The sequence below is a fragment of the Hydra vulgaris genome, chromosome 05, assembly GCF_038396675.1.
Source record: "Hydra vulgaris chromosome 05, alternate assembly HydraT2T_AEP".
Classification (NCBI taxonomy): Eukaryota; Metazoa; Cnidaria; class Hydrozoa; order Anthoathecata; family Hydridae; genus Hydra; species Hydra vulgaris.
The window spans coordinates 2,589,099-2,877,456 of NC_088924.1; the positions used below are offsets into that span (position 1 = coordinate 2,589,099).

The 288,358-nt window shown below is 27.8% G+C and overlaps 6 protein-coding genes and 1 long non-coding RNA gene across 9 annotated transcripts in view; 2 read left to right on the forward strand and 5 right to left on the reverse strand.

Moving 5' to 3' along the window:
- Positions 1–35,235: 35,235 nt before the first annotated feature.
- On the reverse strand, positions 35,236–36,606 carry LOC136080113 (uncharacterized). Its single transcript, XM_065796722.1, has one exon. The coding sequence runs from the start codon at positions 36,604–36,606 to the stop codon at positions 35,236–35,238; it is 1,371 nt and encodes a 456-aa protein (XP_065652794.1).
- A 27,000-nt stretch (positions 36,607–63,606) lies between these two features.
- Positions 63,607–123,190, reverse strand: LOC136071794 (rho family-interacting cell polarization regulator 2-like). 2 transcript variants are annotated; one of them, XM_065797093.1, is made up of 20 exons: positions 123,077–123,190; positions 120,905–120,956; positions 120,712–120,755; positions 120,419–120,499; positions 118,526–118,567; positions 118,353–118,442; positions 98,165–98,226; positions 87,622–87,702; positions 84,410–84,951; positions 79,051–79,112; positions 75,603–75,957; positions 71,150–71,217; positions 70,603–70,708; positions 70,411–70,507; positions 70,227–70,323; positions 69,892–69,988; positions 66,626–66,672; positions 64,489–64,572; positions 64,335–64,425; positions 63,607–64,214 (listed from the first exon to the last, which is right to left on the reverse strand). In XM_065797093.1, exons 1-20 carry the CDS (start codon positions 123,077–123,079, stop codon positions 64,198–64,200), a joined length of 2,118 nt encoding a protein of 705 aa, XP_065653165.1. In that variant the 5' UTR covers positions 123,080–123,190; the 3' UTR covers positions 63,607–64,197. The 2 variants fall into 2 exon arrangements, with proteins under 2 accessions (XP_065653165.1, XP_065653164.1); XM_065797092.1 differs by lacking the exon at positions 123,077–123,190 and adding an exon at positions 121,917–121,946.
- Positions 123,191–123,830: 640 nt separating this feature from the next.
- On the forward strand, positions 123,831–124,803 carry LOC136080114 (histone-lysine N-methyltransferase SETMAR-like). Its single transcript, XM_065796723.1, has 2 exons — positions 123,831–123,976; positions 124,341–124,803. The coding sequence occupies exons 1-2, from the start codon at positions 123,831–123,833 to the stop codon at positions 124,801–124,803; spliced, it is 609 nt and encodes a 202-aa protein (XP_065652795.1).
- Positions 124,804–126,019: 1,216 nt separating this feature from the next.
- Positions 126,020–159,409, reverse strand: LOC136080449 (ethanolamine-phosphate phospho-lyase-like). Its single transcript, XM_065797094.1, has 11 exons — positions 159,217–159,409; positions 152,768–152,886; positions 148,103–148,262; positions 136,605–136,679; positions 135,584–135,794; positions 135,088–135,170; positions 134,747–134,844; positions 134,525–134,649; positions 129,604–129,758; positions 126,609–126,698; positions 126,020–126,276 (listed from the first exon to the last, which is right to left on the reverse strand). The coding sequence occupies exons 1-11, from the start codon at positions 159,327–159,329 to the stop codon at positions 126,120–126,122; spliced, it is 1,386 nt and encodes a 461-aa protein (XP_065653166.1). The 5' UTR covers positions 159,330–159,409; the 3' UTR covers positions 126,020–126,119.
- Positions 159,410–192,427: 33,018 nt separating this feature from the next.
- On the reverse strand, positions 192,428–194,617 carry LOC136080450 (uncharacterized). The gene is made up of 2 exons (XR_010638466.1): positions 193,679–194,617; positions 192,428–193,476 (listed from the first exon to the last, which is right to left on the reverse strand). It is a non-coding gene; the product is annotated as an uncharacterized LOC136080450 (long non-coding RNA).
- Positions 194,618–198,583: 3,966 nt separating this feature from the next.
- Positions 198,584–210,587, forward strand: LOC136080451 (uncharacterized). Its single transcript, XM_065797095.1, has 4 exons — positions 198,584–198,907; positions 199,460–199,527; positions 199,618–199,872; positions 207,475–210,587. Exons 2-4 carry the CDS (start codon positions 199,482–199,484, stop codon positions 210,348–210,350), a joined length of 3,177 nt encoding a protein of 1,058 aa, XP_065653167.1. The 5' UTR covers positions 198,584–198,907; positions 199,460–199,481; the 3' UTR covers positions 210,351–210,587.
- An 11,761-nt stretch (positions 210,588–222,348) lies between these two features.
- Positions 222,349–288,358, reverse strand: part of LOC136080452 (TPR repeat-containing protein DDB_G0287407-like) — a 67,539-nt gene continuing 1,529 nt past the window's right edge. Inside the window, exons 2-27 of one of the 2 annotated variants that reach the window (XM_065797097.1) lie at positions 287,827–287,928; positions 287,616–287,742; positions 286,706–286,964; positions 282,839–282,907; positions 274,022–274,128; positions 270,656–270,789; positions 269,252–269,385; positions 268,945–269,049; positions 268,764–268,856; positions 266,469–266,525; positions 266,208–266,362; positions 260,104–260,209; positions 259,920–260,024; positions 259,096–259,269; positions 253,558–253,745; positions 252,982–253,334; positions 252,646–252,799; positions 250,605–250,710; positions 249,596–249,724; positions 249,386–249,501; positions 236,520–236,652; positions 234,059–234,175; positions 233,822–233,950; positions 229,803–229,886; positions 228,070–228,228; positions 222,349–222,964 (exon numbers count right to left, since the gene is read on the reverse strand). In XM_065797097.1, the coding sequence (XP_065653169.1) occupies positions 222,854–222,964; positions 228,070–228,228; positions 229,803–229,886; positions 233,822–233,950; positions 234,059–234,175; positions 236,520–236,652; positions 249,386–249,501; positions 249,596–249,724; positions 250,605–250,710; positions 252,646–252,799; positions 252,982–253,334; positions 253,558–253,745; positions 259,096–259,269; positions 259,920–260,024; positions 260,104–260,209; positions 266,208–266,362; positions 266,469–266,525; positions 268,764–268,856; positions 268,945–269,049; positions 269,252–269,385; positions 270,656–270,789; positions 274,022–274,128; positions 282,839–282,907; positions 286,706–286,964; positions 287,616–287,742; positions 287,827–287,928 (3,506 nt within the window). In that variant the 3' untranslated portion in view covers positions 222,349–222,853. Of the gene's footprint in view, positions 222,965–228,069; positions 228,229–229,802; positions 229,887–233,821; positions 233,951–234,058; positions 234,176–236,519; positions 236,653–249,385; positions 249,502–249,595; positions 249,725–250,604; positions 250,711–252,645; positions 252,800–252,981; positions 253,335–253,557; positions 253,746–259,095; positions 259,270–259,919; positions 260,025–260,103; positions 260,210–266,207; positions 266,363–266,468; positions 266,526–268,763; positions 268,857–268,944; positions 269,050–269,251; positions 269,386–270,655; positions 270,790–274,021; positions 274,129–282,838; positions 282,908–286,705; positions 286,965–287,615; positions 287,929–288,358 lie in introns of both variants that reach the window. The other variant, XM_065797096.1, reaches the window with a different exon arrangement.

Genomic DNA, 288,358 nt, shown 5'->3' on the forward strand with positions numbered 1-288,358 from the left:
ACCAAGACTTCGAAATTAGAATAATAGCTAATTTATTTTACCATTTAAAAACATTACTCTGTATAAACATATTTAAACATCAGCATATACTTAGTTCCGAACAAACGGGGGGTTATAATAAATGGGTACGAAAGGTTAGAAATATTTCTGGAAATGCATAAACGAATTTCCGGAAATTTTTTTGTAATCAAACAACGGGAGGGGGCGTCAGAAATATCGAGAAAAATCGAGTAAAAACTTTTTGGGAGTTGCAGCAACCAATAATTTATTTTTAATTACTAATCCATCCATTTTGATGAAAATTTTTGTAAAGATCCAGAGCGTGCAGGACAGTAAAATGACAGAGACCAAGACTAAGACTCCAGGATTTTAAGACCAAGACTTCAACCTGCAAGACCAATACCAAGGCTTTAAGCTTCAAGACCAAGATCAAGATAAGAACAGTTAAATATATGTCTTTAGACGTCTCGAGACCAAGACCTCTCAGAGTCTCGAAGTCTCGAAGCTACATCTCTGGTCGAGATGTAGGTCTTGAGATTAATACTAATTTATATTAAATTATGAAAAAAGAAAATTTTATAAAATGTGAGTGGATAAAATTTCGAAACTAAAATTATTTAACAAGTTAAAAATTAACAATCAAAATATAATAGTTTTCAAGTTAAAAATTAAAAGGTAAAAATAATATAGTTCAACACATATATTACAAGTAGTAAATCGTATAATACGGTATATATATATTTAGTTACTCATTTTTCAATTTAATAGGATTTAAATAAGAAACAAGTAAGAAACAAATTTAAACAAAAATACAAATTAAAACAAAAATAAGTAAGTATTGATTACTTTTTTCAGTTTAATTATCATAGGTAATAATCTTAAAATAAATTTTTAATAGCGAAGTTTTTTTCTAATAGTAAACGTTTAGATTATTTTTTGAATTGTTCAAGGGCAAAGTTTGGAAGAGTTTTATTTTTAGTAATATTTTTAAAAAAAACCTTTCCATACAAATGGTCCACGAAAATGAATTTGAAATGAACTAAGTTTTAAATAAGATCTTGGAACAACAAAATTATCATTTGAAAATTGTGTGCGGAGAAGTAAGAATGAAATATATTAGGTGATAAACTATGTTTTGTCTTAAAAATTAGAAACATAACTTGGTATATATTAATTTTATAAATATTGATTGCATTAAGCTCCCTTAAAAGAGAATCACCATTAACAGTTCTAATAACGCCAAATATAATCCTACATGCATGTTTTTGTTTCCTATAGATTTTTTTAAGCTTTCCATAATTGGTTCTTCTCCATGCAACATTGCTATTGGAAAGATATGAATGAATAAATGAATAAATGAAAAATATACAATTTTTAAAAACTCAATATTAAGAAACGGTTTAACTTTATAGAACATTGAAATATTTTTTAAGATTTTATTTTCAACAAATTTATTATGAAATCTCCATGATATATTTTCATCTATAATTACTCCTAGAAAGTTGATAGTTGACTCTCTTTTAATAACTATTTTGTTAATAAAGAGATTGGGTTATTTTAAAGGAAGGCTATCACCCCTACTAGGTTTGTGGAACAACATAAATTTGGTTTTCTCAACATTTAATGAAAGTTTATTACTTGTAATTCACTCATTTATTTTCAATAATTCTTCGTTAAATAATCTGAACAGATCTTTTATATCATTGTTTGAGAAAAAAAGATTCGAATCATCAGCAAACAAGATAACATTTAAAATTTTGGATGCTAGATGTAGATCATTTATATATAGTAGAAATGATAGCGGTCCTAAAATTGATCCCTGGGGAACACCACAAATTATAAATGTATTTCTGTTTCATTTGCTGTATATATTATGCATTGTTTTCTGTTTGACAGGTAACTTTTAAACCATAGTAAGTTATTGTTTAGTACTCCATACAGTTCTAGCTTTTTTATAAGAATGTCGTGGTTTACGGTGTCAAATGCTTTTGACAAATTAATAAAAACTCCTAGAGTATAGCAATCATTATTGAACCCATTGGATTTATAATTTATGAGATCTATTACCGCATGATCCGTTAAATGATTCTTTTTGAACCCAAATTGTTTATTATACATTATATTATTCTCAGTTAGATAACTGTTGAGTCTATTATACATTATTCGTTCTAACAATTTTGAGATACATGGCAAGACAGAAATAGGTCTATAGTTAGACATATTTGTGCCATCGCCAGTTTTAAAAATAGGTATGATCTTAGCAATTTTTAATTTCTCCGGTACAATACCGGATGTTAATGAAAGGCTAGAAATGTAAAACAGTGAAAGGTAAAAATGTAAAACAGGTTTAATAATATCAAACACTTCTTTAACAACATTCACTCTAATTTTATCTATGCTTGCGCATTTATTATTTTTTAGACAGTTAAAGGCATTTTGCAACTCACTTATTTTTAAATCAACTTTTTTCATAGATGTATTGGTTGATTTCATAATAGATTCAAGGTTTGAGGTGTTTTTTGGAATTTTATCAGCTGACTTTGGGCCAATATCAAGAAAAAATTTGTTGATCTTTTTATTTATGACTTCTTTATTATAAATTATTTCCCCGTCAACTAAAAGTTTTTGTGGCAAACTAAAAGTTTTTGTGGTTAGTTTTGGAGTTAAAAATAAGTAAAATTCCCCGACTTTTATTTAAAACATTTTTTCTAACAAAAATTACTAATAGCAAAAAAAAGTTTCAAAAGCATCTTTTAATTAAATATCAGATGGGCGTGGCGGGGCTTCAATGTCAATAACTTTGGTCGTTTTCAAAATTAGATTCTAAAATCTGAGCAATGATTTCAACATTGGTAGCATTTGAACCAGTGGTTACTACGTCGCAATCTAAACAAATATAAGATTCCGCTGAGAGGCCTTCTTAGATGACACTAGGATTGAACTCTCGTAAACTGTCGAGTTTTTCTGTCAAAGAATTAAAAGGATGATCATCACAAACTTCATGCTTGTTTTGCTGATATCAGCTTTTTTAAAGCAATTGATGACAGTCTCCTTTGACACAGCTTTCCAAAAAGAAACAAGATCTTTCATTGCTTGAAGAATAAAAGGTTTTGGCAAGAGTTCAATATTATCGACAGCCTTGGTATACAGCCGCACAATTTTGTGACAATGGTGAGCTTTAAGACTTGAGTATCATACTTTGATATATGGGCTAAAATACTGATGTGGTGTTGGTGGGAAGAAACATTGGGTTGGTGTTGCTTAGCTCTTCTTTGAGTGGGTGGGCAGAATAGTTAACCACCAGGAGTGCTACTTTCCTGTCATGAACACGAAAAGATGAGTCAAGCTTCTTTACCCATTCTATAAAAAGTTCTCTGGTCATCCAACTTTTAAGGTGATTCTTATATGTGCAAAGAAGTTGTTTTATGTGCTTAAAACATCTAGCGGTTTTAGATTTTCTAATAAAAAATATAGGTAATTTTTTCTTCCGTTGCACCCTGACTAGCTGCGGCCATGCCTGCTAGTCTGACATTACTATTTTTTCCGCGAAACATTTTTCTTACGATAAATGGTACGTTTTGTTTGCTAGGCACTGGTAAATTACTCCAAACTCATCGACATTGAAAATGTTTTCAAGTTTGTAATTCGAATGTAATGCTGGAAGTGTACTTTCATTACTTGAAGCAGTCATATTATTTGTCACGGAGGCACTTTTGCCTGAGATTATTTTAAAGCTGATGCCGTTCCTAAAAATAGTAACAGAAAAATTGAATTTTAATCAAACGTTTCAGAAATTCAATGCTGGTACATGTATATCAGTTTATATTTAAATTGAACAAGATTTCTGACTGACCTTTCTTTCCAATTATGAAACCAAGAATCAGATGCCTTAAAATCCAAATCTACTAATGCTTATACTAATTTTAGTGCATTTTCTTTTAGTATGGTGCCATCGATTGGTACTAGTTGACTTTTTTTGAAACAAATCACGTAAATATGGCCTTATCTAGATTTTCGAAATTATCACTACGAAGTTTCTTACGTGGAAAAGATCAATGTGACAGGGAGAGTGCAGTTGTAAAGATAATTTTAAGGAGTTACGTTGACTCTGGTAATAATCTTTTGACTGCTGAAGATATACACAAGGCTATGCATTATAGTTTTCGCGCTAAAGATGCAAAAGTAGCAGTTGCTCAAATTAGCAATGATAAAACTGTAGTTACTGGACCAAAGATTAAGAACATTAGCAACTATCACTCATTTGAGTTTGGTGAGAAAAGTATGAAGATGTGGCGTTATTTCAATATCGGTGAGGGAATTGAACAAGAGTATGGAAATCTTAAAATTGAACCCTCGTTTAAGTTGTTGTTGCCATATAGCAAAACAGATAATTCAATTAAGCGTAACAAGTCACTTAAGGAAAAACAGAAAAGAAGTGACAGGCAATTATATTCATTAAGATTTTATCACTGAAATGAATTGTACTTTATCATTTGAAAGCGATGCTGAGTTAGAAGAACACATGCTATCCGGTCTTCATACAGTTCCGAAATCATTAACATCATTGGATAAAGTTCGCAACTCGTTTGTTCATAAGATGAAAATTACTTCACAACTAAATATGCCAATTTCTTCATCCTCTAACAGTGCTTCCGTAAAAGACAAACCACATTGCATGAACATTTTTCTACTGCAAGGTTGGGCATTACCAGTTCGAAATTCTTTTAGATTTTCAAATCAGCAGAAAGAACTGTTGTATAAATACTTTATTCGTGGAGAAGAATCAGATAATAAAATGAGCCCTGAGCAGGTTCACATGCAGCTGAGGAGAGAACTTCCGCCTGATCAATATGTAACTAGCCAACAGATAAGATCTTTATTTTCAAGGTAGGCATTGTTGCTATCAAAACTTTTGCAAATTAGATTATGTTTCTGACTGTTAAATAGTTCTTTTACAAATATGAAATTAAAATTTAGGTGAAAGTTATAATTTTGTGTGTTTGTTTACATATGTTTAAAAATATGTACAATTGATATTGTTATAGATTTAGTAACCTGAAAAGAAAAGGTAAGCTGGTAGAACCGACAACAGAAAATAATGAAAATAGTCAGGTTAACGATAACAAAGAAGTTTATGGCGAAAATGATGACTTTAATCTGGCAGGAGACAATGAAGATGATAATAAATATGACGAAGACATCGCCAATCTTGCAAAAGAAATTTGTCTTGTATGGAAAGTGAATGATTGGGTTGCTGTTGCATATGAAAAACAATGGAATATTGGATATACTGTGGAGGTAATATTATTCAAAGTATATATTAGTTTCAAGTTTTTATTTTGTTTTACAAAACAGTGCTCTAAAATAAAAGGAATATAAATAAAATGTAAAAATAATTTCAGAATGACATTATATAAGACTTTACAAGTTTTATTGAATGTAAGCAAAATTAAACAAATCATAAACTCTTTATTATATTATTTTAAATGTTGCGCTAATACTTTTAGGTATCTATAACTGGGATCAGAGTTAATTGTATAATTAACGGGCAAGAGAAGAATACTTTTCGCTGGCCAGTTACTACCGAGGAGATAAATAACCAAACTGATAAAATTATCTGTTTAGTAAATGCTCCTTTTCTAATCAGTGGTTGTGGCGATTATTCATTATCCGAAGAAGACTATAATACAGTCATATCATTTTTCTTAGAGAAACTTACTGCAGCAGAGTAGAAATTATGTGTGATGTGGTGGATAATGTGTGTAAATTACTCTATTAATAAATGAAAAACTAATTTTTAAATGGAAAAACATTTAAATGTTTGATTTATGTTTTATTTAATTAGCAATATAGTTATCTTGATGTTAGATTTTTGTTCAGTTTTTAATTCATGTTATATCATGCGTGTGACAAAATCACACGAATTTTATTATTATGTTAGGACCTTTTTGTATTGACAGTTGGATATGTTTACATTTTTACAAAACTAAGCGCCTCTGCCGTAATGGTTCATTTTGTAAGTATACTAAAACATTTTTTTCCAATTTCAAGCCTTAATATATTAATAGGCCTTAGGTATCACATAACTTTCTTTGCATTTTTAGACTCAATACCTTTGATAATTTCAAATCCTAAAAGAAAAATTGTGTGCAACACTTCGCCGCTAGAATTAACTCCGATTAAAAGTTGACAAAACTGATTGATTTTGTACTTTTGAACTATGATAATTAGCCAACCGCACAGTGTCACGCAACTTTTTTATATTTTTTGGAGAGAGCTTTTGGGTTACGTCTGATATTAACTACAAAAGCTATGTGCAACTTTTTGCCTTGCCAAAAAAATGGGTTCAAAGGTGGCAAAAACTAAATTTCTAAAAATTTTTAAAAAAATCTCAAAAATTTAAGCCCAGATTCCGAGTGAACGAAACATTTTTGAAAATTTTTTTTTTCCCCAACAGGTTTTCTCTATATTCTGATCAATATATAAAAAATTCAAGCAATTTGGAGGAGGTCACTTCCATTGACTGCCTGATTCTTACAAAAAATGACTCTTAACCACAACAAAAATTACGGTTAAAGTAAAGTAATCGTTTCTTGCATACCTCGTATCAGATTTTTTTGAGTGCTAATATTTTTATTGTATTTACGGTAGAACATATATTTTAAATGTAAGAATATAAAATACCTGTTTGTAAATACGGCCAAAATAGGTGTGACAGGAAGAGTGTCAAAAAATATATAAAAAATGCCTTATATCGCAAAAAAAAACAAATAGTGTAATAAATGAACTTAATGAATAGTGTCGAAAACAAAAAAAGGAATAGTGTTGCTAATTAATTAAATGAATAGTGTCGAAAATAAAAAAAAGGGTTGGTAGGCAATCCCATGGCTGAGATTCAAGTCAAATTTTTCGTTTGCCGTATTTTTGTTTAAACGCAAAATTTTATTAAATAAAAATGGCCGCCCCTTTATGCAACGCTCGTTCTTATTCCTACAACAACAACAAGTAATAAGTTATTGATTTACTTTAATCTTATATTACAAGTAATGCTGAAAAATTTTGCTTCTCCAAATTTTATTATTTCTTTATTTGCCTAAAAAATTGCTTTTAATGAAATAATGTTAAATAATGACATTTTATGAGCAAATTAAATTATGTTTTGAACCAATAGGTTTAGATGTTTTTTATTCAAATATAGGCTAAAAATCAATAGCGAGAACAAACATGAAAGGCAATAAGATGTCACTATGCTTGAACTTGAGAACTTAGACCATAAGATGTCACTATGCTTGAACTTAAGAACTGAGTTTCTTGCTAGAGGAGACTGAGAGTGAACTATTTACACTTTTAGAGGGGCACAGTAATGTCTATTTACTATATATTCTACTAAATCTTTGAAACTAATCTTTTTAGAGAACTGTCTGGTGAATATAACTGAGTGTACTTTATAGATATAACTTAAGTTATAAAGAATGCTTTTATTGTATCGAAATTACAAAAAAATCCAGATCTTAGTAAAAATGTAGTATATAACAGTGGTTGTAAACTTAATTAAAAATGAAATCAGAATTTAAATAAATCTGTATTTTTTTTTTTTCTCTTCATTTTTTGCCGTATAAGAATATAAATACAATCAATATTTCCAATATACAGATGGCCGGGGCAAAAAGAAGACACAATTTGTCTTATCGCCAAGCCCCGAGATTGATTCTGTAAAAAATAAATAATATCGTATAGAGTATATAAATGTTACCAATATATATAAAATAAGATAAGCTTTAAACTAAATTGAAAAAACTTATCTGTGTCACCTGAAAAAGTCAAGCACTTCATCACTAACTAGGAGCATTTGCTTCTAGTGATATCCATCACTAGAAGATATATATGGGATATTGAGTACAAGGTTGCGCAGTTAACCGAACCGAATCGTTCCTACGGGGAAAACCGAACCCAAAAAATTGACTTAAACCGAACTGAATCTAATTATTTAAAATATTAAACCGAACGGAACCGAAACCGAAAAAACCGAAAAACCTATATAAATATTTTACAAACTAAAAAATGCATTCGAAACTAAATGATATATTTTTTAAATAATTTATTTTATTTTTTCAGCTATTAAAATAACTGCAAAATAGTCCGTTAATAGTTGCCGTGAAAGCATCTCAAATAGATAGAAGTTATTTAATTTTAATAACTTAAATTATAATAATAATTTAAATTTTTATCCTTTACTATCGTACTTCAAGGAGCATTCAAAAAACTTGGAATTAAATCCAGAAGATCGATTGTTCCATGTACAACTCGATTTAATTCTGAGTACATGTGCATAAGGTCAGCCCTCCAAGTTAAAGATGCTATTAAAACACTTGCAACAGCAAACGAAGAGTTTGAAAGGTTATGCCCCTGAGACAATTAATGGTAATCTATTGCAGATAATCAAGAACAGTTCTTTGACGATAACTTAATTGGGTTTAGAAATTAAGCATTATTTAGGAGCCAGCAAAAGTAAATATTTTTTTGAGTGATTTTAAGTGGAACTGTGAAGTTTAAAAATAAAAGCCTAACTTATTACATCTAATGGCTAATAATCTAGAGTGTCAGACTAGCCCAGGGTACCGGGATACAATCGCACCCTGGGCTCCTACCTATCCTAAAGAAGTAGACCCTCACGGTGAACAGACACAATTTCTCATAATGACGTATGTTAAGAATATTATGGTCAAGCTTTCGTGCATGCTATCATAAATATCACAATAATATTTAACATAAATATAAATTCTTATCATAAAAAGAAATGTATTATTGGTGCGTTAATATTTTTGTTTTCCAACTCAAAAACTATAATGTATAAAGGAAAGGTAATAAATGAACTTTATCTTTAGACGAATGAAAGAGGGATTTTTTAGCTAAAGCCCTAATTTTTTAGGTAACAACAAAGATATAGATCTTCAAACTGCAACAGCTGCAAGTAATATTGTATTACAAGTTATCACAAAAAAAATTAACAGCTATATATAACAATATATATCTAACAATATAAAAACCAAAAAATGCCAATCCCTAACTGGCCAATCCATAACTGCAACCCCCTATATATATATATAATATATATATATATATATATATATATATATATATATATATATATATATATATATATATATATATATATATATACAGCTATGGACAAAATAATAGTAGTGTGATTAAAATTAACGAATTAATATTATTCTTTAAACAGTTACTGAAAATGAAATTGTAATACTGGATTATTAATTAAATAGGTGTGAGATGATTAACTAATTATAAGAAAATTTTAAATTTTTGCTTTTATTTATAATGATTATATAAGTATAAAAAACAGGTTGGACATAATAATAGTAGTAATTATTTATTTAATGTTATATTACAAATAATTTATTTTATTAACAAAAAAATGATATAAATTTAATTAAAAAATAGTAAAAAATTAATATTTAATCGCATGCCCCCGGTTTTTTATCACAGCTTTGTATCTATTCGGCATTGAGTTAATCAAATTTTGACAACGTTCTAAAGGAATGTTGTTCCAAGCATTCTGGACAACTTGCCATAACTCCTGCTGATTTTTTGGTTTTTAACTATAAACTGTCTCTTTTACATCCGTCCAAAGGTTTTTGATCGGATTGAGATCCGGTGACTGTGCTGGCCAATCCATGACTGCAAACCTATTCTCGATGAACCAACTTTTTACCCTGTAACTGGTATGCTTTGGATCGTTGTCCTGCATATAAACCCATCTTAGGGGCATATCTTCTTCTGCATAAAGCAACATGGTATTTTGTAATATTTGAAGGTATATGTCTTGATCCATAAAACCATTAATCTTATAGATTGGCCCTACGCCATAATAAGAAAAACAGCCTCAAATATTTATTTTTGCTCCGCCATGTTTTACAGTTTTTATGGTGTATTGCAGTTTGTATACAGAGTTAGGTGGCCTCCTTACATACATCCTGCGTCCACCTGACCCAAATAAAACAATTTTGCTTTCATCAGACCACAAAATATTACGCCATTTTGAAACAGGCCAATCTGTATACGTTTTTGCAAAACGTAATCTTGCTACCACATGCCTTTTTTTCAAAAGGGGAACTTTTCTTAGGCTCCCGGCGACTATCTTACTTTGTACTAACCACCTACGTACTGTTCTCGAAGAAACGCTTAAATTTAAATCTTTTTTAAAATGGCGGGAAGTTACAACTTAATGTCTCTTAAATAAATTTGTATGTTTTCCCTCCTTGTTTTAATTTAATAATTAGTTGTCTCTTTTCTGCACAACAATGCTTTGCACGACCCATAATTTCTATTTATGAAATAAATTTATACGATTATTTCATATATTCCATTAAATTAACACTAAAATTAATCTTACCTTTAATTAGTCTTACTAAAACCAAATAAACAAAAAGCTAATATAAATAAATTGATAGGAAACAACAGATATATTATTTTAACCTACAAATATGTTTGTAGATATTATAGATATGATTGTATAAAAAATTCGGGACTTCACTATAGTAATTTGAACAGTGCTACCAACAATTTTTACTCCCATTTCATTATTCAGTGTTTGTATTACTGTTATGCCTAAATTTATTAAGTTATATTTAAATTTACATAAGATTATTATCACAAATCATTGTTTTACTAGCCAGTACTATTATTTCGTCCACAACTGCATAAATATATATATATATATATATATATATATATATATATATATATATATATATATATATATATATATATATATATATACATAAATTACTAGTAATTTAATTCAATTTATTATTGCTCTGTTCTTTAAGAACATTGAGCACTCTGATTGTAGAACACACTAACATAATTTATATATATATATATATATATATATATATATATATATATATATATATATATATATATATATATATATACATAAATTACTAGTAATTTAATTCAATTTATTATTGCTCTGTTCTTTAAGAACATTGAGCACTCTGATTGTAGAACACACTAACATAATTTATATATATATATATATATATATATATATATATATATATATATATATATATATATATATATATATATATATATATATATATATTGATTTACAAAAATAAAATTAAAACAATTTAAACATTATTTTTATTTGTGCAAATTTTAGTTTTGATTAATAATATGCAAAAAAAAGAGTTGTTATTAATATTACATTCCGCCGATTTTAAAGATGGCAGTCGTTTTATTGTGAAATTTAATAATAATAAAAACAATAACAAATAATAACTGGTAACACAGAATCAAAGTTTATATTACATAAACATTATTGGATATTGGACTTTTTATTCCCTGTGTAATAATTATAAAATGACAAACATCACCAAAGCGATGCTTGACCAAATTTTGGCAAGCTACGTCACAAAGACAACGTTAGACAAAGCACTAGCTGAGCATGCATCTGAAATACAAACAATGAAAAACTCAAATAAAAGTATTTTAGATTTTTATAAATCAGATTATGAAAAGGAAATAAATCAACTAAAAAATGAAAACATACAATTGAGAACACAAATGACAAAACATGAAACAAAACAAGCACAAATTGAAAAGACAGTTATTAGCGAACCAGTTGCATGGTCATCAATGGTAAAGAACATTAAAATACACCTAGTAAATGCACCAATAAATGAACAAAAAGAAAGAAAGAAAAGAAAGAAAAGTATAATCATATCAGGAGTCCCAGCAACATCGAATGGGACTGATGAGGAAAAACAAGCAGAAACTGAGCAACAAGTTAGCCAAATATTAAATCATATAGGAGCAGTCACCAACCCAGAACATGTCAAAAAACTGAAATTTTTTCAAAGAAGCTCAACAGCAGGCCTACAAACCGAGCCACCAAAAGCACGCCAGGAAAAGATATTAGTTATACTAAGTGACGAGTCAGAAAGAAACCCAATATTAGCCAAGGCAAAGAAACTTGGGGATAAAACAAACCCACAGTACAAAGGAGTTTATATTTCAACAGATATGACACAAGCAGAGCAATATGAAAATATGGAGCTCAGAAAATTAAGAGACACCAAAAATGCAGCAAGAAGACAAGATGATCCCTTTCGATATGCTATACGTGGAACCGGACTTGTCAAGTTTAAATGTAACGTTGAGAATGGAAAAAGAACTGAGCAGTACTAGCAAATACCTGCAATGTTTATACACGAATGCAACATCGCTTGGCAATAAAATGGAAGAATTTAAAATCTTATGTAAATTAAAAAAAAACTAGTATAGCTGGAATCACTGAAACATGGTTTCAAAACTCATCCATTGTACAGATAGAAGGTTACAGGGTGTACAATAAAAATAGATCTGATGGACGGAAAGGTGGTGGAGTTGCCTTATACATTGAAAACAATCTCACATCATATGAAATAAGTATTGGTAATCAGGACAGCAAAATAGAACAAATATGGGCAGTCGTTGTAATTATGAATATTAAATACCTCATTGGATGTATATATAAACCAAACGAACAAATAGACATGAATGATTTTAGACAAGTTATACACAATGCCAAAAGTAAAGTAGATGTTAAAATGTATGTAGATATACTAATACTAGGAGATTTCAATTTTCCGAACATTACCTGGAATAATGGATATGTTGAAAACGTAAATAGCAGTGAAATTTCAACAGAACACATTTTCATTGATATAATAAATGACGAATTCTTAATTCAGCATGTTAACTTTCCAACTTTTCAACTGTCAGACACAAAGGTAAAGAACACACTGGACTTAATTTTTACCAAAGATAGTAACAGAATATATGAGCTCCAATCACATGAAATTCTGGGTTGTGCAAACAAGGGGCTCTTAGTACTTACATTTAAACTTGAATTAGACATAAACCAGACAAGCAGAACACCAAAATATAAATTTGACTACACCAGAGGAGATTACACAAAAATAGACAAAAAAGTTAATTCGATCAACTGGAGCTTCTGTTTTCACAATTTAACAACACAACAAATGTATGATTTTATATTACACTTAAACTATCTGAGTAATTTATATATACCAAAGATTGATGTTAATGCAAAACATAAACACAAACGAAATCCATGGTTTAGTAATAAACTTAGAGCACTAGTACGAATGAAAAAAGATCTAAGATACACAAATCTAGCAAACAAATGGAAAGATGCAGTACAAGTCAATGCGTACAAAACAATAACAAAATTAGTATCCAAAGAAGCCATATTAGCTACAAAAGATTATGAAAGAAACCTGATTATAAAATCAAAATCTAATCCAAAACTTATTTTTAAATACGTAAACAGTCAGAGGAATACTAAGCAATCAATAAAAGCCATTTTGAATTCTAATGGTACTGTAACAAATGACCAAAGTGAGATCGCAGATATTCTAAACGACCAGTTTCACAGCGCCTTTGTAAACAAAAGCAGCATTATGCCAGAAATAGCAGATAAACTAATAAGTTGCACACTTGATCTAAACGATAATTTTATTGACTACATAGATATTCAGAATCGTCTTGAAAAATTAAATACAGACAAAGCTTGTGGTGTGGATAATTTACATCCTATTTTACTAAAGCATTGAGCAAAATCATTGGCACTACAACTTACATTAATCTACAAATCATCTTACAATACAAGTAACCTTCCTCTACAAAGGCGCGCAGCAAATGTGACTCCAATTTTTAAAAAAGGATGTAAGCTAAACGCATCCAACTACAGACCTGTGTCAATCACATCAATAGCATGTAAAGTATTTGAAGGAGTTATAAGAAATGAAATGCAAAATTTTTTTGACAACCATAATATAATCTCAAAATGCTAACATGGCTTCGTAAAACGGAGATCGTGTACATTTTAGAGACACTTGATTTTATCACACAGAAACTAGCAAAAAACATACCAGTAGATGTTATAATGCTAGATTTTGCGAAAGCATTTGATACAGTGCCACACAAGCGACTTTTATTAAAGTTGAATGCTTATGGAATAAAAGGAAAATTTTTGAACTGGATTGAGGCATTTCTGAATAATCGAATTCAAAGAGTTGTCCAGGGTGAAGCGGTGTCAACATGGAAAAAAGTATCAAGTAGCGTTCCACAGGAATCCATTCTGGGGCCATTCCTTTTCATAGCATACATAAATGACTTGCCAGAAAAAATTAAAAATATGGTGAAAATATATGCAGACGACACTAAAATCTTATCAGCTGTATATTCAATTGAGGACGCCAAATTAGTTCAAAGAGATTTAAATATTATAGAAGATTGGTCAGAAAAATGGTTAATCAAACTGAATGAAAGTAAATGTGTAGTTATGCAATATGGAAAAAACAACATAAATTTTAATTACACAGTAAATGGGTCAAAAATTAATAATTCTACGCATGAACGTGATCTTGGTGTAAATTTTGATACATCACTAAAATGGAAGAAACACATAGTAGCGTGTTCATCAAAAGCTAATGCAATAATGGGAATGATAAAAAACACTTTTGTCCATTTGGATCAGCATCTTCTCAAGCAACTATATACTACTTTTGTTAGACCGCTGATTGAATTTGCAGCGCCAGTTTGGTCACCAAATTGCAAAGGTGACATTGAAATATTAGAAAGGGTGCAACACAGAGTGACAAGGATGATAAAGAACTTAAGAAGCTTGCTGTATGAAGACCATTTACAGATACTTGGTTTAACAACATTGTCAGAAAGAAGGAAGGAGAGGAGATCTTATTCAAATATTTAAGATTTTAATGAGATTGAAGCAGTAGACCTTTTAAACAAACCAGTATTTTCAAAATCATGCAGAGGTCACAGCAGAAAATACAGCAGAGAGCAAACCAAGTTTGTCCCAAGATATGAATTTATCATAAATAGAACTGTGAATTTGTGGAACAAATTGCCATTGGAAGTGGTCATGTCGGGAAATGTAAACATTTTCAAAAACAGTTTGGACAAATTTTTGGCATTAAAAAAATAACTTAGAACTAACTATATATATATATTTTTTAATTTGTTCATTACTATCTTTAGTAAATTTTTGTATATTTTTAGATTGTCAAAAGCTGTCAAAGTGAGTTTTTAACTCACTCGCTGTTAACACAGCTACAGTTTTAAATACTACTACTACTACTACCTAATATAAATCGAATAAAAGAAAAAATTACCAAAAAATTTAATTTCCAGATACAAAGAAACTTATTTCTTGCGTTTATAAACTTATGAACAAGTGTTATTTTTCAATTTCTTAAATTTAATTTTGCCAATAGAAAAAGGTAGAGAAAAAAAACAACAAAAAAAAGCTACAAAAATATTATTTTGAATCTATTTAAAATAAAAAAAAATACAATATAGGGGAGAAATGCGGGTATGTTTTTAATTATTTTGTATTACGTCAGTAATTAAATCCGCGTAACTACATACATAACTACAAACAGAAGTTTAAGTAGTAATAGTAGTAGTAGTAGTAGTAGTAGTAGTAGTAGTAGTAGTAGTAGTAGTAGTAGTAGTAGTAGTAGTAGTAGTAGTAGTAGTAGTAGTAGTAGTAGTAGTAGTAGTAGTAGTAGTAGTAGTAGTAGTAGTAGTAGTAGTAGTAGTAGTAGTATTAGTAGTATTAGTAGTAGTAGTAGTAGTAGTAGTAGTAGTAGTAGTAGTAGTAGTAGTAGTAGTAGTAGTAGTAGTAGTAAAATGCTGCAACAGGTTTCCTATTTATGACCTACAGGTTATGGCAACCTTATCTACTTCATACTCTACTTTTGATTAAATCAATATACAACAGTTTACATAGTCATATAGTATGAAGTATAAGTTTGTACTTTTTTTTTCTTTTTCTTTTAGTTATTATCTCGATACTTATGCGGATTATTAACAGATGAAGCGCATACAACTTCTGATGGCAATCCACTTATTCACAATTCGATTTGTTTGTTTTTCGATTTGTTTGTCAATGCCTATGCTCGCAATTTAGAACAAATTCTTTTATCATTTTTAGATACACGATAGGCTTTATTGGTTGCATGAGCTGAATTGTTATGCCATTTTAAGTCTGGCGTAATCATGATGCCCAAATCACGTTCCACTAAAGTGATGCTAGTTCGACACTATTATTGTTATCACCTGGCATTGAGTATACTAAATGCCAGCTGATAATGTTGAAAATAGCCATGTTGTTAAACTCCTAATTATAACGTTGAAATAACAATATATTATGTAGTTATTTATATTTATTTGTAAATTTTTAAAAGTTTTACAAAAATATCTTTTTTTTTATTTTTGAATTGCGTTTTTAAACTCCCAAATACTTACCGAATAAAATTATTTATATATCGTCATATTGATATATCAGATATGTCAGATATTTGAATTTTGCGTTTTATTCGAACTTACTTATATTCATTTAATTTATATGAGTATATGTTTCTTTTTATTAACATGTAAATAATGTAAAACTGAAAAGATTTTTAAAAATATGAAGTGTTTTTGTTGCCTTTACCACATAAAAAAGCATATATGTTGATAGATATTTATAATTAAAAATACAATTGAAAAAAATGTAATTGAAATACAATTGAAAAAAATGTAATTGAAAAAAAAAGAGAAAAAATGAAACAGGCGAGATTTTTTTTCAAAATAGTTAAAGTATATTTTGTACCAATTTATATTGTACAATATATACTTTTTAATAAATGAACGAGGCATTTCGTTTAATTAATTACGTTACTATGCTGAAATTCACACTATTTCATTACAGAATAATCACGGTATTCTACCGAAAAATAACGGCGTTTTACCGTGATTTATTCACGGTGTTCTACCGTAGAATAATCACGGTAGTATACCGTTACCCGTAAATGCCGGTATAGTACCGTGATTTTCATGATTAAGTTTTGCAGCGTAGACATGAATTTTTTTGTTTTACCAATGTGAATGATTTTAAATTACATCGATATTGATTTTCATTTGCCAGGTTTTACACCATTCGGCTATTTTGTTGATATCAGTTTTTGGGAAGCTAATGAGTCGTCTAAACGGGCCAGCAGTTTTGTGTCATCAGCATATATTTTTCACGGAGGGTTAACAATATCAGATATCTCCTTTACGAAAACGATAAAAAGTATTTGACCTAAGACGGATCCTTGAGGGATGCTACTAAACCCTTCCGGCCTCAATTTTATTTTTCAAAAACAATTTTATCCAATTTAGCAGCTTTCCAGTAAAACCGTATTCCTCGAGTTTGTGAATTAGTCGCTTGTGTGGAACCGTGTTGAATGCTTTACTAAAATCTATAAATGTTATTTATGAAAATCATTTGTTTGTGAACGGACGTGTTTTTATCAATCTTATTAAAAAATTAAAATATGGATTTAACGTTGAAAAACATTGAAAAGTTAATAACAACAAAGCTTGAAGAACAAAAAACTTTTATACTATCAGAAACAAGAAAATTATTAAAAGAACTAGAACAAAACTTTATATTAACAATAAGTGGAAACTTAAAAATTCTCCCAGAACGACTTGACAAAATTGAATATGAAGCAAAAGAAAGCAATTCAAAAGATGCCATCATTGAAAGAGAAATTTACGAAATTAAAGAGAGCTTGAGCTATCAAGAAGAAAATATAAATAAAAAAATGGAAAAAATTACAACAAATTTGGGGTATAAATTATCTAGTAAAAAAAACACTTAGAGAACCGCTCACGCAGAAAGAATCTGAGAATCGACGGTGTAAAGGAAAAAAAAGGTGAAAGCTGGTATGATTGTAGAAACTCGGTAAAAGAAATAATTAAAAACAAACTTAACGTATGTGACGAAATTGAAATTGAAAGAGCCCATTGTATTGGAAATGTAAGAAATGATAAGTTACCAAGAACAAAAATCTTCAAACTGCTGAATTATTTAGATAAAACTAAAGTTCTTAACAACGCAAAAAAATTAAGAGAGACTGGCCTTTATATAAACGAAGACTACGCGAAAGAAACAATAGAACATCGAAAGAAATTATGGGAGGAAATTAAACGACTTTGTAAAACTGGTAAGTATGCCATTGTTAAATTTTATAAATTCTATAAATAAACAGCTGTTTTAAGCGAGCGCATTTTCTAACAAGTTTTTATTTTCTAAAAAATCTTTATGGCTTATTAAAACGCTGCGTTTTAATATCTTTATAATTGCTAAAAAATCTTGCTAAACATAATCATTATGACGACTTGAGTTTTTTAAACGAAAAAATACTCCGATTCTGCATATTTTGATATACAAAATTTGAAATTTGAACTAAAAACCACTATAAATAACTTTACGGTAATATGCATAAACATCTTTACTTATTAATATAGACAAATTAAAAAACTTTCTCCTTGAATGCAAATATACTTTCAGTATGATCTGCCTTACAGAGATTTGGTGCTCTGACGAAGCAGCAGAAACAAACTCTGACCTCCAAATTCCAAACTATAAAATATTTTTTAAAGAAAGATCAGTTTGCAAAAAAGGAGGAGGAATTGTGAATTATATACGGAATGATCTAAACATTAAGATAAGAAATGATCTTTCAAACTCTAATGTTGATCTTCACAATGGAAGTTATTAACACTGCCTCAAAGAACTTTATAGTTTCTACGTGCTACAGACCACCTGATGGTGAAACTTGTAAATTTTCAAATTATATGAAACATATAATTACAAAAAATATAGAACAGAAAAAGTTATTCATAATTGGAGATATAAACATAAATATTTTAATGTACAACAAGCATGCTATTACTGAAAATTTCTTTGACGACATGTTTCAACTTAATATCTTTCCCATTATCAACAAACCTACCAGGGTAACTTCCAAATCTATTACTGCTATTGACAATATATTAAAAACTCAATACAAGATCCTTCTTTAAAATTAGGAATAATAAAAACAGATATTTCAGATCACTTTCCTATATACTTCTCTTTGTCACATAATTCCAAAAAAATTAATAATTGAAAAATCTTGTTATAAAAGAATTATCGATGAAACGTCTACTCAAAAATTTTAGGACTTGCTATCGGCAACAAATTGGCAAAAGGTCTACTAAGAATGTGACAAAGGAAACACAAACTCTGCGTGCATTAACTTTATAAATTTATCCTACAATATAATAAAAGTTTTCCAATTCAAGAAAAAGAAATAAAAACAAAATTTAGGTTGTCCATGGATAACAAAAGAAATAAGAAAATCCTCAAAGCAAAAACAAAAACTGTAGGTAAAATACTTAAAAAATATAAGCAAAGCGAACCTGTCCCTGTACAAGCAATACAAAAACCTATTTTAAAAAATAAAATAAAAACACAAAATTTTATATTATTCTAATCAAATACAAAAATTTAATGGTGACTTAAAAAACATTATGAAGGAAATAATTGGTAAAAGTTAATTTAATTTTAACGAAATGCCTTCTAGAGTAATAATTAATGAAAGTGAATCAAACAACAAGCGAGATATTTCCGATGAATTTAACAACTACTTTGCCAACATTGGTGCTGATCTTGCATCAAAAGTTCAATGCCCAAATAATAAATTTAAAAGTTACTTAACAGGCTCACACCGCTCTTTAAATTTCAATGAAATAAATCAAGACGAACTTGAAATAGCTATTAAATCACTTAAAATTAAGCCCCCAGGAATCGATGATATCTCTTGCAAAGAAGTGTCAGATGTTTTTGAGGAGATACGTAATCCAATTTACCAAGTATTTAATTCATCAGTTTCGACAGGTATTGTACCTGATAAACTAAAAATCTCAAAAATTGTACCAATCTATAAATCAGAAGAAACCAATTCTTTAAACAACTATAGACCAATCTCTATCCTTTCTGTATTCTCAAAACTTCTAGAACGAATAATCTATAATAAATTTAAATATTTAAAAACAAACAAAATTATCAATATAGGTCAATGGTTTTCAAAAGCTACACTCAACTGAGCATGCAATCCTTGACCTCTCAAATAGGATAAGTAGATCATTTAAAAAAAAAATTCTTATAATGGGATCTTTATTGATTTGTCAAAGGCATTTGACACCGTCAACCATGCGATTTTACTAACAAAAATGAAAAGCTATGGCATAAAAAATCAAGCTTTAAATTGGTTTAAAAACTACCTTAATAATAGACAACAGTGTGTTATTATAGATAGAAAAAGCAACTCAAATTTACTAAAAACAAAATGTGGTGTACCCCAAGGTTCCGTTCTTGCTCCTCTTTTGTTTCTTATTTATATAAACGATCTTCCAAACGCCTCTATATCTTTAAAACTATAATGTTTGCCGACGATACAAACTTATTTTACTCGTCAAAGACAATCGAAGGCCTCTATGAAAAAACAAATGCCGAACTAAAAAAAGTTAATATATGGTTTAAATCAAACAAACTGTCACTCAATATAGAAAAAACTAAGTATATACTATTTCACTCTAATCAACAAATTAAAAAAATAACCTTAACCTACCAACAAGTAATATAGAAAATATAACCATCAAAAGAGCTCTGAATACAAGTTCTTAGGAGTTCTAATTGATGAACACATCTCCTAGAAACCCCACATAAACTACATAAACACAAAAGTATCAAAGAACATAGGTTTACTTTACAAGGCAAGACCATTTTTGTCACAAAAAAGTCTAAAACTTATCTTCTTTTCATTCATACATAGCTATCTCATGTATGCCAATATAGCATGGGGCAGTACCCACAAATCTAAATTACAACCACTTTACTTACGTCAAAAACACGCTTCAAGACTAGTATACAACAAAAACAAATTTACTCATGCTCAACCCTTACTGGAACAAATGAACGCACTAAATGTATTTCAAATAAATATTTTTCAAAATATACTTTTTATGCTTAAATATAAGCTAAGTCTGGTTCCAGAACATTTTACAGCACACTTTTTTTAATACAATATAAATAAATACAATACAAGAGCAACAGGCAACCTTAAGATACCTTTTGAAACAACAAGACTCTCAAAATTCTCAATTACATATCGTGGTCCCTATTTATTTAACAAAATAGTTTCCAGAAACGAATCACTATTAAACTTAAACAACGAACACTCTCTGAAAATAAAGCTAAAAACTACAGCAATCAAATTAAACAACTGTAAGGACTTTTTTTAAATTTGAATAAAGAAATAAATAAATGTAACTTAACTTTTAATAAAAATCGATAAAAAAAAATAATAATAATAACAAGGTATAAATGTAACACATACATATATACCACGTATGAAACTGATTTTTTTATGTGTATTACACGTCTAAGAAAAAGGTACTCGATGACAAGACTGACTTAAGTCTTCTGCGAGCTTCCTATAACTACAAATAAGTAATTCTTTTTATCAATCTTACACAAATTTTGTTTTTATCATATTTATACCCTAACATTATTTTGAAATGTGGTTAATAAACTTATAGCGAAACATCTAAACTCTCCTCCGAAAAATCAGCAGGGTTATTTTTATTTGTTGTATTTTTTATTTTAATTGGAATAATATAGAGATATATTTCTCGGATTATTTTCACGTACACGTTATTATATTGTTGTAATTGGTATTTTATATTGGTATTAATTGTAATTGGTAATTTAATTGTATTTGATTAATTGTAATTGGTAATTTATTTTAATCATGTCTCGGAGTTGTATGCAACTATATTTTTATTTACTTCGTATATTTCGAACTTTATATTTATGATTTATATTTGTATATCTTTACCGCCGGTCTGTGATTGGTTACTTGTAAATACTTTGTAATTGTAAAATAAACATGTATAAAATAAAGGAAAAAAAATGCTACGTCCACAGATACTTTGTCAGATAATGCTTTGATATCATGTCAATCGACTCTAATCATGAAAAATCATGTTAATTTGTTAAAATAAGGCTATGTTGAACTAAGTGATTCACCATAGTGTCACGTATTATTTTCTCTGTCACTTACAATTACATACAATTGATGTTAAGGATATAGGCCGGTAATTACCTGGGTACTTCCTTTTTTGAACAGTGGTGTTATACTCGTTTTTTTCCATATTATAGGACAACAACCAATACCGAGTGACTCTTAAAATAATTGTGCTTAACGGTATCGAGAAGCTGGCAGCACAGTTTTTTAACGCATGTGTGCTTACACTATCAACACCAACAGTTTTATCAACTGAAAAATCGCTTAGCTTGTTTTTAATCAAGTTTTGTGTTATTTGCGAGTATTTGCAGATGGCTACCGTTTATTTTTTAAAACCTGGCAGTTCATCGCCTTCATTTTTATTGAACACACTCTTAAAGTGGTTTTTCAGCCGATTTGCAATTTCTATTGGATTTGCGGTAGTGTCGCTATTGATTCATTTCAAGGCTGTATTATAGTTTTAACATTTTGTTTGTTATATAGGGTAGATTAGGGTAATATGAGCACCTTGGTAATATGAGCATACTTGAAGGTTTCTTAGATGTAAGCAGTGAAGTTAAAGTTGCTATGTATTTTTTGAATCGACTTTATGTGGTGATAACAGGAATCAGTACAATTAGCGTAAATCTATATGCAATAATTAGCGGGTATCATCTAATTAAAACGCTGTTAAATATTTTGCGTTTTTAAAATAATATCATCGCGCATGAATAAATCTGTGGCGCGAAATTTTGGTGCTAAAATAATGAAATTAATTTTTTCATAAAGAAAATATGTTAGCTAAAAATCCAATCCTTTTTGGCTTGAAAAACAATGCATAGAACTATTTAGTTTTGACTTTATTTAAAGATGCCATTTTTGTGTAATATGAGCATGCTCAAATTACCCAGTGATTTTCATTGAAATTACCTAGTTTAAAGTCCTAAAAAAGCAGTAGTTTTAATTGGTTTTTTGAATAAAAATAAAATATAGCAAAACTTTTTATTATTTTAACAATACTAAATATTTTTACGTAATTTAAATTCAAAAAATTGCATTTTTATGGTTCAAAGGTTTGAGTTGATAAAATTGAAAAAATAACAAACTAATTTTTTTTTTCTTTTCTTGCGGAAAACATAGTAGTATTGCTTGAACAAAAAGTGGCTAAAATTTGATCTTTTAATGATAAGTTTTGTTAATAACAAATCATTATATTCCAAAAATTAGTTCTAATTGTCAGGTTGGTATTTTTTTTACAAAATTAATGTCTTTTTGTAAGCTAATTTAGAGTGCTCATATTACCAAATGGTCTGGGTAATATGAGCATTTTTGTTACTTTTTTAAAACCTCTGTGTTTTTAAGAAAAAATTTCGGATGCCCAAAAATATAAGTGGATCATGAGAAGGGATCCCTAAATATTGTTTATTCGTAAATAAATAATATTGAGGGATTAAATATTATTTATTTGCAAATAAACAATATTTAGGGATAATAATCTACCCTATATACTTAAACAGGATCTTTGGTTTGTGTGTCGACTTTTTTTCTTAATCAAGTTCAAACTCACGACGAGCTTGATATAGGAGATACTTCAATTGACTGTTACACGCTTTGTATTTGTTGACTAGTTCAAGATTTTTATATCCACCCGCTCTGCACCAAAACCATAGTTTATTTTGAGCTTTTATTTTATTCTTGATGTCATCGTTCATCCATTCGCTTCTTCGACAAATTCATTTTGAATTAGTCACTGGGACAAAAATTTTGCATGCTGCCTCGTAATGGTTCAAGATGTTATAGCAGTCATTAGTATTGCGTCCGTTGAGTCCAACTGCGAGTCGATATTGTTAAAATATTTTGATATCTTTACAAAGTTACTTTTTTGATAAATGCTTTTTTCAATCAGTTTACCTACAACTGCAGCGCTTTAAACAGCGTAATCCCATTGAAGGACGTGGTGAGATTTTTTATCAAATTGAAATGCTGAGCCTAGTTATAATTTGATTCAAAAACGACTCGGCGAGGATGTAAATGAAATCACTTGAAAAAGTATGTGTTACTTACAGTTGGGATACTGCTTGGGATACAGTTGGGATTCCCTGTGAATCCCAGGAAAGTTAAAGTCCCGCAATTCAAAAAGCTAAAGTTTTGCATTTGCTTTAGTAATGGACACTTTAAATTCTCTCGAGGGGATCGAGTATGTGGCCTGTGTATGCAATTCAAAATGATGTGTTCTGAACCATACGATATTTCGAACCAAATTTGTTCAGGGGAATCAAATTAAACAATTTCGCTTAGTTCATTAGGTTTGAATGAAGTTTTGACATAAATAGCTACCCAACCTCCTCTGTTGGGCACCCAATCTCTTTTGAATAAAATATAGTTTTTAATGTTAGTTATCGATTATTCATGCCACCAAGTTTATGTAGAGAAGATTATTTGAGATTTATATGTCACAATTGATGCTAGAAAATCTGGCATTTTATTGTTTAGGGATGTGGCATTGGTAAGAGTATGGAGAAGTTGGACACCCCTATAATTTTAATTAGGAGCAGCGCCTAATAACTGTTAATTAATGTAAACATATAGATTTTTAGATTGTCCGCTTTTTATAAGACATTGTTTTGTCTCCCTGTGTATGCTAGAAACCACCTTTTTTGAAAATACGACTTAAAAGCACTTTTCGCCCACAGCCTAGTAGCTCATTTAAGTATATATTTTTGACTGTTGTTGCACATTTTGCTTATTTTATATTGAAATGCAATTATCGTGTGACATTTTAAATTTATATTTAAGCTTTGTTTGTGAGGCTGTTTCAGTTTTATTCTGTCTGCACTACATAGAGGTGAAGCGAGACAGAGAAAATATTTCACAATAAGTCTGAAAAAGATAACTCTTAACTTAAAAAAATAACTTTAAACTTAATTTAAAGAAATTAAGTTTGATAAAAACTTTATTTATTTCTAAATAAAGTTTTTATCAAACTTAATTTCTTTAAATTTCAGGCCATGTCTAGTGTTTATCAAAAAGAGAAAGAAACTCCGCATATCAATATTTAAAATTAGTCAAAGACTACTTTTGACTATTGATTGTTTTTGTTTTATTTAAACAAATACAACGAGTTTACTTAAATTAATATTCAATTTGTTTTTGATTTAATATAGTTCCCACTTCTCTTGCTCGCCTATCCTTTTTCAACTCTCACTTGTCCCACTTTACTCCAATGGCACGGTTTTTCTAAAAGCCAAATTTTATATACTAGATTAAAATTCGGCAGAAATCTAAGTGGATGGAATTGCTGGCCAAAAAAAGGTTTATTTGTTAAAACTTGTTTGGTTTAGTTCGTACATCAAACAAAAAAGATATTGCAATTACCCTAAAAGTAATTTTTTGTGTCCCACTTCTCTCCACACTCCCCTACAATTTGTAGTAGGGAGTGGAACTGGTAATTTTTGTAATTTTTTTTTTGCTACGAACTGCTTTTTATTATTTTTATATACTTTTTAATTAAACTTTGTTTTGTTCGATTCCAAAATCCCGGCGTTGTTCAATATTATTCCCAGGATTTCGGGACTATAAAAAAGGCCGGGATCCCGGGATTGCAATTTATTCATTTAGAGTTAAGCCTGGCTGCACTGCACATATTTCATAATTTAATTGAAACATCGAGTTGCAAATAACTAAAATTATTGCAAGTTTTTTACAGTCCTTGCACAAAAATTCAGTTGTCTTTCTGACACATAGTTCAAGCCCTTTGCATATGCAACTCGTTTACCGGTTTAACCCATTTACCCGTTTGCAGCTTGTAGTTTCATGGTAAAAACATGATAGGGATGACGTGATTGGGATTACAGTTCACAGCACATTGAACATTTAGACTAAAATCTTTTTTCTCTTGTTATTTGAGAACTGCAGCGTTGAACTTGGTTGACTTTTTATTCACTTTTATCACATTAAATACATGATCTCAATAAACACCATCAACTTAATTAAACCATCCGCCTATTTACTATTGCTTGTTTCAAACACACCAATTTTACAGCTTGCATGCTATTAGCCTTTCTTTCAAAAATGTTTTCGTCGTATTTTCTCTTAAAACCATAGTAACAATTTTGTTTACAGGCCTTAAAAAATAAAATTTGTAAGATTACTTCAAATACTTTTAAAACGCAGTTTAAATTATTTTTTTAAGCTGAACCTAATGTCACTCATAACTGGGCGCTAAAGCCGATGCGCCCTCTTTTTTTTGTTTTGATTATTGAATATAAAAGAGAATCTGTCTTGATTAAAACATTCTTTTTAGAAACTAATCACTTGAGCCCAGTCTCTTAACAATTGTATATAGCTTTTGAATTAATGTTTTGTTCTGCATCAATATTTGATCTAATATTAACAAGTTTAGAAAGATTTCATGCTTTAAAATGTACTTTGCCTAACTTTACTTTAACTCAATGTAGCTACATTATAGCAATCACAGTATTGGTGTACTTAATATATAGAACCGGTTTTATAAAACCGGTTAAATAAATAAAGTACTTATATATATTTTTTTTATTTAATAAAAAAGTTTTCCTCTTTTAATTATAACAATAGATTTTTCTCTTATTTGCTTTGACGTATGATTTCATATAATAATCGTCAATCGAGTTATATGATTTCTTTTTTGCAGAAAAAATATTGATATTAAAATTTAATAGAATGTTAAAATATCTGTTTTATTGAGCATAGTTAAAAAACTTTAATTTCATCTATCTTTTTATTAGGACCCCAAATGTTTTAATAAAATATTTATTTACCTTTCATTCTAAAATGGCTTACAAGGTCACGGTTTCTATTAGTAAAATGTGTGCAAGAAAAAAAAGAAGCCTATTTTCATTTGGATTAGAATAACATAAGCACATATCATTTGTAGGTTAAAATTTTAGGCGGAATTAATTACAACGTTTATTGCAAATATAGGAACCTTTGTTTGAATATTTGTATATATATATATATATATATATATATATATATATATATATATATATATATATATATATATATATATATATATATATATATATATATATATATATATATATATGATTTAAATGTTTACATCTTGTACGAGAGTATATATATATATAAAAAAACTATTTTAAAACATCAGATAATACGAATTCTCTCAATATTAAATAATGCAGACCTAGGATCTGAGTGGCGCTCAATTTGTCGCTCAGCAGCTTTTTATGAACGGACGCTCGCAAATCCGCTCAAAAAATTTCTTGAACGGGCGCTTCGCTCATTCGCTCACAAATCTGCTCAGTAACTGAAGAGTAACTACTTTAAAAAACGTGAAACAACGGTAAACATTAACTGCAGTATTGATATTAAGAAGATTCTCTGGCTGGTTAAAAACATGTGGCGCTTTAAATATGAAGTTAATTATTTGATCGATAGATGGCGTACTTCAACATGGAGTTCAATATTTGGCTGCTATATGGTGCAGAATGAGCGTAATTTTTGAGCGCTAGAAAAAACGCGTTCGCTCGCGCTCACGTTCATCTAAATTTGACGTCGCTCGCGCTCACGCTTCGCTCAGAAACATTTAAGCGCCACTCATGAGCGAGTTCAATTTGAGCGGCGCTCATCCTAGGTCTGGCTGTATGTAGTTTATCTTTAACAGAATCAATTCTCGGGGAATTCACTATAAGACAAATTGTGAAAAGCTTTAAAAAAACACCATCCACCCGACATTTGGGTGGATGATGTTTTTTTAAAAAAACAACATTTGGGTGGATGATGTTTTCTTTTAAGCGGAATTTTTGTCATTCAAATATTGTAAATCCTTAAATAAGAATACAAAGGTTAGGACTTCGAACTTGTTTTGAAGTTATTTAACTCAAATACCATACAAAATTTAATAGTAAAGTGCTTTCAATTTAATGTTGTTTTGAATTAACAAAAGTGCAGGATCGGATAAAGTTAGCGTTAATATATTAAAATTAGGCTATAATATAATTAAACCATCTTTGTTTCATATCTTTATTCAGTCACTTAAACCAGGTAAAGTTGCGGATAATATAAAAATTGCTAGAGTAACTCCAGTATTTAAGTCTGAAGATGAGTCAGAACCTTCTAATTACAGGACTATATCTGTTTTATCTTGTTTCTCGAAATTGCTTGAACGTATAGTGTACAATAGGCTGTATAATCATTTAACTGAAACCAACATGTTATAAAGTAAGGAATTTGGCTTCAAAAAACAACATTCAACAGATCACGCAATAGTAGAGTTTGTTAATCACTTATCTAATGCTTTTACAGAAGACTGTTTTACGTTGAAGTTTTCATTGATCTGTCGAAAGCTTTTGATACGGTGAATCATTCCATTCTAATAAAAAAAACTGGAATATTACGAAATAAAGGAGAAAAACTTGCTCTGGCTTGAAAATTACCTTTCAAACAGAAAACAATATGTACAATTTGAAAATTTAGAAGCGACCAAAAAAACTGCAAATTGCGGAGTACCTTTTTTTACTATACATAAATGATTTCAACATAAAACCAATTAAATTTTATTTTATTTGCAGATAACTCGAATCTTTTTTATTCTCACAAAAATATTGAAACACTTTTTACAGTAGTAAATGAAGAATTAAATAAAGTAAATGAATGGTTTATATGCAACAAATTGTCTTTGAATGTTCAAAAAAATAAAAAACCAATGCATCGGTATTGGCCCTAAATTTAAATTAGTCTTTTCTTTTTTATAAATAGATAAACTAGGATTTTTGTACAATTATAATAAAATATCAAACCTCTCGTTCTTAGTTAAAAAATCTTAAGGAACTCCGCAGGGTCCGCCTTTTTCTGTGTTTAGTGGAAAATTATTTAGTTCTGGAAAATATCTAAGAATGAGTCTTGTTCTTAGACTTAAAGCTTGGAGTCTTATTTTTGGACTTTAAAGCCTGAAGTCTTGGTCTTGGTATTGGAAATTTGACTACATTGTACATATCTGATAAAAAAAATATCAACCCAATCGCGGGATGATGGAATCTTAATAAACCATTGCTTTCTGCAACTACCAAAAAATTCTCACAAATATTAAAAGCAGTTATTGTAATTTTCTTAAAAGTAAGAAAATAAAACTTATGAAAAAACTCATGTTTGAGTGCAATCACGTCCCTGGTAGTATCGCGCTTAACTTGTTGTTCTACGCTCTGTAGACAAATTATCAGAGATGGGGTGCTGCGCTTTATCCATCATGTATAGAATACGTGTATATATAATATGAAGCTTTTGGCCTAGCATGCCTGCTATATGTGCGTTATTCCTAATTTTACAGTTAGATGTTATTAAGTCATTCATTGTTGGTGCATTTTCTTAACAGCTCAAAAAATGAACTATTTTTTATTAAAGATATATTTTGTAAACTGCAACAGTGCACAATATTCCCTTCCCAAAAAACAAAAGTATAAGCATAATTCAGTACTGGATTAAGGGGGACTGTAGCCCCGGGCCCCGCACTTTTTAGTAATTTTTTAACTGTGGTACATGAAAAAGACCTCGAAAAAAAATAGCCCCGGGCGAGTAGACTTTTATGTTTCCGAAAATCTTTCACGAGTATATTGGTTTTAAACTTTGAAGCTTATTTTCTCAATTTTATTTTTTTGTTTGATTGCGAACAGCAAATCATTCCTATCTTTTTAACCAGATATGCAATTTATTTTTCAGGGTTGTTTCTTTATAGATAGAACTACAATACCTTATTAGAACTAATCGTAAACTTGTTTCCATTTGAATATATTGATATTTTACTAAAGGTTTATGTATTGATAATATTCTTTATAATTGAAAGTTCTGCCATTTTAAAAATTATTATTATTTTTAGTTTTTCTAGCAAGATATTGTTTATTACATTATTTAGAGTCAGTGTTGTAAGTTTTAGCTTATAATGTCATAAAAAGGCTGAGAAAATGTTGTTTTCTTTTTAACTGATTTTTTTCCATTTTATGCTGAATCAGCAAAAAAAAACCAAATTAGTTTTTTATGAACATTTTAAATTATATTAAAAAGTATTTCTCTTCTAAACTAATTTTGGTATATGATTAAGTTGGCAATCAAAAAAATTTTTTTTTACCTGATTAACCAGCTTAAAGAACAGAGTAGTAATAAATTATTAAAAACACTTATCTGATTTTTTTTCTACAGTCTTTCACCTTCGAAAGGCTCTTCAGAAAGAAATTCTAAATATCAAAAAAATTCAAATTGTGGGGAAAATATTTCACAGTAAGGTGAATTAATTTTGCCGAATAAAAAAAATGTCAGGGGAATCGAAAAAAAAGTTATGCGAAACATAAAAATACTCAAAGAGACTATGCTTTCAAAACATATTTGGAAACTGAAAGATAAAAGTATTGATTTTAAATTTAACTGGTTCATTCTAAAAACCGCACCTCACACTATTACATACCACTTATAATATTATTTCCAAAAAATGTATACTATGTTTGCAACAAAAATTTAAAGGGCAGGTTCTCTTTTAGAAGAAAACCTGCCCTACCTTTGGGTAAAACAGGTTCTCTTGTAAAAGAAAAAGTCATTTTTTCACATTTTCGGGCCTTAAGGACAGCGTCGGAATAAGGGTTTGATAAGAAAGCCTGCCCTAAAAGCCGACTAGTCGGAAGTCAAAATTAATCGACTTTGAAAAATCTAGTAGTCAATCAAGTCGACTTTAGATTTTCTACTAATCGACTAAAAGTCGATTTATTCGGGTAACGTTTGGTTAAAACGGGTAACGTCGAGTAAACGTAATGTAACGTTCGTTCAACGTTCTTTGATGTATTTTATATAACAATATAGTCTCTGGAAGCAAGCATCGATTATACTTAATATTATGATATATTTTACTATTTTCATGCTGTAAATGATTTTTAAAAAATTATTACTTTCAAAGAAGCACCAGTTATATAGCAATAAACACTTTTATAACTTTTATCAGAATGAAAAATTATATAAGATTAACTAAATGAAAAATACAACTTTATGATGAAACTAAAAGTTTCATGCCTATTGGTAATCATTAGCCAATATATATTATTCAAATCAAGAAATATTTACAAAAACAGCAGTAGAATGAATTCCGATGTCAAAACAAAACAAAAAAGTATATTAGAAAGCTTGTGTCAAATTGACCTGGAGGAACTTTGTTTTTATGTCAGCACTTAGATATTATATTGCTTTTATTATTACGAATTTGGATGTTTGAAGAATAAAATTTCAGACTTTTTATTTATGAATAAGTTAGAACGTTTTGTTACAGGGTTAAAGGCATCACACTGTTTAATTATTTTCCACCTAACAACTGTGTTCAAGCTCTCATCTTTTAATCTCCAAACCTCCTTTGATAACTCAGTGTTATTTTTATATTTGGGAATTTTAAAAGATTTAAAATGATTGGCATATCTAATTTTAAGACGTGTTTCGCTTATGCCAATATAGAATTTATTGATGGGAGTTAGGACAGGATTGTTTAGGGGGTGTGGGGAAGCGGGGCGAGCTGCCCCCGACGCCCCCTAGAACGGTCAAACGGCGACCCCGGTCGACCCTATTCATTGACGTGTCCCCCTCCCTCCCGCAACACTAAACCTCAATCCGCCTCTGGATGTTACGTTTACGGCTCTTGGTGGGATATAAATATAAGCTAGGTTGGTAAGAAAGATTGTAATTAAAATTTTTTTAATGCTTCGTTATACATAGGAGTAGATTTTTGAAAGATTTCCTCGTTCGATGAATTTGCTGACAGCCTTAATTCAATAGAATGCGGGAGCATTAAAATACTAAACGGGTGGTTTGATTCAGCATGAATATTGTTTCAAGAATTTCCGGGTTTAGTATACGGTTGGTAAGTGTGGTTGTTGCGGTTGTTGAAATTTTTATGTTGCGCTGTGTTGATATGATAAGCTCGTTTCTTTTAAATATATTAACAACATGTTTTTAAATTCTTTCCATTTGAGGACCACTGGTGTTTTAAAAATTGCTAAACCGTCACAACGATATAATTCAAAATCATTCTTATTATAAAACAGCGTAATCTAAAATAAAAGAAATATCCCAACAAGTTTGAATACCTCTGCACCGTCAAAAGCTCCCATTGAAACATCGAATAATCCGCTTGATTTCTTAATCCAAACTTGATCTTTATCAAATAGCATTGACTTTCTGGCGTGGTGAATTAATGACTTTTGCTCGGCGTCTATAACCAGACGCTGCTCAGCGAAACTAATACCATTGCTAAGAAGTTTTTCAATTGATGGATAAAAATCAACGATACAAATAAGAGATAAAAATTAGAAATTTATAAAGATTTGGATCACTGATGGACTTAAACCAGCTTATAAAATCTTGTGTCTTTTTTCCACTGATTAAGATGGAGTATATTCACAAGTTCAGAATTTATGTTTGAAAGAATAACTTTACTAGTTCCGACAATTTCAATTTTGGTAGGGTTTAATAATAGAACTGTTGGATTGTTTGCAAAATTTTCTTTATGGTCTTTTAATGTTATAAAGCAATTAGATGATGTGTTGATATCGATTTTAGTAAAAATGTCATCATTCTGTAAAATACGTGTACCTTCTTGATTTATATCATTTTTCACTTTTGTATCCGAATTTTTTAAGTTAAAGTAACGGCATTGGTTAATAAATGATTGTAGTCTTGTTTTGATAAATTGTATAAATTATGTTTTATCTGCAAAAGTGTAGGTGAAATTACAATTGCGTATATTAGATATATCGTCTTTTAATTTGTTCTGGAATTTACTATATACTTTACAAAAGTTTATGTTTTTTATTAGTTTTATTAACTCGCTTTCAAATGCACACATATCAGTAATTTGTTTAGGGTAATTCGGTGTTCTTATTCCATAATTGTTATAAAAGATACTGTTCTTACTTTTCTGATCATGATTAATAAAGAAAAATGCTTTCTACCTCATTTTTTTATTAATGCTTCGGTTTTACTAATCAATTGTATTTTGTATTCTTTAAAAGATAGAATCATGATGTTCTAGAAAGAAAAATTGTGGAAAGTATTTTACAAAAAAGAATAATGGAACACTGCGTTGCTAATGGTCTAATTTCTCCAAATCAGCATGGCTTTGTTCATCGTAAGGGATGTGTATCAAACCTTTTAGAAACTCGGGATATCATGACGGAAGCAACTCACTGCAGACACGCAGTAGACGTCATTTACACAGACTTTGCAAAGGCGTTTGACAAAGTACCACATAAACGCCTTCTTCATAAGTTGAGAGCGTACGGTATTCAAGGCGCTCTTCTTGACTGGACCGCAGCTTGGCTAAGCAATCGATGTCAACGAGTGGTTATAAACGGCATTACTTCTGAATTGAAAGCAGTCAATAGTGGAGTGCCTCAAGGCTCGGTCTTGGGCCTATTGCTATTCGTAATCTTTGTAAACGACCTGCCGGACAGTATTACTCATCATATGAAACTGTTTGCCGATGACAGCTACGTCGCTTTAAGACACAGGGGTTTTTCGTAATAATTAAAATTAAAAATTGTCAATATATATACAGCTGCCTTTACATAAAGTTGCCATCAGTGTTTAAGGAGTGGTTCAGGCTACTAAGTGTAAACGGCAATCATTCTATAAGAAATGTAGTAATCTTTTAGAGATTTATTATGTGTTCAAACCTATATTACAGTATTTTATGTTAAATACTATTTTACAAACTCTGCAATAATGGACTAGAATCAACTCCAAAATAAACTCTAGACCATCCCTTTTTGTAATATTAGAAAACATGATATTACAAATAAATTAAAATAATACTTGTAGCGTCAAGACAAATACAAAAACAGTATTAAAGGCGATAAAAAGTTATTAATGGCGATAAAAAAGGTATTAAAGGCCTTAAAAAAGGTATTAAAGGAGATAAAAGATTTGTATATGGGATGATATAAATGTAAATGTTGACTGACTAATAGTATATTATCAAAATTTGTCTTTTTATTGGAAAATTTGTACTTTGTTCTGAGCTGTTTTATTGACCAACAAACTATAGAGTTGTGAATACTTTGCATTTTTACATAGCTTACAAAACGTTGCAAGAATAAAGCCCTATAGCATTTCATTTGCGGTTCAATTATAATCAACTTTTTTAGGGTGATTTAACCATTTTTCGATTCTAGAGAATCATCTGCTTATTATTTTAGTTGCATGCAAAAGCTTTAAACATTACCTTTCCTTCGAATAGCAAACCCTTGTCCACAATCTTTAGTAAAAAAATTTTGCTATTAGTAAAAGAATTTACATAATGAGTCAATTCATTGAACTTTTTTTATTTTACAATGTTTTAAAACTTTTTTCCAGTTAACAATATCCGTTTGATAAAAAGGCTTTGTACGGTTCTTTTTACCTTGAATGACAGAGTAAATACAATTTCGGTAATTTTGATAAAAGTTTAACTAAACTCATGCGTGTGTGTGCGCGTGCTGCGTATGTATGTGTATGTTTGATTTACGATGGGTTTTAAACTCCTTTGACATTCTTTAGAAAAGTGGGATCCCTGAAAATATATTAAAAAACTATATTAATAAATTAAATTTATTATACAAATAAATTAAATTATATTATCAAATTAAATTTTTATTAAGCTATTACTCGGAATGAGTAGGGGAGATGGGGGCGCATTGATCGCCGTAGCAGTGTTTTGAAAATTGCGCAGAACCTGAAAGAGATGTAAAAACTTATTAACTACAAAACACATGTAGAACTATCTGGCTTTTGGAATATATAAATATTTTGATTTAAAAAAATGATAAACATGAATAATTTTAACTTTTAAACAACCCTCTCAAAAGATCAATGTACCCCAAACTATGGGGTACTATGATCTCCGACTTGGGGCACATTGATCTTATATGCGTAATATTATCTAAACGTTTAACACTTCTATAACTAAATCTTGTAAATAATTTAGTCAAAGGGTAATACTGTATAACATATAATACATCTAAATTTTTTAATTATTTTTTAAATTTAGCAGTTAAACCCACTAGTCTAATTTTTAATTAAAAAATGTATAAATCACAGCAGCTATAAGCTACCCGCTTTATATACGTTTAAACTTTACAACAACTTGAAATTTATAAGAACTGAAATATAAAGACTGAAATAAGAATACAACTTTTAAGTTTACAAAACTTGTTAAAAGTACAATATTTTGATTAAGAATATTTCATCATTTGTGAAAGCCAAGTTGTGAAGCAGCTTTTGGTTTACATTGTTTTTTATTCCTAAGCAAGTAATTCTTAGTTTCTTTCTTATCTTTTGTGGAGACATTTTGTTGATTTTTGGTTTGCTTCAAAATTTTCTTTTTTTTTGACAAACGAATTTCATTTCTGACAGGAGTATCAGTCAAGATCCTTGTTTTTAACTGCCTACTTTTAACATTTTTTTTTCTGGCAGATGCTTTTGGGTAAGGTTTTAAAACCTCAGGTGAGATTATAGAAGCAACACTTGTTGACACTTTGTTTAAAATACTTGTTTCAATATTTACTATAGTTATTTCAGACTCTATGTGATTAACATGAGCTGGTATCATTTCAGATTCCATGTTGTTGACAGGAGTGATAGTAACTGTATCTGGAGCAGCTCTATCTGTAACTGATGATGGTAAATACTCGTCATCTTTGAAAATTTCAGAATTGAATGGCTCAATGCCAGCTACTCTAAATCCTGTCTGTATATTAGATGGTGAGAAAGCTTTTGTATACGGTTCTCGAACTATTGAAACAATATCATAAATGGTCATTGGTCTTAGGTTTGAAACCATCCAATTATCACATGCAGAATTGTAAAACCTTTTCAATGGTCCAAAAACAGTTCTATCTAATGGCTGCAATTTATGGCTGCAATGGGGAGGAAAACTTATCATTGTAATTCCGTGTTGAATTGCAAGCTCCAAGCCTTTAACAGAAATATGACTTTCATGACTGTCGAGAAGTAACAAAACTGGAGATTCCTGAGAACAGTTTGAATATTTAACAAAATGTTTAATCCATTCTATGAAAATTTCTGAGTTCATCCAACCAGAAGGATTTGCAAATCCCACACATCCAGGAGGTCCTTCCTTAATCATGTAATCATGAAACTTTACCCTAGGAAAAATAAATAATGGAGGAATGGAATTTTTAATAGCATTAGAGGCACAACATGCAGTTACCAATGTTCCTCGTTCCGCAGATGTGATTCTTCCAACTTGTTTGCTTCCTCTACCAGCTAAAACCTTTACCGGCTTTTGAACGGTTGTTAAACCAGTTTCATCAACATTATATATACAGTTAGGATTATATTTATATCGATTTCTTACCGTTTTAAGATTTTGAAAAAACTCTCTTACAGTGTGTTTGTTAAAAGCTGTTGATCGAGCGAAGCTCGTTGCTTCAGGTGTTCGTAAAGACAACTCTGGTTGTCTTTTCATAAAACCTTGCAACCAATCAATGCCTGCAATTTTATTTTTGATCCATGATGATGGGCATATCTTATTGTTTTTTAAAGCAAATTCATATGCCAATAATCGCGTTGACCTAGTTGAAAGGCCATAGTTCATTTTTGATGCAATTAGTAAATAACTTGATAAACTTTTTTCATCTTCTGCTGTAAAAACTTGTCTATTGTTGTAGTTAGGCTTGAAAGCTTCATTTGGATTAGCCTCTTTTCACGACAATATCTTTTTAAAGTCATTCTATCTATGTTAAACTGACGTGCTACAACATTCAGTTGTGTTCCTTCTAAAACTTTATTAACAGCTACTTTCATTGTTTCACTTAGTATAGCAACTTTATTTGTTTTTTTAATTCTATTTCTAACCATTTTAAGATCTGTAAAAAAATATATCAATAAAAAAATATGTTTTTAATAAATGCTAATATTTAACATAATAATATTATGTTAAATATTTTTTAATTATTATGTTAAATATTATTCTTTTGATATTATAAAATAATAGTATTATTATTACTAGCTTATAACATAAGTAGATTTAAAAAATGAAATGCTAAAAGCTATTGTTTGTTTATATATAGTTTTTTTTTTAATTATAAATACAATTCCATTCGTTTAACTGTATTGCTTATAAACAAAAACATGGGGCACTTCGTCTTCTATGGGGCACTTTGATCCTCCGATCAATGGGCCCCGCATAGTCAAAGATCAATGTACCCCAATAGGTATAGGTAACATATTGATAGCAATATCTACTGTATAAATTGCAGCCAAATAAAAATTATATATTATATTATACACCTAACACTTACAAATTTAAAATAAAATTGTTGTTAACCCATACAGACATCTAAATAAAAATATATTTGAATTATAGTACGATTTAAAAAAATCACTTTTTATGACGAAAAACAATATTTTCTTTATTTTTTTTGACGCTGATAACCTTATGAAAAAATATTACGAATAATCAATTAGGGAAGCATAATGGTTAATTAAATTGCAACCTCACTTCTAGTAAGGCAAAAATGAACGAGTAAAAGCCAAAAGATTATACTGCCCCGGCGATCAATGCGCCCCCATCTCCCCTACTTTGAAAATCTACAAAATAACATTTTGCGCGTGAACCTGAAAAATGACATATTAAGACATTTACGTAATTGTTTTCATTATTTTTATGTTATTATTTTTAACTATTACAATATCATAATTGTTTATTATAATATTATAATATCTGCCCCACCCATAATTTTATTTTAAATGCTAAAAGGTAATAACTGATAATCATTCTGCCTTAATCTTATATTACAGTCACAAGATGCAAATAAGGCGTATGAATTTTTTTTGATGCAGTTTTGTAAATACTATGGTTTGGCATTTCCAATAAAAAAAGAGTTATAAATTCTAACTGACTTTTAAACCCTTCAATGACCAAAGGTTTACTTAAATCATCTAAGAAGAAACAAAAACTTTAGGAAAAATATTTAAAACATAAATCATATAAAAATGAAATAAATTACAATAATTATAAAAACTTGTTTAAAAAACTAAGTAACGCTCTAAAAAAGTTTATTATGCTAAGATGTTAGAAAAAACCCATTAAACACACAAAAAAACCTGGAATGTGATTAAGTTGTTAATTGATAAAAATAAATGTTCGAACAATAATTTGCCACAAAAACTCTTAATTGATGGGAAAATGATCAGTAATAAAGAAATCATAGTTGAAAAGCTCAACAACTATTTCCTTGAAGTTGGCCAAAAGTTAGCAGATAAAATTTCAAAAAACACTACAAATGAAAGAAGTTAATTTAAATATAAATGAGGTGCGTAATGCGTTCAATAGTCTAAAAAATAATAAATCCGTTGGCATTGATCAAGTTAACAATAATACCGAAGATTGCTTTAACTACGTTGAAGCAATCTTTGGTATCATTGAACCATCTCTGTTTCATGATTTTAACCTTTTAATAAAATCCGGTATTGTACCGGAGAAATTAAAAATCACTAAAATATTACCTATTTTTAAAACTGGAGATAGCACAATTATATCAAATTATAGACCTATTTCTGTCTTACCATGCTTCTCAATATTTTTAGAACGTATTATGTATGATAGACTTAATAACTATTTAATCAAAAACAAAATACTGTATAATAAACAATTTGGATTCAAAAAAAAACATTCAACAGATCATGCAGTAATTGAATTAATAAACTATATATCCGATGAGTTCAATAATGATTGTTAAACACTAGAAGTTTTTATTGATTTGTCAAAAGCATTTGACACAGTTAACCATGACATACTTATAAAAAGACTAGAACTCTATGGAGTATTAAACAACAACCTACTCTGGTTTAAAAATGACCTATCAAACAGGAAACAATACATGGTGTATAAAGAAAACGAAACAGGAAACAAAAATAAAATTACTTGTGGAGTTCCCCAGGGATTCATCTTAGGAGCACTATAATTTATACATTAACAATTTATATTTAACTTCCAAAACTTTAAATTTTATTTTGTTTGCTGACGACCCTAATCTTTTTTACTCAAATAAAAATATAAAAGAACTTTTTTTAAATATTTAATGAAGAACTAATAAAAATTAATGAATGGATTACATGTAATAAACTTATTAAAAGTACTGAAAACTAAATTTGTGTAGTTTCATAAACCTAGTAAGAGTGATCACCTCCCTTTAAAATTACCCAATCTCTGTGGAAAGCTGAAAAAAATATATGGTAAACGAAAACTTGCATGCAGAGTTATTTTTGGCGTTAAGAGAACTGCTCATGGAGAGCCTCTCTTAATGGAACTTAATGCACTCAATATTTATAAACTTAGTATATACCAAGTTATGCAGTTCATGTTTAAATCAAAACATTGTTTGTCTCCTAATATATTTCACTCTTACTTTACTAAAATTTCTCATAAATACCCCACAAATTTTTCCTATGATAATTTTGTAGTTCCAAGATTCTATTTAAAACTAACTTCATTTTAAATTCAATATAATGGACCATTTCTATGAATGAATTTTTTTTTTAAATTATTAAAAAGAACATTTTTCAAAAGGTCTCTTTAGAACAATTCGAAATAGGATGTAAACGTTTCTTATTAGGAAAAAACTTCGATTTAAAATATTTCTTTTAAAATTAGATTATAAAATAAAACAAATAAATTGAAATGTCTTTTGTTTTGAAAAAGTCATCACCTACTTTGTTTTGATTTTCTGAGTTTTATTTTTTATTAAAATATGCTATTATTGAAAACTTATGCTATTTTATTTTACTATTATAAATTTTATAATATCTTTGTAGAAATATATTTATATTTTTTATTTTACCTATTTTTATGTTTTAAGTTTTTAAATTGTAATATTAACTGACGGCTTCAATGTAAACGGGGCTCAGCGATAAAACAATATATGTCTTCTTCTTGCTCCGGTCATTTTTATATATGTATACAATTTTTCTCATTTTAAATAGTATTTTTCGGCAAAAAAGAAATTATATATATATATATATTTTTTTTAATTTTAATTATTATTATTCAGTGATCAAATACAAATACAATAATCTATTTATAATTTGATGAAGAGGTGCTACACCAGATCCCTCTATGCTGACGAACATGGAGATTCAGACGCTACAGACAAAGCAGCAATTGTATCTATAAAGTTACTTTCTTATGTTGTTTTTGAAAGCGTTGATAGATTGAGCGTTCACTGCTTCTTGCGAAAGCGAATTCCATGGGGCGACAATTCTATTTGAAAAAAAGTTATACCGCTCCTCGCAGTTTTTTACCATCTGACGTTCTAGTTTATGGTTATGGCTTCTTAGAATATACTTATCTTTACTTTTTAAAATTTTTTGCGGGACGGCAAAACTAATAAGCTCGAGTTTACAAGTGATTTTGAATTGCTCGATAAGATCTGCTCTTTTGCGGCGTTCTTCAAGAGTTGTTAAACCGAGTCGTTGGAGTCGATCTTCATAGGTCATGTGTTTAATAGTCGATAATGTTTTTGTTGGTCAATGTTGGACTTGCACGAGAATGGCAATGTCTGATTTTAAATGCGGTGACCAGGCTTGAACAGCAAACTCAAGATGGGCGCGAATATATATATATATATATATATATATATATATATATATATATATATATAATTATATATATATATATATATATACAGTAGCGTGCAAATGTAACCGGACAAGCGCATAACTTGAGATAGCTTTTTAATGAAAATTTCTTTCAAATTTTCACTGAAATATCAAAAAATTTATTACAAATCTAAAATCAAATGAATTTTTAATAAATTTAAGCAATCTAATCTTAAAAAGTCATTAAATTAAATTATGCGCGTGCAAAAGTATCCGGAAAAAAATAAAAAAATTTGAATTAGGTTTTTTTTTTAATATTTTTAAAATTGAAAATGCTTTATTTTACAGTAAATTGCTTTAGTACTTCGTCGGGAAGCCCTTAGCATTGATTACTGCTTGAGAGTGACAAGGCATAGAGATTTTTCCCCATTCTTGTTTCAGGGTATTCAATAAATCATGTTTACTTGTTGGTTTTCGACCTGGAATTTTTCAATCAATGAGCTTACATAAATATTTAATAGAATTAAGGTCAGGACTTTGCAAAGGCTATTCGATTAATCGAATTTCTTTGGTTTTGAAAAAGTTTTTCACAATGGTTGAAGTGCGCTTTAGGTCATTGTCCTGCTGAAATATCAATCCTCGAGCCCTGAAAAATGTTCCACGCAAAATGTTGTCTTGATAAATGTTGAAATTAAAGAACTTTATAACGCAAAATGTAGTGTTGACACAATCAAACATCTTTTGAGGTCTGCAAATCTATTTGGAAGAAAGAAACTACAAAGAAACTTTTTATTTATATAAAGAATTGAAAAGCACGCTTAAGATTTGCTAATAAACATTTGAATTGGGCAAGAAAACAGTGAGTGAAAGTGCTTTTTAGTAATGAATTTAAGTTGATGTTATTTGGATCTGATAATATTATATAAGTCCGTCGACACAAAGGCCATAAAAACGATCCTAAATACCAGCTACCAACTATAAAGCACAGAGGTCGAAACGTTATGAACTGGGCTAACTTGAATAGAGATTGTATCGGTCCTATCCATTTGATCGACGGCAAAATGGACAAAAATATGCACTTTATATATATTTTTGTATACTTAAGAATGTTATGCTACCACATGTTAAAGACAAAATGCCTCAAGAAAGGATGTTTTAGAATGACAATGACCTAAAGAACACTTCAACCCTTGTGAAAAACTTTTTCAAAACCAAAGAAATTTAATTAATCGAATAGCCTTAGCAAAGTCCTGACTTTAATTCTATTGAATGTTTGATAAATTTCAGGTCGAAAACCAACAAGTAAACATGATTTATTGAATACACTGAAACAAGAATGGGGAAAAATCAAAATTATTCTGATTATGAAGCTGGTGGACTCAATGCCTTGTCACTCTCAAGCAGTTATCAATGCTAAGGGCTTCCCGACGAAGTACTAAAGCAATTTACTGTAAATAAAGCGTTTTCAATTTTAAAATATAAAAAAAAACACCTAATTCAAGTTTTTTTATTTCTGTCCGCATACTTTTGCACGCGCATAATTTAATTTAATGACTTTTTAAGATTAGATTGCTTAGATTTAGTAAAAACTCATTTGCTTTTAGATTTGTAATCAATTTTTTGATATTTCAATGAAAATTTGAAAGAAATTGGAGTTTTCATTAAAAAGTTATCTCAAGGTACGCTCTTGTCCGGTTACTTTTACATGCTACTATATATATATATATATATATATATATATATATATATATATATATATATATATATATATATATATATATATATATATATATACATATATATATACATAATAATATTATGTATATATATATGTGTATATATATATATATATATATATATATATATATATATATATATGTAATATATATATATATATGTAATATATACATATATATATACATAATAATAATATTATGATAATATACATAATTATATATATATACATAATATACATACATATAAATATATATATATATATATACATATATATGTATATATATATATATATATATATATATATAGTATGCGACAGATTTCCGGATGGGGCTCGAGCCCCCAAGCACCAGTGCGTATTACTATACCCAATAAAAGAATAAAGAAAATATTTATAACTCACTTTTAAATGATTTTTTTTTTTCATAGAATGTAGGTGTAAAATTTTATAGAATGTTAAAATATTCGTTTCATTGTACAAATTAAAAAACCTTATTATTAATTTCCTCTATCTTTTTATACGGACCCCTAATGTTTTGAGAAATTATTTTTACTTTACATTTTAAAATGGATTTTAAGGTCAAAGATTGGATTGGTAAAATGTGTGCAATTAAAAAGTGATCTTTTTGACCGATAACGTTGTATAAGATAATAAAAATAATTAATACCTGCGGCAATAGAAATGATCGTTTTTCTCATTTCCATGAAAATCGCCATTGAAGTTCTTATTAGAAAAGTGTACCAATACCTGGATAGTGAACCAGTAGCAGTAACCGCTATTTAGATTGAATTATATGTACTTTTTACCTTCAAGTTTAATGCTAAACTTTCGTGATGCTTCATAGCCAGCTCCAACCTTCTTCTCAGATTTACACAGGGTAATGTACTATTCTACAAACTAATTTACATTATCCCACTGATAATGGATAATCAGAAATAGAAATCCAGCTCTTCTCAAAGGTACCAAGACTCCAGAAAGGTGACATCTAAACTCAAAGTTAGCACCATCATCAACGCAGAATAATCTAGAATAAATTTGTTAACATATCAATCACTGTCCAACTACATGATAAAGGGAACTGTTTTCCAGTAATTTTTGGTGGAATGGGGGTATTTTAAACTATTTTTTGCACTGAAATTCTAATTTCATTCTAATCTCACAATCTATATACTTCAACTGACTGCAAATTATAAACTACAATATATAAAATTTCACAAACAGCTCACGTATTTAAACTCTGGTGTCTTTTTCAAAACTTGAAGAGCATTTTTTTTTCTTTCTAGTATTAAACCTAATGATTGACGGTTTTTAAATTTCTTGGCCCTAATGACAGGTTAGTTACGGCACTGTATATATATATATATATATATATATATATATATATATATATATATATATATATATATATATATATATATATATATATATATATATATATATATATATATATGTACATATATATATATATTATTATTATTATTATTATTGTTATTATTATTATTTTTATTATTATTATTATTGTTGTTATTATTATTATTATTTTATGAACATCAATAAACACGATTTGCTCTCATAACTAAATTTTTTTTTAAAAGAAATTTTCGCTGGATTGCTGTGACCAGTGTCTTCAGCTTAAAAGTTTTTTTTTCTTTTCTTTTTAATTTTTAAAACCGCAGTTCTATTTTATGTCAATGGGATGGTTTCATCTTTTTTTGACGTAAGTGCGCCATAAATGGTGTCCAAAGTTTCATTGACACATATTGTCCCACATCTAAACTGATACCGTTTTGTTGAGGAGCACATTGGAGGTACTGTATTTCAAGTGCCTCACGAACTTTCCTATCAAACTTTTTAGCATCAACTTTTAGAGTTCTGCAACTGTCCCAGTTAATTTGTTGTGTGCAATGTCTCATGTGTGTGGTTAATGCAGATCGTTCTGTTTTATTTCCTATTGTACTGTTTTTGTGTTGTTGCATGCGTGTCTTTTATTTGCATTTTTGTTTCACCTATATACTTTTTGCTAAAATGATATTTAATAAGGTAGACTCCTGGGTGTTTGTTCATTTGTAGTTTGGATTTATTTCTTGATTTTAATATTGCCTCTAGTATCAGGTTTGATTTGAAGTTCGTTTTATATCCTGCCTTCCTAAACACCTTACGTAATTTGGGAGACAATATAGGTACCCATGGCAATGAAATCGTTGGATACGTAATGGTGATGTTTTCAATATTTTTAGTAGTCACTAGTGATTTTTTGTTCTTTCGCTTTATTTCTTTTATGATTTTTATGAGATTGGACAGTTTGTAGATTATTTATTATATTTATATTATATATATATATATATATATATATATATATATATATATATATATATATATATATATATATATATATATATATATGCATATATATATATAAGGGTGGAGCGATTTTGAAATTTGATTTGCCTGAGCAGCAAATCAATATTTACTCTTTTTTTTTTTTAGTTTAGATGAGTTCTTGAGGTTCCTCTTTCGATTCTAAATTTTTGATGGGTCCTAATATTGTTTAAATTTTTTTTTTCTAAACTATATTAACTTGATACTTAAAAGAAGCAAAATAATATGCTTATTTTGAAAATAATATTTGTTTTTATTAAAAAACTAAAATTAAAAAAGTAGAGTTGTTTTTTTCATTAAAAACCCTCGTCCTCAACAAAACAGGGGTTTTAAGGTATATTTTTGGAAGTATTTTTTTCACTAAAAAATTTTTTTAATAAAATTATTATTTATGAAACAAGCATTTTTTTCTGCTTTTTTTGAGTCCAAGGTTGTATGGTTTAGAAAAAAAAAAAATTCAAAAATATTAGGACCTGTCAAGAATTTAAATTCCAAAGAGGACCCTCAAGATCTCATCAAAATCAAAAAATATTTTTTTACTTTTATCTTATAATTAATAGAAATTGTTTCGTGTCTCAGTAATATTAATTTTTAAACTCTTCTTTTTTTGCTATGAAAATCGCTCCACCCTAATATATATATATATATATATATATATATATATATATATATATATATATATATATATATATATATATATATATATATATATATATATATATTGCATAGAGTATAAATAGTATTCTATTAGTAAATAGATTAAATATTTATCAGTACATAGAGTCAGTAAAAATCTATCAGTAAATAGAGTAAATAGATAGTATTGTATCACGTGACGTTGAAAATCTGGTTGAGTAAATAGAAATTGTCTTTCTAGAAAAAGCTAACTCACATTTTACGCGTTTTGAGGAAATTGAATTTATAAAAAAAAAAGGAAATTGAATTATAAAAGTAAAAGACACACCACTTTTCGGAATGTCAATAACTTTGTCATTGTAAACAAAGATGATGAACAAACTTTTTTTTTCATATTGACATAGGTTTAAAGCTTTTTCTATAAAGATTCTGAATGTTAAAAAAACTCATTTTTGGAAAAAAACATTTGGTCCTTTTAGATTCTCTATATATTTTCTTTACTCCTACTTGACGCTCTTCATATGTGGTTTGTTTGATTTTTTTGCTTCATGTCAATAGTAAAGTATGTTTTAAATGTTTTTTAATTTCAAAGAAAACAAAGCACAGACCTAAAAAGCTAAAATAGTCACCAAATTCTAAAATGTAAAAAAGTGTTAAATTATAAGCAAATATCTTCAAAATAAAAACTTTTAACAAACTTGTTAAAATCTCAAATTCCTTTGTAGTTTCTTAATTATTTTTTATTTTTTAATTGTATCTAAGCACCGGCAAATAGTGTTTTCATTAAATGAATAGCGAGTTGTACTCTCTATTCGTTTAATGAAAACACTATTTGCCGGTGCTTAGATACAATTAATTTTTTTTTTTGATACAATTAGATACAATTAAAGTTACAATCATACAAGATACAATTAAAAAGTTTTAAAAAGTTTTTTGTTAAACTTCTTTTCGATTCCTTTAAATTTGAAGTTAAACGAACTTCACCGGAGCTTACTTGCATCTATTTTAAAAACACTTTAGTGTTTTAAGTTAAGAAATTATTAAAACTTGTTGATAATTCAAATAATTTTCTTTTTTTAAGTAATAGTGTTCAATGATTCATAGACTAAAATTAGAAGTAAACTTTCTAAAAACTTTAAAAAAAAAATTCGTATTCTAGGAGTCAAAAAAACTTCTTTTTGCGTCGAGGTTACGGTAAGAGTTAGGGTTATAATATATAGGGTTATTTATTCGTTAGGGTTATAAAATATAGGTGGCTGCCAAGATTCTGTGTTTGACACAGAATCTTGGCAGCCATTGCAACCGAGGTAATGGCGAGAAAGAGTCACAGCACTTTTTTGATAAGAAAATGTGAATGAAAGTGTATGCAAATATCTAACTTATGCAAAAGTGTATGCAAATATCTAACTTATGCAAATATCTAACTTCATATAATGTAATGTTAAAACATACTAAAACATAATTCAAGTTTTGCAGTTTTACTTTTACTTGAAAACGGCATTGCGGCAACATCTCTTTAATTTTGATCTATAGCATTTATTTCCGTTTTATAAAGTCCTTTGCTGATTAGATAATTTTTAAATTTTCGTCGTACAATAGGCCTGCGTGGCCGAGTGGTTAGCTAGCAGAGTTTCTGTAGCAAAAAGCCGTTGTTTGAATCCTGAGCCGGGTTTCTTTTTTTTTAATTTTTTGATTTTTCTTAAATACCAAATAAAACACTTTTATAGTTTTACATATATTATATACATAACATCTGTAGTATAATATCTATATAAATCTATTATACACTATAAAAAACGAAGAGAAGAGAGTTTTTAAAAAAGCTTCTTATATTTCTAAAAACATCAAAATCATCCGCTTGAAAAGAACCGGTTCTCTAAATAAGCGCAGCTTTTTTGCATACGACCTAATATAACATTATGTAACAATAAGCAAATATGTTGTATGCCAATATAAAAATCCACTTATATAACGTTTTATACAGGATATAAAAAAACTTTTGAAGATTTTGAAGAACAGGTCAAGCAAGACTTCATAAAATCTATTTTGCTTAAATTGTTTTGTTTTGAATTTTAGTATTTATGTTATTATATTTAAAAATAATTGATGACATACGAAAAAATACGAAACATAAATTTTTATTTTAACAATCATAAGTTTTTTTGCAATAAATAATTTTCGAAGTCGAAGAAATGCACCTAGGAGTAATACAAACCGTTTCATAAATCTAAGTAAATTAGGAATAAGTATAGAAATGAATGGTTTGACCTGTATTTTATGGGTCTGGACTGCTATATAAATAAATAAAAAGTATAGAAAAGGTCGGTGTGGAATATTTTTACAGGTCCGTTCAGTTAATAAAAAATAGTTTATTTTTTTACAAAAAGTCTTTTTTATATTTTTCTAATAATAAATGTTTAAAGTTGTTAAACTAATAAAACCCTGTTATGGTTTTACTTATTGGTTTTTTACGTTAGCGATAAAATTATTTATTTACTGATTATTTAGCTGCTCCAAGATGACTAAACAGAGCACTGCGGAAGTGACATAGCATTCAACATGGAGGCTAACGCTCCCCTTTTTACTTGTATTGCTTATATAGAGCAGACATTGAGCAGAACGCTTATATTGCGACAGCTGTAAAGTGTAAACATTGCTGTTAGTAAATATGGAGAAATATACAGTTGAATAACGCGTCTTCATTAGCAAAAATTTTTTTAAGTTTTGTGATAATTATGCAGAAGTTGGAAGAAAAAATTTCGTACAAATTTTGGAAGGTAAAACTATCCAACGAACTCTACCATTTGAAATATTGTGAATAAATTTGAGGAAACTGGTTCGATACTAGATCAAAAAAAATAAAATTTACAGTCTTAGTGGTTGTTCCTTAGAAAAAATTGCTGCTATCAGTGAAAATGTTAATGAAGATCCAATTCGTCATCGTTCAATATTTTGCAAAAGGATCTTCATCTAAAAGTTTTCAAAATACAGTTAACACAACAATTATTGCCAACTGATTATGGATTACGTCATTTGTTAGTTGGGCTCTAGCAGCAAAAGAAGAAAATTATGATCTTTAAAGATGAAGCTCATTTTGAAATTTGTTAATTCTCTTGTAAAGAAGATTAATGAGTAATACTTGAAAAATAACTCTATCCACAAAAAGTAATTGTTTAGTGTAATTTTTGGTTAGGAGGATTGATTGGTCCATATTTCTTTGAAAATAAAACATGACACGCTGTACCTATGAATGGTGCTCGTTATCGAACAATGGTTAGTAACCTTTTGTTTGACAAATTGGAGCATTTTGATGTGCAGAATATGTAATTTCAACAGGGCGGTGCATCATGTCATACAACAACAGAAACAATGAACCTTTTGAAAAAGAAATTTGGTGATCAAATAATTTCTATAAAAAAAACTGTTGTTTGGCCACCAAGGTCATGTGATCTAACACCATTACATTACTTTTTATGTGATTTTTTGAAAAGCAAAGTTTACGCTAATAATTGTTAAACCATTCAACATCTGAAATAAAACATAATCGAGCAAAACATAATTGAGGAAATTACTCAAATTGAACCACAATTGTATCATCATATGTTGGAAACTTTTACTAAAATATTGGAGACCTGCTGGGCTGCAAGAGGTGGTCACTTATCTGACATTCTTTTTCATTATTAACTGCCATGTGTCTACTTTAATAATCGATGAAAATATCTCGCATGAATAAATCTATGGCGCGTGTTTCGGTGTTTAAATAATGAAATTAATTTTTTCATAAAGAAAAATATGTTAGATATTTTTCGTTCCATTTTTGTTTGAAAAATAATGCATAGAAACATTTAGTTTTGAATTTATTTGAAGATGTCATTTTTGTGTAGTATGAGCATGCTCAAATTAACCAGTGTTTTTCATTAAAATTACCTGTTTAAAGTCCTAAAATAGCAGTGGTTTTAACTGCTTTATGAATAAAAACAAAACATAGTAATAAATTTTAATATTTTTATTTATTAATTATATAATTATATAATTACTACAATTATTATAATAGTTATATTATAATAATATAGTAATGATACAATAATTATATAATTAATACATTAACTCTTAGTTCAATACTGTGTTTACAAGTTATAATAACAAAATGGATAAATTTAAAGATTCCGAAATCTCAATGCAGTTAGTGAAGCATATTTTTGAAGAGATGTATCTGAAACAGCAAAAGGATATTTTGAAATTGACAAGTGGTAACTTGAAAATTACTAATGAACGAATCGACGGGTTACTAAAGGATATTTAATAAGATCGGCAAAGAAGAAATAACTTAAGATTCGAGGGAATTACTGAAAACGAGTCGGAAAGTTGGGATGATTTGGAAATAAAAATTGAAAATATTTTTGAAAATAATCTAAATGTAAATGGAGTGAAAATAGAAAGAGCTCATCGGACAGGTAAGCCTAATACCAACAAACCAAGAACAATTTTGATCAAGTTATTCGATTATAAAGATAAAATAAAAATTCTGAAAAATGCAAATAAACTTAAAGGTTCGGGAATATTTGTAAACGAGGATTTCTCTGTCGAAACATCTTATTATTATCTTATGCGAAAAAAATTATTCGAAGAAAAAAAGTTACAAAGAAATAAAGGTAAGTATTGTATTGTTATATATGATAAATTATTTGTAAAGGATTTTAAAAAATCAAATATTTGAATTATTTTATTTTATTTGTTATTAAAATTACTTATTAAAATGGCTGACAAAACTGACAGATCCGATTTTGAGTTTAAAACGTTTGAAGTTAATAATTCAACACTTTTATATCAAAGTTCAGATCCTCATATTAATTTTTATAATAACGATGAAGTAATTAAACATATTAGCCCACTATATTATAACTCAAACTAAAAAAATATCACGGAAGGAATGGACTCTTGTTTAATTCTCCATATTAATGTTAGTAGTATTCAAAAAATTTTGAATCTTCAAAGTTTTTATATAAAATCAAAATTAATTTTAACACTATAGTGTTTGAGGCTTTAGTGTTTAGAGGCTTTCAAAAACTAATTACTATTCAGATCAAATAATAAAAAGTTCACAAAACACATGGTTCACAAAACGCATGGTTCACAAAACACATGGCGCATTATTAAGGAAGTAATTGGCAAGAAAAATTTAGACAGAAATGCTCTGCCAAAATATCTCAAATTCAATAAAAAATTAGTTGTTGATAAATCTATGGTAGCAGACCATAGATTTATCAACAACTAATAACTTTTTTGTTAATGTTGGTAAAAGTTTAGCCGCTAAAATCGAACCATATTAAATAAGCTTTAAATCATACTTGACATCAAATAATGCTATTATGCCTAATCATGAACTTACGAAGGAAGAATTATTAAATTCAGTATTCATGTTAAAACCTAATAAAAGTTCAGGTTTGGATGGTGTCAGCAGTAATGTCATTATTAATTTATTAAAATATATAACAATACCAAATATATAACAATACCAAATATATAACAATACCACTTTTATATATTTTTAATTTATCTTTAAAGGGCAACTACCCTCAAATTTTTTCAAAAATTGAATTTTTTTCTTCTAGTAATTGTTGACCAAAGTTTTATGTAGATTTTGAATCTAAAAAAAGAATTATAAATTTCTTTATAAGTTTTTGCTTAATTTATGTTTTTTTGAACCCTAGTAAAAAAATATTTTCATAGCAACGCGTTGCTAGGGGGTGAATATTTTGTTGGTGAACTTATTCTGGAGTACTGTTTCAAATAAAAAATGAAATTTTTAAAAATTATAAATAATTTTTTAATTTTTCTAAATGAACATCGAATTCCATTATTCTTAGTTTTTTCTATTTTTATTTTTTTTGTTTGATTGTCTCTTATTTTTATCATTAAAATAATTTGTCAGTATTTTAAATGACTATCGTTAAAATTATATTGATACTATTTACTTTCTTTCTTTAAATGTAAATATTTATGAAAGTTTTTATCTTTTTATTATATTGGAACTGTACATAGTATTTTTAACAATCTTATTCTATTTTAAACTTGTAAAGCCCACATAGGGGCTCTATGAAAAGATTGTGGTGACTTTAGTCATCCATATCTTCTTTGAGCCCCTGCCTGTTTTTTATAAATCAACTTTTTTTGTATGTAAATGTTTCTTTGTAACTATATTTTCTTATTATATAAACAGCAAATATATATTCAAAAAAAAAAAAAAAAAAAAAAAAAAATATATGTTTTGATTTATATCTTCTTTGCTAAATTATATTCTGTTCCTTATTATACTCAAACATAGGCCATTTACAATTGCGATTTTATCAAGTTATCAAAGTTAATTTATCTAACAGCAGAAACAAAAAAATATGATAAAATCCTTTAGATTTTTTGGATGATTTGGATATTATTAGGAACACAAAAATGAATGATAGAGTAAAGCAGAGAACAAAGTACCACAAAAAAAGAAGAGTATTTAATGTGCAGAAAGATAAAAATGCATGTAATGTAAGTGGATGTGAGTTAAATGGCAGTAATATTTTAGGCGCATTTGCTAAGAAAAATAAATTCATTACAAATGAATCAAGTAAAAACATTAAAAAAATTAGTGGTTACAGTATTATAGATACTGAAATTTTATATAAAGTTCTTTCATTGTTAATTTGTCCTCAATGTGAAAACTGTGCACTGTACCTAGGTTATTACCATGAAAAAAAGAAAGGACTAGCATCGTTGCTATATTTGAAGTGTACTACACTACCTTGTGATTATAAATATGAATTTTATACATCAGATAATTGTGTTAAAGAGTTTGATATTAAAACAGGACAATATATGCAATGAGAGTATTAGGACATGGTCATACTGGAATTGAAAAATTTACTCAGCTTCTAAATATACCTTAACCCATGACACCCAAAAATTATACAAAAATAGCAACAAAAACTGGACCAGGAATTCCTGTTGATATTATTCACAAAATCAAGCCAATATATGCTGATTTAATATATGCTGATTTAAGTAAAGATTCTGAATTAGTAAAGTGTCTGCATGGCAAAAACCAGAATTGTAATGAGAGTTTTAATAATTGAATATGGGAAAAATTAAAGTAATTATATTGGTTTAGCCAGTTTAGAGTTCGGAGTGAACGATGCTGTTGCAAATTATAACATTGGTATGAAGTCTGTTATTTTAATTCATGAAAAACTAAATATGAAACCAGGAAACTTTACTTTAGCTGGTTGCAGACTAATAAACAAAAAACGAATAAATCTATCATCATTTAAATCGAGTGAAAGTTTTAAGATTAAACGAAAGTTGTTACGACGTCAAATATTGTCAAAGAATGATCACCAAAAGTCAATAGAAAAGGCCAAGAAATATTATGAATCTGGTAGTTTTAAAAATATTCTTTTAAAAAGTAATTTTTTTAAAGAAATATTTATGAAATGAACAATAATTTATGATTTTATTTTTTTTTTTGCGTTTTCTGAGAATTTGCTTTTTAAACACGCCGGTAAAAAAATCTTGAAAAGTATACATGCAATCATTACAGTGGCGTAACTAGGGGGAGCACAGCCCCGCAAGGCGGTGGGGCCCCGGAGCTTAGAGGGCCCCGCGAAGATTTTTCACGTATTCTTAAATGAAAAACAGATAATTTTTCAACAATAGTAACTCTATCATAAAATTTAATTTCAATAGAAATTCTATTATAGAATTTAATTTCAATAGAAATTCTATTATAGAATTTAATTTCAATAAAAATTCTATTATAGAATTTAATTTCAATAGAAATCCCATAATAGATTTAGTTTCAATAAAAGTTTTATCGGAGAATTCAATTTCAATAGAAATTCTATTTCAGAATTTAACTTCGATAGCAAATCCATTATAGAATTTCTATTGAATGTTAGTAAACATTAGCGAATAGTAACGTTGTCTATTATAGAAATACCGCTGATATGATTTAGTACTTTAGTATTTGTCGATAAAGTCAGGTGATTTATAGTGGAAAATTAAGTATAAGTTATTAAATATAATTATATTCAGAAGGTAAGTGCTTTTCTATTTATATGCATTCATGCAAAGCAGTAAAAAAGTCATATAATTAAAATTTTCATTACAATAAGTTGAGTTATCAAAATGTTTAGCTAATAGGTAATAAATTAGTTATATTTAAAATATTGGTAATATTTTTTAACTGCTTGTTAAAAAAATCTTGCAATTTTATTCTAGCGATTTAAAATATCCTATATAAATTAATTACTGAGATCTTGAATTTTTAAATAAAAAATGTATATAAACGCAATACAGGTAGAACCATGTTTTTGTGTTGAGTGTTGAGAGGTTTTGCTATAGTACGAGGATATTACGAATTAACAAAGAAACACAAATTATGTGTACATATTTGATATAAAATTATAAGGGCGGACTCAAGATACGAACTAAAGAATAAATACAATTTAAGTTTATTATTTATTCAAAAATATTTAGCCACATATATTTATTCTATAGGGTTAATACATATAATTGTTCTAATAAAACATTTTTCTTACAATAGCATGGACTCAAAAAGAACTTATATGAGTGGAGCCAGAAAAAGGAAATTAAAAAAGGAGGCTAATGATAGATTACGTAAAAACAATAAAAAGATATCCTTATTTTTTTCATCAGTAGAACAGAAACCTAGTGAAGAAGTTGCAGATAAAAATACCAATGTCGTTACTAGTACTTCTCAAGCAACCCAACAAGAAGAAATGTTATCTGTTAACTTAGAACACAAGGAAATTTCGAAAGATCATAATAAATCTCGTTATAAAAGTAATGCATATATTTTCGCAAATCCTAACAATCTCACCACTGCAATGCAAGTTGAAGAAACAGATCCAGAACCGAATATATTTCAGGAATTAAATACATTAACAACAGATATGGGATATTTTAGAGGAAAATTTCTAGATGATAGCACAAAAAAATTTATTATTTTCTCTGAAAGATACAAACCAAAAGGACCATTTAAAAAGATCCTTCACAAAATTTTAGACATTTTTCCACAAATTATTATTATTGTGCATATAAATTTGGTCGAACACAGCGATTTTGGCTCTGTTATTCCAAAATTCTGGACTCAGCATATTGTGAACCATGTTGGTTATTTTCAAATGATAAAAATAACCAATGGCCTACGGGAGTTCGAGACGGGAAAGGGCTAAGTAAAAAAATAAAAAGTCATGCTTATAGCCTAAAACATATTGAAGCATGTCAAGTATACGATCATTGGAAACAAAAAAGGACACTTAATGAGGATACAGAGACAATAATTCGTCATAAAGCTTCATTTTGGAAGATGGTATTGGAAAGGTTATTTAACATCACTTTAATGTTAACAAAAAACTCACTTGCATTTAGAGGTCATAGTGAAGTGTTGGCAGATGAAATTTACAAGGGTAATTTTTTGTCTCATGTTTATTTGCTGTCAAAGTACGACGATACAATGAAACAAGTACTCAATAAGCCTAAAGGCACTATAAAATATCTTAGTCCAGGAATCCAAAATGAAGTGATTCAATGTTTAAGCCAATATTTAGAAAAAACATTATTATTTGAAATAAATGAATCTGCCTTTTTTTCTATTATAGTTGACACAACTCAAGATGTATCTAGAAAAGAACAATTAAGTTTAATTTTTCGATACGTTCACATAATGCGCAAACAGGACACTCAACCCTGTCAATTAGAGATTAAAGAAACATTTTTGGGTTTTTATGAAATAAAGGATCATTCGGCAGTAGGTTTAACCAATCAATTGTTATTATTGCTTGAAAATAAAGGAATAGATTTAAAAAAGTCCGGTGGTCAAGGATATGACGGAGCTAATGTGATGAGCGGCATTTATAACGGAGTTCAGAAAAAAATAAATAATATTCAGCCATCTGCACAACATGTTCATTGTGCGAGTCACAATTTAAACCTGGTTATAAATGACGCTGTTTCTGGTTGTAGAGAAGTAAACAATTTTTTTATAATTTTACAAGAAATTTACTCCTTTGTTGGCAACAGTATTAAAAGATGGGATTTGCTATCAAATTTTAGCGGGGAGTTGGAAGTAACATTAAAAAAATTAAACCCAACAAGATGGTCTTCAAGAACTAATTCTTTATTAGCTATAAAGTTACGTTTTTTAGATGTAGTTAAAATTTTAACTGAAATTTCTTTAAAATATTCGAAAAGAGTAGAACAAACTGAAGCTCTAAAATTAAGGGACAAAATATTAAACTTTGAATTTGTTTTTATTTGCGTCATTATGTATCACATACCCAGCAAGCACACAACGTTGAAACAACGTTGAAATAACGTTGATCGACGTTGATCAACGTTATTTCAACGTTGTTTCAACGTTGTGTGCTTGCTGGGTATTAACAAATGTAAATTATGCTTCAAAAAACTTACATAGATCTATACGAAGCGACCACGTTATTTGGTAGACTGAAATTCAAGTTAAAAGATTTATGATCAAATTACGATTTATTTAAATTAGAGGCTGTTACTATTTGCAGTAAGTGGAAAATAAGACCAATATTTAAGGTTAAGAGGCAATCCAAATATGCAAGACATTTTGATGATTTAAGTGGAAGTGATTTAAACGAATGCGCTGAAAAAAGATTTCAAATTAATGTTTTTTATAGAACCATAGATATTGTTAACGTGCAAATAAGTGATAGATTTACTGGAATGGAAAAACTTTCAAATCTTTTTAATTTTTTCCAACCTCAAAATTTAATAAAATTGTCTGAAGATGATCTAATTAACTCAGCTAAATTATTGCAACGTAGTTACCAAGACGATTTGACAAAACATTTTCCAACCCAATTAATTAATGCAATCACTTTTATTAAAAACGACATCACAGAAGCAACTACATTAAAAGATTTAGCTGACATACTGCTCATCAAATACAGTTTTATGGAGTGCGATTTTTCAGATGTAAACACAGCAATATTGCTATTGATGACAATACCTGTGACAGTTGCAAGTGCTGAAAGATCTTTCAGCAAATTAAAGATTATCAAATCATATTTAAGAAATAGCATGTCTCAGGAGCGTCTCAAACATTGTGCAATTTTGGCAATAGAGAACGAAAAAGCACAAACATTAGAATTAGATAAAGTAATTGCGGAATTTGCGAATAAGAAGGCAAGAAAAGTTTATATTTAAAGTTGTTCAACAAATACAAAGTTTCTTAGAATATTCTTTAATTTTTTTTTCTATTCTTGATAGCATTCTAAGAATTACTGTCTTAAGATAGTATAGTTATTATGAAAATAAAAATTCTCCCATAGGCTTAAGTGAGGTAAAGTTAGTTTTTGTTATTAAGGATGTTCGTTCTTTTTTATAATTATTTTGTGAAAAGATTCTAGATTATTTCTCAAATTTATAAAATAAATATTTTTATATACTTAATCGTGTTATATTAACTCAATATAAAAAGCAAATATTGGATATTTCATTTGTAAATATATTTTGAAAAAATTTAAAGTGGGAGGGCCCCTTTTCGTTTTTGGCAGGGGGGGGGGGGCCCAAATTTATATATACGCCACTGAATCATTATGAATTTTTCAGGGATTGTTCATTTTGCCAATATTTATGATATGATCGGAGTAGAATTTCTAATATGACTTAAGATTTTGAGTTAATAAGTTTTTTTCTTTGTATTTTGACCTTTTTTTAAAAAACGTAATTTGTCTGTAGCTTTTTATGGAAAAAAAATATTTATTCAAAAATCTGCTTCGTTCATATCACAAATTTAGATATTTAGAACAGTTCTGCAAAACTTCATTCATCATTTTTTACGGCGTAAAGACAGTTTTTGTGGTATTTTCAGCTATTTTTTTTGGTTACCATAGCAACGAGCTACCATTTTATATGTTTTTTGGTATTTTTAATGTCAGTATAATATTTCCTATGTGAATAAAGAAAAAGTTACTCTTTATGTGTAGTTTTGAAATTTGAGGGTAGTTGCCCCTTAAAACATGGAGTTTTTCCTGAAAAACTAAAAAGTGCAAAGTTTACACTAATTTTTAAAACAGGTGGTTCTTCTGATGCTTGCAACTACAGACCGATCTCAGTTCTTAATTGTTTTTCCAAGATTTTGGAGCGTGAAATGTATAAAAGACTTTATTTCTTCTTGAATGTAAATAATATTCTTTACAATAAATAATTTGGTTTTAAATCCGGTCATTCGACCAATCATGCAATAATTAATCTTGTACAAGAAATATTTAAAGCTTTTGATGAACAAAAATTTACTTTAGATGTCTTTATTGATGTAAGCAAAGCGTTTGATACCGTAGATCATAATATTTTTCTATATAAACTTAAAAATTATGGTATCATAAGTTTTAACTTAGATTGGTTTAAGAGTTATTTGAAGAATAGAAATCAATGCAATTTATATGATGGCGAAAAAACAGATTTAATGACAATTAACTGCGGAGTCCCCCAAGGATCAATTCTAGGACCGCTTTTACTTCTTTTTTATATAAATGACTTGAGTAAATTTTCCAATATCTTAATCTCAATTTTATTTGCCGACAATACTAATGTATTTTATTCTAATAAAGATATTAATACTTTATTTGTAACAGTGAACAAAGAGCTTGCTAAACTAGGCGAATGGTTTATATTGAATAAATTGTCCATAAATATTAAAAAAACAAAATATACTTTCTACCATCGTCTTCATGATAAAGAAAACGTTCCCTTAAACTTCTCGTTCCCTCAACTTTCTCAGCTTTTTATTAATAACTCTTATGTCAAAAGAGAGCGTTCTTTGTTGTTCTTTGTTGTTCTATGTTGTTCTTTGTTGTTCTATGTTGTTCTTTGCTGTTTCTAGGAGTAGTTTTAGATGAAAGTGTAATGTGGAAAGAGTACATACGTGTCTATAAAAAAATGTCAAAAAACATAGGCCTCTTATATAAAGCAAAACAGTTGTTAAACCAAAATTGTTTGAAACTTATTTATTTTTCTTTTATTCATTGTTATCTAAATTATGCTAACGTTGCTTGGTGCAGCACTAATGCATCTAAAAATAAAAAGCTTTTAATTAAACAAAAACACGCTGTAAGAGTTATTGGAAGTTTGGATCGCTTCTCGCACACTAAATTTCTTTTTAATAAATTCAAAATACTCAACGTATTTCAACTTAATTTATATCATATTCTTATATTTATGTTCAAAGGAGATAATAAAATGGCACCAATTTTATTTAACTCATTTTTTGAAAAAATAAATCATTTATACCTAACAAGATATTCAAATAACAATTATACTCAACCAAAAGCATAAAATTCTGCTACTAAGTTCTTGATTGCAATCAGAGGACCTAAATTATGGAACACGTTATTGGATAGTGAGATGAAAAAAATTCCTTCCCTTCATCACTTTAAAAATAAAATAAAAAATAAACTTTTGATAATTGACAACGAACTAGACTTCTTCTGAAACTTTTAAATAGGAATAATCACTCGTTTTTTTTACTTGTTTTTACTTTATTTTTGATCATATTTATTTTTGATTTTAACCTGAATCTTTACCTTTCTTTGATGTTCATATATTATCTCATTTTTATTTATTTTAAATTCGAGATCTTAATAAAAAAAAGTTTGAAAAAAAATAAAATTGTATATATATATAAAAAGTATTTTTTATATTTGCATTTATATATTTATTTTATGCATATATTACATTGTGATGACGGTAAAACTTTTTTTCTTGTTGTAATAATTTTTATTTCTCAAGATTGGCAATATGTTAAAAATATTTCATAACTAAATTTTATATGATTAAATATATATATATATATATATATATATATATATATATATATATATATATATATATATATATATATATATATATATATATATTTAATCATATAAAATTTAGTTATGAAATATATCTATATATTAAATATATTTATATATTATATATATACATATATATATATATATATATATATATATATATATATATATATATATATATATATATATATATATATATATTTAATATATAGATATATTTTATTTATATCTGTTGTAAAATTTATCATTAGATGAACTCATATTCAAAAAATCAGTTAAGTTTTAACTATATTTCATTATCCAATGTAATTAAATCTAAATAGTTTACGGAAATTAAGTCCTCGTCGGAAGTTGCATCGTCATAGTCGTCATCGCTTTCACTACCCTCTTCGCTTTCGCTATATTGATGTTGCGAGAAATTAGATGGCATTTCTGTTAGTAAACTTATTATCTCAGAAGGAAGAGGTAACTTAAGATGATTCTGAATTCTTCCATTAAAGTTAATACTGGATAGATAGGATCTGAGGTGTCTAAGGCTCTATGAAAAATATCTTCTAGATTTTTTTTTCTGCTGGTTTTACGAGCATGAAATTGTCTATCTTGTTTAAAAACTTTATGCCTAGCTTCAGACCCTTCTTCACCAAAATAACCTATTGGTAGTACTGTATTTTCTACAATTTGTCTGCCATGTATTAAAACTTTATATACAGTTGCAGGCATCGGATACCAAGGATATTTTGACATATAATGTTATGCCGTATCAAAACAATATTTTTCAAATTTATCTAAATTAATTTGATACTGGGAAGAAATGCATATAAGAATAGTTTTAAATTTTTTTTATTAATTCTTCATCCACGTTAGTTATTTCGAAAAATTTTTTAACATTTTCAAATGCTCGGCGTGCAGAATTGCCGTCGTTAGTACTTCCAAAACCACCTACTTTTGGTTTATCCACGTGAAGGTGTAAATTTTTAAAGAACCGTTGTTGTATTTCTTTTTTTCTACATAAAAGAATTTTCTTTTTACTAGTACCTCGAATTTGCCATTCACATAAATCATATCTGTATGATATGTGGTCGATGCATTCAAAAAATCGTATCCAAGCATGCAGTGGACTAATACCATACTGTAAAGTATTATGTTTAGGCTTAAATAATTCTGCGGTTTTGAATTCCTTCACTTTAACAAAATCATTGGGAGTAGCTCCACATATAGGACAAGCTTGGTTTGATTTTATTCAAGTTAATATATTTAAAATTTTGCCATCAATTAGCGTCATAAATAAAGTAAAGCTGATTTGAATTTTTTTATTATTAGAGAAATAAATTGTTATTGGCTCTAGCTTATTTTTTTGCCCGTCAATATCTTGTTTTTCTTTTATAATGTGTTCTGTGGATTCCTTTATGTATTCGACTTTTAAAGGTCTAGAAAACCGCACAGATTGACGAGTGCAGTTGTTCCATAGGATGTTATTATCTTCTGAGTTCAAACGAAGTGGTACAACAGTTATCACAAATAAATTTGAATCAGAATGACAACCAGCTGTATCAAATTTTTGTTTATAGGCAGAATGACCGGAACTGCCATCAAAACCATAACTAATTATCATATCGGCTACAATTTCGTTAGTATTAATGGATTCCATGTGCTGAAAAATCACTCCTTCTTGTAATTGTACAATACGTTTCACTGTATGCTCTAACAAATTCTTTAATGGTACTTGTGCAATGATATCGGAAATTGATATACCATTTGGTCTACATGCTGATTTACATTTCCAAATCTCTTTGTAATCTGGATACATTTTAAAATTTTTGATAACAGCTCCTTGTCTAATGTTTTGATACTGCTGTTTACTTAAATTAGAATCCAAAATTAAGTCTAATGCTTCTTCGACTGTATAACGTACTGTTTCTTTTTTGGGTAAAAATATAGTTTTTTTAATTTTAGTTGGCCGAGATGGACTTGTGTTCAATTCTTTTAGAACTAATGCTAAATCACGTTTCTTTTGCTGACGTGCAGCCATATCTGCTGCTTGTAATATAAGAGATGTTTCGTGCAAGTTATCCCGGCATAACTCTGATGCTTCCAATCTCTTGGCCCGATCCAATTTTTTGGTATATGATAACCTTGGTCGTCAAGAAGATGTTGATGGAATTGATTGACTTGAAGATGTTGATGGAATTGCATCATCAGTAAATGTAATTTCTCTTTTTAACCAATCTGAATTTTTACTTTTAAATCGGCATATTGTTCTTTGGCAATCTGACCATTTTTGTTCAAAAGAATTGCACAAACGACATATTTTCTTTTGAATATCATTGCTAATAACTATTGTTTCATCACGTCCAACTATTTGAATGACGTGCTCAAAAACATTTGACTTTTTCTCATTTATATCTTTCTTTTCCAGCTAATACATTAAATAAATCCTCGTATTTGAAACGGAACATTACTGCAAAAAAACATATATATTTTTAATTTGGGCAACTAGGGGCAAGTTTTGAAAATTGGAATATATTCCTAAATATTACCAAAATTTAATCGTGTAAAAATATTTTTAGAGAAATACGGAGATTTTTTTAAAAGTCAAATCAAAGTTTTGAAAAATGTCAAGGAAGAAAAAATTCTATACACGCGCTTATTTCTTTTATATAATCAATATAATAATGCAGTATTTTAATTTAATTAAATATTTTTAAAAAGTATATACCTGTATAAAAATAATTTTCTTTACAGCAATCAAAAGTTATGCATTATTAAACTAACAGCTCACCTAACTCACCGCAAACTAAGCTAAGATTAAAAATATCCACAATTTGAGTGTATATTAAAAACAAACTAGGCAATTAATTTAAAAATAAACCACGTTTATTATCACTTTGGTGGGTTTACTTTAAGGTACCACAAAAAAAAAAATTTTTTTTAGAACTTAAAAAAATTGGGTTTCTGCCAAAAAATCGGGTCTCGGAAACCATAGTGCAGCCGTGTATATACATTTTGTAAAAGTCTAATTTTGTAAAAAAAATTCTTTATGGCGAAATACATACATACATTACATTATAACAATACTAAATATTTTTTTGTAATTTAAATTCAAAAAATTCAAATTTTTTTTTTTTTGCGCTAAACATAGTTATATTGTTTCAACAAAAGTGGCTTAAAATTAGATTTTTTAATGATAAGTTTTATTAATAACGAATCGTTATATTCCTTTTTTAAAACGTCTGTGTTTTTAAGAAAAAATTTCGGGTGCCTATATATCTAGGTGAATCATGAGTAGAGATCCCTTTATGTTGTTTATTCGCAAAAGTTTTCGATGTAGCATAAATATTTTTGAAAGGTTTTTGCTTAAGGTGCTCATATTACTCTAACCCAGACTATTTTGTTTTTTATGTAAAATATAAAGAAATTCCCATAATCTTAATAATTGAACGAATCCACTGTCTTTAAAATTAGAATAGCAATTACCCAGCCGGTATTTGGTCTAAAAAAGATATTTTGAACGGTCAAAAGACGTCTATTTTGGACTAAATACTCTAAATAAAGTATAATAGTAATTACAATTAGCAAGTACAATTAGAATAGCATTGCAATAATTTAAGGAATCCTAAAGATATGCATATAATTGTTTTAAACACTCCCGTTCATCTTGTGAGTTTTTTTTATCAAAAAGGTTTCAAATATTTGCGTTTTTTGAGTTAACTGTAAATTAATACTGAGTTTAAAATTATTTTTAGTTTTGACATTTAGTTTGAGTCAAAGACCCATTTCAACACAAAGTTCTTCAAACATTTAGTAATTATTTTATTAATATTTTTTTTTAAATTAAAGTAATTAAAAACTTTTTGTCATGAGTTATAATAACATTAGTAATATCTTTGATATAGTGATATACCAAGACAATAAAAAAATTCCAAATTTCAATAATAACTTAATACTGATAACAAAGAAAACACGTAAACACGTACTTTTCTAAATTCGAAATTAAATTCGAAATATTCGTAATACTCTTATTCTTCTCACGTCCTCGCTGGCAATGACGTCACTTGTTATCTAAAAAGGTGCCTTCTCTACACCTAAGTACAATTCTGGGTATACATCCGAATTAAAGTAAAATACTGGCACCCATTCGAATACTTAAGCCGTTCTCTAGGAATTTAAATTCTCTAACAAAAACGGATATTTTTTAGACCGAAATATTTAAAACTTTATTTCTACACCATTTTATAGGTATTATCAAACTTTTAATTAAACGAGTTGCAAAATTTAACATCGAGTAGTTGTACGAAATTTCGTAAAAAAAAAAAGAGGAATCGTTTTACCTTAATTTAAAATATCGAGCACGATATGTTGTAAAAAAAATATCGTGTTGTACGAAAATAAGTCATTTTAATTAACAAATTTTTTCTAATATTAAAAAGTTTCTAAAAATATAAATCTAAAAAGTCTAAAAATTTGATTTGAAATTTTTTAATTAATAAAATTTTATAAACAATAACCGTTAGGATTAAAACCAAAATTTCAAAATTTGTTTCATTTAAAACGTTAAAACCTGATTGACAAAGATTATCCTTTAGATAAACCTTAAATTCCTCCCAAATTTTATGCGAAATGTTAACATAATATGATTAAATCTTCGTTAATCAGCTTTCAATTTTACTTTCAGTCTAAACATTATTTACTGTTCAAAATAAAATTACAGAAATAATTTGGTGATGTGATATTAACTATACATTCAGAAAAAATTATATGGGTGTTTCGGTGTATATGGGTGTTTTCTTTCTTCCATTATAAATACACGATTTCTTTCTTTCATTATAAGTACGTGTGGATTTTTGATATGTTTCCAATTTCATTTCATTATCATTACGTAATACGTTTAAGAAACTCGAATTATTATTAACAGCATGTGAAAGGTGTGCTAACTTTTTAAAATTAGAACTCATCAAGTTTTTAGTTGACCTAAAGTATACATATTTAAATAAATTCTTCAGCATTGATATACGGTTGTAAAATGATAGGTAAATGAGATGTAATAGATGGGCACTCTGACTAAGTGGTTTTAAATAAAACTAAAATTACCCAGCTCAATAAGAGCGTTTGATGCCGCTTCTTTTACTGTTAGATGATCTGTTTGAAGTAAGTATTTCAGTTTTGTTGCAGCAGACATAATCTAAACACATTTATAGATAATATATTTAAATTTAGTTTGAATAGAAAACATCAAAGAAAGTACCTTTAATTTTGCAATGGCTACACAAGCTCCTGCACGAATATAAATATCATTTTCTTCTAAAGACATTGCAATTAAGCCTAACATCTAAATTTAAATAAAAAAAAAGTATAAAAAAAAAAAAAAAAAGTTAGAAAGAGTATTTTTGAATAAATTAGAAAACAGATGGACATCATAAAATGTTTTTAAATAAATTGCAAAACAGACGGACATCATAGAATACTTTTAAACAATTTGCAAAACAGATAAAAATCGATTTACAATTATTAATCTTAAATTTTCCAGCTTTTTATAATAAATAAAAATAATACAATTAAAATAATATAATAAAGTAAATAAAAAAGACGCAAATATACGAGTATAATGTATCTAAACATATCTGCTTTAAACAGGAAAATGAAACCTCAGCTTCTGCATTGAAAACTTGAAAGAATGGCTTAATACACAGAGGCTTCTGGATATTTAGAAAAAACGAAATAGTTATTCTGGTAGATAAAGGACTTACAGAAAGTCTAACAGTCTTTTTTTTTACCAATTAAGTCAGTCAATACCGAGGGTACTGTGCTTATATACTAATGTCGATACCACAAAATACCAATTATAAAAAGAACCGTATGGTTTTGAATAGTCACATAGTCTTAATAACAAATAAAAAAAAATAAAAAATGGGACTTTTCGAAAATTATTATCAACAAAATATAAGTAAGATTACAATTTAAATGTTAATATTTTTGAGGACACCTTTTAGTAAGTTTAGTAAAAATAAGTTGTTAATGTTTTTTAACCACCTTTGGAAGACTATCGTTGCTGCTTTTTCCTTTGCTGTACTTTTTTGGCCATTTTTTGACATAATTCTCAAGAATAGTTTAGTATTGTAAAGACAATTTTATCTGCCTTGCCATCTTGTCCTCACTCACATCTTGTCACTGTCAAGATTGTATCTACAATATTGATGACAAGACCAGATGCAGAAAATGTTCATTCAGATGATGCAGAGGTCAGTGGAGTTGCCAACCATGATCTTGCAACACCTGATAGGATAAGCAGTTCAGTTACATGTTGCTTCCACCATGCCAAGGTGTTAATTTACCACACAATTAGTTAAACTAAATTGTGATTCTTTTTCAAACACTAAATGATGATGTCATGATATATATGATGTCATACAATACCATACAATCCTTGAGAATTTCTATTATACTATATGAGCCAATTATATACATCTCATCTCATATACATCTCATTTATTATATAAATCTCATTTGTTACAAAAATCTACTATTTCACATTTTTTATTAGTTTATTAAAAATAAAATAGAAATTTTCATGAAGATTCGAGCTACAATACGAAATGGTACCACGGGTACAAAACAATACCAGCATAATCGATACATTCAATACCAGTATTGCGTGATCTTGATATCAATACTGTAGGGAATTGCATCAATACCAGACAAGAAATGGAGACTTAAAACCAGTTATCTAGCATCTAGTAGAAATTGATGCTAAATTTTATTTTACGGTAAACAAAAGTATAAAAAGTACACACAAGGTATGGTCAAAAATGGTAATTAGGATATTAGTTTTAAAGTTATGAACATTTTTTTAACTACTAGAGCATTTAACTCGATAAACTTTATCTGTGTTTATACTAAACTTATAAAAATCTGTGTTTACAATAAACATTTAAAAAATCTGTGTTAATACTAAAAAAGTTTAATCAGTGAAAAAGTTTAATCAGTGAAAATAACCTTGTCCCACATAGGTTCCAAGTGGAATCCCATGAATCCCACACGAAAGCTGCATGGAACCATATTGAAAAAGCATTTTTTTCACTGAATTAATTGGCATTGATGAATTTATAAGATTCACCTGTTGTAACACATGTAAAACAGCATGTCAATGAAATTCTGTATAGTAAAATAAAAGCTATAAGTTTTTAAAGTATTAGAGGATGCAGATGGAGGAACCAAACAAATAATGCTGGAAACTTAGAAACAAGTTTATCCCAATGGTGGAACTTTTTTTGTTGCAAACATGTTGTGGTATTTATTTTAAATTTTTATTATTATAAATAAAGACTTAAAAAACTTAAATCATATACAAATTTATATTTTTACATATAAAACTATATACAAACCTCATTTTGATTAGCTTCTACCGCAAACATTTTAATGATGCTTTTTACTAAATAAATCATAAAATCTTTTTTTATTTTTATTCACAAAGCTTATCTATAAAATCCATCTATCTAAAAACAAAAAAAAACAAAATAAAAAAAATTTTAAATTAAGTAATAAGATTGCATAATCATTACATAATTATTGCCTAATTATTACATAGTTATTGCATAATCATTACATATTTAGTGCATAATCATTACATATTTATTGCATAATTTTTACATAATTATTGCTTAATCATTACATAATTATTGCATTACCATTACAAAACTATTGGAAATCATTGCAAAAATAATTTCAGATTTGTTATACATAAAAAAGTCAGAAAAGAATATTTAATTTGACTTAATTAGAATGGATTATTTAACTGTTTTAAACAGTTTTTGTAAATTGCTTCCACATATAAATTTTTTAAGATAATGATGAAGTAGATGCAGTTGATGTAAACATGGAGATGATGTACATGTGGAGTTGATGTACAAGTGCAGTTGATGTACACGTAGAGTTGATGTACACGTGGAGTTGATGTACAAGTGGAGTGTATGTACAAGTGGAGTTGATGTACACATGGAGATGATGTACACATGGAGTTGATATAAATGTGGAGTTGATGTACAAATTGAGTTGATGTACACGTGGAGTTGATGTACACGTGGAGATGATGTATACGTGGAGAAGATGTCCATGTCATGTTGATGTAAATGTGAAATTGATATAAACATTGAGTTGATGTACACGTGGAGTTGATGTACACATGGAGTTGATGTACAAATGGAGATAATGTACATGTGAAGATGATATACAAATGAAATTGATGTACATGTGGAGTTTTAAAGATAAAAATAATGATGCAGTCAATAATACAAATGAAACAACATAGTGATGCTAAGACTAAATGTACCAAAAATAAACTTTGATGAACATGATTTTTATGCAATGGTTGCATATAGCTGAAATTTAAACTTAAAAAAAAGATTTAAGATGAATAAGATCTATGTAAATGATAAAAAAAATTTTAAGTAGAAAATTACAAAAAAATATTTTATGTAAAAAACTACCAAAAATCATGTCTGTGTAAAAAACAACAAAAAATAATGAAAAAAGATTACAAAACTTAAAATTAAAAGGTAATATGATGCAATATATGATGCAATATTTTGACATCAAAAGATGATTATGATGCAATACTTTGACATCAAAAGATGATTATGATACAATATTTGTAGCAGTTACTGTACTTTATACAATACAATAGTATTTATACACAAAATTTTAAATGCCAAAACATTTTAAAAATAAAATTGTATGTAATAAAAACATATGTAATAATAATACAATAAATACAAAGCTTACAAACTTTTGAATATAGATACAATTAAATATTTAAAAATTGCAAATAAAAACAGTAAATACAACAAAAGATTACAATAACACATTTGATTTTACTTTTAAAAAAAAATCAAAAAATGTAAGACTATGTCGAACTCTACAAAACAAAATAATATTATAAACAGTGCCAACTAACCAAACTTTCTGCTATAGACATGAATAATAATGCCACCATTATTATCACCACCCTAATTATTACCTATGTCTCTGTTATTAACTTCAGTTTTCTAAAGAAACTTTTTTATAAATAATATAGCTAAGCCAACTAAATGATCATGAGTTATGGTAGAACATATGTTTTTATGAATTTAAGTTTAAAAACTCTCTGCATCTATCTGCAACTATAATCAGAAGTGTAAGTATTTATAACTCTTTATGCTTATATCTAACTCTTCTGCAATCTTTATAGATATTGCAGCTGAATCAACTATTTTTGAGATATGGTATAACAAAGATATTATTTTAAGAGTTTGAGCCTTGAGAAACTTCAACACTTTTAAATTATTACACTCACAACAGTTTTAAAAAAGGCAATCAAAATTTACAATGCCACATACATATATGGAAAAACAAGAACAAAGCTGAACTAATATAAATAGTGTGAAAATATAACTCAGGGTTTACTTTTTATAAAATTATTTTTGAAATAGCAAATAAATCATTGCACAGTTCTGGTGCAATAATGTTTGCTGAATCTTGGTTTTCAGATGATAAAGCTAATTGAAGGTTCATACTAGGGATGAGTTGTGCCAGGGAGTCAGGATTTTTTGTAATGCTTTAAAATGTAGGCATTATCTACCTAAACATGGATAAAATCTCATTTTTCAATATAAATTTCTTTTATAACTTACATAGAATTTAGAACTTACATAGAAGTCACTTAACTTTATTATAAAAAAAATCTTGGATCCACCCCTGCATCTTAAAAACCTCTTATTCGTCACATTTCTCTAGTTTTTTAATTTCATACAAAAATGTAAACAAGTCACTGTGAGATATGATTAAGTGAAAATGTAAACAAGTCACTGTGAGATATGATTAAGTGAAAATGTAAACAAGTCACTGTGAGATATGATTAAGTGAAAATGTAAACAAGTCATTGTGAGATATGATTAAGTGAAAATGTAAACAAGTCATTGTGAGATATGATTAAGTGAAAATGTAAACAAGTCATTGTGAGATATGATTAAGTGAAAATGTAAACAAGTCACTGTGAGATATGATTAAGTGAAAATGTAAACAAGTCACTGTGAGATATGATTAAGTGAAAATGTAAACAAGTCACTGTGAGATATGATTAAGTGAAAATGTAAACAAGTCATTGTGAGATATGATTAAGTGAAAATGTAAACAAGTCACTGTGAGATATGATTAAGTGAAAATGTAAACAAGTCACTGTGAGATATGATTAAGTGAAAATGTAAACAAGTCATTGTGAGATATGATTAAGTGAAAATGTAAACAAGTCATTGTGAGATATGATTAAGTGAAAATGTAAACATTGTGAGGTGTTAACGACATAAATTGATCACTAATTACTACACAACACATTTTGCTTTAATAAAAATTTAAAAATCGATTCTTTCTTTGTTTCTGTGAATAACATTTTTTGCATTCTTTACTACTGTGCTCCATTAAAAGTAAAATTATTATTGTTATATTATATCTGCTGTACCTGGTTATGACCAGTGAGTGTTTTTAACAATAATCATTTCCATTCATTTTCCAATCATTTCCATTCAATAACCATTTCAACTCATTTTAATCACAACTATTTCATAAAAACTCACAAGTAATAAAAAAGTCACTAACTAATAAAATGTATTAAGATTACCTGCACCATTAATAACAAGTGTGCTTCCTGTCACAAGCAGTGTTAATATTTGGTGGAATATAGAATTTTCAACAAGTGCATTTCCAAGTTGATGTAACTAAAAAAATGTTTAAATAAACCAATAAGAAATATAAATATTATAATATAATAAATAATAATATAAATGAGTAAAAACAATAAAAAAAAAAAACTTAAGTACTTTGAATCAACTTAACTATTTTAAGTATTTATTTATTTATTTATAAGTATAAATTAAATTATTTACTATTTATTTATTTATAAGTATAAATATAAATTTATGTATTTATATAAGGTTTTAACATGAAAAAATATACAGCAGTAAGAACAATAAGATCATCTCTGGATTGCAACAAGTTAACAATTGTTGCTTCTTTTCGAAGTTTTACTAAAAAATCACTGACGTTGTTTGACCTGTAATAAAGATAAAAAATTTTCATATAAAAAAAATTAAATAAATATTTTTATATAAAAAATTATTCAAAGTACTGTGAGACTTACTTCAATTTTTTGAAAAAGTTGATAAACTGAAACAATGACAATATTTCTTTGTCGCTCTTAAAACCTTCCTGAAGTCTTGATAAAGCTTTTTGACAAACTTAAATCAAAAACATTTAAAAAAGAGGTTAAAACACTGAACAAAATATAAATTCAAATTGTTTTTAAAGATAAGAAGTTGTCAAACCAAAACACCTTCATCAGTATGACAAACATTAGCTTGAGATGGGTTTATTCGACGAGAATGCTCTTCAAGTATTTTTAGAGTGTTTATAATGCAATCTTCAGTGCAATATAGAGGCTAAGAGTAAATATTGGATATTTAAATAAATATTTAAATAGAAAATACAATAAACAAATGATAAACAACTTTTATTCCTCCAGAACAAAAGATAAAAAATTGTTAATACTTAAATTCTTAATTATATAAATAATTTAGAATTTAAACTTTTGCATAATTTAAAACTTAATCTCTAAATTTACTTCTTCTTCTAATTGCTTCTTGTCATTCTCTAACTTCATTTGAACTCTTAAATTTCTTAAAAAATATTTATTTTTAATGCTTTGAATGCTTTGAAAAAATGCTTCGAAAAACTAAATAACTATAACACGCTTGTTTTTTTAATTGAAACAATATTGTAGAAAAATCTAAAACTCCTATAATACTTCCTAAGTCTTCGAAAAAATCCAATTCATAGGAAAATAAAATTTATTTAAACCAATAAAAATAAAGCATTTATACTTGAGCTGAACTCGATGATACTTCCCATGTGTTAGATAAGGTTGAACTTCCACAATATGTTGAACAAACTACATAAATGAATCAAAACCATTAAAAAGCAGAATGACAAAAATCTATCTACATATTTTTCAAATCATTTTTCCTTTTAACTAATAAAAAAATAAATAAAAACCGCTTTTTAGATTGCTGGCCTATCACAAACCCTGAATCGATGCAGCAGCACTCCACTGCGAGTTAGGCTATTTGTCAGTCCATGTATGTAGAATTTTTTAATTTTATTTTAAAATGTTATATTTATTTTATTAAAATGTTAATTAGTTAAACTTATGACATATTTCAACTAGATATAGTCATATGATATATTTTGAATATATATATAGAATATAATTGTAAGGATAAACATAAAATGATAACTGTATGATAATTGTTATCTTATTGCTTTTATTATGTTTGTTTTTACAATTATTTATTTTTAACAAATATATTTTAACTGATGATGATTATATATAGTTGAAACAGGTCTTAAATTTAACAAATAGTTTTAATATTAAATTTAACTTTTAAATAAAAAAAAATATTAGGGGTTGCTCAAGACCCTTAAACATCAGACAGGTCCCTAATATTTTGAAAAAAAAAGTTCTTCAAAAATATATAATGTTGGGTCTCAAAAGAAGTGAAATTTTATAAAAATTCTAAAAATAATCATTTTATATAAAGATGACTATTTTAAATTTTATGGCTTAAAAACTACCATTTTTATAGTTTTTTTTTACCAAACTTTCCAAATTTGTGTTTTTTTTACTATTTTTGAAATTTTTATAAAATTTCACTTCTTTTGAGACCCAACATTATATGTTTTTGAGGATTTTTTTTAATTAAAATATTAGGGACCCATCTGATATCTAAGGGTCTTGAGCGACCCCTAAAATTGTTTTTATTCAAAAATTTTTAGAGTTAGTATTAATTTATTACATAGAACACATTTAGGGGGTGGCAGCAGACAATTTCAAAAAAAGTTGTTTTTAGAATCACCCTAATATATATATATATACACATATAGGGGAAGGAGGGGAGCATTGGGCAGTCGGGAGGTTTGGGCACCCCCTCATTTCTCATAATCTATTCTAGATATTTTTTGTTTTCTACCATAGCACTATAGTTTTATAACTGGCAACACATATAGGGGAAGGAGGGGAGCATTGGGCAGTCGGGAGGTTTGGGCACCCCCTCATTTCTCATAATCTATTCTAGATATTTTTTGTTTTCTACCATAGCACTATAGTTTTATAACTGGCAACACCGCTCATCAAAAGTGTCTCTGTCATTTCACTTGGTTGTCAAGTTACATGCGCTTAATGGTTTGTTGCGTACAAAAGTAAATATTTTGTTTGGGATTTGAAGAAAGATAACAAAGTGTCTCTGTCATTTCACTTGGTTGTCAAGTTACATGCGCTTAATGGTTTGTTGCGTACAAAAGTAAATATTTTGTTTGGGATTTGAAGAAAGATAACAAAGAAATCTGCAAGAAAGTGTAAGTATCTGTGTTAACTTTTTCTTTTGCATTTAATAAACATTATATTTACCTGGCAATTAGGATTTAACATTTGATAAAAATAAACTTATTCAAATCTATTTGAAAAGTGAGGTTATAAGGAGCATTGGGCACACAGGTAGAAGGGAGGTTTGGGCATGCCCAATGCTCCCCCTTTTTTATAGTTTGTTTTGGTGTCATACGTTTGTAGTTTTTTGCTATGCCTATTGAATTGAATGTTTAATCATTTCTTTTCAGGACAATGCCGTTTTCATTTAAAAAAAGAAATAAACGACGTGAAATACCTAAAGATGTTATTTTGCGCGCATTGGATGAGGTTTCTAAAGGAGGAAAAATTAAAACTACTGCGATTAAATATAATATACCCAGGTCTAACCTTCAAAGATACATAAAACAGGGTGGCGTTGTGAAAGATATTTCTTCTAAATTTATATCATCCCAAATATTCATGAAAGATGAAGAAGAAAAAATTTCAGAATATCTTGTAACATTATTTAAACTAAACCATGGAATGTCAAAACTGAAGGCACGTGAATTGGTTTACAAATACGCCACTGCTATTAATAAAAAAATACCGCACAACTGGACAGAGAAGAAACTTGCATCCAATGATTGGCTAAGGGGATTTTTTAAAAGACAACCTCATCTTTTGATAAGGACACCAGAAGCTACCAGTCTCTCACATGCCACAAGTTTCAATAAGAAAAATGTCAGAGATTTTTTTGAAAATCTTAAAACTGTATATGAACGGCATTGCTACGGCCCTGAGTCTATTTACAATATAGACGAAACTGGATTATCAACAGTACAACGAACCCAGAAAGTGATTGCTCTCAGAGGCACTAAGCAAGTTGGGCAAGTAACGTCAGCTGAAAGAGGGACACTTGTAATGCGGTATTAATGCATTGGGTAACTCAATACCACCCTTTTTCATATTCCCACGGGTTAATTTCAAAACATATATGCTAAATGATGCACCTGTTGGTTCAGATGGAGCAGCACATCCTTCAGGGTGGATGACAGCACCATGTTTTTTAAAATATATACACCATTTTGCAAAACACGCAAAACCAATGCCTTTCTCACCAGTTCTATTGCTGCTGGACAATTACGAGAGCCATATTTCAGTACCAGTTCTTGATTTTTGTAAAGAATCAGGCATTGTTTTAATGACTTTCCCACCGCACTGCAGCCATAAACTGCAACCCCTAGACCTGACTGTCTATGGACCACTCAAAACTTATTATAACACTGTTGTAACAGATTGGATGGTAAGCAATCCTGGCAAAACCGTAACAATTTATGAAATCCCAAAATTAGCAGCAAAAGCCATCCCACTTGCATTCAAGTTGCAAAATATTAAAACAGGATTTAAAAAACCTGGCATTTGGCCATTCAATTCAAACATTTTCTCTGATGAAAATTTTGTTTTTTCTTCTATAACTGATCGCTGCTTGCCGAAAGAGAATAATGTTGCTACAGAAAAATCGATTTTAGAACAACCTACCATGGAACAGCCTTCAACAGAAGAAAATCTGAGTCTGGAGGATCGTACAAGTTCAAATGTGGAAGTCACTGGGCCATCTCAAATGGAATCTCTATCTAAAAACCAGACTAGGGGCACTGTCAATGTAACACCTGATTTAGTAAGAGCATTTCCGAAAGCCGGCCCCAGAAAATTGGATGGCATGAAACGGAAGAAAGGAAAAACTAGAATATTGACAGACACACACGATAAAAGAATTATAGAAATGGAAGAAAAAGAAAGAAAAAGAAAAGATAAGATCAAAGAGCTCAACAAAAATCTAAAATACTCTAGAAACGAGAAAAGCACGAAGATTAGCAGTGATGATGAAATAAAAAATGCTTCCATTTCTGATGTAGATCTTGTTGAAATTGATTCATCGGAAGAAGATTTTGATGTAGACGATGTGATTGTTATGGATAGAAAATTCCAAATCAATAACTTTGTGTTAGTTAAATTTGACACCAAAAAAACTGTTTATCATTATGTTGGAATAGTTGAAGAGGTTAATCACTCCATGGCAACTGTCAAATTCATGACATCGAGGATTTAGCCAGCGTCCCCCTGGAGGAGATAAAGACGAAATTGCCTACACCAACAACATGAATAAAACGTGGCAGTCTAAAATATAAATTTGACAAGCCTCTTTGGGTTATACCAAATTTAAGATAAGTCTTATTAAGTCCTACATCGTGCAGTATTGATTCCAAGTGACATTGTTTAATTTTTCGTAAAGTCTATGATAAGAAAAAATGTTTGTATTACAAGTTGGATTAAAATTTTTCATAGCAATGCTATATAATACTTAAGCATAGTAGTATATTAAAACAATATCGTGCATATTAAATACAGTGGCCAAACCTCCCAACCATAGGGAGGTTTGGGCACTTTGGACATGTGTTAGAAAATCTTATGTAACTTTGCGAGTAATTTTAATACTAAAACTCTTCTTAGCAACAATTACAGCCAAATATGTGTGCTAGATATATTTAAAAATAAAATTTTGATTATAATAAAAAATAACAGTTTTATTAGCATTTATGTGAAAAAGTGCCCAATGCTCCCCACTCTCCCCTACATTTACATACATACATACATACATATATATATATATATATATATATATATATATATATATATATATATATATATATATATATATATATATATATATATATATATATATATATATATATATAAAATCTGGGTACTGAGTACTGATTGTCAAAAGTTTATGTGCACAGAGTGCACTTAAAATAAAGATGTTACTACTGATTTTCGATTGTTACTATTGATTATTATTTCAATGATTATTAAAACCTTTTTTATTACTATTTAAACAATTTAATTTTTAATTTGTTAAAGTTTATAGTTACCTTGTAAAAGTTCAATCTCATCAGGAGTTGAAGCAATTTTTAATATTATATTGATAAACTCCAATTGTTTAGTAATATGAGGAAGTATAATCTTCTCCATTTCTTTTAAGGGAGAGTTTGCTGGTTGTGAAGCATCTATGGCTTCTTTTATGGAGCATACATGATGATAAAGAACTCTATAACATTTTTTCCATTGATTGCGAAGAATTGTGACAGCTTGTACAGAAGGCTGACTTTCTACTGTTTTAGATAATTTTTCAGTTTCATCCAAATCAGATAAAAAAGAAAATGTATCAAGAGCATCACTTATTGAGTCCGTGAGCGAAGCTTTTCGTTCATAGCTATTCTTTAATTGCTAAAAATTTAGTAAAATTTAAATATTAAAAAAAGCCCTAAAATTGAACAATTATTGTTAAAATTATAACTATAAGTTATAATTTTAACAAAACTTATAACTTATATTTTATAGTTTGCCTCGCTTTCATACAAAGTTTTGTTAAATGCTTAACAGAACTTTCAAAATTAAATTAAGCTGAAATTTTACTTTTAAGTAATTTTTAAGCGAAACCTTATAGTCTACATTTAATTATATATAATATGACGAGTCAGTATATAACATCATGTTATGTAATATATTGGTAGAGAATTAAAAAAAAATAAACTTTTTGTTATTGTTACACTGTTACCAAAAAACCAAAGGATCAAGAAACTTTTCATTAATGTTAGATTGCTACCATTAATGTTACATCACTACCAAAGAGAAAAAGCTTTTCACTAATGTAACCTAGGTACCAAGAAATAATTTTTTTGTTACTTCAAGCTTCTGTATTTGGGAAAAGCATTTAATTTAATCAAAAATTAAGTAAACTTTAAGGTAAAAAAATAAAGTCAATTTCAGTAAAACTAATTTATAATTTTTTCTCCTAAAGTTTCCTTTTTTTTGTTAAACTTTTCATGGTTTACAATATAACTTCTGTAATATAGACAAAACTACTTGTAATCTCAGGACTTCATCTCTCAAGCACACTTAATATCAGGACCTTATCTCTCAAGATCACTTAATCTCAAGACTTTATCAGTGAAACTCTTAATCTCACTTAGTCTCAGTCTTTTCATCAGTTCATCAGTCAAGTACTACAGTAGCAATAATAAGATGAGTTTTCACTACACATTTGCACTACACATCTTCTGATGATGATTTCTAAATTTAAAAACTTCTTTTCTGTTAGGATTTAAAACTAAAACATGTTTGTAGAATAAGTAAAAGTTTGTTCATTTAAAAAAAATTTATTTATCAATTAAAATATATACACATATATATCAAAAACAAAAATTATATATATTGTTGAAAGTTATTTGAGATGTTATAAGCCATACAACTGTGATGTAATAAGCTGTACATAGTGATGTAATAAGCCATGCAAAAAAGTAAATAAGTAAAAAAAGTTAAAAAAAAAAAGTTGGTATATATATATATACATATATATATATATATATATATATATATATATATGCATATATATGTATATATATATTTATATATATAAATACATATATAAATATTTATATATATAAACATATATATCTATATTTATATATGTATATATATAAATATAGATATATATGCATATAGATATATATGTATATACATATATATGTATATATATATATATATATATATATATATATATATATATATATATATATATATATATATATATATAAGTTAACTCACTACATTGTTGCACTTGATAAAGTTAACTCACTACCATACATTGTTGCATCTGTTGGTTTTGTTAGATATGTCTTAAATGACGTAGAAATTGGGTTAATTTTGTTTGCGAGACTAATAGTCATTTATATCATTTTTGTTGATAACTTCATAACCTTAGAAACTGAGGTTTCCTTGATAACTTAAAAACTTTAGCAGTTACAACACTGTTTTGTTTCTAACTTTTTTATTTTAATTTTGTGTTACGTGAATTATTTTATATTTTCAGATGGCATGTTTATATTTAAACTTGTAAAAAATACTTTTATCAAAACTTTAAAAACAAATTTTTGCTTTTGGACTGCAATAACAGAATGTTTGAAGGTATAATTTCTTAAAGAGTAGAAAATCATAAATACTTAACAATCAATCTTTATTATTTATACTACATTTGATAGAGGATTAGCCATTTAGGTACTGCTACTAATTTTTACTTTTTTTTACGTCTTTGTTCTACTTCCAAATTCAAGGTCTTTGATCTCTACTCCACTTAGTGCCAGCTAAAATTTAAATTATTTGTACAAAGTTTGCTAAGAAGTTTCTTACAGTATTTTTCACACTATACACTGCTGTAGCAACATGATTGCAAGTTTAAGCCATGCCAGTCATGCATGTTCAAAAAAAAGATCCATTTTTAGAGGTAATAAAAACCACAATTTTGCACCTTATTTTCCCATTTGATATTGTTATACAAGGCACAACCAAAAAAAAAAAAAAGTAGGAATCTCATGGTCTACTAAAAGTGAAGCTCTAAAATATTTTTATTGCTTAAAATTATAAATAAAAATATTAAAGTTTGTAAATAATTGTTATTGTTTTGAAATTTTTTTTTCAAGTTTTTGTTACAAAAGAATGCCTAGTTACAAATGTTGCTACTAACAAATTAGACTAGGATTTAAAAACAAATACAGAACAACATGATGAAGAAAAGATGAATGAAAAGATAGTAAACAACATGATGAAGTAGAGATGAATGTAAATATAGTAAAAGATATGGATCAAGTAATGGCATGTTTTAGTATTATGAGAAAGATTAGAATTAAAAATTTTATTATTTGAATTTGGCACAACAGCATGTAACACTTATAGCAATAAGTATTTTAGTTGAGCTTTTAGTGCAACCTCTTTATATTTCTTTGTAGAAAACATTCTCAAAAAACAAACACATATAAAATGTATAAAATCCAATCATCAAACACCAATCACCAAACACCAAAAGCATCAAAATCTATTTAGAGATCAATTGCAAAGTTAGTATCTGCTAAGGTTGCTTCTCTTTATCATGCTTGCCATTATCGTCCTCATTTCATTCTCTACCTCTAAAAACCTCTTAACTGCCACTGTATGGTTTATTATATATATTGATGGCAAATTTGGGCTGGTTCTTCTAATGATGCTCTTTCTTTCCAAGACAAGGTCAAAAACATATGGTAAACGTAGTTCGACCCACTCTATCAGCCAGGCTTGAGCCTTTCTTCCATCATTGTAAAGTTGCATCTCTTTCTCTTTCCTATAAATACTATCATGGTCGCTCATCAAAGGAGCTATCATCTCTAGTCCATCAACTAAAACTCATTCTCACTTGTCATTTAGCAAAGTCTCATATATAAATAAAAAATAAAAATTTATATTTAAAAAGTAAACAATAGAAAAAGACTTATAAAATAAAGTACCAACCATCATTGAGTCTTTAACAATAAATATGCGTGAAATAAGTGAAGTACATTGTTCCATAATCTCTAATAACAAAAAAATATGATAACAAGAAAAGCATAAAATTTTTACTACAAACTAAGATATAGGCAAACTAAGATAGGCAAACAAGATACAAACTACAAACTACAAACTAAGATACAAACTACAAACTAAGATACAAACTACAAACTAAGATAGGCAAGATAATTTTTATTAACAACAAAAAAACAAACAAAAAACCTTGCTACATATTTCTTATGGTAAAAAATATATAAAAAGAAACTGTAGCACCTAAACACATCATCAGGTGATCACATCATCATCTTAAACTAAGAGGTCTTAAGTGATATCAACAATATTTCAAATAACACGATTTTATAAACAAGGATTTAAAATTTAACTTCTTTGAAATTTTTTAAAAACTTTATCAAACTTACCAACTTTTTTTATTTTTATTCTCAAATAATCATTGATAAAAATCATTGTTGGTATTTTTTTGGTAACACTCTTAAACTACCCCCATTTTTTTAGTAATATTCTTAAACTACCGCTAATAAAAATAAAAAAATTTAATTTCATCATAGATATAGATTGATTTAAGAATATAAAATTTGAAATAATTTTTGAAATGTTATTTATATTGCATGCAATTATATTTTTATATCCTGAATAATTATTAATTAAGCATGAAATTTTTATTTTTTAAAACAACAAGTATATAATGAAGGTTATGGGTTAAACAAACTTTATGGAAAATTCTAGATAAAAGTTAAACTATATTTATTTGTCTTTTAACTTTTAATAATGAATTTAAAAGAAAAAAATTCATCTTTTCTAACTTTTTTTTTTTTTTCAATCTTTTCTTCATGAAAACAAGACAACAAAAACAAAAACTACAAAATAATAAGTCAATGATTTTTTATTAAATACGTCATTCTGACATTAATTTTAAATTAAAACTTTTTTCTTGTTATATTTTCCATGTTAAATTTTAATTTGTTATAATAAGCTTGTTAAATAATTTGTTATTATAGCCAGAAGTCAAAAAAAAGTGAAAAAAAGTTTTTGTACTAAATCCAATTAAATGGTTTTGAACATAACTTGTTTGAAATCCAAATTATTTGAACTTATAGTAGTTAGTTGAATCTACTCAAAATAATAGCAATTGATAAAATATATTTAGACTTAAAATATTCAGACTAATAGCAATTGATAAAATTATAAAACTTTTATAGCACATAATGTGAGAGATACTTTAATACTGGAATGATACTTTAATACTGGAATGAACCTCTGTGCCTGTGAAATCTGCATTTTGTTTGCCATTTTTTCAAACCAAAGAATGATATTTTTTAATGAACTCTTTATTTTATTAAATTCTTTATTTTTTGTTATTTTAAATGTCTAGAACTTTAAAATAAGAAAATATCTTAATAATGAACATCAAAATAAATACTTTTTAAAACATCATACATTTTTATTTTTTAAAACAATAATACAATATATTTTAAGAAAAACTTAAAAATAATAGACATTTAAAATTTTTAAAATAATAGACATTTAAAATTTTTATTGACTTTTTAAACCTTGCTATGCTTGAATAAATTTGAGAAAAATGAAAAAATGAATTGGAAAAGAAAGAATGATTTTTTTTAAAATAAAACTTGTTAAACTTGAAAAAGTAGTTACAATAAATAAATTATAAACTTATAATGAATGAATATTACATATTTTTTACATAAATTTATTTTTGCATGTCAATACTTTAAGAGATTTAGGTCGGCAGCTGTATGCTGTCGTAAAGCAAAGATAAGTTGGCTTTTGCATTGACATTGACCAATGCCAACCTGATTTTCGTAGGGTGCATTACTGAATAACATAAACATTGATTCATCAGAGAAAAGGATTTTAGACGAGCCATTAACTGATTAACTAAGATGATTTTTTGCAAACTCTATTCTGGCTTTTAAATATTTTACTGAAAAAACAACACCCATTAAACTGAGGCATAATTCAATTAAGTTTGACAGCAGTCTTGCAAGAGTTATTCTTGAAAAAACCTTATTAATAACCAGTCATTTTAGTCAATAGTTTTGTGCTTGCATAATCTTTTCATAACTTGACTTATTCCAGGTAATTATAATTCCATTATAAATTTCAGTCATTTTTGTTCCTACATATATTAATAACTAAATTCTTTATTTCATTTGAAACTTCCTTTGCTTTTCCCATGCTTTTAAAATATCTTTAAGTAATTTAATTATAAAATTTACAAACATTTTGGCAATTAGTAATACTTCACTGCTTTTGAAATATCTCAAAGTAATTTATTAAATTACACAAATATTTTTTTGTTTAATTTTGCCTTAGTTTACAAAGTCTTGACTGAAGGGAACTAATAACTTTAGCAAAGAAGTTTTTTCAAAATAACAATTAAACTTTAATTAACTATCAAATTTTAGGCTTTTTGTGGTCTGTATAATTAAGCCTAGTGTTAGAACACTTACCTCACAATTAAATGGTTTGGAGTAGGGTTGGGAATACCGGACTAAAAATCAAATACCGGTATTTTTGTATTGAAAATTTATAATCCGGGGATTCCGGTATTAAACCGGTATTATTAGATTTCCTTTAATAATACAAATGAATGAATAATATAATTAAAAAATGGTTTGGCAATTAAAAAAAGCTATATTAACTTATTTAAAAAATGAAAAAAAAAAAAAAAAAAATTCAGTAAAATGTTAGTTATATATTAATCATAAGAAAAGGAAAACATAAATTTTTAAGGTTCTACTTTTTCTGCAGTTGGTTGTTGTTATAAGATCTCAGAAAACATAGGTTGTTAAGCGAATTATCTTCCACCCTTGACCAAATTCTGGTGCAGATTAAGCCAGCTACCGAAAAAGCTCTCTCTGCTCCTACAGTGGTTGGTTGAATACTTAGCAAATAATTAAATAATAAAGTTAAGTATTTTCCGCTTATGCCATTTGTCTCAAAAAATGACATTTCTTTTTTTATTGAGCATGTGAGATCTTTTTTATTTCGGTCGATTCCACTCTCAGGTAATCTGGTGCAAATTTTTTTTGATATTGCTATCTCCAACTTTTCTTTTAAAGTCAGAGAAATTTCGTTTCTTTGATCAACTTCATCATCATCGACATTGAGTATTATATTTGTGTCTATTATATTGTTGGCTGAAGTAGATGTTGTTGCTAAAGGTGCAGCTTCATAATGCAAGTTGGCCACACCCAGATGTTGTATCTGTGAAACGATAACTTTTGTGATTGCAGCTTTGGTAATGATAGAAATAATTCATAATCTCTATTGGTTTCATTATCGCTCGGATTTTCATTGGAGCCTGCATCGTGTAAATATTGCAAAACACTTGAAATTTCTGTTCGTCTTTCAAGAATATGTACTTTAAAAGCTGCTTTTAATTCATAACTTAATGAACATGGATGGCCAGTTATTGATTTCATCATAAATTGAATAGCAGCATCTGCAGATAATAAAGTTGCATCTTGTCGGCAGATTGTTTTAACTGTAAGCTTAATAGGAAGTAAAACTGAAAGGATATTTGACAACATTTCAAACTCTGCATCTGAAAAAAAAAAAAGTGATTTTAAATCTATTAGACTCTTTTTGATGCAATTTTTTAATTTGACAAAACGTTCTATCATAGACACCAAACTATTTCATCGTGTTTTTGAGTCTAAAACCAGAACTCTTCTTTTACTTATTTTTGTCAATTTTTGTAGGTGAAGAACGAAATATTTTGACCACTTTTCGAACTTTTTGAATTAATGGTAATGTTTGCTGATGTACCAGAAAAGAAGAATTATCATCATCGTTTTTAGTGGAGATTATGAATAAACTATTTTCATTTTCATTATCTTCATCAATTAATTCGTCGCTCTGTTTCAAATCTGGGTGTAGGAACTGATGTAATGTTGGCATCTTCTTCATTATACAGACTATCCTCATTATTAGGTTTTTTATAGAGTGCGCCAATAACAGCCAACTGAATTCCATGCGCTAAACATAGCTGCTGATGTGTTTTGATTAACCTGCCTACCTTTGTCATAACTGCAGAGCCATCAGTGATAATACCTACAATATTCTTGATCGAAAGCTTAAAATTACTTAACCTATCGTTGACAAGCTCAACACATTTTTCTGCGGGAATTGTTCCAAAAGCACGAATTAATCCTAGATTCCAAAATTCTTTGTCAGAGTGGACATTAATATTTATGTAACGTCTATTTCTTATCGATATCCATTCATAGAAAGTGAGAGAAAATCTGTTTCCATTTCCATCGAGCAATTCTGCTTGATAATTCTTTAATTACTTCGTCTAGTATATTTTTACTGTAATTCAATATCATTTTGTGAATTGTTTTGTGATCCTTTGGTATGTTAGAAAAGCCTCTGGCTGTTAAGCCTTTTCTGATATCATATGATGTGCAAATAATGTTGAATGATAAACCATCACACGCAGTCATCCTAGCTAAAATAGCTGGCAATGAATCATCCATTTTTTCACTTTTAAAAAAGTTGTTTATAATTACTGAAGGTTTTGATGTCTGTAAAAATTCTGAAGAATCTAAAGCAGTGGGGCTACCTACATCTCTTTTTAACAAAATGACTTTATGAATTGTTTTTAAAGACCGCTTGTTGAACCTCCATGTGTTTTTATTATTTTCTTACACAATTTCTATCAATTAAAATTTTAAACTTTTTGAGCTTTCGAATGGTGAAATTATTTTGAATAGTGAAATTATTTCGAATACCGAAATAGCGGTATTCGACTTTTTTAATACCGGCATTTTGGCAACTATAAATTGTTCCAAATACGGGATCCCGGCATCCGGGATCCCGTTATTCCCATCCCTAGTTTGGATTTCAAATTCACTCTTTGCCTCTTAAAGTACTGCGCTCAAACTCTTTGTGCAGAAAAAAGTTTTGGAGTTAAGTATTGAGTTGCAAAAAAAAAAATTAATAATCAAAATAACAAAGTTTTTCAATCTTCAGTTTGATTTTATTGAAAAAAATTTCAGCATCACTCAAATTGTTATTTTATGGCTTAACAAGTGGGGAAAGAAAAAAATTAACAAACATTATGTAAAATTCAAAGTTTGAAAAAGGTTTTTTTTATCATATCTATTTTTCAATAAGAAAAGTTAAAACATTTTTAATTAACTATGGTAATCACAGTAATTAAAATAGATGCAAAGCTACAAGGCAGAAAAAAAGAAAGAATATAAAACCCTAACTATCCTCAGCATAAAAAATAAAAAAAAATGTATTAACTATATAAAAAAAAGAAAATTCAATTTACTTGGCTTTAGTTTTAGTGACTGAACAATACTCTGACATACATCTATTATTTCATTAATGGATGATCTATCATCCATTTTTAATGATATAAAATTTATATCATTCCTAGAGGAAGTTGTTTCATTTTGAGAAATATTGTCTTTATTTTGATTGCTGTTATAATTTGATTTGACTTGATCTATTGATTGAATATTAGTTACTTTATTGGCAGTGGGAGAATAGTTTGATTTAATAGGAATTTGTGTAGTTTTGATATTGTTAACTGGATCATTTAAACTTGCTTTGCGTGTAGGAGTTGTCACATTTTCATTTTTAAGTTCCTTAAAACTGCTTGACTGTCTGTTTTTACTTATATTATCTGAAGACAGAAAACTTTGACTATATGACGGTGTGTTTCTTTTTGCTTTCAAATCTTCATCACACACATTAATAACTTTTTCTTTATCTATACGACTTGACAATTGATTTATAACAGAAGGAAAACCTCCTTCATTTTTTTGTGGATCCAAAAAAGGTGGTTGAGGACTGGTAGGTGAAGAAGCACTAAAAAAGAGAAAACAATGTTGAAGTCATAATTTTTAGATTTTTCTTCTTCTTTATAAATACAGAACAAATACCTTAAAATATGAATAAAAAAAGTTATGGTTTCACAATTATTTAAAATATAACTAAAAAACATAAAAAACATTATAGAGTAGAGAGAGAAAAGATGACCAGATGAACCCTTGTATAATAATAAAGCTATTACAAAGTAAGTAAAGAAAAACAAACAACCGTGTTGTAAATTAAACAACCATGTCACACAAAAACAAACAACTATGTTGCAATTAGCTACTGAAAAGTTAGTTAACTTAAGAAAAAACAAACTGTGTTGCAAGAAATAGACTGTACTGTATGTTTGGAGAATTTTTTTAATTTAAACTAAATTTTCATAAATAAATTAAAAGACCAATAATAATTGATTAAAACAATGTTTTATATTTAAACATAATAACTAATACAATAAATTCACAAATATAGTTATATAAATATTTTAAATATATAACAATAAATATATAAGGCAAGTTTATTGAATTCATTAATTATATAATATATAATACTGTTATATATTGCATGTAAGAATATATAACTCATTCTCTTTATTTTTAAATAAATACTTAATGTATTTAAATATAAAAACTTTGATGTTCAATGTAAATAGTCCCTTTATAAGATAGACTTTATGATTTATTAAACTTTATGAAAATATTATAAGTTTATTTTATTTTGAAAATATTATAAGTTTATTTTATTTTGAAGAACTAACTGATTTAATAGTTTTTGATTTAACTCTCTAGTTATTGTTAAAAAATGAGGAAAGTAAATATTTTTCTACAAGTTACTTATTTACTTTTATATACTTTTTATATTTCTTTTTTTTATAAATATTTACTTTTTTATAAATAAATATCATAACTGCTGTTACGAAACGTATATTCCAATTGTACAATTGATTTTATACAAATTAATTTAGCTCGTATAAAATCAAACTATAATAAATATTTTTGCATATAAAAAGCAAAAAAAGTTGACAAATGCTTTGTTAAAACGAAAAACAAAAAAAAAATTTTAATGTTTCTTGTTGCAAATTTATTTTAATGTTGTTAATAGTCAAAAAAACTTTAACTATCAAATGCTTTATTCGATACTTTGATTAGCAAGTTGTCATGACAACCTATTTGTCAAGTTATTTGTTTTAAGCCAGTCTTTGCAATGACATTGGAAATGGTGGAGGCGTTTTTTAACGGTGAAAGGGAAAAAATAAGAAAAATGAAGAAAAGCAAAATCAAAATTTATTTAAAAAAAAGATGAATAAAAAAACAGCAACAAACAAAATAAAAACAAGATCAGGAAAAAACAAAAACAAAATACAAAGTTAAAAGTTTCATAATGTTTGAAAATAATAAAAAACAAAAACTACCATAATCAAAATACAAAGTTAAAAGTTTCATAATGTTTGAAAATAATAAAAAACAAAAACTACCATAATCAAAATACAAAGTTAAAAGTTTCATAATGTTTGAAAATAATAAAAAACAAAAACTACCATAATCAAAATACAAAGTTAAAAGTTTCATAATGTTTGAAAATAATAAAAAACAAAAACTACCATAATCAAAATACAAAGTTAAAAGTTTCATAATGTTTGAAAATAATAAAAAACAAAAACTACCATAATCAAAATACAAAGTTAAAAGTTTCATAATGTTTGAAAATAATAAAAAACAAAAACTACCATAATCAAAATACAAAGTTAAAAGTTTCATAATGTTTGAAAATAATAAAAAAGAAAAACAAATTTTACTACCAGTGAAAAAAGAAAGAAAAAGAATGATTTTTTTAACTTTTATTTTTTAAATTATTTTCTTACATCGTTCATACTGTAATGTATTTTAGTATTTTGTTTAAATTATCCTGTATTTTTGTACATTGTTTATTCTACAATGCAATTTTGTAAGCTGTTTGCATTTTTTTGTTGTTTTGTAGTGTTGTTGTTGTTTTGCATTTTTGCATATTGTTCATTGTAGTATATTGAGTATTGTATAGTTCATATTGTTATGTCGAATTATTTGCATTGGTGTGTATTTTTTTTAGTTTAATTTGGTTAAACATTATTATAAATGTATATTTTTTTAAAGCTTATTTCTTTTTCTTTATTTTATCTTTAATTTTTATTATATTTTTGTTATATTTTTTGTTATTCTGTTTTGTTTTTTTTGTTGTTGATAATAGTATTACTTCTTTTAATTTTAAATATTTATCGTAATCACAAGTTATTATTATTTTTAACTATTACTATTCCTATTTTATTATTCTCATATTTAAATGTTTTATGTTAGTGTTATGTTTAATCAGTTAACTGTTTGTAACTAACTTATATTTAGCTATTGTGTTTATAAAAACAAGTGACTCATTATCGTTATTATTGTTATTAATACTATTATTTTTTTATTATTATTATTTTTGTTTTTTTATTATTATTGTACTTTTTATAATTATTATAAACATTATTTAATTTATTATAACCATTATTATTTTAATCATTGTCATTAGGTGTTTACTAAATGTTAGCAGTTTTACTATTTGTAAACAACCTTAAAATGTAATACCAACTATTTCAGAATTATCTTGGTTGGTTGATTTCAGAACTATTGATTGTATATAAAATCAAACCTTAAATTGTGTGCAAGAGGTACCATGTTACTGTAATTATTTGTGTACTCAATGTTTGAAGAACGCACAGAATCGTATGGTCTAAATTAATTAACAATATTAAAATAAAATCATAAAAAATATGTTATTACTTTAAAAATTTTTTTTACTCTTCTTATCATGCAGATTGATTTTGTTTGTTGGTATCATGCACTGATTTAAACTTTAAATTAAAACTAAAAATTGTAACTATTTTAATTTGTTTATTAAGTTTTTATTTGTTTATTGTTTTTTAACTGAAAATCTATTTGATTGAATTATTGAAAATTATATTTATTTATTGAAGTATTAAAAATGAAACTTTTACATGCAACAAGTTTTAGCATAAAAATTTTAGTGCAATGATTTGATGGGGATTGATATATAAACAGTTCTTTGTAAAATATTTTAATGAATGGCATGAAAACAGCACTTTGGTGGATGTTTTGAGAAGTATAAACATTAAAACAGCACTTTGGGGGATGAGAATAAAAATAAACCTAAGTCATAGTTTGCAAATACTGTATTGTATTTAAATATAACAGTGAAATTTACTTTAAGTAATTTTATACCAATATAGTTTTAATTTCTTCTTAAATAGACAACTTAAAAAACTAACAAAAGATGGCATTTTAATAATAGTATACTATCAGGAATTTGACATCTCATGTCTCATGTACTTAATAGAAATAAAAAAAACAGATCATTTGATTATTCTTAAAACAATTATTTTTAATATCACAACAAAATTTTTACTTATGTAGATATCAAATAAGAGTTCCATTATCATATATACTATGCTTTGTGTTGGGCTTTTCTACATAAAAATCGGGACAATTATCACACTATAGATCACATAGAGTCAATAAAGTTTTCAACACAAAAAAGTGACCAGATTAAAATGTAGGGTAAATAATAATAATCAAATATTAATTTTGTTAAATACAAAAATAAAGGATCATAATCACCCTGCTACTGGAAACATATTATCTAGTACCAACTGTCACATGTCCTTCTACCTTGTAGGACATTGCTTGTAGTTGTTGCTTTTTAAGGTTAGGAATAAGCAACAACTAAAAAGTTAACAACAACTTAAAAATACTTCTCTGTTTCGGGAAGTATAGGCTAAAGATGGTGTCTCAATAAAAGTATTGGTCTTAAGCACATGTTAAGTGCACCCAGCTACTGCCTCGTAAATGTCACCAAATGTACATGCTTTTGGTTTCCTTTATAAATCTGTGTCCATGGCTATCACTAACTTATTTGCAAAGGTGCCAACAGTCATACGTCTGGGCATATACTTAACAATTTACCTATTTGAATGATATTTAATAGTGTCATTGTTTTTATTTAATATTTGCATCTGTTGCTATCTAGTTTCTCTATTCATCATATTCTAAGGATAAAAATATATACTTGATTCTTGTGGATTACTTGCTGGATTACTTAGTATGTCTTATATTCATTATATGCATATACCTAAGTATGTACTTGTTATACAAAGAGTGGGGGTGATTTGAATTGTATGCACACAAAATTTTGCTTTAGAAAATAGCATCTAGTCACTGATTGTTTAGCAAAATTTTGTAATTAGTGCACACATATCAATTGGGGACTTTGAACAGTGTAAGGGATTTACTAGTTAAAATTTAAATTTCTTTAAAATGAGATACTTACAAATATCAGCTAGCCGAAGTAAAACTATCTTTTCAATTGTTTAATTTTACATTCAAAAGATTCAACATGTTAAAGTTATGAAACTCTCACAAACAAATACTATTATTAGATTAAGCTTCAATTAGATAGTGCAAGAAATACAGCTCTAGAACATGTAAAAAATGATAATAAGTAACAAATTTGTAACTCTCAATACTGACCAAGTAGATTAGTCCCAAAGATGGATTTCCAACATGCTTGTTATCATTTTATAATACAATTAAAAAGTGATTCCCCCTCTATCTCTATTCTTTACAAATGTCCAGCCATGTTAAATAACAGCCACAAGAACAGCCTTATCTTTAGTCTTGGATTTACTAGATCATCATTTAGAATAACCAGTACACCCCTAGTTCATTGACCTATTGGCAACAGAGCTCATCACCAACCCCCTATAACAGATCATGATCAAGTCAACAGCAATAAAGACTAGATTAAAACCACAAATCGCATAATTGATTAAATGAAATGAAAAAAAATGGAACTATTATATTTTTACTTTAAGCACTAAGCTGCATTGCTTTTTCATTATTATTTCACACTTTGCAACTTGTGGTCCTGACAATATTTCTGTCTTACAAGAGTTTCAATAACTCTATTCTTATTACTGAGTTTAGATTTGTTAACTATTTAAAACTCAACCAACTTAACTCTATAAGTTAGTTAAGTTTTAAATTTTAAAACGAATCTTATTTTTATTTAAATTAATCTTAATTTTTTCTGTTTAATGACAATAATGTTAATAACATCCTCCAACTATTGCTTTTTCAGTCTTCTTATTTACAAGTTTTATTTATTAACAAGTTCATTGAGTCTTTAATTTAATTCTAACAAGAAAAAACTTTTTGAATTTAATAACTCATCTACTGTAATAGTGCATTTTTTTTATTGACTTAATTAACTGTAATAACAAAAAGGTTTTATCATGAATTAGATGGTAGTAGTGAGGCAAGGGCTATTGCTCTTTACATATCAAATAATTTTAATAAAATCTGCACACTGATCTTCTCTATAAACTTTCTTTGTATGACCTATGCTGAATAGAATTTAGCTTAATGAAATAACATAGACTTGTTATTATTATTAAATTTATAGAACTAAAAAATAAGAGAACCAAAATGATTCCACCCCTTCTGCCCTAAATAAAAAATTCGGAACTTTTTTAATTGTTTTTATTTTAATTATGCAAAATTCAATATTAATGCTTATTCATAAAGAAATATTTTCTCCAATAAGAAATCAAAGCTAAATTAAGAAGAAAATATGGCGAAAATATGTAAAATAAAAAAATCATCAAAACTAACTTCCATCTAACATCTAACATCTTCCATCAAAACTTTAACTTCCATCTAACATCTAACATCTTCCATCAAAACTTTAACTTCCATCTAACATCTAACATCTTCCATCAAAACTAACTTCCATCTAACATCTAACATCTTCCATCAAAACTAACTTCCATCTAACATCTAACATCTTCCATCAAAACTAACTTCCATCTAACATCTAACATCTTCCATCAAAACTTTAACTTCCATCTAACATCTAACATCTTCCATCAAAACTTTAACTTCCATCTAACATCTAACATCTTCCATCAAAACTAACTTCCATCTAACATCTAACATCTTCCATCAAAACTAACTTCCATCTAACATCTAACATCTTCCATCAAAACTAACTTCCATCTAACATCTAACATCTTCCATCAAAACTAACTCTTGCTTTTTTCAAATACTTTGCATAATTGCATTGGTTGTAAGACACTTTTGAAAACTTCAATGTTTTCTTAAGAAATGAGCAGTAAACTGCTTCACTGAAAAATCCAATAACCTTATCTTAGCAAAAAGCTGTTGAAATGTGATGTGCAGTGTTGAAATGTGATGTGCAATGTTGAAATGTGATGTGCAATGTTGAAATGTGATGTGCAATGTTGAAATGTGATGTGCAACTTCACTGTAATTGTCATTTAATTATCTTCTATCAAGGTTGAATTCTTTAATAACTAAATATTATTATTTTATAAAAAGATAATATTATTTTTGATTCTACTACATAAAAAAGTAATTACTCCAAGTCATTTAACCTCATAAATTTTTTTCTTATTGTAGATCATATGCCACTCAACATTTTTTTCGGCTGCTGGACACCAGAGGCCAGGAAAAATAACGATTTAAAGCTGGCTATATATACATATATACATTAGTGATGTGCCGGGTACCCAGTTTGGACCTGGTAATTCAGCTGTTTTACTGGGTACCTGGAATCGGCCATTTTGTTGCAGTACCTGGCACTTTAAATCTTTCAAAACCAGATATAATCGCAAATCTTATACAAAGGCACATAGATACTTGCCCCATTCCAGATAGCGAATGCAAAAACAATGAAGAAACTTTTCTAACTGTAACTTACACTGATTTATTAAATTATCTATTATATTCACCAAGTTCTTATAGAGCTGAGGATATAAAGGCCTATAAAAGCACGGAAGCATATAATCAAAAGTTAGAAGGTTGGGTCAGGAATGCAAGAGTTATTATCATGGGAAGTTAGAAAATTGTTAATAATATGTTTGGTAAAATTTTTAGCTGTTTCATTCTCAACATCTTAATGATACCCAAGTTAATCCATGAATTGTTGCAGAATTTAATACTCTAATTGCAAGGCAGGCCTCGCTGAAGCATGTACACATATTGCTGCAGTTCTATTTTGGATAAAACTGTTAAAATATGAGAACAGTGAAAACAGTAACTGTTTATAATTCTTAATGGTTAACACCAAACTCACCAGCAAAGTTAACAACAAAAGGTTTTTTTAATTCTAAGAACAATCCTTAAGTCAGCTTATCAACAGTCTACAGTATCTTATAACTTCAAAGTACCAGATGGTATTGTTGAGTGTTCATTTAAAAAAAAAAAAAAAGATTAGAAATTAAATTTCCATACAGTTATAGAAAAAACATAACAAGATATGATTGAAAATGAAAAAACTTACCTTTAACTAGAAAAAAACAGACAATCTCATAGTAGTTAGTAGCCATTTATCATTGAAAAAGAACACGAAACATTTTGCGTAATGAACGTATAAAAGCAATATCATTTTGGGAGGTTATTAAACTTTACTTTAATTTAGTATTGTGCCTCCAACTAACAAGAAAACATTAATATTCGAATAAGTATTTTTATACACACACCCAAAAATTACTGTTCTTTCCACACAAAAAAAGGGCGGATGTTGTTTTGAACAAAAATATGCCTTGCTCAATTTTAAATATCACTTTAAGGAGAAAAAAGTGCAGCAAAAGTTCCATTCTATTACTTTGAATATAGATTATTAGATCATTTAAACCAATAATGAATGTTAACTTTTAATGGCCTCATGCATATGTTGATAATTGTGCATTTAAAAACATATTTCTAAACAGTAAATTGCAAAAAAGTAGTCCTTTCTAAAATGATAAAGAAAACAGAAAAAGTGAAATCCCAATATTTTGAACCACGGATAACTCAATCTTCTAGTAACTCAAAAAAAACCCATTAAAACTTATCTGGATAGAGCGATCCCAATCAACACTAAGCAGATTTTTGTCAGGTCAGGTTATCCTGCTACCCAATACAATCTGCTTCATACCCTGCTGCCTTGTAGGATACGCCTTTTTAGGCAAAGGCTAGGAGATGCTAACTATGACTTAAAACACCCCCTACCTTAGGATGATTGGTTGAGTAAAGGCTAGAGATGGTGTCTCAATAAAAATACTCATCTTGAACAGATATTAAATGCATCCAGCTACAGTCTTGTAGAAGGCCTCCTAGGCAAAGACTAAGAAGGTAAACAAATCTATCTGTTGACCAGCCTTGCACCCTTTCTTCATCTATTAGGCTGGCGCAGATGTATTTTTAATACATTGTTTCCAGTTTAGGATGTTGAATGCTGGATCTTTATGACTCAATGCATGGGTTTTGCTTGTGTCTCTGTTTTTATGACTAGGTAACTCATTCTATTATCTCCTAATGAGGGTACAGCTCTAAAACTCAGCTTTTGGATCTGAGGCAGGCTAGTAGTCAGGTTTTCTGAACTCTGTGGTAGCTCTCAGAGAGGCTGATTCCATCAACAGCTGAAAAATATCAAAGTATTAACAGTGCCATGTTGCCCATGATGGTGTCCCTGTTTGTACTTTTGGTATGCATTGCCAAGACCACATTTGGAGCTCTTTGTTAAGGCTTAAGGTTTATTAATAGTAATGAGGCAATTGCTTAGGCTATTGAACAGTGTACTGAGTACTATCTATGCTTTGAGTCAAGTTCTTTAACAAATTTAAAAATAAATAAAGTACCAAAAACTATAAAACAAAAAAAACCATCGTCATCACCAAGTTCTCTAAACCTATCATTCACTAATATTCGTGGTCTCTGAAGTAACTTTTCTTCTGTTAAGTCTTATCTCTTGCAAAGTTCACCAGACCTACTTGCTCTTTGTGAGACTAATTTGAGTTCAGCTGCCTTATCTTGTGATCTTAGTCTTGATGGTTATCTTCCTTTAATTCATAAAGACTCCAAAAGTCACATGCTTGGCCTGGGCATTTACATTCGTAAGAATTCACCAATTTGTCGGGAAACTAGGGTTGAATCCCCAGACTATTCTTTTATGTGCTTTCGTTTATCACCACTTCACTCTATAGCCTTTCTCTTTTTGTTATATATCGCTCTCTCTCATCTCAAGACTGCACTCTTTTTGATGTTATTTTCATTATATTGACCAAGCCCTCTCTCTTTATCCAACAGCCAATATTGTTGTTGTTGGCGACTTAATCACACTGAATAGGTTGGTTCTAGTGTCAGTGACTCTCCAGGCATTAAAGCCCACAACTTTTGCCTTTCTCAATCCCTAACTCAAATAGTCAACTTTCCAACTTGCTTTCCAGACAACCCGAATCATTTACCTTCTCTACTCGACTTATGTTTTGTTTCTGATCCTAGTCAGTGCTCAGTTTCTCCACATTCACCCTTAGATGCTTCTGATCACAGTTTGACCTCTCTAAAACTACTATCTCATTCTTCTTCATCATTTAAATCCCCCTATCATTGTACCTCTTACAACTACTTTAAAGCTGACTCTTTCTGTGATTTTCTTCGTGATGGACCTTGGGTAGAAATTTTTTATCTTCCTGTTGTATAACTTAATATAATAACATAACTTAACATAACTTAATGGATTCAGGCTGGCATGGAATCTTTTATTCCCTCTCAACAATTCAAGGTCACACCTCACTCTTCCCCATGATTTTCCTCACATTATGCTGCAATTTCCAATCGAAATCGTTACTTTCATATTTATCAACAAAACAATTCTCCAGAAAAGTCTGCTTATTACTGCTAGAAACCATTGTAAAAATGTTTTGTCTAATCCCAAAGCCCGCTATTCTTAGGTCATGAAATCTCGTATTTGATCACAAAAATTAAGCTCTCGTGACTTCTGGAGAATGTTTAATATTAAAAATAAGGGCAAATCTGTAATTCCACCCCTCTTGTATGGTTCAGACTTTGTCACCTCACCTAAAGACAAAGCTGAATTGTTTTCTAAGAACTTTTCATCAGTATCATCTCTTGAATCCACTAGTTGTGTTCTACCTGATATAGCCGTCAAACAGGTTGATCCATTGCTTAACATTCATATCACTCCAGCTTCTGTATCTAAAGTGATTTCCTGCCATGACTCTTCTACAGCTTGTGACCTGGACAACATACCTGTTATAGTCTTGCAGAAGTGTTCTCCGGAGCTATCATTTATACTTTCAAAACTATTCAACAAGTGCTTATAAGAGCCTTGTTTTCCAGCCTGCAGGAAAGCGGTATCTGTTATTCCTATTTTCAAAAAGTCTGGAGAACAATCTGATTTGTCTTACTACCGTCCCATTAGTCTTCTTCCTATCATAAGCAAGGTTTTTGAATCTTTAATTAACAAACACTTAATCTCTCATCTTAACAAACACTTAATCTCTCATCTTGAATCTAATAACTTACTTTCTGATTATAAATATGGATTTTGATCTTCTTGTTCTACAACTGATTTGCTAACAGTAATAACCGATAGGTTTTATTGTGCATTAGATAAAGGTGGAGAGATTAAGGCCATCGCTCTTGACATTTCTAAAGCTTTTGATAAAGTTTAGCATGCTGGTCTTCTTACAGTGTATCGGGTAACATCTTTAAGATTATTGAATCCTTCCTTTCCAATTGTAGTATAAAAGTTGTCCTCGATGGACAGCACTCTTCTTCTTATTCTGTAACTTCAAGGGTTCTTTAAAGTTTTATCATTGGCCCTATAATTTTTTAAATTAACATCAACTTTCTTCCAGATATTCTCACATCTAAGGTGACATTGTTCGCTGATGATACTACCATTTATTCTTGTCATGATAAGAAGCCAACACTCTCTGATTGCTTGGAGGGGGCATTTGAGCTTGAAGAGGATCTCACTTCTGCTATAGCATGGGGCTCACAATGACCGGTGAACTTTAATTCAGATAAAGCTCAGTTTTTTTTCAGCCAATTCTTATTGAAATAATTTAGATCTATTTATGAACGGTAATGTACTCGATGAGTCATCTACCCTTCATCTTCTAGGATTAACTCTTACTTCCAATCTTTCTTGGAAATCATATATCAAATTGATTGCAAAATTAGCATCTGCTAAGGTTGCATCTCTTTATCAAGCTTGACACTTTCTTACTCCGGATTCTATTCTCCATCTCTATAAATCTCAAATCCGGCCTTGTATGGAATACTGTTGCCTTATCTGGGGTGGATCTAAATAATGCCCTATCTAATGATGCCCTTTCTCTTTTAGACAAGGTGCAAAAACGCATTGTAAACATAGTTGGACCTGCTCATGCAGCCAACCTCCAACCATTATCACATCGTCGTAATGTTGCTTCTCTTTCTCTTTTCTACAAATACTATAATGGGCACTACTCTAAAGAGCTAGTGTTTCTTGTTCCATTTACTAAAATTCATTCTCTTGTTACTCGTTATTCAATTAAGTCTCATCCTTTTTCTATGACTGTTTCTAAGTGCTCCAAAAACTCTTATTTGTCTAGTTTTTTCCTCAAACATCAGTGCTTTGGAATTCACTTCCTTCATCTTGCTTTACTGATTCATATAATTTGCAATCCTTTAAGTCATCTGTCAATCGTTATCTTGCTCTACAAACTTCATCTTTTTTCTTCCAGTAACTTCCAACTCTAATTAGTGGTTGCTTGCAGCCTTGTTGGAAGCAAAGATGTTTTAAAAAAAAAAAAGAAAAAAAGATTGCTGACATCTTTAAACTTATGCTGTACATTCCAGACGATGATATTTAAGACTTAATAAATGGCCAAGGATATTACCAAGCACAAATTTAACTTCTTGAGAGTGTGTGAGAGAGAAAGTTATTTAATATACTTTAAAAAAAAATGATTTAGACAAAATAATATTTTGTTTAATTAATATTTTAAACATCTGTATAGTTTAATGGAATATTATTTTTAAACTATTGTTCAATAAATGCTAATTAAATGCTGCTAAAGATGGACATAAGTTAACCAAAGCACATACTGAATGAACAATTTCATCTATGTTGAGATTCTTCATCTTTCGTAAATCAACTGGTATCAAGTCAAAGAAAACAAGACTTTTTGTCATATTTTATATACCCAGAAGTTTAGAAAATCTAATTTCTGGTTGTTGTTTTTTTAGTTAGTTTCGACATATAATTTATAACACCTATTATGTATTATTGATTTTTATAAAGTTTTATGTGCAAATAAAAGACTCCCCTAAAAATCTATATCTGTACATATATATATATATATATATATATATATATATATATATATATATATATATATATATATATATACACACAGATATATATATATATATATATATATATATATACACACAGATATATATATACACACAGATATATATATATATATATATATATATATATATATATATATATATATATATATATATATATATATATATATATATATACACACAGATATATATATATATATATATATACACACAGATAAATATATATATATATATATATATATATATAAACACAGATATATATATACACACAGATATATATATATATATATATATATATATATATATATATATACACAGCCCCTAATCTTTTAGAGGTGGGCTTCAGGTCAGCAAAAAAAATTTAATACAAAACTTTTACCATAAAATAAAACTTTTAACATAGAAAACTTCTAGGTTGGCATTGCCGCATGCCAAAAATAATACTTAGGGCTGATATATATGTGTATATATATATATATATATATATTTATATATATATATATATATATATATATATATATATGATTTTTTAAAGGCAAATGAAATTTTTTAGAATTTATTGGCTTTGTTAGTTTGCTATAATCATGAATAATAAACATCTAAAAATGACTAAAGACTACAATACTAAAAGGAGTAGTCTGTGAAGGGTTTGAAGTGTGGTTATGGGTTTGAAGTGTGGTAAAGAGTTTGAAGTGTGATATTAGAAAAACATTAAGATTTGTTAAAATCAAAAATATAATCAAATTAAAAAAACATACTGAAAGCCATAACAATAATGATATGTTGAACATTTGCAAAAGTGATTTTTTATGATAATACTTATGTTTAAAATTTAAAGTAAAAATAACATAAAAAATGACATTAGCATTTTCATGTCTAAATAGTGAACTTTTTAAAACATTTATGACAATTAAATTTATGACAATTAAAGTTTTCAAAATCTTTTCAACCTCCATATTGCACCAAGTTTCAACTTGATTGTTCCTGTTGTATTGAGTGGTAGAAGATATGCCTGCAATAAAATAAATATAACATTATTAATTTTTGTTTACAAATAAATATAAACATAAACAGATTATGTATTAAACTTTAAAATTAAATATCATTGTCATAAAAGTTCATATGTTTTAAAAAAAAAAAACATGCACAACATATATATATTTTTTAATTATTCACCTCCCCAAGCCCGAGAGAGCCACTACAGTCTAGGAGGCTACTTTTGTGGTTACAACCCTCTCTCAACTCTATAACTCTAAAACACAAACCTCGACAAACAAGGCCGCTGTGCGGAGAAACAAGTCGAGAAATTGTAACTATCATTATTTAACCAAATATCCCAGAAACTACTTTTATATTTAGGTAATTAGTGAAAAACACATAACAGTCTTTTTAATACCAAGTTTTTAAAGAAGAAATATGTTATAAATACACAACAAATTATTCATAGAAGTATTTGTGTTTGCTAGATAAAAAATGACTTAAAGCATGACATATCTTTTAATTAAATATTTGTTTACAAACAAATACTGTACCACAAGCCAATGCAATCACACCAAGCAATCACAACAAGATTTCATCCATATTGCAAAAGCATCTCTAAACAGTTGCAAGAAAACAAGCAGATTAGTCCCTACACAAAATTACTTGAAAAAAAGGGTTTACTAGTATGAATCAAAGTTAGCTCTTGACACTAAATATAATACAAAACTTCTGTAAGCAGTTGAACAGTGGAAAAACGTGTATAAATTTTTTAGAAAATATAAACAAATGTACAGATCACAGATCCAAATGATATAGGAAATAGATTAAATCATAATTGCCAAAAATTTTATAACCGCATATAAAAACATGTGGAACACCATTATTACTTACAATATGCAAGTGAATCTAAACAAATCTGTTAATCCAGATTGGAGTTAGCCTAACATCCTTATTTGGATGTTAGGCTAACTCCATAAATTAAAGATGATTTTATAAAATTGGTGTGGAATAAGGGAGGTTGATTTTTGAACTCGACTTACCTGACTCATCATATAGCTAGAGCCATTTGAAAATTTGAACAATAGAGTTTTTTAGACTATTAAAGAACTAATTAAAATTTTTTAACAAACTTCAATCAATTTTTTCATATACAAATTTTTTCATTTTTTACATTTGCAATTCAAAATGAAATAGAAATTTTTGCAAAAACAGGAACTTGTTTAAAAAACATTGTAAATAAGCAACCGGTTAAACAAAAATAAAAATAGCTGTGGTTAAAACTTATTGTAAATGGCTCCAAAAACTTGAAAAACTACTAAATTTCAATTTGAGGTTCAAAAAATGATTTTCCTCCTAATGTTTTACCAAAATATGGGAACGTTAATAGATACTTTTATTTCATGCAATCCGAATTTAAAAATAAATCTGACATAGTTGATAAAACTCAAGAAGAACTTTTGGATTTACATTAAACTTTGTTAAATGTAATCCAAAAATTGCCCTGGATAACATTTAACACAATAAAACTTATTAATGAAAAAATGTGCAAAAAATGACCTTAAGTTGCAGCATACAGTGTATTGAAAAACCTTTATGATATATCTGCCTGCAGATGTAACTTAAATGAAGTTACCTGCTGTGATGATAGACTGAAACGCAAAAAACTAATCTGCAGTAAAAAACATTTTGCATGTGTTTACCCCAGAGAGCAAGGATGGTTGATCACTTAACTTTTTCTTAAGTTTCTTTACATACTATGTATTACATGGTTTCTTTAAACCTACTTCTTAGTAGTTATATAAGAGTGTGTCTGGAGGTTTCTTTTTGATTATAAATTTGTAATACTTTGTTTCAATTTATTCAGGTTTGAATAAATTGAATAAATTCACACTTGAGGAAAGAGAATACATCAAAGACCTAAAGAGTTAATAAAAAACTTAATACAAATATAAACATTCAGTTAGAGCCAATAGTTTGGAATGCTATAAAAAAAGAAAAAAGAAAATTAGCTAAGTGTCCAAAACAAGTTGCAGTTACTTTTTCCGATTTTGGTAAATCGCTTGCATTTGATATTACTATGGAGTCTGATTCAGTATAAAAATAAATTCATATTTTTCTGATTAAAGGTTTTTTTAATTAGCATTTTAATATGAAGTAACTAACCATTTAAAAGATATAAGTTTTAATAAAAATTTTAAAATTATTATTTTATAAAAAAACACATCAAAATCAAATTATAATTAAAATCTTCTATTTACTAAAATCCAAGAAATAGATTAATGCATAAATTATTTTTGAAATTTTTATATAATTTTGCTTCATTTGAGACCCAACATAATATACTTTTGAAAAACTTTTTTTCATAATATTAGAGACCTGTCTGATGTTTAAGGGTCTTGTGCAACCCCTAAAATTACTTTTTTATTCAAAAAAAAGTTGTTTAGAAGCAGTATTACAATTACTTTCGATTACAATAACTTTACTCTGGCTGAGATAAATAAAACATTTTGATAGCATCTTTTAGATATCTGAATAAAAACATCAACACTCATAAAATAATGATTCAATAAACTTAAATAATTTTTTTCAAATCGAATCTGGAATCAAAGTGACACTTGATTTGCAAATAGAATCGATTTGCTGGGCCCTAAATATATATATTGAAAATGTCTGCCTAATATATTTATATATGTATATATATATATATATATATATATATATATATATATATATATATATATATATATATATATATATATATATATATATATATATATATTAGGGTGCATTGAAAAACAGAATTTTTATTAAATTGCCTGGTAATAGCTCTAAATATATGTTATATAATAAAATATCACTGAATTAACAATAAATTTCGAAATTAAAATATTTTTAGAGTTGCCTCTAGTCCCTTGAACATTTTAGGGCCCCTAATATTCTGGGAAAAAAAAATTCTTCAAAAGTAGATCAACCTGGTACTCAAAAGAAGCAAAATTTTATAAAATGTTTGAAAATAATATTTGTTTTATATAAAAATAATAATTTTTATATAAAACAATTATTCATTGCATAATAACTTTGGTTTTTCAACTAAAAATAAAAAAAGTGCATTTTTACAGGTTTTTCGATAATATTTTTTTTTTTAAAGTTTTTTTATAAAACAATTATTATTTTCAAACATTTTATAAAATTTTGCTTCTTTTGAGTACCAGGTTGATCTACTTTTGAAGAATTTTTTTTCCCAGAATATTAGGGGCCCTAAAATGTTCAAGGGACTAGAGGCAACTCTAAAAATATTTTAATTTCGAAATTTTTTGATAATTCAGTGATATTTTATTATATAGCATATATTTAGAGCTATTACAAGGCAATTTTAAAAAAACTCTGTTTTTCAATGCACCCTAATATATATATATATATATATATATATATATATATATATATATATATATATATATATATATATATATATTAAAAGCAAAGTATATATATATATATATATATATATATATATATATATATATATATATATATATATATATATATATATATATATATATATATATATATATAAAGGTCCTTAATTTCTGAATTTGGGTAGTACCCAAATACAATTAGCACTGTCGAAAATTGTCTAGAATAGCCACTGGTGTATATATATATATATATATATATATATATATATATATATATATATATATTTACATAGGCTTTAATTATTTTAGGATTATTTTTTTAGGAATAATAATCAGATCTACAAAATATTGAACCAACATGCAAACATATAATTTAAGAAATCGGATAATTTTGCATTAGAGTGTGTTCGGTTAGTAAATTTTTGTAGTATTAAGTCTTAAATTATTATAATAAATAATAATATATAATTATTATTTAATTAACAATTTAATAATAATTATAAACTATTTTTAATTGTATGCTGTTGTTTTAATAAATTTTAGTTATTCAGTTTAGCAGTGTTCCTTATAATCTCCCAAACTAATATAGTTAGAAGTTTTTTGAATAAAAAGTGTTAATATACTTTTTTCATCTTTTTTATTTTAATACAAAAAAATTTTTATTATTATTTTATTAATTTTACATTTTAATATATTTAATATACATTTAATATATTTAATATAACTTATATATATTTATCATAACTTACCATAACATAGGGTTACTTTAATCCATTTTATTGCAATTTTTAGATTTAACGATCAATTTTGCTCTATTCAAAATTTTTTGTCAATTTTTTTTATTCAAAATATTTTTAAAGATATCAACCTTTAATTCAAGCTCATTGATTTATAAAATAAATTATTAACAGATATACTTTTTAGTTTTTCAAAATGTTACCCTGGGTTGGTGTTTCTTTAAGCCATGTATACTTGTTGCGCTGTTTTGTTTCATTTACTTACAAATTACTTAAGTAAATACCTTCATAATGTTAGAGCAAGTACTTACCTAAAATTTACATCAAGAAATACTTCTGTTTTGTTTAAATAATTGTCTTCAGATCAATTTAAAGCAAAAGAAAAATAGATATTATTCAGAAAACTTTGTATACTGTATTAATGTTTTTCTGTTCCATAACAGAAAAATAACTGTTTATAATTAAAAAAATAACTAAATTGGTAGGTAGGTAACAACTCTATATAAATATTTATGTTTAAAAATAATTGTTTTAGTCCGATTTAAAGGCACGCAGCTTAGACTTATATTTACTGTTAGATGTTGCACTAGAGATATCACATTTAACTTTTTTTTGTTTCTGGGGTGCTTCTAGGGCATTTTTGATTGGTATAACTTCTGATTCTTCTGAGTCAGGACAGATTTCTTTTCCTGGTGGAACATTTAGTTTCTTTTTGCGCTTTAATATTGAAGTTCCAAGGTCTGCACGATTGTCGTTCAAATGACTGATAAATGCTTGTGAAGTAAGGTTTAAATCAACAGATAATCGATCCTGCAGTGGCAACCAATTAATAAGAGCTTCTTTATTGCAAGGATAAATTCCACACTTAGCAAACCTGATATTAAATTTTCACTTGAAGTGTCTTTTATTAATTCCAGCACTTTTTTTAGTAGTGATGGAAAGCATCCTTTTGGAAGTGTTGTTGATTTTTTACCTGCAGGTGATTCTTTCCATGAATTCAAAACAGTTTTCCATTTACTTTTTAGTGGCCTAAAATAGGCAACATCTAGAGGCTGTTTCAAATGTGATGAGTTAGGAGGTAAACACACAAATACTATGTTATTTACTTGACACAGTTTTAAAACATCCTGACTAATGTGTGATGATAAATTATCCCCAATGAGAACTTTTTTTCCAGTTGTTTTTTTCAGTATAGGAAGCAGGTAAGCAGTAAACCACTCCTCAAATGTGACACTATCCAACCATCTATGTTTTGTGCAATTGTACCTAGTTCCATAGGGACTGTTTTCAGTCCACGTTGACCACAGATTTTCTGATTTGTAGACAATATAAGGTGGTATTGTACATCCAGCAGCGTTGCCGCAAAACATGACTGAAATATTGGACTTTGATGAGTTCATTACTCTTTCAGGGTATTTACAACCTCTACGACAAATAATTTTTTTGCAGCCTGGGTCATCACTTAGGTTTGTTTCATCATAGTTGTATATATTTTCTGCTGGCACATTTGTAACAACTTGGGAGAGGTTTTCAATAAACTTGCTTAAGGTTTTTTTGTTAACAGCAGCCCAATTACATTTTATATTAGCTGCCAACCGCGTGGTGAGCATAAGATGTCTTTTTTAAAATAATTTACTCCATTCAAGTCCTGGAAAATTGTTTCTAAACTGTGGAATAGTTTTATTTTGGGTAGAGAGATAATCCTTTACAATAAATCTAAAATCCAATTCATCAACAGGGAATCCAAACTCAGACACTGCCAAGATGTGAGAAACAAAAGCAGATTCTTCCAAAGCAGTAAATGTTGTAGGATATCCTGGTTGTCCATTGTGTTTTAGCTTTAGTTTACTTTGGATAATAGTTCTAGATATGTCAAAATGTTTAAATGCAACTCTCTGACTCATTCTGCCTTCATTAATAGCATTAAGGCACTGTTGGAGCATTAATAGCATTAAGGCACTATTGTTTTCTTGAGAACAATCTACATACTTTCTGGAGCCCGGTCTCCTAGAATACATTCTTGGCATTTTCATAAGCTGAAATATAAATCAATCAATATATTTTACCAACAACAAAAATAATGTTTACAGTATAAAATAAAGTTTTTGTAAAATTATTACAATACTATTATTATGAATAAAAAATGTAAAGGAACTTTTGTGAAGAGCAATGATATTGCAAATAGTAAGTAAAAACTAATTCAAAGCAGAAACTCAACATAATTCAAAAAAAGACAAATAACAACAACAAAAAAGCCATTAACATAAAATAATATATATATTATTAATATATATTATATTAAATGCTAATGACTTTATTATATTTGTTATAATAATAATGATAATAATACATTTAATAAAGAAATAAATCATACCACCAAAATAAATAAATAAAAAGTATATTTATTTAATATAAATAAAATGATTGGAGATTTAATAAATGATATGGGGTTACTTTAGGTCCAGATTAAATTAAAGCTTTTACATAAAAACTAATTTAAATGTGATTAGTTATTTTTTTCTCACAGCTAAATAAAAAAATAGTTAAAAAAATATTTTAATCTTTTTACCAAAGTGTTAATCTAGCAACCTCAGAGATTTTTTATCTCTGTAGTGTGTGCAATAATAACAAACCACATAAAGGTACTGCCGAGTGAATTTCACTAGCAAATTCAGTTTATTTTTGACATCCAACTTAAAGTTAAATTATTCAGTGTGCAGCAAAGGCAATATGATTTTATAACAGAATTAGTTATATATAAATAAAAAAATAAAAAAAACGCACCACTTTTTAACGGGTGATGCGGAAGTTATCAGACAAATCCTAATTTCATTATTTGAGCATAATAATCAGTTTTTGTGGTTTTATGCGTAGGCATAAACAATCTATAAAATATAAACTTTATTATTTGAAACACAATTTTTTAAAATGAGGTTAAATGCAGCTGAACGAGAATCTTTTCGGAAGCGACTAAAAATTTTTTTTGTAAATAAACCTAATATAAAAAAAAAAATAATCGTAAATCATTTTGAAAAGGAAGGATTTGCTCGAAGTACAATATATGATAACCTAAAAAGACTTGAAACTGTTCAATCGTTTTCTGATAGAAAGCACCCTGGTCGTCCAACATCCTGGACTAGAGAAAAGAAAGCCGAATTAACGAGACTTGTCAACAATCGAAAAGGGGTCAGTCAGAGAAAAATAGGTATTAAATTCGGTGTAAATCAATCGACAATTGGTCGTCAGTTAAAAAAAAATGAATATTAAATATAGAAAACGCGAAAAGACTCCAAAATACACTATAGAACAACAATAAAGACAAAGAAAAGAAGCAGGAAACTAGTTAACCAACTCTATAACACAAAATTGCTTCTAGTCACCGATGACGAAAAATACTTTTGTTTTGCAGGGGACAACATGCCTGGAAATTCTGGGTACTACACAAACAACAAAAAGACATGCCCAGAAAGTGTTCATTTTATAGGTAAAGAGAAATTTCCAAAAAAATTATTAATGTGGATAGCCATATCTGACCGTGGTATGTCCGAGCCATTGTTTCGCACTTCCAAGGCTGTAGCGATCAATTCATCAATCTATATTAATGAATGTTTAGAAAAACGACTTCTTCCATTTATTCACAAGTATCATGGAGACTTTAACTATTTATTTTGGCCAGATTTAGCAAGTTCTCATTATTCTAAAGATTCTCTAAATTGGATGGACCAATATGTTTATTATGTTGATAAAGAATCCAATTCCCCAAATGTACCTCAAGCACAACCAATTGAAAATTTTTGGGGACATTTGGCAAAGAAGGTTTACGAGGGAGATTGGCAAGCTTCAACAGAGCAAGTTTTAATTGATCGCATTAAACTAAAACTACAAGAAATTGATTTAAACTTTTTACAGTCGCATATGAAAGGCGTCAGAGCAAAATTGAGATCAATTGCAGATGGTGGTGTTTTTTCATATAAAAAATATATTTTTATTAAAAGATAAATGCTTTATTTTAAAAAAATATAATAGTAGTTTGTTTTTTTATTTATAAATAAGTTATTGACGTTTTTATTTTGTCCGATAACTTCCGCATCACCCGTTAAACGCTTGAACAGGAGAGGCATGAAACTCAAATTTTCTGTGAGTGGATTCAAATAGGTCTGCAAGGCATAAAGTAACCTCATGTTACGGTATATATATATATATATATATATATATATATATATTATTATATAACTTATATATATTATAGTATAACATTATTATATATTTAATATAACTTATAATACATTATTATATATTTAATACAAATTTTTTTTGATCATTATTAGATATGAGAAGTAAAGCTGCAGCTGCTCTTGGAAACAGAATATTAAAAGATCTTGTATCTATTACTAAAACTGACAAAACTGATATTTTGGATAAAAGTAAAACGGATAGAGCTGAAAAAAAAAAGGGTTTGCCTGCAGTCTGTTGCAATATATAGTATTATAATCCAAAATTTATCTTGTATTGCTTGCAATAGTAAAGACGATAAGGTAGTTTAGTCTATCGCAGTATATCATCTGATAACCTAAGCTAAAAAGGATCAATTGAAAAGATTCATCATCAGTTTTACAGCAGAATCAGGAGTAATGAAAGGAAAATATCTTACAGAGACATTTGAAATGGCTTAAAAAGTGTTAACACATTACAACAGTGTCGAGTCTTTGTTAGGAATCATTTTGAATAACACTAATGTCAACATTGGCTCTAAAACTGGGCTTTGTGCCAGCCTTAAACCTTGGCAGAACAATACATAAAAATGGTTGTGCACCGCAATGATTTACCTTTGTGCCATATTATAGAACATCTCGATGGCAGTACAAACACTCAAATAACATTTTATGGTGCAAACGGTAAAGCTACTGCACAAGATCATCATAAACCGATTGCCAAATTTAAACCTCTTTAGACTTGTTTAGTTGTTCTAGAACAGAGTGTGATCAATATCTTAAGTTCTGACCAAAGATTATTGCTCAAATATGGCAAGGGTGGCATAAGTTCAGGTAAACACAATTTTATTAAATAAATATAAAAATTAATCTGCAGCTTAATTTCATATAAGTTTTGCAGTTTAAATTCATTACATACTCTTATTTATTACTCTAACTTTAATTAGTTGTCAAAATGGAAAAATATCTATGAAAGTTTAGGTGCTATAAATTCAATATATACTAATTATAAAGTTGGTCCAGTTAATCATACCAAGTGGCTGACATTAATAATACAAATTTTAGTTTTGTACTCAAGAACAGAACAACCTACTCCAGTTTTTAAATAAATTGTTAAGTACATAGAGACAGAGTATGGTCCTCTTTGGTTTGAAATTAAGAAATCTAAAAGCTTTTACGAAAAACATTAAAAAGAATAAAAATTTTTAACCAATCTATGCAAGACATTATACTACTTGTTGTTTTAAGAAATGCTTGTCTTCTCACAGAAAACTTTCTTTTATCCCTTGTAAATGATCTGAAAGATGAAGGAACTAGAGCAGTTAGGCTGATATTAAAATGTCAAGACAACCCTTCAGTTGCCTCAGTTGATAAAATCTTTGATGACATTAAAGGTAACAAAATTCCAAACATAAAAAATTTGAATATTGAGTGTGATACATAAAAAGAGCTAGTTTCTGATTATCAACTAATCTATGACCTGCTACTATCTATGAGCAACTAATCTATGACCTGCTACTGAGAGCTTATCTTGTCAGGAACTTTGTAATATGATTAAATGACATTAGGAAAACAAAAAAGTCGAATGACAAGGAAAAAGTTCAATTTTAAAAAAGATTTTAATATATAATATATTATATACATAAATTTTAATACATCATATTTATCATATTTTATGTAAATATTACAAATATTTACACTATTTTATAAAACTACCTGTAGGATTGTAGGATTTTATAATGTATAGTATCATAAAAAATTATGAGAGCATTAATCAAAAAGTATATTAAGTTATTTTATTTATATTTAATATATATTAATATATATATTTATTAATATTTTGTTATATTAAGTTTTAAAACTTTTATATTCACTTGTTATATTAAGTTTTAAGTTTTTTATATTCACTTGTTATATTAAGTTTTAAGTCTTTTATATTCACTTGTTATATTAAGTTTTAAGTCTTTTACTTTATCCTAGAATAAATTGTTATAAAAATTTATTATTTTGTTCGGTAATATTTGGCACTATTGTTGGATTATATCTAGGAGAAATTTAAGGCAGATCTAGGCTGCAGGACCTTTGCACCCATGGAGTTGAAAATATTTTGATAAGTAAATAATTTCATTAGCCTTAATCTTCTGATCGGAATATAATGCCTTTATTGGGTGTTATGTGTTAAATTTAGGTGAAAAATTAAGTGCGCTGTGCGCTTCACTTTTATAATATTAAATCTGAAATAAAAATAAGAAAATTATAATAGCTTTAATTGAGCTATCAATTTGTTCATAAAATCTTCAAGGTTTTACATTTAACTGTTGGGAATCAAATTCTGCTTCCCATCTCCTACAATTGGTTGCTGCCATTGTCCTGTATTACATAGCATATAGTATATTTAATATATTAAAATGTTTTGTAATTAAAAATAGTATTTGAAAAGTGTAAATGAAAATTGAAAGAAAAAGTGTATTACAAGATTTTATAAACCGCATAAGCTTGTATTACAAGCTATGTTATGCGGTTTCTAAATGTAACTTTAGTGGTAATTGTATATTTTTGATATTGATTTTCTGTCAGAAAAATTTTTAATTATTTCAAAATCATCTTGTGAGGAGTTTAAAAAAGCACGGTCGTTTGCGAGCGTTATGTTTAGGTGCGCATGTGCCAGAAGTTTTTACAAATTTCAGAGATTTTAAAATGGCTGCGGTTCTTAGCTACATAACCTTTTTTATATAGCAACTGTTTCTGTTAGTTTGTTTTTGTAAAAATTGTTGTTGCAATCATATTACTGATCTAATAGATAAATGTCTTTTTTGTATTAGTAAATAAATACGCTAAAAAATACTTTAAAAGTTTTAATTTGTATTTGGCTGAAACTTTTATTTTTATTATTGAGTGATTTGTTTATTTTTTTGAAATAAATTTTGAGAACTTCTAACTGTACAAATTAAAAAAAAAAATTTTTTTGTTATTATTATTACTTTCTTTATACTTCTGTGACAGAAACTATTTTAAATGAGGAAAGAGCTCAAAAAAATATGATTCTTGTTAAAAAAGACTGAGAAGTTATAAAATCACTCTTTTCCCAATTGAAGCAAGTGAAATTTTTTTAAAAAGTACAAAACCATACAAAATTTTATAACATTGGGTTGAAACTATGGTTTACAAAATTTTATAACATTGGGTTGAAACTATGGTTTACAAAATTTTATAACATTGGGTTGAAACTATGGTTTACAAAATTTTATAACATTGGGTTGACTGGCCAACCGTCCTATGTGATCATTTTATTCTTTAATATTGATTATTTCGATTAATGATAAAAAAAAAACCAAACAATTAAAAAGTTAATTAGAGCGTTTTTTCTATAAACGATCGCGCGACAAGAGAGCGTCTAAGTGATTAAAACGATTAATATTCATGAAATTTGATTTTTAATCGATTTGATTTTTTTAATTAAGGTAGCTGCAATAACTCGATTAAATTATTGTTCAGTTTACTTTTGGCTGTTGAAGTGGTTGTGCTGTAAAAAGTGAGAAGAAAATGCCGTCTTTGATTTGGCAATATTTCACAAAATGTGTAATATTGCTAAAGTAAGATTTTTGTTAAAGTATAATAAAAAAAAATAAAGTGTATTTAATAATTTTTAATGATTTTTATCCTCATTCCACAAAATGTAAATGTAATACTTTTCTTTAAAGAAAATTAAATAATATTTAATGGTTTTAGCCTTTTTCCACAAAATGTAAATTAAGATTTTTCTTAAACAAAATAAATAATTCCATACTATTTTATATCTTAAGTTATTAATGAAAAAGCTTTTAAAGGCACTTTTTAATGTAACACAATAATGCGTATTGACTCTCCTTTGTAAGTACAATATTCGAGATGGGCCGATTCCGATTCCACCAATTCTCAAGAAATTGTAAGAATCGCGATTCTCAACTTTTTTTAACGATTCCAATTCTTTTTTAAAAGACTTTTTAACGACTTCACTTCTTTTATTACTCCCTTGATAATTTAAGTTAATATATACACTCTTTGCCGTTGAGATTTTTTTTTGTTTAATTTACGTTAAATCTTCACTTTCGCATTTAATATCATTGTTGAAGTTAAGTAACTGTGAAGGAAAACCTTAACAACAGTAAACGTTTAAAATAAAAGTAAAAGTTTATACTCTAAATTTCAATTGATTTATTTTTTTCGATTTTAATCAATTTACCGACGGTAAGTATTATCATAAAAATCTTATTTGCCTGTTTTATTATAATAATTATTACTGTTAGTATTATTAATTTGTATTATTATAAATGCTGTTTTAATTTCAGAATATAAACATATATATACATATATATATATATATATATATATATATATATATATATATATATATATATATATATATATATATATATATATATATATATATATATATAGATATAGTGTCATTATCATGCCGCAACGTAAAAAAAGCGAGGTATGGGACTATTTTGTGATCAATTCATATGACACTAACTCTGCAATATGCAACTTTTGCAAAACTGTTATATCCAGGGGTGGTGGCAGAGTTTGTCAGTCATACACAACATCGAACATGCTAAAGCATTTAAAGACCTTTCATAAATCTGAAATCAAAAATCAGAAACATGATTAAGCTAGCATTATCGATTTTAATATATGCGAGGATAGCTCTACCGCAGGACCATCTTGTAAATCCAGTCCTAACCCTGCTTTTGAAACTCCTATGCCAAGGGAACCTCGATCTACTACACTTGCATCCGCATTCACAAGTCTCAACCCTAAGTCTGAGGATGCGGAGATCAATACTAGAAGCTCTTCTTCCACAATTAGTTTTATAAAAATGAAGCCTAGATCTTCATCTACTAAACAACCAACTATACACCAAGTGTTTGCAAAGACCAGGCCTCTCACATCTACAGATCCGAAGGCAATAAAAATTACAAGGCTTATTGCTGAAATGATATGCCCAGATAACCAACCTGTTAGTATAGTAGAAAATCCCGGTTTCAAGAGGTTACTACAGTTTTTGGAGCCAAGGTATACGATACCAAGCAGAAAATACTTCTCAACTATTGAAATTCCTAGCATTTATCAGAAGGTATCAAGTAAAATTCAGTTCTTGGCAAAAAAAAGCTAATCATGATAGTATAAATACCGACATGTGGAGCCAACAGAACAAGATTGGTTGCGGTGTGGTACCTTTTCCTTATGAGTCCCACACAGCAACCAATCTTGTTAACTTTATGAATGAATCATTTGAGCGTTAGGGACTACTTGAAAAACTCAATGTAGTAGTAAGAGATAATGCCAGAAATATTGTTTCTGCTATGGAAGTCGGAAAGTTTACAAATATTCCTTGTCTTGCCCATACACTTCAGTTGGTTGTGAAAGGCGGCTGCCTCAACAATGAATGCATATCTTTACTAACTGCTTTCTGTAGAAGAATAGTAGGACACTTTAAACATTCGGTTAAGTCATACAAACTTTTGAGACAATCTCAGGAGATTCTGGGACTGCCTAAACACAGCATTATTCAAGATGAGCCAACTAGATGGAATAGCACCTTCCACATGCTGAACCGTTTAATTGAACAAAAAGATGCGATTCTGTTGGTAACGCCACATTTCCCAAAAGCTACTCGACAAAACAAGGAGTTGTCAACCGGAGAATGGGATAATTTGGTTCCTCTCGTTGCTGCTTTAAAAGTGTTTGAAGAGGTCACGCTTACTGCAAGTTCATCGAAAGTGACCACATCAAAAGTTATCCCAATAATAAATGCAGTTAACATGTCAATTGATCGCATCAAGGACTACGGAAATTTTAAAGAATCTCTGTGTCAATCTTTGCATCGACGTTACGGAGACTGTGAGAACGAACCTATATATGCTTTTGCAACGATATTAGATCCCAGATTTAAAAACAAGATTTTTAGGAGCAGGATGATGGCTGAGAAAGCTGTTACTTTATTAATTGGCGAGTTAAATGCATTGGACATAGACGAGGGTCATGAAATTAAAGCTGCTGAAAATCAAGAACCTACCACACCTGCTCCAGGTGCTGTCTGGTCATTATATAACCAATTAATCAACACAAATTCTGTAGTAAGTATTGTGCTTCTATATTAGTATTGTACTTTAAATATTGCAAGCCTATAAATTATTTTAATGTTTTAGATTTATACTGCGCATTGCACAATCTCAGACGAAGTAGCAGTGTACTTGAAAAAACCTCTACTTGCAAGTCAAGAGGACGTCTCTGAATACTGGAGGAAATCCAAATTTCTTAACATGAAAAAACTAGCACAGAAATATTTAGGGACGCCTCTATGTACAGTGTTTTCGGAGCGGTTGTTTAGTACTGCGGGTCTTATCTGCAACCGGAAAAGAAGCCGGTTAGCTCCGGACCGAGTGCAAATGCTTGTGTTTTTGAACAAGAACCTCCCGTTTCTTAACTATCAGTACTAACGGTACTAATATCATATGTAAAAGCTGATTGAAAAGACAACATTCTAATAAGTTCCATACAAACATATATATTGTTTAATATGTTACTTGTTTAGTTGCTATTATTTCACAGGGCCGACAACACGGTTTTCAAAAAAGAAGGGGAACACTTCCTTATTTCGAAAAAAAGAGTCTATTTATAGGTCAATTTTTTTAAAAAGGGGCATGTCCCTGGGCCTTAGTGTCTTTGGTCCTGTTTCACCTGTACCAATATAACTAATTTCGGTGTTTTTACTTTTAAAATCTGCATAAGTATTAAATTAACATGATATAACGGTTAAATTATTAATTTAACTACCAGTTTTAATTAAAATAATAAGAATCGCAAAAGAACCGGAATCGGTAACGAATCGGAATCGCAACAGAGAATCAGAATCGGAATTGGAATCGGTATTTTTTGGAATCGACCCATCTCTATACAATATCTTTAAACATTACAACAAAATTAGTGACAAAAAGTTAAAAAACTAATTATTTACTACCTATATAGTGCATAAAGTGATTCATATATAGTTAAAGATTGTTGGACAACAGAAGGTAATTACATAGAATGAAAGATAACGGCCTCATACCATGTGTAGACCCCCTGACGCCCCAGCCCTCAGCCCGTCCTCTGGATCTAACATCAACAACTCAAGTAATTACTAGGTCTGCATATGCTTTGCCACAGACAAATATAGTAATTTTTGTGTTTTTAGGTGATAGAACACGATGTGATACATGCCATGAGAAAGGTCTATCTGTGTATTTCTCTTACAAAGTGGATCAACATCTACCATGCTATTCCATCTTAGAACCAAACACCCAGAACAAAATGATGAATTGGAAGACTTAAAGAAGAAAAGTGTGGAGGATAAAATACGATACTTGTCACAAAAAACAGGAAGTTGTTTGGACTCAAAAAAGTCATCTGTAAAGTATGGATACAAAAGTCCTCGCCAACAAGAAATTGATGTCTATCACAAGATTTCTTGTACGCTTGAACCTACCACTACATATTGTGGATACTGATGCATGGAAAGATTTTCTTTTTAGCATCCATCCTGAGGCAAACACAAAGTGCAGCAGTACTTTAGCAAAGCATAAGGTACCTCTACTTCATAATTGCCTTCGTGATGCCATGAAGAAAAAACTTGAGAATGATTTAAATGGCCAGGCAGTTACACTAACAACAGATTACTAAGCATCCTCTTAGATCAGAGTTCAATGACTATGCACTGTTGCCACGTGTTGGAACAAACACAGACATCCTGGAGTGGTGGAGGAATAATGAAAAGGTAATTCCAATGCTTGCCAAAATTGCAAGAGGGGTATTGGCCATTCCACCAACTTCATCTTCATCAGAGAGAGCTTTTTCCACTGCAGGGAAACTGCTGACAAAATATAGGCATAATCTAAATCCAAAGACAACTGAGAAAATGATTTACATCAAAAAAATTATGATCATTTAAAAGACTTGGTAAAAGGAAAGTGGTATTTGAACAAGGAGGATGTCCCTGCTGAGAGTTTGGATGATATTTCAGAGTCTGAACCTTCTTCTGCCACAAATTCTGACTCAACCAATCCTGGAAGAAGCTCAGATTTAAATTAACTTGAAGATAATGCTTTGGCAGAGCAGCCAACACGACAGCCTTCAAAAAAAAGGAAAAATTCCTAAATCATCTGAAGCCTTGCCTCTTAAACAAACCAACAAAAATATCTAAACTAACTGAGAGACTTTTTGTTTGCCATCTTTTAATGTGTTCGTGATTTTTGTACAATAAATGTCAAAACAAAATGTGTTTCATTGTGTTTTTCATTTTGTGTTTTTCTCTTAAAATAAAAAAAAATATTTTATCGAGTTTTTTATAAACAAGGAGTATTAGAAATTTAAAAAATCTAACTAGATTTAAAATGAATAAAATGACTAATTGTTAGACAATTTGATTAAAATGATTAATAGTTTACTTTAAACTGATTTAAACGGTCACACAACTTTAATCGAATTAATCATTAATTTTTTAATTTGGTTGGTCATTAATTAATAATCGAAAATCGCGGTTGTCCGCTCTCTAGTTGAAATCCTCACACAGTGGGCCAAACAGCTATTTTCACGAACATTGGTTCATAATTTTTGAATGGAAAGTGCTATGGGGTTGATTAAAGATTTTTTAGAAAGGTTTTTATGTGTTAATTTGGAAAGGTTTTTATGTGAAAAAGTAGTTTTCCTGAAGGATATTTAGGTTATAATTTAAAAGAACAAAATATTAGAAATTCAATAAAATTCGCTTTTTAACAAAAATATATATAAATGTTTGTAAATTTGTATGTATTTTTGTAATACAAAGATAACATAGATACATCAACGACAAAAACAATAAAAATTATCAAAAGAAGTACTAAAATACGTAATTTATTCATATGTTAACATTTTAAAATATGTGTTATCTTCAGATTAAATGTTATTAGAGACATTTTGTTTATGAGAATATTTATTAGAATGTCCTCATTCATACCAAAATTTTCAGAATGGTTTTGACTTGTATCTCTTGTCAAAAAAAATTTGATTAAAAGATATTCACATTCAGTTAATGGTGTTTGTTAAATTGACAATTTAGGAGTTTTTCTTAAGAATCTAGTATGTACCAATCTTAACATTTTGTTAAGATTGTTACATACTAGATTTCGTGAAATAGTTATCTAGCTATATAACCTCCTGTTGTTGTTCCTTTTTGCCAATTGTATCAGGGTAGTCCCATTTTATACCTCTTTTTTTAATATCTCTGTTTGTAAAAATATAAAATAGTATGAACACTATTACAAGATACCAATTTACTTGTATTGGCTTTACATCACAGGTTGGAATTGGTTTGAAGGTTTTTCCAGCCCTTGTGTGCACATGATCACAATATTCAACCATATTAACAAACCTGCTTGTGTTTTAAGTGAAAATGGATAAAACATCGTCAGTATGATATTGCTAGTGTTAAATTATCTTTTTAATTAAATATTGCATGGCTTCCACTACCATCAAATCCAAACTTTATTTTCATTAGTATATTTTCAATATATATGTCTTAAAAAATGTTCTCTAATATCCTTTGCATTGTCAGCTTAATAGCCTGAAATAGACTGAAGTAAACACAAGAATAAAGTTCAAGATAATTTATAATAATTGGTGTTACTTCAGAATATTTTCTTCTGAGATGTTTCCAACTAGACAATATATTAAAAGCAGCAGTTGAAAGAGTTTTTTTTTTTGGTTTGTATATGAATGTCTACCAAAAGCACAAACTGTATAAATTGACATTGTTTTTATTGGAAACTTATTGAAAGAGTTATTCTTTAAGATACTCTTCAAGCAAGGTTTCCTTACCAGCCTTGTATTATATACCAGCATAGCCCATTTTTTTAAGATTGTTTTTTTTCAGATGCAGATCTTTAACAGCTATTCTGAAATATTGTTTTTTATGCAAATGTTAATTCATCAGAGCCAAGTTCCTTAACATTTACCAGTATACAACCAGTTATATTTGCAGAAATAGTTTTTGGTTGTTTATTTTCCTCAGCAATAAAAATTTCAAATAAGTAAAAAATATTTTTGCTGATTCATTATCTAATAACTTTTTGAACCAAATGATTTAAACTTAAAATAATATTATTCAAAATACAAAACAATTATAAAAATATGTACAAAATAATGTAAAACTACTTGCATTAATACTTTTTAATATATTTTACAAAAATTTAAACTAAAGGGGTCAAATCATTCTTTTACTTTTTTCTTTAAAAGTGCTAAGTTGGCACAATTTAGTTAAAAAGCATCTTATTCCTCTTTGTTATAGGAGTTTTAAAATACATGGGTTTACTAGTGCCAACTTAGCACCTTTTGAGATTATTTTTTCTGATAAAAAAGTAGTTTTCTGATAAATAGAGTACTAAAAACACTAAAATTTTGCTAAATTTTAGTTGTTTCATTAGGTATAACATGTAAAAAAAATTTTATGCAATAATCTATGAAATTAACATTCACATTTCTGTAAACTGCAGTCTAAGATTGTTTTTACATATAATTATCACATGCTTATATAAGCACTGCTTATATAGTGACATTTTTTCTTATATAATGCCAAAAATGACTTTTATGTATCATTTATACTTATTATATAACTTTTGCAACAAATTTACGTTATTCAAACTAGTATATTTCCTTTAATAATCATGCTTTTGAATGAGTTTTTTTTTTAATGAACTGAAAATATATTTAACTTTCAGTAACAACTAACTTAAAGTTATTTTGGTAACATTGATTTTTGAGCAATGTCCACTGTCCACTGTGCCTCACTGGAAAGATGATTTTATAACAATGATGTGGAAACCTCACCAAAAAGTTGATTTTATAACAATGATGTGGAAACCTCACCAAAAAGATGATTTTATAACAATGATGTGGAAACCTCACCAAAAAGATGATTTTATAACAATGATGTGGAAACCTCACCAAAAAGATGATTTTATAACAATGATGTGGAAACCTCACCAAAAAGATGATTTTATAACAATGATGTGGAAACCTCACCAAAAAGATGATTTTATAACAATGATGTGGAAACCTCACCAAAAAGATGATTTTATAACAATGATGTGGAAACCTCACCAAAAAGATGATTTTATAACAATGATGTGGAAACCTCACCAAAAAGATGATTTTATAACAATGATGTGGAAACCTCACCAAAAAGATGATTTTATAACAATGATGTGAAACCAAAAAGATGACTGAGCTATAAAAAGCTCAGAGCAAATTTTTTTATTCACTCAAAAAATTAGAATAGAAAGAGAGATAAATATTTTTTAGTATTCAATTGCTAGAAGATGTAAAGGTGACCTATTAAAGTGTTTTAAAATAACAAATAGATATTGTAAATTGGTGAAAGTAAAGTTAATTTTTTTATCCAGGAAAAGAAAACCATAACAATCAAATGTATGTCATAATTTTTTTGGTCCTCAATTTTTTTACGAACCATGCAGCATTGCATAACATTTTATAACATATCACTTTATACAACATCATATAACATATCAGATTGTACATCATTATACAACATATATTACATTGCAGAACATCATAATATACATTATGTGATGATATGTTACAGCTTACTACATAATTCAGTATATCATGCTTCACACTACATAACAAATTATAAAAATGAAATATAATTCAATAAGACAAACATACCATCAATAAGAAAATTAAATGTATTAAATGCAAAAGTATTAAAAGCACCTGAGGAGTAATGTTCAAAAAATTTTGTACAGGACAAACAATAGAACCAATCACTTGACTTCGCCGAACAGCAGATCCAATTTCTGATACCTGTAAAAAAGTAAGTTATTAAATACACCAAAATTTTTTATTTCTTACAAATCTTTGTCTTTATTTCAAGATAAAACACTAACCTTTACTTTCAAATCATCATTGTAATTTATTTGGAATGTGAACTAAATATTTTGAATAAATGTTATAAAAAGATAAATAAAAACATTGTCATAGCAACAAAGTAATAAAATCAGAATAATTTTTTAAATATTTTTAAATATGTAAACACTGTATCCAAGTTTGTTTTTTTTTCAAATATGTAAACACTATCCAAGTTTGTTTGTTTTTGTCATATTGTCATTGTCATAGCAACAAATATGTAAACACTATCCAAATATTTTTTTCAGTGTATATGTAAGAGTAGAATAACATGATTATTTTTAATACTTTTTTTTTAAGTGCAAAATATTTTTAATTTACAAAATTTCAAAAAAAAAAGGAGTAAAAGTAAATATAAATTTTCTATTGACATTAAACAGTAAACAGGTTTTTAAACTGATTGATTCAAGAAATCAGGAGCTCAATTTATGTTCTAGAATGTTTGTTTCTTCTAATCTTAAAATTAAAATTCAAAATGTAAGTCACTTGGTAAAGCTAAAGGTCATTTCTTTTAAATTTAAAATTAAGTCATTCTTTCTAAGTCAAATACAGGTTAATGTTATACGTCATTCTTTTTAAGTCAAACACAGGTTAATGTTACAAATCAATTTTTTTCAGCCAATCGTTATCGCAATAATTTAGATCTTCCTATATTCTGATGGGTCATCTACCCGTATTCTTCTAGGATTAATTCTTACTTCCGATCTTTCTTGGAAATCATACATCAAATCAATTGCAAAATTAGCATCTGCTAAGGTTGCATCTCTTTATCGAACTCAACACTTTCTTACTTCGGATTCTATACACTATCTCTATAAATCTCAAATCTGGCCTTCTATGGAATACTGTTGCCATAACTGAGGCGGATCTTCTAATGATGCCCTTTCTCTTTTAGAAAAGGTGCAAAAATGCATTGTAAACATAGTTGGACCTGCTCTTGCAGCCAACCTCCAACCATTATCACATCCTCGTAATGTTGCTGCTATTTATCTTTTCTACAAATACTATAAAGTGCACTGCTCTAAAGAGCAAGTGTCTCTTGTGCCATCTACTAAAATTAATTGGTGTTTTTTTCCTCGAACATCAGTTCTTTGGAACTCGCTTCCTTCATTTTGCTTTCCTGATTCATATAAATATATATAAGGATTATATTATTTATATAAGGATTGCAAATTATAATTTGCAATCCTTTAAGTCATCTGTCAATGATTATCTTGCTCTACAACCTTCATCTTTTTTCTTCCAATAACTTCCAACTCTAATAGTGGTTGCTTGCAGCCTTGTTGGAAGTAAAGACATTTAAAGAAATAAAAAAAAAAGAAAGAATGCCTCCTAAAATGTTTTTTTTTTTTCATCGTTTTATGCTGGTTATATTTAATTACTACTTATTAAATGAGTTGAGGCATACATTTACCAACAAATAACTATGATAATTTATGATAATATTATTATAATACAATTATAAGATAAATTATGCAGATAATACAGAAAGTCAACATACAACCATAATTGAAACAGAGTACACATAAATAAAATGGTAAAAAATGGAAAATAAAAATGACAAAAAGAAACTCCTAAACAGTTTTATTTTTTATATTTTTTATTAATTTTATAACATTTTAGCTTTTCAGTATGTAAACGTCCTTGAAGTCAAATGTCAAATTCATTTAGTTCATTTCAAATAGTTATTTCTTTCATGTAACAATAATAAAAAAAGGAATTTTCTGTTACTTTAGTTACTTATAAATAAAAAATATTATATAGATGTTAAATAAATATTATACTTAGTGATAAATAATTTTTTAAATTTAATTTGTCTTTTTATAGTCTTTAAAAACAAATTATTTATAATTCTTTCACTCATAACAACTTACTTCTGGTTCAACCCATGACTGACCAAGGGGTTCTAGTTTACACTTGGCTTTCCAACTCTGTTTACACAATTTAAAATGCACCTGTAACAAAACAAATATGTTTAATTAACAAAAACTCACTAGACAAAGTAATTGGCAAAACAAATAATATAAAATTACATATGCAATATATATATATATATATATATATATATATATATATATATATATATATATATATATATATATATATATATATATATATATATATATATATATATATATATATATATATATATAATAAAAAACATTACTTCGTAAGTAAATCCTTGACACAAACGTGAAAACCCAAGAAGCCCTAAAACGATATTACAAGTGTAGCGAATTTATTTTAAATTTTATAAATTTAAAATAAAAGACTTTATAATGTTATTTAAAAAGAATTATTTGATTTTGCTGTCCAAAAGATGGGAGAAAAAAAAAAAAACTACCTTGCTTAGCACTAACCTAATATTTGACAATGAAGTGATTCACCAGGTACACCAAACTGAAAGCTGCTCTGTTAACAAATTAGTTTGAAAAAATTAAAAAACTTTTTTAAACATATTTATATTCATTTTTAAACAGTTCAATATATGTATTTGACTCTAATTTAAAATAATACTAAATAATAATATTAATTTATATGCTAAAAATTTTACCTCCACTAAAACCATTTTAAATTCAAAATCAAAAAAATTAAATCTAATTAGAGAAAATTTAGTTAAAACTAATATAATTCCAAAATAATTCAGAAATTATTAAGTTTAGCTGCAATACCACAAATACCAAAAATACCACAAAATAGAAGTCTTAGAACAATGTGGTACCTGTGGTTTCATTGTGACAATAATACAACAGATCCACAATCATACCACAGATTCACAATCATATCACAGATATCACAACAATACCACAGAAAACACATTGTTCTGAGACTATTTTGCTGTTTCATCTTTCATAAATTTCTTTACAAGTTAATACAAATCTAAATACAAAATTCTTTTAATGTAAAATTAAAAGATTGCGCTAGTCAATTCAATTTTTTATTTTATTTTTTTCATCTTCCAAAATCTGTAGTATGGTTGTGGTATGTGGTTAATATCTAGAAAATGGTTGTGGTATATTGTAAATATCTAGAGTATGGTTGTGGTATATGGTAAATATTTTGAGTATGATTGTGATATATGGTAAATATCTTGAGTATGGTTGTGGGATTTCTGGTATTACAGCTAAACTTGATAATGACTTCTGGATTATTTTGGAATTAAATTAGTTTTAACTAAATATTTTCCAATTAGATTTTTACATTTTTTTGAACCGCATTTTGTTACTTTATCTTTAAAAATTTTCTGTAAAATCCAAACCTAGGGACTGCGCTAGTCAATTTTTTACATCTTTATATTAGAACAACCGTAATAAATTAAATTAAAAATATTCATATTCAAGCAACCTATTCTTCAGAATACAATAGATTAACAAATATGTTTGTCATAATGTCTATTATAAAATGAATAGGACCAACAACAGCTGCTTTGCAATTTCACTGTTTTTTTAGTGGGTCAAATTATTTATTTGGTGGTTGGCATTTTGCTTGCTATCTGATTTAAGAAATATTATTTTCAGACTTTAAAAAACTTTTAATGTACAAGGCATTATTTTTTACAATCCACCACTAATAACATATATATAAAACCAAATGTATATAAAATATGTAAAATGTATGCTTTCATTCCAAATAAATTTAACATAATTTTAACATATATTTGCATCTATATATATTTTTATCAATTTATATCTAAATACCTATATATCTATATCTATATATCTATATCTATATATATATATATATATATATATATATATATATATATATATATATATATAAATATATATATATATATATATATATATATATATTGATAAATGTTGTATATTGCTGGAAATACAACTCTCGTCTGTTTAAGAATGATCAATATCTTTTTAAAAAAAATAGATCAAATAATAAAATATTATAAATGAAAAAATACAACTTTATAATGAAACTTAAAGTTTCATGCCATTCAGCAATCATCAGTCATATTATTCAAATGTAAAATAAAAACCATTATAAAAAATACAAGTTGAGCGTTGTGTTTATATATATATATATATATATATATATATATATATATATATATATATATATATAGATAGATAGATATAAATATATATAGAAATAAATATATTTATATACATGTATGTATAAAAAATTATCAAAGCATGAATTTAAAATAATTTTAAGTAAATAAAATTTAAAAAATATATTTATAAATATTGATCATATAAAATATTTTTTTATCTTGTGTTGCTTTTTTTTTAAAAATTATTTAAAAAGTATACTATTATCTTTATATATTTTTTAAAAATTTCAAAATTACTTGAAAAATTTCATTTTTTAAACTGAATTTAGAACAGAAACCAAGTTTTTTTGTTAATGAACTTTTTTACTAAAGAATTTTATAACTGACTATATATTTTATGAAAACTGATTTTATTTTATTTCAACTTTAAAGTTTATAATAAAAAAGTGTTTGAAAAAACAAATAAGCAAAAAAAAAAAAACCCAAATAAAATAGCAGAGAAAAAAAACAAACAAACCATTTATTATTCCTTTGCAGTGCTTACTCAACATTAATTAAAAAAATACATACAAAATATTTTAATACATACAAAAAATTTTAATTCCACTATGTAGGCTTAAATTGACAACTCAACAGAATTTGATAAAGAAAGGATTAAAAGAAAGGATTTAAAAAAAATGTCTTTTTTTTTTTCTTTTGAAATCTGTATAAAAAATAATTATAAAAGTAAAAGAATTTTTTATTTTTAAAATTATAAAGAATTAAAAAATAATTATAATAAAAATAAAAAATAATAAAGTTTGCAAGACCTCTTTGAAAAATAAATGTTGTATATTTATTTTTAATTGACCTTATTTATTAAGTCATTATTTAACTATTTATTAAGTTATTTTACCAAGATTATTTCTATATTTAATCATATTTAATTACTAATTTTATTTTAAAATTTATAGGTTATGCATTAAAATAATATGTACAATAATGAATAAAAGTTTGAGAAAATTAATCATCCTGCAAGATTCCAGTAAAAACAAAAATGTTGAAACTTAATGACTTTGATTGACATAAAATTATTCTATATGAAATTATTTTTTGTGTAACACCATATACTTAATATTATATTAGTATTATCAAAAAGTTCATATAACTCATGTTTTAATATTCTTGCCAATAGAATTTTTTATAGATATTCTTAACATTAACTTATGTACATATATGCTTAATAAAATAAATATTTTTAATTTTAGATCATTTGAATAAACAAAGTTATAATGCAAATTGACAAAGTTGGTATTAGATTGTTAATTGAGACTTGTCGTCGTAATCAGAAGTCTCCACCTGATGCTCACAAATTCATAACTAGTGCCTGGGGTGAGGATGCAACTTCCATTCAAACAGTATACAAGTACTACCAAAGGTATTCTACATCAAACATAAGTGATAATGTCATTTTTCAGATGAATCAAGGTCAGGTAGACCCAGTACCTCAACAACTATAGACAACATTGAGATCATTCAACAACTGCTTGATGAATACAAATTTTTAACAATAGAGCAAATTTGCGATGTCGTAAACATTTCTTTTGGTTCAGTTTATTCAATAATCACCAAAAAATTGATGAAAAGATCAATTTGTTCACAATGGATCCCATATGACCTCACCCCAGCAAATCAACAAAATCGGGTTGAACTGGCGCATAAATTTCTGACCATCCTATGAGATAAATTGAATGTTGAACAACATATAATTGTTGTGGATAAAAAAAGTGGATTTACCACAGATTGATAGGCGATTTGCGTATCTCATTTGATGGCAAGGCCTATGTTGAGGTACTTCCAAATGGACAATCGGTCAATTCAGAAGTGTACATGCTTTTCCTATCAAATATGCATTCTAATTTTGTCAACAGAGGCTTGAAAAACGTAACATGGAACACAATGCTCCTTCAGGACGATAATGTCAGGCCACATGTGTCTGCTGCAGTTAAAGACTTTCTTGCTGAGAAAAAAGTCACCAGTATCATTCAACCTCCATATAGCCCCGACTTTAACTTGTTGGACAGACATGCTTTCTCTTCATTTGAATTTTATCGCAAGGATTTGGATTTTCAGACAAAGGAAGAGGTTCAAGAAGCCATGGAGACAAACTTAAGGTCACATTCACATGATCATATGCAACGGCAACTGGAAAAACTGAAAACAGATTTAAATGAGATTATTTTGAAGCAAGGTGCCTACTTATGATCCACTCTTAATTTAATTGTTCTATGCTTATTCTTTGTTATAAAAAAAGTTGATTATATGAATTTTTTGATTGACCCTAGTATATTCTGATATTTTCCAGTCAGAGTTTATAATAGTTAAGTGCATTTTAGAAAACACATTTTAGAAAACACAACTGATTTTATTATAATACTTGAATGAAAAATGTTCTTATAATACAAGAAATGAGTTATATATACATATATATATATATATATATATATATATATATATATATATATATATATATATATATATATATATATATATATATATATATATATATATATGTATATATAACTATAAATTTCATATAACATTTATAGGTTTAGATAACATCTAACGTTATATATATATAGCATATATATAATGTTAGATGTTATATAACGTTATATATAAAGCGTGTTTAGATAACATCTAACATCACACTGAAATAGCTGGGGGTTCATACATTGATTATCTTATAGCCTGTTGCTGCAAATGAGTGCTGCTATGTCAATTAAGATATAAAGAAAAGATATATGTATATATATATATATATATATATATATATATATATATATATATATATATATATATACATATATATATATATATACATATATATATACCTTTTTTTTCAGCACTGTTAATGAAATAAAATCTGTAACTATTTTGAGCTAACAAAAAATGGCAGCAGCGTTACAATAGAGCATGAGTAATGTAAAGTTATGGTTAAGATAAATCAAGAAATACAATTAGTAAAAAAAGTTTAATTTATTCTATTATAGTTTTACAAAAATTTCTTCAAAAAAACAATAAAACTTCAAATAAACTTTTTCAAAACAATATTACTTTACCATCAACAAAAACATTGCATAGATTACAATGATTAAACATAATTAAAATTAAAAAAAAAATACTTTTGCTAAACTTTTTTTTATTAACAGTTTTTTTTTCTTTTCTTAAACGCTATCTTTCAAAAATTTATATTTAAAATTAGAACAATAAAAAGAGGCTGACTAAATTCTATATATATATAAAAATTTTAATTTTGTTAATTTATAATTTTCTAAATTAATTTATATTAAATTAACTTTTAAAAATTAATCTATTATAATTTACAATAATTTCTTAGTAAATAATTTTATGTAATAAATTTATATTAATTTTGAAATTAAAAAAAATTTTGTGATAAAAAAAAGATTTTAAAAAGACACAAATTCTCAAAAGTAAAAAATCTTCGGAACAAGTGCCAGGTCCTAAATCCTTAAGGCCCTAAATCCATATATTTAATAATTATTGTTTTAACATTTTTTTTATAAAACTTTTTCTTCATAAAGTTCATTTAAAATAATTTCCAAAACATTTAAAAAACAACGCATATCTTCTATAGTAATGACCATTGGAGGTTTAATTTTTAAAACATTTTCACCAGGTCCATCTCGACTGATAAGAATACGATGATCACGCATTCTGTAAAGAATTTATGGAAATATTAAAATTTATGGGATTAGAACATTTACTTGAATTCAATTGTTTTATCTTTATATAGCTGTGGTAGTAAAAATGGTGCATTTGCTTTTGCAGAGAAAACAAACATCTCAACGTTAATTTTTTAAACTTAAGAAATTAATTCATTATTAATCATTATAATTAATGACCCAAAATAAAAATAAATCATTTGTAGAACAAAAAGAACTTGATGAAAACACCATTTTTCTCTGCATTAACCATATAGAAATAAAAAAGTTAAAAAAAATGAAATATAAATCAACTGTTAAAAATTAAAACCCAATTAAAAATACCTGTAACAAACTTTTTTAGCAATCTCAGTTGCAGGTTCTCGAGTCTCTCTATTTTTGGTCAAAACTATTCCAGCAAACAATCCAATTCCCCTTAAAACAAAGCATATGTGTGTGCATACATGCATTTATGTGCATTATATATATATATATATATATATATATATATATATATATATATATATATATATATATATATATATATATATATATATATGTATATATATGTATATATATGTATATATATGTATATATATGTATATATATGTATATATATGTATATATATATATACATATGTAAATATATATATATGCATATATATATATGTATATATATATGTATATATATAAATATATATGTATATATTTATGTATATATATGTGTATATGTATGCATATATATATATATGTGTATATATACTATATATACACATAAATGTATGTGTATATAACTATATATAGGTATGTATATATAGTATACATATGTGCATATATGCACATGTATAATATATTTATATAAAATTTAAATTAAACTGGTCTATTAGAATGTGTGTGTGTGTGTGTGTGTGTGTGTGTGTGTGTGTGTGTGTGTGTGTGTGTATATAATTAATTTTTTTTTTATTTTTATCTAATAATAAAAAATAATATATGGTAAAGTTTCAGTAGAATTGGATTAATTTTAGGGGGTCCAACACTTTTGAATTTTTACCATTTTAACATACTTTGAGCCAACTGTAACATCATTATAGCCATAGCTTTATTAGCTTCATAACGAAATACAACAATGGCATTCTAGAAAATGAATCAAACAGAAGTTTTACTCACTTTTACACTGATATTGGTCATTATAAAGCTAAATTCCAGTCATTTCTTTTTTTCACAGAGATTCGGCTGTGCATGGCAATTTTGCTCAACCACCTGCAGAAAATTCTAATAATGTTCTTCTGCTTTTGAAGAAGCCAGAAAGTCTGTATTGATTTAAATTCCCCTTTCAGCACAGTCATTGATAATGTTAAGGGCATTTCGGTTGACTAATAATGTATTAAATGAGGTTAAAGTGAGTTTTTAATTAAGTGAGTTTGGCCAATAACAAACTGATGTTTGTGCATCAATAACATTGCACCAAGAACTCTGCACCAAGCATGCACCAAGAACTCTGATTTCAACTGAAGGTTGTGAGAGATAAACCACGAGTCTGGTTCAACCAGATCTGCTAATCTTGTTGACATTGCTATGTAAATAGTAGGAAATCTCAGCTTTTCAAATCATAAATAGCATGTGTAGTATAAGTAACAACGTTATAGTTTATTCCAATAATAAATGTATGTAAGAGCAACTCAATGCCAAGTATTGCAGCTTCTATCAACCCAGCAAATATAAAAAGAAAATTGGTTGTACAAAATTTGTGTATTCAAGCAAAGAAAATAGTTGAAAGATCAAGTAAACAGTTAAACTCTCTGAAAAAAAGCCATAATGTGGTTATTGGCATTAGCCAGTTTGATCCTGAACACAAAGATCCAGCTAATTTAAAAGGGGTGATTATTGAAGAAAGAGATGGCATAAACAAAGTTGGTACAAAACATAAAACATTAAATCAGTTAATTGTTGATGAAGTTCTCAAACAAGAAAAGACTTTGCGAGAGTTAGTACAATTAGATTCATTCGGAAGTGGTCAAGGATAGTTGGTAGAAGTCAAGGACAGTCGGCAATATTTAAGAATAGTTGGTAGTGGTCAAGGATAATCAGAAGTGGTCAAGGATATTCGGTAGTGATCAAGGATAGTTGGTAGTGGTCAACAATTTGTCATAGCGGCTGAATGAACAAACAATGTAAATGTTTAAAAGGCAACTTGGTATGCAAATCATATTGTCACTTAAGAGGAAGTTGTAAAAATAATTTTTTTTTAAATTTATGTTATTATATAAAATATATTATATAAAATTAATTAAAACAGTGACTTTTAAGGAGAAGACCTTGACTAAAACAGTATGTTAGCAAATGTGTTGCTTTTTACAAAAATTTTTTTGTTAAATTCTTATATAAACGATTGGTGTCCAAAGAGTTAAACTTTTTTTTTTTTTTTAACAATAAAGAAATCATAGTAATGAATCTCTCAGCTTTATTACTCAGAAAAATGGAGCAATGCAACACTTTTAATTTTGAAAAATATTAACACAAATAATTTTTTATTTGCAACCATTTATCTTCCAACCATAAACTCTAAACCACAAACCTTGTCAACCAGATTAGTTCTTTTGTCAGAAAAGATCGATGTGCAGTTTCTGATTGAGCATGGTACTTCCAGAGACTGCAAAATCATTTTACAGTCTAACATAATTTTGCGTATTTCAGAAATTTAGCAACAACATTTGGGGCCAAATTCAAGAAATATGTAAAACTTTGTAGATTTTACGAAATTTACAAAGCTCCTTCTTTTTCTGAAAATGCTGTATAAGTAAATTTATCAAAAATAGAATAACAATTTGTTACTCTATTTTTTACAAGTGTGTATTTATATATATATATATATATATATATATATATATATATATATATATATATATATATATATATATATATATATATATATATATATACATACATATATATATATACATATATATATATATATATATATATATATATATATATATATATATATATATATATATATATATAGAGATAGATGTGTTTATATATAGATAAATTAATCTATACAGTGTTTTCAGATAAAGAAGAAAAAATGAAGAATAATGAAAGAAAAGATAGCTGCCCAATCCCAAACCCTTCGTCAATGTATAAGATCTACCTTTTAGCCTACTCCCTTGTAGCAGTAAGCTACAAGATAGTCGATGTATGTACTGAAGCCCCTGGCAGCAGTATATAAAAAAGATAGCATATGCTAAAATGATATGCTAAAAACTAACAAAACTGATAATAATTACAAAAAAAATTAATATAATAGAAGAAACTTTAAACTTCAATACAAAAAATTTACCTCACATCGCCTATAATAGGAAATTTAAGCTGTAACAATTTAAGCTCCTCTCGTAAAAAATTTCCAACTTTTTCAGCATTTTCAATGAGGTTCTCTTCTTCAATAACATTTAAAACAGATAAAGCTATGGACATTGAAACTGGATTTCCTCCAAACTTTAAAACAAAAACAAAAACATTTTCAACATGAGAGAATGATATTTATAATAATATGATTTTTTATCTGGTTTTTCTAAGTAACATTTAACATGAAAACAGGTCATGAAAACAAAATAAAATAATCAAAGAAAAAAAAATAAAGAAAAAAACAGAAAGGAAACAAAGTTTTACAAAACAATTAACTTTGCTATTGGCTTAATAGAAAAAAGTTTTTGTAGTATTAAAAAGGCCAGTTAAGTTGAAACATCTGGTATAGTATGTAAACTTATCCTCTTTCTTATAATAAATTAAAATATTTCTAGGGGTTATATATACCCTCGTTATTCAAGTAATATAAAAGTTTTTTTTTTAAAAAAGCTTTTTTTTATATTACTTGAATAACGAGGGTATATATAACCCCTAGAAATATTGTAATTTATTATAAGAAAGAGGATAAGTTTACATACAATACCAGATGTTTCAACTTAATTAAATTTTATAAAAGCTTATCTAAGATGTTAACTTTTAAAAAGGCAAGCGAAATTGGCTTAAAAAAAAACTATAAAAATATTTTATGAAGCATTATATGCAAATATATTTGCATACATGATGAACAATATTTGTTTCAAAAACACAATGAACAATAAATATTAAAATAAAGTTAACATCAAGTAATTGATGTAAACTTTATTTTAATATTTATTGTAATAAAAAATGTTTAAAAAAATGTTTTTTTCATTCAATCACTATCGCAATAATTTAGATCTTCCTATATTTATGAACAGTAATGTACTCAATGAGTCATCTACCCTTCATCTTTTAGAATTAACTCTTACTTTCGATCTTTCTCGGAAACCATATATCAAATCCATTGCAAAATTAGCATCTGCTAAGGTTGCATCTCTTGATCAAGTTCAACACTTTCTTACTCTGGATTCTATTCTCTATCTCTATAAATCTCAAAAAAACCATTATCACATAATTGTAACGTTGCTTCTCTTTCTCTTTTCTGCAAATACTATAATGGGCACTGCTCTAAAGAGCTAGCGTCTCTTGTGCCATCTACTAAAATTCATTCTTGTGTTACTCATCATTCAATTAAGTCTCATCTTTTTTCTGTGACTGTTCCTAAGTGCTCTAAAAACTCTTATTTGTCTAGTTTTTTTCCTCAAACATCAGTTCTTTGGAATTCGCTTCCTTCATCTTGCTTTTTTGATTCATATAATTTGCAATCTTTAAAGTTGTCTGTCAATTGTTATCTTGCTCTACAAACTTCATCTTTTCTCTTCCAGTAACTTCCAACCCTTATAGTGGTTGCTTGCAGCCATTTTGGGAGAAAATATGTAAAAAAAAAAAAAACATTTTCGTTTACCTGTAAATTTGTAAATAATAATTAAAATACCGATATACAGATAAATTAGAGGTAAATTTTTGAATATCAAAGATATAAATATAATGATATAGTACTTTTATTTAAACCAAACTGAAGAAAAAATTAAAAGTAAACTGAAAAGAGACGCACAATCTTAACGAATAATAAATCAAATAAAAGAAAAACCAGCAAAAATAAAAGAGTATTTCTTTAATTTAAAAGCAATTAATACTTCAAAGGCAATCATTTTTCACATATTACAAAATTAGTGTAGCAGATGATTTAATGCTTATTTGTGAGGCACAACTGATACTTTGGTATTGGATACAGGTTCAAATTCCTTTGACAGATCTTTCTTTTTTATGTTATTTGCTTAGTAGATAATAGAAAATTTCAAAGTTTGAAATTTTTAAATAATTAAGTTTTGAAAAAAATTAAGTAGGCATTAAACAACTTCCAAACTTAAGATATTATTTTAATGCTTTTGTTTTTACTGGTTTATCTATCGTATTTATTTTCTCATTCAATTTTTATTTTTTTAGTTTAATTTTTTTTAAATTCATAATTCATAATAGTAAGGAGCCTGAAATTTTAAGAAAATTATGTTTAGTGGTAGCAGATTTCAATTTAAGTTTCAAGTTTTTTTATTTGGAATATTATATTAATCAATATTCTTCTTTCCTTTTATTATTCTTACTAAAAATCTGAAATGAAATTTCTTGTAATAAAATAAACAATTTTATCCAAAATTGGCTTTTTTGATTTTTTTTTTTAAATTTGTGCTGCTGTTTGTAACCAGAATTGTTAACAAGGCCAAGACCAAGACCAAAATTTACAAGGCCAAGGTCTACGGCCAAGAGTTATAAGTTCAAGGCCAAGAACAAGAGTTTCAAGGCCAAGGCCTGCGCAAACATTTTCAAGATTAATGACATAAATTTTGGCCTTACATTAAGACAAATTATTTACAAAACTGTATGGAACAATTGCTTTGGCAATAAAACCTTGTAAAAATAAACCAAGGTTATGCGCAGGATTCAAAGAAGTCAATAAGAACCAATAACCAATCAAGGTCAAGGCCAAGGACTAACAACTCTGTTTGTAACCATACAGGCACACCAATAACTTATTCCAAATTTTTTCAGATACTATATAAAAATTAAAACAATGACAAGTTAGGTAGGTAAAAATGACAATCATTAAAAATCAAAAGAACAAAGATATTTCATACTAGAAACTATCCCTATTGAATCTGACAAAGATATACAAGGACCTACCAACTGCTAATCAGATGATAAAATCTACCAACTGCGCATCAGATGAATCAAAGGATCAAAGCTACCAACTGCTCACCAGATACTCATATGTTTTCTTTCACACTTCACCACAAAAACTTAATTATATGGCAATTAAATGAAACAGTTTAATTTAACTCTACCATTTTATAACCGATCAAGAATACAAACAATTAAACCAAATAAAATAGCAGGAAATCATTATTTGGTGAAAAACCTACTGAAAATTGGTTGTATCCATAGAAACACCGACAAGAATAAAAATGGCAGAGAAAGAAATGATAAAGAAAAAGAACAGTAATTAAATATCTTGGAATATTCTAACAACACTTGAATGGAAACAGATGAAGTTTGTCTTGATATGTTGAACAGTCTGCTTCTATGGCTTACTTGCTAACATTACATAGGAGAAGTAATACTAAGTCATGTATGGAACAGTGTAGAAGTAGAGGTTTCAAAAGGTCCAAATATCAATCTACTATTACGGTAATCTAACATTGGTATTTGATTTATAGCAATAAAATTTATGTGCCTTTAGTAAAATATTTTATTTTATTTAATATTTAAAATCAAATAACATTAATTCTATAAGCTATAAAAAAATGACTTCATTGTTTGGTTTTTAGATTTAAGAAAAACTTTGAGCTTCTGATTGGCCAAAATATTGGAGACTTTGACATCCCTCAAACTTCAGTCTTTGATAAACGATCTAATTACCAATCTTTGCCAATAAGCCATACGCAAAAATTTCAGAGATGATTATAGAGAACTTATTAAATTAACATTGTTGTATCTAAGTAATGGGCAAAATGTGGTTTTCTCCCTAGTATTGAAGACTAGTAAAGACTCCCTAGTATTTTTCACCATACTATATATAAACAGAGGTTTATATTTAGTATGGTTTTCTCAGGAAACTAGTTACAAAATGGCGAAAAAAACAAAAGTTTTCTAGTTTCAAAAAATGTGATTTCTAATCTATTTGTTGAAAGCGACTCTGAATGTCTGAAATGCTGAATGTGGAGTAAAGCTTTGTTGTAACTTTGCAGGAACAGCTTCATCTTAGTCACTACAAAGCTTTATTTTTAAATTAATTCTCTAAACATTTTTCAATCAAGTTCAAATTTTGCCCAATTCTTAGTTAGAAGTAACCTCATTAAAAAAAAGTCAGGCTTATTTACTCAAAAAATTACAAACTATAGGACAACAGGATCACCCTAATATACATATGTGTATATACACATGTGTGTATACGCACACATGGTATAAAGTTTTGCAAAAAAGTTGTTTAAATAAAGTGATACAGATTACAAAATTTGAAAAATCATGAAAGTAAAAAAATTTGGAAGAGATTATACAACTATGACATCAATGATATTATTTTGAGAACACTTTTTAATTTTTTTTTTCTTTTACAGCCAGCTTTATTATGATAAATATCTAAAATGTGTGTGCTTATTGTTTAATAATGACTTTTTTATAGGACATTTTTTCAATGGATATTTTTCAATAACATTTTAGCTAAACATGTAGCAGACCTTGTTTTAAGTTCTCTTTGTTCAACTAGGTAAATAAATAAATGTAATATTTTAAAACTGAAACAAATAAAAATCACCAGAATAGACATCAAATAAATATTAATAAATAAAAAAAATGTTATTTTCCATTACTGAACCAAATATGGTAGAAATCAAACATTTTAATTGGTAAAAATCAAACATTTTGATTGGTAGAAATCAAACATTTTATAATACTAAACTTAGAAATGATATACTATAAAATTTATAAATTGCAAAACAATATTTGTATTCAAATTTTTTCACCTAAAAACAGAATTAATTTTTGTTTTTGTTTTGTTGTTGTTGTTTTTTTTTGCTACTTATGTTAATTTGTCTATAATAAAAAATTTTATTTGAATAAAAATATTTTTATTTTTTTATTTTTAATATAAACCCAGTATAAAGCAAGTAATAGAACATTTACCAAAACTATTTTATGGACAATTAAAGAATTAACTGCTGTTACTGCTGCTGGTTGTTACTGCTGGTTTTTTGTTGGCTATCACTATTTTAAAAAAGGTTTAAAAATAAAAAGTTTGGCATAAAAAAAAATAAACTAAATACCGTGCTAAAATATGGAACTTTAGTACGTTCAAATGCTTCTGCAATTTCATTTGTTGTTACAACACAAGATACTGGATGTCCATTCCCAAGAGGTTTACCAATTGTTACAATATCTGGAACTACACCTATACAGATACAAAAACTATATAAAAACTATAAAAATATTAAATTTGTTAGAGTTTCTATGAAACAATAAAAATAATACATTTTATAATGAATTACCTTGCCTCTCAAAACCCCAGTACCCTTCTTTCCCAAGTCTTCCAAGTCCTACTTGCACCTCATCTGCAACGCAGACACCACCAAGATCATGAACATGTCTTTATATAAAGTTACAAACATGTTTTTATATAAATATCAAAAAATATTAAATAATTTCACATAAGGTAAAAAAAAATTCTATTTGCTGAATATTTTTGATGCAATGTTTTAAACTACATTTAAGTTGTTAAATTTGTTGTTGTTCATTAAACAGTTTTATAACTTTTTTTTCAGAAACTTATGAATTTATTAAATACTTTTTAATTCAATTTTTACAATGTATTACTTTATTAAAAACTAACTTGTAAATCTTTTTTAGATAACCATTAGGCAAAATAGTCTGACCACCACAAGATAGCAATGATTCAGCTATAAACATTCCAATCTAAAATAATTTAATTTAAATTTTTTTTTTTAATAAAAAAATAAAAAAACCTGTTTGTATCTTGATGAAGACATTTATAAAAATTATTTAAAAAAAGAATATCAAATAATATATGCTAAATAGCATGCTGCAACATATGCTGCAACAATCAGGGCTCAATTTAATGGTCAGACATCACCGCCCCTTGGACCGTTCTTGAGACCTGCTAAAGGAGGGAAAATACCATTGTTGATTTTTTCAGTATAAACGAACAATGGTCCCCATAAATCAGATCTTAAAAACAGTTCAGGGGCGGAGATGTCTGACCGTTAAACTGAGCCCTGAACAATCAAAATATTGCCTACACATCTTGCAATGCCTGAAAAAGAAAAACTTAACTTTTAAATTTTTTTTAATTAAAAACTTTTTTTTACCTTTCTACCATTTTTAACTGCATTATCCATGACTTTGATTGCTTCATCTGCATACATTTCACCAATCAAAGGATCATTATGATCTCCCTTAAACATTCCATCATAAACATCTGGACGTGGCACCACATGAACATAATCTTTTTGAAAACCAAGAAGTTTAAACTTGTAAGGGCTAATATCAATAAGTGACACAGAATGTCCATGGTAAGCACTAAATTTTAATTTAAAGTGTGTATATATATATATATATATATATATATATATATATATAATAAATGTAGCATTAGAGGCACACAGATAACGTTATACAAAAAACATAAAGGTAAGAAAATCACTTTTAAAGAAAAAATTTTAATTAAGAAATTTTTTTAGTTAAGAAATAATTTAAAATTTTTTTGCCTTATAACATAAGGTTATGATATAAAAATCTAATAGTTTTATTAATTTTTTATAAAACAAAAAACTTTACATTAAATATGATTTTATTTAACAAAAACCATTATTAAATAAAGAAATACTAAAACAAATAACTTTTTTAAGTTAATTATTTTAATTAATTATGATAATTATTTTAATTAATTATGATAATTATTTTAATTAATTATGTTAATCATTTTAATTAATTATGTTAATTATTTTAATTAATTATGTTAATTATTTTAATTAATTATGTTAATTATTTTAATTAATTATGTTAATTATTTTAATTAATTATGTTAATTAATTATGTTAATTATTTTAATTAATTAATTATGTTAATTATTTTAATTATGCTAATAGTTCAAAACAATAATAAAAAAAGAATTAAACAAGAAATTTTTTTCTCAAAACAAGATTATTAAAAAAATAGTGATATGCATGCTTCATCATAATAAAGCTTAGATTCATTATCACAAAATCATTTATCATATCACTTATATATTTCTTAAACTTCTGATAGTACAGAATTAGGTCTGCTCTCGTAAATATTTAAACTAATATTATGGTTTAAATAAAAATAAAAATTTGAAACATATCTTACTCATCAATAACAACAACATCTTTATGTTTTGTGTATGTTTCAGCAAGCCGCATTGCAAGATCATTTGATTCAGTACTAAAAATATATTATAATAGAAATATTTACTTTTTTTTTTAAAAAAACAAACTAATTTTCAAGTCTGGATTATTATATGGAATTAAGAATTCTCAAAACTAAAGAAAAGTCTAAATTACTTTGGTGTCAAAAAAGATAATTCAGATAGTATAAAATCCATTAACTCACAACACTTAAGCAGATTTTCCAAAAAAAAATTAAATCTTTCTTTAGATTAATTGACCAACGCCAAACTTTGTTTATATGAATTTGTTTGTTTCTTTTTTTGAACAAGAACATATTCTTATTGATTCCATATGTAAATAAAAATATATTGATAAGGAACAAATTTCATATTTATTTATCTCAGGTCAGTTAAAACTATATTAATTGTACTAAAAGAAGTGCTGTTTAACATAACTATTTGTTACAAAAGTAAAAATAACAAACGTTATAGTGATAGTAAATAAAAATTATAATGACAGTAAATAAAAAAATAAAAAAATATAGCAAGATATTTGGGAGCTAGATATGTCAAATACAATAACTCTATCTGCTGGACTTTTCATGTAAAAACTTTTCTATTTCAACAAAAAAATTGTTCAACATATTAATAAAATAAACAAAGTAATCTATAATAAATACTTCACAAAAAAACTATATATATATATATATATATGTATATATATATATATATATATATATATATATATATATATATATATATATATATATATATATATAACAATTTGAATTATAACATTATTCAAATAGAATTATAACATGGTAACATTATTCAAATAGCTTTAATAAATAGTGAAGCAAAATAGCTTATAGTTTATGATTAAAAAAATTTTATTTTGGGTTGTAGAAATGATTAACATTGAAGAATTCTGAATCAATTATAGTAGTAGGGACTCTACCTAAGAACGAAATAAGGTCCATATAATATAATAGAAAAGTCTGGTAATGGTTAAGTATTTCAGTTAACAGATTTTTTTTTAAATATTAATTCACCTCCCCAAGGCCGAGAAGATCAATACAGATAAGAAGTTTGGTATTATAAAGATATTTTCTAAAAGATCCAAAAATGCATACTAGAAAATTTTATTAAATGAAAACAGTTCCTTCATGAGCAATTTTAGCGATTTTCAAATAGCGTACGAAAGCGTATTTGGGTAGGTTCAGATTTAAAAGTACGTAAGCACAAATTTTAAAAAAATTCCTTAGTAAATTTTTGTTTTTCTAACTTATCAAAATCAACAAATACTTGTTAATAACTAAATTTTTTTTTCAATTTTTTAGCTTTAAAAATAAAAATAAAACCATAGCGTATTACCGTTGTCCATAATTCGCCAGCTAACCAATAGAAAAATTAATTTTCAATAAAAAAATTAATTTTGTAGACTCAAGAAAGACAACCGCTTTCTTGAGTCTGCAAAAAACAGGTTTAGCAATGCTGTGGTTAATGGGTTGAATGCCCCCCCTCCCCCAATTTTTTTAATTATTGAAAAAAAAAGAAAAAGGAAGGGTGGGGGGTAGTTCAAAAGTGTACATACATTTTAGGGGGGACTTAAAAGTATGCATGGCAACAGGGAGGAGGAAAGGGGGTCAAATTTCTAAGTATTTGGCTCACGTACTTTACAGACGACCCCTTTCTGGAATTTCATTTATTTAGTTTGTTAGACCAACTTTTGATTTGGTTTATTGTAAAATAAATGGTTGATACAGCTTTGTGCTATTGCTCTTTTTATAGACTTGGAAATTATAGGTTAGTAAGTGACCGAGGCCCCGGTTAAAAATGAGACATTTTTCAAACCCAGCCCCATCTAAACAATAAGATTTACCAGGGGTTGATAGGCTAGAAAAAAATTTATAATACTTTATATATTATAATTTTATGCTTACATTTACTATTTATTAAATAGTAGCATATATTTATATATTTTTAAACTCTAGTTTACTTCCAACAAGATTGCAAGCAGCCACTATTAAGTTACGAATTACTTTAAAATAGGGAATAAGGTTTTTTTGATATGCAAGGAGAAAAACTGGATTAATAAGAGTTTTTATAGCATGAAGGGACAGATACAGTAAAAAGATGCAACTTGTTGAATAAGAAACAAGCAAGAATGAGTTTTGGTTTATCATAATAGAGATGATGCCTGTTTGAGCATTGACCATGATTGTATTTGTAGAAAAATGACATGAGCATTCAACCACTACACCACGACCGCATTACATTTACAATGTGCTTTTAGACTATGTTTTAGAGTAAAAGGGTTGTTATTCATCAATATAGGAATACCAACATTATTGCAATATTTTTTCGCAGTAAATGAGCTTTGTTGTCTAACAAAAACTGCAGATTTTAAGTCCAGAATTTAAATCCATAAGCCACTGCAAGCCTTAGGCCGTAACAGAAGAGAGATCAGAATAAAAATCAGCTTCTTGTTCTAAGCAATCAAAAAGTGAAGATTTTTTTTCAAGACAAGAGTATAAAGTTGAGTCATCAACAAATAGAGCCACTTTAGATGTTAAATTTTCATGAAGATTGATATTGCAGATAAGAAACAATATAGGGGCAAAGATTTAAGGGTACCACAGGATACCTTGTGGTACCCTTAATTACTGCAGTTAGTAAGAAATAATTTAATAATCTCAAAACCTTTATATAAAGAGACTAATAACAGAGTGAAGACTAATCTTAGGATAGTTGAAGAGGTCAAAGTTTTTACTAGAGTTCTGAAAAATTGAAACCACTTGTTTAGCACTTTTTTAAAATTTATATTATATTATATAACTAATAAGATTAAATATTAGACTTACTATATTTAATGACATTGTTGAAAACTAACCAAAAGGCTCTAGAACCTAACATCTGATATAAGATACAAGACTTAGTAAACTGAGAATAAGAGAGCTTAACATCAGACAGGACTTTTTTACATTTTTTACATTTTTTTTTTTACATTAGCTTCTTGGAATAATAAAAGGACATCGTTCTTAAGAGAGATGTTCTTGTAAAAAAGATGAAATAAATGATTAATAAAGCAACTGCTCAAGTCGTTGAAAAATATGGAGTAGAATGAGGTTCGACTTAAAATTGAAGAGTAGTACTACCAGGGATGTGGTGGGGATCGAATTGGGAACCTCTCGCTTATGAAGCATGCGCTTTACCACAACACCACTACCGCATGTTGATCATAATGATGTTTATATATGCATATATATATATATATATAAAATATAACATGAATTTTGAATTTAAAAAATATACTTTAGGATGTATAAATGTTTATGCAGTCCCGGTCACAAACCCGGCCCCGGTCAAAAATCAACGCCAGTCGTTTACTAATATAGGTTATTAAAATAATCAGAATCTTGAACAGAATACTAGCACATATAGAGATATCATTCTTATTGCTAATATTAACAAACCAACAAGAATGGTTAAAGCAACTAACTTTCTAACTTGAGTATTAAACACTCATACTTTCTGCGGCAAATTTCATGCAATATTCGTATAAAAGGTCAATACTCTGTCACTATTTTTAGATCATCTAAAAAGTAGTTTCTAAAACAATTTCAGTAATTGGAAACTTAATAACATCAAAATTAACAACTAAATAAAGCTCATTTTTAATGTTAACCATTTTTCCCGATGGTCCTACAAAATGATTTGAGGACTTAGTTGATCCATCAATTGTTTTAAACAAAGATTTTGTTAGTTCTTTAAATTTTCTTTGATAGTTTACTTTTTGTTGTTTATATGTAATTTAACTTCTTGTCATTCATTTTTTGTTTTAGATTAGAAATGCTTATAAAATATATAAACTTTTAAATAATATTGTCAACTTTATAAAAGGTATGGTAATATTTAATAATATAAAGTTAAAAACTTTCAGTTGATTTTGTATGTTATAACTCAAATTATGACTTTTTAAGAGACCTTTGATATTGTAGACTGTCTTTACAACTTAAATAATGAAATTTCAATAATTTCATTAATGTTGCGTTTTTTCAATTTTTTTTTTGTTTTTTTTGTTTTAGGATTAATAATAGGTAAAGATGTTTCCTTATGAAATCAGCTAAAGAAGCTGTTATTCTGCAAGAAACAAATCACAGTTAAAGAAATATTGCCAAAATTGTCAGTCTTCCAAGCTACAATCAGAGGAATAAATTCTAAACTCAAAATGGGCGTCAAATTAGAAGTACAGAGAATAGGCTGCTGTGGGAGAAAAAGAATATCAAGTACTAGAGATGACAGAGAAATCAAAAAAGTTATTGAACAAAATCGTAAGATAAAACTGAAAAGCGTGTTGAAAGACTCTTTTAAAAGTCTTTTTAATTGGTCTTTTAAAAGGTCTTTTAAAAGGCTTTTCAATTGGATCAAAAAATCAAAATTTCAGTTGGATCTTTAGAAAGGAGAAGTTATGAAAAGAAGTGTAGAAAGTCACTTAAGATGCCAAAACTTACGCCTGCGACGGTTAAAAAACGGTTTGTTTGGTCATTTGTTCTTTCCTGAAACTTAAGGAATATTTTATTATAACAAGTTTTCAAAAGATGATTTTGCATTAATATCTTATCCCAATTGATTTTACTAATTTTTGAATATTATTAAACATTATATATTGATTTATTCAGGCTATATTTAGCAATGAATTTACTTTTGAGACTTTGAGAGAAAGATAAAGCCACATTCATCTACCACAGATCAAGAGAACAAAACAAGCCAGAATGCAATGTAAACACTGTAAAGTTCTTAGCATCCATAATGGTTTGTTCATGCATATCGAACAGGGGTATCAGTCAATTTTAGATTGTACAAGGGACAATGAAACAAGATCAGTACAAGACTGTCCTACAGACTACTCTGATTCCATAGATACAAGAGTAGTTCCCTAATGGTGAAAAAAAAGTTTTTATGCAACATGGTGCTCCATGCCATACTGCAAAATAACATTTCTCACTAATGTGAGTATTGAACTTATTGATTCGCCTGTCGATTCTCCAGATATGAACCCTTTTGAAAATCTCCAGATATGAACCCTTTTGAAAATCTGCAGATATGAACCCTTTTGAAAATCTCCAGATATGAACCCTTTTGAAAATCTGCAGATATGAACTCTTTTGAAAATCTGCAGAAGCTTGTTAAACCCAAAGTCAATGCTAACATAATAATGAGTGAACAGAAGCTCACAGAACGACTGAAGTATGGCTTTGAAATTTAGATGGTAAATCATTGACCTCAAAGTGCATAAATGATATGCCAAGACATATCAACCCTTTTTTAAAGTCAAAAGGACTCACCAACAAGCATTAAGTTTTATAATTTTGTATGTATCTTTGTATGTATATTGCTTTGTATGTATCTATATATCTTTGTATGTATCTATATATAGATTACATAATGAAAAAATTAAATTGTGATTGGTTGTAGTGCACTTTTGAAACACCAAAAAGACGAAAAGTTGAAAACTCACTTTGAATCTCATAATATGAGTAGGCACTGTATATGGTTATAAACATATAGGTAGTTTTTTAGATGCTGGCATACAATATTTTTACATATTAATATAAACTTGAATATTTATATGGTGTGGCATTTGTAGAAAGAGAAGATGATGATCAGATGGATGTGTGGTATGACTCTAACAAGGCAAGGAAAAGAGCCATAATCTTAGACAGAGATTAGAAAAAAAGATTACAAACAAATAAATACTGAAACATTTAGAGAAAATAAATTTGGGCTCCTCATATTAGGTACAACATATTTTCCTTGAGTTGGTGGAAATGAATGTAGAATATAATATTTTTTTTAGTTGATGCATTAACTACAAAAAGTGCTTCAATATAAATACAAGGTAAAATGCGAAAATGAATTGCGGACCATTATTTTATAGGTATTTCATGTTGTAACAGCTTTTTTAGCCGTTTTTAAATAATAATCATGACTATAAACATGACTACGCTGCGCCAACCAAAACGTTCAATCGATGTATTTACATTTACCTGCATGCTCTCTCTAATAGTCAGTAAATGCATTTACACTTAATAACATACATTATTAATATATTCATATTTATTTGTATTTAAATTAATAATATAATCATGGTCCTTAAAATATAATATTTCCTTATATTCAACAAATATTAAAGAAATATAGGGAAGCACTTGCACCTTAGATCCGTATGCACCTTTGATCCGTATGCACCTTTGATCCGTATGCACCTTTGATCCTAAAACGTTACCTCCATTCTAACAAAACCTTTTAAAGAGGGCTAATAGCCAGCGTCGAATAATTATTTTACAATGGAAACCTTTCTTGCCTAAGTTGCAAATCGAGCTTTAGTATTATTAATGATTTAGATAATACTAAGATTAGTATTAGGTTATTCTATTAGTCATTATAGAAATTGTGAATTTTCAAATAAAAATAAAATGCAAATCCTAAAAATGATTATTTTTTAAAAAGATAATACTTTTCAGTTTCTGGATTTTAATTCGGGGCGGGATTTATCTTTCACCAACAAAGGCAGAGGCTGATCTTGCCTTTTTTTGATGTTTGAGATTTTAGACATGAAGTAAACTCCAAACATTTTTATGGTAATACTTACATTAAATAACGATGCTTTGCAAATACTAAAATAAAAATAAATAAATATTATACCCAAATAAATTTAACCCCCTACCCCATATGTAAGGGCAATGAGTTTGCAAAATATTTTTTATACTATTCTAATCTAAATTCAAATTTAACAATAAATTTGAAATTTCATGAAATAATCTTTTAGCATTAAAAAATTATAGCGAGATGATTGTAACTCAAATTGATGGGGATTCAAACTTTTTATGAACATAATTTTTGAACGCTAAGAGATTATTGCATATAATTTGAAATTTATTGATGAATATGTTTTTAGTTAATAGAAAAAAAATATTTTGGTAATTTGTTACCCTCACATTTGAGGTCAGGGGAGGGGTGTTTTTTGGAGGCATTTTTTTTACCGGGCTCTAATAGTAATAGTAATAGTAGTAATACAAGCTGCTGTAACAACTATTGTCGCGGAGCATAAAGTTTAAAATTTATACTTTAACAGCCGTTAACAAATGTTTATCTAGTCTAGCTTTAAAAGAATTTACTGTCATTGCAGAAACCACTTTTTCAGGTAAAGCATTCCAATGAGGTATCACTCTGTTCGTAAAATAATTGTGTCTCAGGGTTGTTTTCACAAATTCTCTTTCAAATTTCATTGAATGACCTCTTAGACTTTAGGAAGAAGCTTTATAAAGCTCTTTACACCACAATATCTTATCAATACCAGTTGTTATTTTGAAAAACTCAATAAGATCACCTCTTGTATGTCTTGTTTCCAGAGTTGTGAGACCCAACTTAGCCAATCTTTCAGTATAACTTAGATGTTTTAGTTCAGGTGCTAGCTTTGTTGCTCGTCTTTGAATTTTTTCTAGGTCATTGATTACCGTTTTTATAAACTATTACACCTAAGTCTAATTCTTTTGTTGTCATTTTTAAAATAAAACTTTGATTGTCGTGTTTCATAGTGTAGTTATAATTAATATTTTTTCTTCCAATGTGCATAACACTGCATTTGCTTATGTTAATATCCAATAACCATACATTTGACCATTCAGTTAACAAATTAATGTCATTTTGCATATTAATTAGATCATTATGTTCTTTTATAACAGATATGATTTTAGTATCATCAGCGTATAGTTTTGTAATTGAAGAGATACATTGGGGAAGATCATTGATATGTAACAGAACGAGAAGAGGACCCAATACAGAACCCTGTGGCACACCGCTATAAATCTCTCACCAATCTGATACAGCTTCACCCATTACCACTCTTTGTTTTCTGTTTTTCAAAAAAGAATCAATCCAATTTAAAATATTGTCTTTTATTCCATAGTTAGAAATTTTATATATAAGTCGATGGTGGGGCACCTTATCGAACGCCTTTGCAAAATCTAGGAATGATGTATCAACTGGATAATCATCTTCAATTTCAGTTGTAATAATATGGAAAGTTTCTAATAGGTTTGTTAGGCGTCCTTTGTTTTGTACAAATCCATCTTGTTGAGGCGTTAACAGATTGTTTTCTGTTATATAAATAATCAGCTTTTTTCTAATTATTTTCTCTATTATCTTACATGGTACCGATGTTAAAGAGATAGGTCTGTAGTTGAGCGGATCTTTCTTTTCTCCTTTTTTAAAAAGTGGTGAAATGTTTGCAGATTTCCATAATTCTGGCATGAATCGATTTCTTGAGTATTAAAGACAAAGGTTTGGATAACCCTTCTGCACAATGCTTTAGCACATAGGGACTGATGTTATCACAACCAAGTGACTTGTTTTCATTAAGTTCTGATAAATAATTATGTACAATATCTTCTTTTAGTTCTTGGTCCCAGTCACATTCAAATAATGCATTGATTTATTGATGAAATGTGGTAGATCTTGATTTTCTTTGACAAATACTGATTGGAAACTACAATTCAGTAGATTGGCAATGACTTTTTTTTTAGTTATTATTTTATTGTCACTAGTTTTAAGTGCTAGTAGTTTTGTATGTGTTTGATTTTTTCTTTGTGCATATGCATAGAAGAGTTTTGGGTGATGTTTTACATCTTTTGCTAAGTTTATTTCATGATCAAGAGTAGATTTTTTAATATGTTTTTTAATCATTTTATTAACTAGTTTGAATTCATTATTTAGGTTTGTATTTTTGATGTTTGTAGCACGCACTCTGCACCATAGATTACGTTTTTTTCTAATAAGATTCTTGATTTTTTGTTGATGCATGGATTTTGGATAGAACTAGTGGGTTTGAAGTGGTGAGGAATATATTTTGTGCAAGCTTTTTCATAAATTTATAAAAAGTATTAATAACATTGGTTTGTATTTATTTTATCAAATATTTCATCCCAATTTACTTTATAAAACGTGATATTCATTTCTTAGTATTTTCCTTTTCGAAATTAAATCTCTTATTGTTGAACTTTTTCAACAATAAGAGATATATATTACATCCATCAAGAAAAATAACTTTAAAAAAGTTTTTAAAAAAACTTTATGTAACGTTTTTTTCAAAATCAAAGTAGGAGATTGCACATTAATATATTATAGAAAGTTTACTTGAACTCAGAAACTTAAAATCGCCATGATGATATGAAAAACCTCAAAGTTTAGGTAAGTGGATTTTTTCCTTCTATAGCTTTATTTAAAGGCAATGAATAAAAAAAACATATCCGAATCATTTTTTCATGATCCCCATGCATAAATCCTCTTTTTTAGATTTTTTGGTAATGCAACGCCTTTTTCATAATGGGTCTTATTTGTAGAGTTTTTTTCTCAAAAATTTTTTTGTAACTAACATATCTTAAAAATTTATATCTTTCTGATGAGAATTAAAAAAAAAAAAATTTTAAATTGCAAGCGATGCGGATAAATTCTAAAATCCTGTGTGCCAATGACAGCGTGACAATGGCGAACACACCAGATACTGAGGATTAGGATGATTATGATGATGATGATCATGATGATCATGTTGATGATCATGATGATGATAATGATGATGGTGATTAGGATGATTATGATGATGATGATGATGACGATGATGATGATGATGACAATGATGATGATGATGATGATGATGATGATGATGATGATGATGATGATGATGATGATGATGATGATGATGATGATGATGATGATGATGATGATGATGATGATGATGATGATGATGATGATGATGATGATGATGATGATGATATGATGATAATGATGATGTTTATAAGAATAAGTAAATAAATAAATGGTAAGTAAATAAGTGGTATAATATTAAGTGGTAAATAATAATGTTGATCATAATGATGATTATGTTGATCATAATGATGTTTATATATAAATATATGTTAATATATATAACATGAATTTTGCAAAAAAATAATAATTTAGGATGTATCAATGTTTATGCAGCCCTAGTCAAAAACTGGCCCTGGCCTCAGCTTTTTTTTATTAAACCTGGCCCTAGCCAAATTTCAACTCGTCATTTTTTTTGGAGAAACTGCATTACATATGGTATGAGCATGCCGAATGCTGACCCTAATTCTAAGGGTTGTATATTTATATATAAAATATAAATTTCAAATAAAAATAATATATTTTTAGGATTTGTCAATGTTTATGAACCCCCCTCCTTAGTCACAAACCTGGCCCTGGCTATTTTTTGTCAAACCCGACCCCAGTTTCAATCAAGTTTTTTTGTTAATTATAGTTTTGAAAAATGTTTTTAAATTCAAAAACATCAACTAAAAACTTAGTGAATGTATAAGAATTTTTAGAAGGTAGTTAAACATAAGTAATTAAGTTGCAATACAAATGTTTTAAACATTAGTAATACAAATGCTTTTTAACATTTGTACTACAAATGTTTTAAACATTTGTATTCCAACTCAATTTAAGTTGAAATTGAAATGAATTGAAATTAAAAACCCAGAAAAATTATTTTTTAACAAAAAAAAATTTTTAACTTATTTATTTTTGTAAATTACTTATTTATTATTTACTTATTATCAAATATTTTATTTATTTATGTGAATTATTTATTTATTAATGTACAGCGCTCAACTTGTTTCTCTGCACAGCAACCCAAGATTTATATTTAAGAGTTAAGAAAGGATTGCAACCGCAATAAAGTTAACTCAACTGTAATCATAGATCAACCAGGTCATAATTTAAAAATCCGGAAAATTGTTTAGGTAAAATATCTGGAAAAAACCCACAATCTAATTTTCCTCTATTTTCCACTTAATTTTGCTTTTAGCTGAGTTGTTTCCATTTTTTTCTTAATTTTTCTATGAGTGATGAGTTAAAAAGCTTAAAAACAAATACATTAAAAAAATACATCTGTATGTATGGAAAACATTTTGGATATCTGGAAAAACTTAAAGTTGAGTAAAATACCCGGAAATCTGGAAATATCCGGAAAAAGATAATCCCTGGTAATGGTCTCAGCCTTGGGGAGCTGAAAATTTTTCAAAAAAATTTTTTTTAATTTGAAAAACTGTGTATTTTTTTTAATTTGAAAAATTGCTTAAGATATAATAAAAAATTAGAAGTTACAAAAAAATATTCAAAATATACTACTCAATATATTCTAATAAAATATATTCTACTCAATATATTCTAATAAAATATTCTATTTTTAAAATTTAGTTTTTATACTTGCGGGTTGTTGTTTTTTTTTAAAAAACATTGTGGTTTTCAAATATTTTATTTCTAAATTGCTATTTAATTCTGAATTAAAATTAATATTGACATAAGCTAACATATCATTAAACTCATTAAAAGCGTTCAATTTATCAGGAAAGAAATTTCTTAAATTAAAATAACATTAAATTAAAAAAAAATTTACCCTGAGTTAGTGAAGAAACAAACTTTTAACTTTTCTGGCAATTTTTCAGTAAGCTTACTAGCAACTTTAACAATATCTTCATGAAGAAAGCGACAGTTTGTGCTTAATATTGACATTTGATGAGATCCGGATGCAACAACTTTTGGGTGACAATGTCCAACTGCAAATTAAACAAAAAATTTGACATACTACAAATGTAAAATTTAAAAAAAACTAAATTATCATCTGATAATTATCAGCTTTTATAAATTGTCAACTAAATATTTGAATATTTAAAATACAAGTAGTTGAAAATTTAAAATACTTAGACCATTATTAACAGTTTTAATAAAATTGATTTAACAAAATAATTTAAGTACTGTGTACTATCAAACTTTATTCTGGTAAACTTTATGCAGTAGATGACTAATAGTAGAACTTTTGATTCAAATCAAGCGGTTTGAGGTATACTTTACACCTCTCTATATTTTTATATTAAGGCAAGCTTGTATGAGGATCATCATCATTCTCGTAGGAGACTGCAGTCACACTACTTATATGACCAGTGATACTTATATGAATAATGTGTTAAAAATTTGAAACTTTCTAATAACTAAGCAAATAAAACATTTAAAAAAATGATCTGGTAAAATGTGTAACATTAAATCAACCTAAGCGCTACACTAACATAGTGATGGGTGAAAAAATTACGTTTAAAGCTTTAAATTATCAAGACGCTATTAAATTTAAAAAATTATTAGGTTTAAACTAATAATTGAATCGCTTTTAAATTTAAAAATATATTAATTTTTTTTTTTTCGCTTTTACTGGTTTATTATTCATTAAAATTTTTGCTTCTCTTTTAAGTTTATGATTTTAATTTTCTACTTAATTTAGTTGGATTTATTTAGCATTTTTCAATACACATTTTATCAAAACAGACAAAATGCAGTGGCCAAGTTTTCAAAACAAAATATTAAATTAAGGGGATTCAAAAAAGTAAATTTTAAAATTTAAAAAACCATACCCTATAAATTTGGAAAAAATATATAAAAAATTCAAAAAGTTTAAGCCCATTAAATCACCTTTAAACCCTCCTCACCCCAGCAATGAAAGGGGGAAAATTACTCTAAAATGACCACTTATGGCTTCTCTTAATGGAAATAGTGCTCAATAATTTAGAAATTTAATTTAAATTAGAGCATTATTAGTGATGTACCAAGAAAAAGGCCGATTGTGGCTAATATAAGGTCTTATGTATGTATATAAAGATATTATATTTATATTAGATATGTAATTTGCATATATAAGTTGTGTCTATGCACCAGTAGTGGGTTGGCCTATTAGCTAATGTCAATGCCTTGGCCAATGCCAATTAATCAGCTCAGTTATCGGCCAATTAATGGACCTATTATCGGCCGATAGCTGAGCTGATTAATTGCTATTAGTCAAAACATCGACATTAGCTTATAGGCTAAACCACTACTAGTTCATGGACACAACTTATATATGCAAATTACATACCTAATATTGATATATTATTTTTATATACATGCATTATTAGCAACAATCCACCTTTTTCAATCTTTACATAACTAAGCATTATATAATCAAAAATAAAAAAAATAAACAATTTATGGAACTTGAAGTTTCTTTTCATATAAAAATCTAATTCTCATATAAAAAGTATAAAATTTTATTTTAATTTAGATTAACGCTTATGGTCATTTTATTAAAGTTTGATATTTACTAATTTTTGAACCTGTAAAATTGAAGGTGAAACATTTTTAAGTTGGTGATAAAATTTTTGATAAATTTTATTGTCTTTAAATTGAGTTTTGAAAAATGTTTTTGTGAAATTATGTCATTCTTAAAACTATGATTCAATTAAAGACAATTGTGAACAGGTTTTGTTAAAAACAATTAAAACTGAAGTATTTGGTAAAAAAGTTATGGTTGTTATATTATTGACCCATCTGTTTGTGTTGTTTTAAAACTTATCTACTTCTTACGCATGGAAAGTTTTACATTAAAAAAGTGTTTTAAAAAGTAACTTATGCCTATGATTCAAAACCATAATGCTCCCCTCATCTTCTGGCTTAAAGTTGAATTTTGGAACTACTCAGTATAATCAAATAGTATCAACAAAATGGCATTCGAATAATAAAGATTTGTCCAAATAAGCATCTATATAATGATGCTGAACTTAATAGTAGTGTTAGTAGTGCCCTTTCGAGTATGTTTGACACAGAACTCTTGGCAGCCATTGCAACTGAGGTAATAGCGAGAAAGAGTCACAGCACTTTGTTTTATAAGAAAATGTGAACAAAAGTGTATGGAAATATCTAACGTACTTAAACTTCAAATTATGTTATGTTAAAACATACTTAAACATACACCAAGTTTTACAGTTTGACTTTTACTTGAAAATTGCATTGCCACAACCTCTCCTTAATTCTTGATCTACAGCATTCATTTCCCTTTAAAAAAATTTATATAATCTTAAAATTTCAAAAGTCAGTGTGCTAGCATGGCCGAGTGGTAAGCGTGCAGAGCTTCTAAACAAAAAAGCCGTGATTCGAGTTCATTCTATTGGCAACCTTTTTTTTCAATTTTTTTAGATTTTTTAAAATACAACATACTTGTGAAGTTTTATAAAGATCATATATAAACATATCTAATGATATTACACACTTTAACAAACGAAAAGATTTTTAAAAAAGCTAAAAAAATCTAAAAACATTTAAAAACGGGGGTATAATTGTTGCGTATGCGTCGTGATTGAGATACTTATGTTATTTTAGTTTTACATTTCAAGTTTTTTTACAAGTTGAGTTTGTGCAAGAAAAATGAGTATACAACATGTTTATATATAGAATATAAAATCTATAGAACTGTAAAGTTGTTTTGTTTTGCATTTCAAATAACAAAAATTAAAAAATAAAGCAAGCTGATGATTTGAACTTGCTACATGGCAACCTTAACTTTTTTTAAACAGTAAGGGGGTTTAAAAAATATGTTTTTAAAAGAACATAATTGAAAGTTTTAATTTTATATCTAAATTAAACCATTTTATTAAATTAATTACTTTTAAAAATAATTAAAAGTTGAAATTATTTGTATATTTAATATATATATATATATATATATATATATATATATATATATATATATATATATATATATATATATATATATATATATATATATATATATATATATATATATAAGGAAATTTTGAGTTTAACATCTACTTTAACACACCCCCATTTAACAATCTAGACCGAGTGCGCAACAACGACAGAATTTAGATAACATCAACATAGTATTATACTCCATTATTTTTTGGCTTTATATACTTATTACAAGTTTAGATCCCTAGACTGAACTTTTAAATATTTTTAAAAAAACAGTATTATACTCTATTATTTTTTTGCTTTATATACTATTTAAAAGTTTAGATCCCTAATCTAAACTTTAAAATAGGGATTGCCCATAAATTATGCAATGCTAAATTTCACTAATGAGCAAAACAAAAAAGATCAAAATTTTTCCTCGCAGAGTCGTAAGTTAAATAAAAAATCAAAATAGCTCATTAAGGTTAATTAAAATCGCCACCTAAAAGAACTTAAGATCTCCTTTTTTAAAAATAAATTTAGCGTTGCATAATTTATTGGACAATCCTTAGCGTATTATAGTCTATAGTTTTTAATGGTCTAAGATCTTCTTAGTTCTGCGATTTGTATAGCATTGCATACAAACGCCTGTAAGAGTAAACGTCTTTAGCATATATTGAGTTTGCAGGCAGTATATGGAACAATTGTGTATAATAAATTTATAAAAATGATAAAATTTTTGAATTTTATTTTAACAATTACAAAACTTTTTTGCTATATAATTATTTTTTTGCTATAAATATTGCTATAACTGTTATAGACATATACTAGTATAAAATTTTTGCTATAAATATTGCTATAAATAGAGAAAAACAAATCTTATTATAAATCAATCTCTAGGTCTGCTGAAGAGTGCGCATGTTAATTTTTTTGCTCTTAAAGCAATTTTTTTAAATAAATTATTTTACATAAAAATATTGAGTTTACATTGAATTATATTAAGTAAACAAGTAATAGGTATAGAAATGATCGATGTGGAATAAGATATTTATAGAAATGGTAGATTTGGTTAAGACCCATATCTATTGGGTCCGGAAACCTAGGATATTATATATATAAGGAAAAAGTATAGAAAAGGTCAGTGTGGGATAGACTTACAAAGACCTGTATTTTTACGGGTCAGGTCAGCTAGTTAATAATAATAGTAGCAGTAATAGATACAAGTGAAGCAATAAAACATGCAACAAGACAACAATTGATTCGATTGAATTTGGTGTGCAGCATCAAAAAAAGACATTAGCATTAAATTGAAAAAATATTGCGCTCAGTTCAATGATGCTTTCAAAAAACTTATGTGGAGATACATTTGCTTCAAAATAACACAATTATTATCAAAATTAATTAAGTGGTTCAATTATACTAAAACCAATTAAGTGGTGTTATAATACTAAAATATTTTAAAACATTATTATTCAGGACAGCCTTTAATAAAATTAATTTAAAAAATTATTTTAAAAAAAAATCATGTAAATTTATAATCAAAATCTAGAAATAAAAAATATATAAATACCATGAGCAACATTGTTCATCAAATCAAGATACTGAACATCATTTTCATCATAAAGATACTGCCCTTTTCCTCTAGCAATGTAGAGCGGTTTGTCTGGGAAAAAAACTTGAGTTGCTCTTCTAATGTATTTAAAAAAATAATTAAAGAATTTGTAAAAAAGTTTATCAACATATATATATATATATATATATATATATATATATATATATATATATATATATATATATATATATATATATATATATATATATATATATATATATATATATATATATATATATATATATATATATATATATATATATATATATATATATATTAGTAAAAAACACTAATCGAACTTTTATCTTCTACTTTAAGGATCATCAGGAAGAGTTCTCTTCCTAATGATCCAGCAATGGTGAAACTTAAAGTAGAAGATAAAAGTTAGATAAGTGTTTTTTTTATTAAAGTAGAAGATAAAAGTTAGATAAGTGTTATTTTTTTATTGACTTATTTTAAGAATTGGCGCAGCAGAGTGCACATACATTGACTGAAATAGGTAGAACATGCAAGGAGTGTTTATCCATCTATTGACTTAAATAGATAAAGCATGCAAGGAGTACTACATGCAAGGAGTACAATACATCAACTGATTTGAATAGGTAAAACATGTGTACATACATCGAAAGATTTAAATAGGTATACCATGCAAGAAGTATCACTGCATGGACTGAGGTTTTCAAGAGATTTGTTTTTTTATTGAAATTTTTTTAAATGATTATGATTAGATAAATCAGTGGCGTAAGAAAAAGAAAACTGTAGAGTAGAAAAGGGCTTGACTTAAAACCAATAAGAAGAATCAAAAGCTGCCTAATACCTGCCTGAATCAATTATGTAGCAGGCACAATTATTAATAGAGAGATAAAAAACAACTCTATAATTCATGCTTTAATTGTTTTATCTCAAGCAAATTCAAACCAATCAGCTGAAGTTATCTATAGTAAGTTAAATTGCTAAGGTGCCAAATTTCATTTGCTTTTGTTAGTTTAATTTGAAAATAAAATAATAAGCTTGTAAAAATGCTCCTTTAACTAAAGAAAAACCATTGAGATGAAAAAAAATCATTTTAATTTTATAACTTGTTAAAAAATAAATACAAAAATAATATATATTAAATATAAAAATGTTAAAATAACACAACATTTTTATTCTTGGCTAGTTTCATAATTTCATGTTCATTTTAAAAAGATTAATTTTACTATAAAACTCTGGAATAAATATTAAAACATAGATCTCTATACAGAGAAATATTAACGGACAAACATATTGATAATAAAACAATAAAAATAATTACAAAATGAATCAGTAAATAAACAATCAATATAATCAAAATAAAATAAACTTTCATTTTAATTAAATAGATAAGTAAATGTTATAATGGGAAGTTTGTTTTTATTTTTATTTATAAAGTTTTATATACTTTATTTTATATATATATATATATATATATATATATATATATATATATATATATATATATATATATATATATATATATATAAATATATACAATTCTTTAATGTTTAGGGTAATTCCATGTCAAATCAGCAGGCTCATGTCACCCCACGTTTTGAATTTTGTTACTTTTTTTATATGTTATAGGGTTTATAAAAATCAAGAAAATCTGAAATTTGGAATCTCCAACCCCTTGCAGTTCTTGAGATATTCAGGATTCAATTTTCTTAATTATGCTGGCATTTTTTGCAAAATATTTTTTTGTTGTTAAATAGCAATATTTTATGAACCAAATGAGGTATCATCCTGAAATTTTGTACATAGACAACCTTCCGCATGGCGGATACAAATTTCATTTTGAAAATTTTTTTGACCACCATAATTACATGTAAATTAGATAATGAAGGCATATATTTTGGGGTATTTTTCGAGGCATTGGTATAACTTACAATATAGGTATCAAGCATCGCTATTAATAAAAAATATATTATTGCATTTTTCACCTTTTTTAAGCAGCCTTTTAAGTTAAGCTTATAATATATGTTGAGTCAGCATAAAATTTAATTTATGATAAAATTAGCTATATCTTAATTTAATGTTGTAAAAAGATATTGTTAAAGTCTTTGTGAGGGTAATAATAAATTTATAATTTATTTATATTTTTTTTGTGCCTAGGGTAGGCTCAAAGTATGGGGAGAGTGAGGAGGAAGTCTTTCTTGTGCCCCTCCCCCCCCCTCCCCCAGAAAAAAAAAAAATTAATTATATTTTCCAAATTAAATATTTTTTCAAAATTGAAAATTAAGTTTTGTTAAAAAAAAAAATTTTTAAGCTATTTGGAGGTTTTATGGAGCAATAACTAGAAATATTATTTTTATTTATTAAAGCTAATTTTTTTGTAAAAGACCAACATTTTTTTAAGTATAGAAACTTTGCTAGGCTGTAATCCAAATGCATTTATAAAAGACATTTTTTTAAAAGGCTATATTTTTCTTTTATAAATAAAACCTTTTATTTCCTCATTATTGTATTGTTGCTTCTGATTTCATGTTATAAATATTAGTTTCCTGTTACTTTGCAGAATTTTTATATTTACTGACTAATTAATAAATGTTAAATGATTACTATATGATCTGTAAATAAAATAAAAATTAATTACCCACTAATTATGTATAAGAGGAAGTCATATAACATGGCACATCCAATTATATATATATTATAATAAAATGTATAAATAATTTACCATAAACTAAATAATGTTAATGGTATTTCTAAAAAATATTTGTTTTGTAAAATATTTCAAAATTAGATTTTTTCAATAAAATTAAAAGTTAGAAAATATGGAAAAGTGTTCTATTGGATTAGAATGTTATGTTGACTGTCACAAGCAAGGTTTAACAAGAAAACAAGATCTTTTAGACCTATCAACATTTTCAAGTGATGAAAAACATGTGTTATTATGGAGAGCTTATTTGATTGTGGAAAATTGTTTACAATAGTTTGTTATTATCATAGAGAACACTTTGGAGTTGCATTTGAAAAGAAAATTTCAGAAATGCTGTAATCTATTTAAAAAACATGGAAATCGAAAGAAAAACGTAAAAAGTAATTTTGATATTGTTTTGATTATTATACTGGTTTAAATAGTAATTAAATAAACTAAAGAAATAATAAGACAACTAAATGCTTTTTTAAGAAGAAAACTCAAATATTTTTATAAATTTAAAATTTAATCGTTTTATAAATTAATAAATATACTAATATATTCTTTACAATGATGCTTGTTGATATTAGTTTTTAAAAATGATTGTTTATTTTTTTTATATAGGAAATGTAAAGATAATGCTATAACTCTTAAAACACAAGATATTCCTGTTGTACCAGGGTGGAAATTATGCAGTAGTTGTTACCAAAGAGTACAGAGTATAAATAAAAAATTAGAATCAAATATTCAATGCTATAGCAGGGTTGAGTCTGAACATGAACAACCTTCAGCTCTCAATAAAAGTCTTAAATCTATAGGTGCGTCACCTAATAAGCTTAAATCAGCGCCAAAATACCGACGGTTACCAGTTGCCAAAAGAAATTTTGATCAAATAACTGAAGAAACAACTAATAAAATAAATGAAGTTTATAATATTGATCCTATGATTAGATTGACACCATCCTGTACACCACTAACTTCTTCAGTTGATAACCATAAAATTGACGATTTAAACTCACTTTTAAATGAATTAAAAGATAAACTAAAAAATGTGACATCATACTCCATAAAAATACAGATACTAACATTAACTCCAGAATCATGGTCACTCCCAAAATCTGCAGAACTTTTTAATGTATCTATTTATCTTATACGAGAAGCTAGAAAAGTTAAAAAAAAAATTAGAATTTTGTATAAACCATCATCAAAAAAAGGAAAGTCACTTTCCCATGAACCATTGATCTAGTTCATAGCTTTTATCAAAGTGACAAGTACACATAAATGATGCCTGGAAAAAAAGATTTTGTCAGTATAGGGTACAGGCAACACATGCAAAAAAGACTAATATTAATTAATTTAAAAGAACTTCATGTAGCATTTAAATCTGGACACTCTAATTTAAATGTTGGATTTTCAAAGTTTTGCAGCCTTTGCCTAAGATGGTGTGTAACCATAAACTCGTCTGGCACTCACAGTGTTTGTGTCTGTATCTATCATCAAAATGTTAAGTTGTTAACTGATGCTCTTAAAATTGACAATGACTATAGAGATTTAATAGGAATGATTGTTTACAATCGGGATAATCTAGAGCACATGTTACATCAATGTCCACTTTGCCCTGGTATTACTTTAAAAGAGTTCTTAACAGGAAAATTTAACAACTGTGATAAAGAAATAACAATTAACCAATGGCAAGGTACTGATAGAACTACACTGATCAATCAAAAAATCAATATTGAAGATATTATTGACCTTATATGCACTGATCAATCAAAAAATCAATATTGAAGATATTATTGACCTTATATGCAATAAAATAGATCAACTTACATCTCATTCATTTATAGCTAAAAGTCAGGCCATGTACCTTAAAGACTGTAAAGAGTTTTAAAATCACAATGAGTGTATAATATCTGATGACGTTGAGCATGATGTATACTTTGTATATAAAATACAACAGCTCATTATTAAATACTTCACTGATGGATGAGCAGCACAGTATAAAAACTTTAAGAACTTTATTAATCTTTTCCATCATAAAGAAGACTTTGATATTGATACTGAATGGCTTTTTTTGCCACAAGCCATGGTAAATCTGCTAGCGATGGTATTGGGGGCACAGTAAAAAGACTAACTGCGCAAGCCAGTTTAAAAAGGACAATGACTGGATAGATTTATTGATGTAGATATGATGTTTGTATTTTGTGTAACCAGTATAAAAAATATTCAATTCATTTTGGTTTATAAAACAGAAACAAATGAAGTTCGATCATCATTACAACCGAGGTTTATTATATGAACAACCTTGCCAGGAACAAGATGCTTCCACCATTTTATACCAATTAATAAATGTATAATTTCTTTTAAAAGGATGAGCCAACAAACTGATTTTCATACATTTAATCTTGTGCAGATACCAAATGAGCTGGTTCTGCAGCAGGTTATCTATAATCATATGGATTATATAGCTTGCAATTATGACAATTTTTGGTGGATTGGAATTATAACCAAAAAAAAAGAAAGAGAAGGAGGTTATAAAATTCAATTTATGCATCCACATGGTCCCAGCCCAAGTTTTTTTTGGCCCGCACGGTAAGATAAGCATTGGGTCCCATCAAATCATGTTTTATGTACCATTGATCCGTCATCTACAACAAATGATCGCATATATAAAATTTCAGAAACTGAGTTTTGAAAAATTATTGAAAAAAATAAAAAGATTTTTAGAAAAATTTCTAATGCATTATTTTTTTAATATTTGCATGTTATTTTTTAAAATTTAGTTGAAATTTGGCTACAAAAATTCTTCTAGTCACTTGTCTTTATGTTTAAAAAAAAAAAAAAAGGAAGGGGGTTGGTAAAATGCTTAATTTCCCCCTTCCCTTTGGACCATGAGTCCTTCCCAGGTACAAAAAAGTAAATAAATAAAGTATAAATTTATTATTGCCCTCAAAAAGACTAACAATATCTTTTTACAACATAAAATTAACTTTGTCATAAATAAGTTAACAATAAATTCTATGCTGACTCAGCATATATAAAAGCTTTACTTAAAAGGCTGCATTTAGAAAAGTTGAAAAATGCAGTAATATAAATTATAACAATGCCTCAAAAAAAAATTATCAAGGTGACATCATCATTTTGACCGTCAAAATACCCCAAAATATATGCCTTTATTATCTAATTTACATGTAATTATGGTGGTTAAAAAAATTTTCAATTTTCAATTTGTATCTGCCATGAAGAAGATTGTCTATGTACAAAATTTCAGGATGATACCTCATTTGGTTTATTTGGTTCATAAAATATTGCTACTTAACGAAAAAGTATTTAATAAGAAAATTGAATCCTGAATATCTCAAGAACTGAAGGGGTTGGAGGTTCCAAATTTCAGATTTTCTTAATTTTCATATTTTAACACTAATTGTTCAAAACATTTTAAATGTTTAGACTGATTTTAAAAAAATCTATGCTTAAGAATGCTTTTAAATAAATTACAGATAACAATAAAAGGTATGATTTTTATGACCACAGTAAATAGTACAATGTTTAGGTAAAGAAAATTGCAGGTACTAACTTATGTAAAAGAGAAAAACCAGTGTGATAGCAGATTATTAAAAAAAAATTGAATTATTTAAAAGAGTTAGTTTTATTGCGGATTAAGATAACTACAAAAAACATGTAGAATTAATAATACAAGATATAATTTTCATACATTTATCAAATAAATCATAAGAACAAGTATACTTACCCAATCAATTGGTTTCTTTTTAAGTGTATTTCAGTCACATTGACTGAAGGTGCTGCACGGTTCTCTGAATACCCATTACATGTTGAAACATCATTAGCTGTGATATTGCTCATTTTGCACTGATTAGTGATACTTTAAACAAAATTTGATGGAGTTATAATATTCACTAAGAAATTTGATTTAAATATTGTCAGTGTTAATAATACATTTTAAACGTTACGTTCTCAATACGTTCATTTTAAATACGTTCAAATGCTACGTACATTTAAAATGTTACTATCTAAACTTCTTAAATAGTAATATTTCTTTTAAATACTATTTAAAATAGTAGTATTTATTCTTTTAAATAGTATTACTTCTAGTATTTATTCCTAATATCGCTGGAAAAAAAATGTATTTTTCAAATCCGCAATAATATTGGGATAACACCAAAATAACAAATGAAGAAAAAAAATATTGTGAATTTCTCAACAACAACAAAAACTGGTTTTAAACATGTACACCTTCATCAGCGTGATTAAAGCTACAAAACGAGATTTTGTTGATGTTTAAGTCTAAACGGTACAGAGGGTGTACAGAGGGCGTACAGAGGGTGGAAGATCCGGTTTGCCCGGCATCACGTTTATGGGGCATTATCAGATGACAAAAAAAATTATCAGTATGCTAAATAAAAAAATGAAAACATCCAACAAAGAAATGAAAATTGATTACTTAGTTTCCTTTATCCAACAGATTACAGAAACATTTCAAACTCTGAAACAGCAATGTAGATTATTTTCTTTCATCTGGTCTACGCCTGACATCAATTTGGACTTAACAAACAGTCAAGAATCTAAAGTTAAAGATCTCGTATCACTGTATCCAAATGATCTTAGTGAAGACGAGTTTGTTGATGAGCTCCGCCACTTTTCGTCTGTTTGACGCCATCTACTTTTAAATGATCGGCCCTTAGATCTTTTGAATAGCATTTATGCGAAGAGATGTGAAGGAAATTTCCCCCAGATATGCATCTGTTTTCGTATCTTTCTTACTTTTCCAGTATCTGTGGCTGAAGGTGAGAGATTTTTTAGCAAGTAAGCTCTCGTCAAAAACATTCTAAGAGCTACCATGGGACGGGATCGTGTTAAAGACTGCAAAGAAAGTTAATGACAACGTCGTAACTTCCAACTATGCTGCTAGAAAAGATCGTAAAGTCTTGGTATAATGCCAAAAAAACCTGATACCAAATCCAGAAATGTTTATTTTTCTTTGCTGTGTTTAATTGTTTGATTCGTGAACTGTATTTCAGTGCTAAATGATTTGTAAACATTATTTTAACAGTGAACTATTTATAAACTGTTTAAATAAACCCTAAACTATCTTTTACTGCTAAATTTATCGACATAAGATATATAAATAGGGGTTGTTCATCTACTACGTTACGCAATCTGGGCGAACTATTTGTTATTTTTTTGCCACGAGTTGTTAAAAGCAAGAGGGGTAATAAATTTTGTGATGTTTTTTTAACCAATTTTTGTCAAATGGTTTAACACTTAAGATATATTAACGAAATTTCTTTAAAAATGATTTGTCAGTTGGTCCATATGAGAGAGTTTCTTGCCCAGGAGCTCAAGAGCTTTTACCAAAAAAGTTTTTTTTTCACTCTAGCCCTCCCCCTCTTCAATAGGATCAAAAACTTCACAAGCCATAAATGAGTTTTACATGATAAAAAATTGATAAATTTACATCAAAAATTTAGTGTAAAGTTAGAGTAAGACCCCACAAAGCTGTTGGGAAAGTTTATTTTCTACCAGAAACTAAACTTTCATTGAAAATACTTATATCCTAGAAAAACCCAAATAATCAAACATCAACATTAAATTCCAAAGCAAAATTGAGATTAGACCACCTTAAATATGGGCCTTAATGAAATTGATGTGTAATTAAAATGTCAAAAAATCTTTATTTATTGAAACAGTAAAATTCTAATATGACAAAGCATAAAAATATTTTTTGACATTAATTTAATGCAAAATATTGTTTATTTAACTGCATCTTAATATTTTAAACGAAAAGTCATTTATAACATAAATATAAGAATTGTAACTAACGCAGTAGTGACAGATTAAAAATGCTCGCAAAAAAGTTAGTAAATTTTGCTACCCTCCTTGGAACAAACTTGATTAAAATGGACTTTAAAATTTTAACTAAATCAAAAGGGAAATAAAGAAAAAACATAGGGTCAATTAATAAAACATCTACGCCAGAATGATCTAGAATTCTGATACTTGATTCGAGCTTTTAAAAAAGTTTTACTTTTTGATCATTTATCATTGTACAATGAATCGTCTCATACAAATATTTTCTTGATTATTTTGATTGTTCATAAAATGTTGAAATAAATAATACTTTATTGTTTTATTGAATAAGTACATTAGGTTTAATAACTTAGAATTTTTATTTGCGGAGGATAGGGGGCAAACCCTCTCATCCTCCCTGATCTCAGCAACCACTCTTATAATGAAAAAATGAAGTACAAAATAAAAAATATATTTGAGAAGCAAGGATAGTATTAAGTATAGCATTATATTTTTTTTAGTTGTCAGAAAATTTTTTGTATCCTCCACTCATCACTTGATTCTTCAGAACTCAACACTCATCACTTGATTCTTCAGAAGACTCATCATTTTAAATATTAAATGATTCATCGGACAAATTACAGTTTTCTATTCTTGGAGTCGGAACAATCAAATTCAAAACCTCTACTGGCAATTTTTTGCTTCTTTTTGCAGGCAATTCTCTAAGTGAATTGATGACAGGGTCAGATGTTATTAAGAGTATATTCGGCAAAATCCGTATTTATCAAAATACGTGATATTTCTCTTGTGTGATGTTCTCTAAATCTCCTACAATCTATATTTTGTGCTCCTTGAGATTCTTCCAAGATGTTAAATTTATCCGATGTTAGTTTTATTGTATTTATATTAATGAAAACCTTAATAACGACTTGATCAAAAATAGCACAAGTCTGCAAAAAATTATTTTTAAAAAGTTGTTTGAGATTTAATAACTATTTTTATGTATTTCTCAGCGCTGATTTCGATAATGCAATCCATTTTTTTCTAATACGTCAGGTTTTTTCACAAAAAAGGGATTATTTTTGGGTAAAGTAACAAAATTCGACCAATTTTTCACATTTTTCAAACGTTATAGAATTTTATTTTATGTATAAATCATCTTCTAAACTATATTTCAAGAACACTTACATTTCTCTTTCAGCTTATAAGTCCTTATAATAACGTTTTTGCTTTCTGTTGAAGCTTCTGTTATTGCTTTTTCGGCTGTGGATTCTTTCAGGATTATCTCTCTTTAACTTCCAGCAGTAGCCCGCTATCATTCCATCTTCCCTGATATCTTCTTTCCATTTCCTTGATGTCTTGGTGAAATCTTTTGCCTCGCTCTTCACTTACATCACCAAGTTATGCAGGGAAGTAACCAAGATGTGAATTGAGAAAATGAACTTTAATGCTCATGTTACAGCCCAGCTTCTTAGAGTTGTCGAGCACGTCTGTGACAATGGTCTTGTAGTTTGGATCTTTGTTGTTTCCTAAGAAACCGGTAACAACTAATTTAAAGGATGTCCATGCTACCTTTTCTTTTTTTTCTATTTTGTCCACAAAATTAGGATCTCTCATAAGTTTTCAAATGTCTGGTCCGACAAAGATTCCTTCCTTTAGCTTTGCCTCGGATAAACCAGGAAACTGCCCTCAAAGATATTTTATCAAAAAAGTCTCCCCTTCTTTTGGCAATGCCTCAACAAATTGTTTTATCAGCCCCAACTTAATATGAAGTGGTGGAAGTAACACCTTTTTAGGATCCACAAAGCTTTTTCTCTCATCATTTTTAACTCCTTCTTCTAAGATTTTTCTCAAGGGCCAAACTTTTTTTATGTAGCGCTACTTTCTGTCTCGACTGTCCCTATCACAGAAAAAGCATGGGAAATTTGCATAGCCACTTTGTTGACCAAGCAGCATTGAAATAACTTTTAAATCTCCGCACAGTGTCCATTTGTGGTCTAAGTAGCTGAGTTTGTTTAAAACCAGTTCAAGGTTTTCGTAACATTCTTTTAAGTGCACTGAGTGCCTAACTGGCATTGAAGCATACTTATTGCCATTGTGCAGAAGTACTGCTTCTTTTTGACGAATCGATAAAAAATCTCCTCTCATCAAGAGCATATTCTATTTTAAAACATGCCATAAGTCTAGGAACATTACTGCAAAATACCAGTTCAACTTCTTGAGAGAAGAAAGATACAAATTCCTTTTCCCTTGATCGATACCAAGAAAAGGATGTACTCGGAGCCAACATATCTTTATCTTTCAATCTAGATCCTAAAACTTCTGCCGAGTCTATAGGAAGACCTAGGTTTCTAACTAAATTGTTCAGTTCAGATTGTGAGAATGGAATGGGATCAGTTGTGCCAGGATCGTAGCAATTATTGTCTTCTTCACTACCACCTTGCTAAGCCAATGCCTCGTGATCATCTAAAATATCATTCAAAGAATCTGGAGGAGAGGGTATTGGTACTTCAGGTCCATGAGGGTAAGAAATATCATTTTTGTTTTTCAAACTGAAACCTTGTACGTTGCAGGAACAAAAATAACAGTCATCACTATGATTTTTGGGCTCCCTCCAAACCATTGGTATTCCATAACGTAAGGACTGCTTTTTCCTTGAAACCATTTCCTCAGTTCTTCAACACAAATTGAACAAACTTTGCGTGAAGCCCAAGACTTATCTTGATTGCCTAACTTTATACCAAAATAGGCAAATTTGCACATTTGTGGTAACTATATTTGCACATTTGTGGTAACTATACCATTAAAAAGCGACAAAGAAACATTTCCAATTTTGTTGAAAAGGTATACTTAAGTATACTTAAGTATACCTTTTCAACAAAATTGGAAATGTTTCTTTGTCGCTTTTTAATGGTATAGTTACCACAAATGTAGCAGGAGCAATCTGGTGAGTTTATACATCCTTTGTTGGCCATTGTCCATAAAACAACTTGTACTTTATGCTAAATAACAGTTTGTGGAGATCTTAAAAACCAAAATTCAAACTTACTAGAACTTACTGAACTTATAAAAAATATTGAAAAGCTAAAGCTAGACAAGCAGTTTGTGAAATAGCTGTACGTCATGTACGTGATGGAATTTTTTCCCTATTTTTCCCAAAATCAGCGTTGAAATTACTATAAAAATCACTTTTTAAATTTGAAACAATTTTTATGTCGCAGACCTGTGTTGTTAGCAAAATTACATTGGTCCGTTTATTTTTCCAATCTAAATCCAACGTTGATCTAATGTATAGGGATTAACGTTGGTTCAATGTATATAGATCAACGTCTACTATATGTTTATAACCCCACATTGATCCAATGTATATGGATTAACGTTGATCTAATGTTTTTTTTTTTTTTTTGTATTGTTTTGTTTTTATTTGCCATATAAATTTATTAAAGTTGTAAAGCATAATATAGAATTATTTAAATTAAAGTTGTAAAGCATAATAAGATTATATAGGAAAGTATAATTGCAGCTTCCTTAAAAACTGTAACGATTCCTGCTTTATTTTTCCTTACAATTGTTTTAATTGTAAATATTTACATCTAAAATAAAAATTGTAAATATTTACATCTAAAATAAAAAATTATGCACACATATATTTATATAATATAATGTGTTTAAATATGTATATATGTGTATGTGTGTCTATATATATACATATATATATATATATATATATATATATATATATATATATATATATATATATATATATATATATATATATATATACATATATATATATATATATATATATATATATATATATATATATATATATATATATATATATATATATATATATATATATATATATATATATATATATATATATAAATATAAACTTATTTTGGCATTTTAGCAGTTTCCTACCCTATCATTTTATGATTGATTTCGATAGAGAATTTCATGCTGATTAAGAATCGTATAAAAACATTGACCTGAAAATTTGAGGAAAGCACTCTAATTTGATGTTGAAGTTTAAAATATTATACTAAAAACCCCATTTTATTTATTTTTTTTAATTTTTTTTTTAATTTTATTTTCGTTTACACATTTTACAATGTTATCTATAAATTTAAACAAATATATATAATTACAAGCTGACTGGGGCAAGTAGAAGTCAAAATGACTTATCATCAAGCCCCTTTGTGAAATACAAAAAATACATATAAATTTTACATCTTCCAATATTATATAAAAGAGTGAAATTAATAGGTTTAAAAAAAAAAAAAATTTGGTTAGAAATTTTAGAAGGTTAAAAAAGAACTTAAAATTAAAAAAAGAACTTAAAGTTAAAAAAAGAAGAAATTTAAGATAAAGTTAAAAAATAAAATAACAAATAAAAAATTACAAATCTGTACATATTCGTATACATATTAAAGACAATAAACAATAAAAAAAAAAAAAATTTTTAATTCGCTTCATATGCATATACATATTCAATACAATATTAAAATTAAATAAAGTACATAAAAAATTAAAAATACAAAATTATTTCAATTTTTTTTAAAAAAATGAGAGAATGTACGTAATGTTTAAATTATTATTGTTATTCAGTGATCAAATACAAATACAATAATCTATTCTATTTGAAAAAAAGTTATACCGCTCCTCGCAGTTTTTTACCATCTGACGTTCTAGTTTATGGTTATGGCCTCTTAGAATATACTTATCTTTTCTTTTTGAAATTTTTTGCGGGACGACAGGGTAGGGTTAGGGTTAGGGTTTTTAGTAAGTGTTTTAGTGTTTTAGTAAGAATTTAGTAAGTGTTTTTTTATAGTTCTTTTAAATGTAGCAATAGATTTTATTTTTTTCATATTTTCGTCAAGAACCGAATTCCACAAGCGTGGTCCCCGGCATATAGTCGAGAAGTCAGATTTTTTGAGTGATGTTAGTGGGATGTAGTAATTACTCATTGAATGTCTTGTTTCATATTTATGATTAATTCGAGTGAAACTTTTAAAAAAATATTTTGGAAACATTTCATTTTGAAGTTTAAACATAAATAACAAGTTATGGTATATATTTAGTTTGCATACATTTAGAGCATTTATTTCCTTGAGTAACGGCTCGACACTTTCGTATCTACTTGCGCCCAAAACTAATCTACTTGCTTGCTTTTGTTTTGTATAAATAATTTTTAGGAAAGATAAATGATTGTTTGCCCAGGCAATATTACAATAGTTAATATGACTATGTATAAATGAAAAGTATAAATTTTTTAAACATAAATTATTTAAAAGATGTTTTGTCTTGTACATAATCCCCAGGGTCTTTGAAACTTTGTTCTCGACTAGCTTTATTTGGCTTTTCCAATTTAAATTCTCATCGAAAATTATTCCTAGTATTTTCATTGAAAAAAGTCTTTTTATTTTAATATTGTTAATTGTTAGTTCAGGTAATTTGAGAGGAAGGTTCTCGGATTTAGATGACTTAGCAAACAAAATATATTTCGTTTTTTCAATATTTAATGAAAGCTTATTTGCTTCAAACCACTCATTAAGATATATTAATTCTGTGTTCACAATATAAAAAATATTTTTTAAATTTGAGTCAGAAAAGAAAACATTTGTGTCATTAGCAAAAATAATATAGTTAAGTATTTTTGAAGACAAATAAATATCATTAATATAAATTAAAAACAGCAGGGGTCCAAGTATTGATCCTTGGGGATCTCCGCAATTTATTGATTCAAATGGGGAACATGTTAAGTCATATGGTACTCCTTGTTTACGATTTTGTAAATGACATTGCAGCCACTTTAAATTGGAGTGAACTACTCCATAATTGTGTAGTTTATAAATTAGAATCTTGTGGTTGACAGTATCAAATGCTTTTGATAGATCTAGAAAAATTCCGAGTGTGTAACTGTCGTTATCAAAACCATTTAAAATTTGGTTGGCAAGATCAATTACTGCAAATTATTAAAAACGTCTTTTAATCGATTTTTATTTAAAAAATCAATAATTGTTTAGAAAATCTTTTTTTTTTAATTATGCAACCGGTTTTTATTATCGTCATTATTGAAATTTATTTAAATTCAGTTAAATGAGTATTTATTTTTTTGTGGATGAAAAATCTTTTTATTAAAAAGACGGCTTTTTATATGTACACACATCGACTGGCAAATAAGAATTGGCGCAATTAAACGTACATACATCGACTGACAAATAGGAGTTGGCGCGATTAAATCTACGTGGTAAGGTTCAAGGCTAGGGTTTTGGTCAGAACCAATTAGAAACTAGTGGGTTTTGCCTAAAATAACTTTTCTTTAAAGTCTTAATAAAAACTGGGCTGTTTTTAAATTAACTAAGAAAGAGAATCTAATCATATTCGAGTAGGAAAAAATGGCGATTACTAGCGTTTTTAATGAAACTTTTTTAAACTTCAACAATAAATTAGAGTGCTTTCCTCCAATTTTCAGTTCAATGTTTTAATAGGATTCTTAATCAACATGAAGTTCTATATCGAAAGCAATCATAAAATGATAGGGGTAGGAAGCTGAAACAGTGCCCATTTTTTTCCTCGTTTATGCTGAAAGTAGCTTCGCTAAATCCGGCAGACTTTGATCAGTATTCGGCAGAGTAAAACAGGGTCAAATCGCACATCGTATCATTCCGCACACTGATCAAAATGATCAAATAAAAAATAAACGGATATGGCTATGAAAAAAAATAAAAGTAGATTTAAATACAGAACTATCTCCTCTATTTGAATTGATAAAATTATATGCCGGTTCAACTCCATTTTTTTTCTTTTTTTATACAACTTTAACGGGGAGTCAAAATTTTTTATATATTTTTTATCGTTGCGAACAAAATAGCGCTTAAACCGAAACTAATATAAAAATAATTTTAGCACTATCCTGTCGTAAATTTAATTCTAATTCTGATGGTATAATTTTTTTTTTAATTCTGATGGTATAATTTTTTTTTTAATTCTGATCGTATAATTTGATTGATGGTATAATTTTTTGATGGTATAATTTGATTGATGGTAAATTTAATTTTAATTTTGATAAAATAATTTTTATGCAGCTAGAATAAAAAGTTAAATAAAAAATCAAAAAAGTAAAAAAAAACTATTTTTTCTGATAAAACCGCACACTTTATTTTTTCGCAAGTGACTGAGCGCCTATCTTTATCTAATTAACTTTGTGTTAATTCTGGTTTAATTATGAATGAAATGTAATGTTATTTGTTAATATAATAAACTCGTACTCTTTAAAAACCAATCATTATATTATTTCTCAATACAATCATCACGCACTTAATTCAATTTAACTCACTCACTTTAATATGTCAACTAAAAAAACAAAAGCATACAATGAAGATGATATACTAGCCGCATTAACTGATACGAAAGAAAATAAAACATCACCAAGAAAAGCTGCATTCAAAAATGGCGTTCCAGTTTCAACGCACAAAGATCGCAAAAGTAACAACAACAAAGGCTTTCATGGCTCAGGTACAACGACGGTACTCTCAAATGAAACAGAAAGATTGATGGTGCATGCATTCCAATTACTTGGTGACTGGGGTTATGGTTTAACCCGAAATGAAAACCTAATATTTGTATGTGGCCACCTTAAACGCGAAGATCAATTGCACTTGTTCAAAAATGGCAAGCCTGGCAAAGACTAGTTTTATGCCTTTATGAAAAGATGGTCAAAAGAAATTTCAACAAAAAAAGTGAATAACTTAGCATCTAAAAGAGCTGCTTCTTGTCAGAAATAATTGATAGTTATTTTGAATGCATCGCCAATATCAACAGACTAGTACAACTTCTGGGTCGCATATTTGGAATTGTGATGAAACAGGTTTTTCGGGAGATCAAGACAAAGCAACCGTAGTGTGTCGAAAAGGGGCAAGACGTGCATTTAAACTAACTGGCAACAATGAAAAAATTCATTATACTATACATATAAGCAAATGCTGCAACGCTAATGGACATTTTGCACCACCATTTGTGATATACAAAGCCATAAGAAACTTTCGTCCGGACTGGACAAAAGCTGGTCCTGCTGGCACCAAATATTCAATTTTAAAATTAGATTAGATGGAGTACGATACGTTTATTGAATGACTGAAAGAATAATTTGTATCCGAAACTGAGAAAATTGGTGGTATTCATATTTTAGGCATACAACTCACATAACTTTAAAAGCGGTATTGCTGTGCAAAAAACACAATGTAATCTTGATTTGTCTTCTAGAGCATCCTTCACATATTCTACAACTATTGGATAGAGCCGCCGCAGCACCTACTCCAACTACACACCAAATTACCATCTTTCTCAACTTCACCAGCTTCAAGTTTTGATAGGTATCAAGCATGTGTTGTATTTTTAAATTTTTAGATGTTTTTCTTAACGGTAAAAGAATCAAAAACATCGCGAACAAGAACAAATTAAAAAACTTGATATACTAAATTGAAAATATTTTCTCTCGATTTAAAATATTTTTAAATTCTATTGATAGTGACATAACTTCACAATATCTAATGAAATTTTAAGATTATTTATTATGTTTTTTGTTTTGTTTTTTTTCTATTTAAATATGTTGTATTTTGATTAAGGTTCTGACGATAAGATTACTATAATCCTTTTTTTTTTTTTGTATTTTAAATTTATGTTTAGACTATTAAATTATGTCTACGAATTTGCAAGTTGTGCTTTTATTTTTTACTACCACAAGAAAAAATATTTTTCGTATTTATTTAATTTATATTCTTAGTATCATTTGTCAGTATCATATAATTTTGTTTACCCCATGACCTAAATAAAATACATTTTTATGTATTTTAAGCTGGCCATGTATATTCTCCTTCATTTACTTTCTTATTTTTTATTTTTATTTTCTTTCAAGGTGATATTAGTCTTAAAATTTTGAAATTTTCAGATTTTTTAGTTTCTTAAAATTTGAAAAATAGGTTCATTTAGATTTCCAAAAAAATATTTTTTACTATGTTTATAGATAATTTAGTGTGAGAAAATTTTAATTTGATGAATGCGATCTCAAAAGAAAGTAATTGTTTATCTTACAACCAAAATTAATTTTGTTAATCTCAAAAGCAACCCCTTAGTAAGTACTGATGGGGATAATGAATACGATCTCCCTTATGGCAAGAACTTCCTTTTGAGATTCCTTTAACAATAACACTGATCAACAAATAAAATTTTATTATGCATATCTTGTTAACTTGGTGGTTTTTTAAAACAAATTAAATATGCTGATTTCAAATATGTAAACCATTTTTCCCCACCACGTCAAGTTGTAAAGATATTTGGGTTCAAATCTTTAGTATTTAAGGTAAAGTCCCTAATATTGTCGAAAAAAAGTTATTTAAAAGTATGTCAACCTGGGTCTCAAAAGAAGCGTATTTTCATAGAGATTTTAGAAAAGATAAATATTTTTACTTAAAATTTATTAACAAAAAAAATTATGTAAAAAAATGCTAAAGACTTTTAAAAAAATTTTAACAAAATGTTTCTCAGCAATAATACAAAAAGTACTAATTTTTATTACAAACAAATACCATTTTTAAAATCTCTATGAAAATACGCTTCTTTTGAGACCCAGGTTGACATACTTTTGAATAACTTTTTTTTCGACAATATTAGGGACTTTACCTTAAATACTAAAGATTTGAACCCAAATATCTTTACAACTTGACGTGATGGGGAAAAATGGTTTGCATATTTGAAAAACCACCTAGTTAACAAGATATGCACAATAAAATTTTATTTGTTGATCAGTGTAATTATTGCTCACTTTCGGGATTAATTTTTTTGTTTATATTTTTTTGTTTGCTAAATATAATAATTTTTTTTTTAATATGTTTATTTTGCCTTCTACAATAAATACAATTTTTATATATATATACAACAAAATAAGTAATGGATGGAGCAAGAAGAAGACATAATTCTGTCTTATCACCGAGCTTCATTTTTATAAAATTGTGATTTATAATATCATACTATATGGGCGTAAATTTACAAAGTAGTAGTTAGTAATAGCTAAAATGCTTACATTACCTGCAGTTGCAAAAAGAAAAAGAAAACAGCTGAAGTTGCAAAATAAAACGATTATATACTTGTAATAAAATAATAAAAAAGAAGATATATATCTATATATATATTTTTAGAGTAAAATATCGGTAATTGCTAAAATGCTTACATTATCTGCAGTATCAAAATTGTTGACTGAGAATCTTGTGCTATATTTATGGCAGATTTCACTAAAATAGGATTCAAATATTTTTGGCGACATTCCTAGTTTTTTACATAAAAACTCAAATTTCGTGTAAATTTATTTTATAAATATATAAAGCTCCAAGTAAACACAATAAAGGCTCACAGGGTTCTGCTCTGTTTGCTCCAAATATAATTCGACATGTATGTTTTTGTTTACTATAAAGTTTTTTTAACTTTGTATGATTGGTACTAGCCCAGGCGATATGTTAGATAACTTTGGATAAAAGCAAAGTATAAACCTTTTAGTAATTTAAAAATAAATAATGGTTTAGCTCTGTAAATCATTCCTATATTTCTAGAAATTTTTAATTCAAGACTGATTATATGAAAATTCAATCTTAAATTTCGCCCAATTCAACGCCTAAAAAGTTTACTATGATTCTCTTTTAGCTATAGCTTTATTTATAATAAGGTTTGGTAATTTTAATGGTACGTTATCAGTTTTATTCAATTTTTGGAACAAAATGAATTTAATTTTATCAGCATTCAGAGAAAATTTGATACTTACAAATCACTCATTAACTTTATCTAATTGCTCATTAACATGTTTAAAAAGTATTTTAATATTTTTGTGTGAATAAAAGAGATTAGAGTCATATTCAAGTAGAATAAAATTTATAAGACTTGATGATAAATGAAAAATCATTTATGTACAGTAGAAACAACAATGGCCCTAGAACAGAGCCCCATGGAACCCCACAAGTTATTGAGTGTTTAACTGTTTCTTTTGAATAGTAGCATATGGATATTGTTTTCTGTTTGTTAAATAGTCTTTAAACCAAAGTAAATTTTAATTTCAAATACCATAGTGTTCAAGTTTACTTAGCATTTTATCACGGTTTACTGTATCAAAGGCTTTGAACAGATCAATGAAAACTCCTAACGTAAAATAATCGTTATTTAGAGCGTCCGATATCTCATTTACAAGCTCGACTATTGCGTGTTTGGTTGAATGCTTTTTTTTGAACCCAAACTGTTTTTATACAACATATCGTGTTTTGTCAGATAATTATAGAGTCTGTTGTACATTATATGCTCAAGTTTCTTTGAGAAACAATACAAAATTGAAATCGGTCTGTAGTTTGAAATGTTGGAGTCTTCTCCACTCTTAAAAATCAGTGTGATTCGGGCAATTTTTAACTTATCCGGAACAACACCTGATTTTAAAGAATGTTTAAAGAAATATAATGAGATGTTTCAATAACATCAAGTACAGATATTACAACGTTGGCGCTAATTTTATCGAAACCTTATCAAAAGCCTTTTTTTTTTTAAGGCTATTACAGGGTTATTCATTTTTATATGCGTGTTTATTCATTTTTATATGCGTGTTTATTCATTTTTATATGCGTGTTTATTCATTTTTATATGCGTGTTTATTCATTCTTATATGCGCACTTATTCGTTCTTTTATGCGTATTTATTCGTTCTTAAATACGTTTTAAAAAGCATATTTAAGCAATTTTTCTTGTTTCTTTGTAAACGAGGTTAAAAATACTTAAGACGAAGACTTTTTACATTCGATGATGGTTTATTTAATTTAATATTTTGTTTAATTTTATTATTAAATTTCTTGATTGATTAAGTTATTATTTATCTAGTTATTCATTTATCTAGATTTAAATTTAATTATTTATAATTATTATTAATATCAAATCTTTACTCTATGGATTGAAGAGAAAATAGCAGTGCCAATCGTAAAACAAGAAAAAATATTACAAAAGAGCCTATTGAAAATCTTAAGCATTTAGTTGAAAGGAATGAATCTACAACAAGCATTTCCACTTCTCTTAAGTAATCTAAGCGCACAGTTCAAAATCTTGTTGTTAAGTTAAACAGTGGAGAATTCGACGACATGACATCATTCAAGTCGTTTTCTGAAAAAAACAAGGTAAAAGACCTATAAACGCTCAAATAAAAAATATTATCGAATTATGCGTACAAGAAAACAATCTTTGAACGCAAAAAGCAATGAAAGAAAATCTTTCTGCAGCAGGCTTCAACATGTCTTAGCCTACAATTTCAAGAAAAATCAAACGCTCGGATTTATCAAAAAAGCGCGTTGTGCATGTGCCAGAAGAACGAAACTCAACACGAGTTATAGATGCACGCTATGGATTTGCAAGCAAAATTAACGGAATTTAAAATAAAAAACTTATTTATTCGGATGAAACTGGATTTAATGTGCACACTAACAGCACATAAGGTTATTCGCTTAGAGGTGCGCCAACAGTTTTACAGTCGTCTGCAAATCGTGGCAAGAATGTTAGTTTAATTTCTGCAGTTTCAACAATGGGAGTACTGGCTTATGAAAAAAAAACTGGAGGCTAGAATGCAGATTCTTTTTGTACTTTCATTGCTACAATGTTGGCACCAGCGAGTAGGAATGCAGATGTGGAAGCGCCGGTGCTTGTTATAGACAATTGAAGATTCCGCTTAAGTCTTTCTGTTTGGCAAACACTAGCCTCTCATGGCATAGCAATTAAGTTTCTGCCAGCATACACGCCACAGCCTAATCCAATAGAAGAATTTTTTTCTTTATTAAAGGATACTTACAAACAGGGAGAAAGGCCTCGGAATATGGATGGGGTAATCAGAAAACTTAAAAATATTATGGATGCTACAGAGTTTAATTTAGTTCCATTTTACAACCATATGCATAGTTACATAAATCCAGCGCTAGCTTGACAACCATTTTTTAAATAGCAGTGGCAACAACCTAATTTACATTTTATATAAAAACATAAAAGCCTATTTATTGTTTATACTATTAAACGTGGAATTATCAAACGTCTCAGTGACACTAATGAATTCACTCATTTATATGTTTATATTGTTTTATTATCATTTCACTTCTAGTATATTATTTACAAATATCATCCTTTTTATCTAAAATTCAGAATAACAAAATATTATATTATTAACTTTAAATACATGTAATTACGTTGGCATAATTTTCCAATACCTTCACGAAGCCGCATTATTACAAATACATTAATGTTAATATTAAGATTTCACAACAGTTATTTTAGAGATTTTATTAGTAGTTGACTCGGATATAAACGCGCAAGTAAGATAAATAAACACGCATATAAGAATGAATAAATGCGCATATAAGAATGAATAAATGCGCATATAAGAATGAATAAATGCGCATATAAGAATGAATAAATGCGCATATAAGAATGAATAAATGCGCATATAAGTATGAATAAACGCGCATATAAAAATGAATAACCCTGTTAGAGCATCTCGCAATTCGCAAACTTTAAGATTAGATTCGTCCATATCAAGGCCATCTTAAACAGGCCGCGACAGCTCATTTTCCGTAAAATTAGCGAATGCCGACATTTTTAATGGAGAAGTATAGACCATATATACTGATAAACACAGCGCAAGTTAAATAATACTCTTTTAAAAGTGAAGCAAAAATAAATTCTGCGAAGTGACGTCAGTTTGTGGCAAAAACATAAGTTAACGAAGAGTTTGGCTCTTGTATTTACCTCATCTTTTTTTATGAATTTTAACTATGGTGCATTCTTGCAGTGCATATAACTGCACAGAAAGATATAAAACTGGTACAGATATATCATTTCATGGGTAAGAGTTTTATTAAATAAAAAATGATTTAATATCTAGCAAGAATCTTACATTCTTATGCATAACAGTAATAATTATTTATTTTAATAACTGTTTTAATCGCAAAATCAGTAATTAAAAATTCAAAAACAAGATTTAGTGATAATTCCTGATTTTGCAGTTGTTGGTGCTTGTTTACATATGTTGGTGCTTGTTTAAAATTTTTTAATTATATATAAACAATAGTTATACTTATGATTGTTTTTAAAATAAATTCTAATTTAAGTTAATAAAAAGTTAAGTAAAAATAAGTTAATAATTAATTTAAAAAAATACGATTTGTCATTAATCAAATTGCTGTTTATTTTAGCTAAAGTATAAATAAACATTAACTTGATTAATGACAATCTGAATTTATTTTCCTCAAACCAATAAAGATACCACATAGAATTTATTTATTTAAAACATAGATATTTTTAAAGAAATCTTTTTTTTGGAATAATGTTCATTATATTTACTATAATTGTTATATGACATATATATTTAATAATCAACATATACTAAATTTTTATTATTGATAAAAGTTAAAAGTTGTTTTTATTTGTGAATTATTTTGTATGATGTAGATTTCCAGAAGATTTATCAATTCGGAATAAATGGATTGCTGCAATGCGTAGAGAAAACTTTAATCCAACAAGTTCAAAAATGTGTTCCCAAGCATTTTACTCAAGAATCTTATATTGTTTGTGGTTGTGGTTGTGGTTGGAGTTCAAAAAAGCAAATTTGTTGTAACTTTACAAACTGAAAAAACTTTTATAACAAGCCGAGGGCCACCAAAAAGTCAAAGGAGCATTTTTTTGCTTTTTCTTGGACATTCTTTAAACTAAAAGCAAAACTGTTTTTGCTTTTTCTTGGACATTTTCTACTTCGCCATACACAATACCTATAATCAATAAACAAAATTATTAACTTCTTAAAAAATAATTTTTTTAATAAATGTTTTATTTTAACTGATTACAATTGTTTAAGCTTTTTAAACAATATTTAAAAAAAAAAATTAAAAACAAAAATCTTGGCTTTCCAGTTGATTAGTTAAAAATAACTTACCACCAGAGTACTGTAGCCCAGGGTTTATGTACACCTCATCAGCCAAGATAAAGCAGTATTTTTGAAGTTCCTGAAGCTCTTTAAACATCATCTTTAAATATTCAGTATCTTCAAGTTTATTTTTTTTTTTGTTTGTCATTCGTTGTAACTCTCGGACATTTGGCAAAACAAGCTTCTCTACGAGATAAAAATAAACTGAACGAGATTTTGAAAAAAGATGAAATGGATCAGAAATGTCTTCTAAAGAAAATGGTTTCTTTTATTTAATAAAGCTACTTGAGGCCTAATATAACTTGCTCGCTTAGAATCTGTTTCGTTATTAATAACATAACTAACAGCATTCTCAAGTTGAGAATAATATTTAATAATTCCTTTGTTTAAAAAAAACTTTGTTTAATTTGTAAAAGTTGGCTATATCCAGTAAAATGAATATCTACAGAATCAATATATATAATTTTTTATATATTTTCAATATATAAAAAAGTTATATATTTTGAAAACTTAGGTACTGGTCCACAATGTTCATATGATAGTAAAGATATATTTTTTTCTTTTCGACATAATAAAATTTTTCTTCACAGTTATTATTTATTATTCCCAGACGGCACATCTGGTTTTAATCTCGGAATTAAAACCCGTATAAACACGTGTTTGTTACGATCCAGGCGTAAACCAAAAACACGTGGATTTCACGGGAAGTTTAACTGGAGTTTTACACGTGTTTTCTAAGGTTTCAAACACGAGTTTTTTAATGTTTTAAATACGTGTTTTTGAGGTTTTAAACTCGTGTTTTAAGAGGTTTTAAATTCGTGTTTTTTATAGTTTAAAACGGACTTATGGCATTAAATAAAGTCTCCAAACGGAAACTTTATTTAATGCCTTTAGTTAGTTCAGGCATAAGTTTTCCAAACTTATGCCTGAACTAACAGCTGTTCAGCACGGTTTAATGATAAACCAAAAATACGTAGGTTTTGTTAGACACGTTTATAACTTTAAACATGTAAACCTTTTTTTATATATACTACATTATATTTACGACAATTTTGTTGTTTTATTTTTGTTTTTTAAGGTAAATTATTTTACAATAATACTATGAAGAAAAAATAAACAAAGAAATAAAAAACGAAATCATTAAAAATAAGCTAATAAAAGACGTTTGGCACATGGTTACCATACATAATATTTAATTTCGATTGATCGCCTCTTACGTCATTATAAAATCTAAAATCGTATAACAATACGCTTTCGCATTTTTACAAACAATTACAGTTCCTTGTGGCACTAAAATAAACTTCCAAATGGTCTTGGGATAATTTATAAGCAGAAAGATACTTTAAACTACATTCACCAGTTTGAACATAATCGTTCCATATTCCCATAAAAAACTTTAGGCTTACAATCATCCCAATAAAGCCTGTTTTTCTCTGATTTAAATGTATAGGTCCTTCATTGTTAGCACATTTAAGTGTTACTAAATATTCTATTGACTCGTTTATTGTTTTGAAAATAGTTTCTTTATTATATTGTTGTAAACTTGCTTTAAAATTCTTAGCTAATAAGTTTCTGCTATTTAAAATGTCAAAAAATGTTATTAATATTAATGATAAATTTTTCTGTCGCTTCACTGTTTTCAAAATCTTTAAAGTACTGACTTTCTCTTAAACATTCTATTGCTTTTGCAACTTTTTGACTAAATGTTTGCGCAGCTAACTTGATCTTCATTTTTTCTCGATACCGACTTATATGTCGTTTTGTAATTTTTGTTGCTAAATGAAGGCCTTCCTTTACTTGAATAGCTATTAATTTTTCAATAAAATTCCATTTTATTGGTTCATTCTTATAATCAAATATTATTTTGTGCATACCAAATGTATTTCTTATAAGTTTTAACATGTGCGGAGGATCCATTATAATATAAACTGGCTTTTTTGTAACTGGATGTGGAAAGTATGTGCAAGTAGAGATTCCATTAATTAGAAAGTAGCCAATTGGTAACTTCCACGCATCATTTAAACTATTAATCAAAAACACGATTGCTTCTTTTGCTTCAACTTCAGAATCGCCTTGTAGTTCCGAACTAATATCAACATAACTAAAATATTTGTAAAATTTTTTATTTATATAAATAAAAATTTTAAGTTCTGTGTAAAATAATATATCTAAATATATTAACACAACCTACCCTAAAAATTTTTCACCATCCCATTCTATTTTCCTATGAATTGCCATTTCATCAATCATTAATGAGCCGATACATGATTTTCCATTTTCTTTTAGATCTGCTGATTTCAGTTTCAAGACTTTAACTGATTCAGATTGAAATCCAGGTCCACATGTGATTACCTGATACTATTTTTGAAGGGATATAAAAATGTTGCTTTAATCTAAATGCAATAAGGCATATCCATTGGATATGCTTTATTGCATTTAGATTTAAGCAACTGTTTAAACTGGGTTTTCGTAGAAGCAGGCATTGTATTCTACAAAAGTATAAAGCAATTAATAAACTATCAATTAAAAAAATAAAAATAAACTCAAATGAATGGAAAGCTCAAATAGATCCATAGTTTAATAAAAATATGTATAAATCAACTACAAAATCGCCTACAATTAATAACTTAACTGCGATAATAAATCACCCACAATAACTAATCAACTGGAAATCCAAAATTTTTGTTTTTAACTTTTTTTTTAAATATTGTTTGAAAAGCTTAAATAATTGTAGAACTTTTATTCGGTTAAAATAAAGCATTAAAAAAATTATCTTTTAAGAAGTTAATAATTTTGTTTATTGATTATAGGTATTGCGTATGGCGAAGCAGAAAATGTCCGAGAAAAAGCTAAAACAGTTTTGCTTTTAGTTTAAAGAATGTCCAAGAAAAAGCAGAAAAAATGCTCCTTTGACTATTTGGTGGCCCACGACTTGTTATAAAAGTTTTTCCAGTTGGTAAAGTTACAACAAATTTTCAAACAAGCGTAATAGAAGAATTAAATCAACAAATTATAATTGCAGGTGGAAAACCTCTTGGGTTAATAATAGATAACTGTCAAGTAAATCAAAAAACATTTCAATATTTTAATGCAAAAAATGTTTCAGCATACTATCGTTTAAATGACTATCTTTTAAATGCATATTTTAAAATGTATTCGAAATAATTGGATCACTGAAAAATTAATGTTTAAAATATAAATTGCTAAATGATAACGATACTGTGCGACTTGCGGAATGGAAATTTATTAATCAACTTCATGCTGCAGATAATCAAGTAGTAAAGTTGTCACCGTTAACACAAAAAGCTGTGTCACCAAAACCAATTGAACGACAAACTGTTGGATTAGTTCTCAAAGTTTTTTGTGATGAAACAGTTGCAGCATTACGTTTAAAATTTCCTGAAGCTGAAGATACTGCACTTTTTATTGAAACAGTTGTCAAGTGGTGGCTTGACAATTGTTTCAATAAAGATTGTCAACAGTAAAACAAAAGGTCTAGATATTAGATTAAATGATATTCGAAGAAAGCCAATAACATCAGTCAATAATTGGCAAATAGATTTTTTTAGAGAACTATATTTCTTATTTTGCTGAAAATTTGAAATGCGTAAATTCAAAATTAAGAGAGAAAAAGTTAACAATGGATACCCAGAGCGCTTTGCAAAAAACTTCTAAAAGATTAGCAAGTATTTGTTGAATTGCTGTGTATCTTATGTATTGTTAAAAGTATTTGTTGAATTGCTGTGTATCTTATGTATTGTTAAAAGTATTTGTTGAATTGCTGTGTATCTTATGTATTGTTAAAAGTATTTGTTGAATTGCTGTGTATCTTATGTATTGTTAAAAGTATTTGTTGAATTGCTGTGTATCTTATGTATTGTTAAAAGTATTTGTTGAATTGCTGTGTATCTTATGTATTGTTAAAAGTATTTGTTGAATTGCTGTGTATCTTATGTATTGTTAAAAGTATTTGTTGAATTGCTGTGTATCTTATGTATTGTTAAAAGTATTTGTTGAATTGCTGTGTATCTTATGTATTGTTAAAAGTATTTGTTGAATTGCTGTGTATCTTATGTATTGTTAAAAGTATTTGTTGAATTGTTGTGTATCTTATGTATTGTTAAAAGTATTTGTTGAATTGCTGTGTATCTTATGTATTGTTAAAAGTATTTGTTGAATTGCGGTGTATCTTATGTATTGTTAGGACATATGCAATCAGATGCACTAGAAAAACAGTTTGGGAAATATTGGCAAGGGTCAGGCGGCACATATCTGATAACTGTGTAAAATGTTATTTAAAATTTTAGAATCGACAAAACTAGAAAGTTGCTAGACAAGCAAGCAGATTTTACAATATTTCCTCCTGCTCACCACCACTGTGATAAGTGTGAACTTATCACAGTGGTGGTGATAAGTTTGATGCGGAGTTCGATATGTCAATATGTGATAATTGTGAGGATCAGTTGCCAAATGAATGCGAACAAGGGCTTTTATATATTGCAGGTTTTATTGCTTACAAATTTCCAGAATTACATTCAATTTTCGAAGAAATAGACACCTTTGATATGTTTCAAAAATATGGAACTTTGATAAGTTCTTTGAACAGGGAAAGACTAAGAGTTCCTTCTGACAATTTAGTCTACTTTTTTATTTATTGTTTTTTTATATTTGAAGTGACACTTGTGAATAAAGTTTTACCATTGCTGTGCAAGAGAGGATTAATTGGCATTTTTATTAACTGTAGTAGTAAATTTCAATTGCTTGTTTAAAGTGTTTAAAAAGTTTGCTGCATTTTGCAAACATTTTTTTAAACAATTATTATAAAAAACACTCTGAAGATTTTTGGAAGGAATGTTTAATAAAACAAGCAAAACATTTAACTTCAAAATAAAATACTTTGAATTAAAAAACCAAAATAATTTTATTAAAATAAAGTTAATATATTTGCTTGTTTTTATCAAAAAACTTGTTATTTGTATTTTTTTTTTATTTTTTATTTTTATTTTTATTTTAATCCATTTATTTAACCATAAAAATATGAAAATTTACAATAATGTTTATAAACTCACATAAATAAGGTTAGGTGTAACTCATATAGTTAAAAACTAGTCAATGGAGTGACACCTGAAAAAATAAAAATTTTTTTAAATAAAAAAAAAAAAAAAAAAAAGAAAGAAAAATAAAGCACTAATAAATAAAGATGATATTAATAATTGCAATAATAATATAACAAAAATAATAATATTAATAATAATGTGAATAAAAAAAACAAATAGTAACTATATCATGATAAATTTACTAAAAATTATAACTAATGGTAAAAATAATTATAGTAAAGTTTATAACTACGACAGAAATTAATAAATAAACATAACAACTGCAAAAATTAGGGCAATGACCATAAAAACTATTACTACAATTGAATCACTATCACTATCATTATAAATAATATTAATAAGATTTAAAAAACAAAGATAAATTAATGATAATAGTAATATTAGTAGAGTTAAAAAACACAGTATAAAATAAAAGTAATAATAGTTTTATAAATACAGTAATATAAAAAAGCAATAATAATAAAAGATAAAATTAATATTCATTAAATATATGTACTCAAATGTAAATTTCTTAATTTGGTTTCGATTGAGATGAATAATGTTAGTAATAAAAGGGTATTTAGTTAAAATCTTTTTTTTTATAGATGGTATTATTTGGTTCCAGTGAGAAATACATTGATTTTTAATAGAGAGCTTGCAATATTTGATTAAGCTGAAAAAGGAGGTGTGCAAGTTAGAATTTTCAGTATTTCGAGTGTAATATTTGTGTGTGTCACTTGTTTTTATAAAAAAATTATTGAACGAATTTGGTAGCTTATTTTGAAGAAAATCAATCACAAAGAGACAATTATAAAGCTTTACAAGATCTTGAAATTTTAGAATTTTTAATTCAGAAAACCTATTTTCGATATTAGATTGTAAGGGAGAAAATGTCATAGTTCTTAAGGAAGTGCGTTGTAAACTGTTTATACGATGTAATAGAAAACTACCTTTTTGACCCCAAACAGTGCAACAATAACTTAGATGTGAGAAGAACAAGGAATAGTAAATTGATATTAAAACATGTTGGGGAAAATAGTGTCGTATTAATGACAGCATACTATTGGCACGTGAGAGTTTTTTATTTAATTGAATTAGTTGATAATACTATGTTTTTGTCGAGAAATATCCCGAGGTATTTTATATATTTAGATGGGAAAAGTCTTTTACCATTGATTCCAATTTTCACATTATTACTATAAACCTGTTTTTTTGGAGGGTGAAAAATAATAAATTCAGTTTTATTGATATTTAGGAAAAGACTATTACTATTTAACCAATGACACAAATGATGGAGATCTGAATTAACTTTTTTACAAAGCTGCGCGAGTGATTTATTTATGCATAGAAGATTAGTGTCGTCAGCGAAATGATGAACAATTGAATTATTTATAGAGTGAGGCAGATCGTTAATATATATTAAAAAAAGTAAAGGTCCTAGAACAGAACCCTGTGGTACACCATACTTAATAACTTTACATGTCGATTGAAATCCATTAATCGAGACAAACTGATTGCGATTGGTAATATAGGATGAAAACCAATCATTAGCGATACCCCGTATACCATAGTGATACAATTTTTCAGTTAAAATCTTATGGTCAACTGTATCAAATGCTTTTTGGAGATCAATAAAGACGCCACAGGCAAAAGAACCACTATCAATCGCACCACGAATCATTTCAGTAATGCTAATAAGTGCATGGGAAGTAGATTGTTTTAAAAGAAATCCAAACTGACGGCCGTAGAGACACTTATAATTATCAAGAAAGTGGTAGATACGAGAATACATTAATTTTTCAAGAATTTTGCTGATGTTTGATAATAATGATATTGGTCTATAGTTATTGCAGTCAAGTTTTGAGTCCTTCTTATGGATTGGTTTAACAGATGCAGTTTTTAAATTATTAGGGAATATACCAGTAGTGAATGAGAGATTAAATAGTTTAGCAAGTACTGAGGAAATATCATTAGCAAGAAGTTTTAAAATAAAGGTTGGAATGCTGTTTGGACCAGAAGCCTTGCCATCATTTAGAGAAAGAATAACTGATATTATTTCATTTTTTTTCAGTAGGTTTAATGAAAAAAGAGTCAGGGTTTGATGTTTTTAAATATTTATGGAAGTTAGTATGAGATGAATGAATATTTTTTTGCAGTTCTTCAGGGATTGAAATAAAAAAGGAGTTAAAAGTTTCCGAGATTTTAACTGGATCATTGATAATGGTGTTGTTTGAAGATATACAAGATGTATATGAGATATCATTCGAACGTATATTTAAAGAGTTCTAATACCCTTCCACGTTGCTCTCAAACTATTGCTATTAGTAGTAAAGTAGTGAGAAAAGTGTTTTTTTTGCTTCTTCGAATAAGTGTTACAAGTAAATTTCTATAGCTTTTGTAAGTTTTTTCAAGAATTAGTTTGTCATGAAGATTTTTTGTTTTAAGGAACTTCTTAAATATATTGTTTCGTTTTTTTATCGAGGTTAAAATTGCTGAAGTAATCCATGGTTTAAGGCTTCGAGTTAAGCCACGGTTACCTAGTTTTTTTAACGGTGCGTGTTTGTCTAGAAGAGAGTTAAAGGTAGTGAAGAAATCTTCATATGATTTATTTGTATTACTATTGGAAACTTTGATTACTTTATCCCAGTTGATTTCCAAGTAATCACTCCTGAACTCTTCTTTATTTAATTTTTTGAAGTTTCGAAGAATAATATTGCTTTTTTGAGAATTAATAATTCTTTTTTTAAAAGATGAATAAATTAGAAACTGTGGCAAATGATCCGATATTCTAATAGTTAGATTGCCGGAAAAAATATCTTTAGAAGTTGAATTAGAAAATATATTATCAATTAAAGTACTTGAGTGATTGGTAATTCTTGTTGGTAAAGATATAAAAGGAAGAAAGTTATTTGAAGCAATGGTGTTCAAATACTCCGAGATTGAATTATCGGAGCTTGCTTTTATAATATCGATGTTAAAATCACCCATTATAAAGATAGTTTTATTTTTTTCAAAAGCAAGTTTTTCAAATAGAATAGCTAGATACAATAAATTCATTAATATCCATGTTAGGATGGCGATAAACACAGCCTACTATGATATTAGACTTTTCAGGGAAAATGATTTCAACAAAAACAGACTCTAAGAATTCGGGTTTATACATAAGTAAATCATTTCTAGATTTATAAACTAGTTTATTAGAAATGTAAAGTAGAGCACCTCCAAATGAAGTTTTTGTATTACAAGTGCTAAACAGCTAAAATAAACATATATTATAAAAATGAGTCATTTTTAGCTAAACTATTTAAATTTTTATTGTAATTAACTTATTTATAAACGGTCCGAGGTTCGACGCCGGCTCCAGCCCAATAAGCGACATCGGTATAGAAGGAGGAGTGAACCATTAGTTAAATGCTCTGCCGCGGTGCTCCGTGATAAGACCGTAAGGACTTCTGGGAGCACCTAAATAACCTAAAAAAAAATTTGTTTACAAAAGCAAAGATAAAAATAGTTTCTTTACCTTTGCTTTTGTAAACTGTAAAAAAGTCGGCCTTCGCTCTTACAGAAAATGAGCTGTCGCGGCCTGTTTAAGAAGGCCTTGGTCCATATGCGTACTATATCTTTTTAAATAAAAATCAAAACTTGTTGAGCTCAGCGGTATTGCTTTAGCTAAGTTCGGCCCAATATTAGCAAAGAAGTTGACAAGATTCTCAGCAATATTAGCAAAGAAGCTGACAAGATTCTCAGCAATATTAGCAAAGAAGCTGACAAGATTCTCAGCAATATTAGCAAAGAAGCTGACAAGATTCTCAGCAATAGTTGATTTTTGATAAACTAGCTTTTTATTAATCAGAAGTTTTTTTAGTAAAATATTTTTTATACTTTTGTTTTTTTCCAATTATTTCATTAATAGCATGCCATGTTTTTTCGTGTTTTCATTTGTTTTTTCTAATAATTTTGCTTAATAATTTTTTTGAGTGTTTTTTGGTTTTTTCAAATAGATTTTTATAATTTTTGTATGTTGTCTAATTTTTAAACGTTTTTTTTTTTTTAATTTTATCATACGGCTTTTGTTTAATTTTTGAAGATTTTAATAGGCCTATGCCATAGGCTTATTAAAATCTTCAAGATGTTAATAATGCAAGATGTTAATAATGCATATGATTTATTTCTTAATAACGCAAGATGTTAATAATGCATATGATTTATTTCTTAAGCTGTTTTGTAAACAGTACAAAAGAGCATTTACTGAAAAAAAATGTGTCATTAATAGCATTTCTCTTTTAACTCCTCGGATGTCCATAGGCTATGGACATCAAAGGAGTTAAAAGAGACTTGCTATTAATGACACATTTTTTTTCAGGAAATGCTCTTTTGTACTGTTTACAAAACAGCTTAAGAAATAAATCATATGCATTATTAACATCTTGCGATTGTAAAACAAAATCCCAATCAGCGTTATTTTTTAAAAGACTTTTAAATTTTTGCAAGGAGCTTTCGTTGATCAGTCGCCTATAGATAGTCGTTTTGAAGGATATCCGCTAAGTACTATGTTATTAAAAACTAAAAAGTGGGGAAATGATCCAAGAGGACACTTTTGATTATAACAGCACAAAGCTGGTCAACACAAAAGTTATTTGTTATTATGTTATCAAGAAGTGTGGATGAGCTATTGGTTACTCTTGTCGGCATGTTTATTGTTGGAATTAAGTTATTTTGGAGTATAGAATTTAAGAAATGCTTGACATTATTGTTATTATTTGTAATAAATATTAATAATAATAAGTATTAAATGTACATGGGGTCTAAATTATTCTTTCTACTGATTATTATAACTATTATTTAACTATTATTAATAAACATAAATTTTTAAAGATATTTTTTTGTTTACATTTGCATTTTTTTTTTTTTTTTTTTTCTGCGCCTTTTTCTTTTTATACTTTTTCTGTAAACAAAATTTTAAAATTTTAACTAGATTATTTGTATAACTACTTACTGATTAAAGCTATAAACTTTACAGATTGTTCATCAGTTAAAAATGTGCTTCTGAGATAATTAAATTGGCAGCACACATTTTACATAAAAACTAAAAACCATTATTAAAATTTGCAGCCATATTAGTTCAATAAAAGTTATAATGACTCTGGTTAAATTTTTTTAATCGACAAGTTGTTACCTTTTTTAAAAAAATTTTAGGCTCAAACTCTGAATAGTTCAGGAAAAATATTTATTTAAAAATGTAGTTGAAATGTCATATTTTTGCTGGTTTAGCATGTTTTGAAGTTTATTCATTGTTTTTAATATATTTACACTAAATGTTTTTAAAAACACAACTAAAAGGTTCATTGGCTAAAAACTTATTTTCTTTGAACTTGGAAAAAACTGAACTACTTTTTTCATCTCCAAAACAAAAACTTTTATACAACAGTTGTATAACTAATAACAGACTTCTATATCCAACACACCATGTTTATATAACACAATGTTTATATAACACACCATGTTTATATAACACACCATGTTTATATAACACACCATGTTTATATAACACACTATGTTAAATATCATGTTATTTTATAGATTCGAACCTCTCATGGAATTCTTATATATATGCACTCCGTAAAAGTCTTAATCGAACTAATGGCATGCTTTCAATAATTCGCCATTATGTTGATAAAACTACCATTAAGAATCAGTATTTTGCAAGTTTTCAATCTCATCTCAACTACTGTTGTCAAGTTTGGGAACGAATTGGCAACTGTAATATTAATAAATTGTTATTAGCTCAGCGTCAATCAATCCAAGTAATAAATTTTTAACTCCATAATACAGAAACTTTAAACTTCTTCAAAAAACCTAAAATTTCTACCTTGTCAGCTCTAGTTAGATTTGCTAATCTTCTTTTTGTTTTTGACTCCCTTAATAAAAATTTACCTTCCTCTATGGCAACCTTTTTAACTGAAACTCGATTTATACATTCGCATTTAACTAGAAACATCAATAATGGAATACTAAATGTACCTCCCTATAAAACTTTAAGGTATAGTAAGGATTCAGTTACACATCAGTGCATCAGTGAATGGAATCAAAGTCTTGTGTGCATTGTGAATGAGTTTAAAAAATTAAAACTTCAAAATAATTTATCTTCATTTCTTTATTTAAAACAAAATAAATTTAAACAAATTCTAAAAAATAATTATTTAATTTTTTTATCATTATTAACTTCTTTTAGTTTTCTTATTTTTCTTTTTCTTCTTACTATTTTTATAAAAATTTTATTGTTTTTTTCATTATTTATTATTTTTATTACTGCTATTTTTATTATTACTATTATAATTATTATAAATACTATTATTTTTGCTGTTACTTTTGCTCTATTAATGAATAAAGTTATTATTGTTTTTATTATTATTTTTTAAATAATAGTTATTGATATAACTATTTGGTGTCCTTTGATCAGGTTTCTGCATGAGTAACTCCTTCCCTCTCAATCAATTTTTTATATTTATTCCAAATAATGATACTTTGATTTTATTATTTATATTATATTAATATAATTATATTAATAATATAATAGATATTCTTGTTATTATTACTATTATTATTGTTATTATTGTTATTATTAATATATTATTATAATTATATATTTGTAAATTTTGAGGAAAATAAATATCTTTTTGTTTGTTTGTTTAACAAATACTGCATCAAAATTAAACATATTGACTGTTTAAGTTTTTCTGGGCTGGTACCACCTCAATGTATTTTTTTGAATTTTTTATTTTAAATATTTTTGTACTTTGAAATAAATTAAAGATAAAGAAGATAGATAAAGATGAAGATAAAGCAGATGTAATTTTTAACTTAGAAAAAATTGCTATGAATGAATTTTTTTACATACACATTCCTCTGACAACACACACACACAGAACACACATAAATACTTAACATTCACGGCAAAATATTTAAAAATAAGGTGTGACATTTCTATAAAATACGGTGTGACATTTCTATTTAAAAAAAAAATAATTTCTTAAGTTTATACATAAATATATTAATGTATAAACTTAAGAACAGCATTAATTAACTAGCATAAATAAAAATAGTGTTGTAGTAAAATATTTGAAATGAAAGACACTTGAATCAATAATTGACAAAGTATATTATTAATACAAAAAAAAACAACAAGTGAAAACACCCATGGTATATCTGCGGACATGATAACTGAATACTTTATTTGTCAAAAATATCAAGATATGAGTTAGTTACGCCATACGCTAAAAAAATTCGTAAGCTTTTTGATTAAATTATATATTTCTTCTAAAACAATTTAGTCATAAGATATTTACTTTTATTTGTTATCAGAGGCGTTTCTATAAATAAATTGTAAATTGAGGTAAGGTGAAGGGGGGGGGGGGTGAATCCTTAAAAAGTACCAATTAGCTTCATAGAAAAAGAAAAAAAAAGGATCCTCAAAACTAAAACTAACCCAACCGAAATGTGTAAAATACCCAACTACCTGGCTATGTCCCTCAAAAAATTGACTATAACTTGAAAATCACCTTTGGGGTGAGGAAGTGGGGAAGGGGTCACTCGCACCTCCTTAAAATCGCCTTTGTTCGTTATTAAATATAAATTAATTATGTAAATGCTTTTTTTGATATAGAAGATATGATAAAGAACTAGCGATATGATAAAGCTAGTGCGATATGATAAAGCTAGCGATATGATAAAACTAGAGAGTGTATAGTGTCACCTATTTTATTTGCAGGGCACAATAGTTGATAGGCTATTATTTATTCTGATTAAAAAAAGAGCAATTTCTGAAAATTTTTTCCAAAATATTGGGTGTGTGTAAAAAAATTTTCTACATAATATATAACATCTACATTTAAGTATTTATTAAGCGCATATATAAAGATATGCATGTATACTAAGCACTGGCATAACCGAATTGGCGGTTAGCAGAAAAACAATTTTTCGATTATGCGATAAAAAAAATCGCATTAAATTTCTAATATAATCATCGCAATTTACTGCATTACCAAAGTTAATTGAATTGCGGTAACGGCCAGTAATTAACGTGTACTATGTGAATATTTTTTTTGAGTTTCTATTTAACGCTATAAAATATTTAAAAAAAATGCAAAAGTCTAAAGAACAAGTTAGGTGTTTCATACAATATGAATACCAAATATGCTATTCTGCAGGCTTTAAGCCGCTCGATGTATTATATGTGCAATAGCATTTAATTAGATCTACATCATTAAATCAGATCAAAGGTTTCGGTGAAAATAATTACGAGTTAGAAAATGAACCCATGGACATCCATGGCCTGGACACCCTCTTGAGTTGGATCTTGAAAATTAAAAGAGATTTTTCCATGGAAATGCTCTAGGTTGTTAATTTAAGATTTAAGAAAAAAACAGGTCAATAAGAAGAGGGAAAATATCCATACTTGTTGTGCCCAATCAATATTAACCCATCTATTTCATATCAATTCACTAGTCAGTATTTAGTGTTCAGGACAGAATTGACAAAACCTTGGAAACTAATTTTAACAAGTAAAACATGCATCGAAATTGAAAAATATTACTACAAATTTGAAAAAGTTTGAAATTATAAAAAAGTTACATAAAATTGGAAAATAAATTTTTGTACAGAAAATAAAAGTAGTGCACAAAATAAGCAAATGCGTTGATGATGCTTGATGAGCAAATGCGTTGATGGTGCTTGATGAACAAATGCGTTGATGATGCTTGATGAACAAATGCGTTGATGATGCTTGATGAACAAATGCGTTGATGATGCTTGATGAACAAATGCGTTGATGATGCTTGATGAACAAATGCGTGATTGCATTTGCATGGCGAAAATTTCCAGCTCTTTTATACCAAGAAAGTTATACATCAATTAAAAATTTAAATCTAGATCGATATGACGTTTTACCTTTAATTATCTATTTCAGAAGAGATGAAAACAAATATTTTTAAGAAATGTATCTCTTGCTTATTGATAATAAAAAGTGCAAACTTGGAGATGGTAAGAGCTTGTTGAAACTAATATTAATGTCATCGCAGAGTCATTTAAAAAGAATCTGACTGTATTTGTGAACAAAATGATGGTAAATGGTGGTAGATAAATGATACAAGATAAATGATGGTAAAAAACCGATATGGAAATATTATTTTGAGATGATTCAGGAACACCTGATCAAAGGATCCAAAATCGAGAAAAAACGGAGTCGAGAAAAATCGAGCAAAAACTCCGTCGGAGTCGAGAAAAAATCGGAGTTTCCATAAAACTTTGTCCTAAATTAAAAAATTAAATTATCTAGTTTACAAGAAATATGCAACATTTCAATTATTAAAATTTAAAAATATAGAAAATATGTATTAATGACTAAACAACTCGTATTAATGACTAAACAACTCTTAATTGACAGTTAATTTGTAATTAAGTTATTATCAATAATAATAATAATAACAATAACAATATATTTCACAAATGAAAATTTAAGTTTTAATTTAAAATTTAATTTCAAATATATCATATGATGTATTTATGTGGTATTGAAGAACCAATCATTGTAAATTTTTATGAATTTTTTAAAAATATCAACTAATAATTAGTCCAGTCAACATTTACAGTTCAATGTTGCATATTTTAAATTATTTAAAGATTTTTCTCGACTCCGTTTTTTCTCGATTTTGGATCCTTTGATCAGGTGGTCCTGAATCATCTCAAAATGATATTTCCATATCGGTTTTTTACCATCATTTATCTTGTATCTACCACCATTTACCATAATTTTATTCACAAATACAGTCAGATTCTTTTTAAATGACTCTGCGATGACATTAATATTAGTTTCAACAAGCTCTTACCATCTCCAAGTTTGCACTTTTTATTATCAATAAGCAGACAATTAAACGTAATTTTGAGACCATAACAAAAACAAAAAGACGTTCATCAACAAAACACGTCGAAAGCCGCTAGTCAAAAAGAATCGCTTTTATATATATTTATATGAATCCTAAAATGAAAAAACAATCACACATGATAACCACATATACATAACATACAAATCTGCATTTAACATTGCAACCACATATTATATATTAAAAGAAAATATTACCTAAATAAGAATGAGTTCAAACAAAGATAGTTTATCTTATAAAAGAACAAAAAGCATGCAAACGATGTAAAAAGGCTATATGTGCATAAGGGTGTATAGGTGTAATGTGTAAGTCCGTGCTGAGTAACTCCACGTCAAAACAACCAATTTTTTTTTAAAATGCAACCCTAAGTCCTTGGATTTTCTTTATATTTTTACCATAGTTAGTACATTATAAAATAAGATAAATCCCAAAATTTCAAGGTCTAACTCCTAATGGTTCGTGAGTAATGGTTGTTTTAATTTTGGCTACTTTTATTGTTTCGGTCATTTTCCGCCATATTCAAATTTACATTTCTCCTTATAAAACCAAGTCTTTAAACATGTGAATTCTAAAAATAAGTGACGTAGTTAATCTCAAGGTGAGGAATTTGAATATACAAATAAAAAACTCATTTTATAATTAAAAAGTACCTAAATATCAATTATAAATGTTAAAGCAATGGGCACCTGCCCCAGTAAAATTTTTAGGTGTGCGGTAAATTTTTTAAGCTTAAAATTTCAAATTAGATCATTGTATGTTTGAAGAACATTGCGTGAAAAAATCATTTCTGCCAAATACATAGTTTAAAAATTAAATAAAAAAAACCCCAATATAGTATATTTCGCTTATCGTAGTATTCAAAATAATTTAAAATGATGCATACTTGAATTGATATACAATTTTTTATAATATATCCTTTAAAAAATTATAGATTTACAAATATATACTTATTAATTTTGTTAAAATCTTTTTTTGAAAGTTCGTATTTGTCTGATATTATTGTTGGTGCACTTATTAATGTTATTACATTGGTGATTGGTATCCAACGATAATTATCTCTTTTCAGACAGAAAAACTGTTTAGATGGACCGTGTGGATGCATAAACTTCATTTTTATATCATTGTATTCTTCATCTTTTTCTTTGACGACTGCAATCCACCAAAACGAGTCATATGTACATGCATAATATTCATACTTCTGCATTAGCTCAAAATTTATTAAACTTAAATTTTGGTAACTTGATTTTTTAGTTATATTAATAGATTTTGGATTCATATCGTTACTAGTTTTTTTGAATAACATAAATGTTTTCGAAACTGGTATGCAATGGTGAAATCCTCGAGTTTCTGGTATTTTTTTTCCCTTCTCAAATCGTTTATTTTGCATAGCTCTAACATTAACCATAGTTTCTTTATCAATTTTAAAGAACTTTATTGTGAGCATTTTTTGAGTGCAAAATTCAAACATTGCATCGATTGTTAGAATTTGATTTTTCTTTGGACGTTGCAAACTTTCTCTTGCTATTGTTCGTTTTACTGTACCGCTTATTGCATCGCAAGAAGATTTACCGTGACTGGTTGCAAAAAATATCTATTCAGCTTCCAATAAAAAATCTTTTGAGTGATGGCATAGATTTACAAAATTTTTATAATTTTTATACTGTCCTCCACACCCATCAGAAAAGTAGTACAATTTGAAAATTAAAGGAAGGGTTTCTTTGATATAATTACATAAAATAGTCAGAATTTGATAGAAAAAACAGGTATCGTGTATCGTATCGTCAGACATAAAACAAAATGATTCGTGTAAAATAATGCCATCTACTTTATAGTATAAAACAACTGGGTGAAGGGTGCATCCAGATTTACACCAATGATAACTTTGGATCTCATCTTGCACAACAAATTCATAATTTTCTGAAAAGTCACAAATCACAATACACTCTTTTTCATTCAATTTGAGTTTTAAATCTTTAAGAAACTTTGTTTGACATTTAGAAATATACGAGTGAGCTGTTAGTTCATCAATACACTTCACTACTAACTGTCAGTACCTTGCCATTGATTAAAACTTAACTTGTCATCAAAATCAAGTTCTTCAAACTCTCTAAGAAGAAATAGTTGTAAGGCATCTGTTCCTGGGCAACTCAAACATCTATAATTTTTTGAAATGTCACAAACCACCTAAAAAACAAGTTTATTTATCATAATTTACTGTTAAATTTTCTATTATAATCATTAAACAATTATAATAATAACTGAAATCATGATAATAATAATTAAAAGTAAAAGTAATATCAAATTTAATTTCCGTATAAACCGATATCATTTTTTAGATTTCCTAACTTATAACGTACATTAAACACACTTATAACTGAAAACGAACCTTTTTCATTAAATGTTTATAAGTTAAATCCCATTTCATTGCATATAAAAGAAGAACTGCATTTTGATGATAAACACATACACAAACTCAGTGAGCACCTGAGGCTCCAACACTTACACACCACTTAGGACGCAGACTGCAAAATTTAGAAATTCCAAGATTAATCCCTGGATTTATAACTTTAAATTGGCTGTACAATTCTTTCAGGTTACACAATAGCAATCGTTTTTGTACTTGTATTCTGTTATTTTTTCTTTTTCCAACACTTACATAATCTTTTTTACCAGACATTGTTCGTGAGTATTCATCATCTTCATAAAAACTTTGAACAATGGACACAACATTGAGTGGAACACTTTTTCCAACTTTGTCCAATGGGAATGAAAGTAAGCCACTCTCCTGTTTCATACGACGTGCTGTTCGAATAGCATTCACACTAACTTCAAAGTAGTTAGAAGCATAGTCTCTAGACCAAGAATCAGGAGTTAAAGTGAGAATTTTTAATTTATTTTTATAGTCAGAAGCATTTATAGTGTCAGTTTATTCAGATCAGATGCTTTATTTTGATCTGTTTTCGAATAAGACGCAGTAGAATTATCTATAAAATGCGATTTACTTATTCCATAATGGGCTGCTAAATCTTCACCAATCTTTTTTATTGATTTTTTATATTTTTCATTGCAGATGCAACACGTCGATGTAAAGCAACAGAATTTAAATTAATAGGAGATTCTCCTAAAACTTCCAGGGATAAATTAATATGAGTAAATGGTTCATCTTCTTCTATCGATATTTCATCTACTTCATTTTCACTAAGATGTTCTACTGATAAAACTGCCTTTGACTTACAGCTAGCACATAACTTCCACCCAGGTAAAACTCTTAATCCTAATGACTCAAAGTGTCTAGCCAACATTAAAGATATTGTAAATTTACCTAAAAAAAAAGGATATTTAAGATACGTGTTGTATACTTTTACAGATAGTATTCATATATTTGAAATCAAATTAACTTTTTTTTTTTTTTTATGCACTTTATAAACATTACAACAATTGCCATTTTTCTTTTCAAATCTTTTTTGAAAGTAGTGAAAATGGTGATTACAAATGCTGAATAGTTTTTCACAAGCACGCAACTCAGATCTCCATAAAGTGTTATGACGAGTATCAGTGTCTAGGTTATGTAGTAAAAAAATCTCTTTATTTCTAGAATATGAGGTTTTATGGCATTCTGACTTCAAAACTTTACCAATATCACATGAAATCATTTTAATAATGAATTTAAAAATGTTATACTTGCAAATTTAAAAATGCACAAGTAATAATTACATTATTTATGTAGGATTAATTACAACATTTAAGTTAGATGAATATGTCTGAATTCAGCAATTAAACTTTGATAATTAAGAAAGACAATGAAACAAAAAAGAAATGAAAAAATACATTAAAAAAACTTTCATAACTTAAGAAACACTTCGATTTAGATACGAATTATCATTTTTCCTAAAGTACTATGGCAATATATATACATTTATACTACAAAAGTAAAATATTTACAAAACTATGTATTTGGCAGAAATGATTTTTTCGCACAATGATCTAATTTGAAATTTTAAGCTTAAAAAATTTACCGCACACCTAAAAATTTTACTGGGGCAGGTGCCCATTGCTTGTCATACTCCAGAAAACCATGATGGATTAAACACCTATGCATGGATTTTTAACTGACTTATGACTAAAAAACTAGCCCATGCATCTTCCAGAGACTAATTTAATGTTTACTTTATCACTACACAAATTATGTTTACACATTGGCATTAATGTTTTTTTTCCATTCTGAGGCCTTTCATTGTTGTATGCATACTTTTTATTTTTTAATGTATTTTTTGTTTTATTTATTTTTTGTTTGGTAATATACTTTTTGTATATCTTAGTTCATATTAGTATTTATATAACGATTTATTTATTTTTTTTATTATTATTGTTAGTACTGTTTAGGTGAGTTGTCTGTCTTATTTATATTTTAAATATTCCTCTATTAATCTTTATTTTTGTCTTGACAACTGTCAAAATATGCTTTATTTGAAAAATAATTCTTCTTTATTCTAATGTACTTCATTTCTTATTTCAATTCTTATTCATTTCAAAAATTAAACTATCTAGTTGACAAGTTAAGCTAGTTGATAATTAAACATTCTTCTTATACTTATTTTTTTTAATCTTATATATTTCAATTTAAAATTAATAATAAATTTTTAAAAAATTTATATTTTTATAGTTCTTATGACTTAAATATTTTTTTTTCACAATCTTTAAACGAACAAGTTATATTTAATAAATGGCTTTCTAACCGGCATCGGTTTGGAAGAAGGCGTGAACTTTCAGTTAAATGCCCTTCCGCGGAGCTCTTTAATAAAGACTTCTTGGGGTACCTATAGTAAAAACTAAAAAAAAATTTAAAAAAAGTATTTATTCTGAAGATCTTTTAAAATAACATTTTAAAAAGATGAAAGCATCTATCTTCGTATCTGGAGATTAACGCCTCTGCAAAATTAGAACTGATGTTAGTTTCTACAACCTTCAATTTCCTTACTAACGTTTCCATAATGATGTCACACTCCAAAATTGTTGTATTTGGTTTTTCCAAGCGAACTGCAGCGTCAGCAATGACTTCCATTAAGTCAGACAGCGATTTTAAGAAATCCAAGTCAATTTCATCTAACATGTTTAAGCAATTTAGTTCTTCGAGTGTTTTTTTTTACAGCTTCTAAGCAATCCAAAAATCTTTTAATCACTGAAAAACACTGTTCCATCTAGTGCGGTTGTCGAGCAACAGTCTTTTGTCATGCGAAGATCCGAATGACTCTGGCAGATTTGATGTGGAAACTTAAATATGGTACCCAATTTCACCATCCAGCTACAGCCATCCGTAGTTTTACCTGCAACATTTTCATCATCTATACCGAATTCTTTTTATTTTTGCATTATCAAAATGTTTAATGTTTTGGCAGAACTAGGAGTTGGCAATCTTACCATTCCTAAACAATATGTTTAAATTGTAGTATCTTCGACCTCTATTGCTACACCATTCGTCACCTGTTAGTCCAAGTTTTTCTCCTTTTGCTTTCAATGTAGCCAATTCATCGATCATTTAACATTTGGCTTCAGCATGAAACATCTTTATTTTATCTGAAATTGTGGACGCAAACTATGGCAACTTGGGCAAACTTAGGCAAACTATGCCCATAATTTTCAAAAAGCATTCTTAGTGTTTCACATTGAGTTATGGACCTAATCGAATATCCATCAAGAGCTGTCATATTGGCAAGAAGATAGTTTAACGACATCTTAGTCAAAACTGGTCTGGAACTGTATGGTTTTAAATCTATTTTCTCGCAACTTTTGAAGTGACCCATTAGGCCGTTTGTGCTGCTTCCTGAACATTCCTTTATGGCATTTTTTTCAATCTCCGTATTTCTTATCTTTATATTTCTTTATATTTCTTTATATTTCTTTATATTTCTTATCATTTACCACAACTTTATCATAGTATTTCCACGCTTTCGAAACCATTTTTCTCTATAAAAGAAAAATTATCAATTTGACTGTGACAGATATTTGTTTTGAATTTTATTTTAATTGTGATAATTTATCACATTTTAAGTTACTAGTTAAGTTATTTATTCTAATAGGTAAGTATTATGAATCATTAATTATTATTATTTGTTATCAGTGATAACATTTTATTACACAATTTCGCCACAATGCACAGAGGGCCGAATATTAGACTTATGGTGGACAAAGTTATTTTGATCAAACGATGTACAACATTATTGTAAAAAATATTGCATTATATGTTTAAAACTTACCTCGTTATTTTAAGAGCAGTTTTTGTATATATATTATAAATAATGATCTTGACTTAAATTTTTTTTTTGTTAAGGTAAGCTATTAAATAGTTACAATACATTAATTAATATCACACACGCATAATATTTTAAAAGTTACTGTTTACAATATCTTTGCTTAAAAATTCTTGCTTTTTTGACAAAAAAAGATATTTTATTATGCATTACATTTTATTATACCGCAACTGATTTTTGTGGATTTAAAAACTTCTGTTATTAAAAAAAAACTATTATACTCAAAAGAGTTTTGGAAATAGTACAATGGAAAAGTACGAGAATGTTTTATTATATGGTTTTGAATAGAACAAGCTTTTTTTTTTAAGTTTTTTCCACCACCACCTGGCCCACTGTACGTTACTAATTGCTTTGCGATGAAAATTAGTGTTGATATTGAACAAAGAGAACACTTATATTTTGAACTATTGTAAAAGCAGCGTAGAAATAAAATAAGAATTTAATTATTTTGCGAGTAAAAATTGAAATTTTCTAAAAACCTTGTCGAAGTTCCGTCGAGGTTTCTCGATTTCTCTCGAACTCCGAAACTCCGAAAAAACGAGAAAAATCCGATGAAACGGAGTTTCGGAGAACCCATTGCACCTGATTCAATACCTCAATTACAACATTTGAGATCACTAAAACTAGAAATAAAAAATATAGCAAAATATTAATTACTAATTTTTATTACTTACTTTTAATTGCATTTTTAATGCATAACTTTTTAATGCATTTGTTCCAACAATTGTTATTGCAAACAAATCCAGCAGAAAAAATGAAAGTATGGCAAACAAAATTTTTTCATAGACTTTTAAAGTAGAAAGCAATTTTAACTGGCGGAAGTCTAAATTTTGCAATTATTATTTGCGCTAAATATTTTTAGGGTTTAAAACTTTTTTTTTTTTACTTTATTTGGTACGAAATAATAATAATTCCTTATTGTCAATACTCTTAAGAAAAAAAAAATATTTCTAAGTTTTTTTTGTTCTCCGGTTAACTACGCCATACCATTAATAAAATAGTTGGAATGCAATAAAAAAGTTGGAATGCAGGAATTTAAAAAATTTCTTGTAAAAAATTGTTGCAATACGTCGAGAAATAGTAAATTGCAGGCACTGAAAATCAAACAAAATTTTAACGATAAAAAATTAAAAATGCTTAATTACGTGTGAAGGATAAAAAATGTCGATAGTCTTGGGACATTGAGCAAGTCATCTATTTTTAGACATAATATCATCCATAGTTTTTGATTTTAGACTGATATTGACAAGTACAGGTTTTCAAAGCATATTGAATGGTTGTTGAATCCGTCTTAATAATTGAAAGTGGTAACTAGCAAAAAAATCTTAGTATAAGTTAATTTGACATAATTTTCTTTTTTTCTCTAATATTATTCTTTATATCTAAAAAAAACTATTAAACAAAATGTTTCGAATAAACTTTTTTGTTAAATAAAATGTTTCATATAAGCTATGTTCCTCACGCAAAATAATGAACAAATCAAGTTTATCATTCGAGGCTTATTAATTAAAATATCATAAAACAACTTTAAATTTAAATAAACGGATTATTTTTTTTTTTGCATTATGAATTTTTTAATTTGAAAAATTTTTTATCTCTGTTTTATAAAAAGTAAAACATACTCTTTTAACAAATGTAAACATCTAAGTAAACGGTTTTTAATTGTAGCTTTTTTATCAAGTCGCGGTTTTCAATTGCATATATATATATATATATATATATATATATATATATATATATATATATATATATATATATATATATATATATATATATATATATATATATATATATATATATATTTGTGTGTATATTTGTATGTATGTATATGTGTGTTAGCATATATACGATTCTTTTAGCACAGCTGCTATTCAAAACCAAATGGAACAAAGTCAAACAGAATGCAACAACTTTGATTATTTGAAAGGTTTTTTTCTAAATTAAAACTTCTAAGTTAAAACTTTTAAATTAGACACCCAACATTTTTATACTTATTTTCAATAATGTTTACTTTTAGTTGAAAAACTTCCGATAGATGTGCTCAGAACGTTCGCAGATGAGTTGCCGAAACACTGGAAGAAACTTGCTCGTTTCTTGAACATCAGTGATGAAGAAATAAATAGAGTTGAAAATGAGTGCGATACAACTCGAGAACAAATTAATGAAATATTTATTAGTTGGTGTAAAAATAATCCAGATAAAACATGGAGTGAAATAAAATCTGGATTGATTTTTTGTGAACGAAAAGATGTCATTGATAAATGCCAAAGAAGTGAGTTTTTTATTTCTTTACTTAATTTATTGAAATAGAATTGCATTAAAAAAAAACGAAAATGTACCAATGCATTGTTTTACAAAAAATACAAAATATTATAAGAATAAAAAAACAGTGAAACTTTATTTATTAAATCAAAGCAAACAAAATTTATTTTTCAATGAAATTGATCTTGCATGAAATCGCTGTAAGTTGTAAGCCTGTAAGTTGTAAGCCTGTAAGTTGTAAGCCTGTAAGTTGTAAGCCTGTAAGTTGTAAGCCTGTAAGTTGTAAGCCTGTAAGTTGTAAGCCTGTAAGTTGTAAGCCTGTAAGTTGTAAGCCTGTAAGTTGTAAGCCTGTAAGTTGTAAGCCTGTAAGTTGTAAGCCTGTAAGTTGTAAGCCTGTAAGTTGTAAGCCTGTAAGTTGTAAGCCTGTAAGTTGTAAGCCTGTAAGTTATAAGCCTGTAAGTTGTAAGCCTGTAAGTTGTAAGCCTGTAAGTTGTAAGCCTGTAAGTTGTAAGCCTGTAAGTTGTAAGCCTGTAAGTCTTTTCCTTTCACGAGTAAGTAGTTTTTTTAGATCAAATTAAAAAAAGTAAAAATTTTTATTAATTAAAAGTACTCTTTTGTTAAATGAACAAGTATATTTTCTTTTTAGAGGTTATATTTTTTATATTAATAATAATTAATAATTTTATTGCAATAATGTTAGCTTGATAGTTTTAACTAAAGTTGGTGACTTGTCACCAACATTAATTAAACTACCAAACTAACATTATTGTAATAAAAAAGTTTTAACAACATTAATGTAATAAAAAAGTTTTAACAACATTATTGTAATAAAAAAGTTTTAACAATATTTTTGTAATAAAAAAAGTGATATCTACAACTGAGCTACTTAAATATACTTTCTTTACTTTTTATTGAAAAAAACAACAACATCAAAATAATCCAATTCATAAATTTTTCTAATTAAAATATACAGATCATATCAATTCAGTGTATTCTGTTTCATATCAATTCTGTTTCATCATTTAATTTTTTATCAAATGCAACTACTTGATCTACAGTTTCCAGCATCATCATCATCATCATCATCATCATCATCATCATCATCATCATCATCATCATCATCATCATCATCATCATCATCATCATCATCATCATCATCATCATCATCATCATCATCATCATCATCATCATCATAATCATCATCATCATCATCATCATCATCATCATCATCATCATCATCATCATCAGCAGCAGCAGCAGCAGCAGCAGCATCATCATCATCATCATCATCATCATCAGCAGCAGCAGCATCATCATCATCATCATCATCATCATCATCAGCAGCAGCAGCAGCATCCAGCAGTTTCACCTCGGTTGCATTAAACCTTAATTTTACAACCTCCTTTAAAATAGTTTTTACTTCGGCCGACTTCTTGAGAATAACATGTTGCATCTCTATAAAAAACTGTTTACATGTGAAAAAAGGTAGTTACTTTAAACTCAATATTTAGCTCAAGAAACTACATAGTATAAAATCCTATAATTTGTAAGATTCAGGGTTTGTTTAGGTACATACACTAACTTAATATTAAGGCAATTAGTGTGAATGAATAAAAGTCTCAAAATACTTGACATTTTTTTGACACTTGCTCTCAGTAGTTGCATCAATATTTTTGAAAACATACTTTTTATGTCAGCAATAAACTCTTGTGCAGAATCAAGCGCCCGTGCAAAAGGCAGACTGAAAATCTAACTAATATAGCCAAGACTGTAAAAGTATAAGAGTTCATCATGCTGAAATAAAAATAAGCATATGGTTGTTGTAGCAAAGTTTATCCAGCTTTTAGAAATTAACAACTAAAAAAGTCAGATATTAATTTGCATTGAGTTACCATCACAGCCCAAAGAAAAATAAATTTCTTTTATTTTTCTTTGGGCTGAGCTCAAGAGCAATAGCTTATCTTTCCTCCTGTACTTTTGCTATCAAAGAAATTTTGATAACTATTTATACTACTCTAAACCTTGATTTACATACAAAACAAAAAATACTCTAGAGATTTCAGAAAAATGACATCTCATTTTTTCAGTTCAACGTCTCATTTGTTCTGTTGGATTTTAAATAAAAAATTACTTCCAAAGTAATTTCAAAAATGACGCACGAGTTAAGTTTAAAATGAAAACTTTTAAACGATATAAATTATAAGAACTTTGAGCTGGCAAACCGTTTTTTTTTTTTTTGTTAAATATAACTATTGTTAAAACAAACAACAATTTCAGGATGCAATATGCGTACTTTTTGGATGAGAGATAAAAACTCCATCAAATAAATTAACAGAGATAATGTATTCGATAGAATATATACTCTATCAGAGACATTTTTATATTAAAAGAATTCTTTTTTTAATCTGTTTTACTTATAGCAATTTTATAGTCTTTTTTTATTTAGATTAATTTACTCACAATAAATATTGAAGATCTTTAATATGGGGAACTCTGCTTTGTTGTATTGCATTTAATAAGATAAGATGAAGAAACTGTCTCTTATGTCTCTGAATCTGTTAACAACTATGTTTAAAATAGATCATTGTTCTGAATTTTTGAAATAGCCAAGAATTCCACCATGGCTCATTCACTTTACCATTATTCACTTTTACTATTATGCAAAACCAATTTAAAACATAAAATAAAGCAGAAGACTAGACCCTAATTAAAAATATCTTTCTAAGAAATAAGATACATTACTATAAAGATATAAGATATATTAATATACACCTTTTAAATGTATATTTCGCATTTTTTATGCATCTAAAACGATGCATCATTATCAGATATTTTTTTTGCATAGAATAAAATGCATATTACCACATATAAACACGATGGCTACTTGTGGGCCATATATACCTTTTTGGTCGGGAAGATTATATCATATTAAGCGGCATAGTAATGTAGACCATATTATGCAGTCTACGTGATAGCATGGCCGACTTAAATTACTAATTAATTAATTTAAGTAGACCATGGTGATAGCCATATCTAATTTTACACCTGCGTAATTAAAGTTTATGTCTCATTAAGTGGCATAACATACAATACCTGCTCAAATTATTTAGCTCAAATCATTTTTTGACTTTCGTCTTTTTCGTGTGTTTAAAATGCATTATATGCAAACAAAATTTAAATTTTTTGTTATATAATTTATATACTAATATATGAAAAGCTTGTTATGAAACTATATGCTTGGTTCCATTCGACCTCAAAAGAGCTCTGACACGCCTTGGCCTACAATATGCGCACTTTGAGGTAAATGCTTTAACATCTGGATCTCAACACCATACTTTAATCAGTTGTTTGTGAACTTCTGTTTACTTGTTTTTATCAGTACTGACTTTGACAAGTTTCCCTAGGTTTTTAATAAGGTTCATATCTGATGATATGAATGAATCTGCCTTTGAGACTTCAAAAGATAAAGCCAGGAATGTGGCTATGTCTTTTAAAGTCTCAAAGGTAGATTCATCACTGAATACATGCTGAATAAAGCTGTCAGTATTGACATTTAATAATTTTTCAAATATTAGTAAAATTAGTTACGGTAAGATAAAAATGTATGTATAGATATTAGTTTATGGAGAGAACAAATAAAAAAATTATCTTATTCCAATTATCTTGAGAAAAAGAAGAGTTGTTTTTAACCCAATCAAGATGTTTTATAATTATCACAGACGTAAGTTTTGGCGTTTTTAGTGGTTTTCTACGCATTAATTATTTCATAAAGATTATTCATTGAAGTTTGTAACTTTCCAAATGGTACATCTATCCAAGCAAATTTTTATAGAAGTTATGATAAACTTCACAATATTTTCTGGCAATTTCTGTCTTCCCGACACCGGACATTCCAAGCAATACTAAAATCGAGTTTTTTCTACTCTAAAAAAAAAACCCGTAGAAAATAATTTTTTTCTTTTTCTTTTTAAGAAATTCAAAATACTGAGAGCTTTAAATTATTTGATTTATTTTTTAACAAATAATTAAGGTACAGCCATAAAATATATTTTATTTAAATCTGTATACCACTAAAATAACAACTATAACTAAGGATAATTATAAATAGACCTCGCCTTCCCTACTCCTCCTCAGATACAGATACATGAGCCTTAGAAGTAATTTCTTCTTCTTTAAGATCTAAGTGAAATGTTTTTTCCTTGGTTAAAACACTCTTCATTTTTATTTGCTGGCATCTTTTTTTTTTCGATAAACCCCTTTACTTCGCGTTTTGATTTTTTTGTCATTCCAGCACTTATTATTATTTTTCGACCAGCCTGTTCTCTTTGCTTCTAATTTGACCCCCATTTTGAACTTGGAACACATTCTTCTGATTGTAGCCCACGAGACTTTGACAATTTTGGAAATTCGTCCTTGAGTCTGATCTGTTTCTTGCAGAAGAGCAGCTACTTTAGCTAATTAACGTGGGGAAACATCACTAAACCCATTTTTTTTTTTTTTTTTTTTTTGTTCTTTATTACAATATTTAACACAATACTTACAAACATATCAATAAGAAAAATTACATGCAAAGAAATCGTTAAAAATATATAAATAAAAATAAAGAATAAAGATAAAGAACGCGGAAACTCAAAGAAGACCATTCAGGTCTGGTCACCGAGAACCGCTGTTGAAGAACTTTGAAATTAGTAAATATAAATAAAATAAATAAATACAAATTTTAAACTTTTCCGTTTGTGATACAAATTATTTACAAATATTACGAATTAAAATAAAAATTAAAGTAAACAAGTAAATAATAAATGACTACTGTACAAATAATGTAAGTGCAACTTTTAACAAAATTCAAATAATGATGTTTAAATATAGCTTCTCACATAAACTTTAAATCAATATTGTGTAAAAGTAAAATGTAAATGAGTGATGACAAAACTGGGTACAATTAAAAGTATATAAAAATATTTTCAATTGAGAAAATTACTTTTTTTAGTTTTCTTTTGAACATATAATAATTCCATTCATGAGAAAAATCAAAATTTTTTAAAATTATTTGGTTCCATAAAAAAGCTCCACGAAAAGAAAAACAAAAAATTTACCAAAGTTTGTTTGAAATTTTGGTTGTTTAATAAAATTATCATTTCTTAAAGAATATTTATTTTTTTCTTTTAAAGAATATAAATCAAAAAAGGAAGCTGGAGATGAGTTGGTTTTACATTTAAACATAAAACAAAGAACATTATAAACATTTACTTGATATATATTAAAAACATTCATGTTAAAAAAAAGTGGCTTTGAGTGAGTAAAACGATTTTTGAAATTTATAAGACGTGCAATATGCTTCTGCTGACAATAAAGTGGCTTCAATTTACTTTTATGGGTACTAACCCATGCAATATTGGCATAATTAATATGACAGTGTATAAAAGAGTAATATAGTTGAGTTAATGAATGTTTGTTTAAAACACTTCTTGCTTTATATAAAACTCCAATGCTTTTTGCAATTTTGTTGCATAAATGTCCGATGTGATTCTTCCATGATAGATTTTTATCTACAATGATACCTAAGAAATTTGTGAGAATTACTCTTTTTATTTGAATATTATCAATATGAAGAAGAGGCATATTACTTGGAAGTAAATGTTTTTTAAATTGTGGATGAAAGAAAATCCATTTAGTTTTATCAATGTTGAGTGAAAGTTTATTTGACTTGAACCAGTCTGATATTTTTGATAATTCAATGTTCATATCATAAAAAAGTTTATTGATGTTATTATTAGATAGGAATAGGTTTGTATCATCAGCAAACATTATAGTTGTTAATTTTGAGACTCATGGAGATCGTTAACATAAATCAGAAATAATAATGGCCCTAATATAGATCCCTGTGGAACACCACAGGTTATATTTAGATAATCTTGTGAAGAAGATCCGTCGACATAGACAAATTGTTTGCGATGTTTTAAATAGCTTTTTAGTAGTTTTAAAGCATTACCAGTGATACCATAATGTTCAAGTTTTTTAAACAGTATTTCATGGTCAATTGTGTCGAAAGCCTTAGATAGGTCTATAAAGACGCCTAAAGTAAACTCTGACTTTTCGAATGAATCAGTTATACTACGAGTAAGATGAATTATTGCATGTTCAGTAGAGTTATTTCTTTTAAAACCGTATTGATTTTTGTAAAGTATATTATTAACAGCAAGATGATTAGATTTGGTTGAACAGAATTCTTTCTAAAATTTTTGTAAAAACAGAGAGGATAGATATTGGTCGGTAATTACTGACATTTGATGGTTCACCTCCTTTAAATATAGGCTTTATTTTGGCTATTTTCAGTTGATCGGGGAAAATTCCTTGATTTATAGAACATTTAAAAACTTTAAAAAGAATACGTTTTATGGTATCTCGTGAATCTATGACTATATTACAATTAATATCATCAGGACCAACTGCTTTATTAGTTTTAAGCATTTTAAAAGCACTTTCAAATTCTGAAGAAGATACTTCAAATTTATCTAAACTAGAGATGAAACACGTAATCATTTATTGGATTATTCATATTTGAAATATTTTTGGCTATATTAGGGCCAACAGACACGAAATATTTATTTAATTCTCTTGTTATTTGTTTGGGTTCATATAAAAATACGCCATCAACTTTTATAGTGCTAGGCACAGAGCATAATTTTAATTTATTATTTCCAGTAATTTGACTTATAATTTGCCATGTGCATTTTGAATTATGTTTATATTTTTCTAGTAAATCATAGTAATATCGTTTTTTAAATTTTTTTCTTTGACTTTCAAACATTTTAGCGTAATTTTTATAAATAACTTTATTTTCTGGTGTTGGTTTTTTTAAGTACTTTATATACAGTTTTTGCTTTATTTTTGAGGATTTCCTAAGATTTTTATTGACCCATGGTGACTTTAAACTTTTATTGGTTATAATAAATTCACGTTTTGGAAAATTTGCATCATATATTTCATAGAAAGTTTGAAAGAATGTATCGTATACTTCATTAGCTTCAAATGAACTGTTAATATGGTTCCAATTTATTAAAGATAATTGATCCTTAAACGATGCTAGATTTGCATCGGTGAAAAAACGTTTGATAATGACTTTTTTATGTTGTTGTATTAATTTGTTGTCAATATTAATAGATTTTTGTCATTATTAATCCTAAGATGTTGTCATTATTAATTAGATGTTGTCATTATTAACTAGATGTTGTCATTATTAATCCTAAAAGATCCAATAAGTTATTAGGTGACAGCATCATTCCTTTGAAAGACACGGGTTTGAAAAATAGATTTGAAAAAAAACTAAATTTCTATTATTGTTTGTATTCTCTGGAGTAAAAATAATTTCTTTGAGTTTTTTAAAGTTTTTTTAAAAGTTTTGTTGATATATTTGCTTAATTGGTTGATAAAAAAATTGTTATTTTAAAAATTGTTATTAAGTTAATAAAAATGTTGCATATGTTTTTTATATGATCGATGTTAATGTTTTTTTGTATAGAGCATTTTAAAAGTTTTAAATTCAAACTTGTTACCTTATGAAGTACAACAACTCTATATTAACAGATTTTAAAATTAATTTTTATTACAGTGCTAAATATACGTTCAATATTTGGTGTCCAACATTCTTCTGAAATGTTATATTTAAGCGAAAAAGTACTTAGCAAAGTTCACCAATATTTGATCGGACAACAAGAGAAAAAAAACTCAATTTTAGTATTACTTGGAATGTCCGGTGTCGGGAAGACAGAAATTGCCAGAAAATACTGTGAAGTTTATCATAACTTTTATGAAAATTTTGTTTGGATAGATGCAGCATTTGGAAAGTTGCAAACTTCAATGAATAATTTTTATGAATTATTAGGATTCATTGTTCAAGACTCACAAGGCAGTTCTTTTAATATAGAAGTAATTGTTAAAAAAATTCACAACTATTATAAAAATGAAAAGACTTTGTATATTCTTGACAATGTCGACGATGAAAGTGTTCAAAGTTTAGAAATGTACATTTCAAGTGAACCGAATTCATTTACTTTAATTACCTCTCAATGGAAAACGTGGTCAAACAACGTAAATAAAATGTTCATTGATGTTTTTTCTGATGAAGATGCTTTTGCTTATGTGAAAAAAAATATAAAAGAAAACACCAAAGAAAATATAAAAAACTTAGTTAAAGAACTCAGTTATCATCCGTTTGCTATAACTCAGGCAATAAAATATATAAATATACATAAAATTTCCATAGAAAAATACATAGATCGATATAGATCAAATCCTTTAGAAATACTAGACAATGATAACTTTCCCACCGAAAAAATATCAAAATCTGCAATAAAAGCAATCAACTTAGTTTTAACAAAATTAGAAAAAACTAAAACTATTCCATTTAAAATATTAAACTGTTTATCTTATTGCGATGGTCAAAACATAAGTAAACAATTTATAATCCAAATCTCAAAACACATGACAATAAACAAAGAATACTTAATAGATGAAGCTATTGAATTACTAATAAATTATTCTCTACTAGATCGTTTGGATGATGAAAAATATTCAATGCACGAACTGACGCAGTTGTCGTGTAAAAACTTTCAAAGTAAAAGCACTTGTACAAATACGTATCTTAATCTACTTGAAAGTTATTTTAAATATGAGCTTAACCAAGTAAAAGAACACGTGAATCATGGAAACTATTTTTTTTTTCACTTTCTTTACATGTTTCATACTAATAGAAAAAGAATGTTAAAAACCATTCATTGTATAACAACTCCTATAAAAAATTTATTGGTATGTAAAGGTTTATTTCAAGAGGCAATCGAAATATTAAAAGCAGTGCAAATTTTTAATGCAGAAATCTATGGAGAAAATAATAAACTCACACTTGATGCAAAACAAAATATTGCAATCTGTTTAAACAATATGGGAAAATATAATGAAGCTTTAGATATTTATTATTCTGTTGATAAAATACAAACTGAAATTTTAGGTATCAACCATTTATCTACAATGGCAACAAAAAACAATATCGCAAATTGTTTGAGCGAAATGGAAAAATATAACGATGCTTTAGAAATTTATTATTCTGTTGATAAAATGCAAACTGAAATTTTAGGTATCAACCATCAATCTACAATGGAAACAAAAAATAATATTGCAATATGTTTAAGAGAAATGGGGAAATACGATGAAGCTTTAGAAATTTATCATTCTGTTGATAAAATACAAACTGAAATTTTAGGTATCACCCATTCATCTACAATGGCAACAAAAAATAATATTGCAAATTGTTTGAACGATATAAGAAAATATAAAGAAGCTTTAGAAATTTATTATTTTGTTGATAAAATACAAACTGAAATTTTAGGTATTACCCATCAATCTACAATGAAAACAAAAAATAATATCGCACTTTGTTTGAGCGAGATGGGAAAGTATAACGAAGCGTTAGAAGTTTTTGATTCTTTTGACAAAATACAAACTGAAATTTTAGGTATCAAACATCCCTCTACAATGGAAACAAAAAGTAACATCGCACTCTGTTTATGCAATAAGGGAGCATATAACGAAGCATTAGAAATTTATAAATTTGTTGATAATACAAAAACTGAAATTCTAGGTATAACACACCCATCTACAATGACAACAAAAAATAATATGGCGAGCTGTTTGTACAAAATGGAAAAGTATAACGAAGCTTTAAAAATTTATTATTCAGTTGATAAAATACAAATTGAAATTTTGGGTATTAAACATCCCTCTACAATTGGAACAAGAAATAATATCGCTAGCTGTTTGTTAAAAATGGAAAAATATAGTGAAGCTTTAGAAAATTATTATTCAGTTGATAAAATACAAACTGAAGATTTGGGTATTAAACATCCCTCTACTATAGCAACAAGAAATAATATTGCTAACTGCTTGTACAAAATGAAAAAATATAGTAAAGCTTTAGAAAATTATTATTCATTTGATAAAATACAAACTGAAGATTTGGGTATTAAACATCCCTCTACTATAGCAACAAAAAATAATATTGCTAACTGTTTGTACAAAATGGGAAAATATAACAAAGCTTTAGAAACTTATTATTCTGTTGATAAAATACAAACTCAAGGTTTATGTATCAACCAACTATCTGTAACGACAACAAAAAATAATATTGCAAATTGTTTGTATAAAATGGGAAAATATAACAAAGCTTTAGAAATCTATTATTATGTTGATAAAATACAAACTGAAATTTTAGGTACCAACCATTCATCTACAATAATAACAAAAAGTAATATTGCAAACTGTTTGAACGAGATGCAAGAATATAACGAAGCTTTAGAAATTTATTACTCAGTTTATGAAATACAATCTGAAGTTTTAGGTTTCGACCATTCATTTACAGTTACAACAAAAAGTAGAATTGAAACCTGTTTAAGTAATTTAGAAAAACGAAGAAAGTGTTGCTTAACTATTTGACTATGATTTATATTTATATCAAGCTTCAAAAGAAGAGCCCCATAAAAACTAAAACTTTATTTATATAAATAAGGGTATTAATTACTTAAATTAAAAATTATCTTACTTAAAAATTTTTGTCCTATAAAATGTATGCAATATTGATTATATATCAAAAATTAAAATATAAATATTTTTTTAGCGAATTATTCTATTTAATTTTTTATTTCCAAACAAAATACAATTGAAAACTACAAATACCCTTTCGTTTTTTATTTATTTAATATATTTTATTTTATATACAGTATAAACACATAAAATATACAGTTATCATCATCATACAGTTATCATCATCATACAGGTATTGCTGATGCAAACACTCATAATTATTAGAGTTAACTACTTATAAATGCAAAACATTCCTGGCAACCCACTAAACAACGCTGTGTTTGATTGAATAGCTATCAAACTATAAGTAACTATCTTATGGTCATAAAAATCATGTGTTATTGCTATCTTAGAGTATGACTATAACATCACTTTTTAAATATATGTATATATATATATATAAATATATATATATATATATATATATATATATATATATATATATATATATATATATATACATAAAATTAATCGCCTGTTTTAAAATTAGACACTTTTATTCTCAACCAAGAGATAATCCACTGTTATTCAGAGTGGTAGTCTTATCAAATATAGAATATCAGATTGAACAATTTGTAAATTATTGATAATAATGAGCACACCTTATTGAACTTTTTTTTTCTTTCAACATCTTCACTTCCAACAAGGCTTCAAGCAACCACTGTTAGAGTTGGAGGTTACTGGAAGAGAAAAGATGACATTTATAGAGCAAGATAACGATTGACAGACGACTTAAAAGATTAATAATTAGATGAATTAGGAAAACAAGATGGAGGAAGCGAGTTCCAAAGAATTGAAGTTTGAAGAAAAAAACTGGACGAATAAGAATTTTTGGAGCACTTAGGAACAGTCACAGTAAAAGGATGAGACTTAATAGAATGGTGAGTAACACAAGAATAAATTTTAATATATGGCACAAGAGACGCCTTTAGTATATGGCGCAAGAGACGCTAGCTCTTTAGATTAGACCCTAAAGTGACAGGATATGAACAAGAGTGCTGTCCATCGAGGACAACTTTGGTAAGGAAAGATTCAATAATCTTAATGACGTTACCTGTAACACCTGTTATAGGTATGTTGTCCGGATCACAAGCTGTAGAAGAGTCTAAGCAGGAAATCACCTTATATACAGAAGCTGGAGTGATACAAATGTCAAGAAATAGATCAACCTGTTTGTTGGTTATATCAGGTAGAACGCAACTAATGGAATCAAGAGATGACATTGATGAAAAGTTTTTTAGCAAACAATTCAGCTTTGTCTTTAGGCGAGGTGCACAAGCTGAACCCTACAAGAGAGGTGGAACAACATATTTGCCTTTATTTGATACTGTTAAAGGCACAAGAGCCTAATTTTTGAAATGAAATACGAGAATTCGAAACCTGAGTATAGCGGGTTTTGGCGTGGGACAAAACCTTTTTACAATGGTTTCTAGCAATAGTAAACAGAAATCTGTTTTCTGAAGAATTGTTTTGCTAAGAGATATGGAAGTGATGGTTTTGATTGGAAATTGCAGCAGCACAATTAGAGGAAAACTATGGAGAAGAGCGAGGCTTGACCTGGAATTGTTGAGAGGAAATAAAAGATTCCATACAAGCCTGAATCCAAAAAGTTATGTAACAAGCACATTTATCAGCAGGAAGACAAAAGATTTCTACCCAAAGATCATCACAAAGAAAATCACGGAAAGAGTCCCAGTCAAGTTTAAGACTCTTAAAGGTAGCTGTAAGAAGTACGATAATAGGGGGATTCTGATGGTGAAGAAGAATGATATAATAGTTTTAAGGAGATCAAACCGTGATCAGAAGCACCTAAAGGTGAATTTGGAGAAACTTAGCACTGGCTAAGATCAGAAACAAGACACAAGTCTAGTAGAGAAGATAAATGATTTGGATTGACTGGAAAGCGAGTTGAAAAATTGACTATTTGAGATCGAGAAAGGCAAAAGTTGTGGGTCTTAACGCATGCCTATTCACTGACATTGAAGGATAAAGGAAGAGAGCTTGGTGTATTTGATCAGAAATAATATCAAAAAGTGTGCCGTCTTAAGATGAAGGAGAACGATATAGAACAAAGAGAAAAGGGAGAAGTGGTGGTAAAGTGGTGGTAAACGAAATCACATAAAAGAGTAGTTTGTGGAGTTTTCCGACGAATTCTTACAAATGTAAATGCCCAGGCTAAGTATGTGAATATTGAAGTCTTTACAAATTAAAGAAAGATAAAAATCGACACTAAGATCACAAGATGAGGCAGCCAACTTCAAATTAGTCTCACAAAGAGCAAGTAGGTCTGGTGAACTTTACAAGAGATAAGACTCAACAGAAAAAAAGTTACTTCAAAGACCACGAATATTAGTAATTTTGAGAACTTGGTGATGACGATGTCTGATACTTTACAGCTGTTAATGGAATCAGCCTCTTTGAGAGCTCCTACAGAGTTCGGGAAACATGACTACCAGTCAGCCTTTGAATTTTAGAGCTGTAGCCTTATTAGGAGATAATAAAATGAATTTCCTAGTCATCAAAATGGAAACACAAGCAAAACCCATGTATTGAGTCAAGAAGATCCCGCATTAAACATCTTAAATTGGAAACAATGTATCATAAATATATCGACGCCAGTCTAATAGATAAAGAAGGGATGCAATGCTTATATAGACGTCATTTGAATATCTAGTTAAGTATTTATTCTGATTAGTTTTGAATAAAAGATTAAAATTTTTGGAATATTCCCTTTATTAACTTTGAACATAAAAATTAGATGATAAATATTTCTTTGGTAGATATTCAATATATTTAATTTCGTAAATAAAGGTTGGCAGGTTGTATAGCGGTTTTCATTGAAAATAAATCTTATTGTATGTTGTTGCATATTAAAGACTTTTTTAATTTATTTTTATTGGTGCTACATCATGCAATGTCAGCAAAATTAAGATAGGAACGAATTAAAGAGAAATATAAGAGTTTTAACTTGAATTTAAAAAAGGTTTCACCATTGCTGGATCATCAGGAAGAGAACTCTTCCTGATGATCCAGCAATGGTGAAACTTCAAGTCGAAGATAAAAGTTAGATAAGTGTTTTTTACTAATTAGTTATTGCTCCGTTCTTTAAGAACATTTATCACTCTATTTGTAAAATACACTAACATAATTTACATATATATATATATGTATATGTATGTATATATATATATATATATATATATATACATATATATATATATATATATATATATATATATATATATATATATATGATATATATATATATATATATATATATATATATATATATACATATATTATACGTTTATATACATATATATATATATATATATATATATATATATATATATATATATATACATATATTATATGTTTATATACATATATATATATAAATATATATATATATATATATATATATATATATATATATATATATATATATATATATATATATATATATATATATATATATATATATATATATATATATATATATATATATATATACAGTGCTGGGAGTATTTTAAATGCCAAGTATTTAAAATACTGTTTTTAATACTTTCACTGTATTAAATTTTAGAAAATAAAATTTATAAATCACAGTATATAAATTTTATTTTTTAACAGAGTTCTAATTTATTTGTATTTCTTCAAGTCAAACAGGTTTGACAACAAAATGAGAAGAAACTGTTTATAAGCGTCGATTTACAAAAACATTACAACGTGGTAGAGTAATTTCGTTCATTAAGAAATATTCCGAGGGAATTTTTACATAATAAGTTTAAAAATAAAAAGTTAGTTATTCTCTTGTTGCTGCAGTTTTTTGGGACGTCATTGGTTGCGCTTTAATTTTGTTTTCGCCCGCCATCATCTAAGTTCACCTTGTCTAGTGCGTATTTCAGAACTTTCTGTATTTCAAAATTAATCTCTTTCAACGTGTTTTCTTTCCAAGACATTACCAAGGCTAAAAATGCATAGCTGTAATGTTTTTGTAAATCGACGCTTTTAAACAGTTTCTTCTCATTTTGTTGTCAAACCTGTTGTTTATTGAACGTTAACCTTCAGCTAAGTAGATCTACTGAAACGTTTAACAAGCTTTAGAATAACGTTAAGCAACTTTTGAATGGTGTTAATCCAATGTTGTTCGATGTCAAAACGTCAAGATAGAATGTTATAATTATTATCTTGACGAAAAACGTCAAGATAAAAATTATAACATTTCGTTTTAGCGTCTAAATTACAACGTTAGCTAGCGTTACAAAACTGACGTCGTCCATCCTTTCCATTTCCAACATTAACCCAATGCCAAACCAACCTAAAAAGCCACGTTAGAATGTTGTTATACCAACGTTGCTCGATGTTATTACAACACTAATTAATGTTGGAAAAACATTTAGGAACATTATAACATATCGGTCTTCGTCCAAATTATAACGTTAACTAATGTTGACAAATCTGACGTCGTCCATCCTTTCCATTTCCAACGTTAATCCAACGTTAATCCGACCAAAAAAGCAACGTCATTTAACGTTGTATCAACGTTGTTGTGCCCGCTGGGCATTAGTGCTTATGTTTTTTTTACCTATCACCTTTTTCAATATGTGCATCATTTTTTGTGCATCATTTTTGCAACTAAGTAATTGATAAGTCCAATACTAACTTTTTTTAATACTTTATTACTATTTCTAAGAGCCTTTTGTAATTTTTATATATTTCTTTTTTTATAAGATCTTTTTTTTATAAACTTTTGATATAAGCGTTGCTTTTTTTTTTGATGACTTTATTTTTCCCGTTGTTATCTAAGGATTTTGCTGGCATTTGGTTTTGATAATCTTACTAATAATTGAGAAAGCTTCATTATAGTGGCTTTTGAAATATGCTGTGAAAACTATCATAAGCTTCCTCTGCATTTTTGATTTAGTTTCCAATTTGTCGTGGATAACAGATTGATAAAAGTAATAAAGGATGAATCATAAATTATTCGCTTTTTAGTTTTAGTTTTTCCTGATATTTTATATGTCTTTTTTGTAAAATTATAAACACCGAATGGTCGGAAATGTCAGTGACAAATATTCGTATCTTAATTTTTATGTTTTTGAAATTGTTAATTATGATTTGATTAACTAATGTAGCACTATTTTTTTTAAGCGAGTTGGTTTGTCAATTGTTGGAACGAAAATTTATAAATTTTACAAACAAATATAAATTTTACCAATATTATATTTCATATTTTGAAATATAATATCGATATAATTTTTGACGTTTTTATTTTTTTCATAATAGAGCAAATCTAAATTGAGACCAAGCTGTATTTCTCTATCAATATTTCGTGGCGAATCCTTTGTTGTCGATCACAGCCTTGCATCTTCGAGGCATAGATTCGATCAGGTGATCAATGAAACTTTGTGGAATCGCTGCCCAAGCCTTTTGGATTTGTTCAAACAGTTGATCCTTATTACGAACACCTTCACGATTAATTCTGCGGTTGATGATCTCCCACAGGTTCTCGATAGGGTTGAGATCTTGAGATTGAGGCGGCCTATCCATCACCGATAGGTGGTTGTCTTGAAACCACTGCTTGACTACTTTTGCAGTGTGTTTCGGATCGTTGTCTTGCTGAAAAACCCATTTTATTGACATATTCCATTCAGCATGAGGTAACATAACATCTTTCAGGATATTTTTATACATGAAACGGTCCATTATTCCATCGTTTCGATGTATTGGACCTAGACCGTTAACAGAAAAACACCCCCAGACCATTACATTGCCTCTACTATGCTTCACGGTCTTATGGCAGTAGCGTAAATTGAGGCGTTTTCCGGCCAGTCGATGTACACGGCAAATGCCATCGCTCAACATCGCATGATGTTGAACTTCGATTTATCACTGAACAGGACAGTTCGCAATTTCTGCACATTTCAGTCAATATGTGATGTAGCAAACAGGAGTCTTTTCTTCTGGTTTTTTAGTGAAATCAGCGGTTTCTTTGCAGGGCGTCGAGAAAACAATCCGGCTTCAACAGCACGTCGTCTGATTGTTCGGTCCGATACAGGCAACTCTAATTGCTTTCTATCTCAACTGATGATATCCAGGGATCCTTCTTGACGGATCTGACGATCATAGAATCCTGTCTAGAAGTGGTGGAACGCGGTCTTCCACCTTTGTTATCTGCTGCCAACTTCCCCGTAGAACGATATTTGGAACATAGTCTTGATACGGTCAATTTTTTCACGCGATATTTATCACAAATACTTTTTTGTGACATTCCACTTATGTAATCGCCAATAATTTTCTTTCTTAGTTCCAATCCAAGACTGTCGGGAGTCATTTTTGTATTTGAAGTCATGAAAATAATAAAAATAAATAATCACGCTTCTCAAGGCTTACCGTGTTACATTTACCTTGTGATGATACAATAATGCTCTGTGGAACACAACGTCTTGGTTGGATGTGGACTGTATTGATGTAATGAATCACTTGCTGTATTTTACTTCTTGTATTGATGTTCTTCGATAAAACACTTTGATAAAACTCACTTCGATAAACTGTCTTGATAATGCTGACTGATTGACTTCCATATACTGACTGAATTACATGTCGATTTACATGTCTCTTATATAGTAAAATGAACCTGTTCTGGAAGATTCTAGAGGCTTCTTTTCGATGCTTCTGGAAGCTTCTGGATGCTTCTTAATGTTTCTGGATATTTCTGGATGCTTCCAGATGCTTCTTCTGGAAACTTCTGGAAGCTTCTGCATGCTTCTGGAAACTTCTGGATACTTCCTTTAATTATTAAAAAACTTCCGTGACGTTGACACGGACCAGACTTAAGAAAATGAAACAAACCAAAAAGTTGCACTTGTTTTGTCCGCTGCAAAATGGCACTTGTCAACGAAATTCTGCCTGTGTGCTGTCACTTGTCAGCTGATTGCTCATGTCATGGCATGCTATGACTCCAGACTCCTGAACTGTTTGCTGTGATAGTATAGTTCGTTTCGTTTTTAAGACATGTAAAATTAGGAACACTTTTTAGCATTGTTTTCGATGTTGGTTGCAAATGTTTTGTCCAATACTGTATATATATATATATATATATATATATATATATATATATATATATATATATATATATATATATATATATATATATATATATATATATATATATATATATATATATATATATATATATATATATATATATATATATATATATATATATATATGGAAGTTAGTTATGAAGTCCAACTCACATCGTTAGTGGAGTTTCTCAGGATAGCGTGATAAGTCCAACATTACTTTTACTATATATTAACATTATTCTAACTATATATTAACGATATATAGTAGGGGGGCTCGAAAAACAAAATTTTTTAATGATGCTTTCGGGGTAGTGCGGAAAACGTGTTTCTCTACATAAGTAACATCTGTGTAAAATTTCAACACCCTAATACAATGTCTTCTGTTCTAGCAAGGGACTTGAAATTTCAAAAATTTAGTAAAATATTTATTTTTTTAATATATTTTTAGAAATATTTTTAAGGCTTCGCAACACTTTGCGGTAGTGTGCAAAAGCTGATCATGTGTAAGATTAGTTACTGCACTAAATTTGACGCTTGCATAAAATATTTTCTGTTCTGGCAACTAGTCTGAAATTACACCAAAATGTAAAATTAAGAGTGCGATAATGGTTGTTTTGTAAGGTCTTTAGGTTTTGTACTGTCTTTTGTACCTAAATTCATGGTCTTTCTCGATTTAAGAGTAAAGCGAATAAATTTATCCCGTTTGTTATGTCCACACACGTTTGAGGCCTCCATAACCAATTTTACTGTTCTTTTCGCAGCTTGGGTGTGGCATGAGAACTTTGTAAAAGTCCAGTCAATCGGAATTGGTTTTTTTAGCTTTTTTTTTCAAATCTTCTGTAGTGATATTATTTAGTACTGGTGGTGGAGTAACTTTGTTGGATGATCAGTTAATTAGATCAATGTAGTCATTCGCCTCAAAGTTTATTTTGAATCATAAAATTTTTTTGTCCCAACGTTTATTCAAGACAGTTCAACGTTTCCAACCATCTCAATGGATTCTTGTGCTTTTATCTCTCTTCGTACGCCGAGGGTTCTGATATGTGTTCTCTTATGAGTTAGCATTACAAGCAGAATGTTTTCTGAAGATGCAAAGTAAGCATTACGTTGCGGTTAACTTGATACAAGTATCTGGATGATTGAATTAAGTTGTAAAGATGCTGCGCTCCATCCTTAATTGAATGATGAATTTAGATGCGAAACCAAGAAGTTGAGAATCAAGAAGCCGAGAACTGATACATTCTGAGAACGAACTCTACTATGGTACGTAAGTTATTTGATGGTTCTGCGATGGAAACAAACAATCCTAATTTTCTGAATTGTTTCGGATATTGCGAGAACAATATTCCTCAAACACCTTTGGTACTTATTCAAGTATGGTATATTAACTGATGGCAAGTTGTAGTTAATTGGTTCAAATGTTACGACTGGAAGCAGGTCACATGCCTTTAAAGATTTTCCAATACAACCGGTGTAGAAAGTAGATGCGGAGATAGGACCATCAAGGGATTCAAACAAATGGCGAAGAGGCAATTCGTTGAAATGCAGTTGACGAACAACACATTGTACCAACCTTCCAATCTTCAGTTCAAGACGACGCAGTACCCCATTATGATAAAGTGATATAGTTGTAAATACTTTTAGCAATGGCTAGACTTGTTCCTGATGCTGACGTAGCATGGCCAACGCTAGATCTTGGTTCTTTTCACCAAGGAATAGTGATTCTCTATAATTTCTCTTTGGTAGTACTTATCTTTCTCTTTTTTTGTTGACAATGTTTTGTCACGTCGGCCGTCAAAGTAAAGACCTACTAAATGATCCTTATCAGTGTTTGAACTTTCACTTTTAAGTTCTCCATGGTTCAATACCTCTCTCTAGCAATTTTATTCTTATCAATCACTAAAGATGTATCCAATTTACTTACTTGGCCTACGTCGTGTAAAACGCTAGTAGCTATGGCAGCCGTGGCTTGAAACGATACCCTGAATCTTTGACTTATTAAGGCGATGTTAGTAAGTTTCATACGCATTTGCGAAAAGGATGAAGCCAACGATCTGGGTTTAAAGTCATAGTTATCAGGTTTATCCTCATCCATTATCTCGTAATCTTTAAAGAAACTTGATGATGATGAAGGCTTATCACTATTAGGCTGTGATAAGCAAAACGCAGTAGATTTTAAACTTTGAAGGAATTCTTTTGTCCTCCTTTCAGCACTTGCTTGGAGCTTTTTAGTTTCATGCAAACCGAGCGATCCAATGCATATTGAGCGCTATGTTCTCTAATCAGCAAGAAATGGTTGTTTTTTAAAGGGGACCTTGGACTCTTTTGGGAAAATGCAGTCTGTAAACGTAAAGCACTTAAAGTTACTATATCAAAAAGAAAGCGTGATTCTTCTTTAAACTTCTTAACTCGTGCTTTAGTTGCCATGCTTTTCTCTTTTCTTTTAAAAGCAGACTTAATATTGATATAAGATTTGCGATATGCATCAATTATATCAATAACACGTTTTTTTGAAACAGTCGGAATGGAAGCATCAGGATATTAAGTAAATGCAGCTTTTAACAAACCAAATGTGATATAAAAGAAAATGTGGGTTCCTTATTACCAGTTGTTTCAGGTCCAAGACGCCACCTTTCGTAAATTAAACATTTAATAACATCTTCTTTTGTTGGAAGCATCCAAGCAAAATCTGTCAGTGATCCGAAAATTGGGCAGTCTAATGCTCTTTGCTTTGAAAATTTTGAAGATTTTGCCATGTTTTGTTTCTCACTGCTGTTTTCTTTCTTACTCACGACCTGAGGCAAGTACTCATAATAGTTTATTAGCTGTTTATAGTTATTGGTTAATTAAATAATAATGATAATCTGGAAAATAATCTGTTAAAATAATAATTATTACAATATATGCTCGCGTATAAGCCAAGAAAATTTTAAGACAAAATAGCAACTTGTGCAAGTATCATAAAAGATATAAACTAATTTTTAAACTTTAATTTTATAATGTTAACGTACTGTATATTTGGGTATTAGTCAAAAAGTTATTATTATTATAACTATTTAATTTTATTTAACACCCATGTGTAATTTACAAGTTAAAAAGAAAAATAAGAAAGTTAATTCCGGTAATTTTTACTTCAGAATTTTTTCTTCAAGAAAATCTTTGAAAATTCCTCTTTGTTCTTTTGCATTCCAGCACTATTTTAATATTTGTTCAACATCGGAGGGAATTTCACTTTTGGAAGGTGCAACTTTTATCTTCTTTTTATTTTGAATCAAATTCTAAAAATCTAACAACTGAAAACGGTATAGTTCCAGAACATCATCAGCTAACGAATGTAGAAACAGAGGGCGTTCCAGCTGTGAACTGATAATGTCTACAGTTGATCTATTTTTCAGTAGGTGAAGGAACAAGTTTAATTTATTTTTTCTAATACTTCCCGAAATTTCCTGGATTTTAAATAAAGAACCCGCATAGTTCCTACTTTGTCTTTAAACATTCAAAAAGGACTTTAGCACACTTCTTCCAATAATATCTAGCTTTTTCATCAAAGCAGAATTATTTCCACATAGCTCCATACCATAAGTTAAAGTAGGGACTGCCAATGATTTATATATATAGGAAATATAATTTGGGTGGGCAAACCGGATTCCAGATTGAATAAGAGTTTGAACAACAGCTCTAAAGTTTGAGATTTTTTCATCAACATTTGTATGACTGAGTGAGTTTTCTTGTCTCAAAGGATTAACAATATTATAACAAAAGAAATCTAAAAAAGAATAGAAACAGCTGCACTTGGTTTAGAAATCACGTTAAAAAGATTGACTTTAAAAAAATTAAAAGTACAATAAAACAACAATGAACTTTGTGGGTATTTTCAGGCTCTTTGTTAGAACAGAACATAATGTCCGCGGGGCGTGAAATTTTGCACAGTAATTAATCATACATAGATGCATTTTTTGCTCACTACCACAAAGTGCTGTGACATTAAAAAAATATTTTTAAAAATATATGGATATGGAAATTTTATGTCCCTTGCCAGAACAGAAGTCATTGTACCAGAGTGACAAAATTTTGCACAGAAGTTACTTATGCCTAGAGACAAGTTTTCCGCTCTACCCCGAAAGCACTATGAAAAATTTTGTTTTTTCGAGCCCCCCTTATATCTAGTAAGAATAGTGTTGGACCGCTATAATTAACAACTTTGATGGCTCTTTAAAGCTTCATGCTGATGATATTAAATAACAGTTCATTTTGCAATACAGATCATAGCCACCACTTGGTTAATGTTTTTAATGAGGTTTTACTATGATCAGAAACATGGCTACTACTTATTGTTAGAAGTGCTTTGTACATAGGATTGCGCCTACTTTTAAATAATACATGTTCTAAAGGACACCTGCGCATCTTTTAGTACATGTGTTATTTGTTCTAATAAATATCCAAATTTTAACTAATTGTTATTAAAAAAATCTGTTCTAGATATGGCACTTTAAGACATTGCGAAAACTCAAAAATTAGGTATGCTCCACCTAGGTCTTTGATCTTTTCTGGTATTTTATTTGTTTAAAATTTTAGGTTGTTGTATTCCAAAATTATATGCGATCCTTAGTAGATCTTTGTTCTACGCCTACACATACCTCAAAACTGAATTTTGATGACATTAGAATCAGTTGTTTAAAAAATAGGAAACTTTTCGTTCTGTCAGAACGAAACCAAATTTTGCTTGATCAAAATCGTTTATAAAAAATTACTTCATAAAATTTGAAAAAATCAGAAACCATTTTGAATAATTAAAATAAAGTTACAAGTCTAATATATTACATGTTTAAAAATTGTTTAAAAACAGCATTAAAACAATACTTGGTTTAAAAACAGCATAAAAACAACATTTGTTTAAAAAAAAAAAAAAGGCTTTGTAAACATCCGCAAAAATCCATGTTGCAAAAAACATTATGCAGCTTTTAAAAAACATTACGCAGCTTTTAAAATTTGAAGGGATTGAGTAATGAAACCATATTTCAACAAATATTGCAAACCATATTGCAACAAATTAGTTACAATGAGAAATCATAATCGCATTTTTTAAAAACAAACTATTCACTAATAATTTAAAAACAGATATTTTATCTGGATTATTAACATAACACTTCATTACATAATCCTAAACCTTAATTCAAGGTGACTGTGATGTCATCATAAACTTCTAAAATTCTAACATAGATAACTTTTAAATAATTTATTTTAATTTTTGCTCGCTTTGATAAATTAAGCAGTCTCCGGTACAGTTCTCGCAAGATTCTCTGCCATTAACTTGTAGGTCGGCTCATTTAACGTGTTGATTGCACGAATGGTTTTCGGGTGACTAGGACCAAATACCTTAAAAATAGTAAAACAATAAGGTTATGTTCTTAAACAAGAGAGCAATAATTTACAAACAAATTCAATTTTTTTTTAACTCTTTGTTTCTTCCTTAGCAGAATTATCAGGAGGCTGCAGAATCATCATTAGGAAAATATATATATATATATATATATATATATATATATATATATATATATATATATATATATATATATATATGTATATACATATATATGTATATGTATATATATGTGTATATATATATATATGTATATATATATGTGTATATATATATAAATACATATATACATATATTTATACATATATATATATATATATATACATACACATATATATATATATATATATACATATATATATATATATATATATATATATATATATATATATATATATATATATATATATATATATATATATATATATATATATATATATATATATATGCATACACACATATATATACACACACACACACACACACACACACACACACACATACACACACACACACACACACACACACACACACACACACACACACACACACACACACACACACACACACACACACGTCAAGCAAAATAACAACTTCAAAAAAAGTTTTTATTTCTAAAAAGATTTGTAACAAAATATTACAAAATATATTTATTTAGCACTAAAAGCCTTTCAATGTTTCATAAGTAGTGCTAGTTTAAGTGCTGTTATGCAAAAAAAAAAAATTATTTGTGTTATAAAAGTATAATTTTTAATCAATTAAGGTATTGTTGCTATTAGTTATCATTGTCGAATGTTTTTTAAAACAGGAAGTGTTATTTAAAGTATCATGCTTTTGTTTATGCTAATGACTTTCATACGACAATAAATTTTTTATCACTTTAAAGTTCTAGAAAAACAAAAAGCTGGAAAAACGGTTCCATTTTTTTATTATTTATACGTTGGCAACCATACACATGGTTGTCAAATCACCGGTTCTGCAACTTGATATACAGTCAAAGAAATAAGTATCTGAACAAAACATTTTATTATGAAAAATAAACTTTGTCAGGTTACTTCAGAAAAACATGTTTTTGATAAATACTTTTATAATTATTCTAAAAACAAATTTAATCACGATTTTATATAGCAAAAAATTAATCAACGGTAATTAACTTGCGTTGCTAAAATTTAACGATTCCCGTTAAATTTTAACTTCAACGAAAAATAATTATCTGAACATGTTGTTTTGTAAACGAAGTTTTGAAATTGATTATTAAAAAAAGTTTTTAAATCAATAATATTTGTTCGTCCAGTATATGTTGATTGACCATTACACGATAAACATTTTAAATAATGACATTCTTGCTGTTACAAGTAACGTGGCATTTAATGTTCCAGATAGTACCATTGGATGTTACAAAATATTTTACCTCTTGCAGGTAAAGTATACAAATTTTACAATGACTATCAAAACGACAGGAGCTGGTCCGCTGAGGCTCCTGGCACATCAGCCATTGTCGAATACCGCCAAAATCCACAGTCCGTCATGGTCTGGGGTGGAATCTGCGCTAGCAGTAAGACCCCCCTCGTTTTCGTGGATCAAGGAGTCAAAATCAACCAAATCTAACAACGCGACATTCTCGAGACTGTGGTACTTCCATGGGCCCAACAGCACTTCAGCGATGTGAATTGGACAGTCCGACAGGACTCTGCCCCTGCTCACAAGGCAAAAACAACTCAATACTGGTGTCGGACCCATTTTCAAGACTTCATTGCATCTTTGGAATGGCCACCCTACTCGCCGGATCTCAACCCGATGGATTACATCATGTGGTCAATTTTGGAGGCCAGGGCCTGTGCTACACGCTGCATAAGTTTAGAGTCGCTGAAGCAATCGCTGCGCCGGGAATGGGATTGATTGTCGCCAGAAGACCTGCGGCCCATCGCTGAAAATTTCAAGACGCGTTTGGGCTTATGTATCGCCGGGGTTGAGGCCACTTCGAAACCATTTTCTTTTTCAATTAAATCAATGCCATAATCAATTGTAAAGGTAATTAACTTGTTTAATTCAGCGAGTGACAATTTAAGCTTTTCTATATCTAGATGTTTAGGCCATATTTTAATATGGGCAACTAATCCATTGAACTGTAGATAGATTTCGTACAACATTCTCTCTAGAGGATTCAATAACATCAACTTGTTGAAGGAATGAGCGTACTGAAAAGAATATCGCTGCTGTAAACAAAAGTGTGGAAGAGGATCCAAATTTATCAATTTGTCATTAGTAGCAGCAATTGGGGCTCTGTTTGCCCATAACATGGAAAAATTAGAGCAAAGATCTTGGTCTACACCCGTATAAGATCTAGTTGGTGCAAAAACTAAAGCCGCAAGACCATTATATGCATTGTTCCTTCGCCGATTGGGCTCTAGAGCAGTTAGTAACTGACCCGTTGTTTTATCACTTAACTGTGTTCAGCAATGAGGCTCATTTTTGGCTTAATGATTTTGTTAATAAGCAAAATTACTGCAAATAGAGTAAGACTAAAACAAATAAAACCCTACAGACTCCATTACATCCAGAAATATGCACCGTTTGGTGGGGCTTACACACTAGTGGCATCATCGGACCTTATTTCTTCAAAAATGAGGCCGGAGCTCGCGTTATGGTAAATGGAGATCGATGCTGCACTATGATTAATAATTTTTTGTTTGAAAGTATGATGACATAAATACAAACAAGATATATTTTCAACAGGATGGCACTACTTGCCATACAGCAACCACAATCATTGACTTAATGAAATCAAAATTTGGAGCTAAGTTAATTTCAAAAAATGGACCTGTCAATTGGCCTCCAAGGTTGTACGATTTGACATTTCTGGATTATTTCCTGTAGGGCAATGTGAAGTCACTGGTTTATACTGATGGCCAGCAACAATTGATGCCTTGGAGGCCAGCATTGTTCATGACATGACATAAGACCAAAAGTTCTTGAGAAAGTGACACAAAAATGGACACCCAGAATGGGTTTCGTCAAGAACAGCCACCGCGGCTGTTTTTGACAAAACCCATATGCCCATACGCCTGAAATTATTTTTAAGCGTTAATGTCATATATATATATATATATACATATAAATAAATAAATATATATATATATATATATATATATATATATATATATATATATATATATATATATATATATATATATATATATATATATATATATATATATATATATATATATATATATATATATATATATATACAGTGAGAACAGAATTTAATCGTACAAAGTAATTTTTGCATTTTATTTTGCTAAAACTTGCTTTTATCTTGATTAATAATGAAAATAACTGAACCAATTTTTTTTTAATTTATTATGGCTATTTCTTATTTATAATAAAGTAAAAAGTAAAAATATAAGAAAATGTGTTTGTTATACAATTTTTGATTTTTTACTTACACAGGTATTAATTAGCGTGCACAAAAATTAATTGTACAGAACTGCTTTATTATTTGTTATGCATGTTTATGATTTTTTTAATATTTAGATAATATTAATTTCTAGAATATTATTTTCAGCAATTAATAACATTTTTGATAAAAAAACTCATTAAAAACTCTGTTCATCGAACCTTATGGCACCCAAAGGTAAATATTTAAATACTACTCAACGAAAACATGTTATAGACTTGGTTAAACAAGGAAATACTAGAAAATAAATAATAGAAAAGTTGAAGAACTTACAAATATTCCATTTACAACAGTTAGAGCAATTGTAAATAAATACAAACAATGTGAAACGTTCGAAATTCGTACTGGACAAGGACAAAAGCTGAAGACAACCTCACAAGATGATAAAGAAATTTTGAGAAAGATTAAAAAAAATCGGTTTAAAAGTACAAAATATATAGCAAATCATCTGAAGAACTTAACAGGAAACACAATTTCACTAACATCAATTAGAAATCGTGTTCATAATGCAGGGTTTAGTGGATGCATAGCTGAAAAAAAAGAGAAGAATGAATTTTGCAAAAAAGTATTTAATGCCAGCATCATTTTGAAAAAAAGTACTTAGGTCTGATAAATCCAAATTTAATTTAAAAAAATCTGATGGTGCACAGAGAGTTTGGCGAAAGTGGGGTGAAGCATTTAATTTGAGTTGCACGAGAGGAACAGTTAAACATGGTGGTGAAAGTGTAATGGAATGGTGTTGGTAAACTAGATGAAACTATGAATGCTGATTTGTATAACAATAAATTGAAATGAAATTTAAAATCTTCTGCTAAAAGATTGGGAAACAGTTTTTTGTTTCAACAAGACAATGATCCAAAACATGCTGCTAAAAAAACTAAAACCTTTTTTGATGAAAATGGCATGTTTTAGAATGGCCTTCACAGAGTCCAGATTTGAATCCAATAGAGCATTTATGAACTTTATTAGATAAGAAAATAGCTAATAGAGCATTTATGAAAAAAGAAGATTTGAAGAGAGCTGTTGTTAAATCATGGTCTATAATTGACAATGATCAAATCAAATGTCTTGTAGAATCAATGCCAAATTGCTTGTTAGATGAAGTTAAAGCAAAAGTAGGATTAACTAAATATTTAAGTATATTAATAAAATGCAAAAACTTGACTCTGTTTCTCAGTTATTTTAATAAACTGGTATTTTTTCTTAGCTTTAACCTATAAAGTTTTTCTTGTACAATTATTTTATGTGCAAGTGTTTTCATCCTCTTCTTTTTGTTTCGAATTCTTAACCAGGTAATTCAAAAGAATAAAAAAAATTTTAACAATTTTTTTGAAGGTTTTTTACCAAATGAATAATTGCATGATACAGTATTTTAATCAAAGATATTAATTTTATTGAAAAATTACTTTGCATAATTAAATTCTGTTCTCACTGTGTGTGTATATATTTATATATATATATATATATATATATATATATATATATATATATATATATATATACACACATATATATAAATACATATACATATATATATATATATATATATATATATATATATATATATATATATATATATATATATAAGCATGCGCACAAACACATTCAAATCAAACTATTTCAAGTAGAAAATTAACTTACTGCCAGACAAGTATCTTTAAGTTTAATAAACAATTCAAAGGCTTTTGTACGATTTCCAGCCATCTCATAAGCAATTCCAGTATTTAAATAGATTCGTGTTGTAAGCAAATGTTTTTCACCATATCCTTTAATACAGTATTCCAGAGATTGCAATAGTAACTAAATAAAAAATTTTTATAAAAAAAGCTAAAAATTAATTTATAAAATAATATTAAGGTGGATCAGAACTATATATAAAAACTTGATGTGTTCTTAACTACTCTCCACAAACTTTTTTTCTAGTATATATAAAAGATTACCATACAAAAAATTGGATCATTTTGAACAATTTTAAGGATCAATAGCGTTTCAGCATTTTGTACAAGCACCTAGATTTATAAAATTCTAACAAAAATACAGTTTAATTTTTAAGCATGATTTTGTTTTTTGTTTTTCTGAGAAGGCCTTATGGGACATCATTCAAAAAAAATTTTCTGGTTGATTGTGCAATTAGCAAACATCATCCATCATGCTGTCACCAAATAACTTTTAAAAGTTAAAATTTGTCAAACATATAGTACTTTAGAAATATCATTTTAACTATAGAATAAAACAAAAAAGTTTAGCAATGACACAATCAAGTGCTTTATGCTTACATAGTCTTCTTAATTAGTTACCATGAATAAATAATATTTTGTTTATTAAACTGATTAGTGTAATATTATAGATAACTTATTAAGGCCTAATAACAACTGTTTTTAAAATAAAACAAGCACTAAACAATGGAACATAACATGAGTAAAAAAATTATGACAATATTTACTATAAAGTACTTTTATATATCCACAGATACTTTTGTACATATTGGCAGCTGTAAAAAGAAGCTCTGGTGAAGTTTATGACTCTCTTTCTCTTCAGCAAGATTAGCTACAAACAGTGATGCTAATCACTGTCTCCTTTTTTTTCTACTTCAATAAACACCTCACTGTTAAAGAATTGCACAATATGATTTGAAGCAAAGCAAGATTTCTGACTCAAATGTTTAATGTAAAAGAAAACTGAAGAAATTGCATGATGAACTTCAGCTGTTGAAGAATAGGAAGAAAGTATATAAAACCCACAAAATTAAAGAGCAAATGTTTAAAGACTGATAAAATTTTTGGATTCAGCCAAAAAGAATACTTATGATATTGTAACAAACAATGATAACAGATAATTGCTAACTCCAAGCATGGTTTGCATCATTGCTGATGTTGCTTAAATTGAATTTAATCAACATCGTTTTGGAACACCATTTAGGGCCTAGCTTTCTTTCCCAATTAAGTGTATCTAGTAGTCAAAAGAGCCATTATAGCTAACTTTGAGCTTCCAATAAGTCACACAAGAGAATAAGAACATGTGGCCCAGAATAAAACAGTTTTAAAAAATATGCAACCCAAAAGAACAATTTTTTTTTTTTTAAATGTTACATATCACAAGTCAAAACTTTTATTGACCCCTAAGTAAATTTCAATTAGTACAATTTTCTTCAAATTTTTAAAAGAATAAAAATTTTTTTGTTGCAATTAACGCTCTCTATATCTAGAACAATTTAAACCCTTAAATATATGTACTGAAACCCTTGCAGCTGCTTTATTTGATGTGACATCATCAGTGAGATTTCATGTGCAGCAATATGATACACACACACCCATATATAGTTTACTACCAAATCATGAATAATTACTTTTTTGAATAGTGTTAATACTATTTACCTTTTCTCTTATATGGAATGGTTGATTGAAATCAATAATTGCTTTTGTCATCAAACACTCAGCAATGTGCCCAATATCATTTAACTAAAACAAAACAAAAATATTTTTAAATAATTGTAATAAATACCAAATCAATTTTAATATAATTAATCAATTAGAGTTAGAACTTTAGACTTACAGTATAAAAGTATATATGGCTATATTGCAAGTAATAAAAAACAAAACAACTTTTTATATTAAAGGTTACAGAAACAGATAAACTTGTTTTTTAAATAATAATAAATTGCTTTCATTTTTTGAAAAAAATATCAAATTTTTATAGAGGAAACATTTACATATTCAAAACAAGCTTTTCTTATAAAATTCCTGTTAATAGCTGATGAGTATTTAAAAAATACACAACAGCTATATTATTTAGTCTATTGGAACTTATTATGGATTCTTTTTTTCTCTCAAAAAAAAAAAACTATTATATTATAATACAACAAATATAATAAATACTAAAACAAACAAACAAATATTTACTTTTATTAACTTCCAAAAACTTTTATAAAAAAGTTAACTCTTTTATTAATAGACTGAGGGGGAAATTTTTTAGTATTTTCTGTTTGCATACTTTAGTTGCTTTAGTTTTGTTCTGGTGTTTTTATTAGAATTTTAATTTATTGTGCTTAGTGTTTTCTACAGGTGTTATGATATGTGATTTATTTAGTTATTTTTATTTATATTGTACAGTAGATCTACACTTTTTACATCATATCATCAAAAAATATTAGTGTTTTACAAATTTGGGTATGGTTGCGTTTTAGCTATTGGTAGTGATTCTTTTTTTACTGCAGTATGGATTAGGCATAAGTTGCCGGGTAAAGCATAAGTGGCGATGATGATTATTAGTGCTGATCCTCATCGAAACGTCAGTAATAATAGATGCAACTCTGAGGAGATGTTTATTACTTAATTACTACACAAATTATGTTTACACATCAGCTTAAATGATTTTTTCCATTCTGAGGCCTTACATTGTTGTATGTATACTTATTATTTTGTAACCAATTTTTTGTTTTATAAGTTTTGTTTGGTGATATCTTTGTTGTATATCTTCATTCATATTACTGTTTATAAAATAATTTTTGTTATTATTGTAGGTACTGTTAGGGTGAATTGTCTGTCTTATTTATTTTTAAATATTCCTCTATTAATCTTTATTTTTGTCTTGACAACTGTCAAAATATGCTTTGTTCAAAAAATAGTTCTCCTTTATTCTAATGTACTTCATTTCTTCCCTCAAGCGTTCACTGCTTGTGTGTGAACATTTGGCAAATTTATATGCCAAATTTTTAAATAATACTTGTAATTAATACCAACATAAATTTAATATAATTAATCAATTTTACAGCATTTTATTAACTGATTAAAGTATTGTAAAAAAAAAAACAATTTTAAAATTAATTTTAATCAATTTATTAGCTGTTTAAAAAATAGTAAAAAAAAAAATTTTATTAAAAAAAATATTTAAAAAATAAGTTAATTCTTTTATTAGAAAAAAAAAGGATATGTTATAACAACAATTTAATAAAAAACTGAAGATGCTTTTGATGAAAATGCTTTTGATGAATAATAAAAATATGAATGCCTATTCTATTTTTTGTTAAAAAAATTGAAACTAAAAAAATTGGTGTCCTAAGATAATGAGAGATATGTAATGTCAAAATACCAAATACCAAAACCAAAAAGAAAGAAAAAAAAAATTTTCAATTATTTCTTAACATGTTCTACATTGTTGATAAATAAAAATAACATATTTTTAAATTTATCTGATGAAGAAAAAAATGTTTAACTATCTTTTATTATTTTTTTTCATTATTTAGAATCATGACTTTATTTTTTGATGAAGGCAAATATTTGTAGAGAAACTGTACACTCTGTATAAACAGAGTGTACAGTTTCTCAACTGTACACCATTGTACAGCTTAGAACTTTGGCTATTTACTATTACAAAATTAGCTTACATCAATTAGATACATCAAATCAAATATTTTTTTTTAAATCAGTTGCTTTTTTTTTTTCCTTCATTTTTTTTAACTTTTTAATGTTTAAGAGAACTCTAAATATTCAAAAATCATTAAGTCATTTTAATAATTTAATAATTAATAACATAAATATTTATAAATGTATATATATTTTTAATAATATTTATAATATTTATAACTTTATAACAAAAGTGTTTTTTTACTTAAAAAAAATATTTATAAATTTACACTAAACCACCGTCTCAATAATAAAAACTTTAAGGAAAACTAGAAAGTCAAACAAATAAAAGAACTCGACATTGTGCTGAAGACTCAGTGCTGTGCTGAAGAAGAACGAAAACGAAAAAAGCTTTTATAAAAATTTCAAAAATTTTTCACTAATATTGTATATATTTTACAAATTTTTTTTTATTACTTTAAAAATAGTGAAAACCAGCAATCATTTCTTTGATAAAAAATTTCAAGATTTGAGAATCTTTGTAAATTAATTTTATGTCTAGTGTAAAATCAAAAAATATTTTCTTTGTTCTATGAAATTATTTTTTACAATAAAAATTTCATCAAACAAAAATCTTTTCTTAACTTTATTTAAAGCAAAACTCAAGCACGTAAAAACATTTTTAAATCAATTTTTAAATCATTAAAATTTTTAAAATTATTTTTAAATAAGCTGAAGCTTAACAAAAATGTTAAAACAAGTCATATGACTTAATAAAAGAAAACAAGTCATATGACTTAATAAAAGAAAATACTTAATATATAATAAGTTTATGCTAACAAATCATTGGCATTTGTTTAGACAAATTGTCTAAAAAATTTTATTGGTATGCAACAAAATAAATGACAAACAAAGTTATTGAATGGAAAGCTGGTGAATTTTTTTTTCCTAAATAAAAAGTTACTAAATTCTTAAGAAAAATTTTAAAAGAAAATGTTACATACCTTGTATATAAAAAATGCTTTTGAAACAAATTTAAAAAAATCCAAATGAAAATTATAGTTAAGAAACTATAGTCAAAAAAGAATGAAATTTAAACTTTATAAAATCTATGAAATTTTTTTAGAGTGCTGATTTTTTAATGGTGAATAGCCAAAGTTCTCAGCTGTACAACAGTGTCAATTAATCACCACATCAACTCACATTTTTTTATAATTTAACTTTTTTAGATCATGTGTGCTCTTTTTTAGAATGGAGTTGTTTATAGAACAGCAAAAACATAAGATAAAAGATGTTCTTAATTTTTAAATCTTATTTTAGAAAGATTTTGTGGTGTAACTGATACAACTCAAAATTCACAGAAGACTTAGCAGTTAAAAATTTTATGTATTTCATCAAAATTCTTATTGAAATGGTCTGAAGCATATATGCAGACCATGATGGACCAATTTTACAACAAAAATAAAAGGATGGAGGAAGGATTTAAGTGAAAAAACTTTTTGCTTTGACATTTTTTAAGTTTAAATTCTTGAATAACTATTTAAATTTAAAATTCATTTTCAAAAAATTAAAAACTTATTTTTAAAATTAGAAATATTTTTTTTTCAACCACAATTAAAAACAACAACAACTTAACAAAAAGTAACAACCAAAGTTTCCAGAATATTCTGGAAAAATAGAAATTGTGTAAAACACTTAAAAAGTAAATGAAATAAGTTTTTAAATCTTTTTATCTTTTCAATAATTTATTCACTTCCTTCAACTAGTTTCTATTTAAAAACATTTAAATAGGATCACAATAGAGTTAAAGAAAAATTACTCTTTGAACAAATAAGTTACTTATTTAATGTTTTTAATGAGGTGCCCAAAAATTCCTAACATTTATATCTTTGAAAGCTTTAAAAACTACATTGCAGCATTATTGAATATACATATATTACTACTATAAGTCTCAGTAAGTACATTACTACTTAAATACTTTGATAATTATAATGTATGTATATATATATATAGATACACACACACATATACACACACACATACTAATCTACCTCAGTGAATACTTCAATAGCAGCATCTATTGCTACAAATGCTTCTTCTCTTGGTTTAGTTTCATGAGTGATATCTGCTACATTACTTAAGTGATGGGAAATCAATATGTTTGCCAGTGCACAACGATACTATTTTAATAAATTTTATAGTTTTGTTTAGTTTACAAAAAAATAAATTATTAAAAACTAAAAACAAAACTTCTTAAAATATCAAAAAATTTAAAAAGAGTTTCTTACTTTATTGTCTGGACTATTAAACTGTTGGCGGTAAGCAAGACATTTACGACCATACTCAACAATAAGTTTATTATCGTCTAATTGATCTGGTCGCATATACTGTTGAGCTTTATCAATCTAAATAATATTCATAAAGTTTAATGTCGACATAAAACCTTGCAAATATACAATAACTAACAAACTATGCTGTCACATGATATTATAATAATAAAAAGTTTAATGTCGACATAAAACTTTGCAAATATACAATAATTAACAAACTATGCTGTCGTATGATAATATAATAATAAAAATTAGCAAATAAAAACTAAAATTAAAATAAAGGTGAAAAAAATAAAAGTATTTTATTCATTTTAAAATTCATTCTAATTAATAAAAAATAAAGTTAGACTCGATGAAGACTAAAATTTGATAAAAATAATAAAAATTCGCAAACTGTAAACCTATATAACAAAGCATAACTCTCAGACTAATATTCCTATTTCTTCAAAATAATATTTAACATTATTTAATATTTAACATATAATTAACAATAATTATATAACATTATATAATATTTAACATTTATATAATATTTATAATTATATTAACATTATATAATATTTAAAATAATAATAAATTTACAAATAATAATAAATTTACAATAATATTAACAAAAATAATATTTAACATCTGTCAAAAAAAAATATCTAATAAAATTTAAATATATACCAATTTACCCTCTTACACCCTTTTTATACACCAATCCACCCTCTCATACCCTTTTTGTACAGCATTTATTCATGATATAGATATAATTAAATAACTCGGAAATGTTTCACAATTTCCAAATATTTATACACAATTTATTTTCATTATACACAATTTCCAATTATTTATAACATTCTTGATGACACTTCACATATTTTGTGTTAACACATATATCCTGCAGCTAACATGTTTTGATGTGTGTAACAGATATGACATACTTAAAATGGTATCGTATTGTGATCAAAGAGTTTTAGAAACAAAAATTTTTAAACAAAACTATATAATATAAAAAAGTATAATCAAACAATAAAAATAACATAATTTACAAAAATCAAGAAAAAATTATTTCAATAAGTAATTATCATTATATTTTCAACAAATATTCTAGATCATCACTTATTTTAAATAAACATTATATTTCACTTTCAAAATGAAACATCTTCCATGTCTCGCAATTCACAGGTCACCGTAAAATATGTGAGGCTATACAAAATAAAAAGGTATCATTTGAAAACAACATGTTACTGTAGAATGGATTTGGGTTTGTTTTAGCAAACCCAAAATAAAATATCGAAACTGTTTGCTTACATATATTATAATTACATTTTATAATTATATATTATTTATGTTAAATATAATTTACAGTAACTTCCAACTTTAATTAGTGGCTGCTTGCAGCCTTGTTGGAAGCGAAGATGTTTAAAAAAAAAAAAAAAAAAAAAAAAAAAAAAAAAAAAAAAAAATTATATGTATTAATTTATGTATTATAAAAAATGATTAACTTTAAATTAATTTAAGATTTGATTTAAGAACCAGAAAAAAATACTCTCTAAAAACACCCCCAGTAATCCCTTGGTCGAGGAAAAATATTTTTGAGAATTTTTTCTTCATGCTTTACATACCATAAGTAGACAATTTATGATTAAGATAACTAGGTTTTATATCTAGGATTTATAAATCATATATAATAAATATAAATCATATATAGTAAACATAAATATATATTATAAATTCATCATAATTAGTAAATAATTATGTTTCAAATTTCAAATAAATATATTTAAGCGCTTAAGCCATATGAAATTTAGAACCCTCACTTTTTAAAAAAAAAACAAAACAACAACAAATAAAAAAAAAGTAGCTTTTAATTTGTTCTAACATTTTTTAACCTTATATCGCAAGTGGAAAGAGTTATTTAAAAGAAACTGAAGTAAAAATCCATCTGAGATTCTCTATAAAAGAGCAGTAAATTCCCGTTGGCCATTATAATGGGTATTTAATTGCAGAGATAATGGGTATTTAATTGCAGAGATAATGGGTATTTAATTGCAGAGATAATGGGTATTTAATTGCAGAGATAATGGGTATTTAATTGCAGAGATAATGGGTATTTAATTGCAGAGATAATAGGTATTTAATTGCAGAGATAATGGGTATTTAATTGCAGAGATAATGGGTATTTAATTGCAGAGATAATGGGTATTTAATTGCAGAGATAATGGGTATTTAATTGCAGAGATAATGGGTACCTAATTGCAGAGAAAAGTTTTACAGAAAAGGTTTTACTAAAATTGAAGTAAAAGAATGTTTTGCTGAATAAAAAAATTTTTGAAAAAGTTTAGGATAACTTGAATTAAATTTTTTAAAAAACTTTTTTCAACAATTTAACACCAATCAAAAAAAAATCATTAAAAAAATTCTTTTATTATACCTCACTTTTACATCGCGCCATATTTTGATAGATATCTGCCATTTCATCAGGTCGTTCTCCAAGTTGAGTTAGCTCATCATTTAAACGTTCTTCCATCAACTCAAGTGCTTCTGAATATTGACCAGCTTGTATCCTTAAAAAAAAAAAAATTATAGAATAAAAAAAAAGATTAATAAAAAATCCAGGTAACAATAACAATAAAAAAATATATTTTGTTTTTAAGGAAGAGATAGTGTAAAATAATCTTTGTTTTTAAGGTAGAGAGTTCTTAAGTGTAAATTAGGTAGAGATATAGAGTGGTAAAGATAGATATAGTGTAGAAAAGGTAGAAATAGTGTCTTGTTCTTAAGGTAGAGATAGTGATCTTTGTCCTTAAGATAGAGATTAAAAAAATCTTTGTCTTTAAATAAAATTTCTTTGAAAAAAAAAAAATTGTTACTTAACACAAAATTATTACAAATCTTTGTTTGTAAAATACTTAATCTTTAACTCTTTAATTGCCAAATAAAAAAGCTGTTGATAAAATCCAATGATCAAATTGCCCTTGCTAAAAGTTATATCTCTATAATTCCCTATCAATTATTTAAACACTGCACAACCTCTCCTTAGTGTGGAGGCTTTATCATTTATATGATAGATGCCATATACAAAAAAAAGTTGAGAAACATTTTGCTGAATTTAAAAGATTTCTCATTACTTTTATTTATATAGACATAAAATGCATTTTATAACACATAAGGTGTTAACAGTCCTTTTCTTAATTCAAGTGTTAAATCACAATCTACAAACAATATCATGATCAAACAATTGCATTATTACTTTATATTGATCAATGTCTGAAGAAAAGGGTAAAGAACCTGCAAGAATAATTTGCTATTTACTAGTACATTTTGAATATTAATTGGCAATATTTGAAATTTCTTTATTTTCTATTTTTTATGCTACTAGCTGCAGTTAAAGGATTTGATTTGATGACACCCATAACTAACCCTGCAGTTTGAAATGCCGTTGTAACTCTCTGCAGAACCATAGTTAATTTATTTAACAATTGTCATTAAGGTAACTTTTCCTAAATATCTATAATATTATGAAATAATCAATATTTATTATTGAAAAATTAACTATATATAATTTGTGGGTAATTCAATAGTAGCTCCAATGTAACATAATACCTCCAGTAATAGGAGGTATTTTGTTACATTGACAATATTTTTGTCAAAAAGACACTAAAAAAAACAACACATTCTTGACCTTCATTACAAATTCCTCAAAAAACTCTCAGTTTTATCAGATATACAATAAAATAGTTTCCAAATAATGCGTCCAAAAATATTTTAAACTTAATTTTTAATATCTTGTTTTGAGTTTTTTTTGGTATTTTTTACCATAATATTTTTGCTCAAGGTGTCTCAGATTTTTGCTTACATCGTTAACAATTGGAAATCCTGCATTAATCCAGCAATACTTTATTTTCACCATGATACATTCACATTTAACTTGTCAAGATCTATCTACCTTTATGTTTAACTTTCACAGCCATGCTGAACCAGAGTTTAGTTGGATGAAATGATATTGAGGTGTGCCATATCTTTATGGAATTGTTAGAACTATAACATTCAGGGAAAGTTGGTGTGAAAAATAAAAAAAGTGTGTCATATGCTATATACATATACTAATATGTGCTATATATGTACATACACACATATGCTAATATCAGGCTTGGTTGGGATGCAGGAGCAATCCACTCGATTACTGACCACGGAAATAATATTTAGTTGCAAAAACCTGGCCAGATTTTTTAGTTGTTTTGAAAACATTTAAGTTTATGTATGCTTCCATGTTTGTTCGCAAAACAATTATGGAGTTAATTCTTTTATGTGAATTTAAAAAATTTTTGTTTTAAAGACATACAAGAAAACAAACATAAACTTGAATGTTCTCAAAACATCTTGGTGCGGAAGAATAAAAAGAATATTCGCGAACACTAAAAACCTGCCAAATCTACTAACAAACTAATTCTCTTGGTCCAAAAAATGTGTCTGAGGTCACGACAGAACACAAGTTTATATATATATATATATATATATATATATATATATATATATATATATATATATATATATATATATATATATATATATATATATACATATATATACAGGCTTGGTCAAGAAGCGGGAGTGATCGGTCTCAATTACTGACCACGGAAATAATTAATTGCAAAAAACTGGCCAGGTTTTGTAGTCATTTTGAGAACATTTAAGTTTATGTATGTCCGAAAAATAAAAAATTTTCGTTTTATGGACATGCATGGAAATATACATAAATTTGAACGTTCTCAAAACATCTTGGTGCGGAAGAATAAAAAGAATATTCGCGAACACTAAAAACCCGCCAAATCTACAAACAAACTAATTCTATTAGTTCAAAAAATACGCTAAGTGAAATAAAGTTCTAGAGTTTTCTGTTTAATTAATTTAAAAATTGCATTATTCGAAACTTGTTGATATTTCTAGCATAAATTGTTTTAAGAATATACTATCTAATGAACTATTACTTTAATACAATGGCTCACTCTCGGAGCCACATCTGTAAAGCCGTAAATCTTTTAAACTAATATTATTTGTTTACAAAAATAAATGTATTAAATATATATTTTTTAAATTGTCAGAATTTTGAAAGTTTATTATGTATTATTAATTTTTATTAGTGTATTCTTAATTCTTATTTAAAAAATATGTATTTTTTATGTAAATGTAATTTTGTGTATCTGTTTTTTATTCGAATCTTTTAAAGCAATTTTTACGATTTATTTTGAAAACAAAAAGACTTTAAACAATAATTGCGTTTTCAATGAAATTGTTAATAATCATCGAAGTTAACAAAACTAATTATGAAATATACACAAAAGGAGTTTCTGGTTACTAAACACAAGCATGCATACAAAGTAACTTGCGCTATATATATATATATATATATATATATATATATATATATATATATATATATATATATATATATATATATATATATAACCCCTAACTGGTTGTCAGAAAATTTTTCCATATTTTGTTGACAAAAAGTAAAAATTAAAATGCAAGACCGGAACCTTTTTTTTTAATACTTGAGAGACTGCCTGCCCCAACTAAACCCTCAGTCGATGTAGCAGCACTCCCTAGCGAGTCAGGTTATAAGATAGTCTATGTAGCAACACTTTGTTGCGAGTCAAGCTATTTGTCAGTTGATGTAGCAGCACTTTCTTGCGAGTTAGGCTATAAGATAGTCGATGTAGCAACACTCCGTGCATGATTTAAAGTAAAAAAAAAAAATAATAAAAAAAATAAAAACATTTTATAAAAATAAAATAAGAATAAAAACATTAAAAATAAAAAATAAAAATAAAAACATTGTTTATATTATTAAAAACATTCAAAATGTTTTAAAAACATTCAGAATGTTTTAAAAACATTCTGGTCAATTAAATTTGTGTTTTTGCGGGGTTTTTTTTAAACAATTAGTTTGTAATTAAATTAATGGTTTTAACTTTCTGACAACTTGCAAATGTTGGATGAAAGTCAAAAGTAGTTAAAAGTGACGTATTTTTTGGCATAATAATCATTTTTTTCCTTCCGTACTCCCAAATGCAACAATCTATATATATATATATATATATATATATATATATATATATATATATATATATATATATATATATATACATATATATATATATATATATATATATATATATATATATATATATATATATATATATATATATATATATATATATATATATTGATTTAGAAAGTTATTAAACATAAACAAAAGTTTTTAGGTTCTTAAATATTGGTTTACTAGCTCTAAATATTTACGCTTCAATTGCCATTCCTACAAACTTGTTATACTTTAACTTAAAGTTACTTTTTTCTGTTTTAAAAACTAATTAAAATTAAAAAGCCCACTCACTAGACATCATCAGCAATATTGTGAAGCAGTTCCACTTCCTCTTCATAAAGTATTTTTAACCTTTTTAGTTGATTTCTATCTAGTGAATTTAATTTCTACAGTGATCAATGATTTAATTATTTGATTTGTTCATCTTAATAAGAAGAATTGTTTCAAATATGTTAAAATTTTCATGTGAAACATAAAATTGTTATTAAAAAAATTAACTTTTTTATTTATAAAATAATTTAGCTTAAATAAAGCTAGCGTTAGTTTTATTAGAATCTTGCCACAACATAAAAATGACTAAAAAAAGTCTTCTTGACTATTTCAGGCCCCCTAACACTGCGGGGCCAGGGACTATAGACCCCTTCAACCCCAACCCTCCTCAATCCAGCACTAGAAATAAGACACGAGTATATAAACAAAAGTTATGTTAAACTCTTTGATAAATAAAAGAACATTTGTTTCCTTATTAAGCAATCGTAAGATGCTACTTTATATAAAAATGTCGCTAAATTTTATAAAAAAATTATAAAAGAGCGATGTTTTGAAAATATTTGTTGTAATTGTAAACTTTGTTCAATCGTAAAATTTGTTCTTAACGTAATTTATTTTGCTTTAATTTTTTCGCGTTAAAAGTTATTTTCTTTATTTAGCTTTTTTTTTTTTTTAACTGTCTCTCATTGGTCTAAATAATCTTTTTTGTGCTTTTTTTTTTGTTTTTGTTTTTTGAAATGTTCTCAAAATGACTAAAAAATCTGGCCAGTTTTTTGCAACTAAATATTATTCCTGTGGTCAGTTATCGAGAGCAATCGCTCCCGCTTCCCGACCAAGCCTGTGTGTGTGTATATATATATATATATAAATATATATATACAGCGGAGAAAATAGAATTAGCCTCACCATGTGCTGATCCAATATTTTGTAAATCTGTAAACAAGTTTGTGCGGTACAACTTTTGTATCCACACACATATAATTACTGTTACAAACAACAACTTTTTAGATTATAATATAGCATAATTAAATTGCGGAACATTTGATAAAACCATAAAATGTATAATACTTGATATTTGCGGTAACAAATAGAATTAGCCTCATCAATAATTATTTTCAGTTTACTTGTATATTTTGATCTGGTGATACGCATTTGTGAGTTAGTTTTTTATTATTATTTGTAAGTTAAACAAAGACTGTGAAATCAGTGCTCATAAAGTTTTTAACATTTGGTTTTTGATACCTTTATTTGAAATGGGACGTGGTAAGCGTTTAACGAATGAAGAATTAGCAGCAATCAAAGCATACAAAGATACAGGCTTATCTAATCGGGAAATTGCAAAGAAAATTAAAAGATCTCCAAAAGTGGTTAACAATTACTTCAAGATTGGCGTTAATTATGGAGCCTATAAGGGAAGTGGTGGCAAACGTAAAATTGATAATCGTACTAAACGAGTTATTGTACGTCGTGCTGCTGCTCAGCACATGACTGCATCTCAAATTCGTGCTGATTTACAATTACCTGTATCTGTTCAACGTGTGAGACAAATCTTACATGAAGATCCAAACACAGTTTGGAAAAAGCGTAAACCAAAACCAAAACTTACTGCTCGTCATAAAAAAGTTAGATTACAATTTGCGAAAGAACACATGTCTTGGCAAGAAGAGTGGCATCAAGTTCTCTTCAGTGATGAAAAAAAGTTCAATCTAGATGGTCCTGATGGCTATCAATATTACTGGCACGATCTTCGAAAAGAGAAAGAAACTCGGATGAGTCGTAACTTTGGGGGTGGAAATGTTATGGTTTGGGGGGCTTTTTCCTTTGCTGGAAAACTTCCACTGGCATGGATTTTAACAAAAATGAATTCACAGGACTACATTGACTTATTAGAAATAAGTTTACTTGAACATGGTGAGGAATTGATGGGTGAAACTTTCACTTTCCAACAAGATAATGCTACTATCCATAATTCAAAGCTTACAAAAGCTTGGTTTAGAGAAAAAAATATTCACGTAATGGAATGGCCCGCACGTAGTCCAGACCTTAACCCAATTGAAAATCTATGGGGAATACTTTCTAGAAAGGTTTATGAAAATGGTAAGCAATTTGAATGCACTTTGGAGCTGAAAACTCGTATCAGAGAAGCTTGGAATGAAATATCTATAGAAACTATCCAAAATCTTGTGACTAGTATGTCAAACCGCATATTTGAAGTCATTAAAAATTCAGGAAGCTATACTAAATACTAAATGAGCAAAAAAACAAAATATTTTCTTTATTTTTTGTATATAACGCTAATGAGGCTAATTCTATTTTCTCCACAAATTGAATATTTTTAATTTTTTTTTCCATTTGGAATTAATTAAGCATACCAATTTATAAACTTTTTAGTTGTAGTAGAAGTAACAAGAAATAAAGTAGATTTCATAATTGTTTACCTGCAATTTTTGTTAAATTAGAACAAAAAATAAAGGTGAGGCTAATTCTATTTTCTCCGCTGTATATATATATACATATATATATATATAGATATATATATATAGATATATATATATATATATATATATATATATATATATATATATTTATATTTATATATATATACGTAAATATATATATATATATGTACTCTCAAGTACTTAATAGTAGTGGGTGGGGTGGATGTTTATTAATTAATTTTTCTAAACTTAATCTTTCTCTGTTTATTAATTTCTACTTTTTATCAACAAAAAAATTATTTCTTAAAACTAAAAAATAAAATTTAAGTGAAAATCGGCCTTAAGAATTAAAAAACATACATAAACATGATAAATAAAAGAACATTTGTTTCCTTACTAAGCAATCGCAAGATGTCCTTAATAAGCAATCGTAAGACTCTATATAAAAACTGTGGCTTAATTTTATAAAAAAAATTATAAAAGAGTGATGTTTCGAAAATATTTGTTCTAAACGTAATTTTTTTAAACGTAATAGTTTTTTTGCATCAAGAGTTATTTTCTTTTCCTAGTTTTTTTTGTAATTGTCTCTAATTGGTCCAGTTATTCTTTTTTGCGCTTTTTGTTTTGTTTTTTGAAATGTTCTCAAAACAACTAAAAAATCTGGCCAGTTTTTTGCAGCTAAATATTACTTCCGCAGTGAATATGTGCATTGTTTATAAATTTAAAACTTATTTCTTTTAAATTTGAAAATATAAGTTTTTTTAAATTTTTTTTACGTGACTGAACAAGTTTTGCTATGAGTTATCAAAAACCCTTAACTATGTTTTATAATACTTTAAGATCTTTAAAGAAGACTTTTAATATTGTTAATAAAGAACACTTATATATGTCAGGTCAGGTTATCCTGCTACTGGTAACATGTAGCCCAGTACAATCTGCTTCATGTCCGGCTGCCTTGTAGGATATGCTTTTTAGGCAAACGCTAGGAGATGCTAACTCTTACTTAAAACACCCCTGCCTTAGGGCTCTTGATTGAGTAAAAGTTAGAGATGGTGTCTCAATAAAAATACTCATCTTGGGTAGATGTTAAATGCATCCGGCTACTGTCTTGTAGAAGGCCTCTTAGGCAAAGACTTAAGGGGTAAACAGATCTGTTGACCAGCCTCGCACCCCTTCTTCATCTATTAGGCTGGCGCAAACGTATTTTTAATACATTGCTTCCAGTTTAGGATGTTCAATGCTGGACCTTCTTGACTCAATGCATGGGTTTTGCTTGTGTCTCTGTTTTTATTACTAGGTAACTCATTCTGTTATCTTCTAATGAGGGTACAGCTCTGACACTCAGTTTTATGGTTCTGAGACCTGCTGGTAGTCAGGTTTGCCAAACTCTGTGGTAGCTCTCAGAGAGGCTGATACCATCAACAGCTGAAAAATATCAAAGTATTAACAGTGTCATGTTGCGCATGGATGGTGTCCCTGATTGTACTTTTGGTGTGCCTTGCGGAGGCCACATTTGGAGCCGTTTGCTACGGCTAAGGGTTTATTAGTAGTAATGAGGCAATTGCTTGGGCTATTAAACGGTGTTCTGAGTACTATCTATGTTTTGAGTCAAGTTCTTCAATCTAATTTTAAAATGAATAAAATACCAAAAACTATAAAACACAAAAAACCATCATCATCACCAAGTTCCCTAAACCTATCATTCACTAATATTTGTGGTCTTCGAAGTAACTTTTCTTCTGTTGAGTCTTATCTCTTGCAAAGTTCACCAGACCTACTTGCTCTTTGTGAGACTAATTTGAGTTCAGCTGTCTCATCTTTTTTTTTTTTTTTTTTTTTTTTGTTATTTCACCTCCCCAAGGCCCAGAAGGCTACTACAGATGAGGAGGCTACTTAATTGTGGTTATAACCCTCTCTCAACTCTATAACTCCGAAACACGAACCTTGACGAACAAGGCCACTGCGAGGAGAAACAAGTTGAGCGCGGTACTACCAGGGACGTAGTGGGGATCTAACTCGGAACCTCTCGCTTATGAAGCGAGCGCTCTACCACTACACCACTACCGCATCATCTTGCGATCTTAGTGTTGATGGTTATTTTCCCTTAATTCGTAAAGACTCCAATAGTCACATACTTGGCCTGGGCATTTACATTCGTAAGAATTCACCTATTTGTCGTGAAACTAGGTTTGAATCCACAGACTATTCTTTCATGTGCTTTTCGTTCCGCTTCACTCTATTGCCTTTCTATTTGTTCTATATTGCTCTCCTTCATCTCAAGACTGCACTCTTTTTGATGTTATTTCCGATCATATTGACCAAGCCCTCTCTCTTTATCCATCAGCCAATATAGTTGTTGTCGGTGACTTTAATGCTCACCACTCTAAATGGCTTGGCTTTAGTGTCAGTGATTCTGCTGACAAAAAAGCCCACAACTTTTGCCTTTCTCAATCCCTAACTCAAATAGTCAACTTTCCAACTCGCTTTCCAGACAACCCGGACCATTTACCTTCTCTACTCGACTTATGTCTTGTTTCTGATCCTAGTCAGTGCTCAGTTTCACCTTTAGGTGCTTCTGATCACAGTTTGATCTCTCTAAAACTAATATCTCATTTTTCTTCATCACATGAATCCCCCTATTATCGTACCTCTTACAACTACAGTAAAAGCTGACTGGGATTCTTTCCGTGATTTTCTTCGTGATGGCCCTTGGGTAGAAATCTTTTCTCTTCCTGTCGACAAATGTGCTTCTTACATAACTTCGTGGATTCAGGCTGGCATGGAATCTTTTGTTCCCTCTCGACGATTCCAGGTCAAGCCTCACTCTCCTCCATGGTTTTCCTCACACTGTGCTGAAGCGATTGCCAATCGAAACAGTTACTTCCATATTTATTAGCAAAAAAATTATCCAGAAAACAGGCGTCTGTTTATTACTGCTAGAAACAATTGTAAAAAGGTTTTGTCTAACACCAAAGCCCGCTATTCTCAGGTCATGAAATCTTGTATCTCATCTCAAAAATTTTTAATAGTATTAATAATAAGGGCAAATCTTTAATTCCACCTCTCTTGTATGGTTCAGACTTTGTCACCTCACCTAAAGACAAAGCTGAATTGTTTGCTAAAAACTTTTCATCAATATCGTCTCTTGATTCCACTAGTTGCGTTCTACCTGATATTGCCAACAAACAGGTTGATCCATTGCTTGACATTCGTATCACTCCAGCTTCTGTATCTAAAGTGATTTCCTGTCTAGATTCTTCTACAGCTTGTGGCCCGGTCAACATACCTGTTATTGTCTTGCAGAAGTGTTCTCCAGAGCTGTCGTTCTCCAGAGCTGTGTTTCCAATCGTAGCATAAAAGTCATCCTCGATGGACAACACTCTTCTTCTTATTCTGTAACTTCAGAGGTTCCTCAAGGTTCTATCCTTGGCCCTATACTCTTTTTAATTTACATTAACGATCTTCCAGATATTCTCACATCTAAGGTGGCACTGTTTGCTGATGATACTACCATTTATTCTTGTCGTGATAAGAAACCAACACTCTCTGATTGCTTGGAGGGGGCATTTGAGCTTGAAAAGGATCTCACTTCTGCTACAGCATGGGGCTCACAGTGGCTGGTGAACTTCAATACAGATAAAACTCAATTTTTTTCAGCCAATCATTATCGCAATAATTTAGATCTTCCTATATTTATGAACGGTGATGTACTCGATGAGTCACCTACTCTTCATCTTCTAGGATTAACTCTTACTTCCAATCTTTCTTGGAAACCATATATCAAATCAGTTGCAAAATTAGCATCTGCTAAGGTTGCATCTCTTTATCGAGCTCGTCACTTTCTTACTTCGGATGCTATTGTCTATCTCTATAAATCTCAAATCCGGCCTTGTATGGAATACTGTTGCCATATCTGGGGCGGATCTTCTAATGATACCTTTTCTCCTTTAGACAAGGTGCAAAAACGCATTGTAAACATAGTTGGACCTGCTCTTGTAGCCAACCTCCAACTATTATCACATCGTCGTAATGTTGCTTCTCTTTCTCTTTTCTACAAATACTATAATGGGCACTGCCCTAAAGAGCTAGCGTCTTTTGTGCCATCAACTAAAATTCAGTCTTGTGTAACTCGTCATTCAATTAAGTGTCATCCTTTTTCTGTGACTGTTCCTAAGTGCTCCAAAAACGCTTATTCGTCTAGTTTTTTTCCTCAAACTTCAGCTCTTTGGAATTCGCTTCCTTCATCATGCTTTCCTGATTCATATAATTTGCAATCCTTTAAGTCGTCCGTTAATCGTTATCTTGCTCTATAATCTTCATCTTTTTTCTTTCAGTAACTTCCAACTTTAATTAGTGGCTTTTTGTTGGAAGCGAAGATGTTTAAAAAAAATAAAATAAAAATAAAGAACACTTATTGTATTATCAATAATGAAGAATTTACATATTATCAATAAAGAAGAAATTTGATCAATAAATATATGCCTACTATTTCAAGTAGTGCATGTTGCATGGCAATAAAATAATTAAGTTTTCAATTTTCAATTCAAAATACTTTTTTGATATCTAAAAATCATGTTCAATTAGACATTTTGTTTCACTATGAACACCATTTTATCAAACTTTTATACTGTGTAACATAATAACGTTACTACTTTTGAAAATTATCAGACACTTTATAACGTTCCCATGATTCCTTTAGAAATGAGTAGTGAACAGCTTTCCCTGCTTGTTCACTAAAAAAACCCAATCCAATGTCTTTACAGAAAAATCTTTACAGAAAGGATCTACATGTTAAAATATGATGTGTAACTTCACTGTAACTGCCATTTTTTAATTTTCTACTAAGGTTGAGTAATGATTCTTAAACAACCTGATGTCTTTTTCAAAAGTTGGCTTTAGATTTACACTGAAACAAGAGTAAACAAGGTTATCCAGAAGCCTAAGTCCTTCAGTCAATATTTTAATTGCACTGGAAACAAGTTATAGTATTTAACCCAATTTTTTAATATTTTTTGGCAACCATTACCTTTATATGACTCATTTCTTATTGATTTTGAAATATTTAAATCGTTTTTAATCTTTTTAAATAGTACTGGATGAGCTAATTTGCTTATTATTTTGAAAAAAGAGGGCTTGATACCCCTTTTATCAAATGAAGTTTTGGTGGAGAAAGATAGTTAACAGCTTGGTCATTATCACTTCCAATTTAAAAAACTTCATTAACACAGTTAAAATATTATTTTTCTCTAATTTTGATTGATCAATTCGATTTTACTGCTTAATTTTAGTGATCCAAGTATTCGTAGTTTAGTGCAATAATTTTTAAAAATCTCTGTTCTATTCCATGTACAAATATAACACCAATGAGTTGCCATGGAGCTTGGAGACATACCACACACAATTTGACAGAGTTTGATATCTGCCACACAAATAAAGCTTTTATTCAAACAGAGCTTGTTAAGTACCATTTTAAAATTATGATTTGTTTCTGGTACATCTGATAACAGTGCTACAATAAACGATGCTTTTACATATCTTAAAATTTGATGACTATAATTTCTCTATATTTTCTCCTCGCCAAAGATTCGCTACAACAAGCTTTCCAATTACATTATTTCTAAGTACAGCTAAGGGAAATTTGTGAGTAATTACTTTGCTAATAATTGAAAGAAAAGTTTGACAAGTTAGACCATTCACTGGAAGCAGTGCATTTCCTTTACGTCTCTATTATTCATTATTTATAAACTTATTTATAAAGCTTAATATTGATTATATACATAGGGGCTGAAATAGGTAACTAAATTCCTCCTAAGACAAATGACTAGTTATTATCTGACAAGCGTTTAAGCAAAAAGCTCATAAATTGAATTCAGTCAGAGAAATATAATTAAAATAATACCATTAAAATAATATTACCAATAGCAACAGCATGAATAAGAATACATTAGTATGTTACACAGTTTAATAGTGCAGTATAATGGTATTACTAATGAAATAAAATGTCTAATTGAATATGACTTTCAGATATCAAAAAAATATTTTTAAAAACATTTTGCATTCACATTTTCATATGAAAATAAAAAAAAAAGGAACTTAAGTAAAAGAACATGTCGTAATTAGCTATTGATTTTGTTATGGGAAGAAGGGGGTAGGTTAAGGAACCTCATCCACCAAAACATATCCAAGTAATAAGTAATGCACCACATTTTTAACTGAGAAATGTTTTTATTTACCCAAAAAAATGTATTTGCATACTCCATAAGTGTTCTTTATATAAGCACAAAACTGTGCTTATATTAAGAACTAATGACTTCAAAAGCACAGTATGCGTAGTATATAGCACATATTAGCATATTTATGTATTATTTAGTATAATATAATTAATAATATGATAAGCACAAGCTATTTTTACCAGGTTGTATTACCTATTCATAATTATATGTTAATGTATATAAAATAGGTAATATAAGATTCACTTACAAAAAACCATAAACTTTTTCAACAATTTCTACATAAACAACCAAAGGGATATCTGATTTTCTTAGAATACCAAGTTGCTCACGGTATACAGCAGATGCAATTCGAAAGCCCCCACACTAAAATTGTTTAAAATATACATATGTAAGATACAGTAAACAAAAAGATAAGTAGAAGCTAAAAATTGTCTCAACAGATTATGAAAAAAAAAACCTGTAACCAAGAATGCAAAAGATCAATACTGAACTCTTCAGAGTATAAACGCTCAAATACATCCCAATCCATAAGACATCTTATTAGACGATTATTGTCAAGTAGTTGCTCCAAATGGTAGGGTAATTCCTAAAAATGAAGAAAATATCATCATGCCTAATTAAATGTAATTTGAATAAATGATTAAATGTTTTAATGTCAAAACAAATTAAAAAATTACTTAACGATATATATATATATAATATATATATATATATATATATATATATATATATATATATATATATATATATATATATAAACATATAATATATGTATATAAACATATAATATATGTATATAAACATATAATATATGTATATAAATATAAAATATGTATATAAATTAGTAAAAAACACTTATCTAACTTTTTCTTCTACTTGAAGTTTCACCATTGCTGGATCATCAGGAAGAGTTACTCTGATGATCCAGCAATGGTGAAACTTCAAGTAGAAGAAAAAGTTAGATAAGTGTTTTTTACTAATTTATTATTGCTCTGTTCTTTAAGAACATTGAGCACTCTATTTATAAAATACACTAACATAATTTACATATATATATATATATATATATATATATATATATATATATATATATATATATATATATATATATATATATATATATATATATATATATATATATATATATATATATATATATATATACACATATATATATACATATATATATATATATATATATATATATATATATAGACACACACAGACACACACATATACCTAGTATATATAGTAGTTACTTAAATAGTAGTTTTCCAGAGTAAGAGAACTTAATTTAAAGAAATTGCACTAGTGAAACATTAAAATATGAGCAAAAAGCACACACAGAAATCAAATCTTTATATATTTATGATTATATATTTTTCAAATCTTTATATATTTTTAAACTTTTTATGTGTAAATTTATGTATAAAGAACAAATAATTTTAAAAACTATTTAAATTAACCTCAGCTTTTCTATCAACATCTAAAACTCCTTCAAAATAATCTGCAAGAACACCATGCCAAAAATTATACTTATGTTTCTTAATTTCATCATCACCACTAAAATACCTAATAAAAAAAGGTCAAAAATATTTTAAAACACATACATATCAAAATATATATCAATATCATATTGTAACATTGTATATCAATATTATAATAAAAATAGGTGTAACTCAAATTTATGTTAAAAAATACTATAAATTATATGATGACAATTTTCAAAACAAGATTTACAACTATCAAAAATACATATTTCAGTTATTAAACTGAAGCTTCCATTCCAAAGAAATCAAGCCTTCAAAAATACTTTAAACAAAGTTTAGAACAAACTGGCAAACTTTTAAAAACATTAAACAAAAACTATTTGAAAAACACAATATATATTTTTAACCTATCAACTGTCTATTAAATTTATTTTTTTGTCTATCTAATATCTATTATCAGAGACAACAAGTAAGCTATATTTAAGATATACATAAAGTTTTAAATATAAAACTATATTTTTTTAGAACTTGGGCGATTGTAAAATGACTGCAATATATATAAATATATTTACACATACATAAACAGAAATTACACATTTTTATATAAATGAAAACTTTCTATTTACGTAATTAAAGTAAATAAAACCTCTTTATAATTTCATAACTAAAAAAATAAATTTTTAACATAAAGCAACTAAATAATTTTAGTCTCAAAACAACCTAAAACACTTTTGCAAGAAAATTCAAAAAAATATTTTACTACTTGTCTAAAGATTCTGCACAAAAACTTTTATTATAAATTATATATACATATACATTTTTTTTTTCTGATTTACTCCCAACAAAGCTGCAAGCAACCACTATTAAGTTGGGAGTTACTAGAAAAAAAGAATAGACTTATAGAGCAAGGAAACGGTTGATGGAAGACTTGAAAAGTTGAACGTTGTATGAGTCAGGAAAACATAAACTTGGGAGAGAGTTCCAAAGAGTTGAAGGGCAGGGAAAAAAACTTGATGAATAAAGGTTTTTAGAGAATGCAGGGACATACGCAGTAATTGAGTGAGACTTTGCTGAATGACGAATCAAACGAGAATGAGTTTTAGTTGATGAAACTAAAAAATCATTAATATAAATAAGAAACAAAACATGCCCAAGGATAGAATCTTGAGGTACCCCAGAAGCTATTAGAAATGAAGAGGAGTGTTGGCCTTTGAAAAAGACTTTAATAAAGCAGTTTTTTTTTTTTTTTTTTTTTTTTGTTATTCACCTCCCCAAGGCCGAGAAGGCCACTACAGATGAGGAGGCTACTTAATAGTGGTTATAACCCTCTCTCAACTCTTTAACTCCGAAACACGAACCTTGACGAACAAGGCCGCTGCGCGGAGAAACAAGTTGAGCGCGGTACTACCAGGGACGTGGTGGGGGTTGGACTCGGAACCTCTCGCTTATGAAGCGAGCGCTTTACCACTACATACTACCGCATTTTACCACTACACCACTACCGCATAGAAAGAAACCATTTGATAATCTCAAAAACTTTCCCAGATACACCATATGAAGCAAGCTTATAGAGAAGACCAGCACGCCAAACTTTGCCAAAAGCTTTAGATTAAAATGTCAATGTCAAGAGCAATAGCTCTAGCTTCTCCACCTCCACTTAATGCACAATAAAATCTTTCAATCACAGCAGTGACTGAGAGATTTTATTATCGTGTAGATAAAATTATTCAGTCACTGCCAAATCAACCCTCTTTTGGGAATTGTAGGTAACTTTTAGTAAAATTTTATAAATTAAGATAATATAGAGAAAAATAAACAGACAAAAAATATCACAACTTTATTACATAACGTATTTACAAAATCCACAATAAAAAACCTCATTATGGATTTACTTTCCACTTTTAAGCTAACAAACAAAAAAACCAAAAAACAATTGAAAGAGAAACATTGTACTAACTCTTTATATGTTTGAAGTTTGAAAGAAAAAAGGAAAAACAGTCTTTAAACAAGTATTTACCTTCTCCGAGCAGCTTTACTCAAGGAACGATGATAGAAGTCTAATCGCCCTTCACCTAAATCTCCACAGGGACGAAGCAGCGGTTTAAGATTTCGATAAATAACTGCCCAATCACGTGCAGGTAAAAAGTTGACTTGTTTTCCTTTAGCTCTCTCTGTTTTTTTGAAAAAAAACAACATTTTTTTTAAATCATAATTCAAGTTTTTTTCAAACTTTATTTTTAAATTTTATTTAAAACAAAAACTAAAAAATTAAAACAAATTTATTATACTAAATAAACTTTTAAAAATATATATAAAAAACTAAATTTCACGTAAAAAAGTAATAACTACAAACCTTTTTGTTTTGCTTTTGTATCAGTAGATTCTTCATTTTCACGGACATCTTCATTTACATAGGTATCTTGGACACGTTTTGAAATTGTTTTTATAGTAGCATTAATATTTAACTGCGCTACATCTGATACTTGTGTGGCTTCTTCTTGATTTTTTGAATTATTCATAAGTTCATTAATTTTTTCACTTTCTGGATTGTAATCTGGAACTTTAATGTTTTTTTCTTCTCCTAGCAACGCTAAAAGTTCAGTTTCAAGCAAGCCATGGCGTGATACTTCTAGTAAACATACACAGGCTTTCATTAATGCACCACCATTTTCACTTTCAAATCTTTCAAATACAGATTCTTCTAGACTTCAAACATAAAAAAGATTTAAAAAATTATTTTAGTGCCAATATTATATATTCTAGATCATACTTTTTACACCTTATATGTTATTTCTTATGGTAATTAAAAAAAACATGACACATTTTTTAAAACACTTACGATTCAACTGCAACATTAACAAGATGACATATATTGATTATTTTAAATATAACTATATTATTATAAAAACTAAAAGATCATTTTAATTACCTTATAAGGTCATCTGGAAGCTCTTGAATTTTATTAATAAGAGTTTCAAACTTTCCATAAACTCTTAATTCTTCACATGCTAATGTTAACCATAAAGGATTTGCTGATCCAACTTTATCAAGAAGCATACCTAATTGCTCTTCATCCAACCTTTTATTGTAGGTACGGAGAATATTTTCTACAATCAACTAAAATTTAAAACAAGAATTTTTACAATTATGACTAAATTATGGTTATTATAAAAATAAAACAAATGGGTAAATTACGTTACGTTGTTACTGCAACGCGTTACGTTGCAGTAGTTTACAAGTGCAGGACAACTACAAAGGATGACTGAATTAAATAAAAAATAAACATTTATTAGACTGCACAGTGGCTTGAAATAATCAAAGTGGCATTAATTCAAGATTTCCGATATAAAAAGTTCTGAATATGCAAGGTTGTTGCAAATTAGTCATACTTTTATGTTCTGAAAGAATTTTTCTTTTTAGTCCACTTGGCGCTTCCTACAGATGCTCAAAGTTGCCATTTTTTTTAAAACAATTATTTAGTGAAAAAGCAATAATTTTGAACTTAGTTTTTTATATCTTAAACCACACCTGTGAACTTTCATATATCATATCAATCAGAAGAATATTAAACAGTCTTTCAGAGTTTAATCTAAAATATTTTATAAAATTACATTTCATGCTGTAAAAACGCAGAGAAAGATAACTTTTTAAGCTAGGAAATAATATCATATTTGAATGTGACTTTTATTAAATTCTGTATGTTTCTGTAAAAATCTGAATACATATGGATAAACTTCGACCCTTCTTCTTTTAATCCAATATAGGTTTTGATGCTGCCCGGACCTGCCCAAGAACAATTATTTTCTATTTTAAAATGTTTCTACTTAAATTGCTTTTTTTTTTTTTTTTTTTTACATAAAACATGACAGTCATTTTCAATCAAATTGCATAATATTGTCATAAAACCTCAAAAGCTTCCGCAAGTTGAAAGAATTTACAAAAAAACTTTTTGTCGATTTAAAATTGTGTAAATAAATGATAAAGTACAAATTGTCTTGAATGAAGTTAAAGAACAAAGATTTTATTTCTTTTGTGACTGGTGATGTAATTAAAATGTTGGAATATTTAAAATTTTTGGAGAAGAAGAAAGTTAAAAGTTGAAGGAACTCAAGAAAAAGAATTAGAAAAAATATTTTTAACATTACAAACCATCTGCAAACACAAAATGAAGGATGTTAAATACTCCAAGTATAAATTTCATAAAGTCAATTTCCTGGTTTCCTGGTTTGAACATGAATTTAACTTTGAATTTAAAGAAGTTATCTGAAAACTCTCAAACATATTACAAACACAAGAATTAAAGAAAGAGCGGCAAACATTACCTTTTAAAGACAAAGGAAAACGAGCTAAAAGAATAGCTATCTGTCTGAAAAAGCTGAATATGATACAAAGTATATACTCGAAACAGCAAGATACACAGCCAAACAAATAGGTAATAAGAACTTAGAAAAAATTATCATGTGCATTCTACAAGATCAACAATTGGCATATGTTATCAATAAAAACATTAAAAAAGAAATTTAAAAAATGTCTCCAGAAGAGGGACTTGCTTTTTTATTAAATTATGGTTTTACTAAATCTCAATTTAAAGTGATGAGATTGGAAAGTAAAGAGAGAGGTGCAGATATTTATCTGCTTTACAGCGATATTCTGGAATCTAAAAAAAAATGCAGACCAGATAATATGCACATCTCTGACAAGAAGGCAAATGTGCCATTACAAAATCTCCTAATAAAATTTGTTCAAAGAATAATAGAATGACAAGAGGTGCAAATTATATCTAAAATTACTAATAAAGAAAAGGACTCAATTGAGTTGATTTTTGTTGTAAATGGGGGAATTTGATGGAGCCAGTAATTTTTCCCAATTCAATCAAAAGTTTGATGAATTTATTTGAAAGTACATCCAACAATTCGCTTTTTTCTGTTGCTATTGTACCCTTACAACTTCAAATATATGACTGGGATGTGTTTTGGGCAAACCAACTACTAATTCTGTTAGATTTTGCAGACCAATGATCTTAAAGTATGCTAAAGAAAGTAAAGAACTTATTCTCGAAACAAAATTTTTTGACAAATAAATAAACAAATAAATAAACTTTCTGATATTATAATATGGCTACCTAAAGGAAAAGTTCTTAATATCAAAAGCTCTTTTATTTTAACAGCCATCAATGAAATAGTTTTAGCAGAAATCATTGAAACACCGTCTTATCAATTGTGTCCACTTTGTGAAGCAACACCTACTGAAAGGAGTCATATTGAAAACTACACAAACAAATTATTTAACACTGAGAAAGCATTTTATACTCTTTGGAATAAGTCCACTTCATTGCTGGATCCATTTCAAGGAATATCTCCTTCATTTGTCATACAAACTGGATATTAGGCAATGGCAGGCAAAAGAAAAAATAAATAAAGGTTATGTAAAAGCTTGAAAAAGTCTCATACAAAAAAGATTTAGGGAAAAATTAAATTTACACATAGCAAACCCCATCCAGGTGGCACTGGTTTATCTAATAATAGCAATACTGCACGGCGAGCTTTTTCTGATCCAATGTTGTTATCAGAAATTTTAGGTATAGATATAAATCTTATTGTTCATATAAGAACAATATTAATATTAATGTCTTGTCAAAGTCCAATTGATCCAATCAAATTTGAAAATTATTGTCTACAAACAGTTTTAATTATCAATGAGAAATACTCGTTGTATAAAATTCCTACTTGTGTTCATAAAAGTTTTAGCTCATGGAGCTCAAATCATGGTTGAATTAATTGGCCAGTCGGAACTTTTGGCGAAAATGCTGAAGAAAGTTTTCACAAATATCATAGAAAAGATCATGCAAGAAAAACCTCAAGAATTAACAACTTAACTGATGTTTTTTGTAGAGGTTTAGAAAAATCAGATCCTTATATTTCCAGTATTATTTTAAAAGTCTTTTAAAGTCTGTATGTAAATCAGTACTACCAAAAGACTTGTTGCAACTTTTACTGATTGAAAATTCCACAAGAAGTAAGGATGTTGATGAAGAGGTTTTATCTGAACTAATTAATTGTTTATCAATAATTAGATTGTGTTGATATTGCCAATAGAGTTTATCTGAGAGCAAATAAATACTCAGCTATAACTATAAAATTTATTATATTTATAATAAATACTCAGCTATAATTATAATTTATTATTCTAATTGTGTGGATGTGCACATGAGACGTTAATAATGCTTAACCTTTGGTTTGTCGTAGTAAAAAAAAAAGTTTGACAAAGTTTAAACAAAAATTAATATTTATTTAAGCTTTGTCAAACAAAGGGTTAAACATTATTAATGCACGTGGGCATTTTTTTTTAAAAAAAAGATGTCTTTATATTATAAATTAAATTAAAAACGTTTCAACTAGTTTAAACTTACACAATTTTTTTAAAATTTCATTTTGATAACTTTTAAGCTAAACACAATCAAACTTCTGTTATGATTGACATAAAGAAAAATAAACAAAATTAAATAAACAAATGAAATAAGTATCTGCTACTCCTCTGACATCTCTTTATCGTGCTCCCCACACTCCGAATTCTATTCTTTATCTTTATAAATCTCACATTCATGCTTGTATAGAATACTGCCATATGGATCTTGTATGGATACTAGACCTTGTATGGATACTGTTGCCAGGACCATCTGGAGCATCATTCGAAGAATGATGCTCGTCCTTTTTTAGACAAGGTGCAAAATTACATTGTAAACATAGTTGGACCTGCTCTTGCAGCCAAACTTCAACCATTGTTATATCATTGTAATGTTGCTTCTCTTTTCTATAAATACTATAACGAATGCTGTTCTAAAGAACTTGCATCTCGTGTCATCTACTAAAATTCATTCTTGTGTTACTAATCATTTAATTAAGTCTTATCTTTTTAATGTGACTGTCCTTAAGTGGTTTAAAAATTTTTATTCATCTAATTTTTCCTCAAACATCAGTTCCTTAGAATTCGCTGCCATTATCTTGTTTTCCTTATTCATATAACTAGCAATCTATTAAGTCATCTGTTAATCATTATCTTGCTCTATAAACTTCATCTTTTCTCTTCTAGTAACTTCCAACTCTAATAGTAGTTGCTTGCAGCCTTGTTGGAAGTAAAGATGTTTAAAAAAGAAAAAGAGTAGCAAGTGAGAAGTAGTTAAATGAAAATATTGTTGTGATCTGTAAGCATTGACTTTGTTGTGATCTGTAAGTATTGTCTAGAAAAATACTCTACAACAAACAATTGGAAGCAACTTGCAACCCTTAGTGAATTGAAACAGTAACCTTTTATTTTTGGAGCTATATCTTTCTATATCAAAAGTGTAAAAAAATATTGCAAACCTTATTACATGGCCTAGCAATTGAAAGAAACAAAAATTATTAAAAGAAAAAACCTGGTCTTTTACAGAAAATTGAAAGAAACACTTGAAAACACTATTTATAAACATGTAAAGAGTTTTAGTTACAGCAAATTTTTAATGTGTTAATGCTTAAAGCAATAGGGTAGATTTAGGGAACACATATCACAACAGAAACTCCAGTTTTTAATTAGGTAAAGATATCAAAGATATATTTAAAAAAAATTTATAAGAAAATAATTCTATAAAACAAAGTTTTTTAGCATTATTTTAGATGAATCTACAGATGTTAAAAGATTAAACCATAGAAATCTCTAGTGACAAACAACTTTATACAATTGTATACACAATTTTATGATACTGATACTTTAACTTTATACAGTAATGATGATCAACTATTTTTTGAGGTTTTTATTTATGATCAACAATTTTTGAGGTTTTACCTCCATTTTTTATTGTAGGAATTACTATTGATGGAGGAAGTGTGTTGAATATTCAACATACAAGACAGATAAAAACTCTATGTAACAATTATATGACAAACACACATTGCTTATCGCATTGTTTGCAACTTAAAATAAAAGACAGCTGCAAAGCTTTACCTGCACTAAAGGCAATTTCTAAATTATAAAAATATTTCATAAAAAATAAAAAAATAAACTAACATGTAGTTAGTTATGTCTGCTTAGACATAACTAACTACATGTTACTAGAACTACATATGTATCTCTCTAAAACTCAGGATCTACAAATGGACTTTAAAACTACATAGATACTTTAAAAGAAATATTTCATCTTAAAAAGCCATTTAGGCATGAAGACAACATCTGAGACAAAGGTTTCTCAAATTGTTGATAATGAGCATTAATCATAATTTCTAATAAAAGTTTTTGGCACTCTTGTTAATGTCAATGTCAAATCTTTAATAGTTGATGAAAAAATGGATGCTATAGTTTCAAGTAGATACTTGTCTTAACTTCTCATTTTCAAATAAATATATGCCTTAATGAGAAGAGTCAAACATATTAATACTTTACATAATACTTTACATCTTTTCATTATTGTAGTAAGTTATTATAAAAAATTTACCTGACGACTTTCCCTGTCTAATGGTCCACATATAATTTCAGTTGGAGAGCTTTTAAAGACTCGTAGAGTTTGATGGCTAGATGTACCTTCAATTGTAGATATGACAACTCTTACATTCTCTGAAAGGTTTTCAGGAAGCCACCTATTAAGGTATTGTTGTTTATCTTCATCCATCTAAAGCAAAATAAAAATGTTTTTACACACAAAAAAAAAATTTATTTTATGAAAATAAAAATATTGGAAATAACTACACAAAATATTTGTGTCGTAAATAAGATTAAAAGTCAAAAAAAAAGGTGTGCACCCTTTAGTTGGATGTAAAATGTGCACCCTTTAGATGGATGTAAAGTGTGCACCCTTTAGATGGATGTATGCTAGACATCTTTATGTTTAATATACATCAAAGACGATTTCAAGAAACAACACAACCTTGCATATCAGTCATAGTAAATAAAATTATTTTTATAAATTTTTTTTTAGGTTGGAGGGGGATGTCAAAGGCCACTTCCTCTTTTCTTAAAGTTATAGCAAGTTTTTGTATTTTAGAAATTACTAATTTCTCACAAAAAAGAGATAAGCTTTAGGATAGTAAAACTAAACTAGCAAAAAATTATTTTTTAGTTAAAAAAAAAAGTAAAGAAGTTTCTATATGAGAGACAACTCTAATTATAATTGAAAAGTTATTAAGTTAAAAAAAAAGTTATAAGTTATTTGTTTATAACAATAACAAAAATAACAAAAATGTTAAAACATTAACAAAAAGAACAACTATTTTTCTTCCATGATTTATTCACGTTCAAAAAATTGGGAAACCAAACAATTACCTGATTAACAGCATCAATAAATATGATAACAGGATCAGTTAAGGGATTTTCTAACAAGTTGTAAGAAAGAGTAATTAATGCATCCAAATCACACAACACCTCATGCTAAAAATGATGAAAAGTTTATTATAATAATGTTAATTTTTTAGTAAAACATTGATTTCAAATGAAGTAAAAACAAAACCATTTCTGGTCGCAGTTCCTTAGTTAATCTTTGAAGAAATGAAGCCAAATCTGTTGATCGTGGCGTTGCACCAACAAAGTGAAAAAACACATTACACTTCTTTGAACTAAATTTAAAAAAAAAAAACTTACTTAAATTTAAATGTTAAAAAACATTTAAATCAATGTCTAGAGAAGTCTTTATATAAATAAACATCTAGAGTAGTTAAAAAAAAAAGTCTGCCAATCAAAATGTGATGATTTTGTGTCTTCAACAAATGGGAAACAATAAGATAATAAACAATCAAAATGTGATGACTTTGTGTCTCACATTTTGATCGACCTCAACAAATGGGAAACAATATATATAATATTTTCATATAACAACAAATGGGAAACAATATATATAATATTTTTATATAACAACAAATGGAAAACAGTATATATGTTTATTATAAATAATAAACAATAAGGACTAAGAATGAAACCTTGTACTTTTGGAAAGTAAAAAAAAATTTGAGATTTAAATGAGTTTATAAAAAGTTTTATATTTTTAGGGTTTGCATGATTTTAATACTTTTAAAAATACACATACAGTAAGATTTGGTTACTATTTTGACTTGTTTTATCCTTACTAGTTAGGTTTTAATGGTTGTGCGTTTTATTTTATTTTGAACACATGATATATACTCTGTGATACATAGTGCAAGTATAACTTTATGAGCAATGTCACTGTCCAAGTTAGAGCAAGAAATAGAGAACCAAAGCCCTATCTAAAGAGCCAAGCCAAAGCCATATGAAACTTTTTTGATATTTTTAGATAAAGACAACCAAAAAAAGTAGTTTACAGTTAATAATTAATTTATACCATCCACAAAAACCATATATAGCTAAAATTTACCGAAAAATGCTCAGATTGCAGTTGAAAAGTTGGTCATAATTACAGGGTTCATGGCAGTTTTGAAAATCCATTTTCCCTGAGTTTTCCATGATAATTCCCTGATTTTCCTATATTATTAAGTATTTTTTCCCTGAGATCGTGCGGTTGAAATTTTATTTTTTTCCCTGTTTATGTTGAAGAATATATATCTCTTTTGCAACTGAATCCTTGTTCCCAAAACATATAGTTACTATAGTAATCCATTTATCTAAACATATAGCTACTATATATTATAAATATTATAAAATCTGTAGTGAGCAACTTTCAATATTAAAAAAGATTCAAAAACTGGATACTCTAAAGTAACTTCAATCTAAATATTAAAATAAAAAATAATCCCTGAGTTTTTCCTGATTTTAAAGATTTTCAAGAAAAATTCCCTGACTTTTCCAGGTATTCCTTGATTTTCTAAACTTTAACTTTTTTTAACTTTTCCCTGGTTTTGCCTGAGTGCCATGAACCCTGAATTAGAGTTGCAACTCAAAAAAAACTAACACATTTTTTTTTTTCAAAAAAAACAAAGCACAAAAAAAACACATTTTTAAGGGTTTTTTTGTAGTATTATTTATATTTTAGATATTAATAAACTTTGAAACAGTTACAGTGGCATTAAACCTTCAAATACACATGTTTTTTATTTAAGATAATGTATATTATCCTATATATTAGCTATAACATTTTAGTCGCCTATGTTAAAAAAAAACAGCAAAATTTTGTTTTTGAAAGAAACTGTTTAAACAAACTTTTTATTTTATTATACTAATGTATTTTAAACTTAGATTTTTATGAGAAAAACTTTTAAACTTAGTTTATTTTGAGAGTTTAATTTTGTTTGTTTGTAAAATGTATTTATAATCATAGTTGGTAATGGAGTTTAAAATATTTAAATTTTTCATTTTACAAATTTTTATTTTGTATAAATTATAAATGTTGTATAAACTCTAAAAAAATAGTTTTAGATAATTGATATATATATATATATAAATAAACTAACAACTTAGCAAAAACTATGCCAGGCAGAAAGAAATGTTTTGTCGCTAATTTGTTCAATGAGGCATCTGTAGAACCTGGAGGTTTTAAAACTCAACAAGTTGTATGCAAGTTTTGCAGCCTAAAGTTACCAAAAAATGTTACTTGAATGGCTAAGCACATATTTAACTGTATGAAATGTAGTGACCAAATAAAAAACAAGTATTTAAATGAAGTTCCCTTAAAACAAAAAAAAGTTCAAACTGGTTTAATAATAAAAGAAGTTATTCCTGAAAATTTAGTCGCTCAAGAAGGAGAAGCAGGGAAAAAAATACGCTTGCCATCTACTGCATTGCAAACTCAAAGTGTCATTCTTTCATACTTCAAATTTTTGTGGAAGTTAAAGTAGGCCTACAACCTCAAGAATTAAAAATTTTAAACAAAATAAGAATGAATTGGAATGGGTTCCCTTAAAACAATTATATTCTTCAGCAAGAATTCAGAAAAATAAAATTGCAACCTATATTTTCTCAGACAAAATGACTAATGAACAAACAGTAAGTATTTATTTTAGTTATTACAAATATTGATTGCAATGAATAGTCTAGCAATAATGAAACATAAGTAAACAGTAAAATAAAGATAAAAATTCAAATAAAAGATATGATGTAAAACTTTACAGGATGAATCACAAATTGATTTAGCACGTGCTGTCTATGATGCTGGATGCTCATTGAGACTTTTTGAAAATAAGTTGTGGCTCAAACTTTTTGCAAAATTGCGAACTGCATTTAAATTACCTAACCGTGATATGTTGTTTAATATTCCTTGCTTAAAAGGGTTTATAATGAAACCTCAACAACCATTAAAGTACTTGTCTTAACTGCCTCAAGTGTAGCAATTGTATGTGATGGATGGAGCAATATCAGGTAAGAAAAATGTAGCTTAAACTTGGGATAGTTTATATAAATTACGATTTGTGCCCTAGATATTCATAATTTTTTAACTTTATATAACCAAGTGAATAAATAGAATGTGAATAATTTAGAATTTGTACAATGTGTACAAATTAGAATTCGAATGAAAAACAATTAAAAAATGAATAAATAATATGCAAATAAACCAATTTTCTATCAGTATTATTAATTAGTAACTGATTATGATTAGTAATGGATGATAATTAGTAATTAACTGAATTACTAATTACTGTATTTTACTAATTGCAGGATTGATGGAATCGTTAACTTTGTTGTAACAATACCTCAACCAGTATTTTGGATCAGCATCGAAACAGGTAATCTTTTGAGATTATTTTTACTTAATATTTCATAATAGTCAGATACCATGTTTTATACTTTATTCTCTAAAATAATATCTAAATTAAGTTTTTGAAATAATTTTAAGTAACCTTTGTTGATAATGATTTATTAAACATATTTTAACACTTTTTTAGGTGAAGAAAGTCATAATGGCAATTATATAGCAAAAACAATTAAAAAAATAGTATGTGAAGTTGGGCCAATGAAAGTTCTGGGTATATGTACTGACAATGCAACCAATATATATAAAAAAAAAGGAAATTAGTTATTCACGATTTTCGTCACATATACCCTTATGGATGCCTGGTCCTTACAGTAAATTTGATTTTCACTGATGCAAGTAACCTTGAATCAATTGCAGCTTCCCAACAAGATTGTACAATAGTGTTAAAAGCAATAAAGAAGTCACAAATTTATCAGCTTTGTTAAAGCAACACCAGCAGAAATTAGGACAAGCTATTCAACAATACTAAAACTTCCAGTTAAAACTTTTGTTAAAAATTCAAATATATCTAATTGCTATTACACTACTTATCAGTGACGGATCCGGGAATTTTTGGTGGTGGTGGTGGTGTGTGGGAGGAGGGGGGAGGGGGGAATTGAAATATTTTTGTATTTTGTACCACGTTTGCATCTCCTAAAAAATAAAAAATGGTCTTCAATCTCTAAGAAATTTGAGGACTTTTAGATTCTGGTGGTGGTGGCGGTGAAAGGAGGGGGGGATGGTTGTATGCATTCCAAACTCCCCCCTCTCCCTCATGGATCCGTCACTGCTATTTATCAATCTGAATTATCAAATTTAGTTTGTAAGTTTAGTATGTAAGCTTTAAAATTAGACAGCTAAGTATTTAATTTCAATATTTTGTAACCCTTTAGTTTTAATTCCTTTAGATGAGGTTCAATTATCCACTGTATGAAAAGTTTTCACAACAACAGGTTAGCACTGTGGATGATGAAGCTAAATCACTTGCTAAGTCTGTTCAAAATCTATAATTGTCAGAAGTATTCTGGAATAAAGTGGATGGGCTTATTAAGTTATTTAAACCAGTAGCCATAGCAATTGCAGCTGTTAAAGGAGATGAAATAAGTCTCTCCATCGTGGCCAAAACCATTTCTGATTTAGAAAAATCTTTTCAGGACAATATTCTTTGCAATCTAAAAAGCGAAGAAAATGCTATAATGGAAATAATTGCCAGAAGAAGAAAATTTCACATACGAAATATTCACATAACTGCGAATTTAGTGAATCCACAATATAAAGGATGTCATATCTGTTCTTAACTAGTTAATTTTTATTTTATACTGAAAAAAGTAAAAAACTTTTTGAAAGTTCAATTGTTTAACTTTTTTACATTTAAAATGAATTATTAATTGATTAAAAACATCTGTTTTAGATTGATGTCATTGAAACCCTTTGAAAACTGGATCCTTTGATTAAGGACTGTGATGACAAAATTTTGGGTGCGATTGCTGACTATAGATCTATAGAAGGACTTTTTTCAAAACAATTTATATGGGTTTCAGTAAAACACACATCTCCTGCAAGTTGGTGGAAGGGAATATGTTGTTCGTGCGCTCCAATACTTTCAAGTATTGCAATAAAAATTCTATTACTTCCACCAACAACTGCGACAGTCAAAAGAACATTTAGCCAACAATCTTGGATCCACAACAAAAACGGAATAGATTAACAAACAACCAAACATCAATATTAGTTTTTATTTCCCACAATTTAGAACTCAAAAACCAAAAACGTGAAAACAGAATCATCAACAACTCCAAGTCAAAGCCAAGAATTTAATCAAGGCAATCTTACTGTACAGAGTTTAGAGGAAAACATATTATATGACTCTGAAGAATCCGTATTGGACTTCTCAATTGATAACTTTACTGAACAAGAAATTTAGAATAAAGAAACTGATGTCTAAAAAATAACTATTTATTCAAGTTTGTATTGACTGTTAAGATTATGTTAAATTATATATAACATATAACTTTTTTTTTTCTTTTTTTTTTAAATTTTTAATTTTTTTTTTAAAGAAAAACAGATTTAAGAAAACGGTTTTTTTTACAACTCTAGTCATAATACCATTTGTCATACTACTTTGATTGGTTAAGTGCAAGCAAAACAAACAGATATCAACTTTAAAACAAATTAGAGCAAAAAATATCAATGCTTCTAACAGTTGTGTAAATTTAATATATATGTGTGTGTGTGTGTGTGTGTGTGTGTGTGTGTGTGTGTGTGTGTGTGTGTGTGTGTGTGTGTGTGTGTGTGTGTGTGTGTGTGTGTGTGTGTGTGTGTGTGTGTGTGTGTGTAATTGTGATTTTGACAATTTAATTTTTTTAATAACTTTTAGTTTTAACATTTTTAGCTAAATGCACTATTTATTTTGAATTGCATTTGCATTGCATTGCACGAATTGCAAATTATTTTCAATAAATGCGAACAGACAATTTTTATTTCAATATAACATCACCACTTCGAAAAGTATGATTGTCCTAAAAACAATTTTCTACCTCATTTTGAGCACTGGTTGACATTATTTACAAACAAGCAAACACAAATAAGTTTATATATCAAACATTTAAAACTACAAACTATTTGAGCCCACTGATCTATTGAATTTTTTGCAGCTGTGTGCAGACTAAGACTGTTTTTAAGACTGTGTGCAGACTTGATTTGTTCTTTTTAAATTAAGTACTTCAACTTGTTGCTTGAACACATAATTGATTCATGGTGAAAAAAGCTGTTATTTAACTGTTTGAGCTGATAATTTTAGTAAATATAATAATAAATAACATTGAAAAACAAAACTTTTTAGTAATATATTATTACAGAACACAGACTTAAAAAATTTAACACAAATAATTTATATATTTATATTTATAGTAAACCTTTTCATGTTTAGAATTTGTCCTTTATTAGAAAGTTGTATGGCACACTGAGCACTTTTAGCCATCAAAGCACTTTTTCCAGCTCCAGCTATTCCAACAACAAGCAAAGGGGAACAAGATTTATTTAAATTTCCATTAATAACATAATTTTCAATCTAAATACAAAATGAATTTATAAAATTAGAAAAAGTTTTAAAGTAAAAACTTTAAATTAAAAATATAAAAATAAAAACATTAAAAAAAAAGTTAATAATGACATACTTGTGTTAGAAGCTTGTCTCTACCCAAAACACATGAAGATCGACTATCAAGAAAAGTCTACAACAAAAATAAATGCTATTAATAGTTAAAAATTAAAGGTGACACTTGGAACTGTTTTAAATATTAATAAAACTTTAAGTTAAAAATTTATAACATTTAAGTTTTATATGGTTTCTTGGAGGATGTTCTTGAAAAAATGTTTTTATAGAATACACTTAATTTTCCAAAAAATTTTTTGAAACTAATTTAAATTTAAATAATTTAAATGCTTTGATTGAATTTAAAAACTAATAAAATACGCTTTGATATAAAAACATAACTAATGAAAACAGAAGCTTTTGTATTAAACATTAAAAGCTTAAAAATTTTTAATTAGAAAATTTTGATGTTGAACTAGTGGTTTATATTAAACGAAGATCTGTTAAACTAGTGTAGGTGTGGTAGTGTTAAAAATGACCTGGATAAATCACTGCACACAAAAGCCAATAAGATTTCTTAAACTTGAAATATGGCCTTGCTAACAACATCACTTATCTTGCTAACTTGCTAACTTACTCAACAAGTGCTTATCAGAGTCTTGCTTTCCAGCCTGCTGGAAAACGGCATGTGTTATCCCTATCTTCAAAACTTCTGGAGAGCGATCCGATTCGTCTAACTACCGTCCCATTAGTCTTCTTCCTATCATAAGCAAGGTTTTTGAATCTTTAATTAACAAACACTTAATTTCTCATCTTGAATCTAATAACTTACTTTCTGACCATCAATATGGATTTCGATCTTCTCGTTCTACAGCTGATTTGCTAACAGTAATAACTGACAGGTTTTATCGTGCATTAGATAAAGGTGAAGAGGTTAAGGCCATCGCTCTTGATATTTTAAAAGCTTTTGATAAAGTTTGGCATGCTGGTTTTCTCCATAAGCTTTCTTCTTATGGTGTATCCGGCAACATCTTTAAGATCATTGAATCCTTCCTTTCCAATCGTAGCATAAAAGTTGTCCTCGATGGACAACACTCTTCTTCTTATTCTGTAACTTCAGGGGTTCCTCAAGGTTCTATCCTTGGCCCTATACTCTTTTTAATTTACATTAATGATCTTCCAGATATTCTCACATCTAAGGTGGCATTGTTTGCTGATGATACTACCATTTAATCTTGTCGTGATAAGAAACCATCACCCTCTGATTGCTTGGAGGGGGCATTTGAGCTTGAAAAGGATCTCACTTCTGCTACAGCATGGGGCTCACAGTGGCTGGTGAACTTTAATTCAGATAAAACTCAATTTTTTTCAGCCAATCGTTATCGCAATAATTTAGATCTTCCTATATTTATGAACGGTGATGTACTCGATGAGTCACCTACTCTTCATCTTCTAGGATTAACTCTTACTTCCAATCTTTCTTGGAAACCATATATCAAATCAGTTGCAAAATTAGCATCTGCTAAGGTTGCATCTCTTTATCGAGCTCGTCACTTTCTTACTTCGGATTCTATTCTCTATCTCTATAAATCTCAAATCCGGCCTTGTATGGAATACTGTTGCCATATCTGGGGCGGATCTTCTAATGATGCCCTTTCTCTTTTAGACAAGGTGCAAAAGCGCATTGTAAACATTGTTGGACCTGCTCTTGCAGCCAACCTCCAACGATTATCACATCGTCGTAATGTTGCTTCTCTTTCTCTTTTCTACAAATACTAAACGGGCACTGCTCTAAAGAGCTAGCGTCTCTTGTGCCATCTACTAAAACTCATTCTCGTGTTACTCGTCATTCAATTAAGTGTCATCCTTTTTCTGTGACTGCTCCTAAGTGCTCCAAAAACGCTTATTCATCTAGTTTTTTTCCTCGAACATCAGCTCTTTGGAATTCGCTTCCTTCATCTTGCTTTCCTGATTCATATAATTTGCAATCTTTTAAGTTGTCCGTCAATCGTTATTTTGCTCTACAATCTTCATCTTTTCTCTTTCAGTAACTTCCAACTTTAATTAGTGGCTGCTCGCAGCCTTGTTGGAAGCGAAGATGTTTAAAAGAAAAAAAAAAAAAAAAACTACTGCTGTTTATAAAAAGTAGTAGAACATGAAATTTCTAAATGCTTTATATTAAGTACTTTTAATTGTTATTTTTATTTGCATAAATTTTAAATTATAAATTATAATTTTTTATATGCTAATATATTGTGTTTATAACTTATTTAAATAAATATTCTTGAGGCGAAAATCAAAAATCAAGTGAGAGAAAAAAACACATTTCGATTACTTTAAATTTTTAATTTTTTTTATATAATAAAAATTACTTTACCTCATGAGCTTCTCGTTGAATTTGTAAAGGATCTTGAGGACTGGGGTCAAGTGGGTAAAGAAATTCAATTTGATGTTGAAAGAAATGATAAATCTATAAAATTAATGAAAAAATTAATGTAATGAGTATTTTTATGGCATAAATAAAATATAGATAGAAATTATGTAAAAAATATGTATACTGTGTTTGAAAAAGTAGAGTCAGGTCCTGATAATCCAGTAAAAGACCACCCACCATTTTCATCGTGTTTTTGACAAGATACTGTATAGTGTTTCACATTTGTTTCCTAAAGAAAAAAGTTTAAAATTTAAAGTACTAGCATTGTTTTATAAATTATCAGTTATAAAACTAAATTAGATAAAAGAAAAGAATGAAAAAAAATAAATAATAAAACTGTAAAAAAATGAGAAACATAAAAGTTATATAAAAAATTAAAAATAACGAAGAATGTTTAAGAATTAATAAAAAAAATAAAATAAAAAACATACTGGGAATGTGTCTGTTATAATATTTTTTAGCGTTTTTAATTTTTCTTTCAAAAAAGGCTCATCATTGAAAAAATCTTTCTGTACATCTTCTGGTATATATTCTTTATTATCCACAGTTCGTAACATGAATAAAGCTGATATAAAATTTTATATAAATATTGAATTAAAACTTTTAAGTTAAAAAAAGTAATTATCTAATCATAAAAATATAAAATCAGAGAAAATTTTATTATGCTATTGAAAATAAAAATTTTGAAAGTTATTAAAAAAATACCAAGATGGTAGAACAAATGGCTAACAGCAAACCATTATAATTTTTAACCTTAATTAATCTAAGTAATCTTTAGGTAATGTTTATATTTTATGTTTATATTTTAACAAAGTTTTATTAGATAAGCATTGTTGGGTATGGAAATATTGCATTGTTGTGTATAGCAATATGGCAGACATAGCAACAATAATAATGTAGCAGATTGTTTAGTAGCAGTTATAATTCAGACAATCATAATAAACAGACAAAAAAATTATTAAAATAACAGAAACAAGGATAGATTTGAGTTGTAGTTGCATCTGGTTGGAAAAAGAACTATAAATAAGAATGTTTTGAAAAAGAAAACTAGAGCTTAAAACTCCACCTTGGCTTTTCAAAGTTCTTCTCATGAGTAAAATATTTTATAAAAAATAAAGCAATAAACTCATAATGTTTAATTTTAGTTTTAATTTTAGCAAGTATTTAATCTAAATATACTAATGTGACCAGCAATATGACCACCAAGCTTTTGAAAAAACAAAGAAAAGGAGAGCAGAAAAATGAACATATGGCTGATAGCTCAGTTGGTTCAAATAAAATGTTAAAATTCTATGCTATTTCTATGCTAAACCAACTATATGTTTGGATATAAAACATTTTATATTAAATATAGCATAAAAAAAATCTTCTTTTAGAGGAATAGGAAATTTTAAATTTTAAATAAAGACATTAAAAGTAGATTATATCAAACTTTTAGCTTAATACAACTTTCATTAAGTTTTTATTTCATGAAGTTTTATTACTTTTTCATTCAACCTTTTGGTAATTATTTGTTCCCTTTTAAAAAAAGGATCTACCATGTAAGAAGCATTTAATTACTTCTTTGAATCTAGGAAAAACTGTTTCTGAAAATGCCCCACATTAGATAAATATGTTTAGGGTGTCTGCATCTGCAAAAAAAATTAATTTATTTTTAACTTTCAAGATGACACAAGTCTCTAACTTTCAATCTGAAATCTTTAAAAAATCAAAGAGTTATGATATTTTGCCCACTTAATGTTGATCTCAGCCCACTGAGGATTGAAAGAAACTTAATATTAATATTTAATATTGTTTTTGGAGTTCCAGATAAGAGGAAATATATACCAAATTACCATTTGGGTTAAGTTTCCTGAATGCACCATGTACTATCTCCATTTCAGTGACAGTCAATCCATAAACCCATCCATATTGCAATGCCAAATTGTATGAAAATTCATCAAATGTTGGTATCCAACCAGCTCGATCACTAAACAACAGAACGATATTAAAATTCAAAATAAATCTTTAAAATTATCAAATAATTATTAGAATTTGCATAATTTAATAAAATAATAATTAAATTAAAAATTTTATACCCAACTTATATATTTTTATACACAACTTTTATGTTTTAAGAAATTTTTGTACAAGTGTGAATAATTCAAAATAATTCTACATAAGAGTCTGCATTGTGGGCAAGAGACATCTCTTTGCTTCTTAGGCAGTTTTTCTAGCAATTCAAAGAGACAATATTTAATGTTTGTCTACTTTTTAAAACAGTGGAGTTTGAAACACTTTCTTCTTTAAAATGATTATACATAAAAAGTTTGCCCTACGTTAGTAAGCAACCGGGGTTGATATTTGACTGAGGCCAGGGCTGAGTTTGATAAAATATAGCCAGAGCCAGGCTCATGACCGGGGCTGCATAAACATTTAGACATCCTAAACTTGTTTTTTTTTTCATTCAAAGTTCATGCAATATTTTTTATATATATACATATATAAACATCACTATGATCAACATGATCATCATAATCATCATCATAATCATCCTTATCATCATGATGATCATCATAATCATTATGATCATCATTATCATCATCACCATCATCATCAGGCTTTAGCTTTCTATTTTATGCGGTGTCTCTAATATAAACAATCTAGTGCATTTTCTTTACTTAACTAAAGCTCATTCATACAATATAATATAATAAGAACAAATGTCCTTTTATTATTCCAAGAAGCTAATGTAAAAAAAAAAAATGTAAAAAATGTAAAAAAGTCCTGTCTGATCTTAAGCTCTCTTATTCTCAGTTTACTAAGTCTTGTATTTTATCTCAGATGTTATGCTCTAGAGACTTTTGGTTAGTCTTCAACTGTCTCATTAACTAACTCTTTACAGTGTCATTAAAGTAAGTCTAACATGTAATCTCTAATTCATGGGCCTGACAGTACATAGATGAAGGAACATAGACAATTGTACATATGTACATGAAGTAACAACATTCATATGATCTGTTCTGTATTACTATGAGTTGCACTGTAATTTTCAATTTGATTTTTAATTGATTGATTTGTAATGCTTTATTTATTTTAATTACAAATTAATATTTATGTCACTTTTATAACAATTTTTTTGTAATTTTAGGCGGAAATGCAATGACTGTTGTTGAAATTGGCAGTTTCATAATAATCTCTAGTATTTTTATTATAACTTAAATATAACAAGCCCTGAGTTTGTCATGTTTGGGACAACCTAAGCAGTTCGCTTTTCAGAACTAACTCATCTCCAAAATAAAGCTCTGAATTATTTGATTTCCCCTATTTACTTTTCCCCAGAATAAAGCAGAGTTATTTGCAAAGAAATCTTACTCTAATCTGACTCTTGAATATAATGGAAATAACGGAATGGAAATAATATAATAAATGGAAATAATATAATGAAATAAACTCTTCCTGACAGTTAAACAGATTAACCCATTGTTAAACATCCAAATCACTCTGGCTTCCAATACTAAAATTAATTCTCAATTAAACACTTCTACAGTTTGTGCTCCAAATAAGATTTCCATCATTATCTTAAAAAAGTGTTTTCTAGAACTCTCTACAATTTTTGCTAAACTTTTAAAAATTGCTAAATAAGTGGTTCCAATTTTTCAAAACTCTAGAAAACACTTTGACCTCTTTAACAATCCTACGATTATTCTTCACTCTGTTATTAGTTTCTTTATATAAAGATTTTAAGGTTATTAAATTATTTTTTTCTAACTGCAGCAATAAAGTTAATCTTGAAGGCCTACTTTCTTCTTTATTTCAAGAAACTTTAAGGGCACCACAAAGTTCTATCTTTGCATCTGTATTATTTTATATGTACAATAATGATCTTCATGAAATCTAAAGTGGCTCTATTTGCTGACAACTCAACTTTATACTCTTGTCTTGACAAAAAATCGTCACTTTTTAATTGCTTAGAACAAGCAGTCGATTTTAGATTTGATCTCTCTTCTGTAACAGCCTGAGGCTTGCAATGGCTTATGGATTTTAATTCCGGACCTAAAATCCACAATTTTTATTATACAACAAAACTCATTTTTTTTACTAAAAAAAATATTACAATATTGTTGGCATTCTTATAAATAAAATAATAATAATGAATAACAACCCTCTTACTCTCTAAAAGCACATTGTATATGTAGTTAGACCTGCCAACTCTCCCATTGTAGTAAGGTTGCATTTCATTCTTTTTCTACAAATACAATCAAGGTCAATGCTCAGATAAGCTATCATCTCTATAATGATTAACCAAAACACATTCTTGCTTGCCTATTTATTCAACAAGTTGCATCATTTTACTGTATCTGTCCCTTCATGCTATAAAAACTTTTATTAATCCAGTTTTTTTCCTTAAACATCAAAAAAACCTTATAACTCTTACCCATCTCCATATTTTCTTTTTTTATACAGCTTACAACTTTTTAAGTCTTCTGTTATATGTTTCCTAGTTTTAGTAATTTTAACTTATTCTCTATTTTAAAGTAACTCATAACTTAAGTGGTTGCTTGCAAACTTGTTGGAAGTAAATTAGAGTATAAAAATATATAAATGTATGCCAGTATTTAACAAATAGTAAATGTAAGCATAAAATTATAATATATTAAATATTATAAATTTTTTTCTAGCTCCAGCTATCTACCCCTATTAAATCTTATAACTTTGCCAGGGCCAGATTTGCAAAAAGTCTCCTTTTTAGTCAGGGGCGGGGCCCAAGTCACTTACTAATGTGAATCAGAATCAAATAACTATTTAAGTATTTTAGAAATTATGGGATGGTTTTGGTTAAATTTTACCATTTTTTGTAAATTCCTTAAATATGTATACTAAAGGATCTAAAAATAATTATAAGTTTTTCCAGGTTTACATACTAGTTTTGTTTATATTCTGTACGCACACCAAAGTTCACGCAAAACTAATCTACAGATAGGTAGAACTCTTTGTTTTGAGAAAGTGATGTTTTAAGAATGTTTTTGCTAATTCAACATTATAAAATATTTATTTATTTAATTTTTTTGCAATACAAATAAAATTTCTTTATGTTGAAAAATAAAATAAACTTTGCAAAGTTTTTTTTTTACTAGACCACCACCTTAACTCTAGATTTTATCAAAATAATTCTAATTTAAAATTTTTTTTAAAATAGTTATTGAATTAAAAAAAAGTACCCAGCTAAATTAAGAAAAAATGGTGCTGTGTTATCTTCATAGCAGCGATCTAGCTCGCTTAAACAAATATTAATTGTGTCTTCTGACGTAGAATCTTTTGGAACACCCTTAAAACAAAAATTATTAAAAAGAATTTTCTTTAACATAGTTTAGAAATTTTAACAGTAAAAAAAATATTAAAACAGAGGGTTTTAAATTATTTTAAAAATTTAACAAAATAAATTTAAATTTACTGGTATTCAATAATAAATTTAATTCAAATATAGTAAAATAAATTAAAAACGTTTAAAAACAAAAGGAAGAAAAAAATTTATTTAAGTGTTTTTTATCAAAATAAAAATTATTTCATAATTGCTTTGAAAATGTTTTTTACAATAATTACTGCTTGATGTTTTCTGCATAATTTATTTCAAAAGACTGTTTAAAAATAATCTAATTGAAAAAAGTTTTTTTGTAATGTAAATGGCTTAAGGCATAGGTGAAATAGTCATTTCGTACGTAAAATTCAATTGGTGTAACACTTCTTAACAAGGCCATTATTTATGAGGGGCTCAGCAGAAAAGTGGCCTAAGCCACAATTACTTCATTTTTAGTAAACTTTTCCAGTTTAAAGACTTTAAGGGTCTTTTTAAAAATAACAGGAAAAAGTATGATTATTAGATGGATAGTATTTATTATAAAGACAGGTGAAAAAATACACTGGTATATCTACTAAAAAGTTAGGACACTATATTACTGTATTCTGCAATAACAAAAAAGTTAGGCAACTCTGCTTTTTCAATTTTTTGAAAATATCGTTAATAGAGTTGGTTAGGCTAAACGGATGTTTTGTCTATGACTTGTTAATGATTCTTTTACATATGTAAGATGCACTTACACATGTGTCTTTGTCAACAGACATAAGATGCACTTACATATGGTGCCTTTGTCACCAGAATCATCAGTTAGATCCAAATCAGTTGCCTACTCATCACCTTTAAGAGTAAGATAATAGGGATGATGGACAGGCGGTATGAATTTTATTTGCTCAAAAAAATCACATAGCTTTTTATTTGAGAGTTTTCTACAAATGGGTACAAGGGCTCAAGTTCAACATTGATGGTGCCAGATGGCCATCCACGATTTCACATTGTTACGTCCAGCAACATGAATGTGTCACTTTCTAAATGTGTTTGCTTCATTTGAAATAAGCGTGGTGATCCTTTTTCCAATTTTATCCAGCATGTCTTTAACCATGAAAGTTTTTGCCATTTATTAATTTTTTCCTATTGGTTATCCCACTCTCAAATGATTTTGTACTGAGAAATTCATGAGTCTCCATTTTTGTTACAATAAATTTTGGGGCCCTCTTCTTTGCATTTTTAATAAGGTCTATCCAGTGATCTGGAACAAATATTTGGTCCTTCGTTTTTTTGGCTTTTTCAATCACAGTCCCGGTTGAAGGAGGAAAAACTATGCCCTGGTACAAAAAATTTCTGTTCAATGGTTTTCAGAGATGGAGATTTGTGCAAAATATATTGTAACATAAGAGACATTTTTATATTATGATTTTGTCCACCACCACTATCGTTATACAATATTAAATGGGTTACAGTTTTTGGTGTGTCGAAAAACATGCTCAAGGATACACGAACCTTCTCTTGAGTACCTCTGGATGCTTGTTCCTCACTCGATACATACAAATCCTGTCTTAAAGATTTCATCATGGATTCCAAGATTGTAAGTCCACATTTACCTTTTATAGTAGGCTATTCCTGTACTAAGCACTAGTGTTGTAGAGATTTTTGTAAGCCAGAAACTAATACCCTCTTGTTTGGATTTGTATGTGCATCTAGTGTATCTTCTTTTATTTTTTGCCTTTACAGCCATCTCATGATGAATAATAAGGTCCCTCTTAACAGTGTTCTTTTCTTTACCTTCTGAAAGACACTTTATTCTATTTTTAAATAGATCACATTTTTGACATGTATCTGATTGTGAATGGTGAAAATGTAAATTGAATTTTGTATTGCATTTGTATCAAAATACTAAAATTAAAAGTGGGGTGCCATCATTTTCATTGCAATTGCAAACATATTTTTCGTATATCGTCGACATTCATAAAGTTGGAGGCAAATAATTTCTGTACTGGTTGTCCTTTTAGCTATAGTGGGATTGGTACATTGGAAATAAGCAAATAAATCTTTGAAGATATTATGTGTCTTCATCACTTTCTTTTTTATTATCACAATCTTTGTTAATAAAAATCTTTGATTCAACTACTCTGCCCTTTGTTGTAACATATCATTCCCCTATTGACCTTTTCTGTTTCAGAATATTTCTTTTGTCTAGTTCTGGATGAGTAACTTGCTTACAACTATGTCTGTCTGTCTTCTCAAAAGAGACTGGGTTTCTTCTCGTACTTCCGGGGAAAAGCTCTTGTCCTCTCCTACTTCTCCAACAAGGTTGACATTTGAATCTGCAATGAAAATGTTAGGTAAAAATTATTTTCTAATAAGAAAAGAATTCCTAAAAAAATAAAATAAATGACCCTAGCTAGTCTAATGCTAGGCCTAAAACAATGTAAAAAATCAGTCCTAGGCCATAACAATAGAGACTAAAAAATTCATTGTATAAGCCTATTTATTTTTAGACAATTAGTACATACCATCAACTCCTGCTAATATAGATATAGGTCTTCCATTTTCTTCAACATATTGACCCCCAATATTTGAATCAGCAATAAAAAAGTGCATGTCAGTTTAAATAAACTAGAAGAGGAAAACCTGCCAGAACAACATTGAGGCTAGAAACTATATTATTGTATGATAAACTCAATGAAAAGTATATTGTGATGCTGCATTAATTGTGTACATAACTTCGCTAATATCAACCGCTAAAAAAGGGTTGTTATCTGCATCTAAATCATCACAACCACTTTCATTAAAAAGTCTTCCAAATCTGACCTGACATTTTCACCATGTTGATTGTGGGATAGGAACCTTTTCCACAATTCATATTTTATGTTTCTGTTAAAGGGATCCCAAAGTGCAGAAACAAGTTGTTTTCATATTAAAGAGAATGATAAAAAAATGTTTGGGCTGAATTTTTTCAATAAAACAAAATAATAAGCGCATTTTAAGAAAAACTAACTGTTGTTTTACTCGAGGCTTGCTGTCTCCATGTTAGCCAGTTCCTTTATATCTTTAAAATATACGCACAATCTACAAACTTTTTAATTTATTCGAGCGCGTTTAATTCCAAATAGTTTTAGGATATGACATCATTGTAGGTTGTTTTTTTTAAACCGATTTTTTTTGAATCAATATTATTTGTTTTTGTTTTATTTATTTTTTTAAATAAGTATCTATCATCAATCGTATGACTTTTGTTTAAATTTTTAAAGTGCAAGAACCAAATAAAAGTAAGATTTTTATGATTTTTACACTCTTAAATATAATAAATATATAAAAAAGACATTGATCACCATACCATATATTCTGAATCTTTTTTCTTTTTATGTAAACAATGTAAACTTTTTTTCCAGTTTATCTAAGCCGTTTAACGCTACAACGAATTTTGTCCTCCTATCGAAATGACAATTTACAAATTCTTAAACTTTTAACTGATAAATATTTTTTGGTAAACAACACCATTTATTAGAGATAATTGCTGAATTCTTTAATTTTTAGTTCAAAAATATTAACAAAATTTACACTTAACAAATTTACAGACAGCTTTTTTATTAATTAAAGCTTTAATGCTTTATGACAATAACTCAAAACAGATGGCAAAAAAAACATATTATATTTAGTATTTCCCAATTTATGTCGTATTTGGCAAGTATTTTACATTAAAACCTGTCTCTTAACATTACAATTCAAAAAACTACCTAAATTGACAATAAAAAGTTTTTCGTTAAACAATTTCAATTTTAAAATTGATATACTTTTTTGCAATCTTTAGAAGTAATTGTTCAATTTTAAAAATAAAATAAGAAATACATGTTTTACAGAACAAATTTTATCAAATATATTCTTGCATGATAAAATAAAAATTTCAAGAAAATTTGTACCCAATAAAAAGATTATCAAATAAATGCTGTTAATTAAACTTTCATAAAGTTAACTCTTTCGCTACCAACCATTTTAACAAAAATCTTTTCACTGCAACTGCACATTTTTTTGAATAATAAAACTAATTAAAAATAGAATCTCTTTAAAAGCATAACAAACTATATATCAATAGAAAGCTAAACAAATGAACTTTTTAATTAAATAAGATATTAACGTGTGTCATTGAACAATAAGAAATGCAAAGTTTGTCATTGAACAATAAGAAATGCAAAGTGAACCATTGTTTTTAAAAATAGTAACTAAAAGATTAAGTCCAAAACAAAACTTACTTAATGTATAAAAAAAATGTTTTTCTTCAGAAGACTTTGGTAATTACTGAGCTAAATACTTATACACTTATACAAGTTTAATTTTACAGTGTTAACGCTGCTTTATTTTAGAAGAAAATTTAAAGAAATTTTTTTTATCAAGTATTACTCAAGATTTTTTAACTCTGTCCAGTGATAACTTGTTTTAATTACACAATATGGCTCTTATTTGTGAAAATTTATGTTTAAAACAAGATAAATTGTAAAGCATACTTGAAAGCTGCTACCAGTGGCTTGCCGTCAAAATTTTAAAAAAATCAAAAGCTGCTCTCAGTGACTTGTGGTTGTGAAAGAGTTAAATAATACAAAATAATTTTTTTAATCATTTAACAACAATAAATATAACACAAAAATTATCTACAGCAATAGACAAGCTTAAAATATTTTAACATATTTTTCAAGCGAACTTCGAAAAAATAACTAAAAAAAAATAATTTCAAATAACTAAAAAAATTCAATTGTAATTTATGATGAAAAAAAACAACTTATATATAATAATAACTAATTCTTTAGTAACCTATAATAATAATAATAATAATAAAAAAAAAAAACTCTATAATTTGATGAAAATAAGATTTTTTAGATTTCTTATTGAAATTTTACAATGACGTCATATACTAAAACACTTTGGAATTAAATGCGCTTGAATAAATTGTAAAGTTTGTAGATCGCAGCGCATATTTTAAAGACTTATAGAAACTGGCTAACATGGAGACAGCAAGCTTTGAGTAAACAACAAAGTTTTTCTTGGTATACATTTATTATTTTGTTTTATTCAAAAAAATTCAGCCCAAACATTTTTATCATTTTCTTTAATATGAACACAACTTTGGGATCCCTTTAAAGTAAACTTTGGGATCCCTTTAAAGTCAATATTATTATAAGTAGCAGCACTTTATTGATGGGTTTGGGGTTCGGCACTTTTTCCACAACAAACTACATACTCAATGTATTGTTGGCAGTGATTATTCGGAAAATTTCAAAAATGTGGATTAGACTTTTCTGCTGAGCCCCTCATATATACCACAAAAACGCATCATAATAGAATTAAGATGTGTTTTTGTGATATATATATATATATATTTATATATATATATATATATATATATATATATATATATATATAAATTTCTCCATAAAATAACTTTTTTTTCATTGATACTTATAAATAGCTCTAAAGGAATAACATAAGTCAAAAATAAAGAATTTACATTTGATAAATTACTAGAACTGCTTTCTGATAATTTTTGTTCATAAATCCCTTAAACCATCAAACTTGTAATATGGCATTACTTAATATAACGGAAGACTCTTCATGCATTGAGAACTGATTATTCCAAATATACTTGTATATCTCAAAATATTTCATTATGCAGCTAAAACAAAGTAAACAGTATAGCACGAATGAAAATAAGTAATGATTTAAAAACAAAAGTAACCCTAATTTAAGTGACAACCGTAATGTTAGTTATTTCCATATGAGGAAGAGTGCCGTAGAGGTGTTACAAGTAGTCAGTTCTCAAATTTAAGAATAATATATTTTTATCATTCTCATTTCATCAAAATAAACAGAATTCATCAACAAATTTTTTGGCATTTTTAAATTACATTGAATTCATATATAAAAACCCCCTCAAAGTGAGTTGTACAAAATATTTTCAGCTTTAGAGCTTGACAATGCTCAAAGTTGCAAGAAGTAGCAGCCAAAACTAATTTTACCTCATAGTAAACATGTTAATTGTTTGTTGCATATACTTATAAATGTGTTTACTTGTGTTCCAAAAAGTATTAGGTTATATATATACCTCTCAGATAAATGTAATAAAGATTTTTTACACATCATTTTAAAAAATAGGAAAAAAAAGGTGATTTACATTTATATTTTTTTAATTATTGTAAGAAAATAATAAGCTATAAATATATTTCAAAATTTACTAAGAAAAGCGCAACAAATAAAAATAATGTCAAATTTGTGAAGAAATAAAGTTGAACATAGTATTTATTGAATTTTTAGTTGATTTGAATATCTGAAAAAGAATCCTCTTTAATTTGTAATTGTAGAAACAGTTTTTGAGTTATAAAAATATAATAATACTTTGTGAAGAATTTGAATAGTTGGGTCATAATTTAACTTTTTTGTATCCTAAGTGTTCTTTTCTAAAGCACTTTTTTCCAAAGCACTATTTCGATCGATTTGAACTAATCCAGACCCTTTGTCAAAGGTATATATCCGAATATTCATATTTTTCTTAATTTTATAAAGAGCTCTCCTTTGTTCATTGTTAAGGTTACTTTTAACTGGTTCACCATTTTTAAAATTGATAAAACTACTTGTCTTAATTTAACTCCCTCAGTCAGTTTCTTACTATATTTCAATTTTAAGGCACATGATTTGGTAACTGAAATGATATCTAAATATGGTATTAATTTTGGTGTTGGAACAAACTTAGGTCAGAGATGGATTTTTGGTGATGTATTGGAATTTCGGAACTAGTTAAATTAAGTGATACCTATCTTAATATAGCTTAATAAACTTAGATATGTTATATGTATCTAAGTTTTTTCTTCTTTTTGTTGCTGTTTGTAACTCTCTAAGTTTCTTTTTGTTGTTGTTGTTGTTAATGCTGTTATTTTGTTCTTTCATTTTTTTATTATTTAATCTCTCAAACTTATCCTTTAATTTTTCTCTAGATATAATGAACATATTTTCATAGGATTTATCAGTGATAGATGTTATTGCTTTGAAATTGTCAGAGTTGACAACAATTGCAAAGGAGGTATTTACAAATTAGAGTGCTCTCGTGGCAATTGTTTTGTTGGTGAAACAGGACTAAGGATATCATCTCGGATATGCCAGCATCAAACAAGTGCCCAACAAGGTAAAGGGGAAAATTCAGCTGTAGCTGAACATTCCAAAATTTGCCAAGGAAATTTCCAATACTTTCTTTAATTTTTAATTCAACTTTGTTATTGGCACGATCCAAAATCGAAAAGCATTCATGATTATAATTTGTAAAACATTTTTTTTTTGAGTGAAGATGCTTATAAATGAGAGAGTTTTTATCCCTTCTGTAGCGTTCAATCATTTGTGTCTTTAAGTGGCGAGAAGTGTCACCAATATAACAGGATTTATGTCTTGCACAAATAAATTTCTAAACAACAAATGATTTAAAATCTACAGAAAGGTAAAAAAACACTTTTAACGAAGTAAAACTTTACGAATGAATACTTTACTTTTACTAACCGACTTACAAGTCTCTTGATAATTCCGTGTAGTCTTCACTTCGTTAGCTCAGATGTTTGAATAATATAAGGGAGTTTGAGATAGGGAGAGTTTGTTAGGTCTTCAGACGGTAATGGAACAACATAATTATCTTTATTTAAGTAAAAGTTGTGGATTTTTCAAACTCCCTTATATTGGTAACAAACAGTTAATTTTTAAATATAAAGTTTTATTTTTAAATAAAAAATTTAAAAACTCTAAATAAAATAATCAAAATAAAAATGAATATTTTATTTAAATTCTGAATAAAATTATTTTAAAAACCAGCAAATCATAAATATTATTTAAATTTTAAATAAACATTTAAAATAAAAATGGCAAAGAGAACGTTTTATTTAAATTCTAAATTAAAAAAAAAAAAAACATTTTAATTATAAATTAAATAATACAATAAAACCCAGAAAAAACGTTTTATTCAAATTCATAATAAAATAATTAAAATAAAAACATAATGAATGTTTTAATTTTATTTTAAATACAAACTTTTTATTTAAATTTTAAACAGAACAATTAAATTAATGATAAATAACAGAAAGAATGTTTTATTTAAATTCTTAACAAATAAAAGCACAACAGCAAAACAAACTTTGTTATTGTTTATTTTACTTATATTATTGTTTGTCTATCCCAGTTGTTTATTTAATCTTGTTTATTGTTTATTTAAATTAAATAAAAATAAATATCTAAAAAAAAACTAAAATTTTAATTAAATTCTAAATTACAAAAAAAAATAATAAAAAGGAAAACTTTTATTGAAATTGTAAACAAAACAATTAAATTAATAACAAAAAATGAACGTTGTATTAAAATCAACAAAACATTCAAATTTAAGGCAAATGTCGATGTTTGAAATAAAAGTCAGCTAATTTGGCATTTACTTTTCTTTCAATTTTATGCTAAATGTTTGCTCGCTCAAGAAATTTATCCTGTTATCCTGTTTGCTCGCTCAATCAATTTATCCTGTTTCAAAATTTTGTGCTTACTCAATGCCGAACTAAAACAGAGGTCAGCAATTTTTAGCCAACCTTATCATTTCTAATTCTGAGGACTGTATATATAAAGACACACACACTTGTAAACTAAATATTTCTGAAAATACCAAAATATTTACCCATCTTAAGTCACATTCCACAAGGCGTAACTTTCTTGATTCGCACCAAAGCCTAAGGTCAGGAAACACCTTAAATATAAATAAATGTATATCAATACTTCTTTAGACAGCACATCAGCATATATAAATACAATTTTTCTGAAGAGAGGTGTGGGGTCACACGCCTTATCTGACCATGCATGTAATATTTGGTTTTGACAACTTGGCCACAGCTCTTTGCATGTTTTGATAATTTATGTTTTTTTTTAAATGTACTAAAAAAACCAAACTAAAATAAAAATGAAAAAAAAAAAAAAAACAATTCATAAACTGAAAAAAAAACCTTAAGAAATGAGAAATAGATCAAAGATAAAACTGAAAAAATAAAACTTTAAAAACATTTCTTTTTTTTAATTTAAAAGTGTTTCACTTATTAGAATTTAGAAAAGACTAAAGTTCAATCCAAACTTAATTACTTGAAAACTAAATTATTTACAAACTTCAAAACATTGATACTTTTTAATGTCTACTAAATGATAAAATTTTTCAAGAGGAGAAATCATGAATCTTCTGAAAATACTCTGATAATCTTGGTTTAAAATTCCTCCACATGTTACCCACTTTTTCAATTCAGGGGTTATGCATCAGGTACCTTAAATGACTAAAAACACATATGCTGGAAAGCTATACCTGTTTTCCAATCAGAAGGGGTATATGACATGGTTGACATGGTTAAGGCGTGATTTTTTATTTATTTCTACACACCTATATGGATAAAATCATCACAGGTATAGTAAGTGACCGGGGTTAATACTTGATTGGGGCCGGGTTAGATAAAATATAGCCGGGCCAAATTTGTGACTTGGGCTGCATAAACATTTATACATCCTAAAGTATATTTTTTAAATTCAAAATTCATGTTATATTTTGTATATATACGCATATATAAACATCATATGATGATATGATAATGATGATGATCATCATCGTCAGGCTTTAGCCTTCTATTTTATGCTGTTTCTCTAATATAAACAATCTAGAGCATTTTCTTTTCTTAACTAAAGCTCATTCATACAATATGTAAAGCACTCTCAAGTTTTCTTACTTCTACCACTACCATTTTCTCCTGAAGCTGCTACCACTCTACGTGCTGATATCTATTACCTATACTTTATTCCTTTCTATCAAATACTGTTCGATGCAACGTTTTTTCTAATCTGTCTAAGATTACGTCTCCTTTTCTTGTCTTGCTAGAGTTACATCACACATCTATCTGATCATCTTCTCTTTCGGCAAATACTACACCATATAAATACTTAAGTTTATATAACAATAAAAGGATATTGTATGCCAGCATCTAAATAAATAGTAAACATATGTTTATATCCATAATATGTATAAATAAAGTGCATTTAGGAAGCTTTTATTCTTTCTGGAATAAAAGTTCGGAAGCTTTTATTACATATTTTCAATTTTAAGTCAAGCCTCATTCTACTCCACATTTTTTACCATCTTGAGCAGTTACTTTATTACACATTAATCATTTTTTTAATCGTTTTTACAAAAACATCTCTCTTAAGAACAAATGTCCTTTTATTATTGCAAGACACCAATGTAAAAAAGTCCTGTCTGATGTTAAGCTCTGTTATTCTCAAGCTCTGTTATTCTCAGTTAACAAAATCTTGAATCTTATCTCAGATGTTAGGTTCTAGAGACTTTTAATTAGTCTTTAATGGTCATTATTTGGTTAGTCATTAACTAAAGTATGTCTAACATGAAATCTTACTTTATTTGACTCTTGAATCTAATGGCCATACTCTTCCTGACAGTTAAACAGATTAACCCATTGTTAAACATCCAAATCACTCTGGCTTCCAATGCTAAAGTTAATTCTCAATTAAACACTTCTTCAGTTTGTGCTTAAGACTAGATTTCCATCACAGTCTTGAAAAATGTGTTCTCCAGAACTCTCTTCAATTTTTGCTAAACTTTTAAAATGTGCTAAATAAGTGGTTCCAATTTTTCAAAATTCTAGAAAACATTTTGGCCTCTACAATTATTCTATGATAAGTCTTCACTCTGTTATTAGTTTCTTATTAAAGAATTATTTAATTTTTTTAAAAATTTTATTATTAAAGGTTTTGAGGTTAAATCATTTCTTTCCAACTGCAATATTAAAGTTATTTTTGAAGGCCTACCCTCTTCTTTTTTCAAATAACTTTAAGGGTACCACAAGGTTCTATCTTTGCTCCTGTATTATTTCATATATACAAAAATGATCTTCATGAAATCTAAAGTGGCTCTATTTGCTGACGACTTGACTTTATACTCTTGTTTTGACAAAAAATCGCCATTTTTTAATTGCTTAGGACAAGCAGCTGATCTTAAATCTGATCTCTCTTCTGTAACAGCTAAGACCTGCAGTGGCTTATGGATTTAAATTCTAGACTTAAAATCCACAATTTTTGTTAGACAACAAAACTCATTTATTTCCTGCAAAAAAATATTGCAATATTGTTATCCTTTTTGTATTGATGAACCCTCTTACTCTTAGACAAAGTCTAAAAGCACACTGTAAATGTAATTAAACCTGCTTTATCTGCCAAGCTTGAGCCACTCTCCCATTGTTGTAAAGTTGCATTTCTTTTTCTTTTTCTGCAAATACAATCTTTCTTATTCTACAAATACAAATGCAAACAATAAACCAAAACTCATTCTTGTATGGCTTTTTATTCAACAAGTTGCATGCTTTTACTGTCCCTTCTGTCCCTGTATCTGTCCCTTCACGCTATAAAAACTTATATTAATTCAGTTTTTTGCCTTGAACATCAAAAAAACCTTACAACTCTTACCCATCTTCATGTTTTCTTTTTTTATAAAACTTACAACTTTTTAAGTCTTCAGTTATACATTTACTAGTATTTTAACTTATTTTAAAGTAACTCATAACTCAATAGTGGTTGCTTGCAATCTTGTTGGAAGTAAATTAGAATTTAAAATTATATATGTACTTCAGTATTTAATAAATAGTAGGTGTAAGCATAAAATTATTATATACTAAGTACTATAAATTTTTTTCTAACCCTGGCTATCAACCCCTGTTAAATCTTATAACTTTGCCGGAGTCGGGCTTGCAAAAAGTCTCATTTTTAGCCAAGACTGGTGCCACGGTAACTTATTACACAAGTAGCTAATTTTAGAAGTGTTGACAAGGATATTGCTGACGCTGTGATTTACCAAGCCCAGTAATTGACTGTGGTCAATCAAACTTTGACAAGTTTGATTGAATCTTATTTGTTGTTCCATATTTTAAAAATGAGTTACCAAACCAGTTAAGAAATGGAATTCGACAATGATTTTAGAACTCCAGAACAATTTGTTTGTAATTTTAAAGTTATCAATGATACAGCGAAGTGTAGTGTGAAGTTTCTCTTGTATCTTGCTACAATCATTACAACTAAACTGAATAAAGTATCATGACATGGTTGGTGCAGGGCGTTAGGCAGCATAGAAAGCTATATTTTAGTTATGGTGAAATGAAAAATTGTGAAACTATTGTATATACTATATGAGTATTTTGAGAAGAGTAGATAACTTAATAAATTTAAGTATAGTAGATAACCTAATAATTTTGAGTATAGTAGATAACTTAATAATTTTGAGTATAGAAGATAACTTAATGATTTTGAGTATAGTAGATAGGTAACTTTTTAAGAAATTTACCAACTTAAATTTCATTTTGTATTTTGTACACCAGAATTCATTCTATCATAACTTTAATTTGTTTATGAAGTTTTTTTATATTTCAATTTGTGTTTGATAGCTTAAGATTGCCAAACAGACATGAAACTTTAAGAAAAAAAGTATGTTAGATCAAATTCAATTTACCTCTTTTACTAAGACTTCTCTTTCTTGATGAAAATCTTTAAATGTCGAAGAAACAAATAAGCGAATTGTTTTCCATCCTTTTCGACATGTCAGAGGTTTAACATCAATAGCATGATCATCACTCATCTCCTTCACTATCTTCCACATATCTTCTGGTGTTGTTGGTTTTAACTTTAAAGCTTCTTCAAATGATAACTTAACTTTTTCTGGCCCAATATCATTAACAAGGATTTCCTGAAAATTTGGAGCATCAATAGAGCTAAAAAAAAAAGTTTTATTTAAAAATAAAATCAATCAAATGTTTGATTAAATATTTAAAAAACTATAATTTCTACAAATACTAAAATTAGAACATAAAAAGTAAAAACAACTTTTAATAAATTGAAAAAACTTTACTTAAGAATATAGAATTACTTAGAAACTATAGAATGTTTAATTTCCGACAATGTTATCTTGACAACAATTATTATATGTTATCATTAAAAACCAAAAACATTACTGGAAAAACTAAAAAATCAAAAGCTTATCCTTAGGGGGCAATGGGGGCAATGGGGGCAATCACCCCACCCCATCCCCTAGATTTAATAAAAATGTATATTTTTTTGTATTTTTATATTTAACACAGCATGTTAAATAGGGTGATTAAAAAATATATGAATCTTAATAAAATTGGAAAATGCCAATGTTCTCCCCATAAATTTGCACATACACACACACAATCCCTTACTAAATGCTCTGAAACCACTAAACCAAAAAAACCTAAAAATCACTCCGCCACTTTTATATATGTATATATATATACACACACACACACACACACACACACACACACACACACACACACACACACACACACACACATATATATATAATTTGCTAGATATTTAATTTCAAACAAGAAAAAACTTACTTCTGATCATCAACTGGTTCATCTACTGATTCTGCAGGAACAGTTTCATTAACAATTATAGTTTCGTTTTTAGGTTCAGGTTTGATTTCTGATTTGATCTCAGGTTTGATTTCTGGTTTGATTTCAGGTTTGGTTTCAGGTTTGGTTTCAGGTTTGGTTTCAGGTTTGGTTTCAGGTTTGGTTTCAGGTTTGGTTTCAGGTTTGGTTTCAGGTTTGGTTTCAGGTTTGATTTCAACTTTAGGTTTAGCTTCAATATTTTGTCTTATATTAGCAGGTGTGGCATTAGAAACTTGTGATTCATTAGCAACTAACTCTACAAAAAAAAGACAAAAAATAGAATCAATAGAAATTTGTTATTATGAAGTAACTTTAATTCAATTCCTAAATTGAAATGTTCTGCAGGATCTATATACTAAAACTTGATAAAAATTAACTCCTTCAGAATCTCAAGTTTTGCAAATTATAAAATGAGTACAACAACAACACTGTTGACATTTTTAAAGATTAAATGATACTAATGATATTACAGCCCTCAGAATTATAAAAATAGGGTCTGCAATTTATTGCCAACTTTAAACAATTTTTGGTCGTCATCAGGTTGCCACAAAAAGCCTATTGACAAATTCTTTTTTAATTCAAACAATCTTTCTCTATTTTTAAAACAATGTTCTATTTTAGTTATCAATAGGCTAAATCATAACACTTCTAACAAAAAATATTTTAAACTCATCTATTTGTATTTA

Coding starts and splice junctions, on each gene's coding strand:
- LOC136071794 (XM_065797092.1), bottom strand. Junction 118,443..118,525: donor ATGATGATTTGAAAGTAAAG/GTTAGTGTTTTA, acceptor ACTTTTTTACAG/GTATCAGAAATTGGATCTGC. Junction 79,113..84,409: donor GTCACTAAAACTAAAGCCAA/GTAAATTGAATT, acceptor TTTTGTTATTAG/AGATTATGGAACAATGTACT.
- LOC136080449 (XM_065797094.1), bottom strand. CDS start 159,329: ATGAGCAATATCACAGCTAATGATGTTTCAACATGTAATGGGTATTCA. Junction 152,887..159,216: donor AAAAGAAACCAATTGATTGG/GTAAGTATACTT, acceptor TAAATACATTAG/AAGAGCAACTCAAGTTTTTT. Junction 148,263..152,767: donor GATGAACAATGTTGCTCATG/GTATTTATATAT, acceptor TTTAATTTGCAG/TTGGACATTGTCACCCAAAA.
- LOC136080114 (XM_065796723.1), top strand. CDS start 123,831: ATGCAAATTGACAAAGTTGGTATTAGATTGTTAATTGAGACTTGTCGT. Junction 123,977..124,340: donor GTATACAAGTACTACCAAAG/GTATTCTACATC, acceptor GATTTACCACAG/ATTGATAGGCGATTTGCGTA.
- LOC136080451 (XM_065797095.1), top strand. CDS start 199,482: ATGGAACAAAGTCAAACAGAATGCAACAACTTTGATTATTTGAAAG. Junction 199,528..199,617: donor CAACTTTGATTATTTGAAAG/GTTTTTTTCTAA, acceptor GTTTACTTTTAG/TTGAAAAACTTCCGATAGAT. Junction 199,873..207,474: donor CATTGATAAATGCCAAAGAA/GTGAGTTTTTTA, acceptor TTTTTATTACAG/TGCTAAATATACGTTCAATA.
- LOC136080113 (XM_065796722.1), bottom strand. CDS start 36,606: ATGAACTATGGCCTTTCAACTAGGTCAACGCGATTATTGGCATATGAA.